The sequence below is a fragment of the Leuresthes tenuis genome, unplaced genomic scaffold (assembly GCF_036924035.1).
Source record: "Leuresthes tenuis unplaced genomic scaffold, fLeuTen1.0.hap1 SCAF_3, whole genome shotgun sequence".
NCBI classification, from domain to species: Eukaryota; Metazoa; Chordata; class Actinopteri; order Atheriniformes; family Atherinopsidae; genus Leuresthes; species Leuresthes tenuis.
This window is the reverse complement of record NW_027325357.1, coordinates 15,496,723-15,759,364: the sequence shown is the minus strand read 5'-3', so window position 1 is coordinate 15,759,364 and position 262,642 is coordinate 15,496,723. Positions and strand designations below refer to the sequence as shown.

At 40.0% G+C, this 262,642-nt stretch overlaps 5 protein-coding genes across 11 annotated transcripts; 3 read left to right on the top strand and 2 right to left on the bottom strand.

Annotated features, from left to right (window-relative positions):
- Window positions 1-11,605: 11,605 nt before the first annotated feature.
- Window positions 11,606-21,546, top strand: LOC140303329 (green-sensitive opsin). Its single transcript, XM_072382049.1, has 6 exons — window positions 11,606-11,614; window positions 17,726-18,089; window positions 18,268-18,436; window positions 19,384-19,549; window positions 20,430-20,669; window positions 21,448-21,546. The coding sequence occupies exons 2-6, from the start codon at window positions 17,726-17,728 to the stop codon at window positions 21,544-21,546; spliced, it is 1,038 nt and encodes a 345-aa protein (XP_072238150.1). The 5' UTR covers window positions 11,606-11,614.
- An 11,261-nt stretch (window positions 21,547-32,807) lies between these two features.
- LOC140303328 (green-sensitive opsin-like) lies at window positions 32,808-34,365 on the top strand. The gene is made up of 5 exons (XM_072382048.1): window positions 32,808-33,192; window positions 33,309-33,477; window positions 33,650-33,815; window positions 33,935-34,174; window positions 34,270-34,365. Exons 1-5 carry the CDS (start codon window positions 32,808-32,810, stop codon window positions 34,363-34,365), a joined length of 1,056 nt encoding a protein of 351 aa, XP_072238149.1.
- Window positions 34,366-39,531: 5,166 nt separating this feature from the next.
- Window positions 39,532-54,188, bottom strand: synprb (synaptoporin b). The gene is made up of 5 exons (XM_072383033.1): window positions 54,099-54,188; window positions 43,689-43,813; window positions 41,427-41,625; window positions 41,085-41,276; window positions 39,532-41,005 (listed from the first exon to the last, which is right to left on the bottom strand). Exons 1-5 carry the CDS (start codon window positions 54,186-54,188, stop codon window positions 40,664-40,666), a joined length of 948 nt encoding a protein of 315 aa, XP_072239134.1. The 3' UTR covers window positions 39,532-40,663.
- Window positions 54,189-55,757: 1,569 nt separating this feature from the next.
- Window positions 55,758-128,853, top strand: cadpsb (Ca2+-dependent activator protein for secretion b). 6 transcript variants are annotated; one of them, XM_072382042.1, is made up of 30 exons: window positions 55,758-56,342; window positions 71,526-71,639; window positions 74,414-74,746; window positions 84,660-84,740; window positions 84,913-85,146; window positions 87,897-88,018; window positions 91,881-91,992; window positions 92,856-92,995; window positions 93,429-93,495; window positions 94,673-94,781; window positions 94,874-95,086; window positions 100,779-100,915; window positions 101,013-101,200; window positions 102,391-102,492; window positions 102,579-102,642; window positions 102,736-102,859; window positions 106,089-106,121; window positions 109,523-109,629; window positions 112,246-112,275; window positions 115,789-115,945; window positions 116,043-116,184; window positions 116,934-117,095; window positions 118,566-118,721; window positions 118,816-118,963; window positions 119,064-119,138; window positions 119,236-119,319; window positions 120,468-120,500; window positions 120,665-120,772; window positions 127,345-127,449; window positions 127,535-128,853. In XM_072382042.1, the coding sequence occupies exons 1-30, from the start codon at window positions 56,010-56,012 to the stop codon at window positions 127,709-127,711; spliced, it is 3,990 nt and encodes a 1,329-aa protein (XP_072238143.1). In that variant the 5' UTR covers window positions 55,758-56,009; the 3' UTR covers window positions 127,712-128,853. The 6 variants fall into 6 exon arrangements, with proteins under 6 accessions (XP_072238143.1, XP_072238145.1, XP_072238144.1 ...); XM_072382044.1 differs by lacking the exon at window positions 106,089-106,121; XM_072382043.1 differs by lacking the exon at window positions 112,246-112,275.
- Window positions 128,854-131,087: 2,234 nt separating this feature from the next.
- On the bottom strand, window positions 131,088-229,902 carry ca16b (carbonic anhydrase XVI b). Of its 2 annotated transcripts, XM_072382039.1 has the most exons (30): window positions 229,215-229,902; window positions 208,443-208,547; window positions 176,867-177,046; window positions 170,070-170,218; window positions 163,064-163,159; window positions 159,698-159,764; window positions 156,927-157,084; window positions 155,566-155,758; window positions 150,865-151,049; window positions 148,060-148,168; window positions 147,887-147,936; window positions 147,011-147,773; window positions 145,794-145,932; window positions 144,189-144,227; window positions 143,194-143,285; window positions 141,782-141,873; window positions 140,877-140,973; window positions 140,678-140,760; window positions 140,262-140,396; window positions 140,032-140,166; window positions 139,108-139,280; window positions 138,840-138,975; window positions 137,927-138,073; window positions 137,400-137,493; window positions 137,010-137,086; window positions 136,773-136,901; window positions 136,530-136,676; window positions 136,275-136,417; window positions 135,478-135,613; window positions 131,088-133,435 (listed from the first exon to the last, which is right to left on the bottom strand). In XM_072382039.1, the coding sequence occupies exons 1-30, from the start codon at window positions 229,297-229,299 to the stop codon at window positions 133,289-133,291; spliced, it is 4,281 nt and encodes a 1,426-aa protein (XP_072238140.1). In that variant the 5' UTR covers window positions 229,300-229,902; the 3' UTR covers window positions 131,088-133,288. The 2 variants fall into 2 exon arrangements, with proteins under 2 accessions (XP_072238140.1, XP_072238141.1); XM_072382040.1 differs by lacking the exon at window positions 144,189-144,227.
- Between the last annotated feature and the right edge of the window lie 32,740 nt (window positions 229,903-262,642).

Sequence of the window (262,642 nt, the reverse complement as noted above, 5' to 3'; positions counted from 1 at the left end):
GGTCCTTAGGCAAGACCCCCTTACCCTACCTGCCTACCTGCCTACCTGTAAGCTGCTTTGGATAAAAGTGTCTGCCAAATGCATAAACATAACCAGAGTGGAACAGAACTACAGAGAAGATCAATGGTGAAAATAATGGCAAGACTCTGACAAATACTGAGATTAACAAAGGAGTATTTATACTGTGAGGAACTACTGAGGATGCATGTTCTCCCCATGTATGACTGGATGCTCTCTGGGTACTTCCTCCAAAAAGAATTGCATGTCAGGTTAATTGGTGACTCTAAATTGTCCCTTGGAGCAAGTGTGAGTGTGGATGGTTTGTCTCTTTTGTCTTTTTGTGGCCCTGTGATGGGCTGGTGACCTGATCAGGGCGTACGCTGCCTCTCACCCAATGACAGCTGAGATAGGCTCCAGCGCCCCTGGGATCCTGAGTTGGATTAAGGGGGCATAGAAAATGGATGGGTGGGTGGAACTAATGAGAAAGTGACTGCAGCTGTGACCGATTGACAAGAGATAGGTGTGAAAAGACCAACCGAGGACATCTAGGAAACAAAAGTCTAAACACAGAATGTAAGGGATAAACCTCAAACAAAATACCAAGAGCACAGAACAAAGGGTAAACCAAGACACTAAAAATAATTCAACCAGAGCAAAGCCAAAGAACCCAAAGGGCAGAAAATCAATACACAAAAACGCATATTACCCATATATCCAGTTTATACAACTGACAAGTCAAGTCAAGTCAAATTTATTTGTATAGCACATTTCATGTGCAAAAACATTCAAAGTGCTTTACATAGAATAAAAGCATTGCAGCGGGAAGTGGAAGAAGCATTAAAAATACATAAAAAAAATATAAAAAGAAGGAAATGAAGTAATTAAAATTAAATTAAAATTATTAAAAACAAGCAACAGTGTGAATGAGTTAAAACGTTCCACTTGTTTGCAGCATAACAGCTAAATGCTGCTGCTGTTTAGTCTGGACTCTAGACTGGACCAGCTGACCTGAGTCCTTGGATCTAAGAGCTCTGCTAGGTTTATATTCTCTGAACATATCACAAACACACCTATTCCTTCAAGGGTGTGCTTAGGATCAAAGTTACTATCTCCTCTATCATTTGTGAATATTAAATATTTCTTTGACATGATCAGAGGTTGTGCCTTTCGCCCGATGATTGCTGGGAAAGGCTCCAGCCCACCCGCTACCCGACCAACAGATTGACGGTATAGAAAATGGATGGATCATAGGTTGAGAAGGAGGCGATGTTTTTGACATTTTGCAGGATGCAGTATCGATGGGTCAAAATATATTTATACATGGGAAAGGAGAGAATCAGAATGGAGGGCATTAGGGCATAATCCTTGGCAGTGCCTTTCTAGGTGTGTGGGGGTTGGGGGATGGGGGGATTATAGATAAGGCACTGACACTAACCTCGTCATGCAGAGACCTTGTCTCTGACAGAAGGTCCTAAGAGAAAGTGTTTCCTTATTAATGTTTATCTTACTGAACCATAGTAACACAATATTTCAGTCAGTCGATCCAACCAATCAATCCGTCAGACTTGATTTATACAACCCTTTTCATATATTTAGATAGATACAATGCAGATGCAACAGCAATACATTCTGCCCTTTATGGTCCAATCCCACCCTGGCTTTGATACACTAAAAGAATGTGTTCTGTGCATCACTCAATAAAAGGGGGTGAAAATTTTTTAGAATAGAATAGAATGTCTTTATTGTCATTGTATAGGTACAACGAAATTAAGGTGCCATTGCACTGAATTTGTTTTTAACTACATTAATCAAACAGTGGCTTTCTTCTCAAATGTTTCTGCATCTAAGGTATAAAAATGTTAAACGTGTTATAAGTCATGAGGTAGTGAACGCAAGAACACCAGAACATTGTTTCCCTGTCAGATGGTTAGTTGAGGGACATAAAGCTTTCTATCTCCAGCTATTATAGAGCTGCACAATGGTGTGGTGGTTGGTACTGTTGCATCACAGCGAGAATGGTAAATGGTAAATGGACTTGTACTTGTATAGCGCTTTTCTAGTCTAAGTGACCACTCAAAGCGCTTCACTACATGCCACATTCACCCCACTCACACACATTCATACAGCACGTCTTAAGATTCTTAACTACGTGCTTTTTCTAATCATTCACACACACATTCATACCCCCAATGATACACTGGGAGGAAACGTGGGGTTCATCTCAGCTGAGGCCTTTCTGTGTGACCCCAGTTTGCGTGTTCTTCCCTAGTGCATGTGTGCACTCTCCAGGTACTCTGACTTACTCACGCACTCCAAAGAGATGCATATTGGGTTAACTGTTGATTAGATAAATAAACTGACCCTAGAAGTAAGTATCAGTAAGTATTGTTTTGCATCATGCTTCGTTATGGGCCTGTGATAGACTGGTGACCTGTCCAAGGTGTACCCTGCCTCTCTCGGCTGGGATAGGCATCAGCCGTCAGTATTGTTTACACTCTTTCAAACACTTGAGTTCAAGCCTTATCAAAAACTTTATTTAAAACTGTGCAGTCAGTGGGGTTGGTCACATTTACAAAACGTACTTCAACAATACTTTGACCAGTTGACACTGATTTGTAGCACAGAGTGATCCAGATCAGTAATATAATGTGTGTTCTTGACCTAGTGACGGATTAGCTGCAGTTCCTGTTTGCTTCCTATAACAGTTTCAATGCACTAAGAGCCTACAAGTGTGCTAAGTATCTGTAGCTGTAAAGTAGATAGCTAATGCCCATTAGCTGTTGTTTGCGCGTGACTGCTGACATGCAGTAGGGTCCGCTTGTGATCTAAGCTTTTTTGGACTTCTCACCTTGCTCAGGCTTTTATATAAATCTCATTTAGTGCTCAGCTCTCATATCCCTATTACACCAGATGCCCCACAAATCAACCTATCTATCTATCTATCTATCTATCTATCTATCTATCTATCTATCTATCTATCTATCTATCTATCTATCTATCTATCTATCTATCTATCTATCTATCTATCTATCTATCTATCTATCTATCTATCTATCTATCTATCTATCTATCTATCTATCTATCTATCTATCTATCTATCTATCTATCTATCTATCTATCTATCTATCTATCTATCTAGAGTCCTGCATCACCTACCCAGCTGGATTAACACATATAATAATTTCACATTAATTTATAATATATTCTATTCAATCAAATAATGATTGTTTCTGCTATATTTCATGGCCACTTATGACATACTGTATCTATTCATCTTTTGAGAATCGTGCATTTTGTTCAGGTTTTCACCTACCATCAACTTTGTAGGGACCTGAAATTTGAATAGTATTTTTCCCATGTAGGTTGTTTGGATCACTCTGTGTTTATTTTAATTAAATATTCAACATTAAAAAAAAAAAAAAAAAGACAAAGCAGCTAATGTTAATTTGATTGGACAGGGAAGCATATTATGAGTAAATGTGACTTAAAGAACGATCCCATCTCAAAGAATGTAATAAAATAAAAAGAAATAAGATAGAATCAGATTGAATTAAATAAAAACGATAGAGGAATAACTTCAATTCTGTACTTGGCCTTCACTCTTTGGCCTGAAACTGTTCAAGGCTTTGGTAATCACTTTTGAAGACTACAATAATTAAAGAAGACAGGTTTCACCTCTAACGTGCGCTGTGACTCCCAGACAACCTACTTATCACCTCTGTCTTGCGTACGAGGTGTGAATCCAATTTGTGAGATTGAAGATTACGAAGAGCCAAACCCCTCCGGTTTAACAGCTTGCTTGTGACAATTTTTGGATGCTAAGCGGATGAACACAAGCTTCTTGGTCTGGAAATCCCACTTGTTGGAATTGGCATGCTTATGAAAACTGTGTGACAGATGGCTTCCTGTTAGAGCACCCAGGGCATTCCCATAAGTCATGTTATTAGAATTGGTACGGATAACTTTCTGTTTATGTGCATTTAAAATTTTGATTAAAAAGTTGTTTTTTTTTGTCTGGTGTAAGATGAAAATATAACATTAAAATACAATGTTGCTTCACTCAGTGACTCAGTGAATAAAGTGCTAGGCCAAATGAGATGTTGTGCTGGGGGAAAAGCAGATACTGTTTCTATGCAAATCAGTGAGAGTAAATACTTTTAATAACAGGAGACTGAATTTGGAAAAATGTCTGCCTTGATTCTCATGAAGATAAAGATAATGCGCTTTCTTTTTACACGTCACGTCTCAGTGAGTAAGAAATGACGACAATGAAACTGATTTTCCATAAAGTGTTAATCTGTCAGACAATTGTTGCAAGTGTACATTTTTTATAAAGGAACATATTATAATAATGAAAATGTATATGCAAGAAATTGCTATCGGTGTGTATTTGTTGCTTGAATAACTTTCTAAGTTGACCTAATAAAAACTTGAAGACTGGGTGCCAACATAGTAAAACAATTCTTTTTGAAAATACATGTTCAGAAAGACTGTCTGTCCATTTACAAACTGACTTCAGCACCTTTATTGTAGGAAGACGTATGTTCTGTGACATTCCTGAATGATGATAACACAATCTGAATAGAAGAGGTCAGCCAGTGCAAGATTAAACTATTCCAAAGACATCCAATCTATTTATATGTCAGTCTCTGAGGACCACACAAACACCATTTGATTTGTCTTGAATGGTAGCACAGCTCATTATGTTGCCATGGAAATTATATCAGTAGTTTGATATGTCATTTTATATTCATATTTGCAAACAGACTAAATGCAAAATGTAAATTACTCAGTACTTGGCAAGGCTTTTCATGACAAATGATGACATTTACAGTTTAAGTTTGTTGACGGTTAATATATGCATTCAATCTAAAATGATAAATCGTTTGCATTTCTTTCTCAATGGTTTTGCTATATAGTATCAAGTAAATCCAGTATTAATAAAAAGGAAATGTTGTTATTGTACAGATTCAAAACTGTCAGTGTATTTGTCAAAACAGCGCTCACAAATAAATAGTTATGTAAATGGACATGAACAGCAAGTGCTTGTATCCATGTTTGCAAACAAGACAGTTTAAATGCTTATTAATGTTGTGAATATGTATGAAAATTAAAGTCGTGTCACATGTAACAACATTTTTGTTGACTGATTGAAAAACACAATCCCGCATTTCTTCATTCAGTTCAATAGAAGAAGAGTCTAAGAGACTAAGTACAAGCTGAACAAGATTCACATTTATAATTTTACAGTTTGAACTGTGTATTTTTTTACTGATCCCGTTTAAAGGTTTGAAGATGGTGTTGTTCTCACAATGTTTAGCTGCAGCCTTACTCAGGCATATGTTGGTTTCACAATGAAACGCTCAAAACTGTTTCATGATTATTGAAAGAGCAGGAACAAAACGGAGATAGAGTAGGGGAGAGTTTTAAACCATTTCTTCCATTCATCATTGTGGAACGTGAGAGAACACTGGCAGATGAAATGGTCAAGATTGGTGTGCTAACAAGGATGCAGTGGGGATATTGAGAAGGCAATATTTTACTTCACTGAGACCTGGCTGTAGAAACAACTCCAACATCTAACTAGTCAGCTTTGAGACCTTATGGGCAGACAGAGAGTTCACCTGTGTTACCTTCCAACTCTGTGTATGTACTCATCAGCAAAAGTTGTTGCCAGGCCACAAAAACAACACCCCAGTCCATTCATAGTGATCTCTGAGATTTTCCACCACACCTCTCCGTGCTACACGTCAACTTTCTGAATGTTTGTTAGCTAATTATTATTATATTATGCTGTGTATCCATACCAATTTTAATGTTAGTCCATAATGCAGCAATGAATTGAATAGAATTGAATTGAACTTTGATATCCACAGAAACACCTGTAAGGAGGTAGGTTCAGTGATTCTAATAAAGGGACTGTCAATCAACAGACCTGCTTTTATGCCCCATTTTTTCCTTACATTTTTAAAAAGTTGTTTCTTTTTCAACCTTTTTTCTAGGTTTAGAAGTCAAGAAATACATAAATGAGGTCTACTATCTACTATCACATAATATATATCACAATATATATCACATAATATATATATAATATGCATATATGTGCACAGTGTAGACTTAGCTATCAAATGTTTTCTTATATGATGAGGCTGTTGAGATAGTGATTGGCAACATTACAATATGTATTTGTTCTCCTCTTTTCATTTTCTGATTTGACTCTCTATTCTTTCACCATACAGCCTCCCCCCCCCCCCTCAGGATGACACATTTTAAAAAAGGAAGAAGAAATCTGCTTGACCTGTGGTATCTTCTAGATATGTTGAATATATATGGTTTAGAGGGCATTACAACTAGTTCAACTCTTTTGCATGTAACAATTTCCAACAAAAGTGAGAAACTGTATTTTGGATTTGAAGATTGCACAAGCGCTGCTGAGATTTTCTCTTCAGATCTATGAAAAGTGAAGAGGCGTGTCAAGAAAAGCTGCAATTATAGAGACTTTATGACCAATGCGATGTTGTCATATTTTTTCTGATTGCTCAGAGCGTATCAGTGCATAACTTCTCTTTATTTACTTTTGTTATAGCACATGAAGCATATTTTAATAAAATTCCTTGTAAACAACATAAGATGTTAGAATTATATGAATATGAATTATCAATGTTAAATTGCACAGAGATGTTCTATCTCAACAGTTTTGTCAGCACAAAAATATGTATCTAGGCTCAACATTTGGTGTATACAACTTGAGATGGAAAGCATACTGCATATTACACTCTAACGAAAAGTCTTCTCACTCTGTTTCCAAATACAGCTTAATTTTAATTCACCACCACGTTGATGTTGTACTTCTAAATACGTGGTCCTACTTCACTTTCTATATTACACTGGTATTTGCTTGGCCACAAACACTTTCAATGATATTGGAAGGAATGGCAGTAAATGCTAAAACCTGCTGTCCCTTCACTCAACAGATTGCTGGATTCAGACTGACCCTGCGCAATGTTTTCAACAGTCATTGTACTTTTCCACTTTTGCTATTATTTTAACCACAAATAGTTGAGGTTAAGAGTTTAAAGTACATGGTTAGAGTAACAACTAATTTACATGACGAAGTCTGCCTGTTAAGAAATACATATTTAGACAGTTATTAAAATCATGGTAAATGTTTACACATTTTTCTATTCATTACTCATGATTCCCATTGTGTCACCTCAAAACTGCCTGACAAAAAATAACAACCTAGGGATGTGTTACAGTTTCATACCATTTACAAGGGGTACCCTCAAGGCTTCCATTAACATCAAGACTCTTACATACATACATTTAAGTAGCAGCCAGCTGCTACCAATTAAATCCATGTAAATAAATAACTGAATAGACAAGATACATTTATCATGAGCAATCAGAGAAACTGTTAACCTAGGAGATACATCTCAGCATTTACAGTCTTCATTTGGTGTGTTAAAAAACTAAATGTCATGACAATAAAATTAGGAAAATACTCGAGTGACGACAATACTCGAATAATCGAGTTTTCCGGAGCAATAGTCCTTTAGACAGACATGAGGATGTTTGGTGATAATACACAGGGCCACATTTGACAATGATTGTGTTTGTCGGCAAAAACATGTTTTTTGGACACCTGTTTGGTATACAGGATTTATATACCAAAAGCACCAAAGTACTCTAACGTCAATCCTGACGCCTACTGTCTGACAGCTAAATCTCGGCCCAAACTGGTGCTGCAACAGTAATAACAATAATTCAGAGCAATTCTACAATACAAGGGCTGAAAAAGGAAGGGATCAAAGTCCAGACCTCAGCCTGTGAAAGTCTGTGGTGGGACCTAAAGAGAGCTCCATCCATCCATCCATCCATTTTCTATACCTGCTTAATCCAACTCAGGGCGTGGGGTGCTTCTTGAATTTTTCTTTCTTTTGTTCAGTAAATAATAGGGACCAGATGATTTTTTTTATTATGTCCTGACATTTTAAACCTTGAAATTGACAGAGTGCATTTAATTTTTCACGTGACTACACCTCTGCCTCTCTACTGCCTTGACAGAAGAAATAGCTATTAATTTCTTCCCTTATAAAATGCTGAACTTGTACTAACAGATTTAAGAAACAGCAAAGAGGTTCAATAAGTATTAGGGTTTTCTCCTCAAATGTAACAAGTTAATAGGATTTAAAAATCTCTAATGGTGTAAGCTTACTTTTGTCATCACAGTTTGTAGTTATAAAGGGATTACCTCAGGTGCTCCCAAACTTTATTCATCACAAGACAGGTCAGGTCACCCCAGCCAGTAATCTAGTTATTTAAATAGGTATAAGTATCCCTATAACTCAAGGCAGCTGGTAGTTTCTGATAAGTTTTAGTTTGCGGAAGGCTCCACACACTGCACTCTACAAACTGTACCCATACACCTCCTTAGTCAGCTGGAGGAGCAGCGAGTTAACCTTGGGCCAACACTAGAAATCATGGTAAATATGGTCACCGACTCACAAACAATTTAGCTGCAAAGATGCACATTGTAGCTGTTGAGTAACAACAAATTCCCTACAAAACATACAAAAGCATTACCTTTCCAGCAGAAAATCAGCACCCATGGTATCAGCTTTGAGGCTCTGTGACTGATGGAGTTGTAACCATCATGGAAAAGCTATCGCTAAGTTGACTCTGCTTTACCCTGTGTCTTTATATAAACAGTTTTAGACTAACTTTTTCTCATATAGTCTTCCTTTTCTTGCCTCCTGCAGTGATGCTTGATGTGGAAAGTTTCCAATGCTGCTCTCTCTCTCTGCTATTCAGCATGAATACAATTATTGGATGACCTTTATACACACCTACAGTATGTGAGACCTACAAGATGGATTTTTATTCTCCTTTTTAAAGCAAACTCATTGTTAGCTGTTAGGATGTGAATAAAGCATCAACACATGTAACAAATAGAGTCTTTAGAGAAAACTAGATAACTGTGACTTTAACTTATCAGATCAGCTGCCAGGGAGGACAGTCGTTACAGTTATCAGGGATCTGCTTTGGTGAGATGGACAGGCCGATTGATCTGGGGTGCATCCCACTTTTTGCCTGATCACACGTGGGATAGCCTCCAGGGCCTATGACCCTTAATTGAATTAAGAAAATATAGTGAACGGATGGTTAGATGGATGGGTGGATGCTCTGGTGAGCGGCTTAAACTTGTCAGACCAGCAAAATATATATGAAGAACACAATGTAGGTAAGAAGCAAGACGCTACCTCAGCTCCACAGCTGATGAAAGATGGCACAGGAGGTCATTCTTGCCAAATAATGTCAATAATTCTGAGTTGGCAATATTCAATGGCAATATTCTATAATGTGGATATTAAATGAGTTATTACCTTTTGCAGACATGAAATTGAATTGGAGTGTGATACAGAATGGAAAAGACATTTTATAAGATCAACCAAAATGATTTACAAAAGCTGTAACTGATACTCAGGTGGAATTACGAAACACATGATATCTGCTATGCAGGATAATAGGGATCAGCTGTGACTGGAGACATTGTGTTTTCTGGGTTTCTGGTGTATGGTTTCTATTCTGGTGTTCTATTTAATATCATACATCTAGAATGACTGGAAATTTCATCACATACAACACAACTGTTCATTTGAAGCCAAGGATGAACTGACCAATATTTTATGGTCAACGGTCACCGAGAATGAAGTAAGTAACTGCATTTTCTATACAAAAGGTCAAAAGTCAGCTTCACTGTGTCATCATAATGCTCTGTAGAAAAAAACATTCAACATCATAACTCACGATTAAAAAGGGAGACTGTATGTAAATTGTGATTTGACTTTTTGTTAGGAGCAAGCACCCGTAAGTCTGTAATTCTAGATTAATTACAGTTGCCGGATCCTATTGGCTTTTGAATTGACATCTGTTGGGGGTAAACCAGCTTGGAAAGTTCAACAGAGTTGAGGAGAAACTTGACTCCACTGCCGGATAATGGGGATCACGTTCTTATTTAATTAGACAAGCCAGGAACCCATTACCTCATTATTATTGGCTTTTGAATTGTATTTGTTGATTGTAAACAGTCAGTAGGCTGTCAATTGAATTTACTTATTTTAAGTAACAACCAGTTACAACAATTCCAGACATTTCCCAGCTACTGTAGAGATCGTCTTGCAGTTGCGTCACACCATCCGCAACTCCCATCAGTCAGACCCGACACCTTGTTTCAGGGATGTCCACATCTGGTCCTCGAGGGCCGCTGTCCTGCAGGTTTTAGATGTTTCCCTGCTTCGGCAAACCTGATTCAGATCAATGCATCATTAGCAGGCTTGTGCAGAACTTAACAATCTTTTGAAGAGATCCATTTCACCTGAATCAGGTGTGTTGAAGCAGGGAGACATCTAAAACCTGCAGGACAGCGGCCCTCCGGGACCGGATGTGGACATCCCTGCCTTATTTGTGCCTGTGACAGTGTGACTGTGCTTCTACTGTCATGGCAAAATGTTAATTTCTTTGGGTGATGTTCATATATCAGTTTGTCTGACTGAATGTGGAAGGGGTGTCTGAGTGCTCTTATACATCAAACAAACACAAGATCAAAAGAAAGAATTAGCCCCGACGAGAGGCCCCATGGTAGGTCTACTCACATTGCCAGCATCTGAACAAACTAAAAGGCACTTGAACACGCCACGAAGATGATTTCAAACTATCGTTCAGGACGTACAAAATGCACCTCTGCAGGAAGTCATAGCTTTGCAATAAAGAATGGGACAGTAGTATGTACATTGTACATTAAGATAAACTGGAAAGAAGTGCACATGACAGTGTTTTATGTTTAAATGTACAATAATGCCAAACAGAGCTGGTCTGTCATGATTATCAGCTCATCTTCACTGTCTTCACTCTGCACGGCCGCGTTGCTGGGAAAGTGTAGCTTGTTTTGGAGAAATGAAGACAACAAAAGAGAAGAGATGGTGTGTGACATCTTAAGTGAGCTATTAGCTATCTACCATCACTGTCGCCTCCCTTCCAGTGCCCTCATTCACTGAATAGCCAATCAGAGTGAGCTCTTTCACTGACAATCAAATGCAAAATTCTACAAGTTGAATCTGCTAAAAAAGATGCCACAGGAGTTCAATAATGACAACATGGTGCAAACGCCTTAAAAAGACTTTAGACATGCCTGATAGCTGATTGCTGGCTTGGTGTATATAGGCCTTAAATTGGTTAACACAAATGTTGCCTCACAACAAGAAGGTTCCAGGTTCGAATCTCGGCTTGAGCCTTTTTGTTTTGAGTTTTCAAGCTCTCCCCGTGGGTTCTTCTGTTGTACGTCAGCTTATTCCCACAGTCCAGGGAACATTCTCACCCAATCGATAGCAGTTGGTATAGGCTCCAGTCTCCCTGTGACCCTGAATATGGTAAAGCAGGTTTAGAAAATTATTTGATTTCAAGAAACAGTTTTCAACTTGAATATTAAAATAACACTGAAAGAAGTTTTATTTTAAGTGGTATTGTGTGAAATACTCATGAGTGGTTAATGTCTTAGATGCAGTAGACATTAGTCAGCTGGTTCTCAGATTGAAGGAGGAATTATGATGGGGGAGTCAAACTCACAGCTGCTCAGAGCAGACAATACAGAAAAGCCAATTTTCTACATTTCTTTAACAAACCAAACCTAAACAACTTTGAAGCTGTTAGAGCAAACTCTTAATTGTGAATATTTTTTGTATCTACATCTTCTCAACTGAAAAACTTTTGTGATAGAATTCAGAACACAGACAAGTACATGGTTTACATGGTTTTGAAAATAGCAGAGAGCTTTACATTATTAACCTGAGGAAAGGCTACTGTTACCATTAACTGTGGTCTCAATGGCCGTCCCCACATTTCAACATGTGTTGTTTTGTTGGAATATTTTCTAGAGAAATGCAGCTACACTTTTGACTGTTCAACTTTGGTCATTTAAACCTTGTTTCAAGTAGCTTGCAGTAAATGTCTACTGGTTGCCTGAACAAGTGTGGTTAAATATTTTTTCTGTTGTATGAAATACGTGATTCAGGATATAGGCAAAACCTTCTATTAACAGCACATTACCGTTTGGTCAGATGGATACATTTTTTTTAGATCATAAAAAAGAACACTCTTCTATTTTTTTTTAGTGTACTCTAACTCCTCATATTAAGTATTTGATCCTATCACGAGATGGTTTGAAATTGTCTCTCAATGCTTCGTCCCCTACCACAAGTATAGTGGGTATTCAGGATGTTCCTTTAAAAAAATTATTTTGGGCTTTTGGAAAAACAATATAAAGCTCCAGTCAAAAGGTGAGTGATTCCAAACTTTTGATTTGTACTATATGAGCTTCTAAAATTGATTAATTGATTGGCTAATTGTGATTCCTTTGTCAGTACTGTCACCTGATGGGTCCTTGGCTTATTCAGCAGAAGTCAAAAATATATCTTGGCACATATAAATATGAAACTCGCAAGTATGTATTAAAGATTTGTATAACTGCATTGACCTTTTTGTCTGTAATGACTTAAACAATGAAAGACTCGTTAGAAATGTTCTGTTCTACAGCCATGTGTAGGTGATTATAAGGCAACTCTAAGACAATTGAACATGCAAAATTTCCATACAAAGCTATTTTCATTCAAAACAAATGAGAATAACGCAGACCAGCAAGAGGTCTGACTTATACAGTAAAATGGATAGCTATAGGTATATTAACTATTAACTGACTGTGTCTGAAGTTAGAGCTAACAGAATAGAATAGAAAAAGGCTTTATGCATCCCCCAGTGGGGGAAATTCAAATATAAAAAAAATGCATGTCTATCATAAAATCATTTATCTTTTAATTTTTTTAAACGTGTATGCGATTTTTACCATGACAGAGCTGTTTCTGGTGAGTTACAGTGAGCAATGTGTTTTAAACCTTAAAACAAAGTGAAAACAGCAGTCCTGATTGATGCACTTGTCTACAGTTTGAAGAGGTATTTGGGATGTAGGTTGCTCTAAAGTCTTAGAGAACTTTCTTCTGTGGATTAAGGTAGTCTTCTGCCCTTTCAAGTAATCCCAGACTGGCTCATGATGTTGAGATCAGAGCTCTGTGTGGGGTGTACCATCTGTTGCAAGACTCCTTGTTCTTCTAGACACTGGTGACCATTCTGTATGAACTCTTGCTGCATGTTTCGAGTCTTTTTTTGGCTCCTTGACGGTATTACATAACAGAACTGCCCAAACATCTAAAATAATAAACCAAGTCATTTATGCCTGAAATGGTTTCTTTTCTCTATTTTTTTTTTGCATGCTGTAATGATGTAGTTATTTGAATAATTGTGATGTAGTTGCATATTAAAATTTTATATTATTATTAGGTTTATTCTGTTACACTTGTCCAGGGACTTTAGTAAGCAAAATAAGGCTTTTGGTCAATCTCGCCACATTCACACATTCACAGTAATGACAAAGGAATCATAAAAGAACAATAAAAAAAAAAGAAAAAAGAATTACATTACTTTTGAGAATTTAATGTGTTGCTCATAGTTCAGTGTTAAACAAATCAGCAAACACAGTTACAAGGAAACCAGTTATGACCTGATAATAAATTGAATTGGATAATAGATAAAAAAATATATTGTATAGTTTTTATAGTGGGTAGGAATGACCTCCCATAACATTCATTATTGCTGCAAAACTGACGAAGCTATTGACTGAACACGCATCTTTTTTTTAATCACTATGTTATGTGGAGGGTGTGCAATATTGTCCATTATGCTGAGCAGCCTTTGCTGCATTCTTTTATGCATTCTTACTCAGCCTTGTGTCTATCATCCCCACAGCTGACAAATCATGAGTATTTTATGGGATGACAGGACAGTGAGTTGTTGTGGAAGTCTGAGGTGCACAGAGGGAAGGGAAATGATAAGAGTACAGTCTCCTGTGGTGCTCCTGACCAACCCTTGGTCTCACAAACTGGTTTGTTTGTCAGGTCATTAATAATCCCAAAAATTGTAGAGGCATCAGCCTATCTTTTCTGAAGCTTGGAAAATCAAAAAACATGATCCTCATAGTGTTACATGCTTTGTCTAGATGAGAGTTGGCTTGTTAAAGTAGGTACATGAAGATCACTTCAACATCAACCCCAGAATGAAAAAAACCAAACTGAAGTGGGTCTTAAAAGTTAGTGTAACTGTGCTGGCTGAGCTCTGCAACCCAAAGACGTTTTGATAATTTACAAAAGATACCTAGAGCCCACCTGAACCAAAAGCCAGTTGCAAACTCATTCACTGAAATAAACACATTTTACTCCTCTGGACCCATTATTTGATATTCTCTAAAGTGAATAAAGGCATCTGCTATCTCATTGTAATGAAATAAACACACACAGGGAAGTTGAGTGTCTTGTTTATGTGACTCTTAAATGTTAAATAGCATATCCTGCCACGTCCAGGATCATACTGGCTGTATTGAAAAGTTAGGCATGGACATGGAAAACATCTCACATGGTGGTGAGGTATGTAAACTACTCACTGTTGACAGTGACCTAAACAACCAAGAGATGGGTAGGTGGGTCAGTGACACACATCTGACCTCAACAACTCTCAAGGTATGAATGTCAAAGCAGCTTATGAGCTTGAAACTCCCAAGCGGTGTGTTAGAACTAAAGTACTGAAGAATTATAAGTCTTGTGGATGAGAGGGGAACCAAGAAGCAAGAAAAGATTATCAATTGACTGTTTAAGTGCTTAGAATTAGGATGACTTGGATGGCTGAGAATCTACACAAACATATAATCAGAAGCATGTTGTCACACCCCATTTTATATATTCATTTATTTCTTATTCTTTCCCAAGAAAAAAATATTTTTGCAGTGTCCACTTGGGCGATGTTAAACTTTTTAAGGTTATTTTTTATGTTTTTTCCCCCCTTCATTTTTCAGGTTAAGGAAAAATTAGAGACTGCAGCTTTAAGGTAAAGTTTCCACTGCTACTTAAAAAAATAACATGTTTATACACATGTGATCAAAACTAAAATTCACCGACAAAACGTGAGTTAGAAATAATATGGATTTGATGTACAAACTGCCACTAGGCTAGATGCACTAGCATGGTCGAGTCATTCTTTGCTTCAAATACTACAATCTAAGTTCAAAGAACCTCAAAGGTCTGATAACAGGAAGTTTTACACTCCAACTAAGCTTCTAGGCGTGGTGGAGCAGAGTGGAATGGCATGTTAAAGAATCTCCCTGTGTGTATGTGTTGCTTCTTGGTCTTTAAGGTCATGGTAATCCTAAGAACTTAATTAGAGGATAGCTGAACTTCTTGTGGTTTGTGAAGATGTTTCCCATCTCTTCTAGGGGCTTCCTAAGTTGCAGGTGTAAAGAAGATTTTAATTGTTCCTCTTGAAAACCCTCATAATGCCTTTCTATTAGGTTAAATAATTCTTAGTAACTCAACTTTAAATTTACTGACACTTTTTTTCAGTGAATTATTTTTTTTTTACATTCAAACTGAACATAGATTTTATCGTATATTATGCACATTTTTTGTGCTACATTGTGTTGAATGTTTGAGTATGCCTTCAAAAGCATCTCATACTACATGACTGCTGAATTGAGTGGCTTTCCATGTGGGGGTGGGGTTGAGACCAGTAGTGTGCTCAATAAATGCTCAAGAGGGAGACTTCCAACGTCAGTAAGCGGTTTATGTCAAGATGTCTGTTGGCGATGAACACAAATTACTTTTGACTCGTCATGTCATTGACCAGTCTTGATAAGAAAGAAAGCACACAAAGGATAAATAATCTGGAATCCTTCTGTCTGGAAGTGAAATAGTTTGGAATAAAAATCACTTCTCATTGGTACAAAGAAGCCACATTTGTCTGAAATTGATTGGAAATGATTTTATTAGTTTATTCCTCATATAATATCAGAGTAAGTGGTGAAAAGATGCTGTATTCAGCGGCGTCTTTTGTTTTACCAGGGATGGGGGAGGAAAAAAGACAGAGCTCCTTCCTGCAGTCACCCCTTGGCTCAAACAAGGACAAGAAAGAAGGGGATGATATCTTGGCTAACGTCTCAAATCCCATCTCTGACACAGCAAACATCAGAGACAGGAAGACTTTGGTGATAGGTTTGTCCATTCAAGACATGTCCATTCAAGGCATTTTGGAAGCACTATTTATCTGTGCTGTCTGATATGGGCTAAGACATTTCTTCACTTACATATTTTTTGTGAAGGTAATTGTGTACATATGTTTACACATTTTTTCTGTCCTATTTTTGTTTTATTGTGTATCTTAAGTATTTTAAAAGCCTTCTAGATCTGAAGCTCCAATAAATAGCTAATGCCGGTAAACTCTTCTTCATTTGTTACTTCAAGAATGTGATAAACCTTTATAGATTTAAGTTGTTTTCTGTTCATTTCTCACTTGCTTTAGTGTTTTATATAAAGCTCAGTTAGTGCCCAGCCGCTGACAAACTCATGGGGCCAGATGCCTCTTAACAAGCAAATTACCATTTTAACCTAAACAAAGCAAAATCCGCAAAACAATTTTTCGATGTTACTTTGTTAATGTCTAAAAGTCATTAGTACCCCATATGGCCACAGCACAGCATGGTCTCGTTTCCCTCTTTTGACCTAGAAAATATATGTGTTCACTGATTTATTTTGACAGGAGGGGGAAGAGGAAGGAACTGAGGTTGGGCATAGAATAATGAGCTTATAACTATTAGGAGCAGTGAAACATAGACACTTCCGTAGACCATTTCCAAATTCAGTGCACAAACATTCTTAACTGCCATCGTTACTATCTATCTATCTATCTATCTATCTATCTATCTATCTATCTATCTATCTATCTATCTATCTATCTATCTATCTATCTATCTATCTATCTATCTATCTATCTATCTATCTATCTATCTATCTATCTATCTATCTATCTATCTATCTATCTATCTATCTATCTATCTATCTATCTATCTATCTATCTATCTATCTATCTATCTATCTATCTATCTATCTATCTGTCTGTCTATCTATCTATCTATCTATCAGCAGAGATGTAGCTTTACTGAACACACTAACCGGTACTCTGAAATCCTATTAAGAAATAGTTAGCTGCATCCCATCTAAATGGATCGTGACCCAGAGTTTTTAAAACAGAGTCCTCCTTTAATTGTGTCTAAGTCATAACTACTAGTTCACGTGTTTCATTCATCTTGAATAGTTAAAAACCTCCATGTGAAAAGCACTTGTCTGAGGAGAGGAAATCGAAAACTGATGTAAAGACAAATTAGTTAGATTTTGTGTGTGTGTGCTAATGCAGTTTTGTGTTTTTAAGTGAATGCACAAGTATTTAGTCAGTGTACCCAAGAGGAAAATGTAGGAAAAACAAGCAAATAGGAGAAATGGGATGAATTCCTCCGTGTTCACTCTTAAACATCATAATGTTTCTGTGACATGAATGCTTTTAATTAGTAAACATGTCCTTAAAAACTGAAAAAGAGATCACTGATTAACAAGTGATTATACTAAGAGATTATGGGCTGAATTCCGAGATCCTCTTAGCTCATCTTCTTATAACGTCTCTAGTGGGTATATAACCATGGCTCCTCAATCACATGGAAGAAGTTAGAGAGCAGAGACAGCTGCATAGACAGAACTCAAGGGTAACTCTACTCTGTTAATACAGATCCTAAATTGCTAAGATGGAGAACGGCACAGAAGGCAAAAACTTCTATATCCCCATGAACAACAGGACGGGGCTTGTGAGGAGTCCTTTTGAATATCCACAGTATTATTTGGCAGATCCCTGGTTTTTCAACTTTCTAGGTGCCTACATGTTTCTTCTGTTCTGCTGTGGCTTCCCCATCAATGCGCTGACATTGGTGGTCACAGCGCAGAACAAGAAGCTCCGGCAGCCTCTTAACTTCATCCTGGTGAACTTGGCTGTGGCTGGACTGATCATGACAATCTTTGGATTCACAGTCTGTATTTATTCCTGCTTTTTTGGCTATTTCAATTTGGGACCCATTGCCTGTAATTTTGAAGGATTCTTTGCAACACTTGGAGGTACATTTTAGGAAATTAGTGAATTTCCCCCGTGTAGACATTATTTTCTTGTTGATTACATTTTCCTTGCTGTTGTAATTAAGTTTAAGACTGCATCAGCCTTACGCTGGCATAGCAGATTGCAAGATTTGTTGTTCCTCATCAAAATCTCTGCTCTTTGTGTTTGTCTTTCCAACAGGTCAAGTGTCTCTGTGGTCTCTTGTGGTCTTAGCTATTGAGAGATACATTGTGGTCTGTAAACCCATGGGTAGTTTCAAATTTACTGCATCCCACTCTGCAGTGGGTTGTGCATTCACCTGGATGATGGCTAGCTCTTGTGCCATTCCTCCTTTGGTTGGCTGGTCAAGGTAATGAGATAATTTCCTAAAGTCAGTCTAATGACTTGCTAACATCTGGGTTAGGAGGTTGGAAATATAGATGTCTTTTACAGGGGCTCTCTCTACATTAGCATTCTATGTATACTTTATGCATTTTTTTCAAAATCTGTGTTCTATAATTTTTGTTGTCTTGTAAATATAATGTTGAGATGTTGGACCATTATGTCCAAAGTTATTCAGGCATACTGCTTTACTTACTATGTATGATGATAATTCTTAAAATAGATATGTTCACTGTTTATGTTTAATTCAAATTTAGTTTTTAAATGTATGTTTATGTTTAAAGTCTTTAGAGCAGGGTTGAGGCACTGAGGTAAACATGAACATTTATTTAAAAAAATATGCCATACTGTTCAAAAGTTCACCTACTTGTGTCTCAAGTTTTGATTGATACTGTACATCTATAACATTGCTAATGGAAAGTAATGCAACCAGCTGATATGTGTGGAAGGCATTGGAGATCAGTGACAGCTCCAGGGCTGGCAGACCACTGCCATAAAAGTGAAGGTGAAAAGATGTAGAAGACAAACAGAAGACAAGGGAGGAAGAGTGGGAAATGCAGAAAGGCATTTTTAAACATATAGGGTGATGGGAGGCTTTAGTTCTGGGCTTGAATTTCAGCTTAAAAGTATCTCCATTAATTGGCCGCTATGGGTCTAGATAAGCAGGTGGTGGTATAGACTTGAAAGATTGGCAGTAAAGTTGGGTCTGTGACTGGGGTCAGCAACAAACACACTGAACAGCAGCCACCACAAAAGGACTGGAAGGATATCAGTGTCAGTCCAACAGCTCTTTTAGCCTCACTGCTAAAGTCTTTCTATCCATTTGTTTCTATGAAGAGTTGGTGATACTCTTTGGAAAGATGTTAGAAGGGAAGTAATATTATGTGTCTAATGTAGTATGTCTTGTATTAACAGGTATATTCCAGAGGGTATTCAGGTTTCCTGTGGACCTGACTATTATACTATGGCCCCAGGCTTAAACAACGACTCATTTGTGTTATACTTGTTCTCCTGCCACTTCTGTGTCCCTGTCACCACCATCTTCTTCACATATGGAAGCCTTGTGATGACAGTCAAGGCTGTAAGTGCTTAAGATTGAAGAGTTCATACATAATTTATAAGCTATGCTCATTGTATGACGTTGTTCGTATTTAGGAATGTCATTGCCCTATAAGAGAGTGTTCCCAGTCATTTTGGAAATACACTGATCAGCCTACATGCATAATATTGTGCAGTTTTCCCTTGTGTTAGCAAGAAAGCGTTGATGTCCAGTCATGTCCAGTTGATGTATGTTCATGAATGCCAGGACACAAGCCACCCTGGCAGTAAACTGCCCAAAACATCAAACTACCGCCATTTGTCATTGTGCATCCTGCAGCCATATGCATGGGCTAAAAGAAAATGTTATTCATCAGACCAGATCACTGCCTCACAGTGTCTCACTTCCTATTCTGATTGTCATATGGCCCTTTAGTTACTTGCAGGAGGGGAAAGGGTTCAGTGTTAACACTAAAAGCGTACACAGCATGCAGATACGCAGCTCCATACGGTGTACGCTGCAGCACTCCATATGTTTTGAAACCTCTCTGCAAAGGCACGAAGGTTTTGCTGGACTTTGAGCAAGGATAACTGCTGTGGACCCTGCCCTTTAGAAGATGCTTTGACATTACTGTTTAGCAATCTCAATTTAGCCCTTGTCATATCCATATACGCTTAAATGTTTTTAATTCTTCCAAGACATCATTACAAGAACTGACTGCTCACTTGCTGCAAAATATATCCCACCCCTTAAATAGTCATTGTAACAAAGTTATGTCGGTTAAGTTCTGTATTTGTCAAAATTACATAATTTATCTGGCGTGGCTTTCTGAAGTTACATCTTGAATATCTTGTAGCATTAAATCAGAAGTCAAGTAGAGGAACAAAGGACTGACATTAAATGTTTTTGCCCTCATTTCCAGGCTGCAGCTCAGCAGCAGGACTCAGCTTCTACTCAGAAAGCTGAGAAGGAAGTGACACGTATGTGCGTCCTGATGGTGTTTGGCTTCCTCCTTGCCTGGGTCCCATATGCTTCCTATTCTGCATACATCTTCTTTAACAAGGGAAATGCCTTCTCAGCTATCGGCATGGCCATCCCATCCTTCTTCTCAAAGAGCTCGGCATTGTTCAATCCTATAATCTACATTTTGATGAACAAACAGGTCAGTTTGTTTGTGATTTTGAAACTCAGCAGTTAAGCATACAAACATACAAACAAGTCGATAAATTGTGATGAAACCTAAATCTCATAAAGGGTCCATAGATGCAATTGCAAGTTAGTTGATTTTCTTATTACAAATGTAATATTAATAACTGAAGGCTCAAAGTCTGCAGATGCAGTTGTTCATAACTTTTTTGAAAATGTGATTGCCATTGGAGAGGTCTTTTTGATTAACTGAAAAGACGAATCAATTGCCCTTCTGGAGGATGATCAATACAAGATGGTCTATTATAAAGTAATAATGATGTGTTTGTAATCAGATAAAAATGTGTTTTATATGTCTATACTGTAACTACTCCTATGGGCACGAGCTTGCATTTATAGCTTGGTGTCTAAACAGACAATAAGAGGCATTTTTACTTACCTGCCCCCTCTGTCTTTGCCTTTATCTTTCTGCACTTCCTTCTATGCCTGCAATCTATCTCGACTCTGTCACCTCTGACAGAGTCGGACTAGTGGGGTCATTCTATGTAGTTTATTGTTAGCTTTTTATATAGCTTGTTATATCTTCATTTGTAAGTCGCTTTGGATAAAAGCGTCTGCTAAATACATAAACATAAACATTTTTGGTGTCTAATAGAAATGATCATTTCTCCTACGAAGAAATATGAATAAAATTTGAGATGCTACAGTTTTTTATACAATGATAGCTGATTCATTGTTTGAGTATAATCTCAAAATCCTCTCTCTTATTCTTCCTTTCTGCATTTTCATTTCAGTTCCGTAACTGTATGCTGACTACAATTGGAATGGGTGGAATGGTTGAAGATGAGACCTCAGTGTCAACCAGCAAGACAGAAGTCTCAACTGCAGCTTAAGGATAACAATAACACATCTCTGGACAGCCTCCTTCCTCATATCATCCTGATTCTGAGTGGCATTATTGACAAAAACAAATGGATACAAGATAATATGTTCTGGAACAAATGGACATGAATCTCTCAATACTGGCCATTGAAAGCATTTTACTGCACACACCCATGTTCATGATGTTTCTCTGTAGGTGAAAAAGGACTTTAAAATGAAACACAACCTGAGGTGTTTCCTTGTTCAATAACGATGTCAACATCTGCTTGGGAAATATTGGGATGGGTGGGTGAGATTCACCTTTGTATATTCATGAAATTGAGAGGTTTGCATATGTTTCAGCCTTTGTCATTATAGCCTGTAAATATTTTATAAAGAAAAATGTAGATAACACATAATAAATGCATGCATGAAAAGATGTGATGGTTTATATCTTCTTATTTTCCATTTCTTCATAATACTTCAACACTTCCCATTAGTTTTTTACTTAGACACTGCTAAAATATTTGAGACATGCAATGTCTGCAATGTCAAACTGATGTTCATCCATTCATTCATTTTCATGATTCCATAAACTGATGTTGTCCTTTTAAGAGCTTTTTTTGGTTGCAAATACCATTCATTATCATTGTCAGTTTTGTAAACTGGTTACAGCAACACGGTTCGTATTGAAACAGGGCCGCCTTGCGGTTAAAACCAAGTACTGACAAAGTAAATAACTTTCTGACGCAAAGGTGATGCTGTTTAAAAAGCCATAATACAGTGTTTGCTCAACTTGCTATGGAAGTTTTGAGGTTTCACTTGTTTTAGATGGCCAACATTAGCATCTCAGTTCTTCCCCCCTCCAAATAGCTGTTGGCTTTTGCTTTGCTTCTCTGATTCTGCAAACGAGAATGCTGTCTAATGCAAGTAAAAGACTAACTGCACATAAGTACTTTACATGACCCCACAAAATAATCTAATTTTCCATTTCAGTGATTTTTTTTTCAGTGTTTCCTCATTATTTCCTCAACAAAGACAACAGCATAGTGTTGCCACCCTTTGAAAAAAAAGCAAAAAAACCCAACCTGCACAATAATTCCTTAAGAAGTATTGCAATATTACAGTTTATAGTGTTATATCTTTTTCTTTTTATTCAAAATTCTCTCGTGTATCCTGTATTCAAAATACTTACACTGATCTCTATTTTTTCTACCAACATTTAAATACTAAAAAGAACCAGGAAGTAATTTATAAATACTGGTTCATATGATGGAATTACACCGTAATGTAATAAAACAATGTAAATGTAATAAGAGCAACATTGGAAAAAAATATTTTTTCTCAGTGGCTTTCTGTGCTTGAGTAAATGTAATGAATGAGTGAGGATAAAATGTGGCAAGGATATCAAGACATCAGTCATCATTATGGGCAGGCATGGAGCCTCACCTGCATTTCTTAATGGTACAAGCAATACACTACTCTCCATTTCTTTGTGTATATCCTTGCCTCCTGTGCACTTTCCCAAAGGTTCAACTTGGGGTATTCTCAGCTCTGAAAATATTTGAATTCTTATAAAGAGAATCTCCCACTTTGAAGAGCATACATGAACAGGCAACTGCTAAGAAAATCCAGACACAGTTTCTGTGTATCTTTTAAATCCAGCTCTGTATGTGCTGCATGTCTCTGTATTCTCTTTTTACAAAACAAATTTGTAAATCTTTGAAAAGCTGTCATCCGTGCTCATACTTAAACCAGTTTTCTCATACAATTTATATAATGTCAAAAAACCAAAATGAACCACATCAACATTAATGTTAGTCCCCATTTGTTCCAGTACATCTACAGGGGCCTTGTCTTAAGAGCCTTACTGTGTTCTCAGTCTAATAGACTTTCTTATTTTACTAATTGGATTTCTTCCTCAGTGTCAGTGAACAGAAACAGTTACAATTACCTGCTCACGGTTGTTTGCTTCCACTAATCAGTCAAGTTTCCATTTACATCTTTTTCATCTTGCCCATTAATATGAATTATTCCTAATCCAAGCCTGGGGTCTAAGGAAATCCTTCGACTCTCTGCTGTGCAGTTTGTGAAGTACCTTGAATTTGAATTATTTTAGTTATGATCCAGGTGTATGTATTAAGCTACTGTACCTTCTTGTTTTTCTGAGTATCTTTCAAAGCACTGTTGCCTCACAGAGAGAGGGTTCCTAGTTCATTATCTCAGCTGGGGCCCTTTTGTGTGGAGTTTGCATGATCTCCCTGTGTGTCTAGGCATTTCTCTTCCACTATTCAAAAACATGCATGTGGGTTTGATTGGTCATTCTAAATGACCAATGAAGTGAATGTGAGTGTGTATGGTTGCTTGTCTTGGTTGACTCTGTGTGGCCCTGTGATGGACTGGACTATCCTATGGCAGCTGGGATAGGCTCCCCAAGACCCTGAACTGGATTAAGCAGGTATAGAAAATTGATGGATGGATGGATGAAGATAAATAAAACATATGCTATGGATTGTGTTAAAGGGATATTTAGTCCATTTTGGAACATAAGGGTTCAGTATGTCATTGTTGGAACTTTCAAATGTTAATACCATCTGTTTCACTGAGGTGCATCTATACCTCTAAACACACAACTTAATACATATTTTTTAGGCTTTCTTATCCTCAACTTTCCAAAATGTCTTAAACCCAAAAAGATGGTTTTGAAATTTAAAGATAAAATACATAGCTACAAAAGAATATCCATCAAATATATCCAGAAAATGGATCAGATTTGTTGTGCTACTGCTTAAAAGGGACATATGAAAAAAATAACTTTTTTCTGGGTTTAAAAGAGCATATATTTGAGTGTCTGAAGATAGTACCAACTCAAAAACTCAGAAAAAACACAACTCTCCAATGTTTGAAATTATCTCACTCAACAAGCTGTTCAGATATGCTGTGTAAACTTACCAAACCTGTCAAGTATACTGCACCTCCTCTGCTTAGCCTCCAGCTTTGAGCCCCACCCGCTGACATTCAGCTTGCAAAATTAATTGAAGCCAGCTTTGCTTAGCAATGTTCTCTCATCAGCTGTACTGAGGAGCATCTTACATCTGCCCCAGTCTGAGAGCAAATAAGAACTCAGTGGACATTCTATATCTTCGGGTAATGTTCTGGTTGGCAAAAGCTTGTGTATGTGCAGTAACCCCTTTTTATCAGATTGTTTTACCATCTTGGTCCAGTTCAATACTGGACTTGAGATGAAACTGTATCACAAAGAGGGACCAGTTCCAACTCTCAGTGCCTGAATTTCAGATGAGGGAATTGTTAGTATTTGAGAAGTATAGGCATCCAAGTACACTTATTTAATGACATTTAAGATATACTAAATGTTTAACCGCAGCATTTAATGATACACATGCATTACTACAAGTTATACTGTGTATAATTACTGTTGATGACAAAGAGTTGTGCACTACAGTGCAAAGCAGCTTTCCTTTGACCAATATAATAAATGTCTATGTAAAATTGTGAGTGTTGTGAGTGTTTTTGGTAACTGGAGGAATGGCTTCATTATGTTTGCAGAAGTAAGTAGTTGCTCACTTGTTCAGACCACACTCCTAGCCCTCCACCCCACAGAGCAGCCTGGTTTCAGGAGAGGTGTCAACAGTGGTCAGGTTAGCGGGGAAATTGTGCTTAAGCCAAGCGATATTTTGACTAAAGCATGCCTCACACGTTTCAATAAAAAAAAATTGCGCCATCTTGTCAAAAAAAGGGCACGATATGTTTCTTTTAAATGATGCTCCACAGACTTTTGTTCAATATTTTTCTTTCCAAAAGCTTTTTTGAATGTTATTCTTGTGCATTGTAAACCACACCAGCATTGGTTGTTGTACATGTTTAATTTGTGTTTCACTTTATATTTTCAGTTGTACTATTTTATTAAATATGAAATAACAGAAGTGAAAACAGGGAAACACACAACAAAGAATTGGCTTGAGTAAGTAGGGCACAAGGGGACTGACACAAGTATGAGGAAATTATTTGTAGTGTCTAAATTTACTATTGGAAAAGACATTTAAACTGAGTAACTGTATTGTATTTAGAAAATGGAAACAAAATTTGGTGGACAGAATGGTGGTGTGGTTAGCACTGTCTCCTCATAACAAAAAGGTTGCTTGCATTTCCGCCATGTGGCACAGAGAGAACACACCACCTCAGTGCTCACCACCATGCAGGCCTAGCCACATAATGCTTTTTTGTTCATTTGATCAGGTTGATGGCAAAGAAAAAATGTTCTTTTGTCTGCAAGTTTTTGTTGTAGCAGGCTATGTCCAGGATGTGGGGTATCAGTGACGTCATAGATGTTTAAGTTATGGATGGAGGGCAGGGTGGCACCGATATCCTTTTTTTTCAGAATTGACTACCAGCTGTTATCTGTCTTTGTCCAGTTTAATGGCTGAAATCAGGTCGTCAGCACAGTTACATGCACAGCGGATTCTAGCTATGGTTAAAGCCCCAAGCCCCCCATCTGTCAGCTTTGCACATTTCTCTCATGGGCTTTCAGTATGTTGCAGTATATTATCATGCTTATCTTTTCTAAAGCTGTTGTTCTTTACTACAGCAAATGTATATTTTCCATGGTCAGATCTATTGATTATGGGGAATTTTTTTTTATAGTTTTAGTCCTGGAACCATGAGTATCACAGGTAAGTATATGTTATTTTTAAGCCTATATATTTGATTTAAACTTTGGAAGAAATGTGTGTAGAATTTCCATCCATCCATTTTCTATACCGTCAATCCGTTAATCGGGTAGCGGGTGGGCTGGAGCCTATCCCAGCTGTCATCGGGCGAGAGGTGGGGTACACCCTGGACAGGTCTGTGTAGAATTTGTTTGGGAAAAAGTGAATGTTAGAAAATATGGTCTCTACAAGGGGATGACATATTTAGCTTTTGATTTAAACTTGATTTAAACTTTGATTTAAAATTAGCAGTCTTTCTCACACTCAGCGTCTGTCGACCTTCTTTCATTTTCCTCTGGAAGAAAAAACTCAGAACCATGCAGCACTGGTTTATTTCTTTGGTGAGTGGATTACCCTGATCTAGCTTTGGTTAACTTTTGTAGCATAAGGTCCACTGTGGCCAGGTGACAGGGATCTGAAGGAGTCTTGTGTGGGAGGTGATACCCTCTACTGGCAGGACGCAGAAACATGTTTTTGACCAGGCTGAGACACACACACCTCATCTTTCCCATTTTGTACATCCTTGATTCCTCTCCTCGAGTGCTGTCAGTGTCTTCATTGTTTAAATAAGAGGGGCTGCCTTGCAGAGTGCGACATGGAAGGACCGCTTCATAACATAGCCACAGAGACCACAAGTAGGGTAGGCTAGCTTAACTTCCACCGTCTATCTGTTTTTTGTTCTACCTCTAAAAAGAAGGTTTAAGTGGATCAATCAGTGACTTCGACAACATAAGGTGTCACAGTCTGTTGAATTACCAAAGCCATTTGTGTTGTATCTTTGTGTATCTTTGGTGGCTGAAGTAAGTTTTTTCCACTTTCAGTTTCATGTGCCATTTTGCAAAATCCAATTTCTGCACTCTGTTGATCAACCAGTAACTGAAAGATGGGGCCCATGACGAGGTCCTGTACAGGAATGTGAAAATGTACGCAAAGAAGGGTAAAAAGGGTCAATAAAAATAAGAAGGGAGGAATAAAAGGCAAAAATATCAATAAATATGCTTAATGAAATAAATAGAGGAAATAATGTAGAGGTAAATATATCCATAATGAGAATAAATGACAAAAAATGTATTAAAAAAATGTACCATAAAACTTTAACAAAAGAAAGAAGTTAATAAATAGAGGGAATAAATAGAGCAAAACAATGTAAAGGGATGTAATACAAAAATAATTACAGGTGTATTAAATAAAAAAACATTTAAAAACATCTTGGAATTAATGAAATTAAAAACTGAATGGGGGGAAAAAATAGGGGCATAAATTCAACCTTAAATAAATGTAGCTGTTTTTTACTTTTATTATTGATTTATTTTTTCTTTTTCTTTTCTTAGAAGCATTTTTCATCATTTAAACTTTTCGTATGCTCATTGAGCCATCGATATATTTTTGTATGAATTTCAAATCAGGGCATTTTCAGGTCTCCACAGAAGGTGAGGTAGCAAGCCTTGATCAAATTAAGAGGTCCATTCTTTGGCTCCATCACTTTAAACCAACACCAATTAAGTAGGATATGGGACAAACTGCAGCATTTAGTCATTGTTTTGTGGGAACCCACCTTTTATTTACTTTGTTACTGCTGTCATATAAGCATTAAGGATGTTTGTAACAGTGCAAATGTTTAATTTGAATGCAATTTATAGAGTAAGATCAACATGCTGTGCATTCTTAAGATGCCAAAAACATGAAGCACATCCTTCACCACATCCACACCTCCAAGTATTTTGCTAAGATTGGTTTCCAGATGGAGGAGAGAGGAGACAAAATACACTTATGAGACGTCCCTCTCCGCTTTCTGCGTAGAAGCTGAGTCCTGCTGCTGGGCTGCTGCCTAGAGTTTAGTTAGATAAGAAGATAACAGACAATCTTTTAGTTCATTGAATACATTTAGATATTGGATGCAGCACTGGTGCTTAGTTTGTTATACTACAGCGATTCATAAAAACTTACAGCTTTGATTGTCAACACAAGGCTTCCATAAGTGAAGAAAATGATAAAGACTGGAACAAAGAAGTGAACAACAAACATGTATATGACAAAAGATTCGTTGTTGTAGCCTGGAGCCAGAGTGTAGTAGTCAGGTCCGCAGGAGCACTGCATGCCCTCAGGAAGGTACCTGTGGAGTTTTTCAGAAAAGTGTTTCAGAGAAGACAGCATTTACCCTCAGCTTTATTAGTGTGTTGTTATTCATGTGGTCTTTGAGTGGTTTACAGATAATGAATTGTGTCTGAATGGTCATGAAATATTACAGTTCTATTAAACTGAAACATGAAATATGAGTGAGTTACCTGGACCAGCCAAAAAGTGGCGGTGCAGCACAAGCAAGAGCCATGATCCAGGTGAAACTGACTCCAGCTGCAGGTCCACCATATAGTACTGAGGGTATTCAAAAGGACTTCTAACAAGCCCAGTTCTGTTGGACATCGGGATGTAGAAGTTCTGGCACGCTGTGCCATTGGTCTCCCAACCCATTTCTGTCACTCAACTCCATTGTTTTCTTTGTGTGAAGAGACTTGCAGTGTTGGTAGATGTGAGGTTCAGAGTTAAGTGTTACACTGTTGTTTAAATAGATTACCATTACAGGATTTTGAGGGTTAGCAAAGTTGAAAGGTTATTATTTTATCTAAACACCTAATAGAAGGTTAAGATTATTTTTTCCACTTTTCAGGTCCACATAAACTTCTTGAATCCTGAGTGATATAATAGGAAATCAGCTTTTATAGCTTCAGGACATTATCAGGAACAAACGCATATACTTGTTTTTTTTTTACTGGTATTTAAAAGGCAGATGGTAATGGTGGTGAACTCATATTTGCTCCAATACTTTATCTTGAATATCCTTTTGTTTATAATTAAAGGCAAGACCGTCGGTCAAGCTTTTGCACCTTGGGAATCCATCGCCATTTGGAGGGACTGTAAGTGTCACTATCCTGATTGGATTAATGAGTATGTCCTTGTCCTGCAATGGCTTGGCCATGATGTAGAAAAAGCTTACCGTCTAACACAAGTGGGCAAAAACAAGATTTGGCTTACTTGTTTTCTATCTTCATATTACCTCAGCACTAGCAGTGATCAAGAACATCCATTAAGTCACCATTTGTTTACTTAAAGTGTCGGAAAAGAATTGACAATTCTTATCAACTTCATTATTTGGTTGAAATAATTGTCGAAACTTGAAGATGCTATACAGCGAACGTATCAATTGGCTGCTTTAGTGCTGAGTATACTTACAGTTAAGAATAATTGCTTTTTTAAAATTATTTGTTTTAGTATAATTACATCATTTCTGAATTATTGAAAGTTTTTATTCTTACTTTTGTTTTTCCTTATATGAATATGTATACAATTTTCTTCTAATTTAAAAGAACATAAAAAAAGGGTGTCCAAATGTGATTTTTACACAACATATCTGTGATCAACATATAAGTACATATGTGTATATGAGTTTTCATTGTATTTTGCATTAGTTAACTACATTTTTAACTCATTTCGATAGCATTGGATTAGTAAATGTTTGATAAATAAACCATTAACTAGATTTTTTTAACTGTCTCATTATGTTTAGCCAATAAAACTGGTGATTTTTAAACATCAAAATGTGAAGTTTGAAGGGAAAAGAACCTACTCTATCAAATGTAAGATAAGATCATGTTTTTGCATGAAATACAGCTTTTAAAAAGTGAAGTTAACTCATTTATAAAGAATGACACCCACTAAAATAACCACCAAAGTCAGCAATTTGTCTGCATGGGGAAAATAGATTTGTTGTCTCTACTAATGTAAAATTGTAACACTGTATTTTGTGTCACTGACTGCTGAGTAAAATGGAAAAATATCTTGTTAACCCTGTGTGTAAATTTAGATTTGGGGCTGATTAAAAGTGACACATATCATAATCTTGAGTCCCCATTTTCAGACAGATTTGCAGTCCTGACAGCAGAGAAGAAGGGATCAAACAGAGCATCTGTGGGACAAAATGCAATGAGCACAGTAAGTGTTGAGCAGATTCCAATGGTTTTATTGAATTATATATAACATTCTTAAACTTGTAAAATGTTTGTCATAAAGACTGAAAACCATGGCTTAAATATTAATGCCATGGTGTTTCTTTTTCTTCATCATTACGTGAACACAAATAATTTATTTTACTTTATACTTAATTTTCTTTTTCTATATCTAACAAAAACAAAATCTGCTCGAAGAAATATGAACTTGACAAAAGTTTCATACGGAACTAAGACAAAAGATGAGTGTTTAAATCTCCAATGGTGGAGCAACGTCATATATTTTGTAATGGAAGAATATTCCAGAGTCTGGCAGCAACTGAAAAGGCTCCATCGCCCTTGAATTCAAGGCTTGAATGAGAGACTTGAGGTAACAAATGTGACAATGACCTAAGTGATCAATGGAAAAAGGGATTAACATGTCAGTAATGTCAGTGTCAGTGCGGAGCGAAACCAGGAGAGGTTTTGAAAACAAAACAATACAATTCTAAAATCAATCCCTGGTGAGCAGCGTAGCTCAGCTAGAGCTGGAGTGATGTGATCCTTTTTTCTGTGCTAGTTACAAGTCTAACGGCGGTATATTCTGTACTAATTGTTGTCTGGAGTCACAGCAGTCGGAGAGGAAATAAAAGCATTCTAAGTGCTTGTGGGATAAAAATGTTTTTGGTTTGGCTAAATTGGCTAAAGTGGATTAAAAACTGCCCATTCACAACTTTGCTGACTTGTTTGTAAAATTTCAAGAAGAGTCCAGGAAATGACTGAAACTTTTTTTAAATTTTATTTTATGCACATTATTTGTCACAGAGCTAAGTTTATAATATGACATGTTGCACCGAGTCTGAATGGTTTTAAATGTTGATGCATGGATGAATACTTCTATGAAGCCACATTGAATGGCTTTAGTACCTGGGCAGCTTGATTCCTTGGGGATCAGTGAGGTTTTGCTAATTTGATTTCTCTTGTTATTCTCTGCCACTCAAAGTACATTTTATGTGGGACACGGTAGATTATTTGATTCTTAATTACAATGGAATGAAAGATAAGCAACGTGATAAAATCAAGCCTACTCAATAAAAATCAAACGGCAATGAGCTCCTATTTTGATGGTTATGTATATAGGGCTGAACCGGGTACTTTTTTGGATGTCAATTGATATTTTCAGCGTGAATAGTTCTTCTAAATATTTGCTTTAAGTGAATTGTTATCCAACCATATTTATCTTTTTTCATCTTTCTTTTTCGTCTTGGCTAAAGTGGACTCTTAACCCAGCCTTTTGTGTTTAATCTATTTGAGCAGGTTCTTTCTCTCAGTGAAGAAGAGCATGAATTTCCTTGCGACATTTAAAAAGTAACGCTTCGAAACAAAGTAGTCCTGAGATAGTCACACGCATTCACTATGTGGGGCTTTCCTTATGGCTAGTTATAACAGTAACAGGACAGAAAAGGGCATGGGAGTGCAAACTACTCCTATAAGGCAATACTCTACACGGACATGAAAGGAACAAGAGCCTCACGGGAGCTGAGGTGCCATGGCACGATTACACCGCTTTCAGTTAGAGCAAAAAACATGCGTCAAACAGCCGACAAACGTAAACTCACCAAGCGACTGGGAACGAATACAGCTCACCTTAAAAGGGTCTCCATAGTTTCCATTTGATGATCATGTGCATAAATTACAACTCCTTCCTTACACATGCCTTTCAGAACAAGAAAAAAGAAAAAGAAAAGAAGATAAAAATGACGCATGGAGCGTAGGCTATAAGTGTGATAATATGCGAGTTCCCAAGGAGTGAAAGCCAGTATCAGTTTTCTGAGTTTTCCGAGTCAGCCTCAAATCCTCTGTGCACTAATGCATCTTCCTAAACCTCTGTTCGTTCAAACACCTTTAAAGACTGTGCCTGTGTTCCTACATGATATTATAAGTCCCATTAATTGAATCATAGGTTTCATGTATAAGTCACACACTTGAATTAGTGATAGTGTAAATTAGTACCTGTGTTACTTCTTATCAGAAAAAAGCAATTTCAGTTTGTAAATAGTGGTATCTGTTCCTCTGTTTCACATATTCACAATGAATTCTTAGAGTTAACAGATGATCTGTACTGCAACAATTACTCAACAGCTTTTTCTACTATAAAAACAGGGAAAAGGTATAGAATCATTGAGGAGTAGGATTTGGAAGGAGGAAAATCTGAAGAAGAATTAAGAAGATGAGAATACATATATTTGGAAATGTACGCTTTATGTCAAACAGCAGTAAAACCTTGAACTTTAAGGTCACGGCACTGCATGTTTCGCCTCGTATTTCTGTGCGAGTGACAAATAAAAACCTTGACCCTTGAGCCCTCATTGTCCCAAGGTGCTTTCTTAAAGTCAATTATCAGTTGGACTTGAGCTGTTTACTTCCTCACAATCCTCTTGTAATCTAATTTTGCTAATTTGAGGATAACCCTGTGAAGGTATATAACACACACATCAGCATAAACTACATGTGTGGAGTTGGATTTTACCAGTCTGACACTGTTGGCACCTTTCATCAGTTGAAGCTTCAGCACGACAACTGATGATGGGTTGGGACGGAGGATATGAGCCCAATGGCACAGAGGGCCAGAACTTCTACATCCCGATGTCCAACAGGACTGGGCTTGTTAGAAGTCCTTTTGAATACCCTCAGTACTATATGGTGGACCCAATCATGTACAAGCTTCTCGCTGTCTACATGTTCTTCCTGATCTGCACTGGAACTCCCATCAACGGCCTGACGTTGTTTGTAACAGCTACGAACAAGAAGCTTCGACAACCTCTCAACTTCATCCTGGTGAACCTGGCTGTGGCCGGACTCATCATGTGCTGCTTCGGCTTCACCATCACCATCACATCTGCTTATTTTGGCTACTTTGTTCTTGGACCCACATTCTGCGCTATTGAGGGATTCATGGCAACACTCGGAGGTAAGAGACAAGAAGTAAGATGCATCATAGAAGAAGTTATTTTCCTATTCTTCCAATTTCTATGACTGGTTTACAGTACAGATATATAACGTCTTTTGGCTTTTCCCTCCCTGCAGGTGAAATAGCTCTCTGGTCCCTGGTCGTCCTGGCTGTTGAGAGATATATTGTCGTCTGCAAACCCATGGGAAGCTTCAAATTCACTGGAGTTCATGCTGCAGCTGGAGTCAGTTTCACCTGGATCATGGCTCTGGCTTGTGCTGCACCGCCACTTTTTGGCTGGTCCAGGTAACTCACTCATATTTCATGTTTCAGTTTAATAGAACTGTAATATTTCATGACCATTCAGACACAATTTATTATCTGTAAACCACTCAAAGACCACATGAAGAACAACACACTAATAAAGCTGAGGGTAAATGCTGTCTTCTCTGAAACACTTTTCTGAAAAACTCCACAGGTACATTCCTGAGGGCATGCAGTGCTCCTGCGGACCTGACTACTACACTCTGGCTCCAGGCTACAACAACGAATCTTTTGTCATATACATGTTTGTTGTTCACTTCTTTGTTCCAGTCTTTATCATTTTCTTCACTTATGGAAGCCTTGTGTTGACAATCAAAGCTGTAAGTTTTTATGAATCGCTGTAGTATAACAAACTAAACAGAAGTGCTGCATCCAATATCTAAATGTATTCAATGAACTAAAAGATTGTCTGTTATCTTCTTATCTAACTACACTCTAGGCAGCAGCCCAGCAGCAGGACTCAGTTTCTACGCAGAAAGCGGAAAGGGACGTAACACGCATGTGCATCTTAATGGTTTTTGGCTTCTTGGTAGCTTGGCTACCATATGCCGCCTTTGCAGGTTGGATCTTTCTGAACAAAGGAGCTGCCTTCTCTGGCCTGGCTGCTTCCATCCCTGCTTTCTTTGCAAAGAGCTCGGCACTGTACAATGCTGTTATCTATGTGCTGTTGAACAAACAGGTTGGTTCTTTAGGTTCTATTCCACTGTTTTCTTTCTCTCTTTTTTTCCACTGCTCATTTTCTTAATTTTCCCTCTGTTCTGCTCTGTTTTTCAGTTCCGTAACTGCATGTTGTCCACTATAGGAATGGGCGGGATGGTTGAGGACGAGACCTCAGTTTCAGCAAGCAAGACAGAGGTCTCAACTGCTTAAGGATCATGTGTCTTAATCATGATGAGTTTTTGAAGTCTTTCATTTTGTGGATTTGACAACTTGCACAAAACACATTGAGGAATTCTGTCTGATCTGCCTGTATGTGTAAACTAACAAGTGTAAATTTGCGTTGGAGGTTATCTTGAAGAGCATTTGTGCGAATGTGTGTGCGAGCGCATATGAGTGAGCAAGAGTTTGAGAGAACACAACACTTCAATTCTCAAGACATGCTGCAAACCTCTAAACACTGATAATCGTGCAATCAGTTGTATTTTCATGTAACTGTATGTTAAATATTCCTCACTGTTGAACCAGTGGCACTATTTTTATGGATTTGATGAACAACAAAGAAAAAACATTTGGAATAGATAATAAATGTATGCATGAAAATAAATTCACTTGTGTGGCTATTTAACTCATGCTGGTGTGATATTTTGCAATCCAAATTTTGCTATTTTTTTGTAGATCAAATTAAACTACAAACAACAAAGAGTTTTATGTGAGAGGTTTTTGTGATCTGCACCACATATAACCCTAACCCTGACCCTTCAAACATGGATTGGGACAAACAGAAACACATACACACACACACACACACATGCGAAACACTTGAATGGGTAGAAAATTGCTAAACTGCATGCTGTTGCTCTTGGCTTTCAGATAAAATCCCAATTTTTTTGGAAAATTTGAAACCATTCATACACTCACATATCTGCACATATATTGCTTCTTAAAAGCACTATTAGTTTTTTCTTCAGGTTGAGATAAATTTGATTGAACAAAAACCCCCTGCAATCTTTTACGAAAGATTGCAGATCCTAAACCAGCAGTAACATCAATATGAACAGTTGCTGAAGCAATGATTAGAGCACATCAACAGGTTTACAGCTTGAATCAATACATCTTATGGTAAATGTTGGATCTTACATTTCTTTCAAAGTGCAGGTTCCTCTGGATGAGCTGTCACATTTTGCTAAAACTACTGATGAATGAAAACCTTCACAGTTCATGTGACATACATACGTTAGACATTCGAGATTATGTAAAGGTGAGGTCTACACATAAACAAAGACATGACTTAACATCTGTGTGTTTCTGAAAATGCAAAGTAGATTTATGAAACGTTGGCTGTTACAGTAAGTTGATATCATGTAAAATTGAACAACTATCAAACTATCGGCCTCTTCACATGGTGCTGTGATAGATTAGCTTCCACACACCATCTGCCTTTGCGAATCTTGAGTGATATATATACATGAAAGAATAGATTGATCAGCACAAGAAAGTCATGTCTTAAATCCTTTTGTGGTTTGTGTCTTCCTGTTAGAAAAAAGAGAAGAATGGAGACTTGTGTGGCCACAGTTTGATGAAAAAAATAAGCTCATGTTTGATCACTGTAGAAAGACATTGTTAAGCCTGTTAATGTTTTTTTTTTTATTTGCTGAAAGAACCAGGCTGCCGTAGGTTCGTATTGTTGCTGTGTTATACCACCCTCCTGAGGCCAAGTTCATAATGTGCAACTCTTACAGCATATGCAGTGCATGCAATACAGCAATTACAGAGAGAGATTTAAAAAGAATGTACACATAATTCATATCAAAATACACATAGTTTAAGAGTAGAATATCAGTAATGTATATTCTTAAACCTTAACTTTTAACAGAGAGATGCTCTGTTGAAGAGGTTTCGATTGATGAAGCAAGTGGATAATGATGGCAGGTAGCACCAAAATAGGGAGATAATGTCCTCTGGAACCCCCACAGTATGTGATATGTTCCATCCTGTGCTCCATTTACAAGTAATAGCCAAGGCTGTTTCATGCAGAAACAAGCATGAGTTTCACACCCGTTCATTCCATATTATGGCTTAAAGAGGTTTAATTACTTTTAAACATACACTTTTCCCCTACCAAATAGGCCATCTATGTCATGATATAGCCCCTTATTTCCAGCCGATAACCCAATCTTAATTGTCATGCTGTGGGCACATGGACTGTAATTTTCTTCAAAGAGCTTTGCTCTGGACACCTGCATGTGCTTAGTCTCTCTGTCAGGGGGCAGGCAGAGGCGAGTGGCGCCTCTCTTTGTTCTAATTGCTCGTATCAGGTAGGAGGGGCTGCATGCAGAGGCCTTAATGACAAACTCTGGGATGCACTAATAGCATTTCCAGGCGAATGTTTGCTGTGAGAAAGCTAGAAGAACACACTGTGGGTTTGAAAAGAGTCACATTTTGGGATTATGGAAAAAATCAACTTTAAGCTTCTAAGATGTTTTTTTCCAGAAAGCTTAACGCTTAAGATGACTCTGTAATATTTTCATTTGTATCTCCATCTTTGAAAATTTCAAAATAACAAAAGGGGATTAAAAGCAAAACCAAAAGGAATCTGTGTGATCTGTACTTTGTTACAACCCTTCAACAAGTAACACAGCTTGTAAACTATTTCATTAAAGCCAACTGAAACTTTTGCATACCCTTGTTTGAGGTATTTTTGCTTAAGCTCATCTGAAACCGCTGTGTTGGACGTACTGCTCTTTTGAAGTCTGTTTGGAGATTTTCTTTAATGGTTAGGTCAGGGGGCTGTGAGGCCCATGATGAAACCTTCACATCTCTATAGGTGGTGCATTGTGGATTCTAAGTGTGTTAAGGATCACTGTCCGTTTATTGAGGACATGCCCATGTTTTTCATTTTTGGCTATCGATTTCATTTGGCTGTTTGAAATAATTATTTACTCTGTCAGTGAAATATTCAAGCCCAAAAGCATGAAAGCACGATTGATCTCTCCGCTCTCCTTCCACTCGACAGGAGCATGAAATTCTGCACCCTTTCTCTTCCAAACAGTTTTCCATTTTTTTCTTTGTTAACATTACGTATTTGCTTTTCATATGTGTTAAGCTGAGCAAATTACCAATTGTTGGAACATGGTTTAAAAAGTGTTCTTACAGTATTTTGTCAGTGTAATGGACCATATATGACAGACGTGTTGATTGAAAGATCTGTCCACCTCTCCAAAACATGCCCATTTGTGTTTGCATTTATGTAGGTGGATAAGTTCAAACAATATTTGACCTCTGATGGTCATAAGATCAGCATGTAAAGGGTGAAAAATACTGTCCATGTCACTATGATTACCTTGTAAAAAAATGTTTTTAACCCCAACCAACTACTTTTGATATATAACCCAAACTAGATGATCCAATTTTCTAAAGCCATCCGGAAAGTGACAACATTTCCAACATGTTGGATTTGCACGTAACCAAGGCAACCAGCAAAATCACAGCCATGCTAGTGACTTTTGTTTTGAAAAAAGAATGTATTTTAGCCCTAACATGATTCTTCTCTGCCTATAATCAAAATAATGTTATTGTCCAAACCCAATGATAGTGACATAAATGTTTTAGGAAAGTGTTGCTCAGTGAGTGACACAACGTATGCTGGTCTCAATGTCACGTCACATTAAGGCCCATGGTTGAAAGCACTGACAGCTTTACTCCTCCATCCATCACCTCCCCCTTCCTCCTTATGAGGACCTAGTGGCTTCAAAAGACTTGAGAATGACATCTGCTCTAATGTGAAAGTGCTCGTATGAGTCATATTTCCTGTCTGCCTCTCGTAGGGGCGGTAATTAAAAGGACACTATTATGAGGCACATTTAGGGGTATGAACAAATTACATATATGAACTTTCAGCAGGAGGACTTGTCTATGAAAAAAGAAGCTTGTGTGGAACTACTTCACACCAGCATTCTTTTTAACAGTCAACGGGAGGTTGAAAAAAAGAAGTGAATTGGTCTTAAAATCTTCTTAAGAGCTTCTTACTTGATTTATTACCCTTAACAAATGTTTTACTAAATAGAATATGGTCTGAAATAGACAGGCATTTTAGGACTGACAGGAGGCTAATCTGTGGGCATACATATTGCTTTTAGGTACACTCTTTACCGGTTGTTGTATTTGTTTCTGGGATGAGTTTGTCTAAACAAGATTTTTTGCCAGCAACCCTTTCCTATGACAACATTTTTGGTAGAAAGGTTGCAGGAATTTAGAGCAGGTAGTTTACAATTAAAAAACCCTTGCAGTGATTAAGTTATAATTATTGATTTACTTATTGATTTTTTGTTGTTGTTGTTCTTGTAGTTTTGGGCCTAAACCCAACAAAACTTTGAACTGAAAAAAAAAAGAGTCTCACATGGATGTGACTATGGAGTCCAACTGAAGTTCTAAATGGAAAATTAAATGAAACAGCAATTCTCAAGCGCTCCACTATGAAAGTGTTGCATGTTAGAGTATTCCACTATCATCATACCTGCCCTGTGATCTTGTCGTTGTCACTCAGAAAGATACCATCACATGATTTACTCCCAGTGCGGTACAGCACCTTTACCAAATAGTGCTGTGGGAATTAAAATGAATTATGAGATCTGATAATCTGACTAACACTGTTTTAGTTAAAGGCTCTATGTTAACAACAATGACAGAAAGAGCCCTAACTCAGTGTCATGGGGATATAAATGAGTGTCATATATTTCAAACAGTAGTTTGTGTGATGTTCAGAGTGTAAGAGGTTTTAAGCATCAGTTGGTATCATTTTAATCGTCTTAAACAGGATGAAACAGATACGGTGAGGGATCAGCCCTTTGGATTCTACAGTTGAGATAATCTTGAGATAAAACGTCCTTTAAGACATGCAGGCGTTCCCACAAGATTCAGCATTCTTTGTGCAGACTTTCGATAGTCTGTCTCAGTATACACTTACTTTTATGATTCTTTGCTTTTTTTCTTTTTTTCCAACAGAAAAAAAAAGAAGCTCAAAAAATCTCTCCACAAGAGAAAAACTGAGTAAAACACAGCAACAACTTTTCCACAGTGGACACACTCATTTGTGATCAGCCACTAATGTTGAAAAACAACAAAAAAGAAAACATCAAATGGAGCATAATTATATTCTTTTTCTCATACTCTCAACCTGTTTGGACATTTTGGATTAAATGCATGCTTTCTAAATTCGCAAAGTGCCGTGATTTAAGGGTTTATTTTTTCTCAGTTTCTTCCCCTGATACCAAAAAGGAACTCAAGCCCAACAACTGTTACCATCAACATTAACCTTTTCATAAATTGAGCCCATCTGTAACTCTTTATTTTTGGTCAACTAATCTTAAAACTTGAAATGAATGTACAGATGGAGTATCTGTCCAAACACAAAACATACACTCATAATTTACTGACATGAGTGGCTCATGTATTATTATTGTTTTTCTTTTTTCAACGTCTAACACATAATACATTTAAACAAAATCAGACACAATGACAATCATTTTTTAAAAAGCATTAAATAGTTTCACTGAAACAACATTCATTATTCATCATCATTGTTACTGAAACTGATATTGATTTGAAATATAGAAATGAAGACACTGAACTTGTATATCAATCAGAATATCAGGAGATACACTAGTGTTAACATGTATGATCAAACAGCTATCAGAAGAACTTAAGCACATTGGTTAGATATGTTCCTCCTCTAATTCTTCACTTTTCACATTGTTTGCTGTACAAACTGAGTAATAGAATTCAAAATATAAACTCTGTAGTGTAGTGTAGTGTAGTTAGTATTTCTTTAACAGGTCAAGAGAAAACAACGTGATATCAACAGGCCCAATCATCACCCTGAAGCATCTAGACTGCTCGACATTTCCACTGTGTGGGCCTGTGAAAAAGTAGAATAAAAATCGAAAAATGTTTCATTAACTCTACAGAGCTGTAATACTGAAATATGCTTTCGAAGCTAAAACAAATAGCTTAGTAGTACAGCTAATAAGTTGAAATGCTTTATCTCTTCTGAATGATACACAAAGACGTGTATATCTTTAAAGTTTCATTGTTGAATGTTTAGGGGTATCGATTCATTTCTTTGGTGAGAAATCAGGTTCATTTTCCTACACTCTCTTACTTAAACAGTGGTGTCATCATGAATGTTAGCCAATTCAAATTTGAGGCAAATTGAAAGAGGAATAAAAGAATTGTTCAGACCTCAAAAACTTTTAGATCACTGTTGAAGATGAATTTTTGCTCTGAAGTTGATTAGAGCAAACAGCCTGACCTTTTTATTGTGTTGTAATAAAGTCTAAGGGATGCTCTGTTAGTACTCCATCATGCATCTTATTCATTGGGTTCTCTGGTTTAACATTTTAATTGTACAACACTTCTGGTTAACTCATGTTGCGTTTATCGATGTACTATATACATTACTTCAACATATCTAAATTCCTTTTCACATCTCATTGACAAAAAACATGGGTCCTTAAGATGCTGAGTTATTCTCTCTTTCATTTACGACTGCTTTGCCAAGATATGTCTGTGGTAAGCTAAAGCTCACTTGTTGATGGTTGATGCTCGCTTGTCTTTGGACCTTCTTACTAAAATCCCCCTTTGACTGATTGAAACTGTCTTGTCTAAAGGGACCAAAACTTTCCTCTGGCTGGTCGAAGCTGCTCTCGCTGTAAAGCCGCTGTCGCATTTCACTCGAACGTTTCCCAGAAGCACTCCTGGTCGGATATCTCTGACCAGTCTTGTACCAACCTGTCTCCTTGAAGACAAACCAAATATTCCCAGACCAGAGGATAACATTAACAAAACCAAAAACCTGCAGGTAAAAAAGAAGGGAAAGGTGTAAGGAGATTGTTTTATTCAGACTGTGGGTCATTTGTTGACTGAATACCTACAGCAGATGTATTAAGACGAGACCAGAGAGGCTCCTGCGTAGCTGCACATCTATTTTCCCGAGCTCTACAGGCAGAGATGAGAAGAAGCACCTGTGTTGGGTTTGTGGCCGTCTTGATATCAGAGAGAGTTTTGGCCCAACAACAACTGCTGACCAGCCACATGAGGGAAAAGATGACAGTAACAACAAAATCCTGCTCAGGAAAGACAGAGACATAAGGGGAGGAAGCCACACACAACATTGGATGATTAATGAAATATTTTTGCACTTTTACACTGTATCGTGTGCCTAATTAAAACCTGGATATTAGAGGGGGATCGTTAAGAAATTAAAACTCACGAACCACAAGTGGGCCTCTGTTGTTCCTCAAGTACTTGTTCTGGTAGAAGACGTAGACAATTGTTGCCAGGAGTGAGTAAAGAAAAGCAAAGACTCCGACAGTGACAAAAAGCTGAGCCGCTGAGGATAAGTCACCATCGAGGAAAATAACCTCTTCTCTCTTTGCCTCGCACAAGGGAGCTTTGAAGTGCACTTGTTGTAATCTGCAGGACAGGAAAAATAGGTTTACAGTGAGAGGGGAGAAAATGGTTGTTATAAAACTGACATGTGATTCACTCAGGAGGAAACGTGTTACTTTAGCCGCCCACATTTGACTGATACTTTGGGAGCATGCTCATTAGTGCTCAAAAAGGGAGGGCTTAGGAAACGCAGCGTGGAAACCATGTGGTGTTTTTTTTTTTTTTTTAATAATACCTTGGGTTTTCTTTCTCATAAGAATTCTGTGTTGCACTCATAAGAAGAGAGATATATACAAGATTTTCTAAGTAATTGCTTGAGAAAAAAAAAAAAGCTGTTCAGCAAGCTCATCTGTTTGATTTAGGCAAAAAAAACCCAATGGGAATACACATAAAGGTAGAATTTAAATCTTTCTTTTTCTTATCTTGTAGAAAGTCCCGAGGTGCACCAACCATTCAAAATAGGAATGCTGGTTTCAACCAACTGATAGACCAACTGATAGATCCTAATTTATGTTCAATGTCTGTATCAACTGTATAAAGAAGATAAAAAAGAAAGAAAGAAGAAAGAAGAAAATAAAAATGTGAAATGGGACAAGCATAAGGATAAAACTAAATGAAAAGGGAAAAGTGAGTTGAACCCAGGCATTCAAATACTAATTTGTTGACTTTTTGTTACCAGTTTCTTACGCTTTCACAGAAAAAGACAAAGCAAGAGAATAGACCTGACATTTCAACATAGATTTGGAGTTTAAAACTGAGTGACCTGTGGTTGGAAAAGTTTTTAAAAAACGTTGATTTTAGTCTCTTTTTTCAATTAAATGATGCCTAATGCAAAATTTGATTGTAATTAGTTTATACAGCCCCACTTCACTGACTTGCAACAGAAAACAGCAGGGGAATTTTCACATGAGGCTGGCCTAAAAAGAAGACATGGATAAAGGGAAAATGCTTGTTTATAAAACTCCAGGAATGTGTGTGCAGCATCAGTATAACGCCACCAGGACCTTTGCAGATTGACCCCAGCCTGGTCAGCCCGGTGTGACTGCTGCTCGACAGGATAAACAAATTCGTCTTGTCCACCTGCGGAACAGATTTCAGCGAGCAACACAGTCTGCTGTGGGAAAGTACAACAGATCAGTGGAAGTGGAAGGAGGAGCCGTTTTGAGCTGAAATACATTATGGACATCAACATTGTTGTCTTGTGTTCTAAATTTGTTTTAACCGAACAATAAAAAAGTGTGTTTTCTGTTATCAAGATAATTCAATGTTAATTGTTGTTCTGGAACTAATCTAGTGGGAGTGACGTCTTTTTTTTGATTACGTGGGTATTTATTTGTGTCTGAGTGAGCACACGTACTATACAGTGCCACTGTCTGACAATATGGACTTAATTATTTAGTAATTCTGTAGTGATTACTAAGGTGGGGGACTGGCTGTTTGTCACCATGGGTAGGGAATAAGCTTGTGATTAATAAATGATTAATAATGAAAAGGATTATGTATCTAAACAATATAATACGGAAGTAAATCACATTTTTAAACACCACCGCATTTACACTGACAGCGGACAGCTTTTTGTCAAATGAAAAACTTTATTACTTTTATTAAAGTTATGAAACTTCATTGCTCTCCTGACTAAGAAAATGCTGCAACAAGAGTGCAAGAGGGATCACCTGAGGTGATGTCTTGACTGAGAGGACTACATGTGCAGTTGTGCCAAGTGATGAAGGGAAACATAAAAGACAGGGATATCAAAATGGATCGGCTTCCTGCTCAGCAGTCCAGCAGCCTGATTTTAAATCGGCCAAGAGCCAAGAAAGAACAGCTGTTTTGTTCTGAGCATGACAACATGATGGAATTGAGCTGTGCAACTTCGAAACTTGTCTTGTGCCTCTTTTTAGAATATACAGAGATGATTTCTGTGGATGTGCTGGTATTTTTTGAACACTGCAATTATTCTTCATAAATATCTAATGAGATCAGAGAATAAACTTTGAATAATCTGCTCTGCTTCATACGTTTCGTCTTTGGAAAATAAGCTTATTGTGTGGACGTGACTGAAAAGTAAGCATGAAATACTGCCTTACCTGAAAGGATAGCCAAAGTCAATGTTGATACTGAGGTTGCTCTGCCTTCTGTCTCCACAGTCCACTTTAACCTGGAGATGACCATAGTACCCTCCACATGTTGCGAATGCACAAATGGCAAAAATCTGTGGAAAACGAAAGTGAAAAAATGATCCCTATCAGTTGATAATTCATTTATCTGGATTCATGAAAAGCACTAGATTAGTGTGCGAGGCCAGCTCTTTGCATAATGAATGCACATCAATAAATAACGTGACTGATTATTAGAGTTTATAATCAGTTCGAAAACAAAACCTGAATAATTAAAAAGTAGGAAGATAACTAACAGAGCTGCTTACTGTGCCTTGGAGGGAGGCCACAGTAGTACAGTGACATTCAATTTGTACGTGCAATACACAACTCTGGAGTCTATCAGTGTTTTGTCTTTATACTGCACTCATTTGTAGCATATTTGTAAAAAGAACAAGAGCTTTATTCTCTGTTATAAATGTTTAAATTCTCCTTTAAACACTGAAATATAGATCTGATGACAGATACATTTTCCTTCAACAAACCATAAGATCAAAAACATCACGATCACACTCATGTTATACATATTGTTTAATCTGTGTTTCAAGCCGAGAGAAGCAGAAATCATTGTAACCAAACAGCAGAAATGATGACTGTTGAGTAGAGAAAATGACGAGTAGAGAAAAAGAACTTACCGGAGCAAATATAACCATACACATTTAAAGATCATAGAGCTCCACTCCACGCAGTGCCAGCAGCTGTAGTCATCAGGTTGAGATCAAACTGATGCAGACGGGAAGAGCCAGAGCGACTATTCCAGCAGAGGGGAGGGTTAGGACAGAGGTGACAGGAGGCGCCTTATCTGAGGAGGAGTCTGAAATTCTCCATATTTCTACATTCAGCCAGAACCTTTAATTAAAAAAAAAAAGTGAAAATCCACACCATCAACAGTTTATTTGTTTGCGTTAGGCTGAATATCAGATGAATTCCCTTTGTGTTCGCATTTTTCTTTTGGTCAAACATTTTTAGAGCTTTGCTCGAAAACGTATCTTAATATCTTCCAAAATGAGGCTGCGGTGGTAACATGAAACACATGAAATATATCGGGCAGGGTTTTCATCATTTAAATTATTTGTTGGATGTCTGAACTAGTTCTTGGGTGTTGCACAGTTTTCGTGTCAAAAATAAACCACATAACTTAGATATCATGCTATACTTAAGTTTGATCAGATTTTGTGAATACGTATTTTGTGGATATGTCATTATGGGTGAAACTTAAAGGAAACAAATTATGGTTGCTTTGTCCTCTTTTTAATTATGTTGCTGCTGGTTGAAAATCTAAAAAAGGCAAGCAAATTACTTTTGACAATGGCAGAAGTAATGGAAGGTATCTGTATGTGAGTAAGGATAATATGAATATATTTAACGATGCTAACCATAGTTATTTTAAATTTGTGTAATTTTCGAAACCAAAATTATCAAAAATGTACAATCTCAAAAAATTTTAATGCAACCACGGTTTAGTATATATGTATTTTATTTCAAACTATTATTACTGACAGGTACTTTGAATATATTCTATTCTAGCATTCAACAGTTTAATTTTCTAATAATTAGCTGAGCAAACCACTTGCATGTATAAAAGCCTTTTGCTGACCTCTTTTGGTGGAAAAGCTGTATTACAGGTTTCTTTTTAACCAAGATTTCTGGCTCCTTAACAGGTAAAATGAAGACACTACACTAGCTTAAAAGTCTGTGCACCAGATACATATATCAGGCTCTCTTGTGTCCAGTATCCAAATTCAAAATACATTTATTGTGATCAAATGCTTGTCTTACAACACAGTAAAAGACATGTCTTAGTGAAGACATGAAGAGGTACTTAGCAAACAGTTACCACTGTCATATGTATATAATATTTTTATCTATCCAAGTGTTATCTTGAAAGTAATAACAACAGTGCAGTCAAACATACTTTGAATGCTTAAAAAATCAGTTTTGGTGTTGATAGTGAAATGCCAGATCACACTGTGTTGGCAGGCTGCACCGAAGAATCACATGAAGAAGTCTATGTCAGTAGATCACTGACTGCTGGTATGTGACGGGAGGATTAGAAAGTTGGCAACATGTCAGTTTTAATGTGTTCAAAAATCTCTCAAAGTCCTTTCAGAAAGTGACTGACACCCAGACAGATTCCATGAGGAGTCTTCTTATACCCATTTTTTTTTAAGCTGGGGGCTGTCAGAAACATTAAACCCGTATGAAATTAGACGTTGACATGGCAAACTTGATGAGAAGAGACATGAAAACCCTTCTGTCGTGTACTTTGAAACAGAAATAGTCTGCACTTCTTTGTAATTCTCAGCTGTAAAAGAAGGTTAAATACAACCAAAATATATTTTCAGAGTGTTTTGAAAAAGCAGGAGACACAAAAAAACGAAAGAGTTGTAAGAGTTTTCACAACACCCAACTCTTGTGTTCAGATATATTTGTAAGGAAATGCAGTATTCTGTCCTTGTTACTGTAACAGCTCAGTTACAGCTGGACGTTACGGGATCATAAGTATGATGTCAATAAAAGTTGCTTCATATATCGATGATTTTCCTGTGCATGATCTTAACAACATTAAAACCCCTTGTGCCGTGTCCCCAACACATCATAGTGTATGTGAATGAGTGTGTGTGCTTGATCTGTAACAGTTTTTTGCTGGCTGGCATGTGTCCACATGAATACCAGAATCCACGGAGTGTTGTAGCTTAACAGGGTATATTATGCATGTACATACAATACAATATATGAGAAGAAACCACAGTTACTAAGCAATTCTTCAGCAGATGTTGAAAATTCTGAAATATTGTGGTAAAGTATAAGAGGGCATAAGGTTCAACTCTTTAATTACACCACTTAGCATGCGTAGCTTTCAGTAGCATTCAGTGATTTCCTGGATTGCCAGCCTGCCTGCATCTTACTGAGTAAATTAAAAGACCTCAGTAATGGCAATGTCCTGCAGTACAGGGTGAATGATGCTTGGAGGAACAGTCAAACACTCTGTTGCCCGTAGCAACCACTGCTGACAGCTCTGTTCCAGTTTCAGAGCTCCATCTAGCCTTTTGTCAGATATGTGTCCAAGAAGAGACCGACAAAATTATTTTGTTTACTTCACAAATGCTTTTTCTTTTTTATAGATTATTATTTAAAAGATACAAACCTCATGAAAGCATTTTGGATCTGTTTGTCTTTTGTGTCCTTACTCTCAACTGTCTATAAGGGAAATATGTAATCATAGCGAACATGAGAGAAGTGGCTGTGTTAGGTTTTGTTGCTTTGAAATAGAAAGTACTACAACTGGCAGCATGCTTTGCAGTATGTTTCTTTTAGTGGACTTCATAGGGCTGCTGCATTTGGAATGGATTGGCCAGGCCTTTAAATAAGCTTCCCCATGATCCCTTCATATCTAATAAGGTTAGCAACAGGCCCTTTCATTATTAGACATGTTGATATTTCCCAGGAGGAAGATCACAAAGACAAATAACAAAAACAGTAATGTGACATCCTGGATTTTGCTGCATCAATGTTAGCTCCCAGGTGTTTTGCTCATTACAACACTGTCATGGCTTTCTGAACATCATGCTACAGTTTATTCGTGTCAAAATGGTTTCAAACTTCAGTGGTTCAGTGGTGTGAGTTTTTTGTCTTTTTGTGGAGGTGTATTATGTAATAATGAATAAACTGAATGTTGAATCTTGCTGAGAGAATAGAACATCATCAATGGTATTATTAACACCCTCATGTTATGGCAGGTTAAATGAAAGCCTTTTAAAATGGACATCATTTTTATACTACAGAGGTTGCAGCCTGCAATTAATGTGACATGAATAGAACAGCTTGGTCAGTCCACATTTTCGCCCAGACTGAGCTATTTGTCACTCTGATCAGAAAGTGCAGATACATTCTAACTGACATTCAGGGCTTTGAGTTGGATATATCTGCATAGATGATCATAAAGTAGTGAGAACACCATGCCTGTTTAACATTTGTTACTGCACTGGTGACACAGTATGCAGGTGACTTCTCCTCTCTCCTCCATGGCTGGGCAGTAATTATAAAACTGAGAGTGAAGAGTTCAATGATGACTTCAGGCTTTCCATCTAGAAATTCTAATGGCCAGCTGTCTTGAAGTACTCCTACAGATGTGTTTTGTTGAGTGCACAGCAGGGCATCTACATGCATATGATAGCAAGGGCGGAGCCTTCAAAAGTTACAGTATGTGTGACAGTGACACTGTAAGAGTTACGCTTTGTAAACTAAAAAAAAACAAGTCTTGTTGTAGTTTTAATTAATATCAATCTTTCACAGAAACAAAAAGAAAAGGGCAGTGATATTTCATTTTCTTTAGTTTCTGTATTTGGTTATTTAAACCCAACATAGTAGATGCCTTGTACTTATTCAGCCAGCAGAGGGCAATACTTAGCTGTTGCGATTGAGATGAAAATCTATCAACCTGCAGTGATGAGCTATTCCTTCTCTCTCACAGCATTTCATCTTTCTTCTCTCTGCAAAAAACATCATTCAAATGTGCCTGCTGCATGCACAGTAAGCTAAATATCCTGCAAGTTATCTCATGTTGCCAGGACTCAGGATGAATTCTATGGTGTAGTTGCTGAGAAGACTCTGCTTGTCTGACAGTTGTGGGTTTTTTTGTCATGTTAAAGTGGTGAAGTTCCAGCCTTTCGCTGCATTCATTATTAATGAATCTTTTTCTGGCATCATCTCTCCTCTCTACCATGATAACTGTTAGGGCAAGAGATGAGCATAAATCAGGTGGTTGTCATGAGGTCCAACAGAATGACATACAATGCACACACATTGTCCATTGTAGTTTTCTGTCCCCCCTTTTCTTTTTTGGCAATAGACTTGATATATTGGTAGATACAAACATGCAAACCCAACTGAATTTAGAAGCACAGATGTGTAGATGCAACTCTGTACACATTTTAAGATATATTAGTTGTGTTTAACCTGAAATTATAACAAAGAGCATACGTGCATGTTACACATACAATCAAAAAGTGATTCTGTCAGTTATGCTTTAAATGAAGAAAAAGACAGCCTGCTTAAAAAGGAGACTGAATATGCTTTGGGAGGTGGGGTGTCACCTCAAATTGACTGTGTGATTAATGTCAAGAAGGAAACATGAACACATTAAAATATCATTTTCTATTTTTTACCATGGTGGGTTGGGGATGGGGGTGTAAGACTGCATTATGTAAAAGGATTTGTAGATTACGATTCCTTCAAGACAGGTTTCTCCTGAAAGTCATATACAACCCATCACTATTTTAAATTGTTGAGCAGCTCCCTTCCTTGTCCTCCATACATCTTGGCAATTTCACATGACAGCTTTATTGTAAACATTTTAAAATGGCAATTTCTTTGGGTGTAAACACATTCCTTGTGAGAATGTTGAACCTCATCTAAAGCTGGGTGGGAAGTCCTTTCTAAGACAGCTATAATAGCTGCATTGCTGACACTGACCCTATTCCATCAATCTCACATTAAAAGGCTTCCAGCAGTTAAATATTTCAAAGAGCTCCTCAGTTAACTCCAGAGAAGCTGAGCCTCCGTGTTCCTCTGACAAACACTTTAAAAAAAAAAGCAATTTACCTTAGAGTTCATTGATGCTGACCAAACACCAAGCTGATGCCTCAAGAAAACAAGATAAATGTCTCATTGCAAAAGAAAAGAATAAATAAATATTCAGCCTTTCCCTGTATCATCCCTTTTATTTGCCCTTCATCAGACCGAGAATATCCTGAGTAAAATACATTTGCTTTGTATATAGAAAGAATAGTTAGAAAGGATTTACAAAGGAGGAGAAGTGATGAAGAGAAGTCATAAATACATTATCATGCAGTTAATCTGTGATGTTTCAGCTGTGCTGCAGTGTTTGGTGCATCACTCTGTGATTTACACATGCTGTCTGTATCAGCCCTCCAAAGACAGCCCAATGACAGCATGCAAAAGACTCTGAGACACATGTTCAAGCACAAAACAATATAATTTCACATTATTTGTCTTTTTTGTTTATCATTCACCATTTGATGTATTTTAGCATTTAAGATAAAATCAGAAATACCTAGACTGGCTCAGGGTGTGATGATAAAGACAAGCTGGTCCCTATTGACTAGGACTGTGATTAATAATGAAATTCTATGTGGGGTCAAGAGAAGTTCAAACGATTCATCTTATCTCCACTGATCACAGTCACACTGTTAAAGTCAGCTTATTTTATCCTGTCTGAACTGGATTTTCTACAGTTTTATTCCCCTTTGAGATGCATTTGACAGTTGTGTCTATGTTTGTGGAAACAGCTTAAAATGTGTAATTATGGTCCATGTGTTTTGTTATGACAAACATGTCATTATGCTTTGTGGTTTTCTCTTTCCTCCATAGTGTTACATTTTCTTGAATATCATATGTATGTATATATATATATATATATATATATATATATATATATATATATATATATACATATATACTTTATCTGCATGTAATAAGTCTGCAAAGTATCAAAGTGCGAAGTCCACACCAGGAAGAGTTAATGTCTCCCGCAGAGGTTACTGCTCCTGAACACCTAGTTACACCTGGTTTGTAGTCCACCCTTTTCCAAATTTGAAAATATAGAGAAGCTGGTGGAGGCTTTATCCTTGCCAATCCCAACTACTGATCAGTCAGTACTAGAAACTAGTGTTGGTGCTACGAAATATGAAAGTGAATCCCCATATGTTCAACACAGCAACCGACTGTATCAGTCACTGCACCAATATGACATCAGCATGCAGAGGCTACCAGAGAAATTAAACAACTCACCATGTAGAGATGAAATCAGAAAAGAAAACATGAGTGAGCCTTTATTGTAGATAGATTAAGTTCAGATTTTATTGAAATATCAAAGCAAGGACAAAGAACACAAAATCAGTCCACTGCTTCCCCTGGTAATGAACATACCAAGGCTGGCAACCCACCGAGTGTTCCCATCTCTGTAGCCAAACCAGTCGTTGCTACATTTGGAGTGGTAAATGCACTGTAGTGGCTCAGGAATAATTCAATTTTACTCCAGTGACAGTCATATTTGTATAATTGTGCTAACTTTGCCAAATCCACCATAATTACATGCTGTCTCCTGCAGTTTCAATGTTTTTTGTAGCCTCTCTTCAGGAGACATAAAATCCTTTGCTATCCTGCTGCCTCAATTATCTCTTTTCAAGAAGGGGAAATTATTACATTAAGTCACTAAAACTACATGTAAGCAAATTGTATTTTTAGGAATAGTAATTTGGACTTTTCAGCCCTTTCAAGGAGCTGAGCTAGCGTTTGGGGTTCAGAGTAGTGACCAGTTGAGGCACTGGCTGATGCAGGGGGTTGTTGGGTTGTTACACATAAGTACCCAGCCTATACTAACACTATCATATCACTGACCAGTTCTTTGTTGGAGAATCCCCTTCTGTAGCATTGACTTTAAATGATAAATAGTGTTTGTGATGAGACAGAAGCAAAAAAAAAAAAAAGAACAAAGAAAATTGTGTTTTTGAATAGAAGGTGACAAAAGGTGAAGCAGCAATTGAGATTATGAGAAAAGAATGTGATTTTGTTTGTACACTTTTCTTGTATTCTTGTAGATCTTAACTAATTGCAAATGACTGAAATTACATCTTAAAGCTTCATAATTATTTCAGTCAGAGTTGAATGAATTCTGAAACAGCAGCTCAGAAAATGGTCTCACCACAAGTTCAGTTCAGTTGTACAGTCATGCTACATGATTTTCAACACAAGATGGGGGTTTTCCTGATGTCTTCACATTAAAGTAATCAGTCTGCTTCTGGATCCTTTCCACAACTGCAACACAGAACTGCGTGAAACATGTAGCATTCATGGTCAAGCTGCATTATTTTCAACTTTCAGCACTGTGTGTTAGTTTTCAGCTCACCTCCCACTGCTGGGTTTACTCTCACTGCTCTCATTTGGAAACTGTTGACATCAAGTAAGCATGTCTTTAGACTCTCTAGTTTTTCCAAAAACATTTGTTTATGACAAAATGACAAACAACTCTATTGATACAGTAATTATAACTGAAGGGAAAGTTCTTCTTTAACAAATGATTAGTTGTATGTTTCCAATGTCAAGAAAGAAATGAATGTCTTTGAGATAAAATGGATGCCAGATCTTCAAAATGTATTAATCATTGCTATAAATTTAACTTAGTAGAACAGAATATATGTTGCAGTAGAGTTTGTTTCCATAAATTAGTGACAAAGGAAATCTTAGAATGAGGACATAGATGTTTTCTCTAAAAAAACACAAACAAATTTATCGCTGGCTGCAGATAAAAGATTTTTTTCCCCACACCGGCAATTGTGTTGTAGTACCCTGAAGGACATCAACATTTAATGTGTACACACTCAAGTCAAAGTAGAAAAGCAGGGGCAAAGAACATCAGTCAATTATTAATGTTTAAAAGGTTTGGAGAGTTCTGTTGCTGAGGTTAGTGCTGGACCTCTCCAAGGGATTTAAAGAGTGTGCAGTCCCAAAGAACTGAGGGGTGTCAGCTAACATATCACTTCACCTAACAGGAAAGGCCAATGGCCTGTTGAGGACTTTACGGAACACAAAGGGAAACTTAATGCGTATTTTATATCCATTTATCTATTTTAAACTTTGTGTTGCTTTATTTTTGCTATATAGAGATGATGAGATCTTCCTACAGTATGTGAAGCACAATGTGAAACAAATTTGCATCAAAGGTGTTTTATGAATAATGTTTGTATCCACATGGGCAGGCTGTGGGAGTAAAAACTGAAAGACCATTAAGTATCAAGTCAGGGCAACAGGAGATCCACTGGAGCAAAGCTGGAGAAAAGTCCTTGAAAGCATGGTTAACTGCAGGGAAAGAACATCTGGAGGAGGAGTCAGACAGTCCAGCTGTCAGAGTCAATTTAATCTTAGCGGTGATGTATGCAGGCCTGCTTATCTTCTGTGCATGCTGAGTTCACAATATGAAGGTTGTCATGGAGCGCTGTGACTTTAAGTATTATAAGGGTTGATGGAGTAAGTAAACAATGTTAGCAGCAGGTCAGCAGGGTGATGAATGACAATAAAAGATGGACTAAAGGAAAAGACTAGGCCTTTCATTGAAATTTTCGCATCACTGAAGTCATAGTTTTGAAACATTATATTTCAAGGCCCTCTGAGAATTAATTGATTAATATGTGATTTTGATTATGCAATTATTTTCATAACAGATGCAGTTGTCCAAAAGAAAAACAAACAAAAAACGCTGTTACTTTTCCTTTTACAATAATAATAAAAAAACTTCTCATGGCATTTTCATGACATTTTGACTGGTCACACACTGTTCAGTAATTTCATCGTACAATGACAGTAAAATACTGGCAGCAGGGATGCAGTAAATATTGTTTCCAGGTTTTTGGTTAGTTTCTATCTACAAAAGAAACAATATGTATGTCGAGATGCTAGAATCCTATTCAGAACAAGAAGTGTTATGATAAGAAATTACTTCCCACACAAACTGTTGAAGCTGCTGCAATAAAGGAAAAAAATGTCAGAGAATTGTTCAGGGGATCTAAAGGCAGGATACAGGAGACAAGTTATGAATGTAAACTTTACTCACAAACACTTGGACAAACACAGCGCAGGGAGCAGACAATGTTAATACAAGATGTAATAGTGAGCAGGAACAGAATGATGGAAAGCCGAGACACTAAACACAAATAGGGTTCAGCTGGGGGTATATATGCTGTTTGGTTTCAAAATCTTATAAAACCCCATTTGTAATTTGAAATAGAACAAAGACAACATGTAAGGTATTAGAATTATTGTTTTTATTTTCTTTTGTATCTGCGTATCTTTTTATTTTTGCTAATTTTGCATTTAGGTCATACTGGCCCTTTGATAGACTCGTGGCCTGTCCAGGTTTTAGTCTGTCTCTTACCCAATGGCAAATAGGATAATCTAAGCTGTGCTGCCATATTCTTTTTAGAGACTCGTCTTTCTCTTGGCAACCTTCACAAGCAAGCCATACTTGTTTAGTTTTTTTCTAAACTAAATTTAACATGCTAAGTGAAACCTGTATAGTCTGAGATGTAGCTCTTTAGTTTTTTTCTGAACATTGCATGCTCTGACCTTTGGGTGAACTTGCTTGGACGCCCACTCCTGGAAAGATTAACAGCTGTCCTGAACATTTTGTACTTGCGAATAACCTTCTCACTGTGGAGTGATGGACTACAGAATGTTTGAAAATTACCTTATAACCCTCACCAGATTGATGACAGCAACAAAGATCATTGCTGATGTCTTTCCTCATTGTCACTTAACACACACCCGAATGTTCTTGATATTCTTCTTCTTCTCTTGGGCTTTCCCTTCATCAGGAGGGAAGAAAGTCGATCTTGCATCATTGATTTGGTGCATGTTTTACGCCGGATGCCGCAACCCTCACCATTTATCCGAGCTTTGGACGGGCACTAGAAATACACTGGCTCATGCTCCCAGTGGCTGGACGCTCACACTCACACCTAGGGACAATTTAGCGTCATTAATTAACCTAACATGCATGTTTTTTGTGGGTTGGGAGGAAGCTTGAGTACTCAGAGAGAACCCACGCATACATGGTGAGAAGATACAAACTCCACACAAAAAGGCCCCAGCCGGGAATCGAACGTGAAACATGATGAGGATCATCAATTACTACTTACCCTCTTTATTCCTATGAAAGCAATAAGTGTGGACTTAGTTTCTCATAAACAGGTTCTGCATTTGTCTTGGTTTTTGCTAAATGGAAAAATGACACTGAATAATATGTCATGTTCTTTTGTTCATCTGAGGTTGTACTTTCCCCAATTTTAAGAACCGGTATGGACCAGATGATCTTATAAAATATCCTGATATGTAAAATGATATGTCCTGATATTTGCCTCATCTCTATCATACTACCAGGTGCCATTAATCTGTATTAAACAAAATCAATGTAAGAAAATAAATACATATTATGACAATGACACGAAGACTGAAGTTTCTAGTAAATCATACAAATGAAAAAATAGCCAATATTTCAGTAATTTGTGGTATTTAGAATAAGAGAATCTGCCAAACGCTTTCATGAAGAAATATGTGTTACTCAAATGATGTGTCATGTAAATTCAACGTCTTTGACTTTGAATTACTGTTATTTTCAAATGCTGGAGGAATTTGAAGGGTCACATGATATTTCTATTTAAGTCAACAGTAAATTTTTGAATGTTGCTTCGTACAGTAAAACATTAACATAACAAGGTGTGTGATATTTGGCATGAAGATCAACTCATTATGTTGGACATTTACTATTGGCCAGAGTGTTTGTCGGAGGGTTTCTACTCAGCTTGAATAATAAATATCGCCTGTTTGGCTGCAGTGTGGTGCAAATTCCTGACAAGAGATACCAGCACATGCTGCAACAATTAATTTCTCTCGACTAGAAGCCAGCACGCACACACTCATACACACACACACCCTGATTCACACAGAGGAAGAGCAAGCTATTCAGCCCTTATGGCTACCCCACCCTTCAGCAACCCACAGCATGGAGCTGCACACGAATCATTCTGAAAATTTACACCCACTGATCTGCTTCCCATGCGGTGCCCATTAACTGTGTTGCTCGGTTCAGTCAGTGACAATATGGGAGAAATCCTGTGGCAGCCATCTTAGGTGTACCACTGCAGGATGTTACGAGGAGCTACAGTAAAGGACGACCATCCTTCAGTCTTTGCTCTGATTCTGTGTTCAGCACCATGGACAGCTCTGCCCCCCTGAACCCCCGCCTGGCAGGAAAGGAGAAGCCATCTCCCGCTGTCACACAAAAAAAGCATCTCTCGTTCCCTCATCTGTAGCTACACTACCCCCCCCCCCCCCCCCCCCCCCTCCCGCCCCTCCCATTGGCTTCCTTCTCACCTCCCCCTCTCACATCCGCAGCACCGACAGACCAATAAAATACAGAAAATACGTAAGCATCGACGAGTGCTCGGCGCAGGCGGAGAATGCTCGGTGTGAAGCAGACTAAACCTCCTCCAGCACCACTCGTACTGCTGACATCTCTCAGTGAGCGAGTATCATCAGGGCCTATCCCTGTCTTGACTTCGGGTATAATATACACTATATCTAGGCACGGTTAAGACAACGGCACAGCTATCATCTGGGGGTATTAAAAACTGAATTAGCAGGCTAGGACATAGGAAGCATCACTTCTAGAGAAAGATGTTAGATCCGTCGTCCAGCGAAGAGGAATCTGATGGGATAGTGGAAGAGGAAAGCAAAGAGGCGATGGCACCTCAGGCCGGATCCCGCATCTCTCCAAGCAGGACAAGCGATAGCTCAGGTGGACTAGCGCCCAGCAGCAGCCGCAGCAGTGCCCGTCCGACCAGTCCGAGCCCGTCTGCCGCCAGCGAGGAGAAAGAGGACCTGGAGAAGCTGCACAGAGAGGAAGAAGAGCGCAAAAAGAAGCTGCAATTGTATGTTTTTGTGATGCGATGCATCGCATATCCATTCAATGCAAAGCAGCCAACAGATATGGCAAGGCGGCAGCAGAAGGTAAGGGCCACTTAGTGCAAAGCCATAATTAATAACCACATGATGACGAAATTACTCCTTTCATTTCGCAGATGTTGTCATTGATGACCTACATAAGCTAGAACACGGGTGTGTGTGTGTGTGTTGGGGGGTTTGACCACAAGGCCTATCCGATTGCGAACGGATACATCACAGCTCCAGAATGCACAGATTGTTTTTTGACGCAAAATGTTGCAATCCTCAGAGCATGACAGGAGCGGGTATAGGTATAGACCAGGAAAGTGAAGGGACTGGTGGTGCTGCAGAGCTGCAGACTGAGTGCAGTTCATGTTCCTCCAATACACAAGCTTGTAAGTGAGATCAGTCCTACAGACCAGAAAATCAATTAATTGAAGGGACATTCAGGAGATGGTGATTTGCAACAGGACGGTGTCATTGTCTAGTTGGTCTACATTTTATTAAAAGTCCCGATCCCACTTAAATATGCAGTCTACATGGTTTTCTGTCCTGTCTTTTTGATGGATTCTCAATTCCGAGCCGTTTACACCATCACTTATCCAGTCAGTTTGGCCTCCCAAGGTGACTTTTAGGCACAGACCTCTTGAGTGTAGCTTAATAGCCTTTTTCTTTCATTTCCAGATGAGCTTGATTTCTGGCAGTAAACTGTAAAAAAAATGCATTAAACAACATTTTTCTGCCTCTCCACAATTGATTGTAAAGCCATTTTCTTTAAAATGTCCAGTTTATAAGGTTTAGATAAGTTACTGTAAGGGAAAAGGTCCCCATCCTGGTTTCACACCTCTGCTGGGTTCTTCGATTGATGCTGAAGCCAGTTTTGGGTCATGCTGTCCTTACTGTCAAAGTCATTACACAGGCCTTACTATACTGAAAGAATACTCACCTTATTGTCTGACAACGTCCCCGGTTTATCATTCTTTTTTCTGCTTTGTATCGCAATAGTTTATCATCTGGTCGTGCATGGCTGTTATTAATTAAGATATATCTCTGCATGTTGTGAGTGTGGCCACCATCCCTTGAGTGGACTGGGGTGTGCTATGAGTTTCTTATACTTATTTTCACAAAGGCAGAATTTAGTTTATTTGTGCTTGGTGAGACCACAGATGTTTCACTCAGGGCACTAAAGGCTGATCATGCCTCTCATATCCATTTGAGTCTTTATAAACAATAGTATGGTAACTGCTCTTAAACTACCGGTTTGGTTTGACATGCATACTCGTTTTTCTCTGGACACTGCTAAGCCATATGGTCTGAAATCTGCTGACTAATGAGGAAGTGCATGTGGGAGGCAGAAACCACAGTGTTTAACATCTATTTGTTTGTTTGTGGTCCTGTTGGGCATAGGTTACTGGTAGTCTTATCACAAGGAGCAGCAGTCCTCTGCTGTGATATTATGTGAAAATCTGGACACATAATATAATGCTTGCTGTCAATCCAGGCAATCGAAAAGTGTTGGTCTTTGTATGACAGTGAGTTAGTTTCATTTAACCAGGTAATGAGCATAATTCATTGCACAGAAACATTTAACATAAATAATTGAAGTCAGAGAGTATTATGTTACAACAGCTGTGCACTTTTATAAAGTCAAGGAACTGCACCTTAGTCATCCATCCATTTTCTATACCCACTTAATCTGTTGGTCAGGTCGTGGGGGGGCTGGAGCCTATCCCAGCGGTCATTGGGTGAGAGGTGGGGTACACCCTGGACAGGTCACCAGTCCATCACAGGGCCACACAGAGACAAACAACCACATATGCTCACTCCCGAGGGCAATTTAGAGTTGTCAATTAACCTAACATGCATGTTTTTGGATGGTGGGAGGAAGCCAGAGTACCATACGCAAGGAGAACATGCAAACTCCACACAGAATGGCCCCAGCTGGGAGTTGAACCTTGAGCCCTCTTGCTGTGAGGTGACGGTGCTAACCACCACACCACCGTACAGCCCCACCTCAGTCATAACATCCAATAACATCTCTGGAGATTCCTCTCCAGTGAGTGTGTGTCTAATATGCAGCCTTTCAACATGTTGGTTATTTAAGATTAGACAGAAATATGATTATAAGACCCAAACGCCTGAGAAAAACATGTGGGGCAGCTTCATGATAATCCGTTATTAGAAGCTCTGGCACACAAACGGCAGCGATGGGCTATCACAGAGAAACAGACGAGACTGCAGACTTTTCAAGCTTTGCTGCTGTTTCTTCAAATGCATTGCCATAACCTTGTGAAAGGATAAGGCAGTAACAGGCAGTTGTCTCTCTTTGATGGCCATGGGTAATGTTTACTGTTCTGCTGTTTTTTACTTGTTGTATCAGTGTTCATGCATAATTAACAGGTGGCACATATGTTTGCATACAAGGCTAACAATCTTTGAGCACACTTACACTAATAGCCCCTTTACACAGACTGAGTAAATTATTGAGATTATTTGCAGATATATAGATTGTGTTCATGCAATCATCATGATTGTCCCGGAGGGCAAAATCTCCCTTTATTTAATCACAATAATCAGTCTAAACTGCATGAATAGAGGAGTTAAACAAGGGCATGGAGGCTGTAAAGTTAAATGATTAATTTATATTTCTCTAGTGTTTATTATGTCTTGTAAAGATGTTTATGCGTGTAAAATTCGTTGATGATTTCTCTGTCGGTTGGTCAGCTTATCTGTCATTTGGTTGGCTTTTCAAATCCCAACTGTGGTCCAAGAATATCAGATATCATATCCTTGCCCAACATCATCATTCCATTAGTGAGATAAAAAGTATGATGATATATACAGCTCAAAGCATTACTGTGCTTAAGGTCTAACAAAGTTACAAGTCATTCTCCTCTTGAGTAATTAGAATTTTTTTCTCAAGAAAAATCAATGGCAACCAAAAGCTATGAAATTCTTATTTAATTACGAATTAGCTTGTACATGTTGTTAAAGATAATTACATTAAAGATAGTATAAATGAAACCTGATCTATCAAATTAGCATATTTTAATATGTCAGAATCCATGTATATTTCCAAATTGTATAACTGCTCATGTTAAGGATTTTTCTCTTTTAGTAAAAGGTTTGTTGCCCTGACGATAATCTGACCCAATAAGGTAATCTTCCAGTAGGTCTAAGTAATAGTGTACCTCTTGGCTCAGCATTTTAACATACAGTAGGTCAATGGTACTCTGAGGGAGAGGAGTTGTGTGAAGTGCAGAAGGGTTTGTGATGTGAATTTAAAATGAACACATCTTTGGTGTTTAGCACAGTTGGCAAATTAATTTGGGAGCCCCGACTTTTCAGTGTGCTTTGTTTGTTTTTGTTTTTTTCTATGTTCCAATATGTTAAAGCAGGATAACAGCTTTTTAATGCACTTGCTGTATTTCAAACAAACCTGTCCATATGAATCGTTTTCTCACCTCTGTATTGCCGTTTGTCTTTGTGAAAAAGAAGCTGGAGTAAGAACAAAGGACTCTGGGAAGATAATCATACAAACAAAAAAACACAAATTATCATGAGAGCAAATGTTAATGATGAAGTTGAGAGGAATTTTGTTGCAACAGCTTAGACACAAAAAGCGATAAGAATCATTGAAGTACTTTGGCAGAGCTCAGCAAGATGTTTGCACAGATAAGCCAGCATATGAAAGGTCATACATGGATGTAATTATCTCATCTTTGTCGATAACAGAAAAATACACATTCATGATTCAAACGACTGCTGTTTCACTAGTGTGTATTTCCTTATTTCTCATCTATTTTTTCAAGTAAATGAGAAATTATTTTACAAGATAACACTGAAATTGTGGGCATACATATACAAATATCTTAGGTGAAATGCCCGCTCTTGTGATGCTCATGAAACACATGTAGATCAATGTAGATGAAAGACAGGAGCAATAAATGGAGAGCACAAGTATGACACTGAAATCATTTGCATTGTTATGTAAGACGTCTAAATGGTGTTCTGCCTGAAAAAAAACATCCGTCAGCAATGAAAGACACTGTGCAGGCAGTGTAAAAGTCAAGCTTTTAGTTAACAATAAAACATGTCAATCAGAGTGAAAGCTGGCGCTTGAAAAAGTTATTCTCTTTCATTAAGCAACAGATTCGGCAGCATGATTTGAATTGCCTTTATTAATGTACTTTAGCCCTTCCTTTTAAGATATATGAACACCCATTTGATCAAATGGCCGTATCTATATATCTATATACCTATATATAGATATATCTACATATCTATATATAAATGTCTATATCTATATCTTCATGCTTTGTCTTCTCTTTCTCTAGTTTTATGTGGAATGCCCTGAAGCAAACACTTGCCTATATTTGTGAGCTCTTTTAAACAGTCCAATTTAGGACATGTCAGTTCAAATTGTGATTTAGGGATTTCTTTGGTGATGAGAAGTTTTATCTCCAGATTTTAAAAAAAATTCTCTTGTACGTTTTAGCAACAGTAGTACTAAAGAGTAAAGGTGTTCATTGATAGTACAAACATGGAGGTGGATTTCGAAAGGGCGACAGCTGAAAAGCAGCAGGTGAAATATCCCCTCACCCACAATCTGTGCAGCTTCGTGTAACATATCGCAGCTTCACAAATTACACATCTCTTTTTCTGTTAGGGCACAGCCAAAAAGGAAAGCTAAGATTTAATTTGTAATAATGTCTTTTCCAGAACATCAAACTAAATGGAGAGAGGGTCAAATTGACCAATGTTTGCCATGTTAATAATCCGTTACTGCTGCCTGTTTCTCATAAGGGGCAATGCAGTGCTCACAGAAACTGCTACACAAGTGCAAATACTTCAGCAAAAACAGCTTGTAAGTAATGTAAAACATTTTTTTTTGTTAGTTATCATATAGATATTATTCCACATAGGTATGTGGTGTTTGATCTATCTTGAGCACAGTGTTTCATAATTTGATATCTTGCTTCTTCAGCTGCTCTTGTTTAAAGTACAAGATGCACTTGTTAATTACTGTCTGACTTATAGTATGCATCCTCACAGAGCCTACATTAAGTGTTTTCTGTTTTTTGGGTAAGCAATGGTTAACCAGCTTCACTCTCCTATCAGAGATCTGGGCAAGGTCTTATCTTAGCCTTGAGAATAAATATTACCTGTTGAACTCAGCTAGAAAATGAGTTGCTGTAGCATAAAGACACCTCATTGGAATTCGAATTAGAAGCCATTTATTGTCATTGTATTATGCATACTGAAATTGCAGATCAAGGTTTCAGAACATTTTTCTGCTGGTAATGACTGTAGTTATGATGAAAACTGAAACACTGATGTCCGTACAACCACACTTAAAGAAATGTTGCTGTTTTCTGAAGGACGCAGCTCTTGGGGTGGAAATCAGATTTGTCTGGTTGAGAACAGTTGCTATGTTCTCACACTGCTTCCGAGGATGGAGACAGATAGATCTGCAGAGTCATGTGATTCCTTGTTAGATCGCTGCATAAGATACAGTATACACTGAAAAACAAATTATGTCAGTTTCCTTGCAACATCAACATTTGTTAAACCAAGAATATGAAATGAAAGCAAACCAAAGTTACATCAGCTAGTGTGTGGGCTGCATGGTGGTGTGGTGGTTAGCACTGTCACTTCACAGCAAGAAGATTCCTGGTTTGAATCTTGGCTGAGGCCTTTCTGTGTGGAGTTTGCATGTTTTCCCCCTTCAGGTACACAGGCTTCCTCCCACAGTCCAAACCATGCATGTTGTATTAACTGGTGTTTAGAAATTTACTGTCGGAGTAAGTGTGTATGGTTGTTTGCTTCTGTGATGGACTGGCGACCCATCCAGGATATACCCTGCTCCCAGCTCCCCCAATCTTGCGTAGGATTAAGCGGGTACAGAAAATGGATGAATGAATCAGCTACTGCCACATGTTTGTATGTCCTTGAACTGTTGTATTTACATGCTCTCTTCTTACATTGTATTTCTTTTTCTGATAATTACAAGATAGTTTTCTCATAATTGTGTGATTCTAATGAGGAAGTTTTAAGCACAGATAAAGCAAACATTTGCAAATTAATACCACATGTGGCTGCAAGTCATCATGCTTTTGTAAATTTTTGTCTTCTAAGGGAATTTGGGCAGGCAGCTTTTAGACAAACAATATTTGTTTGAACAAATGTGGGCTGTTATGAAACATTGACTAAAGGCAGAATTTCTAAGACATGAATACGAAAGGACAAAGAGGAGAGTGAGGGAGATTAGTTGTGCTGATTTTCCACATTAAAGACAGGAGTTAAGGCAGTACCATTACAGCAGTCCTCTCTGCTTCTCACTCTGATGGCTCCAGCTGAGTGGCATCAAGCAAGCACGAGGCTGTGTGTCAGGTAGATGCTTAGTTTGAGATTCAGATGTTGTTACATGTTTGTGTCACCATTCCTTTGAATAGAGTCACTACAAGTGAGTCACCTTCCCTCTGACAGACACAAAAAGTGGTTTTCAAAGGCACTCTTTTTTTGCTCAGGATAACTGCTTTGATCTCTAACACTGGCTCAAAATTGCGGAGGAAGCATCACTGAGCACACATCAGTTCCGTATGAAATATAGATGTCACTTAAGCACAGTGAAAAACATACAGACGGGGTGACAAAGTAAGGAGAAATTTGAAGTGAGAGTGATCTACATCGTCACCAGATAACAACCCAGATAAACACCTGTGAGATTTTGGACTTACATGTCCGACATTGCTCTCCACAGCCATCCTCACATTATCAAATGAGGAAATGTCTTTTTTAAGAGTGGCCTTACATTCCCACAGAGAGATTCAGGGAATCAATGCCAGGAAGATGGCCCGAAACGTAACGAAGCAGGCCTGTTTCACATGAAAAACAAAGAGTAGTCACAAGATACATTCATGTAGTTTTTTAATGCCTATAATGATTGTCAAGTCGCTTGTAATGTGTAGCAGTTGAATGGTGACCAAAAGCACAAGGAAACAGTGGCTGAATCCAAACTGGACTCAATTGTTTAGCTCGAACGTTAGTTTGTTTTAGCCTCACCCCTCCGCAACCTCTCAGACTTTGAAAACAAATGGGATGCAAACATAATTTCATGACTCATTACTAAATGTGGGAACAATGTGTTTCTCCATGAAGTTATTTTCCTGAAAAAATAAATAAAAGTAACCCAGGAAAAATTGCATCTGCGGGAAACAAATCATTTTTGTGACTATTTGAGGTTTTGTTGTGAGATTGACTTGAACCACTGGGTTTTTACCTACACTTTAGGTTTTCACCCTTGCATGTGGCAAAAAGTTCAAGTAATGTTCATGACATACAAACATTTCAAACATATTTTTTTGTTCTTAAATGCTGTCAATACTTCAAATAAATCCTTGATCCTGGTCTACCGAGATAATAAATCCCCTATCAGTGAGTCAACAAAAGAAATAATCTACTTTGTTACCCCCAACATAGTAAAATGTTTTATAAAAAGCTTCCCTGCTCTCCCTTTCCCTCATAATCTTCATATTAGTCATATTTTTCCCAAAGGCCTTACTAATGCCATCTGTTTGATCTTTTTTTTATCTCAGACTGCTTCCTATGGGTGGCTACATGCAATGCAAACCTTTACTGAACATCAAACAAGAGTTAGCAGAAATAATCACCTTTGCGAGCAGAGTGAGAGGCAGAGAGAAAATGAAAGAGACAGATTACAGAGAAAGTGATTTGTGACGGGGGGGTGTGCAATGAAAGGATTTATGACTGAGTCTTGATGAGAGTAATGTACCAGCAATGAAGACACTGACCCACAATCAGCTTTCTGTGTTACAAAGTATAGAGTAGTGCTTCCTTTTTATTAGATACAAAATTATGGAAATAATTATGGAAGCAAATGAAATCAATTCATTTCAAATTTAGAAAAAAGAACAACTGCAGCTCATGCTTGTTTAGTGACTTAATAATCATTCAATTTGTCTTTTTACTAGTTAAATTGTGAATTTAAAGCTGAAGTTGAAAGCTTCAGTAATCTTTCCTGTATGTACTCACTCTGTTGCAGATACATATTTTGTCAAAAGTAACTCATCATGATCATTTGATGTAGCATCATATCTTTCCTTTATATAAAAAAAATTATATAAGCACACATCTTATACCAGACAACAAGCATTTGGAATAATATAAAAAAAATGACCTTGGTTTTTCCCAAATGTAAACATGAATACATTTATTTGCCATCAAATTAATTTAATGAAAATCTGGTGAACTATCACTTCTGGATTCTTTACTTGAGTGTTTAATGTGTGCAATGCAAATGAATAACTTTATGGTTATGGACCAGATTTGTGCAAATTGTTCGGCAGATTAGATCCTCACTATTTCGTGGGACTTTTCGTGTAAGTTTAAATTCATTGAATTCATAAATTCAATTCAGTGGCTGAATGAGCGCAGTGAGGAAGCAGCTGAGTTGGATGTCTGCTGCTAGTGAGTTGGTGGTGTGATAATGGATGAGTGTTATAAGCAAAGCTTTGCTGGATGTGAACACAGTGTTCTCCTGGATGTATCAGCAGAGCCACAGCGATAGAGTATGACAACAGTGTGAAGGCTGGTTTTAAAGAGCCAGAGCTCCCTGCTTTATCCATGTTTTCAATGTGCTATGCTCTGTCCTCAGAATATAGACCTGGCTGCTTACTAACCTAGAGGACAGATATTTCCTCACATGACGCGTGTGTCTTCAAAACACGAGTTAGGGATAATAGCTTGTGCATCTGTCTTTGCGTAATTGTAGTTTTGTGACCCAGTCACTACACAATGCTGGTGTTTTGTGTTTGATGAGGCCTGCTGCTGGTAGAATTTGTACAGCTGTCATGCAGGGCCTGCTCCTGTACTCATACTTGCTGTTTACTCAGATATTGGCCTTTGGTATCATTTGCAACATGCATAAAATGCTCTTTGTGTGTGGTGAGTAGATCCGTTGACACCATGTTTGCTGAGCACCAAAAGATGCATTGGCGGAGGGGGAGGGGGGTTCTGAGCAAACAAATTTGAGAGCATCAAGTTTGTATGGTATGATATTAAGCCAATGTAAAAGCTTATCCTTTGCGCAAAAGTGAGGTCAATTCACAAGCAAAACATGCCATGTTTATTGCAGCATTTCTGGAGCTTATTTTTAGTCCTTAGTCTAAAGTGTAATTAAGATATATTCTTACACAAATCAATCAAAACTGCAATTCCCACTGCACTCTGCTGAAAGCTGCCCTTTCATTTTCCAGCCATTTAATTTTGGAAAACAGCCTAATTTAACCTATCCTATCAACGTTATATAACTTCCAGAAGCAGCTCAAGTGTGAGTCAGCACAGAGGCGGCTTTACTGCACAGACACACAGTTGCTACAGTACTGCACGCTGCATTCAATTAGCTAATGAATTTTACTCATCTCAGCACTGCAGGAACAGCTGATAAAGCTGCCTCACAAGTTGATGACATGTTGATTCAAAACTTCAAGGAGATAAAATCGTTTTTGAACATGATCTGTAGTCTAAGAGATCAAACTGTTTCAAAACACATAATATTATAATATTGATAATTTTGACCATAAGGTGCAACGCTATAAATTCTGTTGCACTTCTAGTAGTGACATCACGCTTAAGGCCTTATACACTAAAAATACAATAAAATCAAACCCTCTATTCATGCTCACAGTCACTCGGTGGCAGACTTGCTTCAGTCAGACAGAAAAATCAATCATGAGTCATGTTCAGAATGTGTCAAATTACCACGAAACTTAAATTTGCTGGACCAATATGTTCAATGATATTAGCCTAATGCTGATGAGGCTACAGTATAGCGGTTCTATATGTTTCTCTATGAGTCTGTCAATGAGTAACAGTAGACTATATTGCACTATTGCACTATAATGCACAAATGTTTGTATATTCTAGCATTGCGTATTGTTCATTTTGGTCACGGTTCTTAAAGGCAAACAAAAAAAACCAAACATGTCCCACATAAGAAATATATCAACCGGAATTAGTGTTATTATAATAAATAAAAATTTTAATCAGTATCAGCGTCAAATTACAGTGCACCCAGGAAACTCTTTGTAAAAGTTATTTGATATAAATGAATTTATTGTGAATTTCATCACATTTTGAATATTAACATCTACTGTTTGCTGACTGTGAAAAACATTTAGAAGGTCTTGTGAGATAGCACAGCGATCTTGTGACAAATCTTAATTACTTACATATACATACATATTTTACTTGTTCAGTTATCTATTCCAACACAAACACATTGCGTTGTTTCCACTTTCCACTTCTGTAACAATGTTGATGCTAGTAATGTAATAATGTTGACAGCTGCTTCTCTTGAGTCGGACAAAAATGTCTTCTTAGGGGGGAAGGAAGGACTTTGTGGGTGATGTTAAACCCCTTGACTTTCAAACATGGTTGCTGGCTCACAAGTTAGCTTTAGATATTCATAAGTAGATGGTTAAAACTTACTGGTCATAACACCCGTCCAGTCGCACTAAACAGAACAAGTGCAATAAAATAAATGTTGTAACCTTATAATTTTTAAGTCTTGGATTGTGAAAGTACTACATATTGGACGTGTACACAAACGGTCCTATTTAGCAATTTCTTGCGAGACTGGGTTGCAGATAGATTTACAAACAAAAATGTAGCTTTTAATTTTTAAGAAAATTACAATAATTTCATTACTTGTATACTTTACCTTTGCACCGAAATTATGAATAATAGTTGCATATAGCAATATTAAGAAAAATCCTTTTTCAATTTTCTAAAGAACCATTAGAGTTAACAAATGTGCCCATTGAGACTCAGCATGAACCTCTGTTGGAGGCTCAAGTCATACACTTTGAAATTATGTTCCGTTATAGCCTGACACATATCCAATAAGTAATATTACATATAATAAAAATCTGATCATGTTTAATGGACCTAAATTACGGACATATTGAAACTATTAAATGTTCTGCAGTGAGTGAACTTAAAATTTAAATCCTCCGTTTAAACTGTAATGAAGTTACTGTACATGGGCATTCGTGCCCTACTGATACGTGACCTCTGATTGATGCCACTGCCTACTTCATTGAAGGCAAATGAATCACTTTGTAACACTGCAATCTTGATAAGAGCTACAGAGAAAGAATCAATATGAGCAAAGCAGGAAAGTATGTCTTGGGAGTCTGACTTTACTGATGAAAATGGAGGCATTTTCTCTCATCCATCAGCTTCATTGCTAATCAGCACAGTTCTCTAATCAGCTATGAAATGAAAAGCATTGAAGCTGTAAGTCATAAATACTTAATGCGTTTGAAGTGTACTTTGGTGAGGAAGTGCACACTATTCACCTAGTTTACAGCTGCGTGCCTCTGTATCAGAGATGCAGCAAAACCCATTGTTAGCGGCTTGCTGTGTTGTCACAAGAAGTCAAATCGGCCAAGAGAAACTGTCAGTAGAAGCCAAAGTATTATTAGCTTTGACCTTTCATTGTAAAACCTTCAGGTAAAAGACAAATGTGTTCTGTCAGTGTTGGAACATAGTATCGCATCTTTTTTTTTATCTTACTCAGGTATCTGTGTAATTATTCTGAGGCTACATGCAAGTTAATGATGTGTGAGGGTACTGAAAACCATTCTACCACTGTCTACATGGGTTACAGCCCAGGCTGCAACCAACAACTGTTTTCATTGTTGACGTGTCTGATAACTATGTCTGATATTTTCTTATTTATCAAATTGACATAAGAAAATAGGGAAAAAAAACAACAAAACAAAACAATGCATACTTTTATTTACTTAATGATTGAGGTCAGAAGCAGTAAATTGGTATTTTGCTTGAAAATGGCCAAAGGCATTGTTTGATTATTGAAAAAAGCTGCTTTAATTAGTTTGTGTCAGTTGATTCTTGATTAATTGTTTCAGTTCTAATCACAGCCGCTCATTAATATGCAATTAACCTGAAAAATCCATTTGGTCTACTCACCATTAATACTGCTTTTTGAAACGTGCACTTTGAAGGTGTTAGGTGCATACAATGTGCATGTGCACTAGTGTTTTTCAGGTGTTTTTGAGATGTCTAAAGTTGGTGTCAATTATTAGGACTTATAGCACAAGTGTCACTTTAGCTTTGTTCCCAGACTTTTAAGTTTGTTTGGCTCAAATAACAATTACTATTATTTTAAATTGTGTTGCATTATTGGGCACATCTTTGGTGGCAGCCTAACAGCTCAACATCATGGAAGTACAGGCTTGTTTAAAACACACTCCGTCTTTCTATTGTTTCTAGAGAGGAAACAGGATTAGTAAAGATCATATTTGGGACAAATTTTTTTTTTATGAAAAAAAAATACACTTCATCCGTATGTTATACTATTCATTATATTGTGTAGTATAGGTATAAGTAAAGACATGCTGTATGATTAATTTATACTTTGCCTCATTTTTATGAAATGTACAAGCAAACAAAGACAAACATGTCCCCCTAGACCAGCTGATTTTCATACTAGTATTGATATTTGCATTTGTTGCCTCAGGATGTTCCTTGAACACCAAGGTCTAATAAAGCATAGCAGGAAGGGTCCACACTATCTCCCTACTTTCACATCCTGCTCTTATGAAGATAAATAAACCTGAAACCTTTGAGCAGAAGTACTAGTATTGATCTCTGATGATGTTGATGAGTTGCATTATGTTGTGAGTGGGACTTTTATGTTTTAGGCATTACATGATATATCATCCACATTCATGCTAACACAACAGCTGTGAAAACGTAGAAGAAGGAGTGATGTCTTGGTGAAAAAAATTGTGATACTTTGTGTTTAGATCAATAACACTTTTACAACAAACAATGAAGAGGTCATGTCATGACTGACCTCTTCGAGTCTATTTACGATATTTTGCATTTTTACTCCTGCCTACATACTAGATGGAACTAGATGTGGAATCTGACATTATATTGTCCTTATTTTCTTATTATCAAAGGGGGGTTAGGGTAGTAAGACAGACACACAGATGGTGATGAGATTGCCTCACAGGCACATTATATGTGGTACTTTTGCATCTCACTCCTACGCAAGTATCTGTCATTTGCGATGTACTGCTGAATGCACAGCCACACTCAGTAACAGCAGGTCTCTGTGCTGGGGGGGGGGGGTCACTGACCATTGGATCACTGACTCAGTAACGACACATAATTTCAATCCAAGGATATCCAGACCTATGGGAGGTTCACACCTCAAACAGATGAGGAGATGGAAACACAGCACACATGTGAAACTGGTACATCTAAAAATTTAAAGGCTAAAAGTATATAATTCAGCACATCCTAATTATTATGTCTGATTGGATATAAACGCCTCATGTCTGCATTTTATGCATTTTTTTTCGAACAAATTCCATAAGAGCAGTTTTGCCTACTCACTCTTTCATCAAACTTCATTTTAAAAGTATAATACAGACCCACAGTGCAAAATGCATTTGTTTCACTTATACTAATTCAACTTAAATTTGACTATTTTAAGTAATTGGTTATTCTCAGATCAAAATTTGATTAAAAGGATTATCTTCCCTTTCTTTTTTTCTTTTTTTAATATACTATATATCAAGGCATCTCACAGTTTTATTGCCTAACAGTCTGGGTTGTCACTGTCTTATTATTTTAAAGAGGGTGATGCAGATTTGTGCAAAACATTCTCTTTGGTTTAATTAAGTTCCTATTGTGCCGTAATGACAGACAGACCAGAGAGACAAACAGCACTGAAAACACATCTTTGATGATGAAAAACCTGTTCTCAAATGTTTACAGCAGCTCTGTGATGCTGCAAAAAGCTAAACTCAGCCTTTAAAATTCTTAAAAGAACTATTTTAACATGTTTCTTTAGAGCAGGTTTTATCACATGTTCACCACTTTAGCTTAGCATTCTAGCATTATCTGCAATTTCAATAAAGTAGACTGAAGCCCATTTTCACATGACAGTTCTGCCATATTGGTGCAAAAAGAAGACATACTGTACTTGTTGACCCTTGGCTGTTTCTCTTTAGTAATGGAAGACAAGCAGAGGCAGCTCAGCACAGCATTGGTTTGGGCTTACACACATCAAAGCTGGTGTTGCAGAATCAACTGAAAGGACAGCGGCGGTAGTTAGAGTGACAAGTTCCACAGTGCCAGCTTGCCCTTACACACATAGTGCATTTCGCTTCTGTTACTACTTACATTGCCAGTTTAGAGGTGCATAAGTTGCAGATCAACTTTAACTGCCCATGTACTCAGTGCCTCAGTACGTTCACACCTCGCACCAATGTGTGTGTAGCACAAAGGATCATCAGTTCCAGTTGAAAAGGCTGATGTAAAAAGGCCTTGAGACTAATAAGAGGGTCTTTATGTTTTGGAAGTGTACAAACACTTGACCTAATTGTGACCATGAAGAGTCAAGAGTTAAGTAAGAGAAAAAAATGACCCGGATGGCCAGCTGAGCCAAGTTTAAAGGCTATGTGCTCATTGATAGTTTGAGCTGAAGTGACACAAACTGTAACCAAAAACGATAAGTTATGAGGCTAGCATGGCATAAAGAAAACTGTGCCTTTTTTCTTGTGTTTTTTTTTCTTTGATTTTGCTGAGTATGTGTTGACTGCTGTTGTTTGTAGTATTCATGGGCAGGGAGACAAAGCACAGCTGAAGCCTGGAGGAGCTCAGTTGGGTGATATTGGGGTGGAATTTTTTCTATTTGTGGGTCCTTTCAGCTTCATTGGACCATGATCTACAATGCTCACGAGAGCAGTTTTCAGCTGTCTGGGTGTGCATGTGTATGTGATGGTGGATTCGTCAGCTCAGACTATGGGTGAAGAGGTTATCCAGATGGAAGATTTCAGACAAAGTGGGGTTTCACTCATGAGGGAGGATAACAAAAAAAGATCTAGACTCGAGGTAGTGATTCTACTCAGTAGGTAAAGACAAAAGTGAAGCTCCCAGTTTAATCTAAATTCATGCTCTCATAAACTGTCAAAATAATGAGTTTGTGGCTGAAATCCACTGCAGTAAGGTTCTGGAACTTTATATTATAGCACGCGATGGAGTGCTTATTCTTCCTTAAAGGGAAGTTGAAGAAAATATCTTAGAAAAAGAATGTGTGCGGTTAGAAAATGGTTGGATATGTAGTTTAAACTGTATGTGCTTGTTTTGACAATTTTTCTGTACTGTTTGTCCTTGCCTCCAAAGATAACCAAGCAGCAGCTTCAGCAGACCAAGGATCGCTTCCAGGCTTTCCTCAATGGAGACACACAAATTGTAGCTGATGAGGCATTCATCAATGCTGTGCAGAGTTACTACGAGGTAATAACGCACCATAGCAGCACCTTCACAGTCACATCCACTTTTTATGCATGCATGAGGGATTGATGCTTTGAAATCATTTGATATATTTTGCATTACTCTTTGTAGCTTATTCATACATATGCTTTTCTGTCTGGTCTTAAATATAAAAATGCAGCTGCATATTCATTTCAAATAATGTATTTGTTGTTGTATATATCTATGTAACCTGCTTGAGTCTTTATAAAATTTCAAACCAGCATTCGGTCTGAAAAGTCAAAAAGCATGACACAGTCCTGTTTGTTATTGTATGTCAAAATGCCTGAATTGAAAAGACTAAGCGGTAAAATGGTGGCTGAAGCTTTTCCCTGCACAGATTATGAGTCAGAGCATGTGGTTGACACAGCCATCTTATGCGGCCTCACTATTCAATCTGCAGAGGAAAAAGTCATTATTACGATGCATACAGTGGAAAAGGCATTGCGTTAAAGAGGATGTTAAAAACTAAATGCGTGATAGAAAAACAAACTAGACAATGACATCAGGACACACTAAAGTCTTTTTATTTTTTATTTGGGATTTGACATTCAGAACTGAGTAAATAATAACTGTAGTCTGAAGTTTTCATTTTCTAAATTGACAATTTAAAATTTGAAATAAGGTATCTCTCTTTGCTCACTCCCATACTGTATAGGCTTTTCTGTCTATCATCGTGACAGATCAAACTTAAAAACAAACATATTATTTTGAAATGAGGATTATAACATAAGGTATGACTCCTGCTGTAGATAATTCACATCTGCAAAAATGATGGGGAAAAAAAACACAATAGAAAGTGTGTATAAAGTTTACTCTGTAAAGTATGGTTCTGAGATGTTTTAGGGCTCCTATGCACCAAATTGACATCCAAAGCAAGCGGTGACTGCAGACCCTCCTGCTGTGTCTCCTCATGTCAGCGGTGTCAGGGAAAAAAATTTGCTCTTGAAGACACTGCAAAGACAACCTCCGACTCTGACGTACGCTATACACATGGGCAAGAGAAGGTGTATCGAACAGGAGGTATAAATGATTCAGTCGGGTAAAAAAATATGAACAAAACGTTTGTATAAAGTCAGGTCACTGTTGCTTCATTACTTCTCATCCAACATATTTCTAGCTCTGGTATCAGCTGTTTTGATGTGTATAAACATGTGTTTCAATTTAAAGTAACACATCATATGGATTGTTTTGTACATGTAGGTCCTATAAAGACTTTTATAGGTTTATAGTCTGAAAGATAACACGGTTAAAGTCACACTAACTTACTACTGAGGTCCTTCACTGCGTTCCACAGCCAGTCAGGGATCTCTCTCTCGTCTGTCTGACCTGACAGCACTGTAACATGTAGAAACGTCTGAAAAAAGCCCTGACGGAGCCTGACAGAGACAATGATGCGTTACGCACAGAAAAGACAAGTGAGAAAGATGCTACAGATGCTACAGAATTTCTCGACAGGGTTTATCAGCATAGGCGGCTTGCATAGTTTATAAAGGCCCTTTTACACCAAATGGGGTTTTGTTTGCGTTTTTTTTCCCCCTTTTTTATTTCTCAACCTTACTTAAACAGCTTTTGACTCCTGCTTCACTCTTCACAGCAGTGTTGTGTCTTTGTGTGGAAGGTACTGTATATTGTTTGTCGGAGTCTGCAGGTTTTTGTGCGTTTGTGATGTGTTTAAAAGCAAATTCTTCCCAGAACCGTTCGATGTTAGGAGACACAGCAGGTGCTCCACTGTCGCCACTAGTTCTTGGTGTTGCTGTGGTGTAAAAAAGCCCTTTAAGGTTTACCATACAAAGAGACATCATCTATTGAGACAGCTTTATGAATCTATTAGTTTTAATGGTCTTTGTAAGGATATGTTTTACAATACCAGTTTCTAAAGCACTGCTGGAAAAAGTGTGCTTGGCAATAATTGCTTGATAAAATTCTTTAAATCATTATGGTGTATAACATATTTGAACTAAATGTGATTGCTAAACTTTAACACAATGAATAGGTAGTGCACATAGCACTATATAACCACAATGTGCAAAAATAACTGCTTAGTTTATTTTTGAAAAAAGTAAAATTTTCGTGTCCATGTTTCATGTGACATTTTTATTGTAAGATTAGTGTAATGGAAACAATTACTGTACTGTACTGTTGCTGTGTGTATTCTTTTTGTGGTAAACATGTTTCTCGGGTCTGCAGGAACCCAAGAAGACTGATTTAACATCAGTGTCCTCCTGCAAACCTTGTTTTTCAATGAAACTTACTCTAAGTAACAAGGGTAATGGACCACTGAACCATGATGTTTCAGGGGCTGCTGGTGTGTAGCCATGATGCTAAGAACAAAATGTGACTGTCAAAGTGACAAAGCCATCAGCTCGGATGATTACTTCACTTGATGCAGTGACAATAAAATCTTGCCTCTCTCTGTCCCTGTTAGCTTGCTAACACAAGCGTTCTGCCTCTTGCAAAATGACTGCAACACATACAATCCTGTGATTATTCAACTCAAAATTTTGTCTGCTTTTCCAATTCCATAGTTGACTACTTTCATTTGGACAATCTTTTATTTTCTATTATATGTCTAAATATTCGAATTAGGATCTACAATTGTATTGTCAAAACAGTTAACACTAAATATTTATTTTGGATATTTTCTTTCCTGAAAGAAGACATGTTACAGAAGCACAAAGGCCTAAGATCTCAAAACTGATAAGACAATGAATGAGTTTGTTTACTACAACTATTGACACGAGTCTCTCACAACATAGGTTTTCCTGAAGAGTGACCGTGTGGCTAAGATGGTCCAGAGCGGCGGCTTCTCAGCCAGTGATTTCAGAGAAGTGTTTAAGAGGCACATCGAAAAGCGTGTGCGAAGCCTTCCGGAGATTGACGGCCTGAGCAAGGAGACAGTGCTCAGCTCCTGGATGGCCAAGTTTGACACCATCTCCCGTGGTGATGAGGATCCACGAAAAGCTCAGCAACGCATGACAGCCAGCGCGGCCTCTGAGCTGATCCTCAGCAAGGACCAGCTGTATGAGATGTTCCAGAATATCCTCGGCATCAAAAAATTTGAGCACCAGCTGCTTTATCAGGCCTGTCAGGTGAGTTATCAAACCAGCTTGTGACAAGTCTCTTAGGGTTTGCACATTGAAATACTTCAGCGCTGGTTCAATTTAGTATTAATTGATTGGATTGCTGGAGACATCAGTTTCACATATAACCTCCTTTCAGAGCATGGACTCCCCAGCATCATGCACTGTCACAGTTATGTCCAAATATCTTCAGTATTAGATTTTCCTTTTTGAAGATGCATGGCTTCATGACCATATTTATGTTTGCACAATTTCCTTTTTTTCCCCCCTTTTTTCTTCATTAATTTTCATCCACCTTGTAATTGTGTCCTTGATATACACCACATAATTTCTTGCCTTTTTAAAACACTGGAAGCCTTTTACCTTATTGTACTATGAGCCAGCCATTACATCAATGAAAATAACAACTAATTGTTGAACGTATTTTTCTCAGATATATCATTGTTAACAATGATATTAAACACATTAAAACATTGAGATACAATAATATATAAAAAAATATCCTTGAGATAAATCCCCTGATACCAGGCCAGAAATCCTTCACTGTCAGGGACATATGTTAAGATTTCTGGAGGATAATAGTGGACTCTGGAGTGCTTGTATCAGACATAACTCTCCTCCCTCAGCCGTCTTTACTGCTCTCAGTGGTAATGCTGGAAGCAGCACTAATGTTGTCTTTCTACTGGAGATTGATTAAAAGTCTTTCCCCAACAGGATTTGGAGGAAACCTCTGACACCTATCCATCTGCTTAGCATTTAATGTACAAAGTACATACCCCTTCATTTTATTTAGACCTAATGGATATGCCTCTTTGAGGCCAACTTCTTTTTAAATTGCTGAATTTCTTTGGCTTAGGTGTCAGCCCCCTTTTAGCAACTGCTAACCTATAGATCTAAGGAGATGGCAAGAGTTACTGTTAAACAAATTAGACTGTTCAGTATTGTTTGAATGTCTCAGCTGGAAAAAAATCAATACGAGCTCTGTTCTGCATGAGTGTTCATTAGTGTGAACCTCATAATGCAGAGGTGCAATACATCATCACAGCCCTCATATCCTGTGTGTATTTCTCCTCCCAATCCTTTGAAGATGGCTAACCTAGTTTTTTATTTCATTATTTAATTTATTCATTTATTTATGCTACCAGTAGAGATGCTAGTGTTTGCTCAGAAATCTACATGCAGAATATAATACTCTGCTATGAACAATGAAGACATCCTGGTAAGCCATAAACAATGCAGTATCGTGAGTGCTTTGTAGATAGTGTAGAGACGTATTTGAACTGTGATGTGTCATATGGCACATGAGGAATGGGAAATAGATCATAGCTCTGAGAACGACCAGATTAGTTTTTAATTCATATACTTTATATGAGGGAACTGAACAAAATATACATTTCTGTTTGTGTTTTTGTATCTATGTTTGCTGCAGTAATGAATAATACTCATGGTGACTTTGAGAATCTCTCAGGAAGCTGTCAGACGTCATATATTGCCCTTTCCTGAATGATAAAATATTCTCTAGAAAGGAGATGCGGCAATCCAGTCAGTATGGCGTAGGGCTGCTGGCATCTAAAGACAGCTTCTCATGGACTGGCTGGGATTCTAAGCTTCGTTATCATGTTTTAGCTGTTATCACAAGGGATTTCCATTTTTGCAGTCACATCCAAATAGTCAAAAGAAAGTGCTGGTTTATTTCTGTCTCACACTAAAGTAAGAGCAGCCCCAGGAAATGCCTAACGGACAGATCAGACCGATACAACTACTGTGCAAATCAGACTTTGAGTGTGCTCTGTTCCCTGATGGCTGCACAGTTATTAATCTGTGGCGACACCAAACATGACCAGATAAATGTAAAAACATGTTTGGTGTCAAGACCGCAAAAAAAAAATTGGTTTAGTGCTGTGTTTACTTATAATGCCTCCTTTATAATGCCTCCAAAAATGGAAAAAGACAACAAAAAACCCCAAACGTTTGACATTATTTCTAGACTTTGTTTATAGTTTAAGAGTATAGCAGAAATAAAAATTCATTCTGAGCTGATCTCATCACAGAAAAAATATCGTAGTAACCACTCAGCCAAACATAAAGGGTTAAAAAACAGAGAAGATGAAATTATCTTTCAAAGTCATTAGAAAATAAGCATATTTTCTAATAAGCACTTTTCTTCTCTGAGACCTTTGTGTCATGGCCATAGAACTCTGACAGACTCAGACCATTTTAGGTTAACCCCATTTACAGGGTAAACAGAGCAGAGTTTGGTTTAATCAAACCACAAATGTTGATTATACTGTCAATATTGATTATTTCCATCACCTTCCAGCTTTGGATTAAGTTATCAGCATTGTTCAAATGTGCAATTTATATTCTCATGGTGGGTTCGTCCTGCTAAGGATTCAGCTGAGATATTGGCATACCGTCAGCGCACCAGCAGGGGAGGGAGAGATTTAGTTCAGCTATTGCAGCGATGTATCATGTATCCTTTAATCCCAGCTGTCTCCTGTAAAAGTTTGTAAAACTACCAGTAAAAAAAAAAAAAAGACTAATTAGCAATGATCTTAAATCTGCAAAACTCTGCAGACAGCCTTGAACCTCTGAGGTGCAATTCAGAGCCAGTTCTTTACAAAAGTATCCCAGTGTGTAACTCACAAAGTATGTGAACATACAGTCACTTAACAACTGTGGTATGAGATTGTTAAACTGGTCCTCTGATCCATCCATAAAGCATAAATCTGATCATTTGAGCTGGTGTGTCCCCCCGCTACAGAAGAGTCTTATGCTGGTTGACCAGCAGAATGTAATGTAATCTAATGATGATCTAATGATGCAAAGATAGAAGCTATGAAATGTCACAATTGTTAGCAATTTGTTTCTCTTCAGTTTGACCTGCTAAGACCAGCTAATATCTGGCTTTTGAGTGCAGTGGGAAAGGGTACCAAGCTAGTTTTCCATGCTTTGAGCAGCAGCCAAATTGGAGGTAAACTGGCTAAATAAGACCAAACCAAGAAGCTAATTATGCTAAAATGCTTCCTACAGACTTGGCGTGCAGTCTCTGTGCTTATTGCCTCATGAATCAACATTTCAATGAGTAAATTCACATTTGTTTTGTGTTTATATATAAAACATTGATTAGTACACATTGAAAAAAGGTAAAAGTGATAGTTATATTATCATTGACAGCTTTTTTTTTAATTATAAAGATATTGTGGCAGCTGCTAGCTATGTTGAATGCTGCAACAATTGCTCAGTTGTTTTCTTGATGAAAAAATGAATGAATGAATGAATGAATGAATGAATGAATGAATGAATGAATGAATGAATGACGTTAAAAAAATATGGAAATAACACATTCAAACTGATCATATAATGTTTGCATTTTTAGGCTAAATCCTGTTTATATTCAGTTTTCTGCCATGCAGCTAACATACAACCAATCAATAAGCTTCTTGTAATTCATTGGTTGTTATGACTGTAGATATACTTTCTGTTGACTCCTAAATTGACTCCTCAGATTTAGGGTTGATGTTGAGGGTTGATGCTGACGCTCCTTACAGATTTTTATTCTGGAATTTTTAAACCAGATATTTATTCAGACCATTGAACTCTTATTCACATAAAATAATTCCCTAATATCAAGTGGCTGACTGAATTACCAAAGCCTGGGAGTCAAAGTAAAGCCCGGGCCCATCAGGATGAGAGTTTCCTTACTACAGAGCCATAAATCATTGTATGCCTCCCACCCCAGACCCACAGAACATACTTAGATCAGCTCTGCCTGTAACAGACTTTGAAGGAGGCTCTTCTTGTTCCTCTTTAATTTTTCTTGTCTGCAATTGTTAGTTGGGAAATGTGGCCCAAGCTCTTCCTGGTTTAGCCTGTAGCTGATATAATTGCGTAATGGAACCTCTTCACTGCACACAGGATTGGGAGAGGATAAGAGCATTTGCCATGCCTGCCGAGGCACCTCTTAGCTGAAAGAGCAGTGGTGCTGAAATGCAAGGGGGAAGCTTGACTGCACCCACTTCATAGAATCTGGACAATGTTTATTACAGGGGAACAAAAATGAAAGATCAAATTTGTTCTTGACAGCTCAAAACAAAACAAAAAAAACATCTTTGCAAAAACATATTACCTGAAAAACTTATTTTATTTTTGAAATATTTTGTTCACACAAAGTGACAGTAGCATTTAAGATGGGTTGCTTAAAGTGCTGAATTTCCCCATAATCTTTTATTTTCATTTGATTTAGGATTGGTTTGACATCTGTCTCTTTTGCTGCTAAACATGTTAACGGGCATTTAGACTCTGTCTACAGTTTGGCAGGGAACAATTCCTCATTTGATCCCTTTGCATAGTAATTTGGGTAATTTTCATTATAAGACAAACAAAAGTGACAGCCTGAAGCAAGACTTAAAGACAAAATATATCAATTCTCAACACAATGTTTAGAAACATTGTGCTGAATCATTGTGCAGTCACAAACTCTTTCAGACACTCCCCTTTGGCAGGAGGCTGCAGTCCATCAGGACCAAGACCTCCGCAAGAACAGTTTCTTCCCATCCGCTAGCTTTATCAACAAGGCCCGGAGCCCCTCTTGACACTGACTCTCTCCCTCTCCCCTTCCCGATCTACAAGCTACTTTAACATAGCATCTTCAGTCTTTCGGCGTTACATTAACACACAGTCTCTAGTTGTATATATATCCAGATTCTGTATATATATCTATATTGTCTGCACCATCTACACCAAGTCAAATTCTAAATGGCAATAAACATGATTCTGATTCTGATTAGAATTTTAGAGTTTGAGAAGAATTTTGAAAAATGTACTGATAAGATTTCCTAATTAGAACATCTTGCATGATGCTACATTCTCAAAGGATAAGCTTGATTTCACTCTGCGCATTTTAGCAAACACATGCACACACAACAAACCTAAATATAGACCAGCTGCTGCAACTCCTCCAAGTCCAAGCAGGCCCTGCCGCCCAGTTCTGTGTTCCTCACAAGACTTCCCTCCGTGACCGTGTTTGGTGTCTGCTGCTAGTGTCCCAGCAGCCACCTGGGAAGCTGTCTTCAGCTGGGCTGTTAAATACCCACCCGCCTCTGTTCCGTCCCTTTAACTTGCTGTCAACTTGGCTAAGGCAGTGTCACCTTCATTTAGCAGCTCTGCTGTACGCTTTCATAATAGAGTGAGAAATATACCTTTTTCCACTCTTATTTTCACATGTGGTTGCTTGTCCACCTGTATTGTGCCTGTGGGTCATTGACAACAGCTATTAGTTCACAGAGACCACCATCATCTTAGTTCCCCCTTCCACGGCCATAACCATCTTTGTTTTCAGTCTTGTCAAGGGCAAGATGGTTGATATAGAAGGAAAACAAGTCCCATCCCTCTTTACATGCTCCAGAATTTCTAATGCTACCAATCTGATCCGCTTTCAACTTCTTCAGTGCCAGTTATGATGGATTTTACGGCCCTAAATTTTACTGGATATATGAATTGACGTCTGTTGTGTTTGTGTGTTGTGAGTTCTGTGGGAGGAGGGAAGCAAACACATATGAAGGTAAAAATGCAATGTCAGCCGCTGACTGTCCAAGCTGCTGATTTACAGGCATGGCATTGACATTTCTTATGGGATTGCATGTGTCAGATGTCGCCTAAAAAACCGTCCAGTAATGCCCGTAACGCAGAGTGTTTTGACACAAGATTGCCAGCAGCAGGGGGGAAAGGAGCTGCTGAAGCACAGCAATCACTATAAGTCACCATTATGATGGTGGATGATTTTTTGCTGTTGGACATAAAGCTCACCATTGTGATTTTTTTCTGTGACAAGATGCTCTCAACTGTTTAAAAGTCACTCCTTGGCAAATCTGCGCTGAGTACAACTGTGCTTCTTATGCAGACACTCTGCTGCAGCTGGTGGGAAAGTCTGATTTTGTGCTCTACTAAACAGGGACTCTGGGTTATGTAGAAGGGTGGCTGCTCAGTGGCCAACGCTGGTAGCACACCAGACTTAACAGCTCATGCTTACAGTCCTCCATTTAAGGCGCATCTGGCTGACATCAATTCATAATGTACACATGAGTGAACACAATCAAATAAAAAATGGTAGATAAGACGTTCCAATCATGAAATGGCTTTTCTACTGATTACATGACAAGGATGTGCAAAATTCATTCCTGTAAAAGGGCAGTTTTTCATTATACTCGCCACTGTAACTGTGTCACTCATTTCCCCACTGTGTGCTACTTACTAAGGCCCTCCCCTTCTGTTAATGGCTGAACTGGGACATCAGCTCATCCTCTCTTAAAAAGGATTGCTGGAAGGGGCAGAGAATCAATATGGTAAAGCCTGAGAGATGAGGTCTGTTAATGTAATAAGTGTGGTTGAAATGCCATAAGGCACAGAGAGGTCAGCTCTGGCATGCATCCCAGCAGCAGGAGACCAAAGGAGTTTGGCACACCGTATAACAAATAGAATTAGGTGCTCAGCTGCTGGCAACATGCGCTTGTGTAGAAGTGATTTTTTTGTAAGTGAAACAAACTTCCTTTAAATCTGGTTTGTCTAAAACACCATACTTCATTCACCAAATATTTTTGCGTATCTCAATAACAGACAGATAGATGCACCATGAATATCACATGTGAAGAACAATACCAAAAGCATTTCTACATGCAGTAATAAATGGTATGATTGAGTTGAAATCCAGTATGATGAGCTCCGACTTGCTGATACTAACAGTCGACAAATTAAAGGAAAAACATAAGAAAGCCAGCATGAGGCTCCAGTTCTCCCCTTTCAGCCCTACCCTTACATTTTGCTGGAAGAAGTGGCCTCTTTTGTTTTGGAGATCAAAGAATAGTGATCATTTAGCCCTTCTGTGGAATTGGAAACTACCCCCCCACACACACACACAAAAATAGCTGCACTTTGTTCCTGCAAATGACAGGGGAGCGGCCAAAGGGAGAAAGTTGGATATGGCCGTAGTAAGATGATGGGTAATCAAACGCTATCAGATGATTTGGAAAGATTTGGAGGGATCGGAGGGATGGAACATAATTAATCCAGTAGTTATTCCTTATAATGTAGATCCAAAATTACTGTTAACATTTCAGTTAACTGGACTGAGAGATGGTGGCTGTTGAGGAAATAGCATGTATCAAATAAATCGTCAAACTATTGAGTGACCCCCTAATACCTGGCAGATGGAAGCGTTGCGATCCTCTTTAAGGGACTCTTTCCTTCAGGATACACATTTTTCCTCATGGGATATGTGATTTCTCAAAAGGACTTTGTATTGACTTTTAGTGCCTTATCCATCTGAAAGGACACATGGACCCAAAGTATGTGCACCTAATAAAACGCCATAATGATTATCCTCACTACAGAGTTTGTTTTCTTTAATTTGGCACCTGTCAGAATAAAAAGCGAAGCATCACATCACGTTTTGCTTTTTTTCAACATTCACTCGGACCACGCTGCTAGGTGCAACTGTGCTGCAGATATGTCTCAATGGGGCCACAGGCCTCACAGAGTTAACCGAGCTGACTGGTGAGTCACAACATCCAATTTGACAAGAATGAGATGTTTTGGAGAGAAAAACAGAAGGAATGTGAAGCATACATAAGCAGAGAGCAAGAAAAAGACATCAGGCTTCTCCACTATTTCCCTGTGTCAACTAATATAAAAGTCTAATATATTATTGACGTAAGAGACTCATAACTGACTTTCATAACTGTGGGCCAAATGTTAGGTTTACAGCTGAACAGGTTCAATAAAGGCAGCATTGTATAATTATTAGGAAGTTACATTACCTCTGGTTTGGTCACAGGGTGCCAAAACAGTTTCTGATGCCTTATTCAAGTCAAAGCGTTTCTTTTGTCATTGCTATTTGCTGTATTTTTAGTGCCCTCTCGGCTTGGCCGTTCCAGAGAGCTGAATATTTTATTCTGCTGATTGAAATCAGCAAGAAAAGGGATAATTCAAAACACTTGACACTTCCAAAGAACCCGTTGGTCCATTCATGATCTCTGTGGTGACGGCAACATGTTTCCTGTGAGAGAAAGATGAATTTTCTTTTGATTTCCATCTATTCATGTGTGCTACCACTCAAGGCATCTGTGATTGCAGCCAGGCAGAACAAACTGGAGCTCTGATTAGCCTTTTCACGCCCTGCTGTACCATTTCTTGTAGCCACCAATTTGCATGAGCGCCTTTTGGACTGAACGCCACATTACCTCAAACTGCTACCTATCAGTATTTTTGGTGACTGCTATTCTAGCAAGTCCAAAGTCGTCTCATATGTCTTTTTTAAGTGTAATATCAAGGTCAAAAAGCAAACTGTCCTATCCTGAAAATACCAGCACATAGCCAAATTTCACAAAAATGACCTTTTTAACTTTTTTTTTTTTTAATAGACAGCACTTTTAATGTTTCAATGCTTGCATTGGTATTCAAGTGAGACATAGTTTTATGAGAATGTTCAGGAAGTCAAGTCTGTTTGAAAAAGATGGAATTAGTTATGTAGTTATTTACATAACTAATTCCATTTTAGGTTTAGGTTTGGTTTAACATTGACATCTACACACCAAACAGAGATCAGTGTCGGTCTGATGTGTAACATTTAAACAAAATGTGTAATTGATCAGTTCACTTAAAACTGCCTCGTTTCAGTATAGAACATTCAGTGTTTGTTTGGTTGGTTAAGTCTGTTTTTTTTCAAGGTCGCCTTAGATGTTTTACTGCTCTGTTCTTGCAGTGTAATGTAGAAAACTGTCTGTGATGGTAGTGGCGCTGAAAGCCTTTAATTAAACCAATTACCCAAAGGCATGTTTCTAATGTCACGTGTCAGGAGGCAGAATAGAAAGTAACTGACTTTGTTTTTTTCTTATTAACATCTCAAGGATTGAACTGACGGAGGAGCACAAGGCTTTTGTCGCGATAGACATAAATCTTAAACCTAAAGCTTTGTCGTGCAGTTGTAGTTAGATAAATGTGCCGTTTTCAAATAAACTATCAAGGCTAAACTTTAGCAGCATCTGCCAGTGCTTACAAGTCAGACAGTTTTATGGTAATTTGTCTTTAAGAATGATAAATAAATGCATAATAAATACAACAAGTAAATGAAGTTATACTGGATGTGTACTGGGGAAAAACATGAATGTTGGTGATTTATGCTTCAGAATTATTTACAATGCTGCTAGAAGGAAGATAGGCAATATGTTGAATATGAGGGGAGAAACTATTGAGCTACTCACGAATGAACTAATTGCTTTTGTAATGAAAGGCCTCTTTCTCCTGTCTGAGTTTAGAAGTTTCTTAATTTTGTTCTTGTGCCGGCAGCTTTAGCTGAAATCATGCATGAAGTTAAGGAGGCATTGCCCACATCAAGATTATATCATTCATTATTTACAACAGTTTCACAGAGCTCCCAAAGACAAAACTACATTCACTAGAGCTTGGTTTTTTTAAAGATGTACTCATCTTCTTAGCTTTTTGCCTTCAAGTCTGAAAACTTTTCAAGTTGCAAATCTTTTTCTTCAATTTTTTTTATTAAGCTTCGACTTCAGGCTCAAGTCTTAAGTCTACAATGATGCCTTCAACAGTCTGCATTAAAGGGAAAATCCAATGATTTTACACAACAGCGCCTTTCATGACCTCAGAGAAAAGGGAATGAAATCAGAAACCTTACCTCGAGTGATCTTTGAGTCAGCTTCCATCTAAATGAATACTAAAGACTGAATTTGGTCAATTTCTTTTTGTGTTTTATTTTAGTTTGCTTTTGTTAGATATAATTCCAGTCTTTGGCGAGCTGAATAACTTGGTAAATTGGATGACTCTCGATGGTGACTTCTGTATCTTTTGAGAATTGCATGGTCCATAAAGTAATCTAACTGACCTTCTCCTCTCTGTTTATCAATAGTTGGACAACCTGGATGAGCAGGCTGCACAGATCAGACGAGAGTTAGATGGTCGTCTTCAGATGGCAGACCAGATTGCCAGGGTGAGTCAGAGTCTGCAGGGGTGACTTAGATTTTTTTTTAATATGCTTTGTTATGTAGTAATATGTTACTAATATGGTAGAACTTATATGAGGTGCTTAAACTAATTATGTTTTTTTCAGCCTTTTAGAAACATGGGCTTTTTTGCTGAGTCTTTTCTGTTTTTGTCAGCAGGGAGGTAAGTTCCCCAAATTTGTGTCTAAAGAGATGGAGGCCATGTATATCGAAGAGCTCAAGTCATCAGTGAATCAGCTGATGGCCAATCTGGAGAGCATGCCCGTGTCCAAGGGTGGGGAGTTTAAACTCCAGAAGCTGAAACGAGGCCACAACACCTCCATCATTGACATGGGTCAGGAGGATGAGAACACACTGTCCAAGTCTGATGTGGTCCTGTCCTTCACTTTGGAGGTACTGTGAAGCTTTAGGATGGAGGCTGGATGTGTGTCAGTGTGTAAATGATCCGGCATTTTTGATTTGCAGTGCAGCGCAAACGTTTTATGAGCTAAAAGTACAGTGAGGACGTTTTGTTAATAAAGGGTATGAATAGTTTTTAAGATGAATTAAACTGACACTAAGCGCATATGATATAGAAGGTTATGCCAATGATATGCAGAACTGGCCAAATCTTCTTTGGATTTAAGCTGTCTCAGTTTCTTCAGCATGAAATTTTAGGCTGCTTAAGCGATACTGAGATCAGGGCTCCCTGGAGCCCTAACATCTGGGCATGGGCCCAGGTATTTTCTATCAATTAGCTTTTCAACATTTATTTTTCTTTAGATTTCTAAATCTAACCAAAAGGCAAAAAAAACCATTATACTGTATTGATATCTACATCTTGTACAAAACGACTTCTGAACCAGTACTTATAACTCCAAAATGTTCTCAACTACTTCTCTGCTCCAGACTAAGAATAGAAACAGACAGTGAACCTTTTCAGGGCAATGAGCAGATGCTGTGTGAAGAACAGACTGACACATACACACATGCAAGAAAAAAAATCTTTTACCTGCTCCTTAACGGGAAATATGACTCATCTTGTTATCAGCTTGTCTGAGACGAGCTATCGCCACAGCACAGAGAGCAGTCACACCTCTTCTTGTGATGCTGTGCTATTTTAGAATCAGGAAGTGCAGAATGCACAAAGAAAGTGCCTCTGGTTTTCTGTTTGTTCACTCAATGGCAGGCAAAATTTAGAATTAGAAAAAAATACTTTTTGACCTATTCAAATTCAATTGTTTGCAAAGAATGGAATATTCAATATTTTTGAGAATTATCTCTGCAACAACTGGGGAATCTTCATCTGGAATCATATATATGCCTTATATATGCATTTTCATACCTGTAAAAGCCGTCCAGAAATATCAGTTTGATGATGCGAAAAAAGCTGTAACAGCTTTAAATAAATAAATAAAATCATACATGAAAATGTACCACAGACACAATTGTTGACACTCTGGATAATTTAAAGCAATTCCTCAGACAACACAAAACTAATTATTCACCTTTACTGAACATCAATTGGTCACTAGAGGATTGTTTTTTTTAGCTGATTATGGGAATTGATTGTTACCAGCTTCTTTTCCTTAGTCGTTAGGACAAGAAAGTCTCAGAGGTGATTATCAAAATATATAACAATTCCAAAGACTACAAGGCAATAGTCAAAAGGTCATGGAATTGCTGTTTCATCAGTTTGTAATATTAGGAAGAAGTTTCACATTCATTAAAAATGTTGAGCCATGTCTGGAATCTGGCACTACTGCAGAAAGCAAGTCATTAGCGGACGTACGCAAAGGTTGTGTTGCAAATTGAGGGACAAAACAAAAAAAAACGCAAGTTATTTAATGAGCTTCAGGCTGACCGGCAGCAGTGTGGTGGGGAGGGTTCAGCCTGTGCCGTGAACTGCACACTTCCATTAGTTTAGGCTTCATGGGGACACATGGGGCTACATCACCAATGAAAGAAAGGTGTCATAACAGAGGACCTAGTATATAGATAAGCAACACTTTATCAGGGCTAATGTTCTGTAGACAGAGGAAACAGAGTGATCATAGTATCACAAAGAGAAAAAAACATGGTTAGAGGCAAAGGTCAAGGGTCTTACAGCAAGACATCAACCGGGAGCAAACATTCAAACAGTTCAAAAGGTTTCAAAGAAATAAACTCTTCTGGACTGGCTATAGTCCTATTAGAAATCTTTGGAAAAAGCTGAAATCTGTCATTGGTCCACATTTCTACAACACACAGCAGTGAAAGAGTAACACAAACTACCAGCAGACAGGAGAAAGAAACTTTGAGATGGCGGCAAGAAAAGTTTAGGATGTCATTGCTGCTGAGTGTTCCGCAATCCAACTTTAACAAAGACGTCTGGGGCACATTTAGTATTTGTGGCTTTTTTTCAATTTCACATTATGAAGGCCTGCTCATGTTAATGCTGCTCAGCAAATTAACACATTTTGTTGCTAGAATTGTATGAGATTGTTAAAACTGCATTTTGCAGAGCTTTTAAAAATAACAGTTCACGACTGTTTGTCATAAATTGTTCTTAACATATGTTAAGGATGAATATTTAAAATCTCATAACCTGCGTAATAGCCTATATGTGGACTTAAACTAGCATAAATTTTCATGTTTGTTGACCTTAAATGAATATTTATTTGACCAAATTCCAAATGTTAGAATAGGATGACTGGACTGAGAAACAGTTTACAGACACTTAATAACATATACTGGCGCCATTGGGGACACTAAATTGAGTGAAAATGAACTCTTATCCTGACTGTGCATATTTTTGCCTCAGGTTGTCCCATTTAAATTCACTTTTGCAATCTAACAGTTACCCCCAGCAACAGCAGTGCTACATAATATTCTCTGAGCTGTTAAAGACTAGGTATAAGACTTTATATGGCAGATTAAGCCTTCAAGCAGTTTCAAGGATAGAGTTGCAGTGTCCAGGGAGGATGGGTTCAATCTTTACAGACTCAAAATTAGCCAGAATCTACTGTAAAGTAAAAACACCAGCTTAAGTGTAAACAGTGAATAGCTTTGATAGTATATCTGGATGGATTTGCTACCTTCTCATCTGCTTTTGAATCTTTTGCTCTCTAACCCCTCTCAAGAGATGAATCACTACTCGTCAGCAACTTTTCTGTGTTTACCAGGTGGTGATCATGGAAGTGCAGGGGCTGAAATCTCTGGCTCCGAATAGGATTGTTTACTGCACCATGGAGGTGGAGGGAGGCGAGAAACTCCAGACCGACCAAGCAGAGGCCTCCAAGCCAACGTAAGTGTGCACACATACACATTTGTTCTTTCACATCTTTCTATGGGAGTGTAAACATTGTTGTTAGTAAATCAAACACAGCTTCCACATGTCGGACTGAAAAAAAGCCCCTTAAAGGAATGTAAAGCTTTGGTTTTATGATTAAGATTATGTAAGGGAAGCATGCTATTAGACTCAAAGGATCACACTTTAATTTTCATAAGTCAAAACTACAGCAACACTGTGCACTTAGTGTTTTCTCTGTTGCTGGGAAGATACTTCCGGTGCTCCAGCGGCTGCTCGCAGTTGCCTCATTCCTTCTCAAAAGCACTTTTTATGTGAATAACTAAAATGAAAGAAATTGGGTATGTGCAGTTCAGTAAAACTATAATTTACAAATGTTCTTCCTTGAAGAAATGTTCTTCCTTTCAATTATTTGCTCCTGAGCACAAGAATATAGTTTAAATGACATGCTTGCATACACCTGTAACTTAAAGATACCTGTACTCATCTAACCAAATGCCTTAACCTTTAAAAACAGAACAGTTTTAATTTATCTGTTATGATAAAGCTGCTTGGGTCATTTATTCGTCCCATCTGAATCCAAAACTCTTTTAACAGACCAATTTTAGTCACTCGAGGTGTGAGAAATCTTGTGTGAGTACAAAAATTGGACGGTTTAATAATAGCTTTCCTTCCTCCCTTTTAAAGCCCCTGCAGTTGGCACATATCCCAAATTATTTTGTCACCTCAGTCCTTGCTCTGACAGTTCATCAGACCATAATAATGACAATGTCCCAATTCAGAAAAAATATATCCTTTGCCAAATATAGTTTTCCTTTATTCGTCTCATACACTGCTGTAATGCAGTCCAAGATATGAAAGAAACGTCTATGAAACATTCATGCGCATATGAGCTATTTTAAGCCATAAATGTCTTCCTCTGATCTCCCTAATGCAAGAGCCATTTTATGGAAAGGGTCTGAGGGAGATGGAGGAACATGAGAAAAGGGATTAGAGAAGAACAAGGCATGGGTGATATGTGTGTTTGTCTATGTGTATTGCATGTTTTTGTGGGGACACCAAGCTACTCAATTATTATCAGCAGGAACGAATATTTCAAGGTGAAGATGTGGTTTAAGGTTTAGGAAAAGTTGAATTCAGGTTGTATTTAAGGTTAGGTTTTGTCTTCAGGCGCTGACTGGTGTATAGCTGGCTGAATAGGTGAAGAACTCACAAGCACACACACAATGACAAAGTAATACAAGATGGATGCTAATCTTCAGACTGCTGCAGGTTATTTGCATACAGTAATTACATGTGTTCACTAACTGTGTGTTTAGACTTACATTTAACTTAGAGGTATGGCTCCACGTTAAACTTTAATGACTTGACGCTGTTTGATATAGTTGATTTTGCTTTTTATTTTCACATTTGAGCCTCTTGAGCATGCAGAGCTTGATAAATGTTGGACAAAGAGCCGCGGAAGTGCTTCGCATCACGTCTATCAATAGACCTTCCACTGAGCCGCAAGGTCACCTTCATGCCGACACAATAGTTCCATGTGAAATTAACACAACTCGCCACCACTGTCAGCCAGCAGCTTCTCCGCTCCCTCCTCACGTGCCGACATCTTTGTGAACATTAAGCTGCAATTAAATCTGAATGTTAGAAGCGCTTATAAAGAAAAAAATCTCCAAGGCTGAAAATGGACACCATGTTCTCTGTAGCTCACTGCAGAGCCAGAATTCGAGCGTTTAGATATTGCTCAGGCTACGTAAAGGAATACAACATCCGAGCAGCCACAGAGGGCAGCGAGAGCATGTATGTTGTGCAACACGATTACGATGAAGTTCATTTTCCCTGTGTGTCTGTTCTATTAATGTCTTTTAGCTTGTGAGGGTGTAGCTGGTGATGGGGTTCTGTCATTATTTGTAGTTTGCTGTGAAAGGACTGGTAATTTTCAAAATTGCTGTACTAAAACAATGTCAAGATAGTGTAAAGCCAAACATATAAAAAGTGATAGGGTTTAACCACTCAAATGATGCCTACATGCTGCATGAAGTACAACACATGCTACTCACAGCGATTGCACTCCTGTGCCTCCTCAAGCTAATCTGAGGAACTTTTCAAAAAGCTTTACTCCCCCCCAGCTGATGCACACTTTTTATTTCAGTTTAGGCAATTTATAAGATCTGATGCACCTTCCTCTGGGCAAGAAAGACTTTATGTATTTTTTATGCACACTTTGATGTGGAAAATCAGTGGAGATTTTGTAAAAAATATGTAATCACTTTAGTCTAATTGTTTTTGGGGGGTTTTTGTTTGTTTTTTGTTGTTGTTGTTCCACGCTGAACACAAACTTTAAAGCAACGTCAGTGTTAAAAGGCAGTCGAAAAAATCCAGCTCAGAACTGATCAATTCTACAAAGCTAATGTGAGGTTCAGCAGTGTGTTTTAGACTTTTTGGAAAGGTCTTTGAAAGTTGTATTCTTTTAGTACTGCATACTGAAAGTCTGCAAAGAAGAAATGAGGAAAGAAAAGGAATTTTATTCCACAACAGGACTCGTGTTGATTGAGCAGACCAAAACTCATGATAGCATCTGCCCTACATGGCGTATTTACCCAGAATTGGACTTTACTGGAGCATATTAATTGCAGAATACATTTCTAAGATTGTTGATATTGTTGTAGTCACAACAATTTGCTGTGTAAAGATATGGCACATTTTCCCATGCATATTGTAATCCAAACCTTTGTGTTTTGAAAGCCAGTCTTAAGGCACATTTGTGTGCATATGTTTATTTCCTGTGCACTCCAGACTGTTTTGCTGGAAGTGATCCAAAAGGCTTTCTTATTCCAAATAAATGATGTTCCTTGGCTAAAATGGGCTCAGACAGTGAGAATGATAAGTTCACATTGTTCTGGCTCTACTGAGACGGTGATCCCTACAAGCTGCTAAAGGGCTGTTCTCGTCCAACCTCCACATTTGTATTTCATACTTTCACATTTGATCCATAACTCTTATAGATTCTCTACGACTTCTTCACTGTCCTTCCTGAGAGAAAAGACATGCAGACCAGCGATAATGTCGGGCCTCTTAAGTCCCTCACATTGTTAATATAGGTTTGAATGTGTCCTATGAAGTGTTTTATATGAACTACATCTTTTTTTATTCTTTTATGCACCCTTACGCTTGGTAATGAAACAGTGTATTTCATCTCCTTTCTCATTTTTTCCAAATGATAATTGACTCACTTTTGACCAGTGCCTGAATTCAGGTTTATTAAAGACAATAAACTTGACAGGAAAGCACATATTAGCTGGGGATCTGTCTGCTCTCTGTTACAGACTCACAGAATTCTTTGAGTTGATAAGATAGGGATTATTTTCATACAGATATCACACCAACAGCACCTTTGAGTTATTAGGTGTATAAATAGCAGAAATGCATTTCAATAAGTGACAGTGAGACAGAGGAATAAAGTGAATGTGCGTGTGCTGTTTTCAGTAGTTTTATCCTGACGTTGATACTCTGTAAATCCATTTGACTGCAGCAGTTCTTTTCAAAACCCTTTTCTTCTTTGATAAAAAGAAACCATTTGGGATTGAATTATTTCAATCCCAGTGGCCCAAAGGCTTTTGTTTAAGACTGCATTCAATAAATATTCCATATCTATGATTGTTACCTAATCTTTATATTTAAAATAGTTTACCAAATCTAATATTTTATTCAGGATGAAAATATTAGCAATGAGGTGAAGCCACTCTCTCAGACTGGCTTTTATAAACAATTTAACGGATGAAGTCATTGTGTGGGAACACTGCCCCATCATGCTGTCATGGAAGTTAACCTCTGGAGTGTCTTTTGTTGTGTCTTTCAGCTGGGGGACCCAAGGGGACTTCACCACCACACACCCTCTGCCTGCTGTCAAGGTGAAACTGTTTACAGAGAGTACAGGCGTGCTGGCGCTGGAGGACAAAGAGCTGGGCCGGGTAACACCTATGTTTATTTACTCTTTTAGCAACACGTATGAGAGGGTTCCCACGTTGGGTGGAGGAAGATACATGAAAATACATGTTCCCACTGACTGGGATTCAGAACATTTTTGCCAGTTAAACATGAGACTTAGCTCTGGTCCCTGGGCATTTATTTTTCTATGAGCCTTTTTGTCAAGTAAAAGACAAATGAGCAGCATATTTGTTTTGGTGTACACTCCTAGCAAACACTTTTCATTTTGTTGCCTTTGCATTATGCTCGTGTTTGACCAGGAGTAAATTTGAATATACTGCTGCACCTATGCTGTTGAATAAAAGGAGATTGATAAAATGTTACTTTTACATTCCAGACATCAGACTTTCAGTTTTATTTAAATCTCATCTGATTTAATGTGACTCAAATGTCAAGGGAGTAGAAACACAAATCTGCTCTCTGCCCTGCGTTTCACTGTGTAAAAGTGACAGGTAGTTAAGGAAGGTGGTGTTGCTTGTTTGTGTTCGGGCAGCGGTGCCTCAGATGTCCCTGTGGTGGCAGTGACCTTGGCAGTGACAAGGCTCTTTGATCTCCCACTGCAGCAGAGTTGGCAGAAAGCAAGCTTCCTCAAAGCTCTTTAAGTCAGCAAAGAGAGATTAGGCTTCCTCTTCAGAGAGGGAGCAAAGCACTGTTCTCTTACTCCACCCCACGACTCACTTTATATTTTCTCATCAAGCAAACACACACAGTCCCGAGACTCTGCAAACACTGATTGGTATAGCTGAATGCTGCTCGGGATGAGATAAAAGAGCCACTACCTGGATAAAAGGGCTAATGAAGATTGAGTCTTACATTTTGTGGTCTTTTTTCCTTTGTCTGACTGCAGGTTGTCCTCCACCCAACACCTAACAGCCCCAAACAGTCAGAGCTCCATAAGATGACTGTGACCAAGGCTTGCCCAGACCAAGATCTCAAGATCAAACTGGCCATACGTATGGACAAACCCCAGAACATGAAACACTGCGGGTAGGACATTCACCGCCAAGTCAGACACAGTGTGATGTTCTTATGTGCTTTTCATTTTCCATGCCTTCTCTGTAGAAGTCCAACCCTCTCAACTCCTTGGCCTCATTTCTATTCACGTGCTGTGGAAAAATACTGTGAAGTGCACTACTCCCCCTAGTGGATACTAGTGTGTAGTTTATTTTTCTTTGATAAAAAGTGCAAACGCGTTGAAAATATTGAAGCCAATGCTTATTAAAGTCATTTATGTAACCGTTATGCCATTCAACTAAGGAAAAAACAAATCAACTACTTGTGTTTCTGTTGAAAAAATTCTGTATTACCTAAAATCTAATTTGTGACTTGTGTTTGAGTCTGTCTGAAAAATTCAACTGCGTTTCAACTTGCATTCGTGATGTCACGTTTACTGCATTTACCGCCAACGTGTATTTTACAGGTATCTGTGGGCCTTTGGGAAGAATGTGTGGAAGCGCTGGAAGAAGCGTTTTTTTGTCCTCGTGCAGGTGAGTTGTGAATATGAAAGGTGTTCAGTCCAATTGGCCCTCTTTTTTTAGGTCATTTCTGTGACCAATATTACAACATTATTGGATTTTAAAGCTTTTTTTTTTAAAGCTTTTCCTTTAAACCTACAACAACACCAAACTAATAAAATATTTAGGATAAAAAATACGTTGTGACTGAAACTCAGAAAATTAGCTTTTAAATACTTATATAGATTTTTCCATTTTGAATCTGACGCCAGAAATCCATATCGCATCACCTGTTCTTTTAAGCATCTTGAGAACCGAGGAAATGAGCTGCTAGTTTGAAGCAAAATATTTTCCCATTTCGACTGATATAGAATTTCAGCGTCTCTACAGTTCAGAATGTACTTTTTACATCTTAGCATGAAACATTTTCAATGACAGTAACAGGTTTAGACCGCAGGCATTTGTGGATGCAGTGGAGTACTGTGTTCACTAATAATTGTTTTTAGAAGTTCTCTTTAGCCCATGTGATCACTTCCACCTCTTAATCATGCATGTGCTTTTATCACCTGCATTAATACTGACAGCCAGAAGATTCATCTACTTAATAATGGTTTTCAGCCTTTTCCATTGCTTCCGGAGATTTCTTCAGATTCTATGAATCTTTTAATGAGATTATGAACCACAGATGTTGAGAAATATTTCTATGAATTATTGAACTATCTCCCCGCTGAGTTTTTCAGAGAGTTATAAATCCTTGCCATCTTTACTTCAGACAGAGTCAGACTCTAGGATGCTGTTATCATAAATAGTTTTTTTTTTTTCAGCTAATCTGTTGCCACTCGACCTTTGTAGTCCCAACTTTCTTCCAAGCAAATTGCTGCCATCCGTTTTAAAATGTGCATATATTTTTCAAAAATGTATAAATCATGGCATTTTGTTTATCCTTGTTTCTTTTTTATTTGAATAATACAGAGTGTCCTAACTTTATTGGACGGAGGTTGATTCAAACACATCAGTATCAATGCAATGGCCTGTATGGTTGGTTATATTACAGTGACAAGCAGAGAAACATGAGATTCAGCATTTATAAATCATTGTTACTATTGTATTTCATCTGTTACTCTTGGTATCATTACTTAAGGGCTCTACAAAATCCAATTATACTTTTTATGTGGCTGGTTGATGTGATCACTATCCCTTTGTTTTGTAGGTGAGTCAGTATACATTTGCTATGTGCAGCTACAGAGAGAAAAAATCTGAACCGCAAGAGCTTCTTCAGCTGGATGGATATACTGTGGACTACAGTGACCCCCAGCCAGGTGAGACAATAACATGTGATATAACTGTAGACACAAATACCCACAGTGCATAAATATGTAACCTTTTGTTGTTTAACACAATATTTTTCCAGGCTTGGATGGTGGCAGGGCTTTCTTCAATGCAGTGAAGGAGGGCGACACTGTGATCTTTGCCAGTGATGATGAGCAGGACCGTATCCTGTGGGTCCAGGCCATGTATCGTGCCACTGGCCAGTCCCACAAACCTGTCCCACCCACTCAGGTCCAGAAACTTAACTCCAAAGGGGGGGCTTCAGCCCAAATGGATGCCCCCATTTCTCAGTTCTGTAAGTAATCCGTAACACAATGTAGTCACTTAGACAGAAAGCAGTTTCCATCCACAAAGCAGTGAAAGCTCTAACCCATAAATGTGTCACACCATGTGCTCCACTCTGCAGTCACAACACGTGCTAGTAAGAACTAACACACAAGCCTGCACACACGTGCATTGATCTTTCACAGATCCCTCCAGCATCTGGTAGACTTCCACTCATTTGTCACCACCCCCCACACTGTTTAAAGGTGCAATTCCATGCTATTCCATCAGTGTGATCACAAGGAACAACCAACCTGAAAAAGACTTCATCATGCAGAAGCAGGATAAAACTTGGAAACTTTGTCCAAATATCAAACAGGTCACCACACATAAGATCTGAACATTCAAGCCTGCTGGGGTTATAGTCAGACTGACAGTGCCAGGGTGTGCTGCTTTTTTCTCTCTCATCGTAGACCTGTTTAAGTCCAATTGTAGCTTTAGAGGGCTGCTGTGATGGCAGCTGTGGTCCTGAGGCAGATTCCCAAATGGTTCTGCCATCAGTTAATGGCAGCCAAGCCAAGCATGTTTAAAGTTTTAATCAATCTGTCACTGTACTTGCACCTCTAAGCTGTCACCAGATCAGGTAGCAAAGTAAAGGTAAGACTGTTTAAGTAGTGTGGCATCTGTTCCAACTTCTGTTGTAACCGTCTTTTGTGTCCCCCCTTATTCAAGAAGGGTTTAAATTGAGACAGCAACATTTCTAAACTCAGTCGGCACTTACTCAGGTTGGTTTTGACATATAAGTAATTTTTTTTACCATTCTAACCAAAAAGTTTACATTACTGTGCCTCTGCCCTCCTACCTACTAAACCTATTGTCACATATTGATTAACAATTCACATAAATAGATCCTGCTATTCAGAACAAAAAACTTTTTGTGTGCATCTTTTGAGTCTATAGCCTGAGAATTACTTCTTTTTCAACTGTAATCAAGACTATTTTGAGCTAAATGGACTGTAGAAAAAATAATTGGCATTCAGTACGACTACTAAAAAAAGTAGTTTGCATTATTATAATGAAATGAGTCATAATAACTGGAAAAAAAAGAAAACAGGTTTTTTTCCACTTTTTGTTGACAAATTGGGTTAGTTACTCAGAATCCTACCACATGAAATTCTATGTTGTTTCTCCATTGATTTCTTTGTCCAGTATGTGATCGTTCGTGTGGTTAGTTGACTCCTCTGATGCCAGCTGTTGCCATTCACAGCCTCCTCACAGTGGCACAGACCTCCTTCCCTTCCCTGAAACATTGTGGCACACCACGCGTACATGTTTCACCCCCTGGTGGTCTTGAATGGCACTGGGACCATAACATACACAACCCTCCTGACTCTGCTGCAGTGGAAGGATAGAAAACAAAGAGTCCTATGAAGGTTCTGAGTGAGCTGCACATAATGTATTTGTGTTTATTTAATTATTCATGAATAGAAAGTTGTTTAGCGTATACTAAGAGTGTTCTATTAAATAGGGGTGTATCTATTGTGTTGGAATTTCTGTATAACAGATTTTATAAATCAAATTAGTTGAATAAATTCATGCTTCCCCATGACCTCGTGCTCATCATCATGACATCAGTCACTGTAATTTTTTTCTCTGAGAGAAGTAAGTCTGACGCCTGTGTGAGACTGTATGTTTAGCTTTCGAGACCACAGTTTAGGTTCCTGCTAAATCCCTTATGAGAGCATTCTAGGTGACAAAAATGAATCATTTACTCCAACACTACTGCCTAATTTTAAGAATCAGAAGTACCTGCCAGAGGTTAGGAAGAGATGATTGGTTTAAAATGTACCTTTTTACAAGGTGGTGAGTCATAAAAGACAGTTAGAGGACCCAGTAACTGCATGAGAGTGTTCCATAAGGAGTGAGACTGAGCAGTCAAAGAATATAATTTCCGATTTTCAAAGATGGCTTTAACAGGCTATGCAGAAACAAAGCGCTCTTCATAACATTTGAAAAATCATCAATTAAGTCATAATTAAACAGCCTGACTTGTAGTCTTTCATACTGGTTGAAGATCCAAAGATGTTTATCTTCTATATTTTGAATACTACCACCTTTCAAACTGCACACCAATAGTTTGTTCCACCTGACAATATAATTATGATGTTAATGTGTTTGTTTTCATGACTCGACAAACCTCCTGCAGTCTGTTAGTAAAACTGGAATAGGTTCATTTCCTCACAATGTTACTTACCACAGTCATTTGAACCTTTACAGGACCTTCATAGTTGTTTCTCCTTCAAAAAAAAATAAAAAAATAAAGGGAGATTTTACATCATGGTGTATGTGTATGTGTTTGCCAATGTCCCCTTGAACAACAAGCCTTGTGTTTGATCAGACAGTGACAGTACTTAAAGTGTAGCTCTCAACTCCTTAAGTACTTGTCCGTAATCCAGAATAAATAAACTGCAGTAGAGTAATGAGGATCGTAAATTCTGTCTTCCTCTCTTTATCTATGTCTCTTTCTCTCTCTGTTTTCCTCTTTCTCGCTCTGATATGCCTCAACATCTGCTGTTCACATATCCTCACATGTGCTCACACACCTCCACCCACAAACTATCATGTTGGTATAGGCTGTTGTTTTTCAGTTGTGTTTTCTTCTTCATGCTTTGCCTGGACCCTTCTTTAGTAATGCAGCTGCTAGGTCAGGGTCTCTCGTGATTGCTCTCCTCCAGCCTTGTTGCTAGTCTTTATGTTATTCTGGTTTGTCCCTTCTTACCCTGCTGTCTTCTAGCTGGACTCAAGGGTAAGTGCTTCCCTGTAGCCGGCACTGCTCAGATAATCCCCGCCGATTATCTGACAAATGCAACGTTCTTTCTCTCTTCTTTCCTTCTCCTTTTTCACGTCTCGCTTCATGTCTTAGATATTAGTTGATTACTTTTTTTGTTTTTAATAACCTCAACTTGAGGATCAAAATATAAGCATCCATTTGTGCCAATATAGGATGCATGTATTTTTATATCTAAGAACTTATGATTTGACTCAGTAATGATTGAAGTTTATATTATAGTTGTTTTTGCATAATTGCCTTCTCTCTTTTTATTCTTATTGGTGACTGGACCCCTCAGAGTAAAGCAGTCAGAGGCTAAAATGGGACAATTAAGCTAGCAATTAAGATACTTTTATTTCAAGAGAAAGATTTAGTTTGTAAATTTGTTATCAGTGACACAAGTTCCAAGAGCTAAATACTGTCTTACATAGCTGTTGAAAATATGACATATTTACATTACACATTTATTAGATGTTTACTGACACTGTGATTTTTCTAATCATATTTGAAGCACGAGGGTTTATCACGCTTTACTTCAGAGGGCTCAAATGCTTTTAATTCTTTTTCTTTGAGCTTTTCTTGATGAGAGTTGGCAAATATGTATGCGGAGTATTCTGAATGCCAAAGACAAGGAGTAGCCACTGCCGCCCCTTCTTACGATAAAATACTCCGGACCCCCTCCCCCCTCCTTCCTCCTGTAGTAGATGGGCCTGTAGATAGAGGCTAGACCGGTGTTACACCTCCAGAAAGGAGAGGTCTCATTTTGATTTCTTTTGACTGCCCTTGTTTGCCTGAATAGGAGAACACCTGTGTCATGTGTCCATATTTTGTACAAAATACAGGAGTTTTCATTCATTCCCCCATCTCCCAGAGAATGATACAGTTCTGCCTCTGTCGGCTTCATGCTATTTACCCATGTACTTGCACCAAAATGTATTGCCACCCTAATAGATTTCTCGGTAGTGGTATGCCTGTTAGTGTGCTCCCTAGAGATCATAAATACACTGCAACATCCTCAAGTATTGTCAACTTGCAAATGCGTAGAGAAGGAAAAAAAAGGAATGCAAAAAAAAATAAAAAAATGAAGGAGATACAATGCAAATTTGAAAATGGGTCTGCAGATGTGCATGACATTTAAAAGCTTATTGAAAGTCACTCTCCGGCATGTTGTACTTTCTAAATGTATGCAAAAGTAATTTCATATTCACTTGGGTGATTTGATTATTTTATCTATGGCTGAAGTCACGATGAACACCTTGATGTGAGTTTTGATAATTATACTCTAGTACTGAGTTTCGTCTGGACTTCATCACCTCATTTAATTCAGCCGATGGAAAGGTAGCCCACTTATTGTTTCACGTAGTGCAACCCCAGGCACTTTTTCTCACTCTTTGGATGTTTTTTTCACTATCTCTCCGCTACAACATTAGTTATTTTGCATCGGTCCTGGAATGAATCTTGCAATCACTCTCCACCAACTCTTCGCTGTCCCGCTAAAAGGTTGTCCTACAAACTAAATCCCCTTTCATCCTGTCACTGTCTCTCATCCAGCACAGAGCTCACTTCTAATGCTGCACACCATCCCCTCTCTGTGTTTCAAGACCTTGTGTGTTCACTTTCCAGCTCTTTCCTTTTTACATCATGACTTATAGTCCCTGTGTTGTCCTTCTCTTCTCAATCTCCTACTTTCATTGTCCACATTTAGCTTTTTGTCTCACAGGTTTTTCTTCTCAGATTGGAGTAGAAATATGCTAAAGACAAGTGTAACCCTCTGTAGGTTCCTTTTTCTTTTTTTAAGTGAGTTCCAGTGAATGTTTAACTCCCACATTACACACTCCCGGTGAACTGGAGGGTGACAGATGTCAGTTTTGCTCTATTCAGTATCTCGGTCCTGCTGTCCTAAGATCAGGCCCCCACTTCCTGCACCCAACCCCCAAATCATCATCACTCATGTCACCGTCTCTTGGACATGACACTTGTCACTCACACTGAGGACATGACTGCAACTCTTATCTATTTTGAATCATCCTTGTCCCCATCACTTTGTCATTTTCTCTCTGACAGCGGTATTATTTTCAGAGCAGAAATTATCGTCTGTTAAGTAGTTCCAGTCTGTAAAAAAAAACAAAACAAATAAAAATTTGATCAAATTGGTCCATCGGTGGTTTCATAACCCATAGTTACATTTGTCCCATTTCTTGTTCTTTTTTTTTTTTTATTCACTGAATTTCACAGATTAGATTTAGCTTCTTTAACAATATGAGAAGAAGGTTAATGGCAAAAGTTATGAAGTAAGACAAACATGAAAATCCAGGTAAAGCTTCATTAGAGCTCCTGGATCCATATCTAGGAGAAATGTGCAAATCTCAATAGTCCTTTTTTTGTTGTTATTTTTGCTACTTAATGTTTCCTTCTTGTATTAGTGCTTCATCCTTTTTTTTTTATAGCATGTTCAACTGACTTAGAGTTTTTGCCATATCTATGTCTATTTTACTAGCACACACCTCAATATTTGTCAGGACCTGAGTGACAACCATTGCGAATGGCAGAATCTATTGAATGCATCTATATGAATCTAACAGCCCTTCTTCAAACACCTTTTGGATCTTTGAGGATCTATTTCTCCTGCAGAACAAGAGGGAATGTGACATTTGAGCTTAGCTTCAGTTTTATATATTTTTAGTCAACCAATACAAAAATAAACTCTTTACGCTGTCCGACACAATGCAAGTTGACAATGTAAGCTGTAAGTGTTCATAATTTGCCTTTAGAAGTAGCCATAAAGCCCCCTGTTGGCTCTTGTTTTGTTCTGATTATTTGCTGTCTGCCTGTGTCTCACTGATGTCCTCTCCTCTGAACCATGTGCTTTTCCCTGTGCCGTTTGGCTGGATAGACGCTGACAGAGCTCAGAAACATGGCATGGATGAATTTATCTCCGCTAATCCCTGTAGCTTTGACCACGCCTCGCTTTTTGAAATGGTGCAGCGGCTCACGTTGGACCACAGGCTCAATGACACCTTCTGCTCCTTGGTGAGAGTCCCTCTGCTTTTTTTTTTTTTTTTTACCTTTTCGTTTTTGTTTGCTGCTGTGCACTATCGCAGTCTCCATTTGTTTTTGTGCTGTGCAGGGATGGTTCAGTCCAGGTCAGGTATTCGTCTTGGACGAGTACTGCGCAAGGAACGGAGTTCGGGGTTGTCACAGACATCTTTGTTACCTTCGTGATCTACTGGAAAGGGCAGAAAATGGGGCTATTATTGACCCCACCCTTCTCCACTACAGCTTCGCTTTTTGTGCCTCCCATGTCCATGGGAACAGGTGTGCTTTCATGTCTTCTTTGTTTGGGTACTGTTAGTAACATTTACTAAGGCCACTGAAATATTACACCCCTGTCCCACATTCTTTTCAGTCACTACATCACTGAAAAGCGTAATGTAAAAGTTTTTTTGGTACCTTTCAAATTATTTTATTAATTATTTTATTTCTATATCATATTAGAGGATCAGTAGAGGTTTTACAGTACTGCAATAATAGCTAGAAATGCAGATATTGTATTATCTACAGTATAGCCAATTTTCAAATCATAGCAACCCACAAATATTATGTCAACATATTCTTAGCTATTTGCACTCCTTAAATGCAATTAAATACCAACCGTGGAACAAACTAACCTTAACTGTTCAAGTCTTACTGCCTCACCCGAGCAGTGGCTTGATCTTTATTCTGGCCTCTCAGTTTAGTATCTTCTTTTCTTCCTGGAAGTACTTACATATATATTTTAGCGTAGTTGTATTCTCACATGACATTATCAACAATTTCTAAATAGCATAAATATAAGATTAGATCTGAAGTAAGATTGGACAGGAGCAGAAATTAAGAATTCGGCATTGTCAGACGCATCCAAAATATTTCTGTGCTTTTTCCATAAATTTGATTTTTGTCATGTTTACGTTTGCTTATTCTTATGTTGTTACATTTTTGTGTTGTTACAATTTTTGTTTTTTGTTTGTATATTTCATGTTGTGCTGTTAACCAATTGCATGTATCTACATATTTCCTTGTTTTCTTCCATTTTTCTTTGTTTTTCTTTTTTCTCTGTCCTTTGTTGCCATAGTCTCTTATTGTCCATATTATTCATCCTCTCATGCGTCCGTTAAAGTCAGAGAGGGCAGCAATTACTGGGGGCCGCTGGGCTATGAGGCACTTATATCCCCAAAGAGCTCCCAAAGCCCAGACCCTGGCGCTGCCTCTAAGCGAGCGCGCATATTCAACCTTAGAAAGAGAAAGGAGTCCTTTCAAGGCGAAAAAAGGTGAGAGTCAAATAAAAATAAATAAATAAATAAAAAAAACATCTCACACAATTTCCTGCCAGTTCCTTGGGAGCCGAAAGCAGTCAGTCAGTGCAATGTCTGCTTTATTCCGTCCTGTTGGACCGGGATGAGAGTTTGCATAAATTGCATGTCTGCAGGGTTTAAGCTGGGTTAAGTGTGTGGGTGTGATCCTCACAGGCCGGACGGGCTCAGCACCGTGACTGTGGACGAGAAGGAACGCTTTGAAGACATCAAGGAGCGGTTGCGTGTGATACTGGAGAACCAGATTGTAAATTTCAGGTGACTGCCAGATCATCAACAGGACATTAGCTGCACTGATATTTGGTTTAATTTATTACAAGCTCGGTCTATATCTTCCTTTGTAGATATTTTTTCCCCTTCGGTCGTCCAGAAGGTGCCCTGAAGGCCACTTTATCTTTGCTGGACAGGGTTTGTAAATGCTTAGAAAATGTATTTTACCTTATTAAAGGAAAACTAAGATATGATGAAACATTGAGATTGCATAATTGCTCTTAAATGCAGGTCCTAATGAAGGACATCGTCACCCAAGTTCCACCAGAAGAGGTTAAAGGAGTCATCCGCAAATGTTTGGAGCAGGCCGCTCAGCTCAACTACCAGCGGATTAAAGACTATGCTAAAGTTGAAGGTAACGAGAACAACACAAACCCTCAGCACAATGGATGATGGAATGACATTACTAATGTTAGAAACGTCCACAAAACTTGTCTACTGATCATAATGATGTGCACTAGCGCCTTTTTGTATGATTTCAGATTGAAATTAATGAGGAAAAACAGGTCTGAACACATTGTTTATTTGACATATTTCCTCTTTCTTACCCCAGAATGAGACTGTGCTTGTCACCTGTATCTATTTATTTACACACACGGTGAATTCACTTGGTATATGGGATATTTGTGTCCATACCCCAAATGATTTGTCAGTCACTTTCTGTCTCTCAGCCCAATAACTCTCTCCTTTGTTGCAGGCCTGCTTTAGCTCTGTGCTGTTCTGTAGGTCAAGTTGGCTTTTTTGTAGAGGTGTGTGAGTAAAAATGCATTCAAATCCAAAGCCCTGAAATCTGTTGATGTGCTGATCTCTCATTGTGCCTTGACTATTCAAGCTGTGTAGTAACTGGCCTCAGACATCAGATGATTGGACTGTTATCTCAGCTTAACTGAATGTCCTCTCAGACTCCCAGCTCCCAGTCGATGCACACTCCCCCTCTCCCACTTCCTCACTGTAGCTCCTATGTCTCCGATTCCTTCAGCTAACTCTGCTTACCCATCTTTACACCTTCCCTATGCCTGGAAATAGCAGCAGCTCTCCTGACACTTTTGTCTTATGCTCTTGCTTAAGACCACAACCTTCTGCTCCCTGTCTGCTCTGCTTTTCCTCTCGTCTACCACAGATATCCCTTTGTTTGACCTCTTAATTATCTAAAAAGCAGCTTTTTACCAAATGAATGCTGTGACTGAACATGCAGTGGTGGTTTCATAGTTTGCGAACACTTTGAAATTTTCTAGTCAGATACTAGATATGAGAATCCACCTTTAGATGAACAGCTTATCCTAGAGGTTAACCCTCAAAGACCTACGCTGCAGCTGGCTACTAAAATAGCAGCTGTTCTAACATAATGAAAAACTTTATAACGTAAGTAAAAGTAAATCTTAGCGTCTGGGTTTTCAGTTGTGTCACATTAATCTCTTTTGGAATCAGAGGTTCCATGGTGACAGTGAAAACATCATCCATAGATGCAGCAAAAGTCAATGGCTATCAATGCCTCGTCCCACCCTTCGTGCCTCAATTGGTTAAAAACAGAAATGTTAAGGCTTAACTTTATTCATAACATAAACTACTTTACCAGTTAACATATGTTTTTGTCTTTGGACCCACTTACGGAAGCATGGATGTGGACAAGATTCTACTTGGAGGTACATGATATGTAGGATCAACTTTCTAAATAGAAGAATCAAAACTTGGGGTTTTGTCTCAGTTCATAGAACAAAAAAAATCTAATTGTTTTTTTGGGGGGGATTTTTTGGGGGATACATGTATCCAAATCAAATGTCTGGATAAGCCGCACTGAAACTTTATATTAAAAAATTATTGAAAGGATCTTATGCTGATGAGGAAGTAAAATAAAAAGATGAAAAATAAAACTACAGGAGTCAGGTGCCCCCAAAAATGCTCTAGGTCTTTAAGGGTTAACATCTGGCACTCAAAAATATGATTGAAGTTATGTAAGATAAGCTTCTTTTTTTTTCTTGATAGATAAATACACTTTTTGTTCCAATTGTTTAAATTTGGTCCTCTTTTACACAAAAGACAATAAACGTCAGATTTATGCAAATATAGAAATTTAAGAAGGGTTCACAAACTTTCAAACACCACTGGGCAAACCAGCATCAGCCACCTGCATGTGCCTTGAGACATAACAACATGGCCTTTCTTTGTTGGCATAAATTATATATATATATATAAATGTATATATATATATCTATATATATACATTAAAAAGAACATAAATGACATGAAGACATTATATAATGTTTTGTTCTCTCCTCCTGTGTATTTTTTCAGTAATTCTCATTAGACTTACGCATTTAGATGGAATTGTAAACAAGTGATGTTGTTTATGCCTTGAAAGAAATCCCTCAGGGTGCTAAAGATACTAAGGCTTCAAACCTTACTATCTTTCCTTGCTATGTGAATTTTATTCCCTCTGTCCTTGTGAAGCACCTGGTTCAAAACGAACCAAACATTTATTTTACTGTTGGGCCTCCTGCCCATCAGAATGTCGTTTTCACCTGGACGGCCCTCTTCCCATCACCTTCTGACCTCTGGCCTTCCCACTTCTGACCCCAGCCTCTTGCATGCCACAATCCTTTTTTTTTTGTAGGGAAAAAGAGGGAAATGTATGAGCACCCTGTCTTCTGCTTGGCCTCTCAAGTGATGGATTTAACCATCCGTGAGTACCTTCATCACCCTCTCCCTCCTTCTCCCTCTTCTTTTAAGCGCTCTTTCACCTCATCCCTCTTCTGCCTCCTCTCCTCCTTCACAGATGTTCCTGTCATGCTTGTTTTTATCTGTGCCTTTATGTGTGAGAGTGAGTGTGGAGCGCACCAGTCGAGAGATCTGAGCAGTAACACGCTGAATCAGTCGGGGGTCCTCTTTTTAGCACAATCTGTTTGTTATGGATATGAATGAGCAGTCTGGTTTGTAAGCTTTTTTCTTTTGGTTGGACGCCCATTCCTTTGACTTGAATGCATTTTTATATTGCTTACATTGGTATCTCCTCCAGTCATTTGGTCTGATCATGTGTCAGTGGTGTGCTGTGCCAAACAGGTAGGCTTTTTTTGTTTTTGTTTTCTTCTCACTGTGCCACCAGCTATAGTGAAGGAGCATCTGTCGACAGAGCTTTTAAATGTGGAAGACAGGCGAGGGTGTACAGTTCTTACAGCTCCGCTTTGTTTTTTTTAACTCGACTCAAATCAACTCAAGTCACTCAGTGTGTCCTGTCTATGATCCTAGTAAGTGTATGTCTGTCCTCTCTGTTTACAGTAGTGTAAGCTGTGTCTGTTTGTTAACAAACATCTTTTCACTTTTTTAATTTCCAGTTTTTCCACAGGCTAATGTTTCAGTGTCTTTGTTTTTTTTATTTATTGTTGTTTTTGTGACGTTTGTCTGTTGCCTAGAAACCTCACTCCCTGGAGCTGAAACCATCCCTGCAGATTCTTTGAAAAGGGTCACATGACGATGAACAGCAACCCTGAGCCCTCACTCCCCCTTCCAGAATTGTGAAAATACCAACTAAAACATGCTAATTCTAAACATCTCCTCTTTATCTTTTCTCTCCCTTTTTCTCGCTGAAGTTGAGAAAGGTCAAAAGGATCAAAAGGATCCAGGTGAAGCCATGTTTAGCTTATAGTTTAGCCACAAAGCACACACACACACACATGAACAGACACACACAGACCTTACTCTTTACAGCATTGCATACACCTATTATAAATACCAACAGACAAATGCATGCATGTATCAATAATACATATTTTATATATACAGCAGCATACACACTAATGTTGGCATGTTTTAAGCAAGCAACTGGTTTGATAAAGTAAATTTTGTAGAGATTGTACTACTTTATATTTTTCGAAACAGACTATTAGTCTACATTTACCTGAACATTTCCTATATTCACACGGACTACATCCTTATAAATAATTGTAATTGTTTTGACTTTGGTGCAATAACTTAAAAAAGGTTTGTTTGTAGGTGTTAGTAACATAGTGACAAACCATCAGAAATCATAGAGTAATACAATCTCTCACTAAGAGACATATATGTCACATATATGCCTTAATGTTAATGCAAAAAATGACAGACATAAGCAACATTTTTAATGTAACCCACATCATAATATGCAGCTCAAACTAGAATACAATTAAACTAAAAGTCATATTTGGATTGGACTCAAATATGCAATTTCTTAATATGCATTACTATATTTGGTCATGCTTTGAAGTCAGTTGTGCAGATCACTTTAGATCAGTCTTATTATATCTTCTAAAAGCGAACAAAAGCCCTATTCCTGCTCGTAAGGTACGCTTTCATGCAGTTAGATGTGGTTTTATTCCATGTTGTACTTTAACTACAACATACAGTTACTTTACCACAGAGGCTCATCTCACAGTCAGGTGAAGCTTCAATGTAAACATGTAATACACAATTCCTGCAGGCATTTGCAGATGTGTATCACTTTTGTCACTCGTTTCAAGAGTGTTTTGGCTCAGAAGAAAGAGTGATCTTTGTTTAATCTCTAGATTTGATCAGTCCACACCTCAAAGCATGCTCAGGTGGGATACTAAACACCCAGCACAGTCTCCAAGTAATTATGTTGCCATTTTACATGTCTGGAAATCAGAAATATGCACAATATGTACAATATGCAGGCATTTTTAAACACATGCACACAGTCGAGGGGCCTCATATACATCATTTACTGTTTGGTTTTTACTTTTGGGACGCTTGCACAGGTGACTTTGGTGTCATGTGACACCATTGGCTTTATCAGACAACAAACAGATTTATATTAGCAGATAGGCCAGTGTGCTTTAACCTAACAGACACAGAGTCAGATCCAGTTGGAGATTGTTTCTACAAATACAAATACAATAACAATTGCTCTTCTCCACTTTACACTGGCTATCACTGTTTAAACCTGTGAGAGATCCTGTCATTGCCATTTTTTCTCCTCGTTTATGAACTTTACTTTATTACACATCACACACACGTGCCAAAGCCACTTGGTCAAGCTTACAAATTAAAATGATAAAACATCTTGTTATGGTAAGGGAATAAAGTACCTAGCAAAGGGTAAGGCAAAGTTCATAGCTTGGTGTTAGATAACAGCCGTCAATAAATAAGGCTTTAACCTATGTTCTATGTGCTATGTGCAAAGATTCTAAAAGTTTAAAAAAAAAATTAAATAACTATGTACTGCGTGCATCTGTGGTCTACAGAAATATAAAATGACTGTGATTTATTTATTTTTAACTGAAAATGGGGCTGTAAACCTTATATTGGCCTGGGTGTTGTCTTCAATGTATATTTTAGAAATGAGCGTGCAAATGGTTGAATGGCTTATAAATGCTTTGAGTGGGCAACAAAACCAGAAATAAGCTGTATAGATGCAGGTCATTTACAGTGGAGATCAACCAAATCTATCTGCATGACTGTATACCAACAGGGAAAAGTTGAAATTTTGTTAACTGTAACAGATGAATTACATATAATCTATTGCTATACTACAGTGGTGCCTATAAAAGGCTTATCCACCGTGCTGCTCCTGAAAAAAACAAAGTATAATACCAACAATATTTGGATGTGCTTCCAGTGATTCTTAATATAGATCATTACGACTCCAGAATATACAGTTACTGTAATTCATAACCATGCGATCCATCCATTAGTGCTGATGAATAGACCCTGAATAGCTGAAGGATTATCTCATCTGTTTAAAGAGCTCAGGTTTCCTCCTGCTGACGAACTTTACATAAGAATAGAAAGTGTAGAGTAATACCTCATAATTATTAAAGAAAATGTTTCGGCTTTGTACAATAGTAACGTAACCCTGAAAAGGGCCTTCAGTCAGAACTGCCGTCTCAAGACTGCTACTGTTTTATGTAGAGTATCCGTGTGCTTTTAATTTTAGATTTGTGTTGCCATTCAGTTCCTTGTTCAAATTATACAAGTGTCATTCCCATATGGTTGTGCTGTTTGAATAATCCCATTTCATGACATGCATCCATCTTACCAGATCATTTTGATAGCTAAGGTACAATCGTGTAATTTGGAGCTTATGACCAGCTGATAAGTGAAGGGATGCCAAAAAAAGGGAAAAAGCACAAAACCTAAAATGATCGCACTCCAGCACACTGTAAAAATAAAAGACCTCTAAACTAACATTGTCAACTGTCTTTGACAACAAGTTTTAATTATTTGGTTACCCAAACACAGAATGCATTTCACTTGAATGTGTGTCAAATTGGAACAAAATAATTATTTTAATTGAAATGATTATGTGGAAAATGCGTGTTTAAAAACATCTATACAGTCATTGCAAGCTTGTTTTTTTAAAAGCTTTAGATTACAAATAAAAAGAATGTGTCATAAGCTTTTTGCAGATTGTTTAAATTTGATTCAAAAAGATTTTACAAATCTTTCAAAAATTGTCACTTTTAATCATCTCTACCCAACAACTCCTTTTTTTTATGAAAAACCACATTTGTTCATACTGTAGTAGGTATAATATTGAACATGAAAAGAAAATCGTGTTTTACTTGACGGCAGATTTCAAAGAGACTGACTGAAACATTTTTACAGTGTGTGTTCATGGAGTATTTTTTCACCAAGCCATGCGACAGCTCCTTATACAGATGGCTTATTCAGTACCGCTTCACAAAATGCATGTTTCTGATGCCACATTGCACCTCCATCTCAATGCCACTACTTTTGTGTCTGATTCTCCTCCAACATTAATCTGATTATCCTACAAACACATCAACTCTGTTGCTTTATGTCATGCAACCCAAAGTGCATAAACATTAAATGGGGTCACGCTTTACTTGTTATGAGGGGAAGAAGTGGGTAAACATCACAGTGTAAGTGCTGTGTTTTTATAATTTTATTAAGCGGTCCAAAATAAAGAGAAGAAAAATCTTCTGAATAGTCATAAGAATCCCCCTGGAATGCTTCTCTGTGCTTGACTAACCACTCATCCCTCACCCTCATCCTTTTGTCTCAGAGAACGTAGGCCGCTTAGTCACGCCTGCCAAAAAGCTGGAGGAAACAATTCGCCTGGCGGAGTTAGTCATAGAGGTCCTCCAGCAGAACCAGGAACACCACGCGGAGGTGAGTGAGAACCCTCTCCTCCTCTCCTCCTCAAAGTACTCTCCCTCTATACTCTCACTCTTATCTCACTCGCCCCACTGCAGGGAGTTAGTCTTATCATCAGTTTGCTATAAATAAAGCTGCTTTCATCTATGGGTTGCTCAAAAACCTAAGCAAAGATGAATTTAATTTAGGAAAGCTGTAATTGGTGTTCAACAGACCATAGCCTCATGGAATCAGAGCAGCAGTGTCTGAGTGTAGACCCGTAAATTAGACAGGAAGTGATACATAGTCTGCATCTCTTTCTTCTGATCATAGTTCACAGTGTTTCAGTGTGCAAGCCCATCTCACAACAGGATGTATAATAACTACACATGTCCACAGCACAAAACCTCGCAGTTTTACAATTGGGGCTCAAATATTGTAAAATGGCTTCATTTTTTAACTAATTTCCAGCTAAGGCGCATCTTACATCATGTTATGTCATGACGTACAGTAGATGTCCCAGTAACTCAACCACAAGTACTTATGAATAAGGACGGGAGATTAGAGGCGTTAGTCTGCCTGCTCCTATGACTGAGAGCACAGTACAAGACACTCCAGCACAATGTTTTCTGCAGGAATTTAATTCTTCTACGTTGCTCTCATTCGTGAATCCTCACTTTTTACCTTAGCTCTCACTCATGAATTGTTAGATTAAATGGTTGGGTTTAGAGGTTGCAGCGTAAATAGAAATATAAACATATATGAGATATAGGCAGGATTAGAGTTAACACATTTTAAAATTCATGGGTTCCTGTCATGTCAAGTGGTTGCTGCCCTAAACAAAACAACAGACTTGGGATACGTTGCCATCTTATGGTTTCTAACCATGGATTGTTACACTACAAGGTTTTGGAGCTGTGGACAAGCATACAAATACATGTTTTCTGGTCAGACTGAGATCGAGTACGACATAAGTGGTTGATAGCACTGAAATATTATTATACAGTCCAGGAAAAGTATAGAGTCAGAAGATAAACAGAAGAAAGAATAATATTATATGGATTCTGTATGTTATTATTATTATAGTGTATTCTTTGCCAAAAACAAAATAAGAAGTTTCATAGGTCTATTAGGTCGAGGTGAAATAGCAGAACAACAATGTAGACAGGCGTCATTAGTAGCCCTGCACGGAATCCCACTCAAGCAGAGGATAATAAGGTATATTTGCTAAAAATACTTCACAGATAAAAAGCACCAGTTTCTAGTCACCAGAAAATTGGTCCTTGTGATGATAATCTACATTATTAGATCCTGAATACTAACACACTAGTGTGATAAGGTGTAATAACAAAGAAAAGATAAAGATCTGCTTCACAGATTTACGTTCATGTCTTGGACATGTTTGTGTTTGTTAGCTTTTTGTGAAACAGTTGATCATTTTTACCTATTTTGGGATCAAATAGTTATCTAAATGACACAGAGGATTGTTTATATCATAACTTGCTCTCTATCAGTAAATCATAACAGGGGTTTGCAAGCCACACAGGTTAAAAAACAATGGTTTGATATTAAAGGGGACCTATTATGCTCATCTGCATATTTTTATTCTTATATATCACAAGAATAACTTTGGGTGATTGACAGTAATTTTATACTGGCATGCAGTTCATCTACTTTCTTAAACAAGTTCCTTTTTCGGCCCCCGTCTCTTTAAGGCCCAGGTTTTGAAGAAACCTTTGTCTGTCTTTGTCAGTGTGAAGGTTCTGAAAGCTAACTGTAAGCACGCTAGCTAACAATTACAGTGGCAACCTCAAAGTCATTCATGTATGTTCAAGCTCAAATCCAATTCAAAGTATGGATTAGAACGAACTTGAATATATGAATATGAACGGACAGCATTAACACCCACAGAAATGATGACTCCAGCCTTTTTGTGTGGAATTTGTATGCTCTCCCCAAGGCTGTGTGGGTTTTCACCGAGTACTCTGGTTTTCTCCAACAGTGCAAAAACATACATTTTAGGCAGCTGTGATAGATGCAAGCCCCCAGAGCAAGAAGAAGTGTCTCTAGAAAATGAATAAATTAAATATCCTCTTACGGTGACATAATAGTAGAGTCAAACTTTGAAATCACAAGCTGTAAATAAAATTAATCTATACCAGTGTAAGTTAATGAAGACTATAGTTTGTGTTTGAGGACTTGGTTTATCAGCAGCAAATATACCTCATTATCATGTTAAACTTTGTTCTGTTTATTATATAAGCCCTCAACATGGTAACAAATATGATAGAAAATAGCAAAGAACATCATAGATCTCCTTTATACAAAGCATTGTATTGCATAAGCGCCTTATATATTTTCATGGGAAATCTTAATCTGACAAGCAAGCATAGTTGTCAAAAAACACAGTGGAGTAAACAAAAAAAAACAACTTCCCATTGAAATGGTCAAGAAAGATAAAAATAAATTCCCTTTATTACTTTAAAACTCTGAAAATAAGTGCCGTATTGCATCATTGTTGCCACCATAAACTGCGAGGTGATAGAAAGCATAATGAACATGTGTAGTTTGTAGATCTGCAGGTGATCCAGTGTGGTCTTAGAATATGCAGATAAAGCAGATTTATTGTATCTCTCTGAATATGCTTGACAGGCGGCAGTCACAAGTTCTGGAGATCAATCGGTACAGTATTTATATTTCTTTCTCCTCTTCAGTCCCCATCACAACCCCCCTGTATGGCATGTGCGCCAGTATGGCAAGAGGCACGTTTCCAGGCAGAGAATTAACTCATAGGAACTGTAGCAATGGGTGGTTTGTAGGTATAGACAAGAGAACAAACTTGTTTAAAAAGTCTAAAAAACAACATTAGCTTGCACAACATAATTGTGATCATAAAGCATGTTCATTGGGCCATGAAGAAGTTTCCTTTCTCTCCAAGCATGCTAAACCAGAAATTTTCCCAAAGTATGCTCCATGTGAACCTTTGAAGTTTGATCCACCATGAACATTTGTTCCCCCTCCATCCAACAATTAATTTCACAGTCCGCACTTGTTCAAGCATTACTTCTCCAGCTTCTCCTTCATCCCTCTCTGCTGTCTGTTCTTAATATACAAACCCTTCCAAACAAATGCCTCAACAATACATTATTGTTCTGTACATCTTCCTGTGTTTTCACTGTCATATGATTGGTGACTGTCCAAGCAGGGGAAAGAGGTATGTAGTCGAGTTGAATGAGAAACTCCCATTATGCTCTCTGCATGTAAAGTAGATGATTCTATGTATCCTCCCCCCTCAGCATCAGTACACTCCCTCTGGACAGCTCCCTTAACACCGTTGCATTATTACAGCATAACAGTTTGTGTGGCTGAACACTGAGTCTGACGTAGAGTTCTCAGTATGTGTCCCTTAACCATTATCAAAGGTCGGAGGCTACTCTGCCTTTGAGCATTTACCCTTCCCTCTCCTGTTGGAAACGTTTACCCTGCTTCCCTTTAACTGTCATGAAAGTCTCTGTCCTTGAATGTGATGGACAAAAGCATTGTTTGCCGCCTGCTTCTCTAACATTAGAGCTATCATGCTTTGTAAAAACCTTGGATTAGGCAGGTAAGTAGTCAGGTAAGTAATGTAATAAGGTTATGACTGCCAATGTGGTGGTTAAGTCAGATGGAAATGTAACTTTCTAAAAAGGGGTCAAATAAAGCATGCAGCATAATTTGAAACGATTAAGCTTCCCGTATTGAACTTGGCAACCTGTTAGTCTGAATGATAAGAAAATAAGCCAAGACTGCCAGCAAAGCAACTTGTATTTTTGTGCTGTCAAAGATTGAGAAAGTCCTGACTGTGCCAGAAAATGGTCAGCTGAATCTCAGAGACTTACTTAACTAATTGGAACAGACATACTCCAACTCCAGAGATGCTGTGTGCTGCAGTCTTCGGTGCGCCTAGTCAAAGATGTGCATGAGTCACGTTCACATCTGGTGGGCTATGGGTTTGTTTCTGATGTGAACGGTGGACCCCTCATCCCTTAGCTTGGGACAAAAGCATGCAGGGAGATCCACGTATGCATGAGAAAAGCACCTTTGCTTTAGATGCAGAGAATCTGTCATGAACATAACAAGGCACGAACACTCTGCTGTGCACAACTTTCCGTTAAATCGCACATTTAAATGAACAAAAGCCGTGGATTTAATATAGATATACGTAATGGGAAGAAAAAATACACTGATACAAAAACTCAGAAATTTCAGAACCCACAGGCAACATCTTGTGGTTACTTGAAGGAATATAGAAATGGTAGGAAATGTACCATGAGAAAATTGATACCCCCCTCTTGTCTGTACACTGAACATGAAAATGGAGCCAGAAAAGCTTAGCTTAGCATAGAAGACTGGAAACAAGAGAAACAGCCTCACGCAGGGGTTCAGTGATCAACAGTCACTGTAGCCGGCCAATAAATTCCTTAAAATGACTACAGTACCTGAAAGCTTGCAAGAGTAAATCTTTTTGCTTTATTTTGTTTGGATGAAAAAAAAGGTAAATACAACACATATTATTGGAGAGTGTTAGGGTTGCTGACAGGATCTTTAACTCTCTGAAGTTTTTATGCTAAGGGTCATCCTTTTCCACCTCACCCGATCCTCTTAGTTCACGTCATGGATGGTATTTTGACAGTTTCTGTTAATTTCATGGGACCTCACAAAATCCTAAAGATGTCTTCTTCTACATTTTTAGTTTGTGTTGATGATGCATAAGGATTATTTTTCCTCCTAATGTTCATTGTTGAGGTATATTAGGAGCACTGTCAGCAATGTTGCAACCATTGTAAAATTCTGGGCTGATACCACTATAAGAGATAGAAATTAGACCAATACTGATTGTTTCAATATTTTTTCTCCCTTTAATGCCAGGGAAAAAGATGAAATGTGCATTACAGTATAAATCATTGCCAACTAGATTTGTATTTCTAGTGCTTACATGTAAATACATCTTGTAGTTACCAGGATGAGGTTAAAGGAACACACTCAGGTCACACCAGATAAATATAAGTCACTTGTTTTCCAGTAGACTGATTGCAGTTAAGAAGCTGAAAATCAGCTGATGTTGATGTTAGATATACCTGTGCCTTACTTATGATGTAGACTTGTACCACATACTTTGAGCTCTATAAATGATCACAAGATGTATGACATCAACAAAAACTAAAAATGTGGAAGCCTCGTAAAAGTAGAAATCACAGCGGAGAGGATTGGATTGCATTAGATTTCACTGATGTACCAGAGAGTGCAGAGTGCATTGCACAGGTACTAAATTCTTGTGGGTCAACATAATGTCAGTGCTTGCCACTTAGATAAAATATCTGAAGGTAATATATTACAGCCGCTGAGATCTTTTCAAATGAATCATGAAGCTGTAAAAACTTTTTTCAAAACAAAAGTTTCAAAGAATTAAGGACGATCCCACTTGCAAAAATATGCAGCAAAAGCTGCAAAAACTGAAGATATTTTCAAATAAAATATTTCACAGGCATTTTATATGCAGTTTAGATTCGTGTTATTAGCACAAACAAAAACAATGTTTGTTTGTAAGAAAGTGAAAATAAATGGAGATTTGAACAAAAATAATTTCTTTTACATGTGGATTTAAAATATATTTGTGACATTTTAAATGTTTTTATGTTGGATTCTGCTATGTTAGTTTGTGTGGCTGTTATATTGGCCGGGTCATACATTTAGTATCTTAATAATTAGACTGCCTGCGTAGTTAAAGGAAAATTAATGAATAAACATTTGGCTAAAATTGTTGAGTTGCAAATCATTGGGCAGACTATTGGGCAGAAATTCTAATCAAATCCACTGCATTTGTAAAGCTTTAGGTCCCATGAATATAATAAATAAGTGAAATGAACTGGGAGAGTTGAAGTTGGGATTTGTCAACCTCTATGCTGAGCTAACAAGCTGCTGACTCTGGCATCATATTTGAGGGACGACATGAAAGTGGTATCAAGTCTCAGCTAGTGCATTTTTTGAAATATCAAATGGAATTTCACAGTACACACACACACACGGAATAAATCCAGCGGTATTTCCATTCAAAAAGCGACTTCCCTCCTCACTTGTCTTTTCATCTCATGGCCTGTCATCTACAATCAGGAGGCCTTGTTAACCTTTTTGCTCTCCCACATGCTGTGTCTGTAGGCATTTGCATGGTGGACAGATCTGATGGTGGAGCATGCAGAAAACTTCCTGGCTCTCTATGCCATCGACATGGATGCTGCTCTAGAGATCCAGTCCCCTGAGAGCTGGGACAGCTTCCCACTTTTCCAGCTGCTTAATGATTTCCTTCGGGCAGACTGTAAGCTCGTGCACTTGTTCTATGTTTATGTTAGGATATTTTCACCAGAAAACTATTATGCTAATTTTTGTGCTTTGATGCCTCTTTTCATCCATAGATCATCTGTGCAATGGAAAGTTCCACAAACACCTTCAGGATCTGTATGCTCCTCTGGTTGTTAGATATGTGGATCTGATGGAGTCCTCCATCGCACAGTCAATTCACAAGGGCTTTGACAGAGAGTCCTGGGAGCCTGTAAAGTAAGGAATCTCTGTCTTTATAGTAAGGCTGTAGGATGCTTGGAGTTGCAAGGCTTTTCTATTCAGATGACAAACGGAGTGTGTGGAGGCTGAAAAATCTGGAAGAGCAGCTTTAATATTCACCCAGGCTTCCTGTAGGTTCACTGTTAAAGAATGATCCAAGAGTGGGCTGAATAACCTATTTTTTCCTGTGAAAGAAATAGGTTGTTTATTCTGAAAATAGTCTTTGATTAATGCATGTGTCTTGCCAATTTCTCTCCGACACATTGGGGTCAGGGCAACACCTAATATTTCTGTTGTTTTGTTTGTGAACTAACCTTCATAATTTGTGCTTTGATGTGTTATCAGAAGCAAAAGGCCTTCAGTCTGTGACATTGCTGTTCTATTTCATTTATCGTTGCTTTAACAAGTTTACTTTTGCATTGTTTTTATTGCTAAGAATACATGTAAGATTTATTGAGGTTTTTTTTCTCTGTCTTTACTCATGGTCATTGTTATCAGTATTACGTTGCCTCTCCCTTTCACTGCATTTAATACAATATATTTGTGCGTCCAGCTCTCTTGACTGCAGGTATTTCTGTATAATGTGTGTCTTTGACGATTACTGTCTTGTTTATGTGTGCTACTGTACATTCCTGTCTTCACCTGTTTTAGATTTTACTTTTATGATGAGTGTTACATGGCTTTCTGCAGCTTCCACACCACTGTTATGGATTATTTTTTTTTCTTTTTGTCTGTCTTTTCTGCAGGAGTTTAACAAGTAATCTGCCCAATGTGAATCTACCAAATGTGAATCTCCAAATTCCCAAAGTACCAAATCTGCCAGTGCCAGTAGCAGGACTATCAGTTAACCTTCCACAAATGCCTAGCTTTTCTACCCCGTCATGGATGGCTGCTATTTATGACTCTGAGTGTGTATTCAACTAGTTTACTTTAGATTTACTGAGCAACTAGAGAGTAACTTGGTATGAAGATGCTTCTGGGTAAAGATTTTTAAAAAAAAATACAAGAAGTACAAGAAGTGTTTACGGCCTTTTAATTGCAAATAAAAGTCACAAAATCTAAATTTGACCGGGTTTTCTCTTGTGTTAATACTTTACATTGATATTCATGTTCATGCCAAGGTCGCTCTGAGAGATTTTAGAGTAGATGCGGTACTGCTTTCTAAAATGAGAGGCTGAAACATTCTCATTTGTCTCAACATGCATGCTGTTGAGCTGAGTTCTGGAGATACAGGCACAAAAAAAAGTGTACATCTATGTATACAGCAAGGATTTGCAAGTCGAGATCTCCATTCTATGTTCTAAAGTTGACATCCACAGACATTTGCTTTAGTTACTGTTACGAACTGTTTAATGGGCCGCAACATGAAATTAAGACTGGATTTTTATCTAATTAAATAAGTTACAAAGGTTAAAGTCAGGGGTATACATCACAAAATTGAGTATGGTGAGCCCCAGCAGCAAGAGCCATGAACCTCTGTAAGTCTCACCCAATATGCTTTTTATCCACATCTTCAGAGATGGGGCCAGTTAAGACAGGTCGTAACAGATATGGGGGCTTGTCCGGGATGCAGAAGGGGATAACAGCGATGCTTAGCAACTTGGTCATAGGTTCATCCCTGACCTTTCCCACCTGCTAGTAGTCTGATTGGGAGGGAGGACAGTGTAATTCACTGGAGATGATAAAGTGGGGAGCTTTGGAGGAAAGAGTTCAAACTTCTCTGTTTTATCACATCTCCTTCCCACCTCTGCGTCTTTCGCAATCATGTTTCCCAATCAGCTCTACTCAGGATGATAAAGAAAAGGTCTGCATGATTTGTTTGGCAAATCTTTCAGGGGCCCCATCAGCCTGGGGACATGGATGTTGAGAGAGGGCCTGTGATACGTGAAGTTAGTTTTTGTTTTTGTTCTTTGACAATGATCAGAGATGCCCTTTTTTTTCCTTTTTTTTTTTTTTTACATGCCCTCCCTCACATCTCCATTCCCTTCTCCTTTGTCTTGGCACAGTGTGAGCTGCTGCTGTTTCTGCAGTGACTTTACCTGCATGTGGCCACTTCACATACCAGTCAATAATCATGCTCTTCAGTATGGTTATTGATTTGTTACAGTAGACCCTCCCTGCTCCTTTTTTACCCATACACTGACTGTCCAGACAGATAAGAACAAATAGGAAGTGAGAAAAAAAAACATTTGGACAGAGCAATCAGTGTATGGTCAGAGTAAAATCTTACTGTGTTTGGGTGTAGAGGAACTGCATTATCCTCTGCACTTGCCAAAAACAAGCCCCACCCCCTTTCAGAGTTTGAGACTTCTTCAGTAAGTTGACCTTTGTTTTTGTTTTTTTACCTGTGTGTGTGTATGTGTTTGGATCGATGGCAGTAATGGCTCTGGGACATCAGAGGACCTCTTCTGGAAGCTGGACGCCCTTCAGACTTTCATCAGAGACCTTCACTGGCCTGAGGAGGAGTTTGCCAAACACCTTGAGAGTCGCATCAAGCTCATGTCAAGCAACATGATCGAGAACTGTGTCAAGCGGTATGTAGCCAAGCGTGAAGCAGAACACAGAATTAACATTATACTTGCATATTTTAAATCGTAGTGTGTACCATTTCTTTCTCTTACATTTCAGCACCAGGATGGCATTTGAGTCCAAGCTGGCAAAGAGCAGTAAGTCCACAGATTTCCGTGTCTCTCCATCACTATGCACCATGTTCAATGTGATGGTGGATGCCAAGGATCAGTCAGCTAAATTGTGTGCCATGGAGATGGGTCAAGAGGTAAAAACATCACCTGAGACAATGTTTCATGATGATAATTTGAGTTTTGAATCTGCTTACATGAATAGTTTTGGTGAAATTTCTGCTTTATTTCTTGTAGAAACAGTTCCATTCCAAAATAGATGAACTGATTGAGGAGAGTGTGAAGGACATGATCCAGCTTCTGGTTGCAAAGGTGGGACGATATCTCAGCTGTTGCATTACTACACTGTCAAAAGCAAAACTGATGCAAACCATAGGGTGATGTTTCCTCTGTTTCCCTTATTTCTTAGTTTGTTTGCATTCTGGAGGGAGTGTTGGCTAAGATTTCCAGATACGATGAAGGAACTCTCTTCTCCTCCTTCCTCTCTTTCACGGTGAGATTCTTCAATTCCTCAAGACATATATACTGAGAAACAGTTGGGTACCTACAACTGGTGATTAGCCTAATTTTGACTCACAATGAGCACATTGATTTGTGCCCACAAAATTTTAAATCCATCTTGTTCAAATGAGATTCTCTCAGCTCTGAGGTTTAAAGCCAAACACAACAACAAAATCAAGCAGTCTTGTTTTTTTGTTGCACATCCAAAAAGGTTGTGTTTTCTGAAATCAATTTCTGTTTTGTGGAATTATGTTTCTTTAATTTGATTTAAAATATTTTTTTCCTTTATTTGATCAAACAATCCCTGTCTTTCACAAGGGAGACCGGGGGTCGGTACTATGAAGCAGGATTTGTGATTAATGGAGCTAACTTCAGCTTCAGCTCTTGATTTTTAGCATCATGAAGCCGGTCCACTTCCTAGAGAGGTTTATCACCCCGATAAATAATGCTGCTAACTTAATCTGCTCCAAAGCAGGTTGGGTTTTAAGATCCTAGATTAGCTCATGTAAAATCTCCTATTGTTGATGAATTGATTGAAATGAAAACAAAAAAAGGACATCAAAAATTGGACAGTAACATTGAGCTTCGTCTTTGTGAGAGATATCGTTGTCATCCTTCTATTCTGCTTTTGCTGCAGCAACTGTGCTGCTTCTTAGCCTGCTGGAAATATATGATAGTAATTGGTCAGCTGCTGCCAACTCCATCTGTTGAATGCCGACGCGCACATCCAGACAGGAACCTGTCTGGACTTATGGAGTCGATAGAATCGCTTAAGAAAATCTTCATTGTCAGGGTCAATTAATCACCTGATGTGTTGAACATTCTTTGGCGTACAAGCCCCTGGCTTATGCAACAAAGCAATGTAATGCATGTCAAATCATCTATAAAGATACAACTGCCTCTTACCTCATTCTTCAGTTGATATAAATCAAAACTAGTTTTAAATCTTTTGGCAAGTTACTTCACGTTTAAGGAATATCGTGTTTTGAACCCGAGGACTGTGTGAGGAAACAGATTATCTTTCATGACTTCTTAGGTTCATTAACATGCAGTATTTAAAAATGTCGGCTTGTTTAATGAAACGAGACGGTAATTACAGTGTCCTCACGCTGTGATTGACAGTATTTACTCTCATTTCAGGTGAAAGCTGCCTCAAAATACGTGGATGTACCTGTAAGTTCAACAACATCCTACTTTCCTGTTTACTTGTGAGCTCGTGTGTGTGTGTGTGTGTGTTTGCAGAGTGGTTTGTTTTACCGCCGGTTGTTTGTACAGCCAGTGTTGCAGTGGTCAGTCCTCTGCTGAGTCATGACGGTGTTGTGCTTCTGTTTTTACAGAAACCTGGAATGGACGTAGCTGATGGCTATGTGACCTTTATGCGCCACTCTCAGGACATGCTTCGTGATAAGGTCAATGAGGAGGTGTATATAGAAAGGTTATTTGATGTAAGTAAGATGCCTTCTCCTCCACTCACAAAGGGAGGGGCCTTTCAAAATGTGGCAAAACAACAGGGCAGAGAGGGATAAGTCCCATTTTGAGACCAGGATGTGTACTTCAGCCTGGCAGAAGAGGCTTCTCTGATCCTCTACCTCTCTTGACTTCTCTCTTTCTATCTGTCTCTCTTCTCTCTGAATCACTGCTGCCCTTTGTATTCTGGTGTGCATTGCCACAGTGCTTTTGGGCCTTTGTGTGTTTTTTTTTTTTTTTAATTTAAAAAAAAAAAGATTATTTTCTTTACAAAGAGTCCATGAAAGCATCCTCCCCACCCCCCCCAAAAAAAGGATTATCTGAAGCAGTGCTCTCTGAGGAAGGAACAGAACTATACACAGTGATTTTGTGCCAGGACGGCAACTTTTCTTATCTTTTTTTTTCTGTCACTACTTTACTCTCAGCTTCCAGGCTCTTTCCACTTAAAACATGCCAGCCTCGTGAGGAATTGACACTCAGCCCGCAGTCAAGCACCCATGCAGTTTCACTATGTGATGTGAAAATGCTGTGTGGGCCTGGGTCACATAATGATGTCAAACTCAGAGGCTCACATGTCATATGGCCTTTACACACGTGGACAAAATTGTTGGTACCCCTCAGTTAAAGAAGGAAAAACCCACAATTCTCACTGAAAGCACTTGAAACCTACAAAAGTAACAATAAATAAAAATTCATTGAAAATTAAATAATCAAAATCAGCCATTACTTTTGAAATGTTGATTAACATAATTATTTAAAAAAAAAAAACTAATGAAATAGGGCTGGACAAAAATGATGGTACCCATAACTTAATATTTTGTTGCACAACCTTTTGAGGCAATCACTGCAATTAAACGATTTCTGTATTTGTCAAGGAGCGTTCTGCAGCTGTCAACAGGTATTTTGGCCCACTCCTCATGAGCAACTTAGAACAGTGGCTCCCAACCTGTGGGTCCCAAGATGAATTAGAGGGGTCAAAATGAAGAGAGGAATGAAAGGAGATAAGATGATATTAAGTATTTTTTCCAGTCTTAAGTACATTCTAGCGCAGCCTTTTAAACTGAAGTAGGTACTGAAATCATAACTGAGGGAGCAGCGATTTAATCACTGTCACCACATGAATCATGGAAACAAAGAGGAAGACAGAAACACATCTAACACACACGAAGATCATCCTTCAAAAGTAAACACCGCACTGCCTGCACAGCACCTCTGCAGTTTGCTGCAAGCACTCTGTAACAAATATGAATCAATAAATACATACAAATGGAAATGTTAAGTTAAAAGAAAGAAAAATCCAATACAAATGGGGAAGCAATATAATGCATCTTTGAAGTAATGCAATGCAGCTCCGATTGGACTTAATAAAACTTTAATAACTTATTATTAACTAATACTTTTCATGTATCTTCAAATAATGCAAAGTTGTTATTTACCTATATGATATTATACAGTCAATATAACTCTAAAATCATGAGAAGAGCTGAGGAATGGGGAACACCTGCTCAGATGTACATTTGTTAGTTTTCTTAGAAATTTATGTGAAATTCTGGTATAATACCAATGTAAAGGATAATGAAATAATAAGGATAATAATAAGGATGATTTAGCAGATGACTTGATGCTGACACTGACCATTTCTGTAATTTATTTTCTTTTTAATTCCAGGCAAACAGTGAATATGGTGAAATATAATCACAAAATTATTGTCTTTTCAGTATTGACATGGTCCAACTATTTCTTTGTCCTAAAGAATTCAATTGCATCTAGTCAGTTTGAGGGTAAAATCAGTGTGATGCAACCAAGGCACACCTGATAAATGTCAGACACTGCCGCTGGTTTATGTCATACTGTTAGCTAATTGAAGTCAACAGGAGGAATAATAACCAATACTAACCAGTGTTAAATATGAAATATCTGTTCATACCTGATTGTTAATACATTTAAAATGCATCCCTCCTCTACCAGACTACATTTAAGCAGCTGAACTTTCACGTGGTTGACCGTAGAAGGTGCCAGATGTACAAATGATATGTTCGACATACGCACTTGTTTCACATATATACAGGGTTCATTTAAAGCAAAATAAAAAATATTGTAAGAAAAAAATTTTAAAGGATTTCTGATTATATTTATGATAATAATTATCTGTCTGCACTAACAGACAACTGTAGTTCTTACTAACCATTCAGATACTGCATTGTAGAGTGTGTACTAAACACATCTGGGACCTTACATCTGCTGCCTTGTGGTAATATAATGTAATAGTAATATAATTATAACAATATAATAATAATATAATAATAATATGGGCATAATGATGGCTACGCTGGTGCTGTTGGATGACCCTTTCAATATGTTTGTGCTCTTCAGCCATTTTTTTTCTCAACTCTGCGAGCATCCTGCGCTCTGAACAGACAGAGTTCATAACATCTGTCACGGTTTAGCCATCAGAAGATTTTGCCATGTTTGTAATTCAACAGCTGTAATCAGCAACTAAAACACATTTCCTTCTCTCCACTTCGCTGAGTGTCTCGTTTTAGGCATGCAAACAGGGTTCTTATAACCAAGTGGTTAATTGGGGTAGTATCTACATCTCATTATGGCTAAATGTGGGACTGGAAATTTGGCTCAGGCATATGCATACACTCTCACAATAACTAAGACTTATAATAGAATACCATTTGCACTCAAGGCTTTTTAAAGCTGATGAAAAGAGGGCACATCCCTGCCGTTTAGACAAGGATCGTCACTGATCTTTATGCATCTGGCCCCTGAGCTCGAAAGCTACTCCTAATGGGGATAACATGCCAAAGATCAGACATGTACCAGCTGTGATGAATGGACATGAGAAGGCCCAGACAAAAGAGTTGGGAACCAGTGTGTTACAGAGTGAAGAGAGCACTGTCTTAACAAACATAATCCTAACAGGATACATTGACATAAATGTGTCCTCCATGTGTGATTTGATCGATACATAATGCTGTGACCCGTGTGCTTCATGTCATTCTGTAACTATTTGCACAGACCTGCGTCTGTACAGGTGTGTGACAGCTGTGTGTGTTGACACCTCTTTCTGTGAGGCAGTGACGTGAAGTTTTTCTGTCTGAGAGACGTTCAGAGAGTCGTCTCCCTGTGTTTTTTTCTATTTTTGTGTTGGCTGTAGAAGCAGGAGTTTTGTGCCAGATGAACTTGATATTTTTCTTGTCACGGTGTGAGGAGTGAAGCTGTTGTGAAGTGGGTCTGCTTTTCGTCTTTGAGGTCCACTCTGGCTCCCCTGTCTCCTTGTGTTTTGTCAGTATCTCTAACATGGAGTTTTACCCCTTGTGTCCTCTGTGTGGCCCCAAAGTGCACCAAAATCCTTCTCAGCACTGTCTTGTTGAATCAAACGATGGCATTTTAAACTGCATGCTAAACTAAGGTTGTCAGTTTTTTTTCTTCCATTTGAAAGCATGTCTCTACATCTATTTGCATGCGCGTGAAAGTAATTTCTAGATGCTGCACAGGCTCTACTGTTTCTCTCTTTCACTTATTTTTTCAATCCTTTTTAATCTCCTCTTTTCTGATTAACACCATTCTCGCTGCCTCCTTCTATTAAAAAAAAGTGGCACTTATCTCTAGTGTTGTGTTGCGTTGTTTTATCACATTATGTTGGTTGGCATGATTTTAGAGTCAAATAATCTTCCTGTGTACATCTTCTAGCATGACCCTCCTTCTCAGAGCTCTGCCTCATTTGCACATAGAGCAGTCTTCCTCAGCACGTACTCAGCCACCTACCCACCTGCGAGGTCTGCATGCACTGCACGCTCAACTCGACTGTGAAGTGGACAGGCATCTGCATAACCAGGCTTCAATCTTCTTATCTAATCTTGATCTAATTAAAACTTCAACTAAAAACTAAACGGTTAAACAAGCCAACAGCAGACACTTCTCATTTGGGCCTTCCAGGCTTTTTTTCTGTGTTCCTGCCTACTCACAAGTTTAAAGTTGACTTCTTTTCTTGGAGGTATGACAAGTGTTTCTATTAGACATGCGTGCTGTTCTCTTGTAACTTTAAACTGGTAAAACGGTGACTTCAAGCAAACTGGAGAAAAGCTACAAGAAAATAGCACCCTGTGCCCCTGCCTGCTAACCATTTACTCACTCTCATCCTATTTTTCTTTTGCTAATGAACTTGTGTCCAAACTATAATTTCCTTCCCCGGTAGTAGTTTCATATCTGCAGTGTAGGGCATTTTAGATGCAGCTCCGCATTTCCACTTCAATAAATAATACATAAAGGCTAAGTAATTGCCTTCAGTAATAGATGGGCCATGCAGATTATACAAAATATTGATTTGAACATTTTCAAGTAGTTCTAAAGGTAATTGCAGTTTAAAACAGATAAATCTGTTAGCTCTTCATGACTTCCCTCTGTTTTATTAATTCCTTCAAGTAGCTGTAGAATCTCAGTGCTCAGTGAGTGAGTGCCTCCTTTCAGCTGTTCAGAGTGCCATTTAACAGGTTTAGTGTGTGTGTGGATGTCACACTCGGGGTGTGCTCGTGTGTCTGAGAGGGTTGTGTTGAGAACGTAAACTAAACACCAGGCAATTTCTGTTGGCAGATGAGATATAGAATTTAGTCTGATTTTAGTTGTCATCTGTTAGGTGCAGATGATCTGTGTTTCTTGTCTTTTGTAAATTCTCAAGTCTCATTCACTCCCACATACATACTGGTAGGTAAAGTGCCTGAAATCGGTGACTTTAAAGGACCTTTGTGGATCAGGCTTTTTGGATGACATCACAGACCTACTTTAAGTTTCTTTGTGAAAATATGCGTTTCAGATTTGGATGAGAAATAGAATACCGTAACTGTCTTGGGTCTTCTCAGTGTTAGGCTTGATCCAGAACACAATTAACCTACATTACATACATTACATTAGCATATAGACATTTACTGAAGGTATCTAAGTGGCAGCCATGATAGGGACCAGTAAAATTGTTGCTATGAAATTGAATTTCGGAGCTTCTTATAGTGTCTCATTTAGCATGGAAAACACTCGACCATGCTTTACTACATAAACAAGCTAATTTTGTGCTGATTGGATACACATTCGTTCTCTTTTCCAAACTTCTAATAGATTTCTCCTACCATCTTTCCTTAACTCCATCTCCAACAAGGTCAAGGAACAGTGGCTATGAAAAAAATAAAGGAAATCGTTTGTTTAGACTATTTGACCATATCTTATGTTTTAGAGCGCATTCACCTCTATTTCTGACCAGCATTGCATTGTTTCTTTCTTGGAGATTTCATGAATTGCCTCCAATAAACTGAAGAGTCTCAAGCTCTGTTACCTACAGGGTGGAATTCAGCATGAAAAGCACGTTTGCTTTCATGCTGAATTCCACTCTGTAGGTAACAGAGTCTTTCCCTAAATATAAGTTATCCTTTATCAAAACTGTACAGCAAAGCGAGTGTAGTTTTGGGAGATGTATTTAGAGTAATTGAATAGTTAAATTGAACATTCACCTCAGTGCATCCACATAAAGAGCTCACGCAGTTCTGATGGAGGAGATTAACTCTGTGAGCTCACCTTTGTGGTTGCAGCTACGTAAGAATTTATGTGAAGCCGTTAACTGTCGAAGTTAAAAGGAGATGAAGACAGGAGGTGGTCTGAATTGTTAATGGGGCTGATTGAGTTCTGATGAGCAGAAAACAGCTCACAATTCTTCTGTAGCGGAATAGGATTGCTTTACTTTGAAGATAATTTCATTCTTACATATTGACAGCCTTTTAACTCGCATTGATTGCTGATTCTTACCGAGAAATGCAAGACTTATGGATGGATTATGAGCAGCTCCTCCACTCATCCTATTGAGGACCAAGACATGGAGACTGAAAGAGACACACATCGAACAAGAACCATGCAGAGACAATCCATCCCCAGCAGTGTATCTTTGCATTATTTTGCATCACTTTTTTGTCTCAGTTTGGTCTTTTTACGTCTCTCATTTGTTTGGCTTTTGACCCAGTTTTGGTTGTTATGGATGTTTGTTATTTTTGGATCATCTCTCTGACTTTTGCCTTTTTGTTTTCCTGTCAAATTGTTCATTTAGCATCTAAGTGGGGTAGGCGTGCCCCAGTGTGGCACAGTATCTTCATCGTCCTTTTGCATCTGGTCATTGGTCTTTGTTTTTTATATGGTTGACTTTAGTCTTTGTGGTCTTATGTTACTTCTGCTTCTGGTTGTGGCTGTTTTGTCTCTTCCTGTGATATAAGTTATACATATTTAATACAAGCAGGGCCTTTGTCCCAGTCGACCATTTCAGCTGTTTGTGAGAGTGAAGTGGGATGGAGATTCAGGTTTAGCCCTGTGACTTTGCACTATGTACACTCAGCCTTTATTGATGTGATGATTTAATACATGTATTTGAACTTGAGCATTAACGCTTTGATATATTGTGTGTTTAGTAGTTGTTTGTTTGTCTTAAAGGTTAGTTTTACGTCAAGGTGTCTTGAGTACGTGTGTGGGTGTGTGTTTTGCTGGAGAGTGTTGCGTTTATGTGTTTCAGCAATGGTACACTGCCACCATGAACCTGCTGGGGACCTGGCTCACTGAACGCATGGATCAGCAGCTCCACGTCTACCAGCTCAAGATCCTCATCAGGATCACAAAGGTCAGAGCACCAACAGATGCTGGATTCGTAAGAGCAATTCGTGGTGTGCCATTCGCCGTGCTGACGTATCTCTGTGCTCCTGTAGAAAAAGTACAGAGACTTCCGCCTGCAGGGGGTCCTGGACTCCACCCTGAACAGTAAGATGTACGATACGGTGCGCAACAGGCTGACCTTGGAGGAAGCCACTGCTTCAGTGAGGGAAGGAGGCATGCAGGGCATCTCCATGAAGGACAGCGATGAGGAAGATGAAGACGACAACTAGAGCCTGTGCAATCCAGCCCGTCCGTCTGTCCAAACCCTTTCCCCCCTCTCACCCCCCCCACCCACCCATTCACACTTTTGACTTTAGCCTGGTTACCGATGCATGTACCAACTCAGATAGCCACTCTAGGACCTCTTTGTCAGCTCGAAATGCCTATGAAGGAACTATTAACTATTAAAATAGAACTAATAATTAAGAAAATCAAGAGAAAAATGTCAAAAAATATCCATGATTGGCAATTTAGCTGTGTCATGATAAAGATAGCACCTATATTTGATCTTCATTCATTTCTAAATTCATTTCTATGTGTTACTAAGCAATATGGAGAACCATTTGTTTGACAATGTTGAGTGAGATTAATAGGTGTGTCCCTGTCCAATGCAAACCTATATGGCGCTTCTTTGTCGTATTCTACATTCATTAATGGTACATTGTCGTGATGATGAGTGTGTGGACCCTTTTCTTTGTCTCGTCTGTTTTTAAGTGAATGCCAACTGCTTCAAACTGAAAATGAAAAAACCTTTGTATTTGTTTACGGCTGTTAACAGATCAACTGTTGTCTACTCACTGTTATCAACATCGACAGTAAGCCTAGACCTGCATTTTTACCATGTGTCAATGCTATGTGATCTCATCTCAATTACTAATTAGACACGATTCAACGGGAATCTTGGACTTCAGCGAGTGGGTGTTCAGGAGATGCAATTCTCATAGCTCCATTTTGATAACTCGGGAGATTCTATTTTTATTTCAACATTAAAAAAGGCCTTGAAACAGGTTCTATTTTAATTGAGTTGCACTTTTACAGAGAAAAGAGCAAAAATGATTTTTTTTTTATTGAAAAAAAAAAGAAAAAAAGTTGGTCTGTCTTTGTTCTGTAATTGTGTAGAATGAGATGTCTGGCATTTGTTTGGGTCTCACTGTTGTTTTGTATATATTATATAAATATATATATAAATATAAAATGCTGTACATTGCATTCTGAGCCATCGCTGCATGCCTGTGGGTTCCCACCCTCCCTAAACGCTTTCTGTTTTCTGTGTGAATTAGCTGGTGGATTCATTCTTGCTTTTGCCTTATGAAAGCCAACAGTTGTAATATGCAAGAGCTGTGGCCTCCAAATAAAAATTATTGTACATGTGCATCCTCTGTCATGTTTACCCACTGCACCTGAGATAATTAGAGACCAACTGAACTACACATGAAGCAGCAGTGGAAAGTAACTACATCTCCCCTCTCTTAATCAGCACAGACATGATACTGTAGACTCATCTTTAGATTCAGTGTGACTTTTGCACTGTGAAGATAATATTGAGCTGTGACAGATGTCCATAAATCAGCATAGAAATGATAAAAAAAAAAAACGAGGCTCTGTAAAACTCCAAAACTGAATCAGTGTTTCCTGCAATACCACTACAGGTGTCGTATTACTTTTTAAGCTACATCAGGAGCTGCTGACAGCCATTTGTAACGGTGTTCAAATAACATTTCTTTTCTGCTTCTTATGTGAAACAGATTTAGCTTCAAAGCAGGATGTGAAGCACTAAAACTTTGCTCCATGTTAACAACGTTTCAAACTGCTTCACGAGACGTTATCAATTGAGTTAAATCTGACAAATTGTTCACAAGATTACATCAGTTAAATATATCAGGCATTGCCAAAGGCTTTCACAGAAGCAAATGTTTTAAACGGGGATCTAAAAATAGACTTGGGTCCAATTCCAATCCCTCCTCTTGGCCCTTCACTTCAACATTGCAGTGTTAAGGTGGCCATTTGCTTTTAGGGATCATGGAGTAGTTATGTAGATATCCAAAGGCCCCAAAAAGCCTCGGTTGAAGGGTTGGTTAACCTCTAAAGGATAAAAGTGCATCTTAACTCTGCAAAATGGAGGGATTTGGCTACATGGGTTATGTAATTGATCTATTTTCAGCTTTTTCCTCTCTCTCCTTGCTTCTCCATCCTCCTGCTTGTTACTTGTAAAATGTTCACAACAAAACATTTTGAAGGGCGTTTCAAGCCCTAAAATGCACCCAGAGTAGGATCAAGGAGAGAGGAGGCTCGTCTGAGGCGCTACAAGCCAGGATACGCCGGAGTGTCCTCTGTGGAATGGCACGACGAACGCCTGATGCGGGTGTGGCCGATCCGTTAATGCCACGCTTCAAAATGAAGTCAAATTCAAACTCAGTCACAGATTCATCGCTCACCTGACAGATACAATTGTTAAGCGGCAACTGAACAATGGTTCGATGACGCTGTCGTGTCACTCGTCGTTATTCGGCTGACGTCAGTTTAAAGTGATGCTCTAAACCGAGGACGGCTCATTTTGCTACACGAGAATAACCTCCTCTCCTCTCTCCTCGTGTCTGTCCCTCGCATCTCTGGTGGGAGGCACAAAGACAGAAATAGAAGAGTAGAGTGTAGGAATCCAGATGGGTGCAAATTGGGAAACGAGATAAGGGGGTTATTGTGCCCAAGATCAGTGGGTTACATAAAACGGGAACTAATGGAGAAAACCTGATCTCCATTTGTCACAAACTGTGACCTAAGAATAAACGGGCTGTCTGCAGCTCTGTGAGCTCTATCTGAACGGTGTTACTGCAGTAATGTTAACAAAGTCAGTGTGTTAATGCCACGTTTACTTAGATTAAAAAAAAAAAACTCGAAGGAGTCCATCTACAACTGTTGTTTGATGGCAAACTGACAGCAGGGGGCGACAAAAGGCGCAGGTTCCTCTTTGAAAGTCAACTCATCCATCAGCGGTTTCATCTGATACAAGGATGAAGAGCACCCAACACCACACTTTAATCATTATATACCAGTACATTCCACCTATTAAATCACAATGAACCAGGGAATAGAAAGAGGAACAGTGGAGTGTACTTCTGTGATAGAAACGTGATAGGACTGACAAGACTACTTTTCCATTTTAAATTACAAATTAGATTTAACCACTGACCTGGCTAAAATGAGCCAACACACTGGCCCCCATGAAACACTGAGCAAATATCAGGAAAATCTGGTGTAAAGCCGAGCAGGGACCTCAGAGGAGCAGCTATGATTACTGGGATTTTGCTGTGGAGCTTTAAAGAATACATTTCCCCCCTCAAAGTGAGATCTATTACAGAGCAACAGCACAAACCAAATCTTTGCACGGAAATACACAAGCATGTGATGAGAAAAGGTTACAGAATTGGCACACAGCATTGCAAGTGCTGCTCTCAGTTTGAAAAGGGAAGGCGCTGGTTGCAACACACAAAACAAAAACATCCACAGCAGCTGCGGCAAAGAGAGGTTCGGATGAGGAACCTCTGGTTAGGCAGAATGACATCCTCTGAAAAGTGAATAAATAGAAATAAATCAAGAAAGAACAATGTCCAGGGTTGAAAAGGGATTATAATTATAGCCACAAAATAACGCAGAGACGGAATATCGGCCCAAATAAAATACAATTTACAGTCTGAATTTGAAACCTTATTTTCTAGTGTGAGGAAAGCATCACAAAGTCGGATTACGTGGACGTTGAGTTCCTGAGGCTCAAACAGAAACATGCTTAACTCTGGTTAAATTCATACCTTTGACACTGGAAATCTGTACTGCACGCTTTAACAAATTTTGATTTTAAATTCTTGTTGATTAAATAGATCTCAGGACAAAACCACTTACATGTTTCAAACTGGAACCACATCTTTGGTTACAAATAAAGCATCAACCCACCAAAAAGAAACTACAGTGTCTATAGAAAGTTTTCACCTCCTCCCGACTTTTTCATGTTTTATTTATTTACAGATTTCTTTTTTTTTCTTTTTTTTTTAATATAATTTTTCTTCTTCTTCTCTCTAGACACTGATCAGCAGAGTTTTAGAAGTCAAGGTGAGAAAAACAAAGAATTCTATCACGGCAAATAAAACACTTAAATAACTGCACAGATAACCATCCCTCTTCTGAGGGCGCACTCAATCATCACTGGTTGAATAACAAGTCGCATCACTGTGCCATGATGTTACATTTACTAAAATCCAACAGCTCGTTTCCTGGAAAACTGTCATATGAGGACAGGTGAATAATCCAAAAAAAAGGTGACGGGTTAACTAAAAAAAGTACCAACTGGGGATGAGAGTAAAGAACATTTCCAAGGCACTGAATAGCATCTTCACCAGGAGGGCCGGAGAGGATGCTCCTCCACTGTAAAAATCTACTAAAACAGTGAAATGTAAAGAAATCCTGTGGGAAACTTCGCATGATTTGCAGCAATAGGAATATTCTGAAGGAGTGTCTTTAAACGAAAACAACAATGTCCAAAACTAGGGGGGGGGGCGTCAGAGTCTAGAGCCGGTCCAGTCGAGAGTCACCGCTGGCCCAGAGCGGCCGCGCGACACTTCCCGGAAGAAAGCTCCGAACATTTCGTTACCGAGTACAAAAACAAAGAAAACGCTCGCTTTCGGGAATTAATCTCGCCCGAATCCTCCCACATTCACTTTCACCTCGACCGTGAGCTTTATTTTCTGTGTTGATCAGTGTTGAAGCAAAATGCGAATTACATCAACTGTGACCAAGAAAAAAAAAAAAAAAAAAAACAATTAAAAAAAAAAAAAAAACCTGTCAAATAAAACATGAAAAACTGCGTGGAGTGAAGACTTTTTTTTTCGTAGGCATTGCATCGTGTCGGTACAGATACACATTTCATAACAGCTGAGCTTTTACTGCACAGGTTTGGTGGGGGGGGGTGTGGGGTATGACCGGGGATATGTAGGCTTTACAGGAGAAGCAACGGAATCTCCAAAACATGAATCCAGAAGTACAGAAAAGAAAAAAAAAGAAAGAAAAAGACAAACCATAACAACCGGCTATTAAGGATAGAATATATGTAAGTATATATATATATATATATATGTATATATATTACAAAACAATATAACAATATAAATCCCTGTAAAAAGCAATAAATGTTCACATTAGATGTTGTAACACACTTTAACAAAAATAAGCCATAAGTACAGATTACAGGACAGCAGTGAGATACTGGGACATAAATGTATAGGCAGCTATGAGTCTCTTCATGTGTGTGATAAAAAGCTTCATCCGTGTGGAGCGGAGCCTCAAAACGGTATGACTGAAGTGACAAGGTGACAAAATACATGCTGGGCTATGTAACCATGTGATGGAGTGTTTTGTTTTGAGAGGCTGTTGGAAGTGGGTCGCCTCGACTCATCCGGGGGAATTCATGCTTCAAGTTCGTCTCGATGCGGTCCAAGACCCCAGGTTTCCGTTGCGATGGCGGAATTCAACCGCTTTCCAAAGTTTCACTTCCTGGGTTTAGGCAGTAACACTGATAGTATAGTGCAAACTGGACAGAGCTGCTTTTTCCTCGTGTCAACTTAAAACAGGTGCAAATGCTCAGCAGGAGAACATTTAGGACAAAAAAGAAAAGAAAAAATAAAAAGGACAAAAACATAAATATCAAAAAACCTTTATCAGTATAAAAAGTAATAAGGTTATTTGTTTAATCAATAGTCTGGCAAAAAAGGCCTCAGAAAAGTTCTTGGATTTTTACAAATTAAGTGCCTGCGAGAATGTCCTCAGACGAGCGACTCCATGCTCTCTGCAGGGTCCGACTCGTCTCCAATCACCACCACCCCATTAGTGTCCATGTGCATGGGGCTCAGGTTGCACTCTCTGTTACTGACCAGGCTGAGCATGGCTTTGTAAAGGTATTGGTACTGCTCCTGTGTACACAAACAAAAACACACAACGGGTTAGCAACACCAAACGGAACCGACGTGGTTATTAGCATTTCTTACACCTGGGCGACAAAACTCACTGAACAAATGTACAGCTGAACAAACTATTTAATGGGATTTTAATTGGACTTGAACTTTCCCGCCAGCTTCCTCCTGGAGCTGCGAAGTCGCCGAGGTTAAGCTGCCATTCACTCAGCAAAAAAAAAATTTCTGCTTGCTGTCCTCACAGGGAGAAAAGCAAAGGGAGGGTTTGCTCTCTTCATCACTAATCGCCGGAGAGAGGATCAGCTCAGCTTTTTCCCTCTGGGACCTCTGAGCAGGTCTCCAGCTCTGATCGCTGCATGGTCTGCCAGGACGGGCTCATTGAAGCTATCTTGCAACAGTGACAAAGAGCATCTGCCACCATTTCAGTTCATGCACACATTTGCCACACACAGAGGCTGCAAGGTGACCTCACAGTGCAACGGCGCGGCGCAGCGTGAACTAAAGAGATGCATTCGCATCCGACGCCGTACACGGCTGAACATGCGAATGCTTCATTTAGATCAATGCACAGAACGTGGACTGAGTTTGTTGTAGTGCTTAAATTCGACTATGCCGATGCATAAAGTTACAGTAAGTTTAAAATAAACGTTGAATGTCACGTTTTTAGTTTCTTCAGAGGCTGAGAAGCAAAAGCTTTTCGTGGACAGTTTCAGGTTTTAATGAAATGCTCAAGTGTTAGAAGGCCTTCCATATGAATACTCGAGGTCTCACGAGGTTAATTTGATATTAATTGTGCTTTACATAGGCTTGCATTCAAACCAACCATGCTCTTTTTATAACCCAGCGCTGTTAAACGACAAAGATAACACAGACAAGCTTTTAAACCGGCTATTAATATCGTCTCTTGTCCTGCTCTACCGCCAACCTCCATAATTCCAAACCCTCAACATCCTTCAACCTTCGCAAGCGATTAATTCAGTAATTTTACTTACCACAATTAATCACCAAGTACAGATTGATGTTTCAGTATATTTTTGAGACTGATTTATTCATCAATCAGTTGGAAGTTGGGCCCTGACCCAGTTTTCCCATTTATTTTGATCATTTCAATCACTCATTCCCTTAAAAATGATGGTTAATCATTTAAGGAACAGATTTTATGAGTCTGACTAAACCACCTCGGTTATCATATCATAACGTTGCGGGCATGTGTGTCGTAGTGTTGTCAAACATACTGGTGTCACATTGGAAAACAGACCTGTAATAACCTCGTATACATTTTACCTTTAAATAGAAGGTTTAAATAAATTCACCATTTTAAGAGTTATGGCTTGCTTAGCATCAATTGGCAGACAAATGTAATTAAATGGCCAGTGAGCACAGTAAAGCATTCGATCCCTGAAGCTCCCATTGTCAGGAGAAAAGTGAAGAAAACTAAAAAAACAACACAGAAAACTGGGCAAGGATCCACTGAGTGGATTAAAAAAGAAGTCACTTCAGAGAGACATGACGTTAGGCCATATCTATAAGCTCAAACTGGGCTCGTGTTGGTGGTCAATATGTGTTGTTTTCTTTAACCACTTAGGAAACTCTGTAAAAAAAGGCAGCCGTGAATCTCAAATGTGTAAAAAATAAGGGTGAACAAATTAAGAATCAAACGCATGAACTGCTGTGATTTGGTTTCCTTTTTTAGAGTTGCAGATTATATCCAAAAGCTGAGCACATCCATTCCACTCTGTCACGTCACTACAGCAGCACAGAAGGGACAAACAAAAGCACTCAAAGGCCGTTGTAGCTCGGAGGTCTGGTTGGACCCGAGGCTGTTGCTGGAGGCAGAATGAACTTGTTTGCTCGCCACTCGGGTGCAGCTGACTAAGATGGAAAATATCAAAAACAAAGGACTTGCCTGACGAATGTCTGCATTTTGATGAAAATGATGTTTAACATACGAACGAGCACAGATTGAACCGGCGAGCGTCTGTCTTTGTTTCCAGTTTTTCAGAGTGGCCGCAGTGTTTGTCTTTACATCGCAGCAAACTTACTATATCAGTGAAGACTCCCGGCCTCATTAGATTGATCATCTTTGCCACTTGATAGATGTCAACGAGCCCCTCGTTCTCCAGCTGCTGGGACAGCGTGGTCAGGGCACAGAGCATCCCCGCTGACACTGCACCGTACCTGAGAGGAGACATTCAAAAATAAGCTCTCGAACAAGAGTCCTCCTCGTTTCAGATTAAAATATAGTGCATATCTGTTTTCTTGGCTGAAGTTTCAGCGCTTTGAATCCCATCATGTCAGAACAGAGCATAAAAGCGTGAGGAGTAATAGTTTTTTTTAGCAATTCTGAGACGAGAAAATTGTGATTGATTGAGGGGAGACTGGGCGATGAAGGCTATTCTCACTGCTGATGTTGGCACTAATGGCAGCCGAGATGCTGCAGACACTGATGCATGCAAGGAGACACATCAGCTGGGAGTGTGGAAGCTGCTGTGGTTGCCTAGTTACAAAAAGGCTCGTGGCCTTTTTGTTTATTCTGGTGGTGGCCTGTAGGCTCTCGGCGCTGGCATACAATTAAGGACTTTGAAACCCCAGACCATGCAAAGCACTCAACATTTAGAGGCTTCTTTTCCATCCTGCTGGTGCAAACAAGACAACTAACAGAAGGTAATTAAAAACCAGGAGAGATCTTTATCACTTCTAAGCCTTTTTAAATCCCTGGCACACAAGACTAACAGCATGTGATGAAATCATACACGTAATTTATTACCCTGGCTAAAGTCAAGCCAAAAGAAAGTACTCTCACTGTACAGAGAGAAAGTAGAGGCAAACACAGACTTACTCATCGTGCACAATGGTGGGGCCATCTCTCGTCATGGCTTCCTCCTTAATGACACTGATGAGCTCAAAAGTGCTGCTGAGAGGAGCGTCTGGGTTTGGCCATTTCGGGCATTGAAAGTGTCTCACTTCTAGAACGTAGTCATCCTTTGACACACAGGGGGGAGGGAGTACACTCATGACAATCCAGAATTCAAAGAATATTCAAGAACTCCTCACGTGTTGCAATGATAAAAGATATTAATGAGTAACGGGATACCTGTGTGGCCTCTAAGATAAAGTCATGGATGATGATCTGCTCCTCATTGGAGAGACACAGTCTGTCCTTACTGATGAGAGTGACAGTGAAGGCGATGCAATTCATGGCCTCTTCCCGACTGGGCCAGTAAACAAATTCATCCTCAGCCTGCAGGGAGACAGCGACGCGGTTTGAGATTTCTTTTTTTTTTTTTTTTCCCCCCCTCTAAATGTTTAAATGGTTGTCATTTTCAGCGATGCTTACCAGACCCTGGTTGTCAGGCAACATGACAATGATCTGAGCATTGTGGTCCCAAATCATCCTCCAGAAGTCTGTGGTAGTGTGGGGCAAAGGATGCTGGGTCACGATGAACTCATTACTCCTATAATAGCCCTGAGGTGACAGAGGTGAGCCGTTAGCCTTTTCAAAGGATGACTGCGTCTCATTTTCTCGACAATCGTTCTCAGAAGACACACTAGTCATTAATTATCAACACTGTACCATTATGTAGGATGCATTAATGTAATCTGTTCCTTTCATGCCAGGCAGAGTGGTGAGTCCAACCCTCGCTCGCTCCGCTGTTGAGGCAGAGATAGAAAAACACGCTTTAAATCACAACCCAGGCCTCTTTATATCACACTGGCTGATAATGCTCACATTCATTACCAGTCCTGACTGTTGCTATAGCAACAAGTACCTCCTTTCCTCCTGTCAATGTGCCGAGAATGCATATAAAGATTAACTTATAGGATTATGGAAATGGATTCTAATTTTGGCGTACGAATTGTCTTAATAATTTAAAGGCTGAAAAAGGACAATTCTACATTCAGGAATGTCGCGATTCGTTGTTTGATCAGACTCTGGTGTAAGGGTGTTGCAGTAAATACTCACATGGTACCACTGAGGAATTGCGGTTCTTCTCCTTGTTGCAGTCTTTGTAGGCACTGAAGCACTCCACAAAGCGCGTGTTGCACTGAGTCAGCAGCTGGAAAGAGAGAAGACAAAAAAAATCAGATTTTAATCCTGGGAGTCGGTGCAAATTCAAATCGAGACTCGATGAATAAGATATAACCTTGTTTAGCAACCTGAAATTAACAGCACGTCACTCAAATTAGTAATAAGCGCGTGAAGCTCAGGAAGAAGTGACATTATGTGAGCAATTATTTATTTCTCTCCTGGTGTTGAAAGAGCAGCAGCTTGATGAAACATTCATCAAACTTTGCATAACGCAGCAGGGGTGACAGACACGACTTTATTAAAGCCAACATCAAAGACGCTTTCCATCGCTTCATGTCTGGAAGTGGAAAGTCACTGTGCACGTTGCTAACAAGCCACTGATCCGACGACCACCTCAAATCTAGCTGATGATGTCACCGCAGGGTGTGACAGCTCGTCCTGACTGGATCAGCCGGACTCACCCTGAACTGCTTATCCAGCCGAGTGCGGCCGGTGGAGTTGGGCGTCAGGATGCTGTTGACGTAGCTGTGCAGCTGCCAGGCCGGCACCTCTGTCTCTTTGCTGAGGATGGCCTCCATCAGAGCATCGTGGATGAAAACGTACTGCTCCTGCGAGAGAGCAGATGGTGGAACATGTTCAGATTTCTCTGTTAAGAGATTATTGAATTATTTACACTAATAGATACAGAGAGAACAAAGGCAAAGTGTAGCATAAAATGACAGTTCCAAACAGGTCTTGTTATACATTTCCCATAAAATTTTCATGAAAATAATTTTGCGTCACTTCAACTTCGGTAAAACATTTGCCTTCAACATGTGGTGAGCTACAAGCAAAAAGGAAAATCATATCGCTTCTGGGTTACTAAATGATTGGAAAGTATCCGTCCCGAGGACGACAAAAAGTTGTTTTATTTTATGCACGTTAGTCATTTCTTAGGAATGACCCTGCGCTCAAAGCGAAGTATTCCAATCAATTAAAAACACTTTCTAAAATTCAGATTTTACTAGACTTCTGCAGACTGGGCTGAGCGGTGCCTGCTCAGGCCAGCGGAGCCAAACCTATCACAGCAGACTGCGTGAATTATGTAAATACATGTAAATAGGACTTCACAATCCATTTCGCAGGGCCTTTTAAATGTCCGTGAGGTAATGACTGAAGGGTGTGGCCTGAGAACAACTCTGATGCGACACGGTCATCCGTATTATTGTGAGCGTGTCGCAGTTCGCACTGAAACTGCAGCGACTGTGACCTTTATCCCAGCTCAGAGCATCAAAGTGAATAGATTTCATAACTGCGTTAGCATCTTAAATCACAGATGACCTTTACAGGTAGAATCCAGTTTCCCAGAGAACCTGCTTATTTTGGCCGCCTTACCTCAGTCTGGACTAGGTAGTTGCGTTGTGTGCGTATATGTTTGAGGAAATCCAGGACGCTGACTGTGCTTTTGTCCTTGATCTGTTGCAGCATGCTGTCAATGACGATGTACGTTCCCGTGCGCCCAACCCCTGCACTGAAGAGCGAAGCACACAATTAATATGAGCAGCTTCACAGAGGGAGGCTTTTAACTAAGTCAGCACATATGAGTCTTAACACTCATCAGCAACAATTATCTAGCCGTGGGGGCCCAGTAGTAATGATGTACCTGCAGTGTACCAAGACCGGACCCATGTCTGCAGTACGTGCCGCTGAGGAGCGGTTGATGAAGGTGAGAACAGGAAGAGTGTACTCTGGGACTCCCATGTCAGGCCACTGGGTGTAGTGATACTGGACCACAGTGCGCTCATTCAGCTTCCCTTTCGGATTCCCCTTCTGACCCTGAAGCATAAGAACAGACAAATGATTCTGCTGAAAAGACAATGCGGTCCCTTCACTCTCCTAACATGGAGCAAAAGGACCAGATGATATACAAATCACTGCAACATTTCATTTCAATTCCTTTTTTTTTTTTTTTAGCCCTCATAAGCCAAATAGAAACATTCAGTTCTTACAATTCATCACAAGCTAAAATAAGCTGGGAAGCAAAAATGTAAGCAAAACGTGTTTGTTAATGGGATTCATTAACAATCGTAAGCATCAAGCTGTGACAGTTACCTTCAAACACTTTTACAAATACATTTTAAAAAAAATTCACAATTCTTCCTTTTTAAAAAGTAAGAAGCAAGTCTTCATTTTCCCTTATATTTACATCTATGAAATGTTTCCCGCTGTGTGTGTAAATAAACATGGAAAATCTCCACACTTAGAGGAGGTCCAGATTTTGTAATGTGTACGAAAGTGTGGAATCACTCAATCTTGAGGGCATTTTATCTTTCATAAGGGAAAAAAAAAGAAGACAAAATGAATTCATTATCATTCCTACTCATCAGTCCCCACTAATCCCAAAACTGCATAAATACCAGTCTCAAACACTTCAGTACGGATGTAAATGGCACAAAATCGTGCCTACGGATACGTCAAACAAATTCTTTCTATCATGTTATCACACACGTTTGCTTTTTCCTTTGCCTTTACAAGCCAAGTCCTTAAGAATAAAGATCTTTAAAGCTCGAGTTTGACTCCGATTTACCTTTTTCACTTTAGTGTTCCTTATAAGAAAATGGCGCAGGGTGTAGCAGGCATGCACTTTGGTGCTTTTCAGCGTCACCACGATGTTCCCATACTGCTCGCTGTTTTCTGTCGGCCAGTATTGGTCACATTTTCTCTGAAAGACACACAGAAGCGTGCATTAGAGCATACGCGAGGGACGGCTCTCTTCGTTTTACGTTCTCAGTTTGGGAATGATAAAGGTGAACCTACCCTCCCTTTTTCCACAAGGTTTGTTATCATGACAATGATCCCAGTATTCTGCTCCCACACCATCCTCCAAAAGTCCTCGAACGTAGACTTGAGAGGACCCTGAGCAGCTATGTAAGCTCTGGGTCGGTTGTAGCCCTGACACAGGAGGACAAAAGAGTATTCTTTTTTTTTTACTGAAGGATGACATCCTCAGGAGGATGCATTTCATTTCATTTAATCATAGTCACAATCATTCCTGTATATACACTGTATAAGCACCGACTGCACATATTTCATACAAAACCTAATTATTTTCTTAACGTCTCTTGGCTTGGTGATTTGCTAACTTATTTGATACTGTAAACAAAGCTGTCAGCATTCAGCACTGATGGCTGCGTTTATGAAAAGAGAGCCTTGAGTAAAATGGAAAAACCTACGTCCACATAGTTGGCATTGATGTAATCTGAATGTTTGGCATCTTTCCCCGCCAAAGCTCGTAATTTCACCCTGCTGTGGTCATCTAGGGAAAGCATTGACATATTTACGTGGAATATGAAAAGGATGAAAACCTTATGTAAAAACATTATTGAATCCCACAGCGGTAGACGTCCTAATCAGATTTTACAGCTGACTTACAGGCCACAATATTGATGTATCTGTTTTTGTGCTTGTTGTCGGGATGATTGGAATGTTCTGCGGTGATTTTCAGGTCGACTGTGGAGCGTTGGACCTCCTGGGGAGAGAGCGAGAAAATAAGACAGAAAGGGATTTTATCAAACAAGGAGAGAGGAGCTAATGGAATTAGCACGCGTGTATTTAGTGTATTAAAACGGAAGCTGTGGTCTTAGTCTAACATCAGCAATTTTTGTGATACTGTTTGTATCAAAAAAAATCTCACAGCTCGGGATGAGCTGAACCTCTCGCAGGGGCTCAGAGTCTCGGTCAAGGACGCTTCAGCGGAGCAGATGCTTACCGCCACTGGGGCTTGAGCTAAAGCCTCCAGCAGAACAGCCTCCTTCTTTTCCTCTTCACTACACCACAGCACATTCACCCACCCAAAAAATGCAGTCACTTCCAGCACAGCTTCATCCCGGTGCATTTGGAAAATCATGCACACTAGTCTCACATCAAATGACCCCAATTAGACACAATACTCTAGGGGTGAAGCTTTTGCTTCCTTTCGTAACCCAGTTACACAGATAAAAAGTGTTCCCATCCAGTCAACCAGCAGAGAGACCTTCTCTAATTAACCTTTGACTCTCTGATCTTCCTCTTGACCATCTGGTCAAAATGAGCAAATCTACATACAAACGCATAAGATAACGTCCGAGTTCTGATTTGCCTGCATCTGAGCGACGTGCAAAACTGACAAACACTACCTGTGCTCAGCAGCCCACCAGTCTGAGAAGAAGGCAAATTTACTCTTATGAGTGGCTTGGTTTTGTTTGTGTTGTCGGGAAGCTGCACGTCGAATCCTTAGAAACAACACAGTTATCGATGAAATAAAGCCAGAAAACAATGAGAGCGGCGCAAAAGTGTACCTCAAACTCCTCAGCGAAGCCTTGCATGTTGTTTTTGTAGAGCTCCATGATGTGTTTAACAAAGTGTTTGACAGGGATGGCCTCCATGTCATCTGCAGGAGAAATACAGAGCGGTGATAGAGGTTAGCAATACGCCCATTACTGTGTATTAGGTCCCCATACATCACGGCCAGGAAGAAAAAAAACAAACATTTTTGTTGCAGATTAACCTCACAAATAGCTATATCTGGTATCGTGAGCTTTTATGGGAGGGAGCATCTGTTTTATCTGAGCCAAATCAGCCCCAAATCACACATGAAGGGTCGTTGATATGGCTGGTCTGCTTCGCACAGAGACAACAATGCAGGGGACTCAGCTGTCATCGCTGCTGATCCTGGCCAAAGTCTTAACTAACGGACCCTTGCAGCTGAGTCCTGTGAGGCCCTTACTTGCTTCACTGGTTACAGCAAAAAGGTGAGTTCTCATTTATTAATCTGGTCATTTATCAAAGGAGGTTTCAGTAGCTAGACATTCTAATAGACTACGGCTTATTAGGCAGATTTTTCTTTTTTATATACAAGGATGTGAGAATGTTCACAGCTACTTTCACTTGCATGCCTGAAAATCCCTTGACGCTATTTAATGCACTTAAATATGCGTAGACGCACACAGAAACATGCAAATTGCGAGCACATTAAAGTCACAGCTCCAGAAAGAAAGAAAGAAAGAAAGGAACAAATAAACAAAGAGCAATAAGAGTAGGATGAATGCAGAGTGAACTCTAGCCTCAGCTGCACGGCAACTAGGCTATCACTGCCTTAAAATGAGCTTTAAGAGACTGAGAAGGTAAAGTCAGATATCGACAAGCTGCCACTGCACCGCAGCCCGGGATATTAAGGGCAAAGAAAAGCCAACGACTTTCTGCAGAGCTGTTCAAGGAGTCACTTCACATGCAAATGAACAGAAACTGTGCAAACCAAGACGTCGAGGTAATTTAAGAAACCATCGGAAAACGGTTAACGAGGGAGCATAGAGGTGTGCTTTTATCAATAGACCTGGATCTCTACAAGTAAGTCAACACTCCATTAACGCATTTCAGTTCAAAGACATGTTTCAGGTTCAATAAGACAACGCAAACATTAGATTTCACAAAAAAAAAAAAGGTTTCAACTGTGTCAAAGCTATATTTGCAAGTCAAACAGATCATCCTTTATTTACACATCGAGTATTTCAGCAATGGGGATATATTTTCATATTTCACCATTTAAGAATGACCTTACACAGAACTGATGTTGCAGGAGCCAGACTTTTCTCACACTTTTAAAACTGAATCGCAGCTGGTGAAATATAACCCCTTGTCATGATTGTACGTTAGTGTCACACCGTAGTACTGAATTCTCCAACGTAGCACAGGAAACATTAGTGCGCCTCACCTGGAATGGGGATGATTGGGATATTCTCATTGGCCACCACCCGCGGAGAGCTGCTCTCCTCCACATAGAAATGAGCTGTTTGGAAAAATCTCCTACAGGGATAGAAAGAGATAAGAATAGTGATTGCAGCACAGTAAATCCACACCCTATCAGCACAAGTGATGCGGTAAAGTGTATTTGGGAGTTGTTCTCAGATGTGGACCGTCAACACCGGCATGTTAAATGTTGAGTAGGATGACAACGGCTGAAAGCTGCTAATGAAAACCCAAGAGTAACTGGGACACAGCTGACTGCACACGGATAGAGAGAGCGAGCGGCTCCTGGAAACGCAGCCTGAGCTGGCTACTGGGAACAGGTGAACGACGCACAGCAACTCACATCAGCGCGGTGCCAACTTCTAGCTTTTTACGCAAAGCCAACACAACCAATCCAAACACAACTTCCCTCCTCGTGGCCACTTTTAGGACTCCTCGGAAGACACAGAGGAGAACAAAGCCAACTTTAAGGTGCAATCTCTGAAGAAAATACTGGTCAATGTTGCCAGCAGCTGTTGGTGTTTACAGTTTTGGAATCCAACACTATTCACTGGATAATCAATATGGCTTCAAAAGCCAACGTTTCAACTCCTCTTGGATAATATCTTACCAGTGTTACACAATTCAAGGTCAAAAGATTACATACAGAAAAGGGCAAGCAGCCACGATCTTTTGAGAATGTTTAAATTATTTAGCGGGGGATATTTCGGCGCAGTAAAAAGGGCAGCTGTGCATTTTTGGGGGTTAATACATTCCATATTTAAGAAATCCCTCTCCGCTATCAGTGACAAAAAAAAAAAAAATCTACAATTCTAACATGACAGAAGAGAGCAAGAGAGGAATCTCTTAGGTCCTGCACATCTTGCATATTAACCATCCTATCCCAGGTACCATGTTTACTGATAAATGACCAATGCCCCGTACATTTCAAGTGCTATCGTACCCCAAGTTTAATCCTACCTGTATTTGCTGCAGAGGAGGGAGCAGATGCTTGTCATTCTTAAAGAGAGATGAAACAAAAATAAAAAAAGGTGGCCTTGCATTCAGGAGATGGAGGGGGAGAAACACACAGAGAGAGGGAGGGAGAGAGAGAGAGAGAGAGCAAGAGGGGATGTTGGAAAAACAAATGGGGGAGGAGAGTCCCCCCCCTCCTGGTTTGCGTCACAGTCACCAAATCTAATGGCTCCCTTGGAGTGCAGATGTGGTCCAGCTACCTAAGCAGCACTGTCAACATTTCCCTCCAACAGCCGCAGAAGAATGAATAGCTTTGATGGAGCAGAGGCCTTCCATTCGACGCGGGCTTCAGCAGCAGAGAGGCGCTGACAAGAGATGGGATTTGTTCTCATTTTGACATCTGTCTGGGTTTTCAACAAACACCTCCAGCCCCAGAAGCTTCCAGATGTGTACCCTAACTAATGCAATTAATTCCATTCCGGATAGGCTCGTAACCTGAGCCTTGGCCGAACGAGCAAACGCGAAAAAAGAAGCAGGGGTCTACGAAATGTCAATGGAGCCCACTGGCTACTTGTTTTCAGACAAACATTTGAAAATGAAATGGATTGTGGTTTTATGTTGATAATGAGCAAAGCCTTTGCAACCAGGGACAGTCACTGGCTTCAATAGCTGCTTTGTCACCAAGAGGCTACACAGAGGATGAAGGATAAGAGAGTGTGAATATCATCTTTCATCATGGCCTTTTCCCCAGGGGAAGTAGGCATTGTCTGTGAACTGTCGGAGTTGTCACAACAACAGCTGTTGTAATCTCAAAGCTGCCCCTGCGTTTCTACTCGAATACCACAACTCTCAGTAATTTGCCCACCAACTGAATCCGCTACAGTCATCTTACTTCCAGCTGTCGGTTTTTTTTTTTACACCTCTATGGAGCTGATAGCCAGGATTTTTATTTATATCACAACTTTATTATCTGCCACAGCAAGGTGCTATAAACATTTGCTGAAGTGATTTTACAGAGCAGTCCAATCAAAAGAGAGAAGAAAAAAAGTCTGAGACCAGGAACAAATAAAACCCCACACAAGCAGCAGCAGTAAATATGCCTGGCACCAACTGAGGAAGTGGTCCGTAGTGCTATTTGTTTCTCATTAACTACCATCCGACATGTGCTAGTGGCCTGGCCTGTGTAATTACTGGGGCTCCAATGGCGTGACTGGAAATTAGTCCAGCAGATGAAGACACAGCTGGGACCTGTGCGGGAACTGCAGAGCCTTTGGGTCTCCTCCCCCTGACCCAAGTGGGTGATGGGCCTGATATACAAAGGGAAAGCGAGAGAGCAGCTTGGCTGAGACTGAGGCGAGTGCATTTAAAAAGGCAAACTACGTTAGGCAGACTGGAGCATCCAACAACGCACGAGGGTGTGACACTACACACAGTACGAAAAGATGGATGGGTGAGGCCGGTGCGGGCAGCTCAGTTAACTATGAAAGAGGAAAGGATCGCTGATGCCCAAGATGAGTACTTGCATGTAAAAGCTCTTGTTCAATTAAATCTCCAGCAGTATAATGATGCCTCTGCAATGTGGTTACGCAGCTTTATTGAACTCTTTCTCACCTCCAGTAGACCATCACAATCAGTAGCATGATGAGGCACAGCAGAGTGAGAGCGGACACCACCACCAAGGGGACAATCCACACCATCCGGCCCATTCCTGGGTGAGGGGTCCGTGTAATGTTGGACAGGGGGGTTCGGTCTACGGGATGACACGAAAAAAACACATTAAACACTTCTAACTCACACGAGTTCATCCAAATTGAGGTGGAAACTGTACAAATGAAGTGTTTGCAAAGTATTGACGTTCTTTGTAGATCAAATAGAAGTGTTGGTGAAAACTGGTGTAGGATACAGCCGTCGTGTGGGGCCACAGCTGTATGCACAGGAGCTGTTAAAGCACTGGGGAATGGTGGAGCTGAACCCATTATCATTTATGGCAAACATTAAATAAACACATCTTTATAGTTTACACCAATTGCCACTGCAGCGGGTGACTGCCAAGCCCAAGATACAGTGACGCTGCCTCTGCAGAATAGAGTGGAACGGTGGAGTAACCGGTGGGCAAACATTTTCTTTCGCTCTTCGTGTGGAGCTGTACAATCATGCCAAGAAAGATCTTGCAGAGACCCGCTCTGTGGACTGATCCAAGTCTTTGTCAGACAGTGGTCATCTCAGTGTTTCTGCACGCTTGTACGATCGTAACACAATGAAAAGAAAGAAAACGTCGCCACAAGTCAACCAGTAAAAGGAACCAATTCAGCTATTTTCAAATGAAATGCTCTCTGGAGGTTTACTTTTAACTCTCTCAAATTAAAAAGGACAACACAATTTGTTCTCTGAACTTTGCATTCATTCATGGTTCTTGCCATTCGTAACACTCTGATGAGAGAAAAAAAAAAAAAAAAAAAAGCTCTTCCTTGAAGCAAACTCTTTTGAAATATACTTAAAGGAATTCCTTGAGGCAAAACCCCTCTGGCAGACAGCCATCTTATTCCTTCAGGCCTCTGTGTGTTGTAGTGACACCGGAGCCTGAAGCTTTGTCTTTGACTGAGATGGTAACCAGTGTAGTTGGGGTCTTATATCAAGTTATTTGTTCTTCTAAGCTGAGCTCCATAGCGGTTGGTAGTGTTTACAGAATTTTGCTTTGGAGTTAAGTCTTCTCTCGTAAGATAGCTGACTACAGGAGATCAAAGCTTGGCGAGTTAGAAAAAGAAGAAAAAAAACCTTTTTGAAATGGATTTGAAATGTGTCTTCTATGTGCGAAAGAAGGAGCTCACCAGTGTGGACAGAGAAAGGCCAATTACTCATCCCATCATCATTTTTAACCTTCGGGGATAGTGTAGAGCTCTGGGGGATCTGCATCTCAGCACTGTCATTACGGTGCTCCTGAGTGGACACTGTATTTCCTTCTGTAGTGTTCTTCTCCGTGTTGAACAGCTGGTCATCGCCAGAGCTTTCAGGGACTGTGGTGCCTTTAATCGTAGGTCTGCCTTCTCCTTTCTCTTTGGCTGTGGATGTGGGGGTAGTTCTTAGGGGCTCTTCAGCCACGGTGCTGTTTGCTCGTTTCTCTTCGTTATCGGGTGGATTCTTGGTCTTTCTCTTCTTCGCATCCTCCTCCTCTTCCTCCTCGTCCTCCTCCTGCTCTCCTTCTTTCCCGCCCTTCTCTTCCTCCTCCTCACCCTCGTGTGCAGCCTGTTTCTCGCCAGCCCGCTTGTCTGTCTCAGCACCTTGAGGTGCCGTCTGCTCAGTGCTAGACTTTGCAGGTGGGGCAGAAGGATGTGCTGGTTTCTGGGTGGCGTGAGGTGCCTGTGTGGGCCAAACTGAACTAGGCAAAGAAGAGATGACCCCTCCGCCAACGCCCAAGCCAGCCAGCAAGGTGCTCGTCACCACCGATGCCACAGTGGCCTGGCTGCCACTGGAGGACGGTCCCATCCCGGTTGCCATGGAGACGAGGGAGAAGTGGATCCCAGAGGATGTCCAAGTGGAGGAGCCAGAGCTGATGGGAGCCATATCGGCTGATGAAGCTGGGGAAATTGTTGGCTGAAAGGGAAAAAAAAAAAAATAACGGTTACACAACAATGACACATGAATGATGTGTTACTGTTACTAGAACACAAAAGATAATTTGCACTGCCATCTTCTGGTCAACTAACCATCCCAGTCTTCACAATGCGAGACCCTTCAAAGATCCTTGTCGTGTTTGCTGGAAAAGAAAAGGGGGGAAAAAAAGAAGAAAAAAAATACTCTTTTAAATCCATCGACTTTCAGAGGCTACAAAATCCAAGATATAAAATGACTTAACAGTTAGATGGATTTGACTATGTACCTCTGAATAAGAGAGTTTGGCTAAAATCACTGCGCAGGTCATGCTGACATACCGCCTGCACTCTGAACAGGTACAGGAGGTCAGGGGATACATTAGTAATGACTGCTTTCTGCAAGAGAAAACACATTTGCAAAAATTATAATCAAAGTATGGCGAAATCACATTTGAGAGCTCAGATGCTGATGCCTAAAGTGAAAACGTATTGCGTTAAGCTACAGTTCTGTCAATAGTAATTTTCATGTCTAATTTAATAGTGTTCACAGATGGCTATACTTATATTAAAATTGTCCTCACAATGGATGGATGATTGCCTCTGCTGTCGAAGCTGCTGGAGAGCTAGTTTTTCTCCAGAATAATTCAGATAAAGTGTCTAGAAATAGAAACTGAAAATTGAAATGGAAATGAAAGTGGGCAAAATAAGAGGACCGACAGTGGAAAGAGAAGTGGACAATAATGTCAAAGTGCATCGATACAGGTACAGCAGCGCACGAACGCAGCAATCATTCTTTCCATCAGCACTTAAAAAGAAATGGAATTGCTGGTCTTAATGAAACAAATGTGTTTCATAACAAATAAATTACAGGTATGAATTCTTTCATTAAGTGGAAAACAGTCAGTGCTTTAAAAAGTAACATTTCACGAGCCTGATTTCTGTATTATTTAACTCACAGCTCAAAGTTCAAACAGGAGTTTAAAAAAAAACACGGTTCCGTTTCATATCTTGTGCCTATGCATGCTTCCCCTCAGTACTGCCAACCTGGCAGAGCAGGATCTGCCCCCTCGTGTCTCATGACAAGGCCACAAAAGACAGAGAATTAAGACCAGACTGCAGAGGTAGGCCAGCTGTGCCAGAAGGTTGCAAAGTTGACAGAAAACCAAAAGGTCACGAAAGTAATTGTTGGAGATTGACCATCTCTGAAGTAGCAAATAAGCAGCAAAGGCAGATTGCAAATGTAGAAATGTTTTCTATGTTTAACATCAAACAGAAGCATTGTGGCAGGTTTCTGGAGAAGCTGCGTGTGAGATGTGGACTTCAGAGGGTGCAATAATCTAACGAAGAGGAAATAAATATTAATCCATCTTTAGCTGAGGGTAGCATTAACTTAATTCGTTAGGCAGTCCTTGACAGCAGGAAGCCCTTTTTTTTTTTGCATATTCAGTTTAACTTACTTGTCCATCACGTCTAAGCTTCTGTGACTAGATTTTAAGTTAAAGATGCCCTCCAGGCATGTTTTAAGGCATACAGAACGAGACGAGCTGCGTGGAATAATAACAAGTGTGCGGGAATCTTTTCTCCCTACACTAAATAGTTCAATTACCTGGTTAAAATAAAATTACATCTCCTCCCCCCTCCTCTCTCCCAGAATCTATGAATATTCAAATCGTGTTCATTTTCAAAGTGCAACTGCTGAACAAAGCATTTCTTCTCGTTCACTTACGGTGTACGTGCGATTGAGGCATCAAATGTGTGCAATCTGCACACTGGAGCACAGTGAGTTTTGTAAACCAATTCTAATGTCACACAATTGTCTTGAAAAATTAGTACAGCTGAATGTGAAAATAGCTATTTAGCGTCAGACGCTGCATATATGTGAAGGAGCTTATTATCCTAAAGAACTAGCTTGTGCTTTCCTATAGATTTTGCCCTCTCTGTGCAATGTTCCCTACCGAATGGGAGTCACAAAAGCGGGCAACAATTCGAGATGCCTCACCAGCCCTCCAACCCGTGACAATGACAACCGTGTATTTTGAAATGCATGACCGAGCTGAAGGTGGTAGTGTCACCGGGAAACGGATCCCAGGTTTCTGAACTGGTGGGTGCGTGTTTTGACCCGACACTGTTTATATCTAAAGAGGCAGTCATGCAAACTATCAAGACAGCTGGGGGTCAGCAGGCCTTGAAGAGATGCACAGTTGGGCGTTGGATTCTCAGAAATGGAAAGATATGCGACCGTGGAGAAGAATATATAGTGTGAAAAGGAACATCACAGTAGGTGCAACCTCCTACAGGGAGAAGATTTATTTCTGTAGACACAGCGAATATTCTGCAGGAATGATACTGTAAGAGCTGAAGTGGTATTTCAATGTTTAAGGCAGCTAAGCTGAATTAAATGATCACTGGATCAAAGATCTAAAGGACTACATTTGCTCTGCATTTGTTGCTAAAGCAAGTCTGTGTTCAAAGAGCCGTCTCTGCTGTCAGAAACCAGAAGGGGATTTTTCCCACATTCTCCTTAGTATTTACGTTGGAAGAAAAAAAAAAAGTGCAAATACTATTTTGTTTACACCGCTTTGTTTTGAATAAGCTTTTTGACCCTGTGATACAGATACTTGCTGCAGAGACTGTTTCAAATTTAAACGAATGCAGAAACAGAACAAAAACAACCCCCCAGCCCCACCTCAGAAGAGAACAACAAACGAAATATCAATGGATAATGGAAAATTATACATCTGGGGAAAAGGCCACAGGTGCATTTGTCAGCTCATTACACATATATCAGTTGTGACACGCCAATGTCTGCGACAGGCCTGTGTTTCTATTCTTAGACAGGTGAGTGACAGGGAAGCGTCTGGGTCCTCATATCAACCAACAGCCACATGCAGGGTTCATCACAACCTGTCTCCCCCTTTACATACTGTCACTGATCCAGCTAACCTTTTATCCTGACAGATACTGTACATCTGAGGCTCTGTACAGCTGTTTAAGCGACACACACTGCAACAGACCTCACTAAACAGATTAAGAGGAGGAGAATAAGCCTCCGCTTTGGTCTGCTATGAGCAGGGCTTGGTGTTAACGCTCACCATCCTCTGGTCCCCGGTCTTGGTGAAGGTCTTTTCATCGGCGACATCGCGCTTCACCCAGCTGTAGGAGACCATGTAACCGGTGATGGGGGGGTGGTAGATTGTCAGAGGGCGTTCCCAGCTCACCATCAATGCCGTCTGGTTCAGCGGCTGGATCTTCATGCTCACCGGGGCACTGCTGCACACTGAGAGAGCAGAAAAGAAAAGAGGGGTATGAGAAGGAGGCAGCATGAAAGGGGGGGAAAAAATCTGATAAAAAGATAAAAAGAAATAGAAAACATCCGTCTTTTACTGACTGAGTATAGTTGAGGGAAGATCCTAACCATACTTATTCATTTACGTGTGCAGGTGCGTTTGTAATGTTAACCTTTAGCAAGCCTTCCAATGACACTTGAAGCTTTAAGGGCGTTTCCGAATGAAAAAGCTGCAAAGTTGCAAGAATATTTCAGAAACTTCCCAACACAAACAATCCTGAAGGCTTGGCTGGAGTCAGACACTCAGGTGTCATTGTGTATTGTCGTGTCTTGACACTTGTGCATTTTTATTGCAAGAGAGTCCGTGTAGAATATCAAACAGCCAGCTATCGTGCTATATAGATGATGCAGATGATACAGCAACTTCCTGTCCATACCTAATTGGCCAATTCCCCTGAGTGGGCTTAAGCAGTGTGAATGAGGAGGATGAAAGAAGATATGCGAGTCAGCCTCAAGGTGGCAGTGCAGGCTGCCGCATGGATATTTTACACAGAGCGCCATCAGTATGACTAAGGGACAATCTGGACATGCCTCTCAGCACATCAGGGCAGCAGCAATCAGAAACTAGTGTCAAATGACTATGTGCTCTCAGAGTTTCTGCCAAATTGAAATTGTCACCACAATTTTCCCCCGTTCGCACAGTGAGGCTGTGACGCAAATTATGCACCATGACATGTGAGAGAAAGAAAAAGGAGACAGGGAGGAAGGGAATCAGTCAAAGGAGCACGGGGGGATAAAAAACAACAGGAAGAGAATCTCAGGGTGTTGATTAGGTGTGACAGGTGCAAAATGCATCATAACCTGTCGGATGTTCGTTGTCAAGTTCAGTAGCTCAAGAACAATAATTTAATAGCTGCTGAAGGTGTCACTGTGGTTCTGGTGCCTGCATTAATACCGTCCTGACAATTAACACAAGCACATTAACAACCATCTAGAAACCACCTCTCATTCAGTTTTTTACATTTTTCAAACTAACGTTGTTGCCGCTTTTTGGCCTGCAAAAAAATAAAAAAATAATCTATACGTCTGAGCAACTTGTGCTCAATTTACAGGTAAACCTGACATAAAAATAAATAAATAAGAAAAAACAAAATTAATTTTAAACTCCACTGATTTACAGAGATTATTCATTTTCTGACTCCTCAAACTGCTGCAGATGAGATTTCATCAAAATCTATTCAACTGTGGACAAAACCTACAACAGATAAGGAGTATAACAGCGGTACAATGCTGAAAACGTTAAATATAACGAGCTAATAATGTGTTTTCGCCGTTAAAAAAGATGAAAATGGTCGTGACTGCATACTGTTTCAGCTACAGATTCCTACTCTGTAAGCTCCCAAAATATCCCACACAGAGGTTTCATCTCATCCTGCAATACAACTCAGAGAAGAGCATGAATCTTTCTCCTGGCAGCTTCCACCATGAAGGGGATGAATCGACTGCTGTCAACAAAGCACTTCCACTTTGTCTCGCCTCTAAAAGCTGTACGCTACGTTTTTAAAGCAACCGTCGGAATGATACGGGGGAAAAAAGGCAAGAATTCAATGAGAACAATATATCGGATTTGAACAATAACTTGCGTTTTCTGAACTTTGCAGGAAAGTCATATGAGGGACAAATACCAAGACAGTAACTACAATACTTATCTTATGATAATGTGTGACACTCGCTGCAGATGCCACGGCAGTCTCAGCTGTCGGAGTCATTTCTTTCCCCAAACAAAATACCAACCCGTCGTGGGTTTCTAAAAGCTCCGATGTCAGGATTCGCCGCTTCCTTCCGCTTTAAATTTCTGTACACATGGCTTCTTTGTGCCATAACTGAGACAGCACAAGCAAATATATCCCATAAACGTGGACTCTGGGAAATTGTGGTTGGCATTTTGTAGTATTTTGACATTTTACAGGCAATCAGCTGATGGAAATAAAACAATAACCAGAGTAACTCACAATGAAAATAAAAGTAATATCAGCCCTGACAGAATGAACTCATTTTCAAACGGAGGGTACACTAAATCTGGGCTGCTTGTGAAACAAAGCCTGTGATGGAGCTGGGTTTCACACACACACACACACACACACACACACACACACACACACACATACAGAGACAAACACCCAGTCTACAGCAAACACAAATGACAAAATAAATGCTGCCTTATTGATCTTGAAATTATTATTCGACAAACAATAAATCTCCAAGACACAAACTAATCTGCAATCTCTATTTTGCATCTGAAAGGTTAGCTCTGCATTTCTAATGGCCAACCGAAATCAGAAAAGCTGCGGCGATGGAACACTCAGTCAATACGTGGCCCTGGCTTTGATAATATTTCAAATCAAAGCCATTATTTACTTTGTAGGGATGGATATTGCTCATGGAGCAACTTCAACAGATGTCACACTTGAAGAAAATACTGGCACACTTTCGCGCCAGTGTGTCCAATCACCAAGCGACTCTTGTCTTTGAACACAAAGAAACCGAAATGCTAGACAGGCAAAAGATAAAACGAACAAGAGGGAGTGGAGGCAGGAAGAAGAAAAAAAAAATGGAGATCTATGGGTCCGCATCCATCCCGACTACTGACATAAAGCCACAAAAGCAATTTCACAGCTTAATCTCTATGGGTCTATTTTAGCTGTGCCACATATTAATGATGATTGCTGATCGGCCCTTTTAGAGTGCTCCAACTTCATCACAAGCATTCCTAATCAATTCTCCCCACCAGATACCAAGAAAACCAACAACACCAATTTAGGGAGCAGCAGCCTTTCTCATTAGTCTCCTTACTTCCTGCACTCTTCTGTTAGAGCAAGCGCAGCAAGATGCACACATGAAAGAAAGACAAACAAAAATACTATGATCAAGCCCTGCATGAGGTCTGTGTTTGGTATTAATATGCTGTTTGATGAATGAGTTGCAACAGTGAGAGAATGACATGTGGCTACCTTCACCCAAAGAATGTTCCCAAAGTCCCACGTTGTAATTACAAGGGAGTGTGGTCAATCAATAATCAGTTCATCTCTATGGTCCTTGTATATTCTCAGATTATATTTACTGATCTACTGACGTGAGGCAGACTCCATGAATGCTTCCTGATCTCCTGAACTGACCAAATTTGGTCCAAAAACCCAAAGATGCTAATGTTAGCATAACTAGCTACATACAGCTAATAAGAAAAAAAAAACAAATAAAAAACACACCATTCTAATTTTAGTCAGCTAATTTAATAGTTTCCAGCCAGAATTGAGGGCATTTTCTTTATTAGTCTCTGAAACAGACTTAGCAGTTTAGAAAAACACAGGAAAAGTTAGATTGAAAATGTGCAAATGACACATCAAAACATTGTTATAATGCAGTGGGCAGATTATGTTATGCTTGGCAAAAACCTAACTGTGTAACCAGCACTGGGGTTGCTTCTCACAATCATAGCATGACATACGAAGTCCCTGACAAAGCTAACTGAAGTGACAGAAACTGACAGAAAACTGGAGAAGTTATTCTCATTCAGCTAGCATTAAAACAGTTTTCATCTCTGGATCTAACATCTGAGGTGACACACTAAAGGTGTTTCAATCCCCCTGTTGGGCACGGTTTTAAACGCCTTTAAGCAAACGTGAACGTAGCAGTAAAAGCCGATCAGTCGTGTTGGTAAAATGTTAGCTTCATCAGAGCTTATTCATAGAGGCTGCCTCCACCTCCTGTGCGCATCAGCTCCAAAGGGGCAGGAAAAAACAAGTGAGAAAACTGATTCAATTTGGGGTTTGAAGAAGTTTGAGTCGTATCGATTCCGTTACCATTTTCTCTGGCAAAACTTCGAAAAACGTGCAAGAAATAAAAAAGAGAGAAAAAAAATAGAAAAAGAAAAAAAAGAAAATAAATAAAAATCAATCAATCAATAAAACTAAATGAAAATTATACTTAAATGCTGATTTAACAGCTGCTCAGTCAGAGCAAACAATGATAATGTCAAAAGGTGCACGACACATGAAGAGAAAAGCTCTTCAAAGCCTGAACATAAAAAAAAAAATAAAAAAAGTTTTCGATCCAGATCTGCATTCATTTCAAGAAAAAAAAAAAAGAAAGGATATAAAATCTCTTCTAAGCTGGGGGAAATTTTCTTGCAAATCCACAGGATTACTTTTTGAGTCATCCCAGTAATAAACAAATTGTAATAATCAGCTAACCTCTCTGGTGGATTTAATCAGGTAGATGGCTTCTATCACAGATTCTAGATTTGAATGAGATGTGACCATCCACTCCGCCTCTTTCCACTCTCCGTGGTTCTGGCATCGGTTCAGAAGAACAAATAAATTGCTACGTAATGACTGTAATTGCGGGATCTCAGGAGTTGATCCAATCCTGTTACAGCAATTCTCTCTCGTGATAAAGACAGTAAACTTGACAGCATGCGGGAGAGAAAAAGAAAAAACATCAAGCTTACCTCTTGAAGCCTCCGTGCTATGAGGGCTCCCATGGACTTCAGTCAAATCTTTCTGCCATGCATCTTTTACAGCCGACTTAAAAATCTCTCTATTGTCCAGGTCTTGCAGGGGCCTGAAGTTGTTCCGCAGGTACTCAACAGACTTGACATGGTCCTGTTGTTCCGTTGTAAAGATGGAGTAAAAAGCATCCAGCTAGTAGGGAAAAGAAGCAAAAAAAAAACACAGAATAGCCATCAAGGCAAACTTAAGTGCTACTGCTACTATGTGTGCGTGCACGAGTGCATGCATGCGGGCCAGCGTGTGCGAGTACGTGTTAAATATAATACATCATGCAGCACTGCATTTGTAGTCACTTGACAGTAGCTGACTGTTCACAAGTGGAGAACAGTATTTGCAAGAAACATTTACACCACAGGCAACAGCAGGCACAGACTTCAATCACCACCCCAGCTACCCGCTGGGCTGTAACTTCTCAATGGGGCAAATTTGTGGCCATTGATTGCCAAGAATGATCTCCTGCCGCGTGCTGTAATGACTACACATTACAGATACTGTGGAATCAATGTGTCCTATGGGTGCTTGGAGAAATGAATTACAGGTTCATAAAAGACTATCTGTGAGCGTCACAAACACTGTAAAGGTGGTCAATATTCTTGCAGCAGAAGTCATTTCTGAACAAAAGATTTGTCCTCGTGCAACTTCATAGAAATTCCACTGAGCCCTGCGAAATTTCTGTGGCACCGAACGCACAAGAGGATATGCAGCTGGGTAACCCAGGAATTGTATGTATAAAGGATGCAGCAAAAGCACTGTGGAGGAGGATCAGCAAAAAAAAAAAGCGAGGGGCATGATTTGGCATAAATTATCTCGCAACATCACTAACAGCTAAACCGGTTGGAGGTAAAATGCTGTAAAGCACATAGGTGGGTGCGGTAAAATCCTAGATTCTTCACTAAATGCGTGTTAAATTGTAACTGTAACAGGTCAAATTAAGGAGCATTTGAACTGATTAACTTGAAAAACGTGTTAAATATGATAGCCGGCCTCACATGATGCTGGAACACATTTAAAAGCCTATAGACCAACAGAATGATGTATGCATAAGAGCTATCTCACACTCGGTGTCATTCAAATGCCAGTAATTATCTCCCTCTTTCTGTTTAATCATGCACGATAGAGGCAGACATAGTTTCATATGTAAAGGAGCTGGAGGTGAATAAAAGAAAGAGGACAGATACTAGAGGCACATGAGGAGAAATTTGTTGCCCTGCAAGTGATCCTCTGACAGTGCACAAATGAGATCTTCCTGTGTGTGTGGGGAATATAGCTGTCGAGGTGTGTGTGACTGGACCCAACGCACCTGTGAATGGGACAGAAACACAGGCCTGGAGAAGATGATCCACTCCACGACTTTGCTGCAGGGCGGAGTGGTCAGAGAGCCAGTGTACCGGTAATAACTGTCCACCGATGATGGCAGCAGATCCCTCAAGATGAACGACCTGAGGTTAGTCTCCTTTTCTGGGAAAGCAGTGCAATTAAAATGTGTTAGTTCGCAACAACTTGTAAGGGTCACCGTCCCGCACATCTCAGACACATCAGATTTCTTCACGGTGTAATACTGTAATACTAAAACTGATGCATATACCTGGAGTTAAATTTACATTGGCACAGTTATTTCGTTTCACTCCCCTAGTGTCATCTTTACTGCTTTTCTGAAGCCTCCCCTGGTGGCAGAGCAGCAGTTAAAAGCCTCGCCACTTGTTATCACCGCAGCCAGATCTCTGCGCTGAGAAGGGCTGAGAGAGGAGCAAAAGCAGGGGAGCCTGATAAGATGGCCAACTCTGACAGCTGATCTGTGGCTGGGTGGTAGCATGCTCTGCTCCATGTAACAACTGTGGATAGGCCACGGGGATTAAGACAGATCCAAATGATTACTGGATCTGTTCTATCCTCTGATCAGAACCTGGCAAGGCTGTGTAGGGGGGGAGCTAAAATTATCCAGAGGAGGATGCCTTTATCTCCTGGAAATATGCTGCGTGGGATACAGGAGTTGGTTTGTTTTCTGTTGGTTTATATATATATATGTGTGTGTGTGTGTGTGTGTATTTATATATATATATATATATATGTTATGATGAGAAGAACCTAAATAAAGCAGAATTTATGTCAAATCCAATCTCTTACAGCCCATGGCCTTATCTTAAAAGAAACAGAGGTTTAGGGTGTGGTTTGTATTCAGACGCCAGAGGAACAGGAAGCCTCGCCCCCATGCCTCATCTGTACGCTGAGTCAAATTCAGTATGCACAGCCTTTCTTCTCTCTGTCTTCAGACGGCGTACGTGCCCTATCGCTCCTGGGCCGGCGAGATGCTGATGGATGGATGACTGTGGGATAACGAGCTAGTGGAAAACCAGCCATCCTAACAGTGAAGAAGGCGAGGAGCTTTTAGTAGCTAACAGGAAGAGAGTCCAAAAAGCACCACACCCATGCTAAGCTTGTTTTCAGCTGGGAAATGGGATTCTGTAGTGCTATCAGAGACATCTGTGTAGCTATACAACACCAGATTCAGCAGGGGAGGCTGAGGCTCAGGGGGGGGGGGAGCAGGTTGTCCGCCAATTACAGGGCTGGCAGTTAAATCCCTGACCCTTCCTCATGCTAAGTGTGAGTTTTTCCTGATGGTAGCAGGCACCTTACATGGCATCGATGCTGCTATTGGTGCGCAAGCATGTGTGGGAACTGGTGAATGAGAGGCAATAAAAACACTAAGTGTCAATATGGTAGAAAAGTGCCACGTAAATGCAGACAATTTTCTTTTTGGAGACCGACTTACAGAGATTTATGAAAATAACATGGTGGCACAGGCATGCATTGTCTTTTTAAAAGTGGAGCTTATATGAGTAAATAAAATCAAACTGTAAGTGAAACGGTCTCTCAGCTGATGACTAAACAGGGAAGTGACTTTTTTTTTTTTGTTATTTATTCCACTTACTTCAGTTCAAAGTGACCTATTTTCTGATTCTGTTGTTAAAAAACGTGCTTTCGTGGTCTCTGCTGACGGGGAGCTTTTCCTACTACACTACCATACCTTTGTCTTTCGCAAGAAGCAAAGATTTTACTCCACTGCTTAATGCAAAATGTCATAACCTGAGCAGCCTACAAAGCACAACATCAAACATCCATCTCATTATAAATTCTAATTAGAATCGACTCAGTGAAGCTCAGCTCTGGTCTTGTGAAACCATCATGAGTGCGCAGAAATGACGTCATGCTCCCATACACCCCCATGCGTACACATGTTGGTGTACAGTTCTGGATACAAAATGACCATCAGATACATGATTTAAAACAAGCAGCTGGTTGTCGTGCCTCAATCTGCAGTAAAGGATTACGCAGACTAAGACATGGACAAATTCAATTATGTGATGCAAGCCGAGCACGAGTACTACAACATACCGTACCCGTTACAATTTATGCCACAGCACAGAACCTTAACGGTTTAAATGTGAATATGGACTTTTGCGGGAGCTCACAGTACATGCCAGCACATGTGAGATGGATACAGGGGGCTGTCTAATTGAGGCTCAGATGTAATTAATAGTTCGGTGTCTGTGAGTGAAGCTGCGGAGGTCTCTTCCTGCAGAGACGTAACACCAAGAGAGAGGCTGCATCTTGCAGATTTATTCTCCTTCTGAAGTTAAACTCTGCACATATTTTGTTGGTTTAGACCGATTTGAGAGCTAAAAAAAAAACAAAACAAAAAAAAACGGCATCCAGTGTTTAAGCAGTTGAACGCAAGAACGTCAATATTTGGTTTCTGAGGGCAAGTAGAGTACCCGTGCTGTCAGAGGAATCTACCTCGAGGATCTACCATCATCGACTGCACACCAGCGTCAGAGGGATTTTGTAAGGGTCAATTGCTTTTTGAAAATCCCACGTGAAATTAATTCCGAGGGTAATGTTGTGCGGTAAGGAGATTTTGGTTTGGCATACAAATATAAAGCAAACAAATAAACCCAAAACGATGTGGAGGAGATGAGAAGAAGAGCTCACTAAATATCAAACTACCTGCGCCCGGTAAATAATACCGTTCTGCTCGCAGCAAAAGTTTGAGCTTGCTCTCTCATTACTTACCATGATGCACCACTCCTTTCAATCCCTGGATGATTGGGTCCACAGCAGGGTTGTCTTTTTGCCCCAGCTGCAGGAGATATCCCGAGACAAAAGGATTACAAAAAGGGATTATGCGACGAGTATGATCATCTAAGCAAAATAAAAACGCAAAAAACAATCAACATGAACAGAAAACAGGGGTCAGAGAGAATAAGAGCAACATCTTTATGATGCAATATAATCCAGATGGCTCTTAATACCACCTTGGTGAGATCATATTGGTTTTTTTTAAGAGGTTAAAGTCCATGACATGTGGAGTCTTGTAAAAAAAATTCTGTTTTAACCGTTAATATCACAGGACTTCATGTCTTGTCGTTTTTGATAGCCCCTGAACGCATCGCATTAGACTGAAAAGCACGTTGCCTCCCATTGCAAATTTTGCCCAGTGGATTTTCATGATTTAACTGCAACATTTTTTCGAGGCGCACGCCGCGGTGGTTCGATGCGATCCTGCCATCCCGAGTTATCTCTTTCCGTTACCAAAACACATTGATCTAAACCGAACAAGTCCTGCGTTCATGTTTGTGTTTTAGAAACATGGCTAGGAAATCTTGTGCAGTGTAATCTGCTTTAAGTGCTTTGCTTTTTTGGCTGGAGGATCTGAAATTTGGAGTTTGTGTGCTAACAGACTGCAGTGGGTCTCCACTCTGTGAGGGATGATAGTTTTGTTAAAAAAAAAACAGAAAAAAAACAGCAGTCATGCAGGCAGGCAGCCTGTCCAGAACAGAACTATCTGGACAGTAACACTGTTTTACTACTAGAGGCTCTCTGCTTCAGCAGATTTGTCCAAAGTAAATAATGAATGCCTCATTAAAGAGTGAAATAATCCTTAGTTTTAATTTGAGCAAGTTTTTATTCTATATCAGAAGAACTGCGTGTGAGTCGTCTCTTTTATCACACAGTGCCCAAAATGCAAGAGTTGAAAAGCTTCATGCAACACACCTCAGTTCCCAAGTTTCTTTGGTGCTAACTCTCCTAATGAAAGCAGCTCCCAATCTCAGATGTTCTTTATAAGGTCGTTTCATCGGGGTGCGGTTCGGTTAAGAACTATTTCTACAATGTTCAATTTTAAGTAAATGCAAAGGAGTGTAGCGGTGTGTGTGCGCACAGGAACGGGACAGCAGAGAAGAGTCAGAGGATTTCCTGATGTAACAAATTGCAAAAGGAAGAAGAAGAAAAAAAAAAAAAAAAGACTTAACAGCTCGATATCTGTCTGCCGTGGCACAGGTTGTTCAAGACTTTGGTTCATATTGAACCTGCAGTGTTCACATGACACATTTCTGGTGAAAACCCCCTTGTTCCAAACAGTTTTCTATAAAAATCCACATTTTTACATGGTGGGTACGATATGGTAAATACTGTCTGTGTGTGGCCTTGGACCTAAAATGTAGATCATCCCAGACAAGACAAAGTAGTACTAACCTGCTGTAAGAGATGTAGATTAAAGCTTATGGACTAATACTGCCGGTCAGTATTTAAACCCCCCCTTTGCCACAGTTCACCCAACCCTTTAAAGCTGGCAACTGACCCTTTTTTTGCCACAATTTTCCCACAAAACTTTTTTTGGAATGTTGTGCCTTTCCAATTTCCAATTCTACATATTTTCTCTGGAGACATAAGAGACCATACAAACTCAAAAAAAAAAAGTGCCACTGATGAGTCCTTCCTTATCTGTTCGGCCTACTCTTAATTGTTTGCAAAGACTTGTTTAGCCTCACGGGTTACAAATATTCCCAATGTCCTACTTAGGAGACAAGACTGGACAAAACCGTGTTGGGATATGGGGACCAACTCCTCCCTTGCTCAACATTAATTCAGGTCAGTCAGAGGAGAATAATTGTGTGGAACTGAATGCTGAATGTGGATAATATGCAAACCTTAGAGGCCATTAATAGGCCTTTGGGGAGCACAGCGAGAACTCTGCTCATTGATTAGAAATGGTAAATCTGAGCCAATGTGTGTGTGCCTGCTTACAAAACCTCACACTGTAAACTGCTATTCAGCGGATTGTGTATGGTGGTGCTAATTGCAGTAAGCAATAGGGCTGTCAGGACCCAGCGGAGGCATTTAGGTCCTCGCACACACACGGTTCATCACTGTCTGAGGGAAGACCTACATTACAAAACACCTGTGTCCCCATTCCAGCCTACCTCTGCCAGAGAGCTGACCCTTACCTATATGCAATTAAGCCGAATGTAAGCTTGCATTGATCACCTGCCATTAATTGTAAAGGTGTTGCCACCAGAAATAAGCGCAACACGACAAGGGACTCCAAGGTTGTCTGCGTAGCTGCACACAGTTCATAAATCTCAGAGGTGCTTCAGCGCTAAACGGAAATTAGGACCAATCTTGCCCATTAAGAGCGTATGTGTTCAGATCGTCAGGGGACAATTTGTGGTATCTCAGTAAGCAATCTGCCAAAGAACCAGGAAAACGGTCAGCAAGCAGTGGAAGATTTTTCTTATATCACAACACAGGTGTCGCTGATCGTTTCTAACCAATATTCATCATTTACGAACTTCAAACAGGTTCATTTTTAGCTTTTTCAGTATCGCCCTAATCCTTTTCTAGCCTTTACCACATTTCATTATTGCCCCAACATGTAAAAAAAAAAAAAAAAAAAGCTTCTTACATCCTACATGTCAGTTTCTCCTCATGAGTTTCTATTTATTCGCTCTCCTCAATGGTTTTGCAAACCGTTTCAAACGGCTGGCAATAAGCACCATCTCTGTATTTATAGTTATTTTATAGGCCTGTGAATAAGAGCATTTTCCATCAGTGCTACTGGCAGCGACAAGCTAAAAGTTATTACAAAAGAGGTTTTCCTCAAGAGCAGAGTAATTCCTCTGAGAAAACTGAATAGTAGGTATAAAGATGAACCTTCATGCATCAGGATATTCTAACATATTACACAATAGTGCTGTGTAGACTGCATTTACGCTTGCTGAATGCTAACATCAGCCTGCTACATGTTCTGATATTGTATATTTGTCACACTCACCGGGTTTCTTTTTTAGCTTGTTTGAGTGCTGACATTTGATCTTTTTCTTTTTTTTTTTTTTCAAATCAATTTGCACAAACCATAAGTCAGTGTTGCTCATGGGAATGTCGGTAAGGCACGCTAACGAGCCAAAGCACGAAAAACAAGCTGAAAGTTTTCACCCAATGATGGCGCGTGGTGCAAATTCAGAGGATCAAAGTTAAAACCGTTTCTTATGAGGGAAGCCATGCGTGCAGCGGTCCTTCAGCCCGGAATAAACAGGCAGGTTTGCATTGTACACCTGGATTTCTCCAGATAAGTCCTGACCTTTCGGCCAGATGCCTTACCTCAAAGAAGACCGCCATGGCAGCGATGATGCGTCTTTCCTTGATGGCAGCGCTGAGACTGTCAAAGTCATCTGAATTGTAAAGGTAGATCTGCATCTGGTGTGGGAAACGGAGAATAAACATCTTAAGGAGTGGACAAGGAGGACCAACAGTCAGCTCATCAATCACTTGGACGCACGATCGAGGAGCTGATGAAAAGCTGTTTTGAGGGGCAGAAAAGAAGAGTGTATTTATCACTCCTATAAATCTCTCATAATCTGTGTCAGTCTTTTTTTTGTGTGCTGCCACTCCTGGAGGCTGCCAGAGAAATACAGCATCCCATTCCTCAGGGCAACTGTCCTCACAGGCACAGTAACGAGGCGAGACGAAGAACTGGGGAGGGGGGGCGTTCTCTCTTCTTTTTTTTCATCCTCTGTGGAAAGATCTAACAGAATGGAATGCCTCTAATCATGGATCCCAATTACCTTAAAACCATCCCCAACACTGCTTCTGACATCACAACAACTCTTTGGGTGTTTGGGTGGAATGTGACAGGCGTCATACACAGAATACAAGTCCTATACCCGCCGTGGCTCTGGCTTTCAATAAAAAAAAGATTGTCATTTCTTTCATTTCAAGCTAAAATATTATGGTAGTGCTGATAAAAATCAGCAAATGATTCTAAAAGTAGCAATTGGAGCCGTCCGTCATCTTGCTGCGAGGCCTCGGCAAATTGAAAAATCCTTTCATGTCGCTGAACAGAGTTAATAGGCAATAAGAAAAAGGTCCTAGATGTTGATTTAATTAAAAGGTATGCCTTTTTCTTCTTTTCAAAGGAAAATCACCTTAAAGACACCGTAAGCCCCAATTGGCTGTGCTGACAACAAATACAAAAGGAATAAGTAAATAAGAGTATAAACATGGATATTCCATTAGTGGGAAACACAGGCCCAAACCGGGTTCAAAATGACTCAATCCAAATAATTAAAGTTAATCAGTTTCCTTTAGAGTTCCTTTAACTGCAGCCTTTAATGGAACTAATTTGTTGTCTGAGAACTCAGCAAGAAAGAGGATTGGCCATTCATCACCCTTCAGATGTTATTAACTACATTACCCAATTAAGCCGGCTCCCCTTAGGCTTCATTTACTCACCAAGATTGGCTCATGTGACCTGTTCTTGTTAACAGCACACTTTGGAAAAACGTGATTTTCAATTATACACTTTCATAGCAGTCAATAAAGCAACCCGAATCGTCTGATCACACGTTTTTGTTTCCCGCGCCTTTGCTGAGATCTGACAAATTCTCCACGTTGGAGGAAACTTCGTGCGCATCCAGAGATAAAGATGTCGATTTCAAGGACGGACAGGTGTTCTGACAAATCTTTAAGCAGAGGGACGTGCTGTCCACGTCGTCTCGGATATCCTTTGGTCTGAATTTGGTTCCTGCGCGCTCATTTTCTTCTTCATTTCCAGCACCGAGTGAGTGTGAAAACAAAAGCTTAAGAGCCGCTCCCCCCTGTCCCATTTAAGCGGAAAAGGTGAAAAAAAAAAACAAAGTCACGTTTGGCATGATTTCCCAAGACAGCAAAATGCTGAGCCCAAACAAGGAAACTACAAGGAATAAGTTTGTGTGAGGAGAGACGCTGGATTATATCACATACAAATGCATTTCCACCTCCTTTCGCTTTCACTCTGCCGCCACAGACTTTTTGTTGTTAGCAGATACATTTTCTCAATTCTCACACTCCCATCGCACATAATCATCTACCTTGTCTTTTTTTTTTTTCTTTTGAGCACCTACTAAGTGCTAGAGCACTCATTTTCAAGAAGAATCGAGTGCCAACTGTGTAGTGGTGTTACTGAAGAAGCCTGGTGTTTCTGATTAGACTATTGGCAATGCTACATAGATGTTAGCGGCGCATGCTTTTTTTTTTTTTTTTTTTTGTTTGCTCGAGTGAGATTAAACGGAAATCAGCCGCAGTGTGCTCTGTTGACCAAATGCTAACACAGCTGAGTGGAACTAACATACCAGGTGAATATACATTTGTACGGGCTTGCAGCGGAACAGCCAGCGTGGCGCTCGTTATCAAACACTAAACAGCTGCTGTCGAAGGATAAAAAGAGAAATAAAGAAGGAGGAGGAGAAAAAAAAAAAACAGGACGGGTTCTCCTTACGTAATTGCCGCTCGACAACGACAACAACAACAGTGGCTTTAAGAGCTCAAGTGCTGCAACTTCACTGCTCCATTCAGATACAGTCGTCCAGATTTCCTCTGAACAGACTAACGGTTTAAGTAGTCAGAAAACTGGTTCAGTTCCAGTGGGAGATCGCTGATATTGGTGACGTCATGCACCACAAACCTCGTCAATACTGTAATATATATACCGGCGCCGGTGCGCATCACATCAATGGTGTGATCTTTCTATTTAAACACGTACGGGGGCTGCGTTTTTTTTGGTCTTTCTACGCCGTGCTTCCTTTCCAGCACAATTGAGTCCACATCGGTGATTATGTTTCTCAATATGCTGTGAATTTCATGTCTGGAGGTGGTTTTTTTTTTTCTTCTTCTTGAGTTTAGCGTGAGTTACCTGTACTTATAGCAGTGCTTTTAGCTCTTGGACGATACGTGGGTCAAGGGATCAGTCTTCACTCATTCTCCCTGCGTTTTCTTTTCAGTGCCACTGAAGCTTTTATCTTTACCACTGTATGCTCACAGTAACACTTATTCATATGCCCTTAGTGCTGGGTGTGCAAACGTATACCCTTCCAAGGTGTGATTTGTAATACATGTATAATTAATCTAACCTTGGTGACACCCTAATATATTATGGGAAAAGATCTCCCTAAGGTACCCCGAGGGAGGAAAAATCCACACTTTCATTTTTCATTGTGCTGTTTGAGCGAACAGGTGGTCCATCTATCGATTTCCCCACTTCACTCCCATGAAAAAGACCGTGGTTAGATTAATGTCAAGCTCAGGAGCCACAGGCCAAGCAGCCCACTGGGTTCTCTCCCTCCCTCCCTCTCTCTCTGTCTCTCTTTCCCTCTTTTTTTTATCTTTATTTTTTTGTTAACATAACCATACTACAAAGCCAGATCCGCTCCATAATCCAGCTCATTGAAACTAAATTTGTCTTTCACCTCCTGTTCACAGGCACACTATATTTGTGCTGGTTTTCAAGTTTTCGGGCAGGTGGCACAAAAGCAACCTCCCCCCCTCTTCCTGTAAGAGTAAATCCTTTATGCAGGGTGTTACACAGTGACTCAGGGCTGAATGTGACTCATTTGGAGCCGAGAGATAATTAGACAGCAGGTTGGAAAATTGTTTCTGTTTAACAGAGGCAAGTAGGTCCTGGAGCTGAACCTCCACGGCCCACGGCCGCTCACATCTCAGGCAAAAACCCATAATCGCCCAAACAAAAGCTAACCTCTGCTATAAAGGGTCACCGGGTACTCCAAGCAGAAACATTTACACATTCGGTACAACACGTATGATTTGCTGCACACATCTTGTCAGATATAATACAGCGTCGAATCTATCAAATCGTTCGTGGTCATAAATATGAAAAATGAAAACAACACATCTTACAAGATGAAGCAGTCAAATGGCTAAAGGCTAGATCCTACATAAGCACACTCCCCTGCAACCATTCATCATTCGATTTCACTCTTACCTTCTGGTTCACGCTGACGAATAATACATCATGTCTGATGTATGCGATCCGACTTATTGAAAACAGAATAATTTCTTAAAAGCAGACCTGCCACTCTGGGTCGTTTCGGTGGTGCACTGCGTGCATGTACACTACATGTGTCGTTAACAGAATACATGGGTGGAAGAGTCTTTTTGTTCCTCCTGCAGGGAGGAAGAAAAAAAAAAAAAATCAATGGCAACTGTCTATTTTAAATCACAAAGTGACTGAAGTTGCCTTCAGAGACTTTTGTTGACCCCATTTTTCCCCTCAGTTCCCATCATACAGCGCTGTGTGTCACATCGGTTCCATCGGGACCGCCACGCGCCTCACGTGCTTCGTCACCAGAACAGGGTCACCCTTCATTTGAATGGTGAAGAGCACGGAGCGCCGCTTCTGACATTGTGGAAACGGAAAAGAGAAACTAAAATCCAAAGAATTTGGATATTATTTTCAAACAAGATGTTTATTTGAAAAAAAAAAAAAAAAAAAGCTCCAAAGACAGTATATCAAACAAGAGTGAAAAACATCATTTAAAAAGAACGTGAGAAGTTGGGACAGGGGGGACGTTTACCACTGAGTTGCATCAGCTGCTCTTTTAAAAGCCCTCTGTCAGAGTTGGCCAGGCTGACAGATGTAGTTTTGAAAGTAAAATGTTTTCCCAAATCTTGCTTGATGCAAGACTTCAGCTCTACAAGTCAGGGCATTCTTCGCTTCATTTTCTTTCTTTTTTTTGTTTGTTCTGTTCGTTTCAGGACGCACTAAATGTTTTCAAACGGTGCCGAGTCTGGGAGGCAGGAGGCCCGCGAGTGTTACGATGGACTCGTGCCGTTTCACCTGCGGTGCGTTGCCTTAATTGCTTAAAAAAAGGCAACACCTTCCACGGAGAAGATTATTGGATGGCAGCTTGTGCTTCTGCACAAACTTTACATTTTTCAGCATTTACTGGTGCCTTCAAACATGCGTCAGTCAGCCATGCAACGTGCACTAATGCCCCACCATAATAAACCGTATTTCACCAGAGTGCTGCTAACAAGCTGGATGGTTTTAACACAGGTCTCATAATTCCATTTAATCAGACCACAGTACAGTCTTTTATTTTTTCCTACTTTGTTTCAGTCCATTAATCAATTAGTTCTGTGATGCTTTGCGAGTTTTTCTTTTAACCCCCCCAATAGCACACAGAGTTGCCGCAGATGATCTTTGCATGCAGATGGCAGACTTTTCTTTACGATTGGCCCCAAACATTTAGGGGGGGGGGGCAGTGCCGTGCTCACAAACTCACCTTCCCTGCGTCAGCACACAGGTCTGCTGTAATCGAGGATGATTAGGCTTGTTTTCCCACATTTTCGGCATATTTGGCCAAGGTTTGCATCTCTACAAATGGCAAGAGCTGGATTTCTTTCAATGATTTGTCCTTTGCTTTCCTCTCTTTATTCGAACCGTTCCGCTTGCTTGCTAACCAGTCGCGGTCGGCAAGCAAGCACTCAGCTCCAGCTTGCGGTTTCAAGGTGTTTCAGTTCACTCGGGCTTAGATGCATTTCAGCAATATGAAGACAACCAGCAAAGATCATCATCATCAAGTGTTTTGTTTGTTTTCATCCTATATAAAACATGTGGCTTTTTTTTTTTTTTGACCCAACATTATTTCTGTTTCATGGTCCCCCCTCCCCCTCCCCTCCCTCCTCTCCCCCCCTCCTAACCCAAACAGGTGTGTTCATGCTGTTTACTTGTATAAAAGAAGCATATTAGCAGTGGGATCTGTGCACCTTCACAGAGAACTCAAAGCAAAACCATTCTCTAAACACCAAAGACATGCCAAGCCACAAATCTACATCTCACATCCATGAACTGGAGGACATAATTTCCTCGTTCCCCGTGCTTTTTTTTTTTCTCTCCTGTACTTTTTTTTCTTAACAGCTGCCCAAATTGGCCATTAAAGTAAATTCCACCATATTATTTAGAAGCACACCATCAAAGGAGCCATATGCACAACAGCTTTATAATGGCTGTATATAATCCGGTGCCCTTTAACACTACACTGAACACAAAATGATGTGGCAAAAATAAATCTAATTACCCAGCCATTCAGCATCAAAAGCCGTGCTGGTGAAGAGGGCTCCAAAGAAGAGAGCCAAGAAACAAACAGAGGAGGACTCAAGCTGCGTGTTTGGATTCCGTACAGAGAGGAAAACCAACAGATATTTCCTGCTTTTATTCACTGTTGAATTTTACGAAATTATCAAAAACTGTGCAAGGTTCAGAAGAAAATCACTACTTTAACCCTACAAAATACACAAAGTGTGATGCATTTGCTAATTCAATTTAGGAATGGTACAGTAAATGATAAAAAAAGAGAGGCTGTCATAACCCTTTTTTCTGCGTGGTATAAAAAAAGAGGGAGATTTATGCTTTAATCCGTTATGCACAATGCATCATAACAGAGGATTTGAGACTTTGCACCCTTTACACCTCTTTTACAAGAGTTTTGGATGATTTTTGTTGGTTTCCCTTTATTACTTGCAATCTGTTCTCCCTTTTTCAAACACTTGGATACTGCAGCTTGATTTGTGTGTGTGTGTGTGTGTGTGAGAGAGAGATCCTCCCAGTCTGATAAATCCCCTCATCTTTTACACTCTAGAAGACCACTCAGTAATAAAACCTTCCAGTGCTATAAAGATGGTGTCTCCAAACACAATCGGATATAGCCCAGGATAATGTCATCAGGGTTATGCTTGCGCTAATTTCTGCATGTGATTGTTTTCTAGTAAACTAACTTTAATGTGAACGAGCTGCAGAGTTGGAAATGAAAGAAAATGATGTTGGCTCCTATAGCTTTATGGCGGTGAACATGGCAAAATTCTTTTCTGTAATTGTTCTTTGTATGGATGGACTGATTTATATGTACATGCATTTACTCGGGGATGCCATGACCAAGGCCTTTGATGATGAGCTCATAAATGACACATCTACAATAGTTTAATTTGACTCTTCAGTGGATCCAGAGCTCACTAAAAGCCTCTTTTGAAAGAAGACCGCTAATAGGCACAGACACGTTGCCTCAATTCAGCATTTACTGCCGTATACTGTTGAGCTTTTGAAGTTTTAAATGCCAACGTTTCAAAGCTCCACAGAGCCCAATCCACAAAGAATTCCGCCATGATTCACGAGCTTAAAATGTGTCTAAACCTTAACTTTGAGGTTCATTAGTTAGTTTAGAAATAGCATCAACCTGTAAAACACTTTGCTAATGATTCTCTAATATTCACTGTTTGACCTTCAACACTGGACCATAAGCATTTGCCAAACTGCGAGTAGTAACATGACGTTTACCTCTACAGGGAACCTTCTGCCATTGATGCTGTGCTCTGAGCCTGCCGATCCATTACTCTGGCCCCAGTGAAACTCCATCTTCTCGGCCTTAAAGCGTCCTGGCAGTCCAGCACCTCTCACAAAGTAGTCGTCCTTCAGGAGCACAGCAACTGAAGACAAACGGGGAGGGGGGGGGAGGAATAATCGAATCAAAGGCAGAAATGTAAGCGCAAATATGCAAAGACAGCAGAAAGGGAGACTACAAATTAAATAAGAGCACGTAAAGTAGCTCAAGTCTTATTATAAATGACACACTTGCATTCATAATTTTTTTTTTCCAGAAATATTCTATGTTTCAGATCTAAGATGTCACATTGTGCTACTCCCAAAGGGAATAATAAAGTCGTCTATCTATCTATTTCTTTTTTTTTTCTTTTTTTTTTTAATATCTATGAGAAGAGTCCTTCTATAGGCTGCTAAATGGAAAGTCAGTGTGAGCACCTACACAGCGATGTTAGATATGTGCCCTTTAGAGAAAGCACAAGAATGCTTCCCCCCCGGTGGCCTTGACATCCCTGGTTGACTGTGTGAGGTGTAGTGAACAGGTTCAGCAAAAAGCTGCCGTCTCTTTAATTGTTGCACGACTCGCTACGACACATAATGGCATTCGCATGCCTTGTGATCTTCATCCACATGGCAGCTTTTAAAAAGGACTGCAATGCCACTGCTTCCTCTGCAGAATAGCAGGCATTTTTTTTCCCCACCTTCTCTCATGTAAGATTCATTAACAGCGGAGGCTCCGGCAAAGACATTTTTTGTCGAGGAAATTAGGAATTTCAGTTGTTTGCGCGGCCCGATGCACAGAAATGGTTTGATTTTTCATCTATGAATGTGACTTTACAGATATGACACAGCAAAGACTTGTGTGCTAATGTGTCGGTGGCATCTTTTCAAATTTTTCCCAAGACTCGAAGATCCCAAAACAGGTCGCAGTGTTAATAAGTGTTAATAGTTACTGCTCCTTCCAGAAAGACTACCTATTGGAGATGGCTGAACCAAAGAACCGATCGCGCATGGATGGCGATAAAGGTAAAGAAAACTTGATATAACATTAATACCACCAATATGCTATGCCCTTTTTCTTTATAATTTACAGTGGCAAACACACACAGACACAGACTGCAGATGAGCTGCAACGAAAGGCTTGCCCTTCAGGAGAAACTCAGGCTTTGGTATGTTGCCTGAGGGCACTTCTTCGTGTATACAGGAGCTTGTCAATGTTCTTCGTAATGTCATGTAAGGCCAAGTTTAAGCCGTGTTGGTAATCCGTGGCATTTGAAACAACATGGCAAGCCAGATTATCATCCCTCTGCTGTCCTGGCTGAGGTCACACATGCTAACGCATTTAGAACCCTTTACCACGTCTAGATTTGACATCATTAGCCAGATTAGACCTGATGCTCTGTCGGCTGATCCTTGGTGTTACATGAGGATTTAGTCAGCCTCTGAATCAGGAAAGCCCACTTTTAATCATATCACAAAGCAAACTAGGAGAGAAAACAAACAAAAAGACTCCCAGCAAACAGACAACATAAAGGATAGGTTGTGAAGAGGGGAACGCAGGAGATTAACATTAGCAAAAACAGGTCAGCCGTTGATGGATAGAGGGCGAAAAAAAAAGAAGTTGCAGATTTGAAGAAACAAAAGGAAGAGACAAGAAGATCTGAGGGGAGAAGAATGATGCGTGATGAGGGATGAACTGAGATTGTGTCGTGAGGCAGGAAAGAATCTGCCAGCAGTATTAATGTGCTGTTTAAACTGGAGGTCCACAGCATGAAGAAGAAGAAATGATGCGGGAGATTTCCAAGACTGAAAGCATTAGGTCAAAGTAAAAAAAAACAGTCTGCACAGGAAATAACAACCCATAACATTATCATAATGTGCAAAAAAATAAAAATTCCCCCGTAACTGCTGTTGTTGAAGGAATGTAATCCTATGTGCAACATGAGAAAAGCTGAGGAACGGAGACGCTGGCTGGCCTTGGGAGTTTCATTAGGAATGCAGCCCTGGGTGTATGTGAACCCTCAAACAGCAGAGGAAGAATTAGAAGCTAAGCCAAAAAGACCTTGAATCAGAGCCTGTGAAAGAAGAGGGGTGTGTGTGAAAGTAAATCCTTGATCAATGCAGATGTCTCTGGGGCCTTCCGATTCCCCCAGAATTGGGTTTAAAGTTGTTTGAAATTTCACTGAGAACTGTTTTGTTGAGGAACGGAGCGTGAATGGCGGCCAATCAGCCTGATCTCAAAGCAGGTCAAGGCACAAGGGAATGTCATGTAATCAATTGCAGTGAACTTTTAAGATCTATTCACTCAGCTCTTAATTGCAAGAGTGACTTTTAAATAGTGAGAAGGATGTTAATGCCCCTCAGCGGGAGGGGTGGGGGGTTTGAGCAACTCAATTTCAGCACCCCCCCCTAGTGCCAATAACAGGTTGGAGTCGGCAAAATACAGCAGTGTAATGTCTAAAGGCATTATGTCATAGCAATACATCTAACTGCGAGAGCAAAGACTATATTTAGGGAGTTCTTTTCGGTAATGAGCTCACTGATTCACCTCGATCTGGAACAGCACTTGGCTTTAACTGAGCATCATCCAGCTGTTTGGCTACCTGACCTGCAGCTTTACCGTCTTTCCTCTCAGTCTTTCCTAGTGCAGTTCTTAAGACTCAGCGGGTAGACTCAGTTAAAAAGCCGTAACATGCAACAGCGCTCTACCGGATCAGCCGCAAATGGGAAACAGACTCAGTCGGTGGCAAGCTGATGAACACGGTGACGGATAAGAGTCAGACATTTCCTTTAGGACACTCGGAACGAGCCAGGTCAAGTCACACGCCGACTTCAACCCGAAGGCAGAGCAACTGAGAGGGACGGCTCCGTTTTTTCCAGCATGCACACAGACGCGGCGCATATTTCTGTGTACAGAAATGCCACATAGATTTAGAAAGAACGTCAAAAGACAAGAGCGTTTATGTGTCGTCGAGGGCTTAAATTCCTTTTGCCCTTGCCCACCATGACCTGAAAAGAGGATAGTCTACACACCAGTGTTGTGTAATGGAAGCCGATACAAACATTCTTTCGTATATTCATTAACATTCAGCTGCATGCGCAACTAATCCATAGGATAATGTCAAAAGAGTTAATTACAGTGCACTCAAAGACTTTTCTGATTTTGTAAAAAATCTGCAAAGTCTTTGGAGGAAAAGTTTCACAATCTGGCAAAAAAAAAAAAAAAAAACAACATAAACACAAGCACTTTAAATGTAATTAAGGCCGAGCACATTTTATATTATTAAGCCGTTTATTATACACGTTGAATAGTTTAATGATCGTGGCCCGACAAAGGCCAACATTTCTGGCCGTCCGCCACAGCCGGTTGGTCTCTGGAAAACTGACTCTCTGTTGCATTTAAATGGAAATGCATTCATTCAAGTCAGAATAAAGCAGAAATAATTGTGTTCCGAGGTTTTCACATCACAGAGAACGTTATCGACAACTCGGCCAAACACGAATGATTAAAGCGATAGCTAAGTATATAGAATTACATCAAAAATCCCTGTTCGAGGCTTTGTTTAACAACCTAAACGCAGCTTAAGAGAGAAAAGACGTGGGGAAAAAAAAGACTATCAAGGATACAAAAAGTTATGATGTGGAGCATAACAGATGAGAACTCTGAAGGACAAAGACTCTGGGAGAACAATGCAACTTCCCAGACTTGTTTGAACAAACGTTTTTCAGTGAATATGAAGGGCAAATGCCTCGCATGACCAATAACTAACTCGCACTACAAAATGATGTCACGAGCGGCCACATTTGAGGTGATAAGGACTTTGAAATATAACGTCTGGGCTACGGAAAATACACCGGAGAAACCAGGCCACCTCTATAACAAATCATTTCACGGGGAGTCATGACCACAGATAGAGTCTGCTATGGATGTTGGCGCTACCTAAGAGAGGAGCAGTAATGTGACAGGAAATTAACCTGCAGAAACCGCAGAGCGTTCAGCTGTTTCAGTTAGACTAGACATAATTTCAGGTCATGTAGCCTGGCTGTGCTGGTAAAATGGAATAAGAGAATTAGAAATGTCACACTTGTGGTTAAAGTGTCCTGCATCAGGAGCCGTGGGATTTTCTTCTTCTTCTTCTTCTTTTTTTTTTTGGACGGTCAATTTACAGATATTTTTAGGGGCTGGCTTTCTTACTGTAATGGCCTCGGTGGGTGAGGGTAATAAAAAGCCTACATATTTTTCTACACGACTAACTGATATTACATCAATTTCACAATACGCCGCTGAGTTTTGAGTCGACCTTTCCCAGACAACCTTTGCTCTGGAGTATTTTGCGGTAATGTGGTTCCACTTCCCCCTTATTTTTCACAGCCATTTAAGATCCTCTTGTCCCGTGTTTTCCCAAAATGACACCGAGCCACGTTACTTCCATCTTTGTAAATAAGCAGCCCGCAGCACTGCTCGGCTGTGTCAGTGGCCTTGGTTGCCATGGCGGCTAACAACTCTCATTATGATCAAACGCTAAAAGATGACAGTGCTCCCATCAGAAAGTGTGCCAAAAGCAGACAGATCAATTAGGGTCAGACTTTTCACACCGGCGTGCGGCGGATTAGCCCAACTAAAGACGTGAAAAGAAACAACTTTGCGGCAGTGAGTTTAAGAAGCAGCTAATTGAGCGAGATTCAGAATGAATCTGTAAACAAAGCGTGCAAAGCTTAGCCTACCAACAGAACGTGGAGCGCAGGGCATTGGGGGGTGATGGGGGGGGGGGTAAAAATAAAGGAATAATAACCAGCTCACAGATTTTCAAGAACCACGGTGGACTGATGAGCGTCTGTGAGGCCGCCGCGTCTTTCACTGAAGCAGCGAAGCCATTTTTCAAACACCTGAAGCACGTTTGGTGTTTCTTTGTGTGCTGAAGAAAACATTTTTTTGCTTGGATTTCAAAAGATCCACATTCTGAAATATCCTTGATGATATCCAGCCAGTACTCAGTCTTTCAGACCCCTCACTCATGCCTCCGTCACCCTCCCACACACTTGTCACCTCACTGAGAGCTCTGAGTGACTTATGGACAATGCTCACCTCAACCCAGTGTCACTTTGTTTACTTGTTTGTATTGAAAGACTTTTTCGGCTCCTGACACGGTGTTATTGTGGAATTTTCACACTGGCCAGACCCTTCAGTTTGCCCACTTTAACCAGCCACTCGACTTGTTTTTACACTGCGACCGGCCATACTTCGATGTTTTTAACCAGGATCTCCACCTTCGTACTGACTCAGACAACAGCTGTGCGATTTAACGCTGAATGCACGATCGATGCGTAACTGACCGATGTTACCCCCTTAAATATATAGTTCATCTACTTGTATTATGATTCTTGTAACAGCATCTTTACAGGTCTGCCTAAAAAGTCAGTTAGACAACTGCAGCTCATCCAGAACTCAGCTGCTCGAGTCCTCACTAAGACCAAAAAAAGTGGAGCACATCAGTCCAGCTCTGAGGTCTTTACACTGGCTGCCTGTCCATCAGAGGATAGACTTTAAAGTTCTGATGCTGGTCTATAAAGCTCGGAATGGTCTAGGACCAAAATACATCAGTGACCTCCTGACCCACTATGAACCTTCCAGACCCCTCAGGTCATCTGGATCCGGTTTTTTTTATCAGTTCCCAGAGTCAGAACCAGACATGGAGTAGCTGCATTCAGCTTCTATGCTCCACATGTCTGGAACAAAGTCCCAGAAAGCCTCAGATCAGCTGAAACACTCAGTGTATTTAAGACACATCTATAAGCGTGAGTTTCAAAACGGAATCATATTTTAACTATTGATTTTATCTTTCATATATATATTTAATCTTTTCTGATTCTATCTATTGTTCTTATTTCTTTCTTTTGTTTAAATTTTAAATCGCGCTTTTCATTTCTTCTGTTTTAATGTCTCTGTAAAGCACTTTGAATAACCTTGGCGTTGAATTGTGCCATACAAATAAACTCGCCTTGCCTATGTTCACCACCATTGTCCTTACTGTACTATCTGCACTGTCAACGTCACACATACATCGTACAGATGTTCCTTTGCTGCTGTTACCATTTTGCACAACCATAACCTAACTTATAGAGCCATTTATGCTGCTACTCCTAGCAACACATAGTAGATTCCTATATTTGCACATTTCTTCCATCTTTTTATTGCCCATCTTTTTAGCTTTAGCATAAATCTCATCTGTGTGTATTTGAATGTTTACTTGTACTACAAATGTCTGTGTGGGAAACGTCCTTTCGATTCCTTCGCATGTCTTCACATATGAAATAATTGACATTAAAGCTACTTTGACTTTGATATGGGTAAAAAAAAATCCTGATATGGAGGATTTTTGTATTTTAAGAATTTGCACTGATTTTTTTAACATCACAGAATAAAAAAAAATACATTAAAAGGTGAACCATCTGCAAAATAATTAAGTTGTCCAATTTTTTTTTTGGGCCAGCCAAGTTTATTTCATAACTGGTGCATTAAGGCACATCACAGTGATCCAAAAGCCCTTAAAATGCAATATTAAAATGAGGCTTTTCATGGTTAACTGCAGAACTGTTTGCAATAGCCCAATACAACAAAGGCTTTCTGTATTACAGGGAAAAGCATCTCCAGCTGTGTTACATGGCAACAGACAATACTTCAAATGTGGCATCATTTCACAAAGAGTTACCAATATCGTCTACAGACACAACGAAACTAAATATCTGATGCAAACCTGTTTTTCCGGTGTTTTTCATGGTGGTTTGATTGGAGGACTCAATGTTGAACTTGTCAAGCACCAACTCCTGGTACTCCTCCGAAACCGAAGCGCGGTCATCTACAACATCCACAGGGGATTGGTTATTAGCAGCACACTCTGGGTATAACGCCGCCCAGCCTCGAGGTCCATGGCTCCCTGCAGAAAACAGAGCACACAAAGATGTGGACTGTGCAGAATGTAGACTGGCTCACACTGATCACCTTTATCCATGGATATCAACTCTGCCACAGATTAAATTAGAAACAGTAACAATGAAGCTACCGCTGCAGCAGCCCACAGGGTAACAGCCACAACAGAGAGGAGAAGGGGACAAAGATTCTTTCATATTCATTCAGCTGCAGTGCCCTCTCAGTCCCCCTGCTGCTCCCTCCCCTCAGCTGAGAAAACATGAGAGCACAATAAAAATTCTTCATCTGGGTACAAACAATTCCAGTGCTAATTGTCCACGGAAAATATAAATATCCAAACGAGTCATATTGCTGTGTTGCGACACTATCTGGACCAGAGCCCGGAATGAGAAGCGAGCTTTTGCGCATCTCTTCTTTCTCCAATAAAAAGCGAGCGTAATCAATAGTCTTTAAAAGCAGAAAGAAAAAAATAATACTTTGCGTGAACAATTCATGCGCAGCGTGTGCTGCAGACCAACTTCCTGTGGAATCCCCATCCAGTGTCTGCTCTTTTAATCCTCTATCCCCCTACAGTGGCGCTTCTACAAAGGAATAATCCACAACCGACAGGGGTCCCCTTGATCTCTTCCAGGGTACAATTGGCCGATGCAACAACAAAAGCCGAGGGATCAGGGGAACAAGGAAGCATGCATGGATTTTAACTTTTCTGGGTTAGCACAATATTCATGATCTCCTTCCCTACAGATATAGGACAACTTTGCTACGAGCTCATGAAAAAGATATGAGAACTCCTCTTGACTACAAAAAAAAAAAAAAACATGAATCGAGGGGTGGCTTTATGCCTTGGTTTGTATAAACACCTTAAAGCTAAACAGACTGTACTCGCCTCCTTCAAAAGGACACTTTGATTCAGAATCAGTGCAACACAGCCAGAGAACAACGCGCACTGTGGGGTGACATATCGACAGAACATTTGCACAAGTTCTTGTTGTATTCAGAGCACAGATACATGTTCATTGGAGAGATTAATAAAACAGTTCCTCATACCCGGCCAGCAAACTTAAAAGATGACAGAGTGCAGTGAGAACATCAGCCGCGATGCTGCGGACATGGAAGGCCTGAATGGCTCTGAATGCTGCGATGAATGTGAGCAGCATTTTGAACTAATGACTGCATTAGCAAGCAGGATTAAAATTGTCAGCCATGATTATAGTTTATAAATACAACCGTGCCAGTGCAACCCCAATATTTCATACTCTGGGATAAAGCCCATTATGAGTGAAACACTAATGCCACGAAGCCATTGAAAGCTGCTTGCCACTCATAAATACACAGAGGATTTACATAAAATGAAGCAAATGTTTACAATTCTCAGATAAAAGTCTTACGTGCGCACAAGTTTCTATTGAGCCTTTGTGTGCTAAAAACTGCAGACTCATTTGTCATGTTCCTATTACTATTGCATTTGTACTCGATAAAGCTTTAGCCACAACCTTGCTGTATAAAACGGAACGGAGCGAAGCCCAATTAACACCCATGGCTCCATTACACAATATTTTGATCCAGAGATTAAAGCTGCAAGGAGCGGTATTTCATTTGGAATCAATGAAACAAATGACTCACTGCAATGTGAAAGCCATGCCGCTGTGAGGTCAAGCAACTCTGAATCCACAGCTTCAATCAGGAAGGGTTAGCCAAAAAAAAAAAAGCCCAGCTAAACTTACACGATCAGGTACCAACCTGAACCATGGGCTCACAAAGGGGAGGAGAGCAGGGCTCCAGAGTTCTTAAGCTTCTGCTGCAACATTCAATAATAAGTCACGACAATTTAGCTTAAAGCCACATTGTGTTTTATTTTTCTTAAAGATCAGATTCCAAACGTAAATGCTCATTTCTTTGAGACAGAATAGTGATGACGGGGATTGTCGGTGAAGTAAAAGTACAGCTTGAGTCTGGGAACAAACAAAAAAATATATATATAGATTATTACACTATTATTACACACCTGCACAAAATTAGTATGCATCTTAGTCCAACTGTCTTTACATAAATATAAAGATGATGTTCGTATAACATAATGAAAAGATACCCTTCCATGACAGAAAGAAAAACAAAACAAATGGGGCTCACACTGAAGCTGGGAGTCGGCCACATACTAACAGCACACTGTTCTGGGAAAGATAACGTAACTGATGAAACACTACATACCTAAGGTGGTTGTACAAGTGGCTTAGCCTTACATCTACTGCACTTGTGTTAGCAGAAATTGTATCTACTCTTTGTCTCGGGTACAGTACCCCACATCTGTGGTAACAAGAGTGCTACATTCAGCTAGCTACAAAAAACACTGTCCACATGTTCACTTCAACCACTGCTTTTCCTTCCTTCTTACTTTGTCCTCTTGAGTCGTGGCACAGTACAGGGATCATTTCAGATCCTTCATCTGAACAGTCAGCGGAAGGTAACCCGAAACTTGGCGCGCCTAAATCTATCGTTGATTAGCATTAGCAAGCGCGGTGCTTTCTCACAGAAGATGCCCTGTGCGTGTAAGAAAAGCAAGACACTGCTTTCCATGAAACTTTGTCAGCGAGGTTCGATCACGAGAAAGAGAAGAAATCTGAAGCACATCCTCTAAAGCCGGAAGAAAAGAGCACCGGCTACGATGGAGGAATCCTTCTTTGTGGGTTGCCCTTGTAAGTTCAATGTGTAACATGGTCTCAAAAAAAAAAGTGTAATCTTTCGCTAATTTTCCATTCAAACACAAATTACATCCCATTTACTGCTGGAGGGATAATTCTGCCTTTTAAGAACAGAGAGGGAGGAGCAGTCCTAAAATCAGATAAGTGAGGGTTGCACAGCAGTCGATTAATCTGTCTCATTGCCATTCATCAGAACCAGACTATAATTCTCGTGGTTAAGTCTTTTTCCGACTGCAGCCGTGACTCTCTGCAAAGGCTGAGGTGAAGACGTTTAAATAGAAGTCCTCGTTCCAAATGTGAACTGAAACGTACCGCATCAGCCTCACTCAGCATATGGATCCGGTGAAACGGCTCAGGCGCCAGGCTGCTCACTCGATATGGAGCAAACCCTTTAATATGTGCTGTATGGGTCAGTCTCAGGGGAATGTGGATCTTTTTTAAATGCAAATCAGTGATTGAGTTAAAGAAAAGAAAAAAAAAAGAAAAGTGAGTTACAACACAATGACATTACAGTCCCTCTTTTAGGGATTTAAAAAAAAAAAAGACAGATTTCATCAGTTGTCAACATTTCTGAATCACCGCTCGCTCACGTTGGAATTATTTCATGGAACTCAGAAGAAGAAATGACCCGAAACGAACCAGCACAGACTGATTGTAGTGTAGTTGTTAAGTGCAGACACGAGATTACTAGCACGGCTGTCCAAGTTACGTTATCGAATGAAAGAAACGTTCTCCAGTTCCAAAAATACAGCTCCTGAATGAATGAATGAATGAATGAATGAATGACTGCTGGGAGGAGGGAAATTGTTACCTGCACAAGGTGGCACTCAAATGTGATTATATGGTGCAGAATGATTTAAAAAAAAAAAAGAAAAAAGTCTCCAAGTCATAATGGGGTTTTAATCAAAAGATAATTAGATATGTTATGATGATTTGGTTTACCTATGGCTGCAATATACATTGCCTGGGTTATAATTACAAACGAATGGAATCAGTTGTATTGTTTGCACTGTAATTAAAATGTGTTTACTTTGAATACATTTTTCACTTGCTTTACAGTGAGTCAGGCCTGCATTTGCAGACATGCCAAAAGTGTTAAGTCTGAAGTAAACGTCTCAGCGTTAACGTCTGATTCATACGCTCGGCTGTTTACAATAGGAAGCGACAGCCTGTAAGTGCACGAGATGAGTGACAGCCTGCTCATTTGTGTGGTCCCGTGTCCTTGACGGATCCACAGAACACTGCATATCATATGGAGAACTGCTCACGCGGGAATTTTTTTAAAACCACGTGCATCGTGTCACCTCTGAACGAACGCATCCGAAAAAACAACAAATATCCATTCGGCTATCGCTACGAAAACGTATAAAAACCACCTCGCCAAGTCGGAGATTTAATGCCGAGATCTCCGCATGCTTACACTCATCCCTCGGAAATAATGGCTTTTATCTACAGCCTTTTAGTCCTGGGAAAACTCTGCTTTGCTCACTTTGTAGCACGCTCGCATATAAATAAAGCCCCAGCCTATGAATTGCTAAGCATCCCATTCAAATCAGGATTTTATAGAAATTCAATCACACCCTTATTACATTATAATATATGCTAGAAGTAGGATGGCTTGTGTTTGTAGAGTTATATATTCATTTTGTTGTGACCTGCCCAGGGCTTTCCTCGGAGTGATGTGACGCTGTCTCTGCAATCTACTAGTTTTAAGTAAAACAGGCACATGTTTCTCTCAATCTGGCACTTTCAGTTCCAGACGTCATCCCATTAACCTTGGGATAAACAGCCATGCCTGTGCCTCCATGGCAATGCTGACAGAATGGCGATTGCCTTGTCATTTCCGTTTTGTCCCTTGCGGTGAAGGCATGCACGCTGTATGCCGGCTGGCAGACCTCCCAGAATTGGCACAATAGTGCTTGCAAAAATCCACACTGATCAGTCCATATGTATGAGTGGCACTGACAGCAAAACATGGCCAGCAGATAGAAGACATAGTGTCACAACTGAGAAAGGTCACACCATTTGTATAGATGGAATAGTGGTAAGAAGATTAAAGCCGTGTGTGTGTTTGCTGTAGTAGAACATCAGGGAAAGCAGGAGCATCGGATAACATTTTGAACAACATTCCTGCTGTCACTTTCAATATGTTGATAACACTCCAGATGGTGGAAACAGACACACTGCAGCATTGGGTGCTATCAGATGTACAGGTCAGAAAACAGAAAAGTTGGTAATCATTCAACTCCTCGCAAGGAACTGGCAGACCTTTATTTTTGCTCTTATCATCCAATCACTTATGAAACTGTTGCGATAACAACGGGTCACAGGCCAGAAGTGTTCTCTCATCAAATTAACTGCATAAAGCTGCACAAGACCGGTAATTAAAAATAATCTGGAACGACACTTGGATAGTTTAGTGGTATGATTGCCACCTTTCATGAGGCATGAGACATGGGTTCAAATCCCCTGCATGAAAGGTACTACCTCCGGTACTACCTACAATACTACCTCCGGTACTACCTACAATACTACCTCCGGTACTACCTACAATACTACCTCCGGTACTACCTACAATACTACCTCCGGTACTACCTACAATACTACCTCCGGTACTACCTACAATACTACCTCCGGTACTACCTACAATACTACCTCCGGTACTACCTGCCTACCTGTAAGTCGCTTTGGATAAAAGCATCTGCCAAATGCATAAACATAAAAAGAATCATGCAAAAGAGAAAAGAAAAGGACAAGCCCAGCGTCTGATAAATCTTACCGCCACGTTTCTAGATTGAACTTTAAACTGCCAGTGAACAATGAAGCACTGTGAGGCTTTACTGTGGGATAATGGATGACAAAGCGCACCTTTTCTTTTACCTCCAAGTCAAACAGTGCAAATACAAAGTACCCTTTTAATTAATTTGAATTTAACTGAATATTCCGCATTGTTGAGACAGAAAAAGTTGGTAATCATTCAACTCCTCGCAAGGAAATGACAGACCTTTATTTTTGCTCTTATCATCCAATCACATATGAAACTGTTGCGATAACAACGGGTCACTGGCCAGAAGTGTTCTCTCGTCAAATTAACTGCATAAAGCTGCACAAGACCGGTAATTAAAAATGTAGCGTACATAAAAATAATCTGGGACGACACTTGGATAGTTTAGTGGTATGATTGGCACCTTTCATGAGGGAGACCTGGGTTCAAATCCCCTGCATGAAAGGTACTACCTCCGGTACTCCCTGCCTACCTGTAAGTCGCTTTGGATAAAAGCGTCTGCCAAATGCATAAACATAAACATAAAAAGAATCATGCAAAAGAGAAAAGAAAAGGACAAACCCAGCGTCTGATAAATCTTACCGCCACGTTTCTAGATTGAACTTTAAACTGCCAGTGAACAATGAAGCACTGTGAGGCTTTACGGTGGGATAATGGATGACAAAGCGCACCTTTTCTTTTACCTCCAAGTCAAACAGTGCAAATACAAAGTACCCTTTTAATTAATTTGAATTTAACTGAATATTTCATTCATCCCTAAGGCGTAAATCAGAATTATATTGCGGCATGGTACGAATAAACAAATAAAGGTCATTAGTCATAACCGTCACAGTGTATAGGGTCACTGCTGAGGGTGGGAATGCAGATGAAGACTCTGCCGACTGAAAGCTCCCCGTGGTTTCATCGTCATAATGTTTGGAGGGTATGCAGTGTTTTCCAGTATGTTTTGATTTCTATTTTCAACTTGTTTGAGATGATGTTTGGCAGCCATGATTTGTGACCGCAAAACATTTTCTACACAAGTCATACCCCCCCCCCCAGCTGCTACAAATAATTCCCCGATCACCCGATTACATTAGAGAGTGGCCCTTAGAATTAAACCAACTCTAGTATGGATCGGGCCGGTAAAGTCTATGGATGGGAAGCACAGCATGCGTTTAGATTTCATAAATCAATATCAGATCAAGTCAAAAATAGATTTGATCTTTTAGATTTTTCTTTTTAAGCACAGACCTGATGGCACACGTCTACCTATATCACAACGACTATAAATTGCTCCATAAAAAACACAGGGAACAGTCACGCACACTTCTGTTCACATCTTAATTAACCATGAAAGGACAATAAATCACAACTCCTGGAATGACAACGCAGTTAGTAGGTTTATCAAGATTTATGTTTATGCAACACCGGTTAATTCGTGTTGGAAAAGGCAATGTGTCTTCTGGGGTTGAGTGTTAACTTTGCAGGCATCTGATCCTTCTATAGTACTACATTTTCAACTATTAGGGAACTTCAGATAAGAAGAGTACATCGTGGAAACCTACAATCAGCCTTTGTCATAACCAAAGCAGGTACTTATAGCTGCGTATGCTCACAGATGAGTTTTGCTCATTGTGTGGAGTGAATCCAAGGATTTTTTTTTTCTTTATCATTTTCAAAATAAACCCCAAGGCAAAGCAAGTCAAAGGTACTAGTAACAGCACAAGCACAGAGAAGTTCTATCTTGGTAAACTGCGATACCAGAGCTCCTTTCTACAAAAACAAGCCGCCAGACTTTATCCCTTCGTTCCACTGTCTCTGTGTCATGCAGATCTCTTTACATGCTTCCTGGCAGCTCTGTGACCTAATGGCTGGGATGTGACAGGGAAAAAAAAAGAAGAGAGCTCAGAGCAAAGCTGAATCAACTGAGGAAAGAAGAAAGTAGATTCGGTTTGCTGAGCGATGCCGACTGAGCGTTCGGCGACAGAAATACAGACTCTTACTACGCCGAGTGAAAGCAAGCAGGAAGAGTCTGAAATCCATTGTTAATTTTCCTGATTCAGAAATACTTACAGCGGGGCTCAGGACGTCATCTTTATTTCCAATGCAATGTATGTTTCTGTGGTTCAATAAAAAATTTTTAAAAATTAAAAAAAAAACACCAAGGATCCCACCAAAAGGAGCCTCTCAAATAAGAAAGAATAAGGGAGCACAATGTAGCATCAAGTGCAGACTGTAAATTGGCGTGATTATCTATGAAAATGTATCCGACTCAACACAACTACTGTCAAAGAGCAGGAAAGTCATCCAGGCAAAACTGGGACAGCCAATTGGTGACTGACTGTTCCCGAGTATAAAGGGGGTCATGCTGCCAAAACTGCAGAATGTTCCACCAGGGTGAAATAAGTGACTGAACAACAGCTCAGTCGAGGACGGAGCCTTTTCTTGTTGCCATTACTGTACTTTTCAACGAGCAAAGCATCTCAAATAAACTGTTCCATCGTCCCGGGAGGTGTCTTTAAGTCACACACGGAGTGTTTATGAAAGTGATTCATTCACCAGCTGCGACAATTTCGATTTCCATCTTGTGTGCGCAGGATTTCGTATGCATAAGGAACTGTACCTTCAAAAGGAGTTTCTTGTCAGATTCCCTCGCCGGTCAGTCTGAATACACTGACTCAATTATTAATGGACCATGAAGGTGAAGCCACAATGGTGGGCTTCAAAAGATGAGTGCGGGAATATCCAATGAAGTAACTAAAGAATTTCAAACAAGAATTTACTACTAAAAGTAAATGATAGCCGTGACTGATTCCAGGTTTTTAAAAACCCATTTTCTCAACATTGGGTACTGGAATAAAGTATTTTAGTCTTTGAGAGAAATGTACAAGGTGCAAGTACTTGAAACATCAGTGGAGTTTGCAAGAATGGAAAAAACGGCAACCCGAGGGTCACAGTCAGGGAGATGCATGAGTTTCACTTCACCAAATTAAACGTGTATTTGCTCGGCCTTGGCAATTCCGCGATGAATGAGAAGACAAAATGTAACGTCTTGATTTACTGCGTTTTGGTGACACCGGGCAAAACAATGAGAAAGTGCACAAGAGAGCAAACAAAAAACAGAACAGGAAAAGACGTCCAAGTCAGAGAGCCACGTTTGAACGAGAAAACTCACGAAGGAGTTCAAAGCCAACAATCCAACGACGGTCGGCTAAACACTGTTGGAATTTGCCCTTTCTTTAATATCAGCCATAAATGGATGAGTGCACCAGCCACTCAGGAGGTGGTCTATATTCTTCAAGCAGATATCAAGACTGATATTATCACTGATGTCAATATGAAACATTTCATAACACCTACAGAGAGCCGATGGCAGTTCTGACACGGTTAACACCGTGCCAGGGGGCGCCATTGTACCTTAACGTTGGATTCTACACCGTCATACAAAGCGTGAGGGGGGGGGGGGGGGGGGGAGAAAGAGAAGCGCTAAGTAGCTACCCTGCTGCCTTTGCTGTACACAACCACATGACGGTGTGGAGCTACTGTTGCATTAGATCATGTCAGAGGAAACGACCGAAATGAGTGAAACGACCGAAATGAGTGAAACGCCACCGACGCCCCAAAAAGTTACCTCTAACCCCGCTGACTGATCATTACGCCGGCGACTACAGCCAAACTCACAGCTCAGCAGTTCCATTTAATTCATTGTGCTGATGATTTTATCAGATGATGGATGGCGGTTATATAATCAGGATTTTATCGTGCAGAACGGCAGCTCGGAAAAAATGACTTGCTTCTAAGTTAACTTTTGAGCACGGGGTCGTAATGGGCTGCGTTCGTGTCATTATTTCAGCGCCGTTCCATTGTCAGACAACACAAACAGAAGTAAATGAGAGGGCTTTTTTTTTTTATAGAGAACCAAAATACAGCATGAGTGAGCAAACAGGGACTGGGGGGGGGGAGCAAATAGATGCACGGGGCTGACAAAAAGCCAGCGGAGTGTGTGTTGCTGAGACGCACAAAAAGCAACATAAAAACCCATCAACGTCACACAGGGGGCCAGTCTGGATCATTTCCAGCGTTACATTTAGAATACCCGCACCACCACACTTGTTCTGACAGCCGTTATATGTTGTTCTTGCCACCGCCGCAAAACTCCACAGGAGAAACATTAAATAAACCAGAAAAATTAAATAAAATGACATGTTTGCATGCACAGGAACCAGTAGCGCACCGCTGCCTTGATGGGTTGGGTTTTGTGTCGACGTGTGACTTTGGCTTTGGTGCGTAAAACTACGTTAAAAAAGTCACGCGATAACGAAAACCAGCAGAAAAATACGCCAAGGCAGTGGCAGACCAGCAAGTCCAAATCGGAGAAGTATAATTAGACTTTCTATGGAGTCTGGTGGCTGCGGAGGTAACGGTATCAGTTGCTTTCAAGCGGCTGCTTGAAAGCAAATACAGCAGTGAAAATATTCTTCATGTCGTCGGCACTTGAACTGAGATTTTTTTTTTTCTTCCAAGGTTGGATTTTCATTTTTTTTTTTTTCTTCCCCAAAGGTACCTAAATTCTGTTTTACTGTCCTTCCACTCCACAGCTGCTGTACTCCTGAATGATACTCCAGACTGGATGGTGCAGAAAACTTTCCCGTGTGTGTATTGCACAGACTGTGGACAAGTACCTCACATAACCCCACTTTAAAAAGCCTTGATGACTCTCGTGTTCACTCTTCTTGACAACAACAGGACATTTAGTGTGCTTTACTAGCAGCTGGGATATTTCACAGTTAGCAGAGGTGGCACGACTTCACCCTGCGCTGCCTTTGTCTCAGCAGCTTAACCACTGAAAAATAGGCCGGCGAGGGGGCGGGTCTGCAACAATTCTTATCTCGACAACTACTGGTAGCTTAATTCAGCTGTGACAGAAACTTGATTGAATTCCAAATAGCTCAAGGAACTGGGGTGGGGTGTAGTTAAAGGGGCGCTCAAGGAGCGGCAGCAGTAAGACGCTTCTAATTTTTGCAGCTTCTGTTTTACACCTCAGAGTTCATACAAAACACATTTCTCAAAAGGGGAACTTTAAGCCCTCTCTCTGTCCTACTCAGCAAGTGGAAGCGGCACCATGAGCTGAAGGCACCTCTGTGAGCTGCACGTAACCTACTTCCTTTTTCTCTGAATGATTGTTTTACCTACAAACCAAAGCTCAGGCTGCAACTAGTGCCACGGCTGCACCAAGAATGGAGGAGGAGGAGGAGGAGGAATTACAACTTGTAAGTATCAAACCAGTGAACCTAATAATACAGACAGGGGTAAAAACAAACTAATTAGACTTGGTTTAGGTGAATCTGTGTCGTCATAGCCTGGACAATTCAGCAGGTATCACCATACAGTCGGCACACATCCGACGCGATGTCACAGCTAAGTTCATTAACTGGCTGTCACACAGTGGGACTGGGCTGGTCCTGCGATGGCTGGCAACCTGTCCAGGATGTGCCCTGCCTCTCGCCTAATGGCAGCAACACATCCCGTCCCCCCCAGCTGACCTTGAATAAGACGATGAAGGTATGGAAAATGAATGGCTGTTTCGAATTTAGTCAATAATGAACACTTTATTGGATTTTATATTCAAGGGAACAACTCTATCAAAATCAAACTCGGAGGTCAGTGTCAATATTTGGAGCAGTTAAATCGATCTATCACCGTGTATGCTGGGGTCCATCTCTGAGCAGATTTGTATCGTTACTATGTCAGAAGCTACCATCCTCTTTTGTATGTACTTCTGTGACATAAAAATAAATAAATAAATAAATAAAAAATAAAAAAATTCACACTTTTGACTAATGCGCTTGCCACTCAGCTGCAACCTTCCGTTATTCCGTGCGGGACTCCTACAGTGTAAAGACAGAGCTACTGCAGACGCCAGCTGTGGCAGGTGATTAAAGGTCTAGTTGGGATGCCTTGCAGGGGGTTCAGATAAGATAAATACTTTCATCTAAAGAGTAATGCCAAAGCCAGAGTAACATAAAAAGCAGACAACATCCACTAAATCATCAGATCCAGTGGCTCATCACTAATCTGCTGCTACCTGAACTATCAAAGGAAAAGGCGCTCGAGAGACATTTTGAAGTTGGATGTTCTTTTGCAAATGCGGCCGGTTACTTACTGAACCAAGTCATACAAGTTCCCTGTTACTTTTATTTACTCGCTTATTTACTTTCAAATCTTTTTTTTTTTTCTTCGTTACATATCCATCTACCTACCTATCCATCCATCTGCGGTTGTGGTTTTGGCTTTGGTCTTGAATCATGAACAAGATTTCAGGGCATGGGATTGCTTCCTGGGGTGATTCAATGTGGCACTTCACATAGACATTAATAATCTGCAACATTAGTGTGGAAGATGTGCAGACATCTATCATGCCTTCAATTACAGCCAGAGCCAACACTATGCTTTTAGCCACTGACGGCTTCATAATGCATTGGACTAGCTGCTGTGGCCACGTTAATATCCTGCATAGTAACAGTTAAGCTTCCAGTACCAACAAGTTTTCAGCCACTGCATTCGTAACAGAATGGTTTAGAGTTAACAAGTCAATAACTTTTGCTTTAAGCTTTTTGTTTTTCCTCCCTTTTTTAAAAAACATTTCAAAACACGTTCCTGAGATCCGGTCAAAGAGGATCGTCCAGAACTATCATCTCAAACCGGTGTCAAGAAAAATCTTTTCTTCCGAGAGCATTATCGTGGCAATCTAATGAGCAATTAGCAAGACTGAGGCCAATGTTCCTCAGAGAGGCGGACAGGTTAGATGTCTTTTTTCCGCTGGAGAAGTTAATAAATGCAACCTAGACAGTGATGAGGCCACAACTGGGAATTATAATAAGATGAGACCCTGTTTAAAGCCAAGCCTAAAACTGGACGGCAGAGAGGCAATTTAGGCAAAGTCTGCCCAAATGGTCATAAAAAGGGGGGGGTCTAAACTCTGGAATTGATTGGTCAAATCAATGTGCTGCCTCTGCCACTTTTTGTGGAGCACCATCTTCCTGTGATACTTCAGCGGATCTGACAGTGACTGACAGCTACCAGTGTGAATCCAATCACTACCAGACACAGGAATCTCATTTACCTTGAAGTGAGCAGCTTTGGGTATGTCACTATGCGGTGAAAAGATACCCGTTGTGTGACCTAAGTTAACCATTTTCGAGACTCTGCCTGTCTGTCAAACAGAAAGGTTAACGTTGCTTTTATTTGATTTTTTCGGGGCAAACAGGGAAGCTCCGAGAGATTTCCAGATGCAAGAAAATTAGAGGGACATCTGTGAAAGCACTTTAACTCTCGTCCAAACCCGAAAGCAAAAATCTAAGTACTTGTTTATGTGGTTGTGATGGTGAGTAATTCAATCAAGAAGGTGAGCCGTAAGTGGCATTCGGGCTTGTTCAATTCCCATGGTCTGAGATGCGAGAATCTTAGCTGATATGAACAGTGCAGTTGCTTTTATGTGGACAGAGAAAGTCTGAACCCAAAGCCATTTTATGATGAATGAGGAAAAAAGTTTTCATATTCAGCTGCAGATTGTGAAGCCTGTGAAATGCATACCCAACAGGCACATCCTGGTGGCGCTTGGTGCAAAAGTTTTCGCCTTCAGTTTGCTCATCAGCGTGTGAAATGCATACTCATCTAGATTTAGGTCAAAGAACTTGGCCAGTCAACGGCACTCTGCTGCTCACCCATAAAACAAAAAAGCTTTCGTTGGCCTGTTAATTTAAGACCATTGTTCTACTTCTTTGCCCTTAAATTGGGGGATAATTAGCACAGCGAGCTACCGACTCCTGCATAGTTCACCGAATACTGACACCCGCATATATCGTTAAAATTGAAAAAGAAAGAAGAAGAAGAAGAAAAAAGAAGAAGCACTTGTGCCTTAGACTAACTATTAAATTTCATCCCAACGTGCTTGAGCAAAGCTAAAACAGACACACAGCGAGACATATCAGTGTCCTAATATAGTCTGAGTGAACTGTACAATTTGATCCAATTTAAATCCGTTCTGCTTTCATGTTATATAATGCTTTCTTTAAGGCATTATCTTCACCCAGACATGTTTCATTATGTAATTAGCAGCGCGACCTCATACTCTGCACTCCACCCGCCCATTCAAGATCAGAGCTTCACTTCCAGCCAATGTCTGCGAGAAAGGGTGGGGGGGGGGGAAACAAACAACCGCGTTCTCTCTGTGCGCACACAATGGGACTCAGTGAGTGCTTTCATAGACAAAAGGCCCATTGCCACCAACTTCAAAAATCTTCAAATACACTTTTAATATTTCCAAGTTGATCATTCATTCACTTTAAATCAGAGTTTAAAGCATTGGCCGCCCATCACATCAAACAGTCGCTCTTTGCTATGTCATCCCCTTCCGTATGTAAAACACTGCAAAGAGATAAAAATATACTTAGTCGATGGGCGCCATTACGGCTGCTTTAAGAAAACCACGCTCAAAGGTAAAATCAGCACCAGTGTCACGGGTGTCATAATGAATTGCTTTCTATAAAACTGCTGATATTTTAATCAAACTTTGACTATGCTCACCGAGCAGGAGTGAGTCTATGCGACCATTGATTTCAGGTGGTCGTGCTGAGTTCTGTAAAGTAAGCATCTGATAAGAATGGCGCCAAGGCCGTCTCAGAGCCGGAGCTCAATCTTTAATCAGGGGTCATTGTGTTCTACACAGCAGCCCTAAACACATAAAAGCAGGTAGAGGAAGTGGTAAATCATACAGGCATTGGGGTCTAATTGGCCACCAGAATGAGCTCCAGCCAAAATATTGTTTTCCCTTGGCACTATCTGCTTCCATCTCGTGGAGTTTCATAGAAACTGTGGCTTCCTGTTCATGGGTGTTGGCCGCTACATAAGTACAACATCCCCTAGTCTGTAAAAATAATCTCGAGGACCTTGTGTAAAGAAAAGGAGGGACAGAAATACATTGTGTCCCATGAGGAAGAGCTTCCCCTCCAATTCAAAAGCTTCAACAGCTTCCCTTTGAATTTGACAAAGAGCCAGCAAATGCTTCTGAAAGAATCTCTTGATGGTCTGCATATAATAGGCTCGATGATTTATACCAACACGAAGAACTGAACTCAGTCAGTGCCTTCACGTTTCTCCAAGATCATCTTTAAATAATCTGCAGGCGGCCGGGAATTGACTTACAGATAGTGCAAGACAATGCGTCACTGCGAATTTAGCGTTTGCATCCGATGCGCAAATTTGATTTAACCCCGATGGGTCCAAACACAGCCAGAGGAGGTCGATATCCTCAGGCCCCGTTAGCTTCTGCTGTCGAATACACTGAGTGTCATACAACAACGATAACCGGCAGCACACAGCTAAAACTGGAGGAAGACAAGAAGACGGTCTTATGGGTCATCACTTTGGACGTGTTCTTGTTTGTTTTGCTCCACAGTGCGGCTGCTGCTCGGCAACAGGCATCACAGGTGTCTGAAGCAGCAGCAGCAGGTGGACAGCTCACTGCATCACATCAAGCAGCTGTAGACTCGCCGCCTTTAATTGTTTCTACACTTAAGATCATTTACTTAGCTGACGGACTTCTTGACACAGCACAACACACAAGAATTAGCAAACAGGATAAACACGAGTGCCACATCCATTTAATCTCTTAGAAGTCTATTATGTGCTATTATGACAACATTTGAGCGGAGCAGAATTAGCGCGTTAGCCGACGCATTCTGTCCAGTTATTTGATTAGCTTAAGTCGCCATTTTTAAGTTAGATTTCATCATGCTGTTTTATCTGCACATGACTTTTTTCCTCTCTGCTGTGTTAGAAAAGCAGCCGAAGTCCACCGCACACCTTTTTAAACACAAGCAGGGGGGGCAAGGGGACTGATCTGGCACTAGCACTTTGAAGCTGGCTTTCTCAGCGAGCCACCACAGTTTCGGATTCAATCTGATCAGTTTCTTGAACTGAAAACGGTTGGCAACATTGTCATGTTCTAAGAAGACGGAATTGTTCATTATTTTTGTGCATTCACCATGTCGAAAGATGAGCTCCGCAACTACAAAAAACAAGCTCAACATGTCCAAATGAACGCAAAGCTTATAAGCAAGCCTCATTTAAGTGATGGACTATTGTGGCGGAAAACTGACCAGTAATCGCATTTGAGGGGAGGGAGGGCTGCCAAAATGTTGTTTTTTTTTTTTGGTTGTTTTTTGTGATTGTCTATAGTGAAAGGGTGGAAACATTTTCAGCTGGAGGGTATCTAAACATCCATATGCAATTTAAGCGCGCTTGACGGCATTCTTATATTAGAAGCAAATGTCATGCAATAGACATCATCCACTCAAAACAGCTTTATAGCTAAAGCCACTAATGTAAAAGAATCATCTCAGGGGTTGCGAAATAATGCTCTCAGGCTCAACCTCATTAGAAATCAACATGCATTAGCAACTTTTATCCCACCAGTAATCCACGCAGAAGCTCAACCATGGAAAAAAAAAAAAAATGTCATCAGAATAAAACTGACCCATTCCTGGGGGCATTTAATACAGCTAGAAAAGGGCAGTCAGCTAAGCAGAAGCTGTTTCTTCCAATATACAGAACGTGGAGTCAATGCTTCGGCTACCAGTATTATTAAGCAAAACCGTGGTCTGAGCTCGACATTGGTTTTTTTTCCCTCAGTAATTCCCCCACCAAATGATTTTTGATTGTATCTCTTTTTTTTTTTCCTTAGTTCTCCGAGCATATTCTTCTGCGTCGTGTTCTTTGAACAAGCTTTCGTATCATTGCACACTGGACAACGCATACGCCGGTGCAAACACACACACACACACACACACACACCTGACTGCTACACAGTATCTGTTGGGCTATAGGAGCCGCTGGAACAATCTTTCTTTGCCTCACAAATCATTTTCCTTATCGACTTTGGCTCGAATGGTTTTGCCCTCTAAAACTGAGAAGTGCCATAATTCATTACGAGGACACTTAAAAATAATAAATATATATATATATATTTTTCGGCCAATTTACTCAATTTAGCGAAAGGATTACAAACCTTATGTTTATCTGGATAATGACCCAGTTTGAAAGCGGAGGGTTGCGCATAACCAACCATGTAAATAAAAGCCGTCTCCTTTCAACTTTATAGTTGGCAGTTTTCCCTGCACAGTTTAAAAGTTGTTTTTCCACCCACCATAAAGGAGTAAATGTTTTCTCTCTGGGTTTGGCCCTCTGAGTATCAGTGCACACTGACATCAATCCAGCACTGCATCAGTGGAAGGAAGCCTCTTGCTAATTGTAAACAGGAGAGGGAGGTGAGCACTCTGTCGAGCAGAACACAGATCTCCTCTGCAGAGTTGCAAAGTGAAACACTGATTAGTGACGCTACATTACTCTGCTTTGTCCAAGGGCAAATGTTTCATATCAGCTAACTGTCGGAAACTCAGACGCAAACCTCAGCACTCATAAATGTCCTGCAGCTGAGTGTGATGGACGGTTTAATATCAGAAATTGCGATTGTATTGAAATCTCAGTCAAATTATACTGAGGGACAATTAGTAATTCAGTAGTTACTCATGTCCCTGAAAATGGAGATGAAGATGAAGCATAGAGACCCGAGTAGATGGATACGCTAATGTGAGAAGCCATCTGTACCATATGCATTTATGTTGGTGTCGGTCCTCAGAGCACACACTAAATAATCAGCCCTGCATACTTCAGCCATGCACCATCACACATAAACACGGGGGGAAAAAACTCTAACTAAACCAGCCTCTAATTTTTCCTATCATCCTTTAAATCTGTTCCCATTGTTACACCTTTATTAGAGAGCACCCCTATCTCGCTCTGAGCCATCACCTCTTCCATACCCTCATATTGTATTCATGCAGCTTTCATCCATTTGTTTAATTAACTCTTTGGCTCTAAGAACTTGCACTAAGCTGTGGCTTCAGCACCTGACTATTAGAGAAGGCATACTGTGACCACTTTCTCGACTCACTAGCGAGAGTGCAGAACTTTAATGACCATAATGCCCCGCTGGTCAGTCTAAATCACTTCAGCCCAATTAGGGGAAACGGTATCTATACACGCTGTTCTCTTTGTCTTGTGTCAGTTTTAAATACACATTAGGTTATACCAAAGTGAATCTCACCAATTATGCTCGCGAGATTAGGATGCCTATATTGCTTTGTTGTTAAAATGAAGCCGACACTTGTCTTTTGGCCCAGAATCTGTGGGATTTTTGCATCCCATCCTCCATCTTCCACCATATTCATGCCAAACGACAAACTTGACTGTCGCATATTGTGGCGAGTCTTAAGCTGGCTTTATACTCCATTCAAACAGCATGTTGGACAGCAATGGCATCCTCCACCACTCGCACATTTCAAACATCAGACTGGACGGCGGGGGGTAACGGTGGGGGGTGTCTGTGTCCGATCACTTTCTGAAAACAGCCATATGACATTCACGACTACTTTGTGCCTTCTCGGCTAAAGACACTTTTGGTTTTCAGTGTTGTCAGACTACAAGAGTTTCAAAGTACTTCTGACAGGCCATAAACTGGCACTGTTTGCGCCGTGGGGCTGTGGCTGGGAACAGAGGAGCAAGGCGCTAAATGCTCACAGCAGCATGATAAGGCGGTCCAAATGACAAAGCCGCAATACTGATGTTAAAGGAGGTATAATGTTTACCACCTGAGCTCAGCATGCGAGTCCCACTGTGGGACTGAATTTCTGACTTGAAGATCAAAGACGTCACAAGCCGTTCCGCAGAGCAAACGAATGTCAAATTAATCGAGCTATTGAGACATCTGACTTGACACCACATATATGAACCCGAATGTGGGTTCCAAAAGAAAGTGAATTAGTAAAAGATGATATGATGCACCCTCAGGAAGCTTCAAATGCCAAAGTTCTGAACCAGTGTCGTAGAAGAGCGCGACTCAAACATTTGGCAAGCGAGTGGCATTAGATGACATGAATAGAGGGTATCACTAGAGTCAAAGTCATCACAATAAAACTGTATTCAATGCAATAAATCCAATCTGACATAGAATTTCTGTTGGGGGGGGGGGGGGGGTGGGGGGGGGGGGGGCAGACAGATAAATGGACATGACCAGAGTGATATCATAGCAACAAAGAATGGCTCAAATGTGAAACACATCTCAGAGACGATAGGTCCAAATGTGGCATCGTTCACACAGTAAGCAGCTGGCCATTAGGTATGGAGGTCAGAGGGGTCAGCGGGTAGAAACCTGCCGGGGGGCCCTCACACCAGGGGCTGAGGGACTTACTGCTAGGAGAATCAGTTCACAGTGGGTCACTGTATAGCGATAAACCGGGACAAGCATAAGGGGGCCGCTGTCCCACAGGGTGACAGAGGTCAGGAGACCAACAGAAACCTCTCACATACCTGCCTGTCATAGAGCCAGGATAAATCCCCGATACGAGGCCGGCACTAAGCAGACCATTAGCTGCATTCATCAGGCGGAGGTGAAAGATCTCCACCCACACAGTGACACCCCCACCCCCCCCATCCCCAAGTAGACCCACTAGATGGAATTTAATTCCAACAGCTTGTATATATCATTCTGTGAGAGCCTGCATTTTAAGTGTTTGGGCCAACGGTGCAATTTTATGCTGCGATAAGCAGCAAATGTCTCAATAACCATACCTGCATTGGCCTGAATGCGGAAGCTTATCTGCCCTGTGACAGAGCAGCTGCAGACGATGTAGGGCACGTGTCTCCAATAAACAAAATGCACAGAGGGGAAAAATCTATCCAAAACAATATTTAAATAAAACGGTTTTTAAATGATGCGTCACACTTTATGCCTCAGATATATTGTGAATTAAACTGAAAAACAAGGGCAGTTCACTATCAGAACTTCATCATTTCCTTCACAAAGTGGGGGTCGGTCCTGCAAACGACAAGTGCACGAGCTGCTCGGGATCGATAGAGATACACGAACTGTTCTGACATTGCAATTACCTGAAGGAGGCTCATGAGCTGTTTCTATTTCTTTATTAGTGCCAACACAAACGACAATAAAAGTGAGTTAAAACACATGAAGACGGAGGCTTTTTTCTAAGAGGAAGGACAGAAAAATACTTAAATGACCGAGTCCAGAGTGAGACGTAACCGTAAGCGTAACAAAAGCAAATGCACTCCGAGTAGAACGTAATATTTTCAAACCCTGACAACTTTAGAGAGGCAAAACAACAATTCAAAGAACCACGGAGGAATACTCAACCGAGCCCTAAACCTTTCATGAGGCAGCCACAATGTCCTGGGTAATGAATGGAGAAGAACAGCTCTGTACAGCCTACGTTTGAATGATAATCATTGTACAGGACGGGTCACGGGGTCTTCATATCTAATAGGTACCTTCCTCTTTGGAGCCTGAAGTCAAAACTAATCCAGTCATTAATGCGAGATATTTAGGAAACAGACCGAAACAGACAGCCAAGGGCCATCTTAACATAACCTCCGTGGCACAGGTAAACAGCAGCTAGAGCCAAATTATCTTTTAGATTTGAACCTGTGCTCTTTGACCCGAAATAAACAGACATGTATTTATTTACTCCCGCAGTGACAAATTGGCTGTACAGAGAAGCCTCTATCTGCACAGCCAAACTCTTCAATCTGAAGCTTATTCACATGGTTTCACAGTCATCCTGTGCTCGGATTTTCAAAGCTTAAAGAGTGGGAGAGCGAGGACATATGGGGTTTTTCTAGCCTTGGGTACCCCGAAACCGCTAATTAGGCCACAAATCACAAGAATGCACATGACCACGTCCCCAGATGAGTGTTGAGCTAAGCACAGCGAGCAGCCACCTTAAATCACGCCTTAATCCAGTATGTGTCTCACTCACCCTCTGCACTACCCCACAGCATACGCAAGAAACAGCCCTTTTCAGAACTGGTATGTAGGCAGCATTAGGAGAGGGATGAGGAGGGAAAATTAAAGAATAGAGGGGAGGAGGGAGCTCACATAAAGCAGCAGAAAATTGATTCGTGGGGAGAGGTGAGTGCCGGTGAAGACTGGCTAAATTAATTTCAAAATTAAAGATGCTGTAGGCGGTTGTCGAGGCATGAACATAGAAAAAAAAAAAAAAGGGAAAAGGAAAATAGACCCTAAATTAAAAAATACAATTTCAAGTTGTCCATTCCTTTTCCCCCATCCCATTTGCTGCATTTTATTGTAGACATATGCACTGAGAATGTAAGTTCCAAGTCACTGAAATCAAAATATGTCACCAAACGCAGCTAATGGTTGAAGAAGCAAAAGTACTGCCGTCCACATGGATGATTGACAAAGTGGTCCTTTGCCCTCTGGCTTTTACGTTTCCTCTCTTCAGCTGGATGCTAAAAATACACTGCAAAAAGGAAAAATGATGATAATAAAAAAGCTCTATATATAAATTCAAAAACTGGACACGTCGCTCTTCTTGCTGCTAACCCTAATTGATGCGAGGGTAAAATATTCAGCTTGAAGTGTTTAAAAACGGGACATCGCCGAAACTTGGTTTAAAAATCGGCACGAAGGGTCTCGACTAATGCCCGTTTTAGAATGCAAACAGCAGCTTCTACCCCAACAATTTCCATGATACATCTGCATTATTTACCATCCCTTGCAGGTATTTGAGCTCACACTTAAATGAGTCATGAGACTCTACAAGACAAAGGATGACAGGCTTGAGTGATCTTTCCTTTACCTGCTATAGTGAGGGTATGTAGCTGGATCAAGCCGATTTCACAGAAACGTCTTTAGACTTTGAAGTGATGCTGCTGGTTGGTTTGAAATTCATGAGGCAATCTATGCTGCGTTTTAACTTAAAACAGAGCAGAGGAACTGTGAATCAGCGACCAAATCATAGACATGAAATGTGCCCGACAACAAAATGGAACTCAATGACCAAAATGTATGAGTGTATTTTTTTTTTTTTTTTAAACAAACCATATAAGTCACCCCATAGGCACTTTTAGCTCACCGAGTTAATTCAGTACAAGAAAAAAAAAAAAAAAAAGAAAAAAGAAAGAAAGAAAAAAAAGGCTAGAACCACTCTGAGCTATTGCCATCTCTGTGCTTTGCTAACCCCCTTGGCAGCTATTACTCTTGCAGTTGTTCTGCAAGCAAAGCAGAGACAACAATGGCTGCATGTTTGCAAAGCAAGTGTCCTTAAAATTTAGAATCCAGACAGAAATCAATAGCAGCAGTGTAACTCCGTAATCTGGAGATAGTAGCACAGGATAAATGACCTAAAAAGCCAGGGAGAGAAGAAGTGATGCAGCACAAAACCCCTTTAACCGCCGCTATACAGTTACTCGGTGGTTTGAAGCACTATTTCATGCTTTCACACCTCGCTGCATTTGAACAAATATTGCTTTATAATTCAAGGGAGGCATCGCACGCCTTCAAAAATTGCGCCATCATGTCACCATTACGACCTTGCCCCCCAACAGTTAGCTTCTCACCTCTCGGGGGATGTGTACTCATTATAAAGTCAGTCATCATGATTATGAGTTTAAAAATTTGCTGAGCTGCTATCTCACTCATTTCAGCTCATCAGCATAACCACATTAGAGAGGAAACCTGTGGGCTGGCAATCTCACACTTCCTCAATATTGCAGTCCCAGCAGGCCAAGCATGTCCACATCCATTAAGTTGGACCTGAGCCACCAACTAAGCCTAATATACTGCCACGAGGCACACTAACACCATGTGACACCTGAAATTTAATTAATTAGATTTACACAACAAACTGTCAGTCCAACACATCAATCTGCCCTAAACAGGGAATCCAGAAAATTTGGCTGTATTTATCATCGCAGCTGTGCAGTTGGGTCTTGGCTTTCGGTGCAGTGATGGTGCCGGCCCAGGATGCCGCTCTCTGCGTGTGACACCGTAACAATGCAAACAGCACAATCAAGTCAACAAAAACTCAGTTAACGCAGGATGCTGCAATCCTTAATTTATTTCCATCCATAATATATTTACCTCATCTAGGAAAGGAAACAGATTGTCAGAGGCAGTGGGAAGTAAGATGATTTGGAGCTCAATTCTGCTAAATTGGTTGCTGCCAGTGTGATACATCATGGAGAATTAAGATGCCTCTCCCCGAGCACAGAACTTCGGCAGCCATATTGGCACATCTGTCAAGGGCCCACCCCTGACAGAGACAAATTGACCAATTCTGGCACACAAAGGCCTATCCAAAGTGCTAGCAATAACCAAGATGAATAATGAGTCAGCTCCGGCTCCAGCAAAATTCATTTTTAATAATTAGTGTTCCTGCACCTCTCATTTTCTGAGAAAATGAGTGCAGGTACATCTACAGGTTGATACAACACATCAGCAAGACTGGAGGAATATAGATGATGTTGTGTGTTAAGCTTCAATCATCACGTAGAATGGCTGTGACTTGAAACACGGGGTGCAAGACAGATGAATCTCTCTGCGTTCTCCCAGGAGCAGGAAATTAATCAAGTCCAGAGAGCGCTGCGGTATGAGCGGCCGTAAAAAGAAATGTTTCGGGATGAGCAGAGCAAAGTTCAGAGGGTCAAACTAGAAGGGGGTTGAGGGAGAGAAAAAAAAATAAAAAATGGAATAAATATATAAAATATATATAAAAATATAGACTGCATCTACTGATGGCAACTATCCACACTCCAATTTCCATACTGACAGAAGTGGCACTCAAATGCCAGTGCAGGGAGTGAATATCATAAAATTGCTGCTTTTCAGTGCACTTGACATCTGGCAAAGATGTTTGTTGAAACGCTTCCAGAACGCACACGTAAAAAATAATGGATGTAGGTGTTTTGGTGCTCGTTATTAGTTGTGTGTTGCCCCCGAGAGCTGCTCTGACTAATGGATTAAGGATATAATTGGTATTTAGTAAAAATAGGCATTCACGGTGCTATTTGAGTTACTATTGTGCAGACGTTGTGACGACTTGCGATGATCGAGTATATCCAGGATTTTAGTGTGGCAAGCAGCAGGAATTTGTCAGGTCTGGTGATTTGAATATACTGCAATTTTATGTAAATGGATTGTGGTTGGTGTGCATAGTAATCAGATGACAGCAGAGACACTGCAGTGCATTCTCTGAGCTAAATCGGTTAAAAGCACAAATTTTTGCCTGGTTAATGCAAAGCTATTGGATATCCAGACCATCCAATCTTAAGATTAATATTATTTATAAAACTTAAAGTCACTTCGTTGGGAAGATGGCATAAACTGTGGTCTAGCTGCATCGTGGTGTATAATAACTCCAAATGAAATTGAAGTGTGATTTTATTTATACGATCTAAATATTTCACGATAGATTAAAATTCTTGACTAGTTTTGGAATCCATTACGACTTCACTGTTTTCAAACACCAAGAGCAAAACATTATTGACTACAGAGAAACTAATTTGATCAAGAGCACAGTGAAGTATCTGAAACTCCTGTAAAGCGAGTTAATCTTCACAGCTAGTCTTTCTTGTCCAGGGAAAAAAAAACCTAAACTTTTTTATCTTTATCCCTGGTGAATATGTCCCTGGATCCCTGTAAAGAATGCCCCATACTTTAAGCTCCATTCCCGTCCCCTGTGTAGCCATAGAGTAGAGGAGCTTTGCTTTAAACTCATGTGCTTCTCGTATATGGTGGTCTACCGGGAGCAATCCTCCTCTCGATTCATTACCTCCAGGAGCCGGAGCTCCTACTGCTGGGCACCATGACAACATGGCATTGCTGCTCTTTTCCCTCAAGCCCTTTCATAATATAAGAGACAAAGTGCACTGCTTTCACAACCACCCGGCTAATTTAACATGAATCATAAGGTGGAACACATCACAATCCAACCAAACAATCTGAGGAGCACGGACACAAAATCTGAAAGACGCCCAAACACTCTGCTATGAAATCATTTTTCAAGCTATCAGATGCCTTAATGAGGATTTCTGCGTAGCAACATCAATTATACAACTTCTGAATAATTTACGATTGACATGATTATCTTAAAAGCAAGAGATCGATGCCTGTTTAGCTTCATATTGCTCACTTGCTACATGGGAATACTGTCACATATCTCACACACTGAGGAAATACAGGAAGAAGAAGTTAGAGGGAAAAAAAAAAGGTGTGTAGAAGTCGGGGTTAAATAAAAGCCAAAACAAACAGCTCTGGCAGTTGAGTACCGCGAGTTACCTAATCTTGTTTTGTATCCTCCAAAGTACTAATTAAGTTGGATCAACATAGCAATTGATTGAAAATGACACTTCATTCATTTCATTATGTGATACATGAGTGGAAAGATTGCTAATGATCATGGGCAATGTCAGTGAAGTGGAATAAAACAGTCAGGCTGAGGGGAAATATAATCCGCACATATCAGACAATTGCAGGCTCTTTCAGAGGCTGCAGCAGCTTGTCAAGGTGGCTTCCGTCCAAACAATCCACAACCGCTGCATGAATAACAGACAGTAAGAGCTCTATCTCTATAAAGCACTGCACTATTAGTGAGCAGTTAATGTGAAAAATCACTGAGATGCAGTGCCTTACGCTGCATGATCAATTTGTGGAGATAGAGCAGTGCATCATCAATTCAAACATTCGGCCTTTGTTTAAAACTTGAAAATACACAGGTTCCATTTACAATATTAGTCAAGCCAACACACGAGATCTCATCAGAAGATGCAGTGGCGTGCATTCTTTTCATGTATTTTTAATTCCCCCCAATTTCATACAGTTATCCCGTTTTCCCAAACAACATCACAAATTCTTTGCTGTGATCAAAGCAAAGCCATCAATCTTTCATTAAGGATCGACTGCTCGCATCACTCTGAAGTGGAGTGCGAGTTAATTCGGCGACGATCTCATAATGCAACGCAAATGAAAAATTGACAATCATCTGCACCAAGTTAATCTACATTCCTCGATATCTATTGCTGGCGTTTCTTTGCTTTGCTTTATTTAGACATTTGCCCTGCGTCACCCTGTTAGAGGGGGATCAAACATAATGCTCCTGCAAATGTGCATTAAGGTGCTCCAAATGTTGGGCTGTAATTAAACGCGACAGACGAATCAACAGCAAAAGCAAACTGAAAATAAAGAAATAAAACCACTGATAAAGCAAGCGAGGGGAAACCAACAGAAATGATGCGAAAACCTGCAAAGGTATAAAAAGGGGAAATGATGCATAGCCCTGTTCCTGTGGGAGTCTTACAGTGAGTATGATATCATCCCTCTTATGAAAAATGCCTCCACATGCGTGCCTACACACACACACACACACACACACACACACACACACACACGCACAGCCCACCTTAAATAACTTTTAATCAAGTTTCAAGGTGTAGCTTTGAAGACTACTTGCACCGTGGTTCATAATCAAAGCACACAGGAAGGCGACGTGTCATTGACCGATAAGAGCTCTCACTGCACTGGGTGCCCTGAACATCGATGCTTTGAACTAATGTTACGGGGGGGGGGAGAAGGGAAGAATTAGAAAAAAAAGAACCCGTCTTATCACTAGGGGAAAAAAAAAACGGGAATGCGACAACTAAAATGACATCGAAAAGAGCGAAAAAATCGTAAAGACTGACACACATATTTCAAGGAAACATGTTTACTTCCAGTCACCATGACAAAATACACAACTCACTGATCTCAAGCGGAAGAAGACTTTTAAAGGCAAACTTTGTTTGTTTTTTTCGCATTTTCACTGAGTTTTGTGTATTTTTGCTTCCACATTCGTCAAGCAGCTTTCTCCCAGAGCACACGTGCACTGGGGGGCTACACAGTGAGTGATGAGGAAAGGCTCGCTCCTCTATATGTTCTGTGTGTCTCGCTCATAGAGCTGAAGCCTGCCTTGCACGAGTACCTTCTAGCCTGAGGCTAACCCTACTGCGTGCATCTCGGTTACACTCACTTGCACAGAGCAAATGCCCTTAATAACCATTTAGCTGCTAAGGCACGCTTGTCTGTCCCCTATTCACAGCCTTAGCCACTAATTACATTCCCAAAGTAATGGACATTTCTGTGTTCTCTCAATGCTTCCCTTTTTCTCAGTGCAATCAGCCAGCTGCCTTCACTGGTAGGAATTGGTGGTCTGCACAGGCCTGAAATGGATGTCCCAAAGTTCCCCGTGTCGACCAGTTCCCTGACCCGATGTTTGCTTATATTTTTCAAACCGCCATCTCCGTATAAAAATATATTTTTTAAAGCAGTTCCCCAAATTATAGGCTCACCTCTCGCCGAGCATGTTCTAAGCAGCTCTCAAACAGCACTGCTGGATGTTTTCCCAGGACTTTAGAAACTATAGGTATCAAACACATATGTGTAAATATAGCTCTGTCCACACAGAAATACACAAGTAGTTAAGTAATAAAAGAAAGAATAAATAGCTTAGCTGGATTTGCAGTCGGAGACTAAAATGAAGGCCGAGCACATAATGACAGTTACAGCACAAAGAGCATAAGTGAAAGAAGTGTTTTTCACCATGACCCATCGCACTCCGTGTGTGAAGAGCGGGACTTTTCTTTAAGTTCTCATATGCGAGAAAAATACATCAAATGACAAGCGAAGTCAGGTTGTTGTTAGTTCACCACCACGGTTAAGCCTCCGGTGGCTCGTTTTATCCTCACTTATGAAGCCTGCGGCGACTTTCATTCCAACCACAAACCCTCGCCGAGGTCAAAAAGCGTGCGTGTGTTCCTATAGTGTCACATCATCTGAACTGTTCTCCAATCAAAGGCACGAAATAGTTGAATCTATTCATAAGGCACACAGATGCGTAAAGGGGGGATTAAGGTTGCCTGTTTATAGAAGACTTCTGTGCACGGCGGATTCTAGAAAACAAAGACACGTTTGAAGTGATTAGGTTTCTTATTACGGGCTCCACATACCTTGTATGTTGCGAGCGCTGTCATGCTTGGATGGTCAAAGCAGACAGTCTTTCACTGCCTCTACCAGACAACTAAGGGAGCCGAAGACCACCGTCAGGAGGAGTGATGTGAATACCAAGCAAACACGAGTCCAAAGTAAGCACTGCTCATTTTTCCACTGTGAATTGCGCAATCTTCTTGCCTAAAACCCTGATTTTCGTGGGCTCACAACTGCAGACTCAAAGACAAAATATTCCATCAGTGTAATAATTTTCACAGCTGTGATGCACTCCGGTAGCTCAGGGACTGAGTTTGTTATTTGCAAGGTGGTGTTTTCCAACCTGTAAATACAAGTGCTCCCTCCCTGAGCTCTTTCAGTGAGGTGCCCTCCATCAAAGCACACAACCCAAATTTCCCATTGGAACTGCTTGATGGGCAAGAGAGGGCTGTGTTTGCATTAGTGTAGCTGTGTATGGCTGAATGAGTAGCGGTGCTCTGAAACAACATGCTTATCTGAACCCCACACACACACACACAGGCAGAATAAGTGTGTGTGTGTGTACATCTATTAGAGTTGCACATTTTTAGTCTTTAAATCTGACAACTCGATTCAACTGAAAAGCAATTTGATTCAATTTGATTCAGTACAAAAAGTTTTATATCATGATCTGTGCAAAAAAATTTAAAAAATCTAAAAAATAAAAGCTGAGGTGCCGCACATCCTCAAACAAAATCCGGGATTTAATTAAAAGCAGGTCCTCTTACTCTAGCTGGGGGTGGGGTTGACGTGAACAAATAGAGGTCGGCCCCCAAGTGGAGGCCCGACAGGGAGGGAGAAAGGAGAGAAGGAGAACAGAATACGGAAAAAAGAGCCACACCTGTCATTGTCAATGTCCAAATCAGAGCTGGAAAATTCTTTTGGATCAGTTCAATGAAGCAACCCCGCCGGTTTTTAAACATTTTTGCTTTATTGGATCGAGCATTTGTCCATGATTTCTTCATCGTGTAGCACTCCGGATCTGTCCGGCGGCCTGGTGCATTCAGTACGCTGTCCCATCTTTCACACTAAAAAGCCACGCTATGAGTATAATTACTCCTCCTTTCTGGCAAAGTCCCTCCCCTCAATCCACAGCAAAAGTTCAATCTTTTTCAACGTGCTTGAGGCAAATTCTGGGGCTTAAAAAACAGAAGAAAAAGGAAAAGAAAAAAACCTGTGAAGGCTCACGAATGAACACAGGTAGGTAGAAGTGAGGCACGAGCGTTTATGTGCCCCCTTTCAAAATAAAGAACAATTTGAAATAAAGGCCTGGTACCATAAGCCGTTGAAGGGAGTAAAGGTCTCGGTTTCTATTTCAGGAAATATGGCACATTTGAAAGCAGATTAGAGGAGTAGAAGCGTTTCGAAGTTTAAGGAGATTTTACATTTCAAAAGTTTATATCCGCAGATGACAGCAAAAGACTGTTTAGATACCATTATTAGGCCAGGGCTAATAGTTCCCATTCATTTCTCTAGATATTGCCTGTGTCATTAATAACAATAAAGGTTTTAAATATACTGAAAAGAAAAACATGGGAAATCCTTTATCATATTAAATGAGGAGCACCAAAATGAGTATCTATTTGAACGCGACTCATCCGTCAGGGGAAAAAAGTTAGCACCTAATCATCAAGCTCCTCCCTTACCATTAGGGATGGAAATGTATACGATTCTGCTGATCCCCCCATCATCGATGCTTCTTATTGGTCTGAGTCTTTGTCAATTCTCTTATCGCTCCTTGGCACAATTTTCTTTGTGAAAACAGGCACAAGCTTTTAGCTTTCAGCACCAACACAACAGCCTATTATCTGAAACCCCAAACAGAATCACCTTTTGGCTTTAAAGTCGTCGTTAACGCCACAGATTTCATTTGCAATAAAACACGGAACTGATTAGAAGAGAAAATCAACGAGCAATGTGACGATTCTAATTAATTTCAGAGAACTACCTTTTTAAATGGGCTTATTTTCACACCGGACTAGCAAAGACCACCTTACCTAACCTACCTGAAATGCTGTTCTTCTTTTTTTGAGAAAGGGTGCCATAAGCCTTTCACAAACAAGTTTGTGACGGCAGGTTGACACTCATTCCCCCTTTCGTCACTCATTACATTCCCTGCCTGTGCAGCAGGTGTGCGGGGGCTCAGCAGCACTGTCAGCAGCCTGAGAGCTAATGTTAGCTGTAGCAACGACATCTTGGTCAACACCTAAAAATGAGGAAATTACATTGTTCTCATTTCTGCTTTCTTAAATGAAGAAGTGTGTGCTAACCATTATCTGATGTTATTAAAGTGCAGGATAAGTTAGCTTCTTCCCTGCTCCCTGTGCTCACATTTACCCTTAGCTAATTCCCCCCAGAGCTGCCCTCCTTCACAGATTTTTCTCTTTCTTCTGTAACATGATAAACTGGGTCTGCAATATGCCCCTTTGTGCTAATGTTAGCTTGCTTGTATGTATATATATATATATATATATATATATATATATATTTATTTTTTTTTCAAACAAGGCATTACTTCACAGATCAAAAAAAATTGACAAACAATTTAGCCGGCAGCAAATTGCTACCGTGTGTCAAGCAGTGAACTGGTCAGCGCTACGGTTATGCATATTCTGTGCACTTCTTTAGAAATTAGATGCACACTATCCCGTGTTGGCATTTCACTGCTGAAACAGGCTTCTTCTTCCTCTTATTCTTCTGTGTTCTGGCCTCTTCTGTGACTTCCAGGTCAAAGCCCAGGTCAGAAAGTGGAGCCCGTCTGGAGTGCCGGGGCAAGTTTAGGTCGAAGTGAGTGCATACACGTGGGAGTAATTCCACTCCCAACGATACAGTTGGTTTAGTCCAATTTCAGTTGAACTACAGGCTGTTACAGGCAACCAGGACAGTGCTGCAAAAAAGCTCAACAATCTTATAGTACTTTTAAAAGTACACGACTGAAAGTAACAAATAATTCATTCAAGATGCCTAATGAACAATGTTTGATCGCCTATTCCTAATCCATAGTCCGGGGTTTTTGAAGTAGTGGAATAAAGTTTCAATGTTTTGGATTCTGTCAAAAGATCAAACAGAAAAACAGAATCAAAACGTACACTCAGACATGCAATAGGCACGAATGACAAATGTATTGATTATGGAGGATATTTGCTGCCGCTTCAGCACTACCACCCAAAATACAGATCTGCTGACACAAACTCGTGGAAACATTTGCAAACATATGAGCGAAATGTAATGACTCATCCATTAGAGCATACATCTGTTTATTCTGTGCCGCCACAGTCATCAATCTCTTCAATTTGCTAAGGTAGATGACTGAAAAATTAGAGGAGGCGGCAAAGCAAGGATTCCCCAAACACCCCGACTCTTCCAGTGGAAACATGCGTGTCATCAATAATGTCGACTGGAACCGAAACAACCGCATTTTTCAAAGCTTGGTCACCTGTCCTTTTTCGGAGAAAACTTCCTTCTGTAGATCAAAATGTGAAGTCATAACCGCCCGTGTGCATGTTTTGTATCATTAGCACCTTTTAAAGGACAAAAGCATTCAAAACCGAATGTAACATCATCATAAAACAATACGTTCAATAAGAATAGATCCTTTCCAGTTTCAATACACAGAATGTGAACGTGTAACGTTCTTTGACCAAAAGAAACACTTTTCAAGAAGAGTCGATTTATTATTTCTGGTAAAACACAGCAGGCTGCAACATAATAATCTGGCATTATCAGTCTGAGCATTAACTCATTATGCCATATGTCAGTGTTTCTCTCCCAAATGCATTAGTTTAATTACCGTTATTAAGGGCAATGAAAACATACAGCACAGGTACGCCACTAAGTGAATACTAAAATGTCTAAATAAACCCTTCTGGCTACAGTGCTGAGGAGGGAGAAAGGGCTGCAGGAAAGACAACAGAGTAAAACAGGGAAATGACAGGAGCCTCGGAGAGGAGGTGAGCAATTTTCTCTCCCATTTCAGGCTCCGGCCGGAGCCTAAATGAGAGCTTACCTGAATAGGACCAGTAGGGGTCACCAGCTGTCCTCCTCTCCCTCATTACGCCTGTGTTTCCAGGATGGCTGCCTCCAGTGAGGCGAGTTTGGTCACCCGATGCAACTGTGAAGGGCAAAGATAGAGGTCAGAAAATCCACGGGGGGAAAAAAAGAAAGTTTCTTTTCCAACCCAAACAAATGCCGTGACAACAGATTCAACCGTCAATTAAAGCGCCGGAAATAAAAAGCACCAAAAGTCACGCTTCGTGCGGGAGCTCTTAGCGAAGCGCGTAGCCGGGCCGTAGTTGTCTCTGTAGTCAACTGTAGTCAGTCAGCTGCAGTTTCTCATGGAAAATTTAAACGCAGTGTGGAAGGGAGGGTTTTCTTTTTTTTTTTTTTTTTTCTGATTCATCCCAAATCAAAGTGGATATCAAAACCGTACACTCAGCAAACTTTCCTCAAAATCTTCCTTCAAAGTGCAGCTTCTCTCTCCTGGACCCCCTGGAGTTGTCAGTGGCTGAGATATACTTGTCAAGGATTAATAACTTCTGACCAGGAGGACAGGTTCTTCAAAGGCCGATGCTGCATACTGTATTTAGAGATCAGGACGGGCGATGGACCGGATATAATGTCAATATCACCCACCCATCCCTCCATCTTCAATACCCGCTTTATCTCTCAAAGGTCGTCGAGGGCTGACCGGAGGCTATCCCAGCTGCCGCTGGATGAGAGTCGGAGTATACCGCTGACAGGTCGCCTGTCCGAGAGACGGAGCCGCACGACTTATACTCGCGCATATGGCACATTTGGAATAACAAACTAACCTGACGTGTCTTTGGATTGTGGGATGAAACCGGAGCAGCTGGAAGAAACTGGCAAGGTCAAAGAAAGGGCATGCAAAGATCCACCCAAGGCTGGATCCATGAACTCTCAAGAAAAGACTGGAAGCTAAATATATCCCTGCGTGTAATCAAAAACATAGTTCCACAGCAACTGCCTGCACAGCAACCGCACTTGAGTTCCTATTTTTCTAGTCTTATGATATTCCAGGGGGGCTGATGGCAGTTCTGACAATGACCAATAATTGTCCCATCTGCTTAGCAATTAATATATATATATATATATATATATATATATATATATATATATATATATATATATATATATATATATATATATATATATATATAACAACTGCAAAGCCTTGTAGCCCAGATGGAAACAGAAGCGAAGCTACAATGGTGACGATCTATGCTTTCAACCCGAGCGCCATGAGTTGACACAAAGCATTAATGGGTGGTAATCACCACCATCAGAGCTCTGCAGAAAACAAGAGGAGCTTCTCCCATGGATGATATGATTGCTTCCTGCCATCTTACACTTACAATCCATTAAAATCCTTTACAGCAGCAGTTCATCGGGGAAAGAAACATAATTCGATGGACTGGACAGTCAGTGTGTACCAAAGACACGCAGGGCGAGCATTAAAGTCCCAACAGCTTCCCTGCTCAGCCCTTTTATGAAAACTCAGATTAGTAAAATGCAGTCAGCCTGTGCTACCAGGGGTGTAGACAATCAGTCCCATATCTTTTAGGCACAAATGTCTCTTTAGCTTCTACGAAAAACTGCCTGAAAGAAAAAAATCAAACATTGTCAACAAAATTACAGCGAATGCTGGGGGCACAAATTGTCCTTTAGCATGCACACTCCCTAGAGCGTAGCCTCAGACGTACAACAATCAAACTCGATGGGGAAAATGAACTGTGCAACGGATGTAGCCGGTGCCAGTGGAGAGGAGACCGTCTCGCTGAAGCCATTGTCAATCAGGTGCAAGAGCAAAAACAATGCTGATTTGTGTTGCTTTGAGCGGCCAAACCTTTCTGTGGCATTCAAAACCTGGAAACCGGCTAATATTGGTTCCCCGTTGCTAGAAGGATGCAAACAATTTGGAAGACAGATTGTTTTCTGTGTAAAGAGAACGAGGAGGAGGAAGAAAAAAAACGACAATAGTTTTGAAATGGGAGGCAGAAACAGTGCTGCTTCGACGCAATGTAGCTTTTCAATTTGTTTAGATAGACCGTCTTGTATCAGATTTTTTGATTTAATTTTTATAAAACAACTGGCACTGGAGAAAACCGTGCTTTGATATTGTGCTCGCCATTTTAAAAGTCTTCACACGGTTTCCTCTGCAAACACGCAGCTTGGCACAACAGTTAATCTCACATCCTAAAACGGACTAAAGCTACCAGAACAGTCTTTTGGTGCGTTTCTGAGTATCACTTCCCTCTCACACAACACTAGCTCAGTGCAATATCTTTTTTATGGAATTTCTTGCAAGATTAAAAGCTTTAAAATCTCAGTTCCCAGTTCTTACTCCATAGACGCATGCGAAACAGCACTGTGACACTGTAACCATGACAACAAGTTTCTATCATACTTGTCAGCAGCCTCGTGAGGTTTAAGGGAACTTTGGAACAGCAGCAGAAGTCCCTGGACTCCTGAAGCTAGACCACCATTATAGAGTGAGCTGTAACTGGCTTGATCAGCATTTGCACACATCTAATACACACTCGCTCTCTCTTTCTCACACACACACACACATCTGCAGCCACTTAAGATGAGCCGAGTTCTTACTAATAGTTGCATCATTACCAAGGATTAATTAAAGTAAGCACAACATTGAGCCAAATCTTTTTCTGCACTTAAAGTCAGTGCATTACCGCCCTTTAAAATAGTTTCCACTAAGACATGGGCCACTTACGCACCGTTTTCCCAGATCAAATCCGCTGCTTCGAGGGAGGCCACAGACGCTACACCAGCACGGTCATAAACGGCTGCTTTGTTATTATCAGACGTACCAATTTACAACGAGGAGCCACGGGTTAGCATAAAGTGTGCGAACCGGGGGAGGGAGGGAGGGAGGAAGGGAGTCTGCGAGACTGAGACTCGGAGCATATTTGAAGGCAGGTTGTGAAACAGGAGGACTGCACCGTCTTTGATCAGAGAGCATAGGAGACAGCACCATGTCAACAGTTTACACACATCCATGTCAGCCGTCCCCTGTGGGCAAAGGATTAAAGCCACGGCATTTTTTGATGGAGCAGAGCAGACAACACAGTCACGGCTGGGCCTGAAGGAGACTTGAGGAGAGCTGTGCTGCACTCCCAACAAAATACATAAATCTGAAATGTGGAAAACACTGGTGAATCACGCAGCTTAGCAAGTATTTGAAATGAGACGATACATACAACTGGTTTGTCCTGGATTTTTTTCTTTTCCACTTTGAATATATTTTTAGGACGCTGAACAAAGAAGAAAAAGGCCTGAAAACAGCTACAGAAAATCATTTGTGCGCCGTATATTCCTGCAAAAATCATTTTCCTTTTCCATTGCCCCGAGGGCAGTTAAATCATCTACACCACCATTAAGCTCTACCATTTGTTCCATAATATCACACGCAACAACAAGCCAAGAACCCCTGAGAGCTCTTGAAAAACAGCAGCCTAACAACAACCACAGGAGCATTTAACTTGCATTAGTCATTGGGGGACGGAGTTAAAATATCAATCACCAGCGTTAGCATCAGATCTGCGAGGTGTAGCCAGGCTGGCACACCCATGTCACCAGAAGGATTACTGAGGGATTTATCGGGCTCTCAAATGCATCCCGAGTTACAGCTTCCAGGTGAATTCTAACATTTGCGTCGACTATATTCACTTAATACAGCCAATTAATGCAGGTGGAGTGTAAATAAGCAATATAATAAAGCAAAAACAGTCCTGGTACTTAACCCGTTCTCAGTGCAGAAAGCACTGCCAGATAAAAACAAAAGAAATAATCCACTCATGCTCATGATTCATGCAAGTCTGAAAGCAAAAGGGGTATAATGTCTTATATAAGCTAATGGAGCTCCATAAATAAAACTGAACTATGGACCTGCTTTTTTTTTCTTCTTCTTCTTCTTCTTCCACGATTTGTTTCTACGAATATGAAAACAAGCCCGAAGAGCAGTGAGGCGTGTGCGTGAGAAGTCGTGTGCCAAACTCTTATTCTGTGCCCATCCTCAGAAAAAAAAAAAAAAAAAAAAGGCATCTGGCTATAAAAGATGGAGCCGTCAATATTCGAGACGTGCTGCTGTCAGAAAAAGACAGAAAAACACAACCCCTGCAAACTTTAGTCCAGATCTTGCCCACTGAGGACAGAATTTCATTTGAAAACTTGCGACAAATGCAGTGTTTCCTTATCAGGGAAGGTTAAATAACTGTCCTCAAACAAAAGGGGTGCGGCCAGGTTTAGGCAAACATTACTCACGTGTTGGGAACTATTTTCAGACATGGATTCGGTATGCTAATGAATATTTACTGTGGCAAGGCGAGTGTCCATGCTCGTGATTAAGAAGGAACTTGTGATATGGGAAGGGGGGCAACAACAGTGAGGCTCACTGATCTATTTTTTAATTGGTTAAGATAGAAAAAAAAACAAACAAAAAAAAAGTAATTGATGTTTCTAGCACGACGCGGTTTGTCAACTCGAGACGATGCACGTTCGCAGGATCAGTCCGCCATCGCTTTCGTGCATTTCTTGGAATCCGTTGAGCGAAAAACCAGAAAACAAAAGACAAGAATGCAAGAATGTCGTTCCATAATCGCTAATGTGAATGATCAGCTCTCTTCCACTATTTCAACACTACATCCAGAGGCCTTCTGCTCCCTCGCAGAAATAGAAAAGCATATCTGCAGGCGACGACCCAGGAGAGCATGCGTTTTATTGAAAAATGCATTTCCCCATCACCTCCACGTGCCTAATGAAGGCGGCGTGATGAATAGAGTCTTTTAAATAAAGTGGATTCTTTCCAACACATCAGTCAGTGCTGTTGCAGTTTTCACATTCTCCTTCAGCGGCGTCGCCCTGCTTTACATTCAGGCTCCATCCAGACATTTTGACAGCAGTTGTTGTGGGAGAGGGGGCTCATACCCATCACCCAGCCCCAGTTTTCGCAACTTGTCCCTTTAATTAGAGGGAGAGAAAATGCACATCATTAAATTTACTAATTAGACAAACTACAGCCTGAACAATGTTTACATTCTTCTCTCTTTAAACCTCACCGAGCCGAAGCCGGTTTGGTTTTTTCGCAGGCTTCTGCGAGTGCAGAAAAGGTGGACTCTTGATCCAAAATTGCTATGTATGAGGGAAAAATGTGCATATTGAGGGAGACAGCTGCCGTCTAGGACAAACTCATCTCTAATGCATAGAGTCAACTGTGAAATATAAGGACATCTGCTCTGCTCTCTGTTAACGCATTTCTTTATGACAGGCACACCTACTGTGCCCCCTTTTTTTTTTGTTCTTTTTTTTTAATGACAAACACCTTGGTCTACCCACAGTGCATGACGCTTAGTTAAACACCATAACTGTGCTGATTTAAAAAAAAAAAAAGGAAAGAGAGAAAGAACAATTGGTCCCTCTGTTAAGCAGACGAGCTCAGAGAAGAATTAAGGGGAGCTTGATCTTGTGAGCGCATGTGTTTCTCGGAAAGTGGGAAATGTGGCAAGATATCCCCGGAAGTGTTTCCAGTCACACCAAGGACCTCGGGAACATGAGAACTGCCAAGATCAGCCAGAGATTCAGCACAGAGGGAGCCGGGCCTTCGGGCTAAAACATCAAACTCTGAAATAATAACACAACAAACTCAAATCCCAATGCAGATATTTAGACCCACACAGCTAAACACAAATGAGCAGTTTCAGCAAAGAGACTTCCATCAGCGTCCTTGGGCCAGAGAAATGAAGCCATGTTGCTGTAGAATTAAGCCAATTAGTCTAGTGTTAAGAAACCTTCCTCGACTGAAGGAAAAAAAAAAAAAGAAAAAAATCCCTTCACATCTTGTCTTTGCCGGGTTTTTTCCCCCCCTCATGAGTTCGAACATATCCGAGTACACGTTCACACCTGTCGAGGCTTTGTGCTCCTCATGGTAATTGACAGGAAGTGCGAGAGCATGCTAAATACGACGATGCTCGTCAATGCCACACGGGGTGCCAACACGCTAATGCTGATTCGCAGCGAGACGCGGAGACGATCCGAAATGGTGATGTGGCAGAAACTCAAAAGCACGTTTTAGATGAGAATCCACACGAGCGCGAGTGTTGTGTGCACCGCAGCCTTGGATCGCCTTCCAAACATAAAAAAACATTCCTTTGGTTTGTTTGTGCTGCATTAGGGGAACTAACCCAACAAAGCGAGACGAATTAAAGGAAGGGCAAAGAAGGCACACTTGACTCTCTCATTATGCCACACTCTGCAGGCTTTTGTCCTAATCTGTCATGTAAAAAAGCTGATACGGCCATCTCATTATGGTAAAATTCAAATGTGTCACCTGCCCTCAACGCATTCACACATCAGGTGCCAAACAACAAAAAAAAAAGAAAAGAAGAAGAAGAAGAATGTATAGTGAAGATTTATATGATCTGTGCTACAATATTACATAAGTCAGAGGAGAGGAGGCCTGAGACGTGTGATGTGTCATGTGTTACAGTCTTCTTAAACCTTTTACCCCCAGGGATAAGTGAGACACAGAGTACATCATGTGTCAGACTTTGATAGAGCATGTGGGAGAAAAGGTCTAGATGAAAGTCTCCAGTGTATTCAGTCTTCCCTGAATACAAAAAGAAAAAAAAAAGAAATAAAAGGGTATAACCGAAATAAAGCATGCACACGCACCCACATACACACACACACACACACACAACACAGCACATCCTGGCATTTACTTCAATTTAAAAAAAAAAAAAAAAGATGCCAGCAAAGAGCAATTGTTCTATTGTCTGGCCAAATCTGGACTTCGGAATTAAACCGCATGACCTCCTGCTAAGGACGAACGCGGCGAGTTCCAGACAGACGGCGTCCACATTGGACGGCTACTCCTAAGAAATGGTGAGATTATACAGTAAATCTTAACTGTGTCAATCAGCCGTTAAATGTGCTTCCAGGCCAATGCTTGTACAGTGAATTAAATGCATTAAATAGCCAGAGTGATTACTGATTGAGTGCATCAGGGACTCTGATGAAAACCATTAACAAGATTACACAAAATCAGGCTTGTGATCCTTCCTAGACCAGCCGTGGCTTGTTCCTTTCACAGACTACTATAAACAATCTTCAAATCTGTGTCCACACACAGGACTGGCAGGACTGTACATAAGAGCTCTGACAATGTCAGGGAAATTTACTGTGTAAAGTGAGTTTTCAATTTTCAATATGTGGCAATTGGATCACTTAAGTGCCAAGAGCTTATGAGGTCATTCTTCAAAGCATGCTGTGCAGTCCTGCATGAATTGTCTAGTTATTGATTCTGAAATATATGCAGCTGCCTCTGGTGGATGCATTACACTCCTCACACATTAATGGTGCTTGCGAGTGGGGATGGCTGATTACTGGTAATGTAAATGGGTCCATCTAGGAGCTTGACACTGATACCGCCAGGTCAGTTATTTGATCAGAGAACAGCGTGACCGGCCCCCAGCCTGAAGATTTACGGTGGTGTAGCCAACTGTAAAGTGATTTAGAGAGAAGCATCTGCAAAATGGTACGGTATAATTGTCGGATAATAAAATACAACCACAGCGCTGCTGCAAATTTATTCCAATGTTTGGAATCGAATTAAATACCTGTGGAAATGTGCCTCGGAAGGAGATGCGTGCCGAGCGCCGATGAAAAATCCCTCACCTTTGGGTCGCTGTTGGCCATAAATAAAAAAACACAGCACCGGGACTTTGCGTGCATCACTCCCAAACAGACATAGTCATGGCTGCCCGGGGCCACACAAGCAGGAAGCCCTCCTCCCTTCCTCTTTAAATGCTCTTTGATGTCTCTAATCAATACTTGGAAGGCTGAATTTAGAAGCGATAGATAAAACCATGAATAGCATTGTCCCTGATACCACTCCAACAGCTTCTGTTGTTATCTCGCTGACATGTTACATCTACTGTACAATAACTAGGCTGGAACACGGCCGAAGCGTCGGGAGGCACAGACGTCGTACCAGCCTACCGCACAAGCCTGCTACACTAGAGGACATCGCATTCCGATGCACTAAGTGCAAAAACATGAGCTTTATACGATAAGAAAGCTGAAACCATATCAGCTGGCTGCCCCGATACCAACTGAACATCAGCAGCCTACATACTGCGAACAGTAACCTTGACAATTCTCTCCAGATAATTGTTTTCCTTTCATGTTAAAAACGCTGCTTTTACACAATAAGTTTGTTTTCCTGCAGATACCACACACACACACACACAAACACGAGAGTGTCAATTAACAGCATGCTAAAATATAATGCTTTGGAACCGTTATATTTCTATCAACAAGCTATTCTTAGTTTCATATAGCCAATTAGAGGCCACTGTTTCTTTTCTCACAGAAAAGTGACGATACTTCTCCGGAGCTGATCGAACTGGTTAAACTCACAGTGAAATCAATTGTTCCACGCTCCGATACAAAGAAAACACTCGTATAAATTACCAGTAGGTGATACTTAAGGTGATCAAAGGGAGCGCCAGGAATACGGCTTCCTCAAAAACTAATGCATTTACAGGGGGTGGAAAACATTTTTCCTCTCAATGGATATCATGAATAAACAAACAAATGGTCCCAACAATACAAAACTGTTTCTGCTGATATACTTGGAAGAAATGACGATGGAAGAAATCATGTGGCATGCTGAAATAAGACGGCCATTAACTAGCCAAAAGGGATTACAAGACTATTACAGTACAAGTCATCTATGGCAACACATCACTGATGACAAATGAGGACATCTGCTCAGACCACAGCTCCTTAACATTCAGCCTTGTTTTCATATACGGCAGCTTGATGGTTTTCTGCGCACTATGGAGAGACAACAATCCATATTCCACATCATATACACAGAAGCCACTTGGGTCTCATCATCCTCGTGTAGTCAAACTTGTAGAAAAACAAATCCAAGGCCCTTGGAGGGGGGGGGGGGTAAACAGAGGCTGAAAAGCAGCATTCAATCGAGGGGGAACTTGGCTGCGACTCAAGGTAATGATTCTAATCAAATACCACACACCACAGCTGAGTGGTGAAGTCATCGTGAAAACCTGGGCATTTAGCTGCCAATCTTCTAACCTATTAAATGTTGGTCCAAGGAAAGCCATGTGTTCCAGACTGGAATAAGACTTCGAATCGGGGCCGATAAATAACCCACCAAACTAAGAGCTATGTCCATCCACCAATCTGGCAAAAAATTCTTAACTACAATTTTTCTTATCATTTTATGGCGATGTGTCATCAAAGCCCCCCCCACCACCACACACACACACACACACACACACACAGAGTTTTTCCTGTAATAATGTCTATCAGAGCAACCATCAACTGATAACATTTGAGAAGCTGAAACCAGAGGGGAAAAAAAAAAAAAAAAAAAAAGGGCAAAGGAAATGATTCTGTTTTCCAAACGATACGCCGTCTCTCAGTCAATCAAGCCGACACTTATCTACACAGATCGGCTTCGTCTATCGTGTTTAATCTCCATCAACAGTTAACAGTAAGCCGGTGAGTGTTCGGCACCGCCCGCGTCTACTTTACTCGCAAAAATAACAATTAACCTCTCTACATCTCAAAAACTCCCTCCTCCGTTTTAACCAGACAACATGGTGTAATGATAGTGGTGCCGGGAGGCCGTTCCACAGCGTTTAAATCTCAACAGAAGAGCAGCCCGGATGACTGTCATCGGAACCGCGATGTTGATGCAGTAAAGCGGTCGATGGCTCCCACCTGCTCGACGCTGGCTGTGAGGTGAGGGGACAGATGATCTTAGGTATCCAAGTGATTAGCGGTTACCTTGGGATCCGTAGCTGTGATAAACACACGCGCTGCCAGGTTTACATCGTCTGCGGCAACACCAGCTGCCTTCTTACCTCAGGTTTATACTGGTGCTCGACAGAGAAGAAGGCACGAGAGAATCTGTGAGACAGCAAGGGCAGAACTACCCAGGGGGATCAAGTGGAGGGCGTTTCATTTGAATGTTTTTCTTTTCCAATAAATTCTGCTGTTTTCTTTTTCCCATCATAAAATTTCATTGTCTGATAAATACGAGAGTTGTCTTTGTTGAGAAAAAGCGTAAAACAATGTCTTTCTGAAATATGAAAATGTCAAATGAAAAGGCCATGGTATTCAAATCCCTAGTTAATTAGGGTTCCACTGCGAGGAGGGTTTGAATGTTTGTGTTGAAGAACAGAAACATTTGCATTCCCTAAAGGGGAGCGTGTCAACAGGATCGATAGGGTAGTCTCCCAACTCCTGTTCGGCCTCCAGAAAGCATTGAACTCAGCAGATCTTCTCCCTGGGAATCATCTGAAATTAACTAATACTTGCTGCCTTTGTCATTTTTACAATAAAACCCGACTCATTCCAGCAAATGAATCTCTAAAAAAAATGGAATAAAACCTCCGAAAGTAGGCTTTTCGTCATCTTACACCTAGCACCTGGAGGAGGCCTAGAACTACCTGAGATGCTTTACGACCTTTCGAGTAGTAGTTAAACACCAATTATACCAAAGCTTCCTGATGTTTTAGGGCTTTTCAGTTTTTTTCCACCTCTTCTCGGGGACAGCTGAAGTGTGAGAGAAACAAACAGAACATCAATCTCACTCTAAACCCAAAGGAAAGGGCCTCGGGACTGATCTCTAAAGGCGCTAACTTAAGGAAGGGGAGAGAAAAACAATAATCAGAAGAACGTTTGACGGGAATTTATACGTTTAACTATGGAGTTGACAAATAGATACAATGCTGGTGTTCAAACTTGACATTTAACAGCATCTGGTGATCTTTCTGTTCACCGCTTTTGTCACATTCATGACCCCAAAGAAGCCGACACGAGCCAAGTTACAGCACCATCCTTGCTTTTAATATGCAAACATTCTACAGAAGACAACAGAACTGAAATCACTGAGTCTTTCTGAGGTGTTACAGGCTGGTTGGTAGCAAAACCTTTGTATGTTTCCAGCGATGACTCCCAAAAATGTAATGCAGTTAAATTGGTTCCAAAAAAGTTATTAAAGCTCATTCCGTACGTTTTCTCTGTCCTATCAATCCCATTCAGGGTGGCCGGCATCCTAGCTGCCACTGCGTGAAAGGCAGGTCGCCAATCAATCACAGGGCGAACACAGACAAACGAGAGAGACAAACGAGAGAGACAACCATGGGCGATCACACTCACTCATTGGGTCCATTTAGAACCACCAATTAACCTCACCAAGGAGGGAGCTGGCGTAGCTCCACAGAACGTATCACGTATGCACAGTGGACTTTAGAAGAGGCAACTTTCTTGCTGTGAGGTGACATTTCTGACCATTTCACTTTGGAGTCAAAGCCTCAAAGTGGAAATCACTAAAGCTGACCCGGTGCTCCAAGGCCTCCGTGCCGCCTGTGTAATAAAAGCCCAAATCGGTGCTGAAGTTCTTCGAGGTTTCGTTGTTATACACGTTTTATCAGAAATTAAATCCAATAAAACTTCCTGTAATATTTACTATACGTCTAAGTCGCAATAATCTGAGATACACAATCGATCAAATTGCTCATTTACTGGATAGTGTAGTGGTATGATTGCAATCTTTCATGTGGGAGATCTGGGTTCAAATCCCCTCCATGACAGGTACTGTCTCCAGTAGGGGACCCCCTTACCCTATCTGCCTATCGCTGTAAGTTGCTTTGGATAAAAGCATCTGCTAAATGCATAAACATAAACATTTACGTTTAAAAGTCTGGGCCACTGTCTTGTTTTTTTTTGTCCAAATTGTAACTTTTTAACTACAAAAAAAGGGGAGAAAAGACATAAATCAGCCCAAAAATCTGGTCTTAGTGGCTTTACAGTGAGCCATAAATGGAAAGCGCAGTTAAAGTATAACATATACATATATATTTCTAGATTTTTTTTTTTATTTGAATTTGATCAGAACAGTATTAAAAGTCGTTTTTTTTTTTCCACTGATAAAATCTGAACACTTACAGATTTACATGACTCACTTTAATACCATGTGGTTTTGTTCAATTCAATAAAGACTACGTTGGAGTTTCAGACTAAATCACCTGAGTGTATACTTCTCTCTATATATAAAAGCCAAAGTGACCCCATTTTGGAATGCAACCAACTCGCACGGATCAATTTTTTTAAAAAAATAAATAAAAAAAAGGTTTAACTTCCACTTTCTTTTGCAAAAGTAAATTTAAATTTTTTACTGTTGTTACTGCTTTATTTTATTCTTTTTTTTTTTTACTTTACAAGGTTAAAACTTCAAACACACCTCGACCCCCGTTCGGCAAGCGCATTCTGCATTCGGCACGGCACCCGGGGGCTTGATAAAACATGCACAGCCTAATCCTATATCTTCAGTGATTGTTGCCATAATTCACGACAGAGAAAATGAGCCTCGCGGAGGAGATAGCCTCTCTCTGAATTTGTTTTCCTCGCATCAGAAAAGGCAATCTTGAATGTAGTCACAAAAGAAAAAAACCGCGAGCACAAAGCAAACACAAATGGTCTTTGACCCACAATAACACAATGTAGGAAAAGGAGCCTGAAGGTTCCATTGTCTCCGCTCTCCACAGGGCAGCACTGACTGACAGTTCAGCTGTAAGTAAAGCTGACACAGTATCACATCACGGCAAGATTGTTTAAGGGGAAAGGGGATGTGGCAAGTGAAGGACAAAGGACATTTATTGATATGGCCAAGTCCTCTGGTGCAGCAGTAGATGTCCTTCATTGGAAGTGTCTAGTTGCCTGGATATTAATCACTATTGTCATGAAGCACAGGAAATAAGTACACTAGCTTCCCCCAATGGCATTGTGCGTCCCTACTTCCAAAGCAACCTGGTCAGATGCAGTGTGTGCGTATGTGTTTTGGGTTTAATGTCTCTAAGACAGATGAAATGATCTGGAGTGAAGTGGCTGTGAGTCATTCTGAATGATTAAATGCGGCCGTGACCAGCTTTGAGTGTCTTGGCTGAAAGACTGAGTGAACTCAACCATACACATCAAGTAATGAAGTGATGACTGATTGCCTTAATTAACATAAGTTAGACAAATAAACAATTTAATCACTATTAATGTCAAATTACGGCAATTATCTTGCAAAATAAACAATGCCATGAGAGGGTTGATACCGAAAAAATGCTTCTTTAAAAGCAGTTTCTGTGTTTGCAGGCAGCACAATCTCACCCCCCCGACGTCAGCGAGCGAGCTAATGTTCAGCAGGCACATGACGTTCCATTTCACTCAAGGCTCTTCTCTCCATCTTGCAATATATTTATAACACCAGATCAGTCTTTGCCAGCCTGCCTTCTCTGAAGCATGAATTTCAAGCCCGAACATAGAAATGCTCATCGACAACTAAAATTATATTAATATTTAATGGTGTTTTTCATTTGTTATTAATTTTCCTTCACAAATGTGGAAAGGAGGCAGTTTCACTTCTGATGTGGGCGGCTGTGGTAATTAAAACAGGGGGGGGGGGGGGGGGGGGGGGGGTGTACAGCCACGAAGTATCCCTTGCCAGATTGCTTATATATGAGCTTGAAATGTGTCTTCTATAAGCTTGTACAAACAAAAGAAAACCCCAGAGCAACTGCCGGCATCATTGGAAATGTGTCTGCTACAGAGCAGACTGCTGGAGGGTGCTCCATTTCTGAAAACTTATGAAAATCCCAGTAGAGATATGACAAAGCCACGGCACAACTGGAAACCAAAGCAGCCGGTGGACACGGTAAGCCACAGCACTGATCCTGCAACTCTGTTCCTCATTTTAGCATTAAAAAAGGAAACGGGTGCAAAAGAAAAGAAGGAGAACGGTCTTGAGAATTGAATATAGGTGTACATTACTGATTAAAAAGCCGGCGTAATATATTTACTGTCAATATTCTGTAAAAGGCCACCAAAATGTAAAATGTAAAGACAACTAAGGGACTGACTATAGCCAGTTTCAATCTGAGCTACTGCGGAGCATAGCAGAGCAACACGGTGCTCCCTGGACCACCCTTTAAATATAAATGGCTCCTTCTTAGATGGACGTGAATTCAGGGGGGGAAAAGTTTCTGGTCCAACTTCACCTCCTTCGAAGAACCGCGGAGAGAGACGAACGCTAAAGAGGTCGAAACTCCAGCAACACTTGTAGTGCTTGGTGCAACTTTTGGTATAGCAATGAGTTTGCCTCCATCGGGGTCATTCTGGTCTGGTGAGACATGCCGTTTGTGCACATCCTGATTTTCTACTCCTCCGTGGATCAATAATTAGCCAGTGACGGCTAACAATGAGCGGAAAGGAGACAACTGCAGCTCGCCAACATGAATGTATACGATGTAAGATTTACGACACATTTAAGCTAAACACAGGAAGGAAGGACACACATATATAGATCTATATATATGTGTGTGTGTGTGTGTGTATTCAACATGTTCGGTAAGTCTAAGGCTGGACCAAAGGAGGATTTTCAATGTTGATGCATCTGATGAGACGATTTCTTGATTAACCATCTACAAAATATCAGAATAACGGGGGGGGGGGGGGGGGGGGGGGGGGATATGAAGCCGAAGCGGATGTTGTGAAATTATTGTCCACAAATCAAACCGGTTCTTATTCACACATATTCTTCCCTTTGTCACTAAAGGTTGCACAATGCAGCAACATTACCGGGTAAAGATATTTGGAGCCTAAAAGTAAAAAAAAAATAAATAAATTTTAAAGTGACAATGCTTTATAGCTCCATTTAAACAGCTGTCAGATCAATAAACATTGAGAGGTCTCTGCTAGCCTGAACTCTATATTCTACAAAGTCCAAATTTGCCCCGTTAACGAATTTTCTCGACTAATTGAAACCGCCCACAAGTGGAGGTCTCAGGTCAGCTCCAGTATTCATTTGAACTCATTGTTAATGGTGGCGCTATTTCACAGCTGGAGAAACACGACACACACACACACAGAAAAAAGAAGAGATCCAACTGAAAACCTTTTTGCTACCCACATCTAATATTATCCAAGTTAATAACGTTCATGTTTCAGCGCCACTCTGACACAGATCATGGAGTAGCCATCGGTGATGTGCTCATTCGGTAGCTGTCAACAAAACTGCATACATGACCAGGGAAACCATCAAATCACCTAAAATAAAAAAAAAAAAAAGAAATTTATAAGATAGGTTGTGGGAGAGTGATGAGCACAAGTCAAATTCTGTAATAAACATAGTTGCATGTGTTTATTCAAGCGTAGCCTCTTTACATTTGGGAAATCTTGTAGGATTTTTCAAATTGCCTTTTCCATCAGTAAAGACACAGCAACATCTGCATTGAAACTGTTAAAAAAAAAAAAAAGAAGAAATATTCCAACTCTACTACGAGCTATTGTTTCAAACCCTTAAGATTGTGAAAGTTTTTCTGGTATTTCTGATATTTCGTCATTGGCCTTAACTCAATGTCACCTTACAATTGTGTGCAGGTGCAACATACACTGAGCTGCATGAGAGTTTTTTTTAAAAATTACCTTCAAATCTCTATTAAAAATGCCTTGCATTTCAAATAATTATCTTAAACTTTCACTGCAGCACTGAATAAACCTAACTTTGTGTTGTTGGCAACTATAAACTGGCATCTCATTTCACAAGCAGTTTCAACCAAACTAAGCACATTTTTCACAGCTGATCAGTTTGAGGTAAACATGCAGGGGCCTTTTTTTTTCCCCCAAACCACAGTGGTGATCACTGCTTAAGCACCATAATATGGCTTGAGCTGTGTGCGGAGTCTCGCTTCTCCAAGCCCAGACAGCTGCACAACAAAGTTGACTCCATCGCAGCTTTTAAAACCACCACATTTCAAATAAGGTTACCGAAGACAACACTGCATTGTTGGACTTACGCTTTTCCCGGTCAAATTAGAAGAACAGATCAACTCAAAACTGAAACGGGAAAGCGGTGAGGGAAGAATGAGCATCACCAATGAAAAGGATAAACAGCAAATTATGTGCACACCAGTGAAAAGTGATTACAGTTGCAATGTTGCCCCATCGGACCATTTAGTGGGTGGCAAAGGCAGCTGCTGGAGAGACAACAGATAACACGACTCCAAGCCCCATCTATGATTGAGACTGAGCATATGTTGGTGAGGTTATTTTAAAACCACAAGAGCTCATTCTGAGATATTCTGTCATTACTATACACATTGAACCAATTATCCTGAGAAGGACCTTGATGGTAATGACGGCGTTGCCAACATTAGGGACGGCCAGACATCCGACATTGCATCCAAACTCCATTATTAAATTCCTAAAATGCCTGCCTGCTAATATGATGCTTTCAGTAGGTAGAGAGGGTGTTCTTTGATAAGGGCCATCTTTTACTAGTACCACTGAAATAGACATTTCATTTATCAAATAACGGACTCGGTGAGTTACTTTTGTCCATGCTCTAAATTAGTCCTCGTCATCATGTCACATATCCTTTTATGGATGACTGTATTGTTGTTAAGTGCCACAATTAGCCAGATGATCAATTACTCTGATGGCTGCTCCAGTGTTGAAGCTTAGAAATAAAAAAAACGGATGCATGTGCGGTTGCTTAAAAAGAACAACAGCATTTAAATAAGGAGAGTTATTAAAAGTTTTACAAAGTTAAAAATAATAAAGCTCTTACCTTGTAACTGCAAAAAAAGAAAAAAAAGCGACATTTCCCATTAACAAAAGGAGAAAAATCAATTATTTTCCCATGCAAGTTTTAGTGACTGTGTCCTTGATGGAAAGTAACAGTCGTGTCACTCAACGACAGAAGCAGTTTAATGACAATTTTCGACTGGATTTGTCCTCCGCCACGTTCTAGCCGGTCGGCTGGTCAGCCTGTATTGCCTTTCCGCTGCGTGTCAGAGGTCTGGTGAGACGAGTCGTGTGAGAAAACTCAGCTCTTAGGGTCTTGTAAAGCCATCAGTCAATAAGGCTGCAAACTGAGGACGTAGAAACTAGGGAACTTTGGAGTGGTGGTGGTGGTGTTGTGGTGGAGTGGAGTGGAGTGGAGTGGTGGTGACTCAGAGGGGAACCGTTCTCCTGTGTTACATCACTATAATTGCTGATTGCTACTTAGCTATGGAGGATGATTGCTGCCATGGAAGTAAGTGCATTAATGCAAATTTGTGAGATATCCTCAGCCCCCCCCCCCCCTGACAGAGCAAGGTCAAAGAGGGAAAACACGTCTGCCTCGGTTTAACGTAAAGCAAAAAGGATGAGGAAATGCAAAGATGTGGCACTGAGATCTGCAACCTGACATAAAAGTTGGCTTTTTTTTCCTCCCTTACAACAAACTATCAGGTACGTGGCTTTTTAACACTGCTAAAACAAAAATGCAGCAACTCTCTAAGTTGTATTTGTCAGTGATTGGAAAAAATCTAAGAACTCCTACAAGTAAAGCTCGCTGGTAAACCAAAGTCTTGCTTCTTTTCAGTAAATAAAAAAAAAAAAAAAAAGTCTTTAGCTCAATCCTTTCGATGACAAATTACTCCCCATATCACTAAACAGCGTCTATGCAAACTCTGTAGGAGCCGCCACTTTTGACCTTCATCCCACCTACGTCCCACTTGTGGCTGTGTAGAATGTAAATATGAAGCCGGTGCTGTGATTTGCAGGCTGCACCACATGCTGTCAGACAGCACTACATTTAAAACCAATAACTCTGCTGTAGAGGTCCCTGCATGGGCTCAGGAACACCTCTGAGAACCACTGTTAGCACAATTTCTTAACAGCAGAGAAAACGCCAACAACAATAACAAAGAGAGCATGATATTAATCCATATGAAGTCCAAACACCAACCACGGGGAGCAAGGGCACCTTGTCTGTACATGGATTAGCGTTTTAGACGGATTACATTGTTGACAATGTAACATCGGATGCATTGGTTCCTAAAAGCTGTTATTGGATTGATTGTCACAGCAACTTATCCGAAAGATCAAACCTAATCATGAACAGATTTATTCAGTGTAACCAAAAGTAAATGATAGACTGCAGTGGCTTAATTCCAGGAAATCAGCCAAACCATGGCTGCTCCATTTCTTGTTAGTGGATAGAGAGGTCTTAAGCTTCTTTCTTTGCTTTTTTTTGTGCTTTTTTTTCATTAATTCTGCATTCTCACCATTTGCTTTAAGAGGACAAAGAACATTAATAGCTCTGGGGCCTATTACGCGGTAGGTTGGTGGGAAATGCACACACTCATTTCGATTTGGTTTGCTGGCTTTTGTGCTAAATATTTGGTGAAGAAATGGAAAGACCGTGCACACAATAAGATCATTCACGCATTGGACACTCAAAGGTTGCTCATTTATCTCTTTATTTCATTCTGCTTGTGCAATTTGAATTACTTGTGTTATTTACTCTTATTCCCTAATTCAAATGTCTTCTTCTGTTTTATACTGTCCATTATTTTGATTGCCTATAATGGTCCACGATGGCTTATTTAAACTGTTTGCTGTCTTATGAAGAAAAAGCTTAATATTAGCAAAGCAAGAGCTACTCTACTGTTTTTTTTTTTTAGTTCCCCTAGCAGTAGAGTAGTAGTTGCTTCTCATGGTTACCAGTATCAAGGTGCATATATACCCTATAAATGTCCACAGAAGTGTGCAGTCATCATGGATAAATTAATCCAGCTGTTCTAATCACACGTTCCTTTCAGACATGCACGGCCTACCAATAATTGGAGGGCAACTGAACGTGTCAATGCCCTGCATGACTGATCACCCTTGTACCTTTCGGTAACATTTTACATAAAGAAATCTGACAAAGTCAAACCTCTTAACACATTATACCTCGGCACAAGCCTGAGCTAAAGCACTCACATTAACAAACACACATACACAGCAGCAAGGGGTTCATTTGGCATCTGATCGGCTGTTGGTACGAATCCGACAGGCTGCATTATTAAAGAAAAAGAGAAAACAACGACATTCAAATGCTCCCACTCCTTGCTTTTTACCTACAACCATTACCTGCATCACTTACTTGTTTTCATTACAGCATCTGACCCAAAATATTAAAGAAAAACGCTTGAAAGCATTGGCACTGCAGCTGAAACTTGTGCTCTCTGAATTTCTATCAACATTTAATTCAACACAGCACAACTGTTAGCTTCCTGTGACTTCTTGCAGTGAAACACGTTAATGTGTAAAAACTGGAACTCTAGAGGGACCTTTGAGTTTTGTGTGCGCCGTTGGCTCTTCATCTGACAAACACCAGTGACGTATTCTGGTGAAGTTTAAAAGAATGCGTCTTTGTCCAGGTGATGCAGCATAAAAATCTTATAACGCAGACTGATCAATAAGCCAGTTTTAATAAGTTTTCTTTGAAAAAAAAGTGACATTTTCAGGTTTCTTCTGTCCACTGATGCCACATTTTAAACATCTGATGATCCGTGAATGAATGGTTACGTCAACATGAGATGTTACTTTGACATAGTGATATAGTTCACTTTGCCTACCACCTGCTTTTGTGCAAATGGAAAATATCGCATGTGCATCGTGGCTCTCTCTGTCACCTTCAATGGCATGTTTGAAAGATATCAGGGGGGGAGATCAACAGAAAAGTCCGGCTGACTGAATGCCCTCACTTTAACAGACTGATAAAACTGGTGATGTCTTATCTCTGAAAGGGGATATGTCCTAATGTGGCTAAAAGAAAGGGGAAAAAAAAGACCAAAGGAAATCAATTAACAGAAGTAAGATCAGATGCTAGATCTTGGATCCACCTCGGCTCTTTTGAGCCACATAGATCATGAATTCCCAGGAAAACAAAGAAACAAAGACCAGTGTTGCACTTTATTCAGTCATTTAATTATTTTTAACCAGATACACACACTCTCTCTTTCTCTTTATCTATATACATACACATAGATATATCTTCTTTTTTTTTTAAATCTACTGTTGGGAAAAGCTGCGTGAGCATTAATAGTCAAAATGACATTATGTGACGAGCTATTCCTCAACTGAACATCACGGGGCACACGTTTGTGTGCAACACCAGCAATCCCAAACAGAACTACATTCACGCTCCGGTGGCATTAATCGCCCCTCATACACCACATCCATCCAGCCATCCATCTACGAACCAACAGCGCTAACTATCGCCGCGGTCCTCCTCTCCACCGTCACACATGACCGCAAAAAGACACACAAATATTACAGCTTCCCTTCAACTACGCCAAACCTGTAACAAAACTTGGGACACCATATTTAACGACTGCAAAACTACAGGTTGAGCACGATGGCGTAATCTGGGAAATTCCACGGGGGGAATAGAGTGGAACGGCATAAAGTGCAGCCTCGGAGTGAATATAAATATGTTATATTTGATTGACGAATTGCGCCGTGTTTGTCTGGATAACCGGCGTCGGAGCTGACGAGGAAAGAAAAAGGTCAAACATCCGCAACCGGTACTGGTTAAATATTTAGCCTGACGTCGACGCAGGGATAGTTTGCGCCACAGTCCAGCTGCCTAATCAATAACATGCACACAAATCACGGAGGCTAAACGTGTCCGCGTTCACAGCCGTTGCAGTTGATGTCGGCTCGGCCCAGCAACCGTTACAAATTTCGACAAAAAAAAAAAAAAAAAAAAAAAAAGCGTCACCTCTGGGAAATCTCCCATGTCGTCAAGCCAAAACTGGCTCATACCCTCGCAAATGAAACACCAACAATAGACATTGACTATCGGCTGTATAAATGATAGCTAACCCAGGTTGCGAGTACTTACCAGGTTGACAGGCTTTGTGTTCGGGCAAGGTTAAAAACATTAGGGATAAAATCCACCAGTAACTCGGTTCCCGTATTTTCCGCATGTTAGACCACTCATCGAGAGCAACAAGAAGGCAACGGGTGATTAAGTTTGCGTGTCCTTTCTCCTTCTTCTTCTTTAAAAAAAAAAGAGAGACTCTCACACACACACCACCGAAGCTGAAGCGAAGTTGGCACAGCGGCCACGAAGGCAGAGCATCAAAGTAATGGTTGGCGGTCACAGGATACAGTCACTGCTTTCAAAAAGACAAATTTACTCGCCTCCAGTCTGGGCAGAGGCTGCTTGTAGCTTCGAGGAATAAAGCGTTGAGCACACTACGGCTGTACGGAAACAATTCAAAATCTGTTGTCGGACTCCTCCGTGTCTGCAGCGGGCTTCCAGATAGCGACATTCCCGAAGTGTAGAGGGGGGCTCAATCGGCAATCAATCGCTGTCTTTAACTACAGGAAAAAGTGGTCGAATATTATTGATCATACGCGGTCATTATTAAGTGATTATCCGCGGCGTCAGCGAGACGGAGGTTGAAGCAGAAAAGTGGTGCTGGAAATGTCCCATTCTTTCGTGTAGGAAGTAGTCTAGCGGTCAGGCATGCACGGATATGTGGCTACTGCTCTGGTCCCATCCTACCGGACAGGCTGCGCGTGAGGAGCCTGCACGGGGCGGGAGCAGCTGAGGGAGGGAGGGAGGGAGGGAGAGGGAGGGGGAGGCGGTTCCTGGATTCGCTGAATGCAAAATGAGACAGAACGGACCCAGAGGCAGGTTTCTTGTGTTATGATAGGAAATACTCCAAAAAAAAACCCAATGAGTCGTGTAAGATTGTCAAGTCATCATCCACACTGCGAACCGACCAAAAAAAAACCCAAAAAAACGTGTTGTGTCAAACATGATGAGATATTGTTGGAGTATTATATAGCTCGGGCCTCTGGATTTCAGCTAAATTCTGGACTGAACTAGATTGAGAGGAGGAAAAAAAAAAAAAAAAAAGTCCCTGCTCTGTGTAGTGATTCCAACCCCTCATCCTGTCATTTGTTGCTTCCTCTCTGCTCCGATTATTAAAACGACCCCTCTGTGGCCGCACATGATGCCCCTTTGCCTCCTGCTGGCTGGATTGTGAATGGAATACTTCAGCAGTAATCATCACCTGGAATAGGCTATCATCGTGTGCAAGTGTGTGCCGATTGGAGAGTTTTACATCTACTGGTGATACTCCCTTAGGTAAATGTGTAGTCAGTGGTGTTCTTGCAGAACTGTCCAGCTGGACATTTAATTTGAGGAATTTGATTAAATTTCTCATTTAATTACCTAGTTCTCTACAGGGCCATCGAGGACAGTCACAAGGGCCCTTTGCTTTTAATGTGGGCCATCTGCTTCCTCTCCAAAATGCCTACCTTTTCAAAGCTCGCACAGCCTCGTGGGCATCCTTGTATGATTCTCCAAGCTGCACGACCTCCATACAAACAGCAAAACACCACCTTGGCTGACAATTGCTCCAGACCTGATTGTTTTCTCACGGATTAAGTGAAATTAACCTGAACAGAATTTCAGGAACACTTCTCAGTTTTGTTTTCTGTTGTTTGTTTTTTTTTTTTTTTTTTTTTTTTGTCTATCTTGTTCTGTCCAATGACACAGAACAAGGGCAACTCTTTGATTTATCAGGCAGACTCCAAGTGTTTGTGCAGTGGACCCAGAACACTGACCCCTTGTGTGGTGGTAAATCTCCCCAGACCGATAGATCATCGCAAAGCATTGTAAGCAGCGCATATTTATAGCTCCACGTTTAAGAGATTTAAACCACAGTCGTGCAGTTCAATTGTCATCTATTTACACAATCAGTTTTCTGTTGTTTTTTTTCCCCGCACATGAATGTTTTTCTGTTTTCTTCATTTTATATGACAGTAAACTGTGGGTTTTACACAACTGGTTTGACTTTTACACCATTTTTTGACTTTTTTAAAGTCCAAACAATAAATGACTGATTATTCTATCATAAAAACAAATGAATCTGCCCCCTTATGTCACGGTCAAATTGTTAACAGCGGCAGCAGTTCTGCAGGGTTTTTTCTTGCCACTGTTACTGAAAATTATTTTCTATGTATTGGGATTATTACAGCTCTGAGAAACGCTGCACAAACATAAATGAGTTTAAAAAAAGAGACAGTCGTCATCTACAGGTTAGAATTTAACCAAGCCGTAAGATTCCCTCTTAGCCAAAGCCAAAATGTACAATGTCATGGATGGTCAGCCATTAAAAGGGCTGTTCAAGATGACCATTCCTTTCAACACTTTAAGCAAAACCGATGTGTCATTTAACTTTTGAACAATTTTAAAGTAAAAACAAAGGACGATTTGAGGATTTAAGCTCTCAGATAACTAACTTTCAAACCTTGTTAGGACTATGTGTTGCTCACAGTCATAGAGCAGGTGATCCTAATTTCAAAGCTATATTTACCGAGCGTAAAGCTGCCCAGAACTCCAAAAATGAAAATGATCCGATACCTACAAAGCAGAAGGATATATGGAGAAAGACAAGTCTGGGTAGCTTTTCCCTCAGTTTGTAATTGAATTAAGACATTGCAGTCAACAGTGGAGATAAGATCCTAAAAATCCCAAACTGCACATCAGATTATTAGAAAGGGAAATCAATCAATCAAAGCCCAAATTTTCACTCTTAGAATATAAAATCTCACCTGCATAAAAAAAAAAAACCTTCATAGCAGACTTTTCATCAAAAAGCTGCCCGACTGTGTCCTTGCCTCGAAGTTCATCATCACAAGTTCGCTAATGACCTTCTAAACAGCTTGATACATGCAAGAATTAAGCAAACATTTATGTTTGGAGGGGAATTAATGGTACAAAAACTCTCGAAAGGAGTACATATCTAACTGTTGAGCACTGGGCTGGATCAATTGTGCTGTCGGGTTTACCTTTTCCCACATGACTTTCAAGCCGGGACTCATGCTTCTTTGAGCATCGGTGTCATGTGGGGGTTGAAGTCGATCCACTGCTGGTATGCCTCTGAGCCGCCAAGAGAGGCAATAACAGAGATGGGACTGTCTATGTGCATGAGGGAGAGTCTCCATCACAGAAAATGTCGTCTCTAACAAACGGCCGACACTGTCGTCACTCATCTGATTTCACGACGACCGCTTGTTGTATGTAAGCACACACGAATGAAGGGCGAACTTCCTCTTTTTGTTTAGGGTTCCAAAGGGGAACCACAGCAAGTTAATGGTGTTAATGTGTTTTTTTTTGTTCTTGCGCCAATAAAGAGCCGTCGGTGTTTCAAAAAGTGTAGTCAGTGGCATGGAAAACATTTCACTCATGAGGGGAAGAATGAAATAAATCAAATACCGGCACATTCTGGAAGTCAGAATGGCTTCTACAAACGGAACGTCATCCTAAACACGCACGTTTTAAAGGACTATTCAAGACGCCCGACCCAGAGTTCTCTCCGTGGCCTTTACAGTCGCCAAACCTAAAACACTTTGGAAATCTGTGGCATCAAGCTTAAATTACAGTGCTTTCAAACCGGCCCAAGAATCTCATGGAACTACAAACTCTTTTGCTGGAAGAATCAGCAGAAACATCCAAGAAATCTCTGAGCTGACATCAAAGAGTGTTTACTCTCTGATTCTTGTCAGAGGGCAAATAAAGTCCCGACCACAGAGAGCACAACAGCTTTCACTTTGGACCCCCTTTCTTATTTTGCAACTTGAGGTGATGAATATGCTTTTTCGAAAATGTGAATTATTAAAGAAATGTGTCATTTTTTAACCTAACGCCCTCCAGAAATAATGTCAGCAGAAATTTTTACATGTGACTGTACCTGTCTTGTTTTTCACAAAATTCCCCTGCAGCTGTTGAAGCAGCCACAATAAGATCCTGGCCTATGGATTCAGTATAATTAATGTATGTGTTCCATATGTGTGTGTGTGTTTTTCATTTTCAATAAACAGCATTCAAACGACAGTAAAGCAAAACAAATGGGTGACACACTCTTTGAGATAACTCTTAATATGAGAATATTAAAAACAATATGAGTTCTTTGTCGGATGAGTATTTGTACTTGCAATTTTGCAGTTGCATCTCAGCCGGTGTTGAAACTCAATTTTCTCCTGCATAGAAACACTTGGCCTCCCTGAATGCCGTGCACCGTGGGCATCTAAGACGTGTAAAAGGAGGGAACAGGCAATACGTTATTATTCATAACGCGCCTTTCCGTTGTATTTATTACATCTAACCTGAATGCCTGACAAGATAGTTGACAGTCGCAAAACACATGGAAGCAATCACCGGCGACATAGTCAATTCTGATTCACGGCCATTATTTTTCTTCTAATAGCATCACGCCGAGTTTTGTGCCGCAACCTTGAAAAATCAAAGGAGTCCCCAACTGCCCTCCACTTCCCAGAGTATGGCTTTGCAGTCCCTCGTAGTTTTATGAGGCATTTGTAATGTGCGCAGCGACATTTGACATTCTAATCTTTTTTCACCCATAAGGAGCTGAGACCCCAAAGGCATCCTAACACCCTTTTTGACACTTCAATTGCGCCTGAGATTAAAGAAGAAAAGCGAAGCTGAGAAACACAGAAGCTGTACGATTCACGAGTCCAGCTATGACACCAGCATTGTCCCACAGCTTTCTCCTTCCTCTCTGACATTAAGTGGTTTGAGAATCACACTTGTATTATTTTTTCAAACATATTTCACATGTTGACAGTTGCTGCATAATGTACGACTGTGAGCATCAATTATGGAATGCAATTCAGGCTATGACCATATATAATTGATTTGATTCTCAATCTTTTCCATTATTTAGTTAAAAGCTATTTTTATAATTATTACTCCTCCAAAATATCTTTTGTTGGTGTGTCCTGTAGTTCCTCTCATCGGTGTGTCACGTCACTGTGCCGAATCTCGACACGTTTAATGCTTTAGGAGGGTGTGACGAGTGTCTGTCAGCCAAGGCAGGACAGTCTCAAATTGGGTAGCACTCAAAAAGTGCAAAGAGGGGCTTGAAATCTAGCCTCTAGCAAGCCAATAACATCTTTAAAGCTCAAATGTCAAAAAGTGGGACGCAGTCCAGGATCACAATGTAACATGATGTGATCTCCCTGTTCCTCTCTATTTTTGATTAACGTTGAACAATTGCCAACTTACTCATATGAAAGAAATAGGCTGAGCTATATTTGCATTTGAACAACATTATGAAAAATAATCCTCATTGTACTCGGAGGGTTTTGTGCCAAATTCCAGACCCAATATTTCTAAATCTGTATTAGAAATAAAAACGTCGTGGCTGTGATTAAATCACATGCAATCTTAAAGGGCCAAACCTGTATTTTGCATGTTTAAGTCCATTCACTGGTGCCACATTTATTTTACATTACTGCCAAGAATTCTGATGTGTTTTGCTGCTTTCTTGGCAGTCATTGGCTTCATTTAAAGTCTGCAAGGAATGACAGACAACTTAAGCCATTACAAAGAACATCATGTCTGGTTTTATTTTCGTCAAAGTCATATTATGTTGTGCTGAAATCCGTGGAGAGATTTGAAAAGTCTGCCTGCGTGATGCATCCATGTGCTTTGGGAAGTCAGTTGCCAAACAGGACTGCATTCATGATTTATGCTGACAGAAAGCTGTGAACGCAATCAATGAGCAAATACATCCAGATTGTAAAAGTGAGTGTGACTCAGTTACTTTTTAAACAGCTAGCTAAGACCTGGATGCTGAACATGTCCATAAGAATTCAAGGTCTGGATTTCACTTTTGCAAACGTGCGTGAAAACAAGTTTCGCCTGAGAACACAAGGGTGTTAACGGCAGTGATGCTCGAACAAACAGGATTCCCTGAGAGCAGATGGGAACATCTGAAGTTCCTGTGGAAACAGGAAGGTGCTTCTCCACTGTGACACGCTGTGCTTCTTCTATCCCTTGCACTGATTATTGATTATATCGTGCTTGTCATCTGTCTCCCAGAGTGTGAAGATGTCGCTGGCAGGCAATCTTAGAGTAAATAAAATGAAATCTAACACTTATGGACAGGCGACCTGTCCAGAGTATACCTCACCTCTCGCCCTCCGACAGTTGGGATAGGCACCAGCCCCCTGTGACCCAGACAGGATCAAGCAAGAGTGGAAAATGAATGAATAAATGAATGAGTGAAACGGGAGACTTCACGTGCTCCCTGTGTTGGCTGCGCCTCTTTAGTTCACTTTGTTTTAAATCATCATAAGATCATACTTTTGATTTATATGCGCACATTACTTCATTCATCAAAGTAATGCTGCACCCTCAATTGCAGAGAGGCTATGCCGTGATGTAATGTGTTGGCGCTGCTGACCTAATTCTGTAGGCTGGAGAATGAGTTTCTGTAATGCGCAGATAACGAGGGGAAACGTGGAAAATTTTAGATCTGGGTGGTCAGTATTCGATCAAATAAATGTGAGGGGAAGGAAAGAAAGAGTTGGGAACGGAAAGAAAGAGTTATGACGCGAATGATTGGAGGCCCTCGTAGTTGCTATTTGAAGCTAGTAGAGGGTGTGTGCAAAATTCATGTTGCCATTAATCAATGCAGTTGTTCAAACCACCTAGGACCATCAGTGAAGCTCCTGAAGAACATAATAGACTCATTTTTCACAGAAAGACAACAAAGCCAAGCAACGCACTTCTGGATGATTCAATAGCTAAGAAAAGCCCCCAGAATAGAACATCAGTGTTCGTAATACGCCATATTGATGCCATAATAATTTACTTGATTTTGTTCTTGAAGCCTAGCGCAGGTTGTTTGTGTAGCAATTTTAATCAGTACACCAACAGCCTTTGTTTGTGTGTGCGTGTCCTCAACAAACAGCAACAGCTGTCTCTTTTAGCAACATGGGAGAGAAAAATAGGCAGCCCGAAAAAAAACTTCAGTGACAACATGAAACAATTGAGTTTTTCCTTTGTCACAGGTAATTTGTGCCAGGGTGAGCAAAGCTCGGGGATCAATTCTTATTTCACTTACAACAATTTACACTCATTTGCAAGTCACAGAGGATTGTTGAACGGTATCACAATGACGCAAACAGCTGGTTGAAAAGGGAAAGCCTCATTAACATAAGAGTTCTTAAATTCCTCAATGAATTTGCATACCTGCGAACATGGATCGTCTTCAATCTGATTAATTCAGACACCATGTAGAATGCTGCGCTGTAGTTTGTTGAGAAACAGAGAAAACTGACACACTTGCGGGTGCACAGCAACAAACACTTTGTCAAACACGATGTAACTGCTCAACAATGACTGTTTCTAAATGATGGCTGAAAGTCAGCGCTGTGCTGGAGCAGCTGAACCTTGAGCGCCATTGTTATCCGTGGTTATATTTACTCCACAGTCTTCCACGTGAGAGGCAACGTTGGCTCGTTGTTAAAGTAGATGATGCTTTTACTTCCTTCCTCTAATTGAAAAGAACAATGACAATCTTCAAATTCCCCTCGTGTTCAAACTCATTAAAATTAAGATACCTCTGACTTTCGTCAATTATTCAGAAGTCGCTGCATTTATCTCCCTCGTGGCTCTGGCTGTGGTCTTTTTAGGCACAGAGCGACTGCCAGAGCTGGCAGATGTTTGTACACATGGCCACACCGTGCTGAACAGAATAAGCTGTCAGAGTAAGGCGCCCATGTAAAGGAAATCAGCTTGTCAGCATCGCAGAAAAGAACTGCATAGTCTGTGTTGTACACTACATCCTAACATGATTTCAGCATGATATACCACATTAGTGTTTCAGCTCGTGGATATACTTAAGCCTTTTGTGTTAGCTAACAACTGTGCACATTAAGCGTGAAGATCCTCGGAGCGGTCTGGTTTAACTTTGTGTCAAGTTAATCCACAACCTCCCACGGACCTTCCACAGACAGCAGGTATCCAACGGTCCTCTTGTCACAACTTATTATTTAAATGCGCCTCCACTTACCTGCATAATTACCAGTACAACACACCAGATACAAAGCCGATGTTGGGTCTCGTCAGCGGACTTAGAATTTATTCCATTACTGATGCAGAATTTCATTACAATAAACAAGGACATTCTTTTAACCTTAAAAGTTGGAACAACAGCATTAAAGATTAAATTCAAGTTAATCTTTATGTGTCTCTTTTCCTGCTCTGAATTAATTCAACGGTAGGTGTCTTTACTTTCAGTGGACTTCAGAAGAACGATAAGGTTAGGAGAGATGACTTTCCACACTTTACCGCTTCGTAATTGTTCAGTAGTTTGTTTATTTATTTTGGCTTAATTCATACTGCATAACTGATCATCTGAAGTTGTGACATGATAGACCATGGCAACAGCCAAGCGAAGCCAGGGAGAAAGAAAGTTTGCAGAACAGAAAACCAACTGTCTCCAGTCGTTTTCACGAATGAATACAAGAGATTTTCAGGAGACAAGTGTGAACAATTTGGTCCGACTCCTTCTTTTTCCACTTACTTTTTCCCACTTACCTTTTTTTCTTAACTTTTTCTCCATTTGCTTCTCAGAGACACATCACAGTGGGAGGCTTTCTGCTGCAGATGCACCCTCGCGGTCAAGGTTTTGCGATGGAGTAGTTGGCTAAATGTGTCATGCAGAAATGATGCTGTGGAAATCACTGTGTTGAGAACGGTATACGAGGCTCCTTACTATGGTGACATGAATACTGTCGTATCTAAACGTATCCACAGTAGTGGGTCTCAGCAGCACAAACACACACACACACACTCACACACCTTTTGGAAATACTCCCAAAAATGTACTGACATATTTACACATTGTCTTACCCGCTGATGTTTCAGAGATGTTACAAGGCAGCTGGTTGGAAATTCCAACATTTGCATGCTAACATGTCACTGGTTCGTCACATCTTTAGAACATTTCAGGACTCCACTGCATGTGTAAAAAGGGTCTGACGGAGCCTTGCAACCATATCAGTTTGAACTGATGCCAGACACTGAACTTGCAAATAAATTCAAGGAGATCTGTTGGCTTTTAGAAGTTCTGTCATGTCTGTGTGTCAACACTGTCATGCTGGCTAGCCTGTGATCAGCTACAAGTCCCTTGTTGTTATGTCATACAGTGTAATTCTATACATTAACTGTAACCTAAAACCACTCCTCTGGAGTGCAAATTAAGGCAATAAACGCTAATATGAATAAGTTATTCCTCTAGTGCTGTAAGTTATCAGTAACAGCAAGAACTGTTTTCGCATCAATGGTAACGGAACAAGCATCACATGTTAGCTTAGCTTGTAGTATAGCCTTTGTACTATTTATTACTGCATTTAAACATTTTGTACATATCAAAATCATTATTAGTTCAATAATTATAATTGGAGACCTACAACTCTATCAAAAACTTGACAATAAACTACACATGCAACGATAATGCACTAACAGCAGTACATGGCGTTCAACAAGACTGAGCAGAGGACCGGGTGCAGGTACTGTCGTGCATCATTGTTGAAAAATACCCCTTAACCAGACAGTTCTAGGTTGTCTAAATTAGCTGTTCGACTGAAAAGCATTCAACAAACAATCACGTTGATCTTTCAGAAAGCAACAGTAATAAGTCTACTGTGAAGCTTGAACATCAACTTCATTACCAAAGCTGTTGGTATTTGTCAAGGCTAAAAGGCAAAAAATAGAATAAAAGTAAAAGAATTTAGCTGAATTATTTCTGAGATACTTATATTTTTCTTTTCTGAAGTTTGGCTGCAAAAACCCGGAACTCATTCATATTTGAGGTACAGTATCTTCACATCTTCAGCTTCGAACTGGCCCAAGTTGGTAAAACAGTCCAGGGGAAATTGATTGCCATACAGAGACCAATGGGTTCTTATATCTTCTGAGGCTGGGGCTGATGTAAGATACATGCTGTTCAGGACAGCTTACAACAACAGAATTTCTTCCTGCAAAGCTGGCTTCATAGCGTAGCCGATTGAATGCACCAAGAATGTGGTTGTGGTTCAGAGGTATAGGTCAAGCTGAGAAGGTGGGATGAACTTGACAAGAGACACAGGTCCACTGAGACTCTAAATGGGTCACTCAATATTTTCAAACCTGGGAGCACAAAATAAAGTGTTTCTTTTTTTCTGTTTTTGACTTAGTAGAGATTTCAGATGTTCAAATATTTGCTCTCAGCACCAAAAAAGTTATATTTTTATAATCTATCCCCCCTAAGTGCAAACACAATGGTCTCATAAAAAGCTTTCAAGCACCTCAAATAAATGTCACTAAGCAAATCTTAGCAAAACCCTACTACAGTAGCAATGTTTACTCTCAGAATTAAATACCAATGAATCCGATGTGTTGCAACAGCAACACTAAAAGCTGCCATGTGTGTATTACAGACTTTCTTGATTTGACAATGGCAATATCTGATGCCAGGAGGGTAGGGACAGGGTTGCCGTTGAATAGTTGTTTTTGCTTTGGAAGATTCCTAACTAAGTGAAATAATCCAAACTTATCCAAGAGGTAAGAGCTGGTCTAAATTTCTAGGGGATAAGGAAAGGAGTGTTCTCCTTTAGCATAGGAAACACCGGGAAAGCTTTTTTTTTTTAAAGGAAAGGAGATAATGCAGTCCCACCGTTCATTGTGGTTGCTACTTTTCATACGTTCATATCATCCAACCAATTAGGATTCAAGTGGATAGCTTTCACGAAACAAAACCATACGAGCGCACAGAGTGAAATATTGCTTTTTGGTGTCCATCTTTTTTCGAACAGTTGTAATTTCACTAAAATTAGTCTCATTACAGTTTGTGAAATAACTATGTTGGTCCCCAGCACAAAACACACATTGAAGGCCCTAAAATTCCAACAATTACTGTTTTCCCAACTCTCCTCCCAACATTGATTCAGCTTGAGTTCTCCACATCTCCACGCATATTCCGATGTGATGATGTTTACTTTTCATGTCTCCCTAATGTACACAAAAATGTAGATTTTGATGACTCACACATTTAGATATGTATGTGTCGCATACCCAGTCATGCCACCTTAATGCTGCCAGACAGAAAACAATTTTGAAAACAATTTCTGGAGGCATTGACTGTGAAACTACTAGCTTTTGAACACGAGGACAAATAGTTAGTCTGGGAGTGTTTGCTGCAGCAAACCAACATCACAGCCACATCACAGTGTTAGCGAGCTTGGATTTGTCATTGCAGCTCAGTGGTCTTTTCAAAAGTCCATAAGTGAATTCACCCTAGCATGACCTCACCACTTTTTCAGTCATATTTTCTCTCAAAGTTAATATATATATGTCCGACTGTAACCTTGGTTTACTTACCAGACCTCTGACTGAGGTCAGAGGTCTGCAGGATGTGTTCTTGAGGCTCAAAACCGTAGACTGACCGTACAACACAATGGGATCCAGTGATTGGGGCTGTCATAATGAAGCTGCAGTTTGAGATATTGCATCTTAGTCTAAAAATTCCATGTCAAGTGGATTAATATAGGAAACCATTAACAAAATAAATATTTACTTTCTGAAAAAAGAATAAATGGATGCCAGAATCACTCGGGGGTCTGTTAGTCCAATTAACCGAGGAACAAGCCATAATTAAGATGAACGGAAAACTGATTAAAACATGCAAACACACCAAAACTGTCTGTGGAAAACGAAATGCTTTCTTCACTGACAAATGGTGACAAAACTATCATGAATGAAAACAACGTGCATTCCTCAATTTTAACTGGTGGGTGTTTCTCCAAGTCTTTCTCCCCTAAACGGCTTTCAAACTGCTTCCTTATACCTCTGTATGTTTCCCTCTATGAAGTCTTACATGAACACCATTATGGAATTATTCTCAATAGCACTCCAATTTAGTTTTGAGCTATAGTTGATATAAAGCCCTTTTTTTTTTAATCACAAAATTAATTTTAGTTTTTCCGGTTTGATCATGGCAGGGTACTTTTGGTGGAATTAAGCTTGAAAATTGAAAATTCATCTTTGTCTTGTTAGATAAACTTAATGCATTTGCTTGCAATGAATTGAAGCAATTCCTCTAAGCTGGTTCTTTTCACTGCACCAGTATACCGATCAAACTATGGAATTAAGTCATGAGAAAATTATTTTTGTAAAAGATTTAGTGATTTGTAATTGTTTAAGAGAGACATTGACATGCTTTTATTGAAAATTTAATGGAGCCAGAGGTCTGTTGGAGCCAAAATTAAGCAACCTCCAACAGTTTAAACAGACAGTTCACCGCCAAATCAAATATACATATTTTCCCTCTGGCCCGTAATGCTATTTATCCTTATAATTGTTTTCACGAGAGCTGCTGAAATATGGAGATATGAGGAGGAGTGAATACGAAGGAAATGAACTGCACTCGGCATGCAATGCTTAGAGCACCTAGAAAGTACAATAGTAACAATAATAATAGTAATAATAATAATGAAATAGCAAGTCTTTTTTCTATAATACTATAATATAATACTACTTAATCTATCAATGTACCACTGCACAGAGGGAACTGTACGATGTCTATGATTGTGATTTTATACTAAAGAAAAGGTAAACATGTGGCAAGGCTTAATATTAATATTAATATTGGGTTTAACGTCTCACTTGGGCATCACTTTTCCTGGTTTCATTCATCTCTGGCTTTAAGCTGCTACCAGCCAAAATCTTAAATTGAACTGTCTGTGGCTGAGTTGCATTGTCGGTGGGTTTTGACAAGGAAGAATGATGCTTGAAATAAAAATGACATCATCTCTGATTCCGATGACTTTTTTCCGACTATGTAAAGTAGAGAGTCGCATACCCTCTTGAGAATGTTGATCATTTTTTGCCAAGGCTGCATGACGGGAATGTAGTCTAATATATGAAACAGAAACCGAAATCTTCTCAGGTGAAAATGATGTGATGAACACCAGATGAAGGTCACACATTTTCCGTGAGAATTTATAGAATGTGCACGGTTATGAGAATACACATGTTCCCATGCTCAAACCCCAAAATAAGCTTCACATAGAAATCCTTATCCTAAAGTTTCCTCTTTATTGGGTCTAAATGTAACGGCACAGAACAGTTTAGCATTTGAATTAATCACACAATCGACGATGAAAGTGTTGTTAAAGTCTGCAAATGTATGCACGATGTAATTTATTTAAAAGTAACGGATGAATATTTTACCAACCTCGCTTTTTTTTTTCTTTCTTTTTTTCCCCCCCGATATTCAATGCAAGTATGAAAAATCACTATCCAGAATCTGTAAGCAGCATATGGGAGAGCACAGCCAAATAGTGCTGCTGGGCAGGTGCCTGGAGTTCCATTTGAGCAAAGCAATTATGAAAATTGAAGTTATGCAGATGAACAAAAGGATTACTAATTGAGAATGTGTCATTGTCCTCTGTTCGTGTTGCACACCGTTAACATAGCAGAGTTCATCTGGTAGAAACTGGAACTATGTTTGTTTTGTTTTTTTTTTTCTTTTGAAGGTAAAGGGTCATATGACTCTCACGTTTGCACGTTTATGTTTATGCATTAAGCAGACGCTTTTATCCAAAGCGACTTACACTGGTTGGCAGTTAGGGTAAGGGTGTCTTGCCTAAGGACCCCTACTGGTCACAGGTCACTCACATGAAAGGTGGCAATCTTACCTCTACACTATCCAGTCACTGATGCATTCGAATCAAAAGAAAACTAGATCCCAGGTTGCTAAGCAGTCAGTGCATGCCAAACAACTCCTCAGCGAGGTCAAACCACTTACTGCACTTTATCACTGCGAGCATGACTTCCTTTCTCTCATAAATAAACGATTCTTTCCCTTCACTTTTTGTTGTTAAAAGTACAATATCTTGACTCTAAATTGTCTAAAACAAACTGTATTTTGATTTTAGCACTGTTTAATCCAACAGGTATGACACGCACTGCGAACATAGTGCCACATGTTGAAAAGCACACAAGCACGAGATGTTGAACTCAAATCTACTACAAATCTTGCCATCCTCCCAGTCTAAAACCTTCTGTTACGGATCATTGTGGACTTCACCTTCCACATCAGCACCCGTTGCTTCTTCAACTCCCGGTACTTCCAGATCTTCCCATGCTCTTTCTTCCTTGTCTTGCTGTCAGCTGGGATTGCCACATCTGTCACAACCTTGTCAGCCATCACTTTGTCTGGTTGGTTGGCCAGCAGCTGCTTGTCAGTCTGGAACTTGAAGTCTCGCAGGATCTTCGCTCTATTGTTCTCAACCACTGTCAGTGGTGTGTACCATCGGGAGTTGGGAACTTCTAACCCACACTCAGCACAGATGTTCCTGTACGCTGTCGCAATTTAACTTGTGCCTTTTTTTTTTGTTCATTCAATTGTTTTTTTTTTGCGTTGCTGTAAATAAATTCCATATATTGTTTTTAGTAGAGATCCTTTCGGCTTGTGTCATCCTTTAAACTGTTACTAACATTCTGTAACGGAGACATTGAAGGCAGCTTTCACTCAGAAGAAACATTCAGTGTATTGCTGTCACTGTGATGATTATGGTGCATTTTACACATCATGCTATGTCCTTTTAGTGCTGGCTGAGGGCTGCAGTGTTAAAGTGGTATATATAAAACATATTAAAGTACAAATATAACCAGAATGTCTGCCTTCACAACTAAGTTGAATGCCATAGAGATATTTTATAACTGTAAATATACACATTAAGAATCCAGACTACGTTTGTGTTGCACATCTTCTTGACACTGAGGGTGTTTTATTAATTTTTTTTACATTTCTCTGCTGGTTTTGTCATACACATGATTACCTGTGAAGCAGCCTTTATCTCGGTGCAATTTATCTTCTGGATTCCTAACACCCTGCAGGCATTTTATTCCACACAGGCAAAGTATGACATGCAAAAGCTATGTTAGCAGCCAGTTAAGTGTGAAATTAGTGCAGATTCTGGCATTTCTGAGTATAGAAGATGTTCTCTTATATGGATGTGGAAACAAAGACACCAAATGCACCTTGTGTGCTTTGAAAGATATCATATTGTGTCATTATTGTGATAGCCTGAGAATAAAACAATGCAATTAAGCTTTCTCAGGTTTTATAGAGGCAAGTATGACAGGTCACGTACAGAATAAGTTGGATATGAGATATGTTCAGTATAAACATTGTGATCATATAGTGATCTTTTGTTCTACCACTGCAGTGCTTAGAGTGACTGTCCAGACACCTCAATTTGTTTGTTTTGCAATGAGAGCTTTGCAAACGAGCTCCACTCAGTCTCCCCACCTGAATCATTCCTGGATTGATGCATGCTGAAGATCATTTTCTGAGCTACTCGTCTGTGTAGTGGCGCTCATCCAACACATGCTTTGTTTTAGGTCCCACAGAAAAAGATTGATCTAAATCCAAGAGTAGACAAATAGAAGCGTTCCCTACCTCGATGCCAAGATTAAACTACATATCGAATGCACCGAGTGGACTGAGAATAAATCAAGCTTTGTTGTGTGGCGGAGACAGATACATGTCCCACGGGAGAACCGCCAGCCCAAGACATGTACAGGAATTTTAAATTTAAGGAAATAAACTGAGGTGCGGCAGTTTTTAGTGGCAATAAATGAAGTATTTTCTGTAAACTATGTTGTCCAGATGTCTAGCAATCATAGACTTAGCAGTCAGGAAACATCCTGAGTGGAAATATGTTGAGGAAGATAAGGAAGACGGACACACATTTATCTAGTTTTTGAGTTCCTTTCATTGCAGAAATCACTCACTGAATTTCTTCTGCGCAGTGCTGCAACAACAATAGTGCCTTACTCTGCAGATATATGATACAGGGCTGCATACAGATTATAGATTCAATACAAACGTGACGGCAAGCCTGACAGTTGAGAAAACAATACACTCCTAGTGCTCCCAAAGCCTCTGTTTTATCGACCATCCTCCCTCCACACTCATTGTGAAGTCCATAATAAAAATGCATCAGATGCATCTCCCTGTCCTCAGCAAAACGTCACTCAGGGGACGGCATGTAGACCTTTATGAGAGCTAATGACCCACAGCTTTTAGAGTCCCACAGCCATCAGCGTGATTAGGTTCAATGTCTGCACTCAACCTTTCATTTATGTGCCCTTGAAAGAAAAAATGGCAAGTGATATTGACAAATGAACAAAAGAATCTGACTGAGATTGCAGGGATTGTATATTCAAGGTGATGTTGCCAACAACAGTCCCTCCACCTTGTCAGAAGAATTTTCACTGAAATTAGATTTTGGCCAGCACTTCCTTCTTGACGCCTTCTATTTAGCATTGCATGTGTACACACATTAGCGTGTAAAAAACAAGAGCATTTTGTAAGTGTTGATGAATGTATTTCTCAACTTGCATAACTTCCCCTTTAAAGCATCCTTAATTTGGGTATATACAGCTAATGGATTGCAATTAAACAAATAAAAAATGTGTCCAACAAAAACATGCAGTGGTTAAGTAATAATCCATGACTGACAAGTTTTAAACAGTTCAGATGTCACTGAGATATTACATTTTGTGGGTTTCATTGGCAAATGGTTTAATAAGTTCTTTACAGAATAAAGAAACAGAATTTTATGAATTGATAAAAAAAACCCTCAATAAACATAAAAGACAATTACATTTAATTAACATAACAAATTCTCCATATTGTGTTTTAATTTGTAGAAATGCAATTTTCAGTGGTTCGTCCTTGTCTCAACCATCAGTAATGGCTGCCTATAAGGCAACATTATGAATATTGACAAGGTTAATGATAATAATGGCATTAAATACAGATATGCTGAATTTAGATATGAAATGCTGCTGAACTGCATCTTTTAAACAGCCCCAGATATTGGTTGTGGAGTATGAGAAATCGGTTTCTGTTTGAATCCTGTTCTGTGTTGATCAGACTCATTGCATATGATGTTTTAGAGTGTTATCGGGGAAAAAAAGAGGGAAAAAATAATTGATGTTTTAAAGAACAAGCTCATTAACAAGTTGCAAAGAAAACCCAGAAAAAAAACCTGTGTACAGTTCAACAGACTAATCAAAGTGTGTCTACTCAGGTCTACAGGGGAAACAAGCTCATTATAATGAGTATTTGTTGCTAAGAGTTGAAGATGAGACATCTTTTATATTTACATTTAAGTTACTGATACCATATTCACACGATGCACGTGCATTTTAATGCACAAGCTGTTTAGCAAAGTGCATCTTAGTGATCTAAATTTATGGTAAAGTAATGAATTATGGATGTGATCCCTCAGGGCTGGTTATACCCCCCCTCCCCTGACAATGCGAATATGTAACAATTAGCACCTCATACTGATTTAGGAGTTGCAAATTGCTTGAAAATGCTACAAAATCTAATAATCATTGTCTAATCTGTTTTCTTATTTCTCTTTCCGTTTGACATATTACTCTGGTCGTCTAATTATAAAGTGAAAAGCTTTCACCTTTGTGATGATTGTTCTTCAGCTTCAGTTTGACTTGTTTTATTGATTTTAGTTAAGTGCTAATTATTCCTCAACATGTTGATACTGATGAATTCTCAGGCTTTTCTGCCTCACATCACGATTCTGACCCTTGTCTAAAGCGTATTGTTAACAATTAGACCCTCCCTTCGGATTCAGACCAAATTTGTAGGTCCGGAGGAGGGTGCATGTGCAGCTGCGATGGTTTTATATATATATATATATATATATATATATATATATATATATGTAAACAGACAAATAAAAAAAAACAGTTCTCACAGTAGCTGTATCTGAAGCTCCGAGTGCAGAAACGTCGACTAGAGTAATTGGACTGAAGGGAAGGGTGGTCACTCCCAACCACCACCTTCACTGCGGTGTGCACCAGACAGTTCAGCCGAGACTTGACAGTAACTGTCAGATTACCAAACCAAGCACATATACCACACAGGAAGATGGATTCAACGAAACACGATAAAGCATTCGCATGATCTTGTGGATCGCTGCATAAAGCCCAGAGTCTATCGAGCAGGTACAATTTTTTTGCCGTCCCTTTTTTAACGGATCACCAGCACGGAAGTTATTGACAACACATGGACACTTAGATGAGACAGCCATCCTGCCTAATTGGCCTGCTGTCAATCACAATGAGCGAGTGGTTGCGCTCTGACTTAGGATCAAAGACCATTTCCTCTGTTTTGTTACTCTAACACGATTTTTCTCTTATCTGAGAGAAGAAGGCGTTCATATCAACCAATAAGACTAAATTACTTAAGATAAGCTTTTGCTGTAAATTAATAGTTACAGAAGAGTTTGCATGACATGAAGAAAAAATAAAATAAAATCAAGAACTTAGTGCCAGTCCTTTTGAAGACAAATGTTACAGTAAATGGACATGCTGAGTGGCAGCTGCGAAAACAAAATGTAAAGAGAGATGATTTTAAAAGAAAATGCTTATTGACATACTACTAAACTTTAAACGTCAAACAAGACTCAGCAGGCGCAGCGTAGTTATTGAAAAAGCGAGTAATTATTACTTTCTTTATCTGAAACACTCAAAATACCTAAAAAGGCAGAGTATATCATGAAAGGAATCATACAAACTGCAGTGGATGGAGATTGCTGAATGCCTTTATGTTTGTTTCTGGTCTATTTTCAAACATCTTCTCATTAGTTTTGAATTGTGCGGATAAGTGTTGTCACTCCAGCTGAACTTGCACTCAGCACTGTCAAATTAACTCAGTGAGTTTGCGGGTGCAGACGTCATTTCAACACTTTGCAGTGAGTTCAAAGCTGGACTCAGATGCTGACAGAGAAGCTGTGTTACTGTAATAGAGCCAGAACTGACGGGAACTTACTGTCCATGTGGCAATGACTAAAATGCGATCATAAATAAAGTAACAAAAATTACCGTGAAGAAGTTTCAGGACTTGTTTTAAAGTATAACGGTACAATTACAGCTCTGTAGTTTACTTTCTAGTTAGTTGCCTTACAATATAACTGCCAAGGAGTTTAAGTGGTTGTGTTTTTTCTTTTTTTTTTGTGAGCTGGAAAGCTGAAAAAAAAATAAAGGACATATTTGCATACAAATTTTCCAGGGGTGGCCCAGCTTGGAAGCAATCAACTTTAAATGTTGGTCAGGATTTGGATTGTGATCCAGAAAAGCCTTGTAGGTGATATGCAGTCTGGGACTGAGCTTTCAGATCAGATCTCTGCTGAGAATCGTAATGGTAATCACACTTCCACTCAGGCATAATGATATGCATTGTAAAGTAACGCTGAAACTCATTTTAGAGATGAACCTCGATTAAATTACGATGGAGGCTGGCATACCAGAAAAAAGTATATATTTCTGAACATCTACAGTTACAGTCCAGACAAGTCAGACATACAGTTGGCTGTTGTTTAGCCTGTGAGCTTCTATGTGTTTCATTTAAAATAATAATAATAAAAAAAAAAACAGAACAGACCACATTTAACACCATGTATCCCTGTAATTGGACTAAGTTTGCATAAATAAAGTAAAAAAAAGATGTAATAAACAGGACAAATCAGTGTCTGGTCACAAATTATGCACAGCGCTGAGGGCAGTGTCCAGTTGTGCTAGTGAGGTCCTAAAACTGACCTACACACACACAGTGTGTAGCGAACAACTCAATTTCAGTAATGACCAAAGCAACCTTCGAGGAACAGCGCAAATTAGAGCTGCAAATAAGACATGTTGATAATCAGGAGTCTGTAAATTACCAACAGGACAGACTCGGCTTGTTAAATGTTACAGCATAGGACATGTAAGCATGAGCCTGATTACCTCATCAGTTGAAATATTTAAGATGCACTTTTGGCTTTGATCAAAATGAACTCCTCCATGACTGTCATGACTGTTGTAATACTTCATTATGCAGTCCAGCAGTGAATCTTAGCTTGCCTCACGATTCAATTTGAAATATACATCATTATTTCCTTTGACTGTGCAAGGACACAGAGCTCTTTTAATATGAAATGCATCATTTTTTTTTTAAATTGATTTTTTGTTTTTTCTGATGTTTTCAATTTTCTTACTTTTACTTTTTGTAAATAATACAAATCAACACTTTATCACCTTACCTTTACCGTTGGGGTTGATAAAATATTGAATTCAATTTGATATCAATGCCCTGCATCGAGATATGACTATGGAACTGCACAAACCCAAATTTTCATGCATAGATAAAAACAGTCAGATTAGTTTGAATTCCTTTTTTTATTTATGACTCTGAAAAGTTCAGGAGGAAGCCATGTTTATCAATGTGTACCACCCCCTCTTCTTTTAACAACTGTAAATGTCTGGGAACGGAGGAGACCAGTTGATAGACATTTGGCAAAAGAATTTTGTCCAATTCTTTTCTCTAGCTGCACAACAGTCTTATTTGTCATATTTTGCCAGATTCTTAGGTCTGGACTGTAGGCAGGTCAGTCTGGCACCTGACTTTTTTACTGCAAAGCCATGCTGTTGTAATAGATGCAGAATGTATGTCTTGCTGATATATGGAAGATGTTGTCTAGATAGGTGTCAAAGGCGTCGGTGCAGGGAAGGGAGGGTCCAGATGCAGACTTCTCAAAAATCGAAAGGTTTATTCCAAAACAAGGACAAGACAAAAACAGAGGACGGATTATCACAAATTCTTAAACTGTGGCAAAACAAAACAAGACTATGGATAAACAAGACTATGGTAACTATGACAAACAAGACTATGGTGGCGAAAACCTCGCTTAACGTTACGTGGCGTGAACATGAAAGGTAAGTGAGGAATTCGCAATGAGTGAGGGAAACCAGGAAACTATATAATGTGGGGAGGTGGTTGGTGATGATGTACAGCTGTGGAACAGAAAACAGGTGACTTGAGTGAACTAAGAGACAATGAAATTAACATGGAACCTGGAAAAGAACCTGAAAACAAGAGAATCAAAACATAAACCGTGACAATATGTTGCTCTAAAACCTGTATGTACCTTTCTTGGTATATTGGCACTAAATCTATGGGAACAACAGCATCCCCATACCATCAGAGATGCAGAATTTTAAAGTGTGCTGATTCTCCTTTCTCCTTTTTTGTCCTGGGGACGTGGGGTGTGTGATTTCCACAAAAGAGTACATTTTTGATTCCCATTAGCTCAAAACGGTTTCACACTTTGCCTCAGTCCATTTTAAAGGAGCTTTGGCCCAAAGAAGATGGCATGTTCATGTTCATGTTCACAAATGGCTCCTTCTTTGCATGATGAAGATTTCGCCTGCATTCGTGCAAAGCGAGTTCACATGCAATGATTCTACAAGTATTCCTGAACCCACTCTGTGATTTCCATGGCGATATCATGTCTGTTTATGGCAGTGTCTCCGGAGGCCCGAGGGTCATAGAAATCCAGTATTTCTTTTAAGCAGCATCTCTTTATGATGTTACACCTGGGAACATTGTTTTGAAATTGTTTTTAAGGATCTTTTTAAGGGCCACTTACTTTTCCAGCCTTTTGTTGACCCTAGTTTTTTTGGAGACGTGTTGATGCCATCAAATTCAAAATGAGCTAATATTTAGAAGAATTGGTAAAATGTCCCACTTTCAACATTTGTTATCTTTTCTATGTTTTATTGTGAATCACACAGTGGGCTATGAGATTTGGAAATCATTGCATTCTTTCTCAAATGACATTTTACACCGCTTCCCAACCTTTCTGGATTTGGAGTTGTAGTAATATTATCACGATAATATATGTTTTGTAGCATCTGACACTTACCAGCTGTGCAAAGGAGTTCAGGAAAACAGGGGGTCTCAAAGAGATACATATAGCTGAACATAAAACATTTTGAGAATAACACACTCCTCATCAGTGCGTCCAGGGGAGGTTCACCAGATATGTATACCTTGTCTTCTGGCTATGTTGCCTGTGGACAGGGGGCACGCAGCATCTTCAGGGTCACCAATCAGGGGAAGATTTAACCTTACTTAAGGGGAGAAGCACCCACAGTGAGCCAGAGATTGCATTGGACTTTTGGGCTTTGAAGATCTCTCCATACTTGATGCATCGTTCTGTAATTCTGATACGGACCTGGCTGGCAATAAAAGGTTTCTGTGTTCGACCAAGTCTTTGTCAGCAGAACTCCTCCTGCGCCATCTACACACCGGCTGTTTGAAGACGACCACCCCTCATACACCACAGTTTACAATGCAGATTTTGTGTTCCGGATGTGTTTTATGTAGTTCATACTTTCATGTAAGTTAATAAATTGCGAATCAAATCAAGATGCCCTCTCACCCTTTTTTTTTTTTATCCATTCTTTGATCACCTGCTGCTGAGCACTGAGATCACAGCCATGTTTGCATAACACTGGAGCTACGTGTTTATTCTTCTGCTTTACTGTTCTGCTGAGGCCAGAAACTATTTTTAACATATATTGTAATTTGTTAGTAGACTTCAACTCTTGGCTAAGTTCCATCATCGCATCAATGCAGAATCAACTTCTTTTTCTCAATGCAAATAAAGACTCTTTTCCTTCACACACTCTTCTCCCTCCTGCCTGTGTTGGACCAAACCTGTGCCTCCTTGCAGCGACCACAACCACAGCCTTGTGACATGCTTTTTTCTGCTGGCAAATGATGCTGCAGTTGTCACTGACTGACCTAACACAATGCTTTGTAAATAAGTCTGTGTGAATAACTTCAGAACTGCTCCTCCCTGAAATCTGTGTTCTGTGAGGCAAACTCCTACATATGCAACAGGGCCATATGGATGCAAAAATCACTCTTCACTCACCTACCACTGCATCTTATTAGTAGATATCGATGATAACTTTTTAGTGCTAAAACAGGGTCTGCACCTGACACAAAGTGAAAATAAAACTACAGCGCTCAAGGGTTAGGCCCTCACAAACATGGAGGTGAAATTTTTCCATCTGTGTTTTTTTTCCCTTGAAAATCTTGTGCAGTCAAGATTTGCACAAAGACATGAGGAAAGGCTCTCACTTCACTTCTCACCTCAGCTTTTGTTTCGTGCCTGCCTTTCAGTCTGATCCTCAGCAAGTGGAGTGCAGCTCAGTCAGACGGAGATCAGGTGACTGATTCACCCAGTCAAGGATTTTCCACCTCCTCCTCCCTGATCAGCTCTTTGGGCGCTATGTTTAGGATTGCATCCCCCTGACTGATGAACGTTGTCCTGTGAGATTTGATGGATTTGGCTGAATCTGAACACACAGACCGCACCCATACTCATACACCTTTGCGTTCATCCTTACGTTTCCTCGGGAGGAAAATCACCAGTAAATGCCATCGATAAATCACCAGGTTTGAAAGGTGAGGTGATACGCCATGGATCACTCTCCTTTTTTCCCCACTTTCTCTCTCCTCTCTGAGAGTTTGATGTTTGAGTCATCAGTCCATTGAATTTTGTTGCATTACTCCAAAGGGATTTGTTGTGCAAACTGGAACTTAACTTTCCTGATTTGATGCTAATCAGGAATTTACATGTTGTGGTTTTAGTCATCAAGTCTCTTTTTGATAACAGATGAGGAAACATGAACAACTACACCCTGGAGAACATGATTTACTTTCTATGCAGTAATGAAGATAATTTTTTTTCCCACGCAAATAATTGTCTGTTCATCTATATGATTAATGCTCTCCCTTTTTTAAACTTTAGCAAGCGATACCTGTGCTATCATCCTGACCGGTAGTAGCTTGTTTCATTCCAAGTTGGCATCCAACAGATGTGCAGTGCAGTTGATCAAATGCTGCTGCACATAAGTATGTAAGGCTGGATCGAAAAAGTAAAATTGATAAGCCCCATTTACAACCAGGCAGCCAGACAGAAAGGAGGAAAGTGCGGACGCAAGCCTGGTAATATGAGCTCACTACTTAATGTAACACCCCTCAAGTAATGCTATTTTACAGAGGCTTTACTTTAGAAAAGTGTTCTTAGTAAGTACAAGCACGCAACTGCAGCCCTGCCGCCTCCAATCTAACAGCTGTTCCTGCCTGTGGTAGAATTTTTCACTCTTCTGTCCACACTTCTTCCCAGATAAGTCATTCCTGGGGTGTCTTTCTGCAGCTGAGAGCAAGAATGATGCAAAGGTTATTGGACTTTCATCGCACCAGACGTGACACGACTGCACCAAGCCATTTACTGAAGTGGTAAGAAGGTCAAATTGTACCTTAATATATTACCTTGCTATCCATCAAAATATGTAATCAACTGTAATCCATTCCCCTCCATCTCCCACTACTTGGACGGCGTTAGGGAAGGTTGGCTGTATTCTGCGGCAATGCAGAAGTGACAACTGCAACTGCCAATGTCTCAGTAATCACATTCCCTCCTCCAAATTTGTCATCCAAACCCTCCACTTTCTCTCCCAACTCAAATGAGTGCACACGCAGGACATGCTGCAATCTATTCATGCTTTTCAAACTCCATTTTTGTACTACAGAAAAAAAAAACTACATTAAAAAAAAGCAAACAAACAAAAATCAGCCAAGCCTCAGTATACTTATAGAGGCTAATCTACTTTACATTAAACCAGAAGAGAGATTAACATCTTATCATGATGTATGACTTTATTAAGATTACAAAATAATTACTGTGTAGTACACATATGTGATAAAAATAGGTCATAATTTGCCATTCATCATATGTTGGCATGTGTTGATCACAGTGAGGCTCAACTCTCCTTAATGAGCAGACTTAATGCTCGCCACAGTCATTGTGCCTGCCATCACTAAGTGAGGCTATTACCGTGTCTAATGAAGCTGATTTGGTTTTTAATGGAGTCCACATTATTCTATTCCAAGCTGTTATTCTTTCTATATAAAATTAAAAATGGTTTTCATTGAGCAGACTTACATGCGGCACTGCTTGCTACATGGGATCTAGGGTAGCTGCAGTCCTCCTCTGTGTCTGCTGAAGTGTCTGAAAGCTATTCCACTGTTGACTATCCCCCAGTGAGAGGTAGCGATACTGAAATGCAGAGAATTTGCAATGGAATCCCATTAGATTGATGGTCCCTCCTTTTTGGTGCATGTTTCATTTCCCTGTTGTTTGCCACTCACAGCAAGGCTACATCTCAGTGCAATTTCCCTGCGTATGGGTGAAGTTTTGCAAGTCTAATTTCTGCCCTTGAAGTGAATTACAAAAAGCGGCCACAGCCCTCCAGCGTATTTGCATTTGAATCATTTAATATTTAACCATCAAGGGTTGTTAATCTTAGTCTTATTTCATATACAAATTGTGCATCAATAGAATGGAGGGACAGCAGCACGGAGATATAAATCACACTGGTAATAATCTCAATTAATCATGCATCTACCTTTTTATTCTATCATCAATAGAAACTGAAAAATGAACAACCCTGTTTCCTCCTCTGCCTGCCTTTAAAATATCTTGTGCGGTAAAATGCGGTGGTTCAAACAGCAGACAAAAATGCTTTCATTTGTTAGTCTCCGCTTTAGATAATCACACACTGTGCAAAGATGACAGTAACATAACAGCAGTCTAACATTAGGAACCTGGAGCCAGCTCATTTAGCACCACACAACACCCACAGCTTAATTAGCTCTGTCAGTATCATCTGCAATTCTGAATGTTTTCACAGCATCTTTTGATGCTTGGCTGAAAGACACATTTTCTCTGTAATTTAGTTGGCTACTAATCTAATCATTACTATATCTCGGGAGTGTCTTCTCACTTTAGCGGGCAGTTAGCTGTGATCTGACGGCCGACATTAAAGCCTGTGAATGCACCACGGAAACCGTGTGACACGTCTGAGGAACTAATTGTAGCAATGATTAATGAGCAAAGCCACACGATTTATTTCATTTAGCTTGATTCTGCAGAAAAAATAGTCAAAAGTGTTTCTTGAAGATTCCTTTATCGCATTGCACATTAGTCTGTTTGTAGCTATCTGAAATGAGAAGAAGGAATGCTTTTCCCTGTTCAGCAGTATCTTCTTTTATCTTCTATCTTTATTTCGATTCTTTTTCCTTGTATGACCCTGATTACCTGTTTTTTTTTTTTTTTTATGAAACTTGTCTTGAAACATTTGGTCCTTTAAGTGTTGCGTCTGACAGACAACGACTGAAACCGTCAAGCATACATACGCAGCACAATAATTTGATGAAATACACAATTATAATTTTTTCAGATCCACTCATGCTTTAATGATGTGGTGCTGGCATGGCAACGTGCTTATTGATGTAGATGTTCACACGGTCAGCTTTTCTTTTATTCTCCTTTAAAGGCAGCTTTTTTACTTACTTTGGGTGCAAATGTGCAACTCCTTATCTATGACTGTGATGGGTCATTTGATGCCAATTCAATCAGCTTTATATGAACGCATACATATCCAGAACTAAAGAAACTTTGACTTACTGATTTGATTACCAGTGTTGAGATACTGCTTAGCAAGGATCTCCAATGTTTAGGTTAGTTAGCCCAGATAAGCAGAAGATGCCCTGGATATAATGAACCTATTTCAGCATATAGGCTCCCAACTTCTGAACTCCCCTGATCCCTCTCAGTTGAGTATATGCATAATGTACGGGAACAGGTTCAATCCATGGAGGCCCCACCTGCCAACCTGAGGCACCCACAGGATCTGCTGCCAACATCAGTGTCAGACTCTAGGACGCTCCCTGATGTCCTAAGCACAAGGGAAACCTGGGCATTGCTCATTAGATTGTTTCTATGTTATGCTTTATCAGAATCTTTTCACATCTAACTTCTATGCGAAAATTACAGGTGCGAAACCTCCTCTGGACCACAATGTGGACAAAATTTCCAAGTCTCCGTGCAACAAAAAGTGGTTCTGTCAATCTGGATCAAGCTGAACAATAGTTTGGTTCTTTACTAGTGTGAAAAGATTTTTTGGAGGGTTCATACTTACAGGCCAATTACTGGGAGCCACTGCAGGCTATTCTTCAGACTATCCTTAACTGAAATATGGGCTGACAAGTAAGAAAAAAGGAGACACTTTTCAGGTGTTTGGAGAGGATGAAAGAGAAGGGCCATGAGTGGAAGAGAGAGTGAGAGCGCTGCCACTTGAAGATAAAGAAACTGTGCCCAGTAATCCATGAGACCAATAAATCTGTGTAAATATCAGGTTCCTCAGGCCCCTCCTTGAGCCTCTAATGTGATTTACAAGAATCCCCCATGCTTGAGTGAAAACAGCCAGTAAGAGGAGGAGTCTAATGGGTGTCAATCACTGGCAGTTCTTCAGTTGCCAAGGTTACAAGCCTGTGCTAAATTACACTTTCCCCTGAAAGTAAGGGCTTTGAAGGCAAAGCTGAAGCACAGCAGAGAGGTAGGGGGCGGAACGTGCAGGCTTCTGCAAAGCAAATTCCAGTTTCTCTCAAGGTTTCCAGTAAGATGTCAGATAACCAGTTTTTTTTGTTTGTTTGTTTGTTTTTAGCTGTTGGTAGAATGTCATGAGTCTCATAAATTCTGATATTTTCCATGGGTATTTTCACAGCAGCTAGTGGATTTTTGTTTGCATTGCTAGACTGTACCACTGTATAGTTCAGAAATGATTTGTTTAACTATGCACAATTAGGGTCTGCTAATATTTTAAAATAGCGTATTGTAAAAAGTATACAAAAGTATAAAACTGAGATTTTAATGAAAAACTGACATGTAAAACAATATTTCCTAAACATATACCCCCTAAAGCGATGTTCACACCATAAGAATATGAGCCCCATTTTCATATCGCAGACAAATTTTGGAGATTGCAGAGGAAATGCCCAAAACACATAGCCATAGATCGCTATGTGTGAAAGCTCCAAAGACTCTGATGATCTGCAAGGCTCAATCCCGTTCCAGCCTCCGATTATTCAGCAGCCTTGATATTCTGGAAAAGTTGGAGGAGTTGCGAGTGCGCTGTCAGAGAATGAGAGGGCAAAAAATGGGATTAGGTGGCACGAGGTCAGGGGTGAACTTGGAAAAAGAAAAGAAATAACCTACATTGTGAAGGAAAGTGTGGTGAAAAAACTACGGTCTGCTCTGGAAATTCTGCTGAATTTGGTTAAATGTTAAATCCTTACGGAGTCAAGAGAAGAGCTGTGGAGCTAGTTTTCTCTTTAACCACCAGGTGAGCAAAACAGAAGCTTCTTTTATTTGTGTTTATTGTTGCGTTATTGTAGAAAAAAGAAACCTTGAACTTCATCTGGTTAAAGATCCTATGCAAACTCCTGCTGCAGAAATCTGTCATCTAGCACGAACTTGTCCAACTGTGCTGAAAATCTTGCCTGAAAATCTGAAAATGGCAGATTATTCTTACTGTGTGAACTGTTTACGATGCTAATCTTCTTGTTTTCCTTTACAAATAAATTCTTATCAATATTGATGAGAAACACACATGTATCTTAGACATTTATGTGCTCAAATAATTCCCTGTAATCTTTCCAGGTTTGTCACAGTCTACCTGTTTCTTTGTATCTGCGATGGCACATTTCTCTTTTTATTATATTTATTTGTTATATGCTAATGATTTATTGTATTTTTTCTTCTGCATCTGATTATGCGCACTGGAAACATTCCCAGGCTCATTAGCCAGTTGAGATGAATCTTCCAAGCTTTGCTTTGGTATTAATGCAATTCTCAATTGCTTTATCTCACATCAAAGCTGAGAATTTGGCCTGATGATAAAAGCATTCTCCGAAGAAACTCTTTCTATTGACTTTTAAAAATCTAAGTGTCTCTCAGGAAAATTAAACATAATTATTAAACATTAATTAGTCTATTGTTTAGGCCAACGGCAGAGAAGAGGTTAAGGTTTGGTGGAGTGTGACCATGATCTGAAAATGACAAAAAGGCCAATATTCCCATTATAAACGAAAGCTTTTACACTTTACAATCAGTCTGTAAAACTTGACACATAAATCAGCCTTAAAACCAAAGACAAACTCCTACTATCAAGACCAATCTCCAATGTCAAAATTTCAAAGACAGTTAAAATGAGTTTTTTTATTTGCCCGGAGTTCACCACACGACAAAGTTTCATGAAATGTGCCGGGTATCTTTCACTGGGACAAACAAAATGGACAAACAAAACAAAACACCACTCTGAGAACCTACTCCAAGGCTCTCTCTGCCTTAGCGTTGGTGCAATGAGTGTATTGAAAGGATCATGATTCTGAGTATTATAGTAATTATAGCTCTTCATTTTAATTTCAGAACCCTTCTTCTACAGCAGCGAGTGATTACATTGTAGTGTTTTGTTGTGTGACATAAGCTGCGCAATAATCTCAATCAGAGCATTGAAATCCCAGCATTGAATTTTTTTTTTTTTCAGATGTTGAAATGATCTCTTTTGGATAAAATGAAAAAAGAAAGACTATTTTCAGAACTTTGGTCAATTTAAAGCTGCGATGACACAGGATATTATTGACTCCACCGTATTGACTTCATCTTTGCGGAAGAGTTTCCACGTGGAAAAACAAAACACATTCTTCCTGTACTTCAGTGTCTGACTGAGCCGGAAAAGTCTTTTACTGTCCCCCTTGAACATACACTGCAGTCAATTTCCGTACCGTGGTTCAAATGACGGTCACAAGCACTTTGTTTCATTGGTTTGTTCCCCGCGCTTCAGATAATCACATACTGCACTGTATTAGGGAAAGCAGCAGCATAACAGCAGTCTTATATTTAGACCTTTATCCAGCTCATCTAGCCCCACACAACACCCACAGATGAAGAGGCTCTTTAAGCATCAAGCATATCTGAATGTTTTCAGATCCTTAAGAACAGCCACGTTCCTTTTGGATTCTCAGCTGAATTTATCCGCAGTCCCCATCGCCATCTCATTGTCTACATCAAAACTCTCCATCTCTCGCTCAGCCTTCTGCAGAGCAGGGAGATGTGGAGTTAAACAAAGTTGGAAAAGGACTGCATCTGATTAATTACACAAGTGTAACTAATTACGTTAATTGCTGAATTACACAGTAATAACTACTGTAACAGAAGCCACGCAGTCATGTTCCTGTGATTTATTTGTTACCGTAAAAACAGCTTCATGAACTGGACTGATGTGGTTAGAGGGCTCTGATGCTCGCAGTCAGTAATTTCACTGACAGCAGAGGCTCCAGCGCTGAACCGGTTTATCGTCTACAATCATTTGAAAGAACAGTTTTATATGCTGGATTATAAAATATTTGGAATCTGGTCTCACAGCAAAATAGGAAATGCTCAAGAAAGCCTGATGTACCTCATCATGTTCACCGATACAATTTTACTTGTTTAATTATTTATTCGTTCATTTCACCGGACATGAATCTCACTTGAAATTGGAACACACACACACGCACGCACACACACACACACACACGCACACACCCCACACATATCTATATATATTATGTTAAATGTTGGAATTAAAAGGTCATGAGTTAAGGTTTGGTATTGCTTGCATTTAAAGAGACACTATGATATCACATTACATCAAAGCATATTCTTACTAGCTGCCGAGTCTCTACCCCTTAGCTAGAAACACAAAACTCGTTGGATACATGAACGACATATGACATCAGCGGAAATACATTGCCTCTTAAAGTAGTGCTTAGTGGTATGAAGAAATATATACAGAATGTGTGTTTATCAGCACAAACACTGTGTGACTATAATGACTCTTGTGGCTTGTAAATGAAAGTTTAACAATTACAATTTAGAATTCAGTCACACCACTGAAGTGAATTAAACTGATGTATGGATATGACAAGCTATAGCTACACTGAATAAGACCAATATAGTGGAAGGTAAATCTCATCTGAACACTCATTAGGTTTATATGTGCTTCTTCAACTAAACTTTCCCAAGGTGCAGCCTCCCGCTATATTTCTTTCCATTCGGATAATCATAAACACATCAACCCACCGTAGTCATTGCATTAGAGCTTTGCTAATCTAACATTAAGTTAAATAGATCTTCAACCACACAGCTGGACTGTAAACGTGCTGTAACCAGTCATGCATATTGTTTTAGTTAACATCCATGGGCTTTGTTTCTGCAGAGCCAAAGCTCCCCAGATGTCTGAAACAACAGGATAAAGCAGAGAAACACCACTTCCCCCCACTTCCTCTAATATGAGTGGATGTGTGTGTGTGGGGCAGCCTCACAGATAATACTGTTTCATTTTGATGTATTACAGTTATCTATTGTTATTGGTTAGCCGACCATATTAAATGTTCATTTACCAGTGAACATTTAACTGTAATTTCATATTTATCACAAAATACAGTCGGATGCTGTCATGAAACCTCTGTAAATTCACTGAGGTTCGTTTCTGTTCTGTTCCTTTTTTCACAATTTGGGTCAGCAGATTTATTCCAAAAGCAAAATGACAAAGAAATAATGAGACTGACAGTTTTGTGACAGAGAATCAAAGACAGGCAGACAATGGTCATTAGGCAAACACGTCTGTCAAATCCAAAACACGACAATGCCAATCTTGCTCTCAAGAGATCCTGTTAGTGGAGCAGGAAGGCCTTATTTATTTTCTTTTATTAAAACTCGGTGTGGGTGTTTGAGTTGAAATAATGCTCTATGTTTTACGACCCTCTGGAAAACTCTGCTCTCCAGTTTATTCGCCTTAGACCAAACAACCAAACATGTTTGACTTAGGTTTAAAGATAGCTTCAGATTTGCTTCACTTGTCAACAGAGGCCCAGCTTCCACTGCAATATTTGTTTGACCACAATGCTGAGCGCTCCCAACACTTCAGTATGAAAGGATGGTAAAGTAATGGGTTGTTAATCACTGGCATTTGTTCCGTCCCTTTAAGGTAGTGACAACAATTTTCTTTGAAAAATGTTTCTCTTCCAGTCACATGACTGGAAAAATAACGTGATATTGTTGTTTTTTCAAATGAGATCCCGTTGCTATTTATCTTAATCTAATCCAGCAGTTTTTGTGCATGAAAATGAAAGTAATCACACCCTAAACGCATCATAATATTGTAATATTGAGTGATTATCCCACACAGGAATGAAAGGGTTCACGCTGACAGTTTGACAACAATGCATCTCTTGTCCTGTATCTGAAAGTGGACATTTTGTCAATATTTTTCTTATTACCATTCAGATATTCTCCACGACAAAGGGGATTTTCTTTGGTGCTGGCACAAAATTTCAATATAACAAGTGTCACCACTTTCTGAAGCAGTGTTAGAAATGCTTTGGTCACTTCTTGTATTTCTATGCAATCTAATTTTCTTGCTACTGGCCGATTACACAGTAAGTCATAGGACACTTAAAGTCACCATGAAACAGCTTGTACGGTGCTACTTGCCTCTTGACAGGTGCTACCCACCAGCACCCACCTGCCATCGAAAATTCTCAGTCTACTCAGATTGGTCAGCTCCAGTGGTCCTATCATTCACCCTTTACCATTCTGCATCAGCTCTGTTGAAGATGGAAATTCACTAGAGAGAGCATTTTTATTCCGATAAAGAAGTTGTACGTCCCCCGTTAATAAGATAAGTCATGGACATTTTTCAATTTTCACTCAGGAAATGACAACACGACGGTATTGCTAAGAATGCCGACAAAATGACTTTTTTTGCATTTTATTTTTTCATCATCACTCTTGTGTCAGATATTGCTGCACTGATGATTGATAGTGGAAGACGGATCAATTAAACATCAAATTAGATTTTAATGTGATTTTAATGCTCTCTGTGCTTTTAAAACTATTAGGAAGATGGCAAAGCCCAAACACTTGAGGAACACCTGTGGGGCCAGACCTGACCCCGGGTGAGAACATAGCCACAAACCTAAATATTCATTGCCAGATTCTGCAGCAATAAGAAAGGGAGACCTGCTTCTTTTACCTACTGGTTGACATGCTGTTTTTTTTTATCATCAGTGCACCAATGTACAGCCTGTTCCTTCCACAAGAAAAACCAAGCCATGCTTGCCTCTGAATTTATGCCAAATACGTCTGCTATTTAATCTTGTTTACACGAAATAAACCTGCTCCAAAGTGGGTTTAACCCTATGGACATGTTGCCGTGACAACCAATCCAGCACCTGTTTCAAAGAAGTGAGAATGATAATTGTGATCATTTGCCATAGTTGTGATCATGGCAAATCATGAACAATTTAATCAAACTAAAACATTCAACACATACGAACAGTATGTCCCAGGTGCACAAAGGGTTTTTAGAGCCTAAATCAAGAGCTTTAATGGATTCAGAATCTAAAAGTATAATCAACCAACTAAATCAAGAGGAAAATCAGACCCCTTCACTAGTTGGACCCCTTCACTCTCAGGCAGAACCTTGGGTGTATAATGAACACTTGTTGTTGAACTTTCAGATGGCACCCGACTGTTTCAATGGGAATTACTCAAGTTCACGAGCTTTAGACAATTTACCTTGAGGGTTTGCTTGAACACTGCAGTGCTGCAATTGGTCACCAGGAAGGAAAAAACAAT

Coding starts and splice junctions, on each gene's coding strand:
- LOC140303329 (XM_072382049.1), top strand. CDS start 17,726: ATGGAGAACGGCACAGAAGGCAAAAACTTCTATATCCCCATGAACAAC. Junction 18,090..18,267: donor ATTCTTTGCAACACTTGGAG/GTACATTTTAGG, acceptor TCTTTCCAACAG/GTCAAGTGTCTCTGTGGTCT. Junction 20,670..21,447: donor ACATTTTGATGAACAAACAG/GTCAGTTTGTTT, acceptor TTTTCATTTCAG/TTCCGTAACTGTATGCTGAC.
- ca16b (XM_072382039.1), bottom strand. CDS start 229,299: ATGCGGAAAATACGGGAACCGAGTTACTGGTGGATTTTATCCCTAATG. Junction 157,085..159,697: donor GAAAGGAGTGGTGCATCATG/GTAAGTAATGAG, acceptor CTGCTTTCCCAG/AAAAGGAGACTAACCTCAGG. Junction 144,228..145,793: donor ATTGTGATGGTCTACTGGAG/GTGAGAAAGAGT, acceptor TCTCTCTTTAAG/AATGACAAGCATCTGCTCCC.
- LOC140303328 (XM_072382048.1), top strand. CDS start 32,808: ATGGGTTGGGACGGAGGATATGAGCCCAATGGCACAGAGGGCCAGAAC. Junction 33,816..33,934: donor TTGTGTTGACAATCAAAGCT/GTAAGTTTTTAT, acceptor ACTACACTCTAG/GCAGCAGCCCAGCAGCAGGA. Junction 34,175..34,269: donor ATGTGCTGTTGAACAAACAG/GTTGGTTCTTTA, acceptor TCTGTTTTTCAG/TTCCGTAACTGCATGTTGTC.
- cadpsb (XM_072382042.1), top strand. CDS start 56,010: ATGTTAGATCCGTCGTCCAGCGAAGAGGAATCTGATGGGATAGTGGAA. Junction 74,747..84,659: donor TGCTTTATCAGGCCTGTCAG/GTGAGTTATCAA, acceptor GTTTATCAATAG/TTGGACAACCTGGATGAGCA. Junction 109,630..112,245: donor ACCAGGAACACCACGCGGAG/GTGAGTGAGAAC, acceptor TATGCTTGACAG/GCGGCAGTCACAAGTTCTGG.
- synprb (XM_072383033.1), bottom strand. CDS start 54,188: ATGCACCAAATCAATGATGCAAGATCGACTTTCTTCCCTCCTGATGAA. Junction 43,814..54,098: donor AGAATATCAAGAACATTCGG/GTGTGTGTTAAG, acceptor CGTTTTCCACAG/ATTTTTGCCATTTGTGCATT. Junction 41,626..43,688: donor GACTTTGGCTATCCTTTCAG/GTAAGGCAGTAT, acceptor CCTGTCCTGCAG/ATTACAACAAGTGCACTTCA.